This window comes from Sebastes fasciatus, chromosome 6 (genome assembly GCF_043250625.1).
Source record: "Sebastes fasciatus isolate fSebFas1 chromosome 6, fSebFas1.pri, whole genome shotgun sequence".
NCBI lineage: Eukaryota > Metazoa > Chordata > Actinopteri > Perciformes > Sebastidae > Sebastes > Sebastes fasciatus.
Window position 1 is genome coordinate 24,891,624 of NC_133800.1, and position 288,358 is coordinate 25,179,981.

The 288,358-nt window shown below is 40.9% G+C and overlaps 12 protein-coding genes across 23 annotated transcripts in view; 6 read left to right on the forward strand and 6 right to left on the reverse strand.

Moving 5' to 3' along the window:
• kctd9a (potassium channel tetramerization domain containing 9a) overlaps positions 1-1,741 on the forward strand; it is a 7,381-nt gene extending 5,640 nt beyond the window's left edge. Inside the window, exon 12 of the mRNA XM_074638713.1 lies at positions 150-1,741. Within this exon, the coding sequence (XP_074494814.1) occupies positions 150-266 (117 nt within the window). The 3' untranslated portion in view covers positions 267-1,741. The remainder of the gene's footprint in view (positions 1-149) is intronic.
• A 1,103-nt stretch (positions 1,742-2,844) lies between these two features.
• On the forward strand, positions 2,845-4,541 carry LOC141769529 (progonadoliberin-1-like). The gene is made up of 4 exons (XM_074638714.1): positions 2,845-2,972; positions 3,470-3,611; positions 4,175-4,273; positions 4,458-4,541. Exons 1-4 carry the CDS (start codon positions 2,962-2,964, stop codon positions 4,503-4,505), a joined length of 300 nt encoding a protein of 99 aa, XP_074494815.1. The 5' UTR covers positions 2,845-2,961; the 3' UTR covers positions 4,506-4,541.
• A 10,597-nt stretch (positions 4,542-15,138) lies between these two features.
• npy8br (neuropeptide Y receptor Y8b) lies at positions 15,139-21,375 on the reverse strand. Of its 2 annotated transcripts, XM_074638716.1 has the most exons (3): positions 21,164-21,375; positions 20,667-20,798; positions 15,139-17,490 (listed from the first exon to the last, which is right to left on the reverse strand). In XM_074638716.1, the coding sequence occupies exon 3, from the start codon at positions 17,335-17,337 to the stop codon at positions 16,240-16,242; it is 1,098 nt and encodes a 365-aa protein (XP_074494817.1). In that variant the 5' UTR covers positions 17,338-17,490; positions 20,667-20,798; positions 21,164-21,375; the 3' UTR covers positions 15,139-16,239. The 2 variants fall into 2 exon arrangements, with proteins under 2 accessions (XP_074494817.1, XP_074494816.1); XM_074638715.1 differs by lacking the exon at positions 20,667-20,798.
• Positions 21,376-36,893: 15,518 nt separating this feature from the next.
• On the forward strand, positions 36,894-46,095 carry klhl22 (kelch-like family member 22). 3 transcript variants are annotated; one of them, XR_012594314.1, is made up of 8 exons: positions 36,894-37,677; positions 39,825-39,990; positions 40,071-40,382; positions 40,537-40,949; positions 42,363-42,555; positions 42,690-42,923; positions 43,899-44,674; positions 45,172-46,095. XR_012594314.1 is itself a non-coding variant. In XM_074638718.1 (7 exons), exons 1-7 carry the CDS (start codon positions 37,427-37,429, stop codon positions 44,238-44,240), a joined length of 1,911 nt encoding a protein of 636 aa, XP_074494819.1. In that variant the 5' UTR covers positions 36,900-37,426; the 3' UTR covers positions 44,241-46,095. The 3 variants fall into 3 exon arrangements, 2 of the variants coding, with proteins under 2 accessions (XP_074494819.1, XP_074494818.1); XM_074638718.1 differs by having other exon boundaries at positions 36,900-37,677; positions 43,899-46,095; XM_074638717.1 differs by having other exon boundaries at positions 37,280-37,677; positions 40,071-40,394; positions 43,899-46,095.
• Positions 46,096-51,804: 5,709 nt separating this feature from the next.
• On the reverse strand, positions 51,805-60,270 carry tbx16 (T-box transcription factor 16). The gene is made up of 10 exons (XM_074638754.1): positions 60,181-60,270; positions 54,522-54,641; positions 54,248-54,404; positions 54,058-54,160; positions 53,500-53,664; positions 53,158-53,304; positions 53,006-53,076; positions 52,785-52,873; positions 52,487-52,700; positions 51,805-52,391 (listed from the first exon to the last, which is right to left on the reverse strand). The coding sequence occupies exons 2-10, from the start codon at positions 54,535-54,537 to the stop codon at positions 51,938-51,940; spliced, it is 1,416 nt and encodes a 471-aa protein (XP_074494855.1). The 5' UTR covers positions 54,538-54,641; positions 60,181-60,270; the 3' UTR covers positions 51,805-51,937.
• A 638-nt stretch (positions 60,271-60,908) lies between these two features.
• cabin1 (calcineurin binding protein 1) lies at positions 60,909-105,448 on the reverse strand. 4 transcript variants are annotated; one of them, XM_074638748.1, is made up of 39 exons: positions 105,267-105,448; positions 103,873-103,931; positions 103,618-103,710; positions 103,409-103,522; positions 102,525-102,659; positions 102,210-102,390; positions 101,989-102,118; positions 101,731-101,880; positions 101,132-101,439; positions 100,848-101,025; positions 100,231-100,364; positions 99,919-100,136; positions 99,732-99,804; positions 99,237-99,424; positions 98,986-99,123; positions 97,923-98,111; positions 97,579-97,821; positions 97,307-97,460; positions 97,094-97,209; positions 96,254-96,415; positions 94,933-95,139; positions 93,884-94,029; positions 93,462-93,723; positions 93,057-93,227; positions 91,841-91,930; positions 90,663-90,823; positions 90,474-90,571; positions 87,948-88,013; positions 87,047-87,226; positions 86,317-86,711; positions 84,842-84,955; positions 76,308-76,471; positions 76,117-76,213; positions 75,319-76,002; positions 72,448-72,522; positions 67,302-67,560; positions 64,279-64,437; positions 63,955-64,157; positions 60,909-62,512 (listed from the first exon to the last, which is right to left on the reverse strand). In XM_074638748.1, the coding sequence occupies exons 2-39, from the start codon at positions 103,873-103,875 to the stop codon at positions 62,369-62,371; spliced, it is 6,582 nt and encodes a 2,193-aa protein (XP_074494849.1). In that variant the 5' UTR covers positions 103,876-103,931; positions 105,267-105,448; the 3' UTR covers positions 60,909-62,368. The 4 variants fall into 4 exon arrangements, with proteins under 4 accessions (XP_074494849.1, XP_074494847.1, XP_074494850.1 ...); XM_074638746.1 differs by having other exon boundaries at positions 90,360-90,571; XM_074638749.1 differs by lacking the exon at positions 87,948-88,013.
• Positions 105,449-106,871: 1,423 nt separating this feature from the next.
• neflb (neurofilament light chain b) lies at positions 106,872-109,528 on the forward strand. The gene is made up of 4 exons (XM_074638720.1): positions 106,872-108,025; positions 108,231-108,355; positions 108,448-108,872; positions 108,960-109,528. Exons 1-4 carry the CDS (start codon positions 106,940-106,942, stop codon positions 109,163-109,165), a joined length of 1,842 nt encoding a protein of 613 aa, XP_074494821.1. The 5' UTR covers positions 106,872-106,939; the 3' UTR covers positions 109,166-109,528.
• A 9,840-nt stretch (positions 109,529-119,368) lies between these two features.
• Positions 119,369-161,837, forward strand: dock5 (dedicator of cytokinesis 5). Of its 4 annotated transcripts, none has more exons than XM_074638755.1 (51): positions 119,369-119,544; positions 130,073-130,156; positions 131,123-131,163; positions 131,246-131,301; positions 131,576-131,672; positions 131,795-131,943; positions 132,058-132,193; positions 133,194-133,351; positions 134,685-134,766; positions 135,366-135,495; positions 136,781-136,853; positions 138,868-139,010; positions 139,174-139,299; positions 139,440-139,564; positions 140,327-140,425; positions 140,631-140,703; positions 140,814-140,917; positions 141,149-141,329; positions 141,657-141,754; positions 141,847-141,936; positions 142,956-143,056; positions 143,192-143,326; positions 143,417-143,528; positions 143,926-143,996; positions 144,227-144,333; positions 144,507-144,643; positions 147,318-147,413; positions 147,610-147,708; positions 149,138-149,308; positions 149,432-149,532; positions 149,617-149,675; positions 149,931-150,085; positions 150,201-150,286; positions 151,292-151,448; positions 151,591-151,631; positions 151,709-151,799; positions 151,909-152,028; positions 153,011-153,100; positions 153,698-153,802; positions 154,068-154,209; positions 155,150-155,231; positions 155,343-155,427; positions 155,605-155,691; positions 156,311-156,487; positions 157,674-157,757; positions 157,849-157,986; positions 158,217-158,389; positions 158,554-158,698; positions 158,916-159,075; positions 159,294-159,412; positions 159,550-161,837. In XM_074638755.1, the coding sequence occupies exons 1-51, from the start codon at positions 119,502-119,504 to the stop codon at positions 159,649-159,651; spliced, it is 5,616 nt and encodes a 1,871-aa protein (XP_074494856.1). In that variant the 5' UTR covers positions 119,369-119,501; the 3' UTR covers positions 159,652-161,837. The 4 variants fall into 4 exon arrangements, with proteins under 4 accessions (XP_074494856.1, XP_074494857.1, XP_074494858.1 ...); XM_074638756.1 differs by having other exon boundaries at positions 158,557-158,698; XM_074638757.1 differs by having other exon boundaries at positions 158,578-158,698.
• Positions 161,838-164,406: 2,569 nt separating this feature from the next.
• Positions 164,407-166,777, reverse strand: tas2r202 (taste receptor, type 2, member 202). Its single transcript, XM_074639846.1, has 3 exons — positions 166,440-166,777; positions 165,873-166,041; positions 164,407-165,694 (listed from the first exon to the last, which is right to left on the reverse strand). The coding sequence occupies exon 3, from the start codon at positions 165,504-165,506 to the stop codon at positions 164,535-164,537; it is 972 nt and encodes a 323-aa protein (XP_074495947.1). The 5' UTR covers positions 165,507-165,694; positions 165,873-166,041; positions 166,440-166,777; the 3' UTR covers positions 164,407-164,534.
• A 4,544-nt stretch (positions 166,778-171,321) lies between these two features.
• vsig8b (V-set and immunoglobulin domain containing 8b) lies at positions 171,322-177,287 on the reverse strand. Its single transcript, XM_074638721.1, has 8 exons — positions 177,168-177,287; positions 176,782-176,861; positions 173,929-174,098; positions 173,565-173,766; positions 173,191-173,343; positions 172,970-173,092; positions 172,626-172,764; positions 171,322-172,003 (listed from the first exon to the last, which is right to left on the reverse strand). The coding sequence occupies exons 2-8, from the start codon at positions 176,852-176,854 to the stop codon at positions 171,760-171,762; spliced, it is 1,104 nt and encodes a 367-aa protein (XP_074494822.1). The 5' UTR covers positions 176,855-176,861; positions 177,168-177,287; the 3' UTR covers positions 171,322-171,759.
• Positions 177,288-194,544: 17,257 nt separating this feature from the next.
• On the reverse strand, positions 194,545-199,758 carry LOC141769535 (leucine-rich repeat transmembrane neuronal protein 4-like). Of its 2 annotated transcripts, none has more exons than XM_074638722.1 (2): positions 199,411-199,758; positions 194,545-199,045 (listed from the first exon to the last, which is right to left on the reverse strand). In XM_074638722.1, exons 1-2 carry the CDS (start codon positions 199,412-199,414, stop codon positions 197,439-197,441), a joined length of 1,611 nt encoding a protein of 536 aa, XP_074494823.1. In that variant the 5' UTR covers positions 199,415-199,758; the 3' UTR covers positions 194,545-197,438. The 2 variants fall into 2 exon arrangements, with proteins under 2 accessions (XP_074494823.1, XP_074494824.1); XM_074638723.1 differs by having other exon boundaries at positions 194,545-199,117.
• A 10,763-nt stretch (positions 199,759-210,521) lies between these two features.
• LOC141769557 (leucine-rich repeat transmembrane neuronal protein 4) lies at positions 210,522-262,323 on the forward strand. Of its 2 annotated transcripts, none has more exons than XM_074638761.1 (3): positions 210,522-210,693; positions 211,170-212,713; positions 261,954-262,323. In XM_074638761.1, exons 1-3 carry the CDS (start codon positions 210,663-210,665, stop codon positions 262,176-262,178), a joined length of 1,800 nt encoding a protein of 599 aa, XP_074494862.1. In that variant the 5' UTR covers positions 210,522-210,662; the 3' UTR covers positions 262,179-262,323. The 2 variants fall into 2 exon arrangements, with proteins under 2 accessions (XP_074494862.1, XP_074494863.1); XM_074638762.1 differs by having other exon boundaries at positions 211,170-212,763; positions 261,954-262,094.
• The last annotated feature ends 26,035 nt before the right edge of the window (positions 262,324-288,358 follow it).

The window sequence follows — 288,358 nt, forward strand, 5'->3', positions numbered from 1 at the left end:
TAATCGTCACCAAGCGTGTGTATGTTTTCTCAACCTGCTCCTGTAAACATTTATAATACATTACAGTTCTCCAGTTCCATTGCAGGTTTTTCACCCGACTCATTTATTCCTTCCGTCCTACTGTTTTCTCTCTGCTGCCCTTTTTGCAGAACTGCGACCTGTCCGGCTGTGATCTACAAGAAGCCAACCTGAGGGGGTCCAATGTGAAAGGAGCCATTTTTGAAGAGATGCTGACCCCTCTGCACATGTCGCAGAGTGTCAGATAACTCACACCGGTGTCCAGCGTGGGGTCACAGCTGGCTCCTTTATTGCTCTTTCCCTCCGGCCTCTCCCACAATATATTCCCCTACTTTCAATCTCTCAGTACCTGTCTGTAGCACAGGTAGTTATATGCACATCCCTGGCATTCCACCTATATTATGTTAGCTTTAAATATCTTGCACTAGAATTTATTCAGGGTTGTCTATGTATGTTTGTATGGTAGGATGTTTTTAAATGTTCAGCTGCATATATCACCAAAACAAAATAATGTTCCTCGTGTATGTAGACGTGTGTCTGGATGCAATCCAACGACTATACTCATTTAATGTTCTACATAATTTATATCCACTTCATATTACTTGACGTGTTAATGGGAGTCAAAATCAGATTATCTGTGTCCAGTCAAGCTCAGAGCCCTGAGCTTCACTGAATGCTGCTGTAGCAAAAAATAGAAGGTGTCACTTACCAATAACTGTGTCATATATTACACTTTTAAGTATGTAACTTAATTTTTGCTGGATTCAACATATGATAAAGGAAGCAATGCAAGCCAAAGCCATAACGATAGCACAGTCTAAAAGGCTAAAAGTGCTGTTAGTGCACCGTGAAACTATGCGACACAGCTTGGGTATGCAATACATGATTAATAGCTGTGAGGTTTCTCCTTTCCTACTTTTAAATGTTGTGCTCTTAAAAAGCTTCCCCTTGTTTTGCGCTCTGTGAATCTACCTCTTTTTTTTTTTTTAAATCTGGTGTGCGAGTGAACCACAATTGCATGCATTTGACTGTGGCACTGCTTATTGTGTTGTTTATGTACGACATTCATTATTCTTCAGTTTCTTATTCGGAGAAAAATTGGTTTGCTAAGCCATTTTCACATGTTGTCAAAGTGGGTTTGCCTGGAAACATGCTCCATGTATCAATGTATATCACTTAATCATGCTTCAAACTTATTTGCACAAGTATATGTTAACTTGTAACATGTTATACCTTTTCACCAAAATGTTTGGTGCTTGTAATCTTTAATGTAAATCAAATCCAGTGTTTCCAAAAAAAAAAAAAAGCATCATTAGAGTAGGCAGGTGTTTTGTCAAGGATCTCACTTCAGTTACTGGACAGTGTCCGTTTGCATGTGTGAAGAGCTATACTCGTCTTCGACTGGTGAAGATTCTCTTGCTGTAGCTCAAAGCTGCTCTGATGCAATACTATTCACTCAGTTCAAGAGTAGGTACCCGGCCTGTGAGAATGAATCATGAAGGCAATCATATTGTGTATTTCACCTGGAGCGTGAAAATCAATGGAAGAGCTATGGTTATTTATTTTAATACATCTCGCTGAATGCAATATGGGGCAATGGTTGATTTGTGTTTGAGACAGGGAGTGGTGTAGGTCTCCCTTTCTATGATTATTGCACTCGACTGTGGAAATATATTTCCATGAATGACTGTTATAAATAAACTGCTATGAAGAAGAAGAAAAACTTTTTGTCATCTGATTTTTAATTATTTATAGTACCTCAGTTTTGAATGAAAGATTGATTTGTACATTAAAACTATGGCAAGGGTTGTCAAAGTTCACGCAATAATCAATCGAATCAATCGAATCAATAAATCGGCCTGCCATTAATTTTGATTAATCATTTTAGTCTATGAAACGCACGGAAATAGTGAACAATTTCCGAGCGTAAATTCACATATTTAGATTGCTCGGTCTGTCCAACCAACAGTCTAAGACCCAAAGATATTCACTCTGCAGTAGCGCTGTCAAAACTAATGTGATAATAACGCCTTAATGCAAATTTGTTTTAACGCCACTAATTTCTTTAACGCATTAACAAATCCATTGGTACCAATCATGTCATACGAGCTTGTTGAGAAGGAGGCTGAATAACGCTCCAAACTTACGCTAAATTTTAGCGAGGAAAAACTGGCATGGCGATTTTCAAAGGGGTCCCTTGACCTCAGACCTCAAGATATGTGAATGAAAATGGGTTCTATGGGTACCCACGAGTCTCCCCTTTACAGACATGCCCACTTTATGATAATCACATGCAGTTTGGGGCAAGTCATAGTCAAGTCAGCACACTGAGATACTGACAGCTGTTGTTGCCTGTTGGGCTGCAGTTTGCCATGTTATTATTTGAGCATATTTTTTTAATACTAAATGCAGTACCTGTGAGGGTTTCTGTTTTATGTTAATTGATTTCCAATAATAAATATATACATACATTTGCATAAAGCAGCATATTTGCCCACTCATGTTGATAACAGTATTAAATACTTGACAAATCTCCCTTTAAGGTACATTTAGAATAGATAGAAAATGTGTGATTAATTTGTGATTAATCACGATTAACTATGGACAACCATGCGATTAATCGCGACTAAATATTTTAATCAATTGACAGCCCTAATTGTGACATAAAAGTGCCAGACAGGTTAAGAGCTGAAAATTGTCATCCCATGTAACTTGTTCTTTTTGTGGAAGGGCAAAAATCACACAGCATGTGTAATCTTGTAAACAGCTCTGTAGGTCGCCGATAAGTGCTGCTTAAACCCACTTTGTGACCCCCTGTAGTGAAGTGTCGGGTTAAAAGGAAGGGAAGCAGCATAGGCTTATATAAACCTTGGAAAATACAGTGTGCAGCAGGATTCAGAAAAAACGACAGACAAGAACAAATCAGAGGAGCCTGTCTGCCGTATGAACAGAAGGTAAGAGATTCAGAGTGGGCTAATGATTGTAAATCTAGGAAGTGTTAATTATGACCGATAACTATGTCAGTGTTTGGGGTACTAAAGACATTTTTTAAAAAGTATAAGTAACATGCTTATATGTAGGGCTGTCCCGAATACCATTGTTTGGGCTTCGAAGCTTGGGTGAGAAATTTTCTATGGTATTCGAAGCTTCGGGACAATGCTGCTGCCGCACTACTCTACACACACCCACCTCTACACAAAACAAACAGCGATATCAGACTGAGAATAACTAATAATAATTCGTGGTGAATATGGATAACGTTCTGGGATTATTCCTTATTTCATGAGCTATTTTGGGATTTCTACATAATTAATACATACTTAAATATATATAAAAAAACAAAGCATTTGAATACTGATTTGGAGGTCGATTACCATGGCAATGGTCGAAGCTTCGAAGTATTTGGGTCAGGCCTACTTATATGTACCATATGAAGCTTTTTTCTCCCCAGCATGTCTACAAAAGCATTGGCACTGTGGCTGCTACTTGTGGGGGCGGTATTGCCACATGGCCGCTGTCAGCACTGGTCATATGGACTGAACCCAGGAGGGAAGAGGGATCTGGACAGCCTTTCAGACACGCTGGGCAATGTTGTAAGTATTTATCATTCTCACGGCTCCTCGCACTTTTCCTCAGTATTGGTTGTCCCTCTTTCCTATTCTCCTTTTGCACATATTCATTGCGATTAGGGCTGTCAAAGTTAATGCGATAACGCATTAAGCGGGCTCAGTTTTAAAGCTAGAGTTAAGACACTGGTATTATATGAAAGTAAACCTAAGGGATCCATTGGTACCAATCATGTCATACTAGCTTGTCGCGAAGAATGCTAAATAACGCTGCAAACTTACGCTAAATTTATTTATGCTAAATGCAGTACCTGTGAGGGTTTCTGGACAATATTTGTCGTTGTTTTATGTTGTTAATCGATTTCCAATAATAAATATATACATACATTTGTATAAAGCAAGCATATTTTCCCACTCCCATGTTGATAAGAGTATTAAATACTTGACAAATCTCCCTATAAGGTACATTTTGAACAGATAAAAAAATGTGTGATTAATTGCGATTAACTATGGACAATCCTGCGATTAATTGCAATTAAATATTTTAATGGATTGACAGCCCAACTTGTGATGTTTTCTTTCTTCAACAGCTAGTTGAGGGATTTCCACACGTGGACGCACCCTGCAGTGTTTTGGGTTGTGCAGAGGAATCACCTTTTGCCAACATTTACAGAGCGAAAGGATTTTTTGTAAGTTTTGCTAATTTGCAATTCTGTGTTTAATATTTTTTCAGTTGATGCATCTATCATCATCATCTATCACCTCATTTTATTTAATTTTTTTTATTTAATCTTTATTTAATCAGGCAGCCTCGTTGAGGTTAAGATCTCTGTTCTGATAAAGTTTGAGGTTTAATCTCTTGTTCTCTTTTAGGGCAGTGTTACTGACAGAGAAAAAGGACACAGAACATATAAAAAATGATGATTACTTGATTCTACAATAAATATTTGATTTGCATATCATGATCGTTGTGGTTATTGCTTGACACAAATCCGAAATACATGCTACAGACTCTTCTACTTTACTAAAAGTTTTCTACTCTACCTCTAAATATGTCTGAGACCTTCGTCTGGTCAGCTAACATTACTGCCAAGCAGGTGAAATATAGAGTGATATTGTGGTTTTAGCTGACGTGTGTCGCCTCACTGTTTTGAGCGATGCTCGTTCATGTCTATTTAGAGCGAGCACAAGCGCGAGCCACACGCTGACTTTCGTTGGCCACAGGTGTCGCTGTTAACAAGCATTTCTGATTCTTACAAACAGTCCCTTTAAGTAAAATGGTATTATTTAATAATGTGTGTAATTTAGCTTTGGCAATAATGTATCCTGAACATTCGTGCCAATAAAGCTTATTTGAATTTGAGACAGAAAAGAAAAAAGGCACAGATGAACCGGAAGAAAAGGAAATAAACACACAGACAGACAAAGAAACAAGACACAGTCTGTCTGTGACAGATAGAAAAACAAAAACAAAAAAGACACAGCCAGACAGACAGAAAACAAAAATACACAAAAGACACTAACAGACAGACAGAAAAGAAATCGGACACAAAGAGAAAATAAAAGGGACACACACACACACACACATGAATCAAGACTCCATAGTCTAACAATGGCATACCTGTCCGTGCTAAAAAAATGTTTAAATCGAAAATCGAATCGTGACCTTAAAAATCGAAAGTCAAATGGAATCGTGGATTTGTAGAATCATGACACCCCTATAATTGAGTGAAGCTTAAGGAGAGGAAATGTAGGAGATGAAGGATAGGTGGTTGAGGAAGCGAAGTGAGGATGGATGGATGATTAAGGGAGATAAAAGATGAAAAGAGTAGATGGGTAAAGGATAGAGGAAAATTAGATGTGTAAGGGAGGGAGATGAAAGAGTGAGGATAGATAGGTCACAGAAGGAGGATGAAGGAGAGGAAGGGTGAAGGAAGTGAAGGAGGGAGATGAAGGAAAAGAAGGAGTAAACAAAAATCATTCTCTCCTGCTCTCCCGTTGAAGTCAGTCAAAGGGTAGAGTTGCTGTCCTTGCCATCACTGTCTGCCTTTGACTTCTTTCTGAGGATCTAGAATCTCCTCTTCATTTTTGAGGCGAGCTTTTGGGAAAAAGGTGGACACCTTGCTCCGTCAGGTGTCTGACCTCCTGAGATGTGTCCATCCCCCAATGCAAGCCCTCTATGACCCTCCTCCATCTCTTAACATACTGCTTCAGACGTCAGCCTCCTGTTGTTTCCTTCAGCTAACAGAAGGCCTTGTCTGCATGCACCTCCATGTCTGCAGCTGACACATACAGTATGGATGTAGCCTTCATTCTGAATAGCATCATTATCCCGCACTCTCCTAAACACATAAAAGAAAGAAATGTACATCAAGTGTTCAGCTACAAGTACAATCACACAGTGGCAGTAAATACACTGCAGCCTTGTACATCTGCTGTCAAGTGGATTGAAAGGTCTGGACCCAGGCAATCACAGGAAGTCAGAGAAATTCATCCATTCCCTTAAGTATAAAGCAGTGTTCCCATTGTGGAGGAACCAAGGCTTAACATGTCTTTTAGAGTAGCTTTAAAGGTCCCATATTGTAAAAAGTGAGATTTTCAGGTCTTTTACATTATAAAGCAGGTTTAAGTGCTATATAAATACTGTTAAACTATCAAAACGCTCAATATACGGAGAAATACACACAGCCCGTATTCAGAAATTGTGCGTTTGAAACAAGCCGTTAGGATTTCTGTCCATTTGTGATGTCACAAATATACAATATTTAGAGCATTACACGGTTTTAAACCTAAACATTCTAAATGTGTCCCAGTTTATTTCCTGTTGCAGTGTATGTAAATAACATCAGCTGACAGGAAGTAAACATGAACCCAAACTGTTGCCAGGCAATGCAATTCCGTTGCAATGCACTAAAACGGAGCGTTTCAGATAGAGGGTGAATACAGGTATATTCAGGCAGACAGTATGAGGAAAATAAAGTTTTTTTTTTAACATTGCAGCATGTAAACATGTTCTGGTAGAAACACAAAATACAACTATGAACGTGAAAATGAGCACAATATGGGACCTTTAAACAATATTAGCTCCAGTTTGATAAGTACTTAAAGGCCCTGTGCACCCACAAAGGTGTCTTCACCTAATTCTTCTTGATTAGACCTCTGCTCAGGTTGAATAAAATGAAATCGCATGAGGTCACCAGACTTTTATAAGAAATGATAAAGATGCAGTTTTTCCCGCTCTAAGAGGTGAAACAAAGCTAACATGAGAGTGAGGGAGATGTCTATCAATAACTCTTGTGCTTTTAATAGGCCTTTTTCCACAGAACACATTTGACATGCCACAGTAAGAAAAGCATAGGTGGTGAAAATATCCAGATTATTTACATAGTAAAAGTAGCAATACCACAATATAAAAATACTTAATTACAAGTATATAAAAGTCCTGTATTAATTAAAAATGGTTAAATCTATGTTAAACTATAGTACCATTTTTGTACAATTCCCAGTGGCGACGTAGAAAACGTCCAAACTAGTCCCAGTGGCGATGAAGAAGGGAAATGGCAAGTCTCCCAGAGATGTGACTGTGCTTGTCCAGTCACACGGTGCGCGGTCTGTTGCTCTGCGCGGGCTTCCAACTCCATACTACACAGTAGGCTACCTCGACGAAAACTTAGCCGTATAACACAAAGGAGTTAGCTACTACTCATGGATACACTAAATGTTACACTACGCTTTTACAGCTAGTCCCCACATTAACAGGGAGACCACACCCTAGCGGTTTTTAGAAGACTTTTCTGCCTAGTCCCGCCCTATTGTGCTGTGATTGGCTACATGGACGCCGCATTGGCCTCTGGATCGTACGATCGTACGTCAACGAGGGCGCCGTATTGGACTGGGCAAGAGTGGCCTGTAAACAAATACAAGTGAATGGGGGAGCTGCCATATTTCTGTCTAAAAAGCAAAATAGTGTCTACATTTCTCAACCGATTTCAATGAATATTCAAGGGTTTATGTTCCAAGCAGAGTAATGTTAAGTTAATGTGAAGACAATGGAGTAGAAGCGCTGCTGGGTCTCTGTGGTAATCACATACAGGTGCTCTTTGGATCCTTCAGGTGTATTGGGCTCATTCAGTCTTGTGAAGGGCTCATTGCATTGGTGGAAAAAAGTACAAAATGCAAGTCTCCCTCAAAAATATGTGAAAAACTGTTCAATAAGTAAATGTTACTGCTTCCGGTTCATGGATCACCGGTCTCTCCCCTTGGATATGGTGGAATTCAATCAATTAATAGGATGGCCAGGTTTCCCCTTTACAGACGTGCCCACTTTAGAGTAATCACATGCAGTTTGGGATAAATAAAAAAAAAACATGCAGTTTTGTGCATGCAGTAAAAATGTGTTATTTTTGCCTATTCTAAAATGTTGTTTGAATATTTTTGCCCTAAACAATCTTGGAATTGTGTAAATTGGGTATCACTGTAAAGCTGAGACTCTTATGGATCCAATGAGCCCAATTGTATTCATGTGTGATGATATTAGTCCCCATAGTAGCCATTTCATTGTAGTGACACCATTTTTTTAAACTTGACCTCACTGTATAAAATGACCTTTGGTGACCTCTAGGATAATCACAGCCTCATGAAACTTTACAGCCACAAACTAGAGACCTAGGGCAATCAAAGGCTTTTTCTGTGGTATTCTCCACGGTCTCTGTGTCTTAATGTGGTATTTTGGAGGGATTTTTGCTCATTTTTATTAATTCTCCAGTGGTAAAATATTAATTAAATGAATCAATCATTTTTTTTTTTTTTCTGATTTATTACTTGAACAGCTTGACACACAGTGCTGAACTGATCTCAAATTAATCTTCAGGTTCCCAGCTTTCAGATGATGTACACCACTTCTATGTGCAATATACTGCTGACCTGCTATCTCCCCCTAAAAAAACCCTTGTCCCCCCTTAAGAAAGACAAAAACGGGTCTATGAAAAAGAGGAGTGGAGTGGTAAAGGTTAATGAATTTGAGATTTGAGTGGCTCAGTGCTACGCCACCAGGTGGCACTAGAAAACAACATGAAACTGCATCCTTGAAGTTTCTACTGCTTCAACGCTGTAATGTTTTACTGCTGGTCTGATTCCTAGAATAATGTGCCATAAAAACCAAATTTAGTCAATCACTCTGATTGCTGCTAAGGTTTTATCTACACTATTGTCCATAAGGCTGGATCAGATCCGGTCAATACTTATTAAAATTTACAGCACTTTATTGTGTTTGTTCACCATGAGGACATGTGTCTGAAGCCAATTTATTGTATTGTAATAGCGCGTTGCTTGCTTGGCTTGTTTCACGCACACTCCACAATCTCCTTTGGATTATAAAAGTGCTTATTCACGGCTGGATAAGCAACATGAAAATGGTTTGACCAGGCGACATGTGTGTTTGCCAATAGCGTATGGAATTTAAACAAACTGAATAACAAATCGAAGTTCATTCATCATGGAGATTTGACAGTGATACAACAGCCTGTAATATCCTGCTGACGAGCGTATAGGGAGTTTACGCTCTTATCTTCAATGGAAAGTGTGTTTTTCAAAGTAGTTCAATCTGTCTGTCACTCTGCTGTTACTCGGCAAACACGCACGATAGCAAATCACTTTTGTTGAACATACACCTGACACCATATGGGTCAAGTATTGTCCTTTATTGAAAGTGATTTGATAAGGGATTAATATACAAAAGGCAATAGCACAGCAGGTCATAAAATATTTACTTAAGATCAACTGATCTGGATGGTCTTGATGATTGGGACCATTGTGGACAATAAACTCTCAGTGCTCATTTACCCTCCATTTTAAACTCAAACACATCATATCAGCGAATGTTATTTACTGTTTTTTTAAAGTGGAAACATCAAAGCAACCCTAACCTAAGTTATTAAAGAGTATAGATTTAGACAAGATCAGTAGGGCATTTGATGTTTTCAAACAGAGTATACCTGTTGGAGACACACACACACCCAGATGAACTTGTAGGCTACTCCCACAGCAGCAATGTGCACTTCTAGTTAGTCTCACTGAGACCAGAACAGATTGAACTAATAAAGAGAACATTGGGCCATCACCTCAGTGCTGAGGCAGTCCAGCAGTGGAGTCTCAATAAATGTTGTGTGTTTAATGCTTGCAGGCCTCTGGCCCCTAAACTTGTGAGGATGAATCAACAATAGGGCATTTTGACAGCAGACATTTTGACTTGTCAGCAGATAAAGCTAATTACATTACAGGAATAGCTCATTATTTTTGGAAATACGCTTATATGCTTGCTTGCCGAGAGTTAGATGAGTAGATTGATATGACCTTATGTCTAAATATGGAGCTGGAGAGTGGTATCTCTTCCCATTTGATATCACTCTCTTGTCTGCATGATATATATGAAGCTACCACCAGCTAACTTAATTTACCATACAGGCTGGAAACAAGCGGAAACAGCCAAGCTGGCTCTGTCCAAAGGCCCCGACACACCAAGCCGGCGGAGTGTCCGTTGGCCTAGTTTTTGCGGTGTGTTACCGCACCGTCTTCTCTAGTCTGCCCGTGTCTGAGATTTTTCGGTGTGGAGAGTTATTTCCTCTCATGCAGGCACAGAACGTACTGTATGTGCTAACTGGCCGTCGTCTGTAGGCTTTGCAGTGAGTTCGAGTGAAACGTGTCTGCCAAGACTAAGGCGACGTGAGGCAATGCAACAGTCGGCCTTCATCACCGCTAGTTCTTAAAGTCGATTTGGTGTGTCTGGGCCTTAAAGTTAACAAAGTCCACCTACTAGCACCTCTGAAGCACTGGTCAACATGTCTTATATCATTTTTTTAATCCATACAAAAACCGAGGTGTAAAATGCCAATCTGCTATTTTACAGGAAGACTATTTTTTGGCTGGGATCAAAATTTCTTGGAGTCTCCACTGGTTGCCAAATGCTCCCAGCCAAAATCATAATCAAGTATAACCCCCAGTAAAACGTTGAGTTGTCGCTTTCACACCTTCCTTTTTGTATGACTTAAATACATGAGTTAGACCATAATATGCTAGTTAATCAGTGAGCTTTAGAGGGGCTGTTTTTTTAACCTTCAAACAGCTGTCACCCACTGTTTCCAGTGTTTATGCTAAGATAGCCATCTCCTGGCTCCAGTTACATATTTGCTGTAAAGACAAGAAATGAGCACTAATACTGCCTTTGTTCCCTATTACTTCACAGTGACTGCTTACAATTCTACCACCAAGTCAAAAGGAACGGGACTGTAGTGCCATCCCCGGCAATAAATGTTATGTCTCACTTTCTTTGTCGTCCTTCTTTTCAAGCATGACGACCGCCTGACTGAGCCGGTTCCACTGGAACTGCTTCAGCCTGGCGTAGCGCCTCTGTCGGCGTTTAATAAAGTGCCTTTAATAGCTCGGTGCTCTGTGTCAGCTTGAAGGAAACCCATTGAAACCCCTGAGGAAGCTGTAACCAGGCAACTAAAGCAGGCTGTGGTCTACCTCCTTTCTTCTGATCAAAGAAAATGGAAGGTCAGATGCAGAGGCCAGATCCCAAATTGTCAGGGCAAGATTATAGAGATGAAAGAATTTCTTGTTTGTCTATTGTAAAATGTCTATCTATCTATCTACAGTATCTATCTACTGTATCTATCTAAGCCTATTTTTCTTTTTGTGAAGACTACACAAGCATGCAAACACTAAACCAAATCCTGAGGAAAAGCTGGCCGACACCAATTAGCGGGTTTCTATTCCTGGCTGTCAAGTCTGCTTGTGTTATGCAAGACAAAACTGTGTGTGTTTGTGTGTGTGTCTGTGTTATTACAGTAGTACAGAAGACACAGACGAAATTGGGGCCCAGGAATATCTTCCAGTATACAATGGAGATTTCTAGATTTATTTCAAAAGCGGAGACTGTTTTGCTTTGAATTCATCCTTCATTACATGTGTGTAACCCAGGTCTGACTGATAAGCGGGCTGACACAACATCCCCACTGTTATGATATCTAAACTACGGTAATAAACAGGTAAAAGCAGGAAATGCTCCCTGAGATAAAAACCCGCCCTCACAGATCTGAGGCGGAACCATGAGGGCAATTCAATAGAAAGAGAACGAGGGAATATTGACTGAGCTGATCTATGTGTTTGACCCTTCGATGAGCTACCTGTCAGTTTCACTGCGCCCTACAGATGTTAACATGTATAATACCATGATTAGGATTCCAGCGGCAGCAATCCTACTCCTACTGACCTTTTCATCTGCCAGAACAAATAGATTAGTTCCTTCTCACAAGGGGATCAGAGATGCACGAAGCCCATGACTTTGCCTGACATCATTACAAGACTTCCCGCTGAGAAATCCTTTTGTAGCATATCTATACTGTGACACCATATATACTGTAACTTATAGAACGATTCCTTAGGCTCATTATGGACCCTGCAGATTCAGCATTGGCTGGGGAGAAGAAATCACACTAGGGCTGTCGAAGTTAACACGATAATAACGTGTTAATAAGTCGTTTTTAATGCCATTAATTTCTTTAATGCATTAACTCAACTTGCCATTTTTAAGGTTGTAGCAGGCTTTGTTTTAAAGCTAGAGTGAACATACTGGTATCATATGAAACTAAAGAATCCATTGGTACCAACCATGACTAAATATGTATAAATAATGCTCCAAAGTTATGCTAAATTTTATTCTAAAAACATAGCCATGTCATGGCCATTTTCATTCACACATCTTGACGTCAGAGGTCAAGGGACCCCTTTGAAAATGGTTCTTTCCTATAATATATACTAAGGCTGTCAATCAATTAAAATATTGATTGAAAATTAATCACACATTTTTTATCTGTTCAAAATGTATCTTAAAGGGAGATTTGTCAAGTATTTAATACTCTTATCAACGTGGCAGTGGGCAAAATAGTGGGCAGAATTTATGCATATGTATGTATATATTTATTTAACGGCACAAAAAAAATTACAAATATTGTCCAGAAACCCTCACAGGTACTGCATTTAGCATAAACAAATTTGCTCCAATCATAACATGGCAAACTGAGGCCCAACAGCTGTCAGTGTGTCAGTGTGCTGACTTGACTATGACTTGCCCCAAACTGCATGGGATTATCATAAAGTGGGCATGTCTGTAAAGGAGAGACTCGTATCTTCCCTTTAGCTTTAAAACTGAGCCTTCTACGACCTACAAATAGCAAGTTGCGTTAATGCATTTAAGAAATTAGTGGCGTTAAAACAAAATTTTATCACAGCTTTCAGCGTGTTATTATCACATTAACTTTGACAGCCCTCATATATAGATACATTTGCATAAAGCAAGCATATTTGTCCACTCCCATGTTGATAAGGGTATTAAATACTTGACAAATCTCATTTTGAACAGATAAAAAAAGTGTGATTACTCAGATTAAGTATGGACAATCGATTGATTGACAGCGTTAATTCACACATAAGGGAAGGACTTTCTTTCTACAGAGCATCAGAAAGCTATTATTATAACTATCGATATGGGAACAGGGCAATAACAGGGTGAATTATGCCCTTTTCATACAGTAGCAAAGCAGGCAAAAAAAAAAATTGACAGAAGAGAATTTAAACGCCGAAATCAACAGCTTGAGGAAAATCTCTCGCCAGCTATGTGGTTCATGTTGTTCCTGTGATCTGGAGAGAATCTCTCTCTCTAAATGAAAATGCAGAGAGCCAAGATGCTAATCTTTCTGGAACTGCTCCACCGACAAGGAGAGTCTGGCCCTGTGGACTCATTAAGTGTCTGTCTTCAGCCGAGCTTCATGTCATAGCGCAGCATTGTGCCCATAGCCCCTTAGCAGTTACTGGGGTAACAATGTAAAACGCCGTCATTTAAGCTCCACTCATTGTCAAGTGTCGCTGGAGTACGTCAGCACCTCCGGCGTCCTGGGTCCTTTCTTCCAAACAAAATGAACGCTGCCGCTTCGTTCAGGTGGCGTTTTCAAAGGAAAGACAGGTGAGAGGAAGGAGATATAGAAGAAGAGAGGGGATTGGCAATCTGTAAAGGTCAACTCCGGCAAAGGCAGCGGAAGCACACTGTCAATTATGCCGACAAGGACCTTTGAGAGCTCTTTTATGGGCTAAATTGCCCTCGGAAAACAGTTTGTTAGGCTGTGTGTCGAGTCAAAAACAAGTTTGGCTTTCTGTAAGGTGTAAAAACATGCTACACTTGACCTCCCGCCATCATCACGACAGCTAAAAGGCAGCAACAATCTCGCCCTCTCCTCTTCTTCTTCTTTGAGATGGATAAAAGTATAACTGTTAACATGCGTTCCCACGGCATGAATATTTAGTGCAATTCCCATTGATCTCTGTTTTTTTTTTACCCTCCCCATGCTGTTTAAAATCTAAGGCAGCAAACACAACACTGATTTATTCAACACTACAAGCACATCTAAAATGTGTTGTGATCTCAGACATCCCTCTGAATAATGCACACGGAGGCAGCACACTGAATTTGACCTCGGAAAGAAGCAAAGATTTTGAAATATTGACTGTGTAGAAGATATTTTTTTCCCCCTGTACACCAAATACCACGGCAGTATAATCTTTGGGGAATTAGGATCCCACACTCCACAATGTTTCCTAAAGTGGAAATGTCTGATCTCAGTTTACCATTTTTGCCTTTAAAGCAGCAGTAGGCAAGATTGGAGCAAATATGATTAAAAAAAGTTATTTTATAAAACGGTCACTATATCCTGACAGTAGTGCATGAGACAGGTAATCCAAAAAAAATCATGTGTCTTTGTGTCCTCCGGTGTCCTCCGGTGCTCCTAATGGCATCTGCAAGATTTCACAGACCGGAGGAACACAACCAATCAGAGTAGCCATGTTGAGACTAGTTGAGGAAATACCAAGCACCGCCCACCAGCCAGAGCAAACTTTCTCATTTTACAGCTAAACAGTACACTACAAGATGTTTCTGAAAACATTTGAGGCAAGAAATAGGCATTACAGTAATAGAATATTGATTCATATTTGATCAGCGCTGCCTAGTTTAACCGTTTGATCGGAGTTTGCGAGTGATTGACAGCTGCCTCCGTTGAATGAACAGCCAATAGGAACACTCTCTCTCTCTGAAACGACCTGTGATTAGCCAAAGTCTTTTGACTCAAAGATTTTTTTAAAGGCTGCAAACAAAGCCAAGAGGAGGTGCAGAAGTCTAGTTTTCTCTCAGAACAATTGCATTACAATATGCTGAAGGTTATTATGGAATTGCTGCCCAATGATGCCAAAAAAAAACTGCCTATCCCATATTAATGGGAGACTCAAGACCAATCAATTATCTGGTAAAAACTGAGGTGACAGCGAAAAATCTATTCTGTATCTATTTACAATAACGCATACTCCGAAAGCAAGGCAGACAGGAAGTTTGGCAAACAAAAACCAAAAAAGATTTGAAGATCAAACCGTCAAAATTGCGACCCATCAAAACCAAATATTACAACATATCATTAAAGATTATTATCTTTAATAGTAAATGTTAGTAAATGTTTTAATTCAGTTTATTACCACAAAGAGAAGTGACTTACAACAGGATATATCTGCTATGCTGCTACACAGTGCTCTTTATTCCCTATACCACACCATAAACTATAACTGTGTCACATTGTTTACAGGCCATACATGTATTTAGTAAGGTTATATACAGCAGGAGAACCCGGCTCTGACAAAGTCCTTTACTGCCTCTTTTATTTTGTTTTATGGCACTTGATATATGGTTGCTGAATGGCACATTTGTTGTGAAAAAAACATCCCACACGCATAATACACTGGAGCGCAGACCTTGGCGGACAGCATGGATTGTATATAGCTTTTGCCAAGGTTCGTTGTTAAAGAGCATTACATCGTTTGTGGTGATTTTAGGTAATAATAAACGCATTAAGATGATGCTAGTAAATTGTCTCAGTGGACGCCGGATCCACATTTAATGCACTAATGTCCTCTCCTTCAGTTACGTAATAAGCCACTCCGTCAATAGTCATTAACACATCACAGTTTACAATCTCTTGATATTTTCATCGACACTATTAATATAAAACAACTAAATTGAAAAGAACATTTGCAGTTCCCCAACCCCTTTGTCCTTTCAGTTCTCTCAGGTGGTCCCATTGTCCACATTTAAAGCAGGTAAAAGTGTGAAAAGCAAAACATAAGCAGTTTATGTTTGTTGAAATGTGACAATCCCAGTGCTTTAGAAAGAAAACACGACAGATGTATACCACATTAAATGCTGTCTCTTCATTCGTATGTGCCCACAGCACATGGAGAAGGGACTATACAGACTGCAAAAGTGGTCATGTAAAGTGCCCTCAGTTGCCCTACAATTCTTCAACTTGTCCAACCTTTGCACCATCAATTTGTTATCTACTTCCTCTTACATGTGACCTCATACTGAATCGAGGGCATCGCGCCATGCTGGTTAAGTGTCTTCAGTCGGCTCTCTCCGGACTGCTGTTAGTGAGGTTTATAACTTTGTAAATGTCAGCCTCGCTTTTGGACGCAACGAAGCAAGAAAAGCTCCAAAGGATGACACAATGAGGGCTGAGGAAGACTCAGTAGTGTTTGTTTCCTTCACTGAAAAGGCTCAGATCTAAGTATTGTTGCTGATAGATCCATTGCTCAAGATTGACCCCTTGGTGACCTCTGTGCTGACAGTAGAGAGCGGGACGCTCTCGTATCGCTCCGTCACCCCCCAGCAGCGACAGCGCAACAGGGTGGTCTTGAGCTGCTTCTGGAAATTGCTGTTGAGGAAACCGTAGATGATGGGGTTGACGCAGGTGGAGGCCATGGCCGTGAGGTGGCAGAACGAGAAGATGATATCGTGGCCACAGGTCGGGATGGCCTCATGGTTCCAGTCGAACACCGTGTTGAAGACGTTGAGAGGGAGCCAGGTGAGGGCGAATGCCACCACTATGGCGATCAACATGGCGTTGATCCTCGCGGCGCCTTTGTTTTTCTTCTGAGTGGCGTTCCTGCCGCGCTCCACCATGTCCTTCCTCCTCCTGAGGCGCAGGTAGATGTGCAGGTAGCAGAGCATGACGAGGGCGAGAGGGAGGAAGTACTGGAAGACGATCAGGGAGGTGGTGTAAGCTCGCCGCTCTTGGACCGACGGCCACCGCTCCACGCAAAACAGGTGATCACTGATTGGGACGCTCATGTTCTGGAAAGGCAATGCGAGCACGCTGTACGAGAGGAAAGGCACCGAGATTAGGCAAGCCACAATCCAGGTGACAGCCACGGCCAAGTAGGACTGGCCCACCATTGGCTTCCATCCAGTCGGGTGGACAATGAGCTGGTAGCGCTCCATGGCGATGAGGACCAGGGAGAAGATGGAAACGGTGACCGATATGCACTGGACAAAGGGCGTGAGCTTACAGAGGACCTCCCCTAGGACCCAGCGGTCCATCAGCATGTAGATAATAGTGACCGGCAGGCACACAATGCACATGATGATGTCAGAACAGGACAGGTTGGTGATGAAGATGTTGGTGACGTTGCGCATCTCCTTGTGCCGTGTGATAACAAACACCAGGCAAGAGTTCCCGATGAGACCCACAGCCAAAACTGTACTGTAAGCAACGATGAGGAAAGTGGTGCCGCTCACTGAGAGCGAGCAGTCGTCGGTGGAGTCCCACGGTATTTCTTTCCACTGGGCTTGGTTGTGATTGGTATTTTGCTGCAGCTCCATGGTGGCTTTCCTGGGCTCACTTCAGAGGCCTAATTGAACTAATTTGTTGTGTCACACCTGCTGTAATTACTTCATGAATAACATTAGCATTTTCTTACAGCTTTCCATCATCCTTAATCTTTGGCAATCTTAACATCAGTCTTCATTTGCTGCCTGGAAAAAAAAGAAAGAAAGAAAATGAAATGAGTAACCTCAAAGAAACTTCAAGTCATGAAAAGTGTATTTCTAAATTTATTGAGATATCAAGAGGTTGGTTTGTCACTCAAATTGAAAAACTGCTCCCATAAAAACTGCTGCATAAAAAGAAATTTACCCTAACTTGCTGAAAAAGCTCATTTCATCATTAGACTTCTTTTATAGAGGACCTATTATGCTAATTTTCAACTCACTCATTTACATGCTTTAATGTTAAAAAAAGGTTTTACTTTTCTCATAGCGGCTGTGCTGCAGCACCTCTTTTCACCCTCTGTCTGAAACGCTCTGTTTGGGCTTCTATCCCCACTCCTCCCGAAAAGCCCAGTCTGCTCTGGGTGAGCAGTTATGATTGGTCAACCGAAACAAACTCTTCGGACTCTGCTCCAGCTCCGCTCTAACAAGCTTTGTTTGAGGGCATGCCAAACTAGCCGCCAGGCAGGTATTATGCAAATGTGTTACTTGGTGACATCACTACGTTACGGAAAAAAAGGCGGGACTTCAAGCAAGGCGTTTCTGCGGGGGAGAGTTACTCCTTTTGGTGAGGACTTTGGGCTTTGTACCTTTGCAGACCTTTATTTATATAATATATATATATATATATATTTATATATATATATATATATATTATTGGAAATCAATTAACAACACAAAACAATGACAAATATTGTCCAGAAACCCTCACAGGTACTGCATTTAGCATAAAAAATATGCCCTAATCGTTACATGGCAAACTGCAGCCCAACAGGCATCAACACTGTCTGTGTATTAGAGTGCTGACTTGACTATGACTTGCCCCAAACTGCATGTGATTATCATAAAGTGGGCATGTCTGTAAAGGGGAGACTCGTGGGTACCCATAGAACCCATTTTCATTCACATATTTTGAGGTCAGAGGTCAAGAGACCCCTTTGAAAATGGCCATGCCAGTTTTCCTGGCCAAAATTTATCATAACCTTGGAGCGTTATATAACCTCCTTCGAGACAAGCTAGTTGGACATGGTTGGTACCAATGGATTCCTTAGGTTTTCTAGTTTTAAAACTGTGCCCGCTACAACCTCTGAAAGATCGATTGCGTTAATGTGTTAAAGAAATTAGTGTCGTTAAAACGAATTTGCATTAATGCGTTACTATCGCGTTAACGTTGACAGCCCTAATATACAGTATATATATAAATATAAAGGTCTACAAATGTACAAAGCCAGAAGTCCACACCAAAGGGGATTACTCTCCCCTACAGAGTAACAACACACTAAAGGAAAGGGAAAAAGCACGAAGGCATAATAGGTCATCTTTAAATGTGGCAGAAACTGAAGCGGGACAGGTTTTTAAATCACAGTGCTCCTTTGATGTAATTCCACAAGTGTCTTTTTGGTGTGTTTAGTGGTCCAGTTTCACCTATGCATACACTGGCAGTACATTCAGTATAACAAAAATGTATGAAGGGAATAATTAATGTTGATATGCAGATATCATGAGGCTGATTTTCTATCTCCTCCAGGACTGGCTATAAGAAGAAATGATGCACTGATGGCATACCATCAAGAACACAGCACAGATCCCGACATCGTGGCATCCCTATAATGGCATGCTGATTTAAATTTCCATCACAATAACGCGATAATGACTGCTCCTTCAGAGACAATCATTCCCTCTCACTGTTTTCTCCCCTTTTGACAGCGGGAATTTATTCTGTTTCTGTCCATAAAGGAACAGACACCTCTCATCGCCACTGAGCATTCACAATGGCTTCTCGGATTCTAAAGTACATGTGCTCCTTAAAATCTTCTACAAATTAATGTACTGGAAAACAGAAGAGAAATACAATTTCGCTACACCAAGACCATCTGACTAGTGTGTGTGAATGTGCACGTACATGCATATGTCTGTGTGTGTGCATGTGTGTGTGTGTGTGTGTGTGCACGCAGCACATTGAAAAAAACAGTACTGATTAACCAAGATGTTTTGTCCCACGGCTCAATTCCTCAGAAATGAGTTTTGCAACGCAGCTATGCAAACAGAATGAAATCTACAGGATTTAAAGGAGTTATCATTTTTAATTGAGGACTCCTTAATGATGACGAATAATGACAGGTAGCACGTATAGTTGCTTGTGGCTGTCTCTCTGATGAGCAGAAATGTCCCATTATAACGCGCTGCTTCATCTGAGGTGATTAAAGCCAGAGTATTCATAACAAAAAGTACACACTTGAACCTGGAGCCAAGTACGGTAGATAATACCATTTATCATACCCATGCTGCAGCCAGAAGCTGATTATTTATGGCAGAATTTGGACACTTAAAGTGACGCATTGCTTTATGTTGTGTCTGCTGCTAAAGGACAGTCCAAAGGGCATTTAACTAAAGACATTATTAGTATTTGACACAAGATTTACTATAAATTATACACATTATCTGCAGGTTGCACACAAAGAAACAGCCTTGGATACTATCCTTTTTATGATGTCCTTCTTTTATGATCTTTTTATCTATGTAAAGTGTCTTTGAGTTTTTAGAAAAGCGCTATATAAATAAAATGTACTATTATTATTATTATTATTATTATTATTATTATTATTATTATTATTATTATTAATTACTATCTTGTTGCTAAATAATAATTGTGCTGCTAAAGACATGTAAATCCAGAGGACAGATGGTCATTTTGTAATGGGTTATGTATGAATAATTGTGATGTGTTTTGTTTTTTTCTCTGATGGGTCTTACTTGTCTGTCTGTCTATGGTAACAGGATGTCTATTGTATGTGTACTTTTTCTCAAACTGAGCTGGCTATGGATGCAAAATGAATTTCAGTGCAAACTGACGATAAAGTTGTATCGTATCGTATGGTATTAACTGTGAAGCAAGAAAAACAAAACAAAGAAATTAGAGCTCATGGGGATTTGTCTCAAAATGGTTTTATATATTGTAAATAAGATTTTTTTTTAAAAATCACATCGTTCATCCAGTCACCTCACTAAACCACTTTGACATGACACACAGGTCTGGATTTGCTCATGCAAAAATGATTCCACTGGCATCACGCACCAGGCGGATGAAAAACGCATGAAGGGATGACAAAGTGTGAGAGTGGTTTATATATATGTGCACCCTATCTACCTACCTACCTACCTACCCTGTGTGTCTGCAGCTGTCTGTCTGTCTGTCTGTAGCTGTCTGTCTGCTCTCAGCTCCGGACAGGTGCAGGAGACTCCTCTCTGTCCTCCAGTGTGTCCAACCACCGTGTATGTGTGTGCTCACTGCTCTCCTGTCCAGATGGGGAAACCCATCACTCATTACCACCTACTTACACTTTGAGCATCTGCTATATAAGGAGAATACAGTAAGTAAAAAGACAATCCTATCAGAAGAGCTACTATACAGCCTGACAGCACAGGGATATCAAACATACCAGCTCGTGCGTAAAACTCACTATACACACCTTTAAGAACCGATAAAGAAATATATAAAAAAATATTAGTCGCACTATCTCATGATTAAAAAAAAACACCCTATAGGAAAATATAATATTTCTTACTTTCAGGTAACCCTCCAACCAAATAAAAAAAAAAAGGTGCATGAAATGCTGTTTTTATTTCAATTAGATGTCAAAATGAGCCATTGTTTTCTTACCGAGCTGTTGTTTCCTCCTGGACGTCCAGCGCTGCTTTGCATCAGGTGAGACACAACAAGAGTTTTTGGTCGAAGGGGAAGGTAGGAGGAGGAGGAGGAGGAGGAAGAGGAGGAGGTGTCCTGCCAGGATCACTGATAGGAACTGAGATATCTCTTAAAGCGACCTTATGCCTCAGACTCTCAGGCAGAGAGGGATGTGATTGGGAACACGTTGTTACATAATAAATTCTCACTGGCACGCTCCTCACGCACGTACACGCGCGCGCACAGGCACGCGCCCTCACGAGGGCCAATGGGGGGGGGGGAATTGAGTTATTGGAAATTTGCACTTCACCCTCAAATGTGTTAGTGAGCGACACTAGATGATTCATTTAGTGTGTTGAGAAAACGGGCGTCATGCTGAGCCTTCTCATACTGAGGAGAGGTTCATACATCCCCAATGAGAAATTGCTGTAATATCACTGTATTTTTTTTATTGAATTTTTTTATTTAACCTTTATTTAACCAGGTAGTACTCGTTGAGATTAAGCATCTCTTTTGCAAGAGAGACCTGCCCAAGACAGCAGCATTTAAACATACATTAAAGTTTCTGACGCCACAACATAAAACAAATGCAAAATAAATACATAGCATCATATCATACAAAACACATCAACATTAAAGTGAAAATATTCAGAAACACAGACAGCTCCCGATTGACTCTGCTTCTTCTAGGTCTTTCATTAATGTTTTAAATTCATCAAAAGTAATCAGATTTCCCAGTTTCAACTTAGCTTGCAGTGTATTCCAGGAGAAGGGAGCGGAATAGCTAAAGGCCATCTTACCTAGTTCTGTGCGGACCTTAGGTACAGATAATAAGAACAGGTCAGACGAGCAGAGTATTATCTTAGTGCAATGTTTTAAAATTCCCATAGGGCTTAGTATAATTGCTATACTAAGCCTACACACATGCCTGTGTTCTTCTTTCAACGTGGGGAATGTTTTTAAATCAAGACTGTATAGAGTATAATTAGCTGTGGATAAACAGAGAGAATTCAGACACAGATTTTGTTAATTTTTCACACCCTGCGAGCTGCTCTGTGGCTGCAAAGCTTTTATGGATAGTGTTTGTTGAAGAGAACAAACACAGTGTCCATTACAGTGAACATATACCAGCCCAGTCGCACAGCAGTTTGTGAAATAGTGACAATATTTAATGTATTGATTTGTGTACATAGACACATAATTTCAAATCAATTCGTATGTAATCCACGTAATTGTGAGCAGGGAAGTATAAGAGAGCATAGGGAGGAAATCGGGGACTTCGTAGCGAGGAAGTCTGAGTGGATGGGTGGGTCAAAAAAGACTTTCACCCAGGACACCGGTGTTTGTGTCCCGAAACAAGTCAAAGATGATTTACTTAAGTTTCAGCACTTCCTGAGTTATTTTCACCCAAACGGGTTACGGCCTAAACCTAACCAAGTCGATCTTTTCCTAAACCTAACTAAGTAGTTTTGTTGCCGAAGCCTAACCAAGCGAATCTTTTCCTAAACCTAACTAAGTCGTTTTATTTTGAAAAGACTGGAGTGGAAATTGACACGTGCATCACGGGTTGCTGGACATTTGTAGGAAAACGCACAAAGAGAAATTTGTGTATGTACACGAATCAAATAGATACAATTTTGTGACTATTTTAAACTGTGTTGGACCATGAGACTGTGTTGGACATACATCATCTTGTGTTCCTATTTCATTGAAGTTTATTTTGTCACCCAAAACACTACGATTCATATCTAAAAAGAAGCCATAATCAGGCATCATGCTGAGCCTTCTCATACTGAGGCGAGTTTCATACATCCCCAGTGAGAAACTGCTGTTATATCACTGTATTATTTCAGTGCAATGTTTAAAATTCCCATAGGGCTTAGTATAATTGCTATACTAGGCCTACACGCATGCCTGCCCGTGTTCTTCTTTCAACATGGGAGACATTTTTAAATCAAGACTGTGTAGAGCATAATTAGCTGTGGATAAATTCAGAGAGAAATTCAGACACAGATTTTGTTAATTTTTCACACCCTGCGAGCTGCTCTGTGGCTGCAAAGCTTTTATGGATAATGTGTTTGTTGAAGAGAACAAACACAGTGTCCATTGCACTGTAATGATTACAGTGAACATATACCCGCCCAGTCGCACAGCAGTTTGTGAAATAGTGACGAAATTGAATGTACTTCGTGTACATAGACACACATTTTTTCCATGATGGTCAGCACGCAATCAATTGGTATGTAATCCACGTAATTGTGAACCGAGAAGTATAAAGAGAGCGTAGGGAGGAAATCTGGGACTTTGTAGCGAGGTAATCTGAGTGGATAGGTGGGTCAAAAAAGACAGGACTTTCACCCAGGAGACCGGTGTTTGTGTCCCTAAACCACAAGTCAAAGTTGATTTACTTAAGTTACAGCACTTCCTGAGTTATTTTAACCCAAACGGGTTATGGCCTAAACCTAACCAAGACGATCTTTTCCTAAACCTAGTTAAGTAGTTTTGTTGCCTAAGCCTAACCAAGTCGATCTTTTCCTAAACCTAACTAAGTAGTTTTGTTGCCGAAGCCTAACCAAGTTGATCTTTTCCTAAACCTAACTAAGTAGTTTTGTTGCCTAAACCTAACCAAGTCGATCTTTTCCTAAACCTAACTAAGTAGTTTCGTTGCCTAAGCCTAACCAAGTCGATCTTTTCCTAAACCTAACTTAGTAGTTTCGTTGTCTAAGCCTAAGCCAAAGAGAATTTTGTGTATGTACACGAATCAAATAGATACAATTTCGTGGCTATTTCAAACTGTGTTGGATCATGAGACTGTGTTGGACATACATCATCTTGTGTTCCTCTTTTATTTAAGTTTATTTTGTCACCCAAAACATTACGATGCATATCTAAAAAGAAGCCTGAATTAAATAATGAATATTGATGGCTATTGATTGATATGTGCATGCATTCTTGCAAGACCATGAACTGGCTTCTCTTTCTGTTATAAAGATCATTAACCCATTATCAATGTGTAATCTACTAGTGCATACCCCAAACTAACCACACAGGTTCTCTCTGCGTCTGCAGTATGCACCTTTGCATAACTTTTTGGCGTCGACACAAACTAAAACAGCATCACGATTAGAACCTCAGTCCTGATCCCTCCGCAGATAACACCTCAAACTATTTTAAACCCGTTCTTTACACCTCTCTTGCTTGTGCAACAGATTGTTAACGGCTTCTTCACACTGTCCCCACACACTCCTGTTTCAAGTGGAGGCTGCATGAGAGAGAACAGTAATAGCTGTTTGTCTGAGAGGCAGAATGGAGAAATGACTTGCCACCAGCAACAACAGCTCTGTGGGTGTTTACTTGACACAGGGACACGGGGTGTCAAGTCACTCAAGACGACATCTAATCTATGCACATATTTTGCAGATAAAAGCAGCGTTTCAGCATTCCTGCTGAAAAGGAACTGGGTCACTGCAGGACTGGATGTGTTGCCTCGAAACAAGCAACTATTCAATATATTGAGATGTGGAACGGCTGTTGTAACTCTCCCCTTGTGCAATCTCCACTACTGTCACTCACATTTAGATTTTTCTTTCAACTGGCGCTTTTTTAACGGAAGGAGAGAGGAAGACATTTCTTAGAGTCTTGAATGTCCAGACAATTGAGCACCATGATGCCATGAAATTGGTTTTTTTGACAGTGTGTCCACCATTTTTTGTTATGATTGATAAGTGACAAGTCGATGGGCTCGAGGGTGTTCAGCAAGAGTGGCCAGAGAAGCTTATGCAATCTGGAAAGGAAGAACACCTCTCTCATGGAACAAGGGAACACGGTTTCTAAAACATTTGCGACACAGAGTGTGCAAACAGAAAGCAGATGAGCTGTGTTTCGTCTTTGGTGATAAGGTAGAACAAGACCAGATAACGTGTCCCAAACATTTTTGAAACATTATCTCGCTGTCGCAAGAAATATTTGATTGCTCTTTGATCGCTTCTTTTATTCGGTACACTCTATCAACTGTTTAAACTCCCCTCCTGTGTCCATTTACACAATACATATTGGGAGTCGATGTCCATATTTGGATTCAGAGAGAGACTTGTATTACATAAGGCATTTGTGAGCGTTTCTTGTGGGAAACTTGTTAATAGTTTTATGTGTCGCTGCCTGTGTAAATCAATATAGTACCGTACCCTATTAAGAGGGAATTGTTCCCCTGCTGTAGCTCCACATATCCATGTTTAATGGTATTTGGGGAGCAGTTATTCCTCTGTATTTTTAAACCCATACTGTAGCTGGTTTTTGGGATGATTTATTTGTGTTGACAAAAAAAACTCTCACTTTAAGAGACCTTTAATACCGCTGTGCAGTGAGGCTTCAAAATAGATTTCAACACCAGCCAGCCAAAACAAAGAAATAAATGGTGTACGGCTCTCTGTAACTTCACACTTTGTTCAGTCCTGTTTTAGAGGGGGAACAGAAAGAAAGAAAGAAAGAAAGAAAGAAAGAAAGAAAGAAAGAACGAAAGATCCAGTAAAAATACACACAAAGAAACCACAGTATGTTTCGCCTATGACCCCGTTGTGAAATATTTTGTGATGGCAAGAGGAACCTTAGTAATATATTATTAAACCTGGTTGAAAGGAATACTTCATGCTGCTGTGAGAGGGGCCGTTATATTGTGGATCGAGGATTGAAAAGTTAGTCATAGACCCTTGTTTGAGTTCAGATAGTGACAGTTATCGTTATAATGAGTTATGGAAAGAAGTATAAATACAACTTATCTAACATCTAACATTGATTGTAACTTATGGCATCAGTAGAATTTGTTCAATTTTGTGCATGGCAAAGTCTTTATTGTTTATTACAGTAATGGGGTCATATATTTCTATTGTGAAGTGTCTGAACTAGGGCTGTCAATAAATTAAAATATTTAATCACATGATTGTCCATAGTTAATCGCGATTTATTGCAATTTAATCACTAATTTTTTATCTGTTTAAAATGTACCTTAAAGGAAGATTTGTCAAGTATTTAATACTCTTATCTACACAGGAGTGGGCAAATATGCTGTTTTATGCAAATATATGTATATATTTATTATTGGAAATCAATTAACAACACAAAACAATGACAAATATTGTCCAGAAACCTTCAATGGTACTGCATTTAGCATAAACACAGTGTGTCAGTGTGCTGACTTGACTATGACTTCTCCCAAACTGCATGTGATTATCATAAAGTGGGCATGTCTGTAAAGGGGAGACTCGTGGGTACCCATTGAACCCATTTTCATTCACACGTCTTGAGGTCAGAGGTCAAGGGACCCCTTTGAAAATGGCCATGCCAGTTTTTTCTCGCCATAATTTAGCATAAATTTGGAACGTTATTTAGCCTCCTTCGCGACAAGCTAGTATGATATGATTGGTACCAATGGATTCTTTGGGTTTTCTAGTTTCATATGTTGCCAATATCTTCATATTCAATTCAGCCCACTACAACCTAAAAATCGCAAGTTGCGTTAATGCATTAAAGAAATTAGTGGCGTTAAAATTAATTTGCTTTTTTTTTTGCATTAACACATCATCATTATCGCGTTAACTTTGGCAGCCCTATTATGAACAGAAAGGAAAGTTGGATCATAATAAAATAAGACAAAGGCAGAACAAAATCATATCATATCCATGCTGAATTATGCCCGCAAAATAAAGTGATGCTCTTCCTGCCACTTAGTAGCAGTAGGTAAGATAAAAAATGTTTTACTGTAATAGTATTGATGAATACCAGCATAGAAAATGACTCCCTGAGTTCTTACAGTCATGGATAATAGAGATACAGTACACTGTATGTACATAATGGTGATATACAACACGATATATTGATAGTGACAATGTTGTAAATATTAACACAGGGTACCATATTTGTATGTAAATTGCACATGTGTTACTGTAAAATTAGGTCAAGGTCTGTCAGAGATTACTGTATGCTCCTGAGTATAGCCCACTGGTGTAAGTATAAAGAGATGAGAATGAAAAGATTGACAGTCACTAACCTTAACGCCATGGGAATGTTATTGTATGCCAACATTTTATAGAGCTATATATTGGTTTGTAGGCTGTAAATATACCCATATGTAGGTGGTGATAAGGATCCTTATGCATACATGTATGTACAGATTGAAGGAAAAGCTGCACATGTTATACGTACTTACTAGTAAATTATATAGATATACTTGTGGTGTTGCAGCTTTTGAGTCTATTTGTACCTCTTGAGAATGGGAGATGCTGACCAGGATTCTAATCAATATTTTATTGTGATGTATATGTGAATGCATGAATAATTTATGATTTTTTTCGTGATGTGTGTTGTATGCAATATGTATTCTGTTTGATATCATTGATATTGTGTATGAGAAAGAAAGAAAGAAAGAAAGACAGAAAGAAAGAAAGAAAGAAAGAAAGAAAGAAAATTGAACCACGACTCTGACGTTTGATCTGTCCACTGTTCACACCCCTCTTATAAGCTATTTCAACATTGTCATTGTGTGAAAAGCTAACAGCTAACAATGAAAAATCTGAACATGGCCGAGGTCTAATTCATCATCCAAAATCAAACAGTGAAACACAGAAACCGCATCGATCATGACGCTTGATTTCCCCTTCAACCTGCTCTCACTGCAGCCATAAATCCATACGCATTGTGTACAGGGAGCTACACATTGAGTGAAGGACAATCTCCCCTGCAATATTACAGTCCCTTCAAGAACCAAGTTGAAGTGATCCTTGACCAACCCATCCCTGCGACACAGTCCTATAAATCCCCTGAGGCTTTAAATAACCCCGGCCAAGAACAAATGCCACAATACCTCAGGTACCCGTGGAGGACAAACAACCCCCATCAGTCGCACAGATCACATCTGACACAGAAGCTCACCCTGATGCTCCTCTGTTTATATATGACTTTTGGGAGCAGGTGGTGGTAATGCTGGTGAGTATTAAAGAGAAACACAATTCATTTTCAGTAAAACTGAAAGTGGTTGCTCATAGTGACAAACCCACAGAGAATTATCACCCAACTCTGCAGTTCCCCTCAACTCTACAGAGCTTTAGCTGTATCCCTTTTCAGCTCATTTTTGTTGTATTTCCAGCCAAAACCTTAACTGTTTTGATTGAGTCTCACTGCTCTCATCAACATTTTTTTTTCTTCTGTAGTAGACAGCTGTTTTCAGTGGGGAAAAAAGGTATAAAAACCCACTGTACTTGTACTTGTAATGTGTTGGGAAGACTAGTTACTAACCACAAACTATGTATAGAATAAGAAGTGGACGTAGTCACCGTGATGTCACCCATTGGTTTGTGGACTGCCGTTTTGAAGCCTCAAGTTCGGCATTTTGGCCATTGACATCTTGGTTTTTGGCCATCGCCATCTTGGTGTTTTGCAACCAGAAGTGACATGAGAGGGTGGAGATAAGTACAACCAAACGCTGAATAAGACATTTTTAGGCAACCAAAAGAGGTTATAATTAACTTTCATGAACTGAAAACACACTAGGAAAGGGTTAAAAACACAGACAACTCCGTGGTATAGCGACCTGTTACTCACAAGATAGCCACGCCCTAAAGCATACCCTGCTTTATGGTCTATTTGACTCTAAATGGGACCATAATTTACCAAATGAACATCATGCTGTATTGAAGAAGACTTGAAACTAGAGATTGAGATCATAAACTCATGTTTACAATGTTTACTGAGGTAATAAATCAAGTGAGAAGTAGGGTCATTTTCTCATAGACTTCTATGCAATCAGAGTTCTTTTAGCAACCAGAGGAGTCGCCCCCTGCTGGCTATTAGAAATAATGCAAGTTTAAGGCACTTCAGCATTGATTTCACCTTTCAGACCCTGGAGTTGCATGGATTAAAGGTAGAATTGGTAATGCTGAGAAACTATCAAGAGTACGTTAGATTTTCAAAATGATTAAACCGAAAAACCCAGCCCCGGTGTTGCCAACTCTTTTCCAATGAGAGTAGCCAGCAGCACTAGCTCCAAAAGCCCCTAAATCTAGAGAGAAAGTCACCAAGTCGGCAACACTTTATGCTATAAACTAAATTAACCAACTGTTAGCTTCATATTACCATACAGGTAGAGAGTGGTATGAATTTCTTCATCTAAATCTCCAATAAGAAAGCCAATAAGTCTATTTCCCAAACTGTATTATTTCTATTCCTACAAACCTTGACACCACATTTATCCACATTAATATGTTTCCAAGTCACCAAAATGGAAACTTAGTGTTACAGTTTTGGACCATAAAGTCTGCCAAGTATGAAATGAAACAAAGCTAATAAAAACTGATTTCAATTATGGTATGCGCTACTGCAAAAAAATAAACTTAGAACAGTGGAATAAACTGATTTAAAGTAGGGATAAGAGCAATAGGGACATAGAGAGAGGAAAGAGAGAGCTGGAGAGGAGCCTGAGATTGGAGTTTATTAAAACACAATTGCATTAGCAGACCGAAAGGTAGAATCAATCCAGCGAGCATTAGACCTGCTGACCCTCCTCCTTTAATTCATATAAATGTTCAGCGTGTCCTTCCTGCTTTCTAAAGCCACATAAGTATTCCACTCAGCTCCAGTCACATCTCACAGACAATTCCTTTTACCTCCACGCTTCTCCCTCGGTGTTCCTCCGTGTCGACATACTGTATGATTCAGGATATACACTAACGTTGTCACAGCAAGCAAGACGGCAGATGTCACACCCCAAAATAGCCCTCATCCCAACAGCAAGAGGTGAAAACTGAATTCAGAGGGAACGTAACGCGATAGAGGGAAGACAGCAGGTTGCTATTGATCCACAGAAGCCTTGTTCAATATGAGTCCAAATCCACTGACACATGGCAGATATGACCAACCACCCACTCTTATTGGCCACAGTTTAGCTTTATCCCAATTAGAATTTGGTCTACCATAAGCCCCACTCTACTTGGCCTATTGCAAAGTGTTGGAGAGGATGGCAGTTACCAGGGTTACTTTGTACATGGCTGTGTTTCTGAAATCTCACAGAAAATGCATACTGATCATGCTTCGATGAGCATAATGTAAATTAATCATCTCACGTCAGTGTGAAGAGACAGAGGCATAAAGCTTGTTCCATCGCCTCTGATATTCCATTAGCAGTCTAGGCAAGTGGTACACGACGCAGACCAAACCTCTCCCTTTGAGAGCAGCTGTCAAAGCAGTCCGGCCGAGTTATCTGGTGCTATCAAGTCTCTGCTTGCTGTCTTGTGTAATACTTTCCACTGGGAAATGCCAGTTTCCTGCCACGTGTGGTGTGGGCCATGTATTGGGGCAAATAAGCATTTTATGAGCACAGCACGAAATTATTTTTTTCAGTTAGCTCTCTTCATTTCTCTCTCACTCACTGAAGGCCCTTTCAGACACAACGTGACAACGGCACCGTTGCGCTCTGAGCGCCATGATTTCTAATGGCTTGCGCTATGCCACGACGTTTTTTCGCTGCGTCGAGCAAAGCCCAACTTTGGGCGCTGTACGCAGTGATGTGCGCTGAACATGAGCTCAAACTGCACTGTGTCGCGGGGAACGAAATTTGGTGTAGTTCTATTGTCGTCAGGGTGGAAACAGTAGAGATTATACCCGCTGTACAGTGCTAGACACGGGTTATGTGTGAAAATTTGCCATAAATTGGGAGAAATATGGGAGAATTGTGACCCCAGGAGGAAACCGGGAGAGGGCAATGAAAAACGGGAGTCTCCCAGGAAAATCAGGAGGGTTGGCAAGTATGTCCCAAGATTTAATTTTAGACATGGAGGCAATTTGTATCTGACCTCTGGTGACCTTGAGAGGTCAGCATCGCCTTTATGCCCGCGAAAAAGTGAAGAAATTGCCTATAGTCTGCCTATAGACGTCAAATCTGAAATACCTCCACGTCTGAAAATTAACCTCATAGTTTATAGAAACACTGAAGAATGTTTCATGCTTTAGCCACAAAATGCACAATACATGAGGTTATCTGCTCTACTAATACAAGAAAAAGATCCACCTTCTGTCTTCCTCTACAAGAAGCCATTAAGTGGTTGTCCATCCTTTCACAATCTTTAAATGAGCAGTGACGGATGAGCATTTGCAACGACATGCATGAAACTGGTTCAAATTGGTTGATTTTCCTCTGTGTTTTCTTCTTTATAGTAACACAAACTGACAATCCTTGCATCCTGTAGAGCAGAACATATTGTTGGGATGCTTAAATATTTCAGCAACATTGGTTTGTTGTCTCTAAGTCCCCAGTGAGGCAGGATAATCTCTCAGCCTTTTCAAGACCAACGACTGTGACCTCACAGAAAAACACTGCTTTAGCTGACTTGGGAGTTGCCATTATGATCAAACAATAAATGTCAATATTTCCCCATGTAATTTCAATTATCCAGATTCCTTACTGAATACAGACTAAAATTTGCATTTAATTTTTCTAATCCCACTGTGGCGTGCCATCGTAATTTCTCACAAATGATTCATATTCACAACAAAATATACTGAGGCGGATCCGTCCAAATCCCGTGGCAGTGTAAATGACCTCCCGCTGTTGATCATTTCAGGAGAATTACAGTATGTATCACCCAGTGGCTGCTGTACTAAGACGGTTGGCAGGCTTCATCAAACAGCAGCGCTGGAAGTTGTTGTGTTACAGGGTTTTTGGTGCAGGGGGAAATTGATTGCTCGCTTCACAATCACCGAGCAGCCCCAGCAAAAATTGCACCTGCCAGGGCTGCACCTCAGTCACTTTACAACCCTCCATTCACCGCATGAATCACAGAGCGGGGAGTGTGAATATAATACAGTAGACACAGTTCATTTCATGCTGCTCCCATTCTTTTTATATTTTGACACGCACTCCTCACACGCTTCACAGTTTCTGCCTTACTATTGACTCTACAGTAAACACGCAAACTAATTAAAGAAAAGGTTATATATAGACAGGCTGCACATTAAGATTTCAGCTCTTATATGCCAAGTGTGCAAGTAACAATGATGGTTCAGTGCCATACTTTGCCTGTCAAAACCCCTGTGCCAAACTAAAGGTGGCAGGTAGTTGGCATGGAAACCATCTTAGATGGGGTGCGAGCACAATGAATGGCACCACTGGAGCTGTACTGTCCCAAACTAATCAGTTGGATTGTCCTCTGGTCTGCCAGATTCCTTTCTTATCATGTAGCATATGGGAGACGAAACACAGTCTCACGGCAGTTCATGCATGTAATCTATTTGATTTGTGTACATAGACACAAATTTCCCTTTATTTTTTTTTCGTGACACTCAGCACGACTTTCAACAATGTATTTTTCGTGCTTCTTGGTTAGGCTTAGGCAACAAACTACTTAGTTAGGCTTAGGAAAAGATCGACTTGGTTAGGTTTAGGCAACAAAACTACTTAGTTAGGTTTAGGAAAAGATCAACTTGGTTAGGTTTAGGCAACAAATTACTTAGTTAGGTTTAGGAAAAGATCGACTTGGTTAGGCTTAGGCAACAAAACTACTTAGTTAGGTTTAGGCAACAAAACTACTTAGTTGGGTTTAGGAAAAGATCGACTTGGTTAGGCTTAGGCAACAAATTACTTAGTTAGACTTAGGAAAAGATCAACTTTGTTAGGCTTAGGCAACAAAACTACTTAGTTAGGTTAAGGAAAAGATCATGGTTTGGGTTTAAATAACACCACAAGTTGTGTAACATAAGTACAGAAGTTACGTGACAAATAAATCAACTTTAACTTGAGGTTTCACACGGGACACAAACACCGGTGTCCTGGGGGAATGTCCTGTGTTTTTGACCCACCGATCCACCCTGACCTCCTCCCTATACGCGACGTTCACCACTGTTTATACTTCCCAGGTTGACTATTTCACCAACTGCTGTGCGACTGGGCTGGGAACATGCTGCGGAGCGTGGCTGCTACATTTGCTTATTTTTCCAGCAACCTGCTGCACTGCACTATTCCTTGTTACAGCCTATTGTGTCCTCACTAACTCTCCTTATCACAGGATGGCCACTCTTGGCACCGTAAGATGATCTCCTTCAGTAATTATTTCATTGGTGGTTAAACATCTTAGCAGTTGCAGAATTCGTGTTACAGGGATGTTCACAAGCTCAGGGTCTTGGACTATTTCATTTCTTGGTAACAGCTGTAGCCAACATCCCGTATAGATTGACAGTTAATTCTGTAAATGCCGCCCACTTTGTTTTCATTTCTTTGTCATCTCTTCCTCCAGCCTGCGGCGCGCCTGCTGCACAGCCTTCTCCTGATGAGAGGAGACGGCCCCAACGCTAATGTCCTGGAATGCTCTACTCTCAATAATGGCAAAGCCAGGCTCTCCGTGACCTCCAAGAAGGTCTAACAACAGCAAAAACCATGCTTTCAGTCTTTGACACTGACTGACGTCACAACAACAGGAGCACAAACACGTTCCTAAACTTTATCATGTACCTGTGATTATGTCGTCCAAATCAACAAGTTATGTGTGAAAATGATTCTAAATTAAATGTTGAGCACTTAAAAGGTGAGGTGTGTATCTTTGTGTGATATTCACTTCTTAGAAGGTTTGACACCTTGTTAGAAAATAAAAGCACATTAGAAAACTTCCCAATAAAAGTCAGTAATCAAGATTTATCTTTCTGGTAATGCATATGGGCACCATTAGCAAATTGAAATCAAACAAAGACAAATGAAAAGGTAATTTCACTTTCAGCATTAGCTCTATTGTCTGTGTCTGATTACTGATATATTTTTCTGGGTTATGACTAATACCATTGTAACACTGTGGATAATTAAAAAAAAAAAAGCTTGTGAATAAGGCTGCAACTAACAATTATTTTCAAGATCGATTAAAGCTGAAGTAGGCGAGATTGGAGCAAACATGATTTCAAAAAGTTATTTTTATAAAATGGTTGCTATATCGTGACAGTAGTACATGAAACAGGCAACCTGAAAAAAATCATGTGCCTCTGTGTCCTCCGGTGCTCCTAACGGCATCTGCAAGATTTCACATACGGGAGGAAAACAACCAGTCAGAGCTGATCTGAGCTGTCCAGCTGCCTTCTATGAGAGCCGGCTGTCAATCACTCGCGAACTCCGACCAAACGGTCAAACTAGGCCGCGCTGATCAAATATGAATGAATATCATGTTATGTTAATGCCTATTTCTCGCTTCAAATGTTTTCAGAATCATCTTGTAGTGTCTGTTTAGCTGTAAAATGAGAAAGTTTGTGACGCCGCCGCCATTGTGAAATTTGGTGAAGGAACGTCAAGTTCAGGTCACATGACCGGAGCACAGCCAATAAGAACAAAAATAGATTTTCTAAAGCTTGAAAACAGAGCCATGAGGAGGAACAGAAGTCTAGTTTTTTCTCAGATCACTTGAATTACAATATGCTGAAAGGTTATTATGGAATTTTTGCTCAATGATGCCAAAAATATACTACCTCCTACCACTATAATCCACAAAGGATTTTTCTCCATCAACCAATTCATTGTTTGGTCTTTAAAATGTCAGAAAATAGTGAAAAATGCCCATCACGTTTCCTAAAGTCGAAGGTCCAAATGCTTTTTTTATCCAACTAATTCCAAAACGTAAAGATATTCAGTTTACTATGGCATAAAACAAAGAAATGGGAATAGGAACAGTCTGGAATTTTCCCTTCAAAATACAACAGTTGATCGATCATCAAAATAGTTATTTTCCTGCCAGTTGACTAATAGAGAAACTAACTTTGGTGGAGTCACAGCAGGTATACAGTATATCAGTGGCTCTGCAATAGGCTCCACTACTTGCAGGAACTATAGGGCATTTCTTCAGCCGCATGACAGATATGTCAGGGAAAAAAAGTTATGATTTGCTATTTGAAAAGGGCATTTCTGCACCCAAGACAAAAAGCCAGGGGAGCTTTCCCCCCCTGTGCACTCCACTGCAATGTATATTAGACTGGAAAATAAATCAAGTGATGGATTATTCCAACGGTGTTTTGGCGAGTGGAAAAAATCTCTACTCTACGTGTCAGGAAATGATATATGCAAATTGAAACCTCGGCAGAAGATGAATGAGATTGTAAAACCTAATATGGAAGCCTCGATTTTTATAAAAAAGAGCATCATGACTGGCTTCCCTAGAAAATCTATCTTGCAGCTCATGCAGTTATCAAACAGTGGAAAATCAATCTGGAAAGTGTCTGATCGGATGGAGACCAAATATTGGAGGGGTGTAAATAAGAAATTCAACAAACAGTTGGCAAGAATGATAAATAATTGTTTAAGACCTGACATATCAAAGTTCTTCCTATCATTTGATTATTTTTGTGTATGTCACGTAAATGTATTATTTAAAGACAAAGATATGTTGTATATTTCTTGTTTAAATAAACTTTCGATAGAAGTGTTTTCACTGCTATTTTGTGTTTTGAAATAGGTGAACTGTGCCAACAAGTGGAGGAAGAAAGCAATACCACATTGTACTCCATTACAAGTTAAAGTCCTATATTAAAGAAAAAGTACTCTCTATCAAATGCATTGAAGTATCTGAAATAAAAGTTCTAATAACAAAGAAAAGACACTTCAAGATGTTTAATTATTCATGCAACAATATCATTATTGCATTATTGTTGTGTATCTGGTTCAGGTGGTCCTTTGCCAACTACTGATGTGTTGTTAATCAGTCTGTGTAATGACTAGTAACTGGAGCCATTAAAAATGCAAAATTATTTAATTTAATTAAAATAATTTAGCATTTTTCAATGACCAATAACTGGAGCCACTGAGAAATGCAAAATTATTTAAATACAATTAAATAAATAATTTATCCCTGAAAGGCAGTGTAGATGTGTTAAATTATTTAAAAGAATCAGAAATACTTTATTGATGCCTGGGGGGGAAATTGGGGCGTCACAGTTGCTCTTATATAAACATCAAGAATGCAAGAAAATAAAGGAGTATGTAACATGTAAATTATGTACATAATGCTACAGTATATAGCACAATATATGTAGAGAAATATAAGTAAATAATACAAATACAAATAATACATGAGAATATAAGAAATATGTAAAAATATTTGCATTCAGACATGCAATATATAACATATAACCAAAGTGCAAATGAAGAAAATACAAAAGCTGAGAAGTGGGATCTATTAAGTGTATTAAATATAAAGTTGCTACTTTTGGGCTTGTTTCTATAGACCTTGTTGCTTGTTTCTCTCGCAAGATCTGGCAAAACAGTGCTCAAAACTGTACTTACATAGCCTACAGTACAGAGTTAATGTACTTGGAACTACTTTCAACCTCTGGTGCTGGTGTATTTCAATGGCATGCAGTGTGACAGCAGAGACCAGTTAGAAATGGCCTTTGAGACAGGAAACAGCATCCTCTTGTGTTTACAGAAAGAGTCACACTATCTAAACATTTGTTTAACAAAATACTTATATTATCAATATAAATAATCTGAAACCAAACTAGGGATAAAAAGAAAATAATGGCTAGTTCTGCACACTGTAAACACATTTATTATGTAGCCAAACTGAAACACAGTCACATTATCATTTCCCTGCAGTGTGACAGTGTGTCAGACAGTCGTCTCTGATTGGCCCCTTTCTTAGAAAGTGGGCGGGACAACCGCAGAGCAACGGACCAATCAGGTGCGAGCTCACCGCCTGACACCAAAAAGTAAACAGACCTGTTTTGATCTGTCAAAAAATCAGGCTGCTACATGCTAACAGCTAGTCGTTTACACATTGGCGTCAAACTGTTATAATGTAAAACGGTTTGTTTGTTTGTTGGACGCACACGGAGGTATTTCCGTGCAGTTGTTTTTGTTTTTAAGCGTCTATAGCTTGCTGTTTTTATATATAATGCGTTAGCTTCATCAGATATTATGCTAACCAGCTGTTAGCTTACTAGCTGAATGTCCCGTTTAACTTAACATTATCTGACAGCGCAGGCAGTAGGTCGACGGAAGGACGTGTGTAACTATATAATTTCGCTAATAGCTTTTGTATATTAAGCTATAACTTGTTATAGACCCGTAACGTTACTAAGCAGTACGTTACTAAGCAGTAACGTTACTAAGCAACCGTAACCACCCTTCTTTATCTGCTGGCTGCAGCCAGTCGTTTCTCTACATGGCTTGAATTTAATAACAACTATGTGAAGAAATATGGTGCCAGTACTAGACTGATAAAACAAGTGATGAAGCCTGAACATCAGTTCCTTGCCATGGCTGAGGAAGGAAAGCTGAGTGCGATGGGAGGACGAGCTGCTGGTTCATCAGGCCGCCCGGGCCGACAGACCTACAAGAGTTCAACCCATTTCTGCTGCCTGCTGGACGGCCTGCTGACTCTCAGACAGGGTGGCATCCTGTTTGATGTGGTGCTGCTGGTGGAGGGCCGACCTATCCAAGCCCACCGTATACTCCTGGCAGCCTCTTGCGATTATTTTAGGTAAACAACTCACACAGCTCACAGTCTTCCTTGTTTGCTTTAAAGGCAATTCATTAGATGTTCCTCTCTCCTCATAGGCTGAATATGTTCAAGTCTTGTTTTTTTGCACACAATTATTTTTTTAAGAACAATTTTCATTTCAAATTGATGTATCCACATTTACTTGTAAGCATGGGCTTCTACAAAAACATCACTGACATGTAAGTGAAATCAATTAGTTAGTTTTTATAGGTATTGGGTGTTGGATGAGAACACCTTTGTACACTGGCAGTTTAATTTTTAACATTGAATAATGACCTTCTGCTTATGAGCATTTCTTCATTTCAAAATACACTTTGGAAGCACAACTCCATCAGTCTAGTAGATACTCAGTGTGACTCTCAGACAGGGTGGCATCCTGTTTGATGTGGTGCTGCTGGTGGAGGGTCGACCCATCCAAGCCCACCGTATACTCCTGGCAGCCTCTCGTGATATTATTTTAGGTAAAAACTCACAGCTCACAGTCTCCTTTGTTGCTTTTTAAAGTTTCTTTATTCACTTACATATTTCATTAGTTTCAGGATTTGTGTAACACAGTAACAGCAACTTCCTTGTTTGCTTAACGTTTCTTTATTCACTTCCATATTTCATTAGTTTTTGTGTCACAGTATCAACAATAACATGCAACACTCACTCGTGTTTAAACACATGTAGATACCAGTAACTTAAAGATAGATAGAGCAGGCAGTATTCATATGCACACCATTGACCATGACTACTAAATGTCTTCTTCGTGGTTTATTTAATAGGGACCAATACAATGTACATAGACAACTTAAAAACAGCTATCTCATAGTGCTTGGTTGCTCTCTTAAAGGTGGTAAAGTTTGCAGCAGATTTCAAGTGATCAGGTATAGCGAGTTCCAAGACTTCGCTCTTTTCACAGAAAAAGCTGTCTGAGCAAAAGATGTTCTTCAGAATTGAACTTTACAAGTGCCACTCGATGCTGCTCTGGTGGATCTGCTACAGCTCTGTAGTCTCATGATGTATTTGCAGAAAGGCAAAGGAGCATGTCCGTTCAAACTTGTATCCCCAGTCAAGCTGTTTCACAAAAGTTCTTTTGATTTTATCACATTCTGATCAATGCGTCGGGTGTCACAAGACCCAGCCAAGGCTTGGTGTAGAGTCCAGTTGTTTCTCGTCTTGCACACCATCCCCTGCGGCTTATCGTCATTGTCATATGATCAGCAGTAGTGTGCACATTTTAGGTGCACTTTGAAGTTTGTGTTTACTTGTGCTTTCTGTGTGTTTACGTGTCTGCTTCCATCAAAAGTTAATCTGTAGCTTTCATAGACAACATAAGAAAGGTCACAGACGCAATCACTGAGGTCCTCAGTCAGCTATGAGTGACATAATAGAGGAGTGATACAGATAGGTGTATTGAATGTGAAATCAAGTATTGTACTTTGTATTGGTTTTTAGCTTACTGTGCAGGGAGCATCTTCCTCCCCCCCCTGCACACTTGTCGTCCACGAAAGCTACAGGTTAACTCGGGTCATGATGGAAGCGTATTTGGCCTACTGTTAGTAAGTAACCCTGTAATCCCATTATAATGCTAAAAGTAGGTAAAGATAAGGCACTAACATCCCGTCACAGAGATGCTTTTTGTTGAAGGGATAACAACTGTGGCTCAGTATATTCAACAAAGATTTGGTTGAAATCATATGAAGGTTTTGTGATGGGTACAGAAATCACTTTTCAGGTAATTTCTGGCCTTAACGCAGCAGTAGGCAAACAACATGACAGTAATGCATGAGACAGGTAATCTGAAAAAAATCATGTGACTCGGTGTCCTCCGGTGTCCTCCGGTTTCCTCCGATGCTCCTAATTGCATCTGCAGGATTTCACAGACGGAAAACAACCAATCAGAGCGGAGCTGGAGCCTGCCCTCTCTGAGCAGCTGTCAATCACTCGCAAACTCAGATCAAATGGGCAAACTAGGCAGCGCTGATCAAATATGAATCAATATTCTGTTACTGTGATGCCTATTTCTCTAGCTGTAAAATGAGAAAGTTTGTTGTGGCCACATGGTATGCATCTTATCTTCACTGGGCCACCAGGTTACCGTAACATAAGCCATTTAACAATGTCTCACTGTTCTCCACTAGGGGAATGTTTGCTGGAGGCCTTCGCGAGGCGCAGCAAAAGGAGATCCCAATTCATGGAGTATCTTACATGGCCATGAAAAAAATACTTGACTACATCTACACTTCAGAGATTGAGTTAGACCTGGAGTGTGTGCAGGAAGTTCTGATAGCTGCCACACTAGTACAGGTAAGTTCTTTTGCTAGATCACATTGTTCATTGTGGCATATCCTTCAGCTAACCTTGTGTCCTTTTTGTGTTTTTAAAAGCTTGAGGTTGTCATCGGCTTTTGCTGCGACTTCCTTTTCTCCTGGCTGGACGAGAGCAACATTTTAGAGGTGCACAATCTAGCTGATCTCTATGCACTGCAGCAACTCAATGCCAGGGTCCACTCCTACATCCTCACGAACATCCAGACTTTGTCTCGCACCGATGTGTACCGACAGCTCCCCAAGGATGAAGTCTTCAGCGCGCTGAGCAGCGACGAGCTCCAGGTGAACAGCGAGAACGAGGTGTATGAGGCGGCTCTTCATTACCACTACAGTCCCGTGCAGGTGGAAACTGACCAGGTGTACTTGCAGGTCAGTCCCAAGGTGCGTCTGCATTTTGTACTCTTCATCTCCATCAGATACACACTATATATACCTGCTTAGTTTTACCATGCTTTAGTTTTACTCACACTTTGTCGAAGCATTAGCGGCCGAAACTCATTTTTTAATCTTTTTTGACCCAAAGGACAATCTCAAGATGCTCGACGCTGTGCGTTTCTGCCTGATTGAGAAACAAGTGCTGCAGAGGCTGTTCGGCAGACTGAACCAGTGTCCACTGAAGGATTCTGTGTCAGCAGCCCTGCGGTATCACGAGCAGGAGATCTGGCAGCCCGTCCTGCAGAGTCCTCTCACCCAGCCGCGGTCCACCTTCCACTGCATATTGGGCTTTGGGGGGATGTTCACCTCCAGCTCCCTCCCCACGGAGAGCGAGCATTTGTTTCAGGTGTTCCACCCGAGCTGGGGGGAGTGGAGGACTCTCACCGCCGCTCACGCACCCCGAATGTCCAACCAGGGCATCGCTGTGCTCAACAACTTTGTTTATCTAATCGGAGGAGACAAGAACACCAGTGGATTTCGTGCAGAGACCCGCTGCTGGAGGTGAGATGCCATCCCATTTATTCAGTTTTAAAAGAGTGGATTTAAATTGTGTTCAATCTAGGATTGAAACACTAACGCTGCGTCCGAAATCGCATACTAAGCACTACATACCCAATATGTGTACTATCGTTCAACATACTTTTGTGTGAATAAACAGTAGTATGTATGTTTCCGGACGCACTGAGCAGTAATTTACATTGTCACTTCCTGAGCGCCTCCTTGCCGGTTGGAGACGTGTAACCATGGTAACCTTTGCCAACCTCGTGTGACCAAAGGATGTGAGAATCATAAAGTCTGAACTAATTCAAAAAATATTTACGCCTAGCAAAGTGAAATCTTACACTTACACTTAAATCAAAGCGTTATTGACGTTATAGAACAGTCCGTCAACATCTATTATGAACGTTGTTGTCACTACCACCTTGCATTGTGGGATATTTATGCCGCCGTAGTATCCAGCGCTTGTAATATTTCACTGGAAATATTATGCAATTCACATACTATTGGTTTCATACTTAAGTTGCGTACATACTAAAAATCTCACAAACTTTTTTTAGTTTTATCTATTTTTTATTTTATTTTCCTTTTTCATCCACAACATGACTTTGCACTCCATTCAGTGTGAAATACCAAATATAGAAGAGTGCATGTCGTCCATATTTTCACCATGTGTAAAAATTTACTAAATAGTATGTTAGTATGGACGCAACCTTATTTTCTTCATGGATTAATCTGTTGATTATTTTCCTCACTTCATTGTTTTATGTTTATTAGAGCTGAAACGATTAGTCAAATAATCGATTAGTTGATTGATTAATCTGCAACTATTTTGATAAAAGAATAATCCGACCAATATTAGTTTATTTTTTACAAATAACAAACATTTTAAGTTAGTGAGCAGAACGTTTAACATACGAAAAATAAGCCAGTGGTTTCTGGTGTGATGGCGTCACTGTTTCGTAGCTACAGCAAACATATCTGTGGAATTTCTGAACTGCAGTCACATGTTACATATCATCTGACAGTCTGACACATTTGTAGATACAGGTGTATTTGAAATAAGCTAATACTGGCTGATATGTAAGCCCACCTGATGTGTTGATCGGAGTTTAGTCTATAGAATGTCAGGCAATAGTTTCACATGTCAACATGTTCTCAGATTGCTGGCTTTGTCTGACCAGCCGTTCAAAATCCAAAGAAATTGAGTTTACACTGATATAAAACTTTGAGCAGCTGGAACCAGTGATTGTGAGTTTGATAAATGATTTAATCCATTATCAATTAAAAAACAACTAAACTTTGAGTGTTTCTCAGATCCACTCAATTTAAAGTGTTTGATCTGTACTTTGAGCTCAGAATTTCTTCCTGCTGAATTCATGTTTTTCCTTCACTGTTTTGGTCCATTTCTCCCAGATACGACCCTCGCCACAACAGCTGGTGCTCCATTCAGTCCCTGCAGCAGCAGCACGCTGACCACTGTATTTGTGTCATGGGTGACCATATTTATGCCATCGGAGGACGGGACTACAGCAGTGAGCTGGAGTCAGTGGAGCGCTATGACCCGCGCACCAACACGTGGGAGTTTGTATCACCCCTAAAGAGAGAGGTGAGATGAAAACAATGCATGTATTACTGCCTTCATCCACATGATGGAGCTACATACCCACCTGTGTGTTGGTAATGGGGCTTCCCTGTTATCAAACAGGTATATACTGTATAACCCTATAACCTCCCATCCAGGTTTACGCCCACGCTGGAGCAGTGTTGGATGGGAAGATGTACATAACATGCGGGCGCAGAGGAAATGCTTACCTCAGAGAGACCTACTGCTTTGACCCCATGGCCAATCATTGGACAGCGTGTGCTGAGGGGCCGGTGGAGCGCGCCTGGCACGGCATGGCTGCTGTTAATGGACGCGTTTATGTTATCGGGGGAAGCAATGATCAGCGTGGATACCGGCGGGATGTCCTGAAGGTACAATGTCACACACAAGTCATCAGTGGTGCTTATTGCTGCACAATGAAGGAAGTGTTTACACTGGTAAACCGTCATTCAGTTTATAATGGTGCCTGATGGACGACATAGAGATGTTCTTGTATTATGACATATTTCTTTTATTTTTTTCTGTTTTCCTTTTGTTTGTTTTTAGGGCTGTCAGTCGATTAAAATATTTAATCGTGATTAATCACACATTTTTTTATCTGTTCAAAATGTACTTTAAAGGGAGATTTGTCAAGTATTTAATACTCTTATCAACATGGCAGCAGGCAAATCTGCTTGCTTTATGCAAATTGTGTATATATTTATTATTGGAAATCAATTAACAACACAAAACAATACAAATATTGTCCAGAAACCATCACAGGTACTGCATTTAGCATAAAAACATATGCTCAAATCATAACATGGCAAACTCAAGCCCAACAGGAAACAACAGCTGTCAGTGTGTCAGTGTGCTGACTTGACTTGACAGTTTTACATTAAACTTTAGCGTAAGTTTGGAGCGTTATTTAGCGTCCTTCACGACAAGCGAGTATTACATGGCTGGTACCAACGGCATCCTTAGGTTTTCTAGTTTCATATGATACCAGCATCTTCACTGTATTAAAACTGAGCCCACTACAACCTAAAAATCGCAAGTTGCGTTAATGCATTATCGTTTTAACTTTGACAGCCCTGGTTTTTTGTTTGTCTCAAAGCGTCCTGTCTTCTTGATCTCCCCTCACTCCTCTCTGTCTTGCAAATTTAAATGAGAAAATATTCTGTAGTCTATTTAGTCTAAGCTTATTTTACCTCCTGATGTAGCCCCTTTTTGAACTAAAAAGCCAGTAGTTGTCTCATTGAATTAAGTATGAGTCCGAGCAGTGTCTTCTGACAGAGGTTATTACTGTTTGGACCGCACATTTATGAAACAGCATAATTTGTTTCCTGTTTTGTTTTTTTTTCCAGGTGGCATGCCTTGACCCCGAAGCCAACTCTTGGTCTTTACTGACCCCCCTCCCCGCGGGACACGGAGAACCCGGCATCGCCGTGCTGAACAGTCTCATCTACGTCCTGGGAGGACGCTCCCACGACAAAAGCAACAGGATGAAATACATTCACGTGTACAACCCCGACGCAGACGAGTGGGAGAACGAGACGGAGTTTAAGGAGCGCGTCTCCGGCATGGCGGCCTGCGTGGTGCTCATGCCCCCTGCCGTGATTGCCCAGGCCAGGAGCTGGGAGCAGCGCACCAAGGCCTCATGGGAGGACGTGGACATGGACAACTCTGACGACTCTAGCGAGGATTGAAGCAGCAACTGTGATGAACTGAATGTCTGAGCACTGGAGACTGTCATGCACTTATCTCATGCAGCATGTTGAAGTACCTGGTGGATGTTTGTTTTTTGTTGGCAGCATCGTGTCCTTTTTGCACGTGGACCACTTTGAGTGCCTCTGAACCAAAGTGTCATTCGGGGCTTTTGCACACTTTTTTGTTACTTTTCAATTTCTTCCTAGATAATCATACTCCGCCTATGAATCCTGCTACTGTTTGTCACTGATCCCTCATTATTACCGGTCACTGCAGCTGCCTCTGCATCATTTATCAGAGATATCCTTTATATCTTCAAGTGACAGGAAGCAGTGAAGACCACTTGCTATGCAATAACATGGTAATATGGAGAACTCTCAGCAGCAGCCGGCCCTAGGCTAGTTTTTTTAAAGAATTTTTGACATGAAATTAGGTTTAAACTTCAGAGATTTACAGGCAGTGGTTACCTTTTAGCTAGTCTGACTCACCGGATGTAGACTGTGGGTATAAGCCTGCTATAGAGCGGTGAAGTCCCGCCCCTTTTGGTGGACCCCATGGGACCTTATTTGTGAAGAAATATGAACGCTAGTCAACCGTGAGAGACATTTGAATTGAGCCATGAATCTCACATATGAGGTTTTTCAATTTAAAACATAATTTTGCAAGTCAAGAAAGTCGTAGTTTGTTGTGAAACTGTTTAAGTATAAGACTGAAAATACATAATTTAGAAAGACTACACACCCAAAAGTCGCGTAAGGGACGTCTGTCTCACTGAAGCTACGATGCCTGTGTGTTTCCTACTGGGATGTACTCACAAACAGCAACTGGTCTCGTTCATTCTTCCGCTCCCAGGCTGATTTGTCTCTCACCGTTGACTATCGTTCATATTTTTTCCGAAATAAGGTCCCATGGGGTCCACCGGAAGGGGAGGGACTTCACCTCTCTATACATGGCATTCTCCTCCCCTTCCGCTATCTGCACTATATATTTTGCAAAGGGCACCATTGCTGCATCCTGTGCTTAGCGCCGCCCAGGACGATCGTGATTGGTTTAAAGAAATATACCAGAATGATAATGTGTGGAGCCTTTCTTTAGCAGAGAAAAGTCTGGCTGTGGATATGGGTCTGGCTATGCATGACTAGCTTTTCACTAAATTGTTAATTTCTGAGGATTAAAGATTTATTATTGACTTTTTTGTTTTTATAATTTAGTTCTTATCTCCACCTTAGCAGCTACTGCAGTGGAGTTGTCTTCCCCACCAAACTACTGAGTATTAAGTTACATTTTAACATTGTGCCTTGTTTTTGTGGTTACATCCTGAGCTTGTGTGTATTTTTATGTTTCAGTATATTCTGTGAATGGAGATGAGCCTTAGGTATTGTGCCTCCGACATCATTTGTTAAAAAAAACAACCTGATTTGTACCTGAATGATGAGGCGCTGGTGCCAGCTCACAACATGTTGCCATGTCTGTATATGATTTATGAACGTCAAATCTTGTTTTTTGAAAACCAAAACAATTGTTGTCACTTTCGTTTCATTGATCTCTCATACTGTGTAAGTTATCCCAATTACTGTATCCTAAAGAGCACAATGACGAGTAGTTTTAGAATATTTCTGTTGGCCGAGTTGTTTCTGCTTGTTGCCTCAGTTCACTGTTGCGCTGTTTAATAGAAACATTTAAGAAGCTTAATGACACCCGCTCCACTGTGTATCCTTTACTCCTCTGGCATTGAACAAGTCTGTTCCTTCTGAACAAACAAAATGTATTAGAACACACTGTCTCACAAGATTATGCAAACTTAGCATCCTGTTCATGACATAAGTTTTGAGATTTAATAAAGATAGTAATATATTGTTTTTGTCATGTGTGCACGTTACTACTTTTAGTTCAACAAAATCAAAGGATTTTGTATCTCTCCATCCGTCAAGAGGGCTTTGAAACACTTAAGGCTGGGAAATAAAATGGCAATGCTTCATTTTACAGGTGTATAATTCCCTTATTATTTCCTAAACAGTTTCCTGGAGTCTAGTGCTAATTACAATGAATTAGAAACAAAGCTCTGAAAGGCTCAGTTTGTTGTTTATAAGCAGCTGTTCCTTGAAAGAACGGCATTATTTAAATAAAACTTGCAGGAAACATAATTAAACAGCTAACCAAATAATTGGGGTGTGGTCCTCAATTCATAACCTAAATGTTCCGTTAACACTTTATAATAACCATCATTAATTAATGGTAAATTGATAGTTTATTAAACGTTAGTTAATAGTTATTTTACTGTTAAACAATTCAATAATAATTCAATTTATGTTATTTTAACAATTTATTGTTGCACGCATTATAAGATTTTAATAAACTATATTAAGTTAATGATTACCAAATGATTTTTAAACCTTTAAGAAATTGTTTATAAAACATCTATAAATATTACATAGATAGATGGACCACGTATATTTTTAACACTTTGTTACGTAATTTTATTTATTTATTATCAATTTCATTTCACAACAATGACTCGGTAGCTGTTCATTATCCCGCTTATTACACGGCTACTTACTTAAGAAATAAAATAATTTGACACAAAAACGGTCCGTCAGAGTCCGACATCAGAACTGCGCCCATAGCAACGGTCTGTTATACATAGCAACGGTCTGCTATAAAGAAATAACAGAACGTAGAACACCGTGATTGATCAATCAGAATCGAGTATTCAACAAAGCCGTGTAAAAAAAATTTATAATCGGATTCTAATTGTTATTGCCTCCTATCAGCTATGATACAATATATAATTTATAAACTAATTATTTCATATTACACAAACTTATGATAGAATAACAGAAATTTTAGCATTACTTATAATTAGTAAACATGTTTAATTATAATTTAATTGTAAACAGTAAAATAACTATTAAGTAAGTTTAATTAACTAACAATTTACCATTCATTAATGATGGTTATCATAAAGTGATACCAATGTTTCTAAAATCCTTGCGCTGCCACTAGTTGGGGTTTAGAGCTGCTGTAATAGAAAGTCGTCGTTGTTTGAACTGCTGTCAGCGGCGGCTGCTGCCTTGTGCCCTTTATTTCCGCCCAGTCTCTACCAGTTCCTCTCCATTTGGCCCCTCCACTCCATCAGCTTTATGAAGGCTGACTGCTGCTTTCCTCTCCAAGGCTGTTTCATCTACATCTGTTACCCCCCGCCAGCCCTAAGTGAGTGCCCCCCCCTCACCTCCTCCCTCTCTGTTTCACACTATTGTGCCAGCCCCCACCACCTCTACTTGTCTGGTGGGATGTGCTGACACCAGCACTGGACATCCAGCATCAACAATCTGCTGCGTTTATGCGTCTTTTCATTCTAAAGCTGCAGTAGCATCCGGGGGATACTTAAGACATATGTCACGCACTTAACCACGTCAGCGGCCTTTACGGGCATCTGAGTGCAGGTCGATCTGATGCTCTTTGCCGGACCATTATCAGGGCAATTAAAAGGCCCCCAAATTACCCATTGATGCGGAGCTATGCAGATTAAACCCAGCGGAGTTGTTGGATGTGTGTGTCGAGGGGATTTTGCTAAGTGCTCTAAGCGCTTTCATTCTTGTTTCTCCTGCTGTGTGGGAGAACAGGAGGTCAATGGAGAACAAAGAAAGTCACCTGTGGATGCAGATCTGGACTCAAACGGCTCCTTTTCACTGGGTGACGGACGATAATCCTCCTGGACATCTACGGAGCCGGCAGGCTGCTGTACCCTGTGACCCTGAGACACACACACACAGTATAGCTTACACATTTACACATTTTAGGCGTTTACAGAAAGCCCCAACCAACATCAACATGACATGTACAGTGAGTGCAACATGTTCAGGCATCATATTACACAACATACACCATTTCACTGTGACGTAGATGATCAAATAGCATCAGCATAACATTATCTGGTGGTAGCATTTCACCAAAAAGGACAGGTATACTACTGATGATGCTTCCTTTGATGCAGCTGCTGACGTCAAATACAGACGCTTTGCTGCGGCCGCCGGCCTTCAATACTGCCAAATAAGGCGCCGGTATGCGACGCACCAGGCTTTCCATTAACTACAACGTAAACCCATCTGCGACAAACTGTAAACGTACGGGGAAAGTGACGTATGTGGAGGTGGATGGGTCCAACAAACACAGGGCTTTCATCCAGGAGACCACTGTTCATATCCCGTGCATTACATTTCACTTTCACTTTACAATCAGCTGTTCGTTCGTGTCTTGCGTTCACAACGTCAAGTCACATTTTCATGTTACAAATGTATTAACTGAAGTACAGACGTGTTTTTGTTTAATTCACAATATTAAGAATGTGTTTACTGCAACCGAAAAGTGATGCCAACGGTGCTGACAAAGCGTCAGTATGTGACGAGTTGGGATGAGAACATGCTGGTTTGCTATATAGGCCTATACTGTATCCTTGTCTATACACACAAAAATGGTTTATCTAACAAATTCCGCCTGAGTATCAGACTAAGTTGACATTTTTCTTTCAGTCATTCATATTTGAATATAAAGAAATGGAGTTAAAGGTCAGGCTATATGACAAATCCCCCTAAAAGAAGAAGGTTGACAAAGGTTTCACGTTGTTTTTAACATCCTGTAGTCATAATTCTACCTGAGCCTACCTACACACACAATAGACAAGCCCACTATTATTATAATAAATTACAAACACATTGTAAAACAATGTACATTAATACAAAAGTTGTGAATAAAATCACAGTTTTCATATTATGAAAAATGTATTAATTATATCACAATCTATTTTTGATAGTACATCAGTTCACATCATGAAATATTCGCTAAGTCAGTATTGATATCCTTTTTGTATTTAAAAACATTTATCTAGCTGGATAGTAATTAAAGCAGCAGTAGGTAGAATTGGTATAAAACGGTCACTATATCCTGACACTAGTGCATAATCTGTGTCAATCACTCGCAAACTCCGATCAAACGGTCAAACTAGGCAGCGCTGATCAAATATGAATCAATATTCGGTTACCGTAATGCCTATTTCTATTGTTGTGTACTGTTTAGCTGTAAAATGAGAAAGTTTGTGACCCAGCAGCTATGTTGAGATCATCTGAGGAAATACCAAGCACCGCCCACCAGCCAGAGCAAACCTTCTCATTTTACAGCTAAACAGAACACTACAAGATGTTTCTGAAAACATTTTATGCGAGAAATAGGCATTACAGTAACAGAATATTGATTCATATTTGATCAGCGCTGTCTAGTTTGACCATTTGATCGGATTTGGCAAGTGATTGACAGCAGCCTCCGATGAATGAACAGCCAATAGGAACGCTCTCTCTCTCTGAAATGACCTGTGATTGGCCAAAGTCTTCCGTCACAGCTAGATTTTCTAAAGCCTGAAAACAGAGCCATGAGGAGGTGTAGGTGTCTAGTTTTCTCTCAGAACACTTGAATTACAATATGCTGAAAGGTTATTATGGATTTTTTTGCACAATGATGCCAAAAACATTCTGCCTACTGCAGGTTTAAGGAGTAATCTCAATTGACTTTTCTCACCTTATAAGTATTTAAAGGGCGATTTCTAAACTTTTTTCCATGGTATATTTTCAGCTACACCGCTAGGACATTATATTACAATATAGTGACAATATCTTGTTGAATAATTCTACCAAAAGCTTTGCCATCTAAATAGTCCTGTGACATCGCTGAGTTTAAGCAAGTTAAATTGTGCACTGACAATGATTGTAGATTGTTTCGTCTGTAAATACAGATTATATGCATAAATGATGTGAAGACAAATCCCCCTATGTATTATTATTTATGATCCTGTGGTAAAAAGCTCTGTATTGTTTGTCTTTGATGCTTTTAATTTCATAGTTCCTTACAATATGATTTCACCTTTATTGGGTTTAATCAAAAATCCTCTTTGGAGGAGATATGAGCTCATAATATCTCTTGAACGTCATCACGCTGACCTTCTCACCCAGCAGCAGAACAGATTCCTGTACAGATCTCTCTTTTCTCATCCTCATTAAAATGAATATGTGTGCTGCTACATACAGTCTGATCTTGGACATACTGGTTCAAGAAGACTCCTAGATAATAAATCACACTGAGTAAACTCCACACCACGCCAGGATTGTTCCTGAAGGATGACCTCCCCCTCCTCCTCCTCCCCCCCCTGGACTTTACAACAGTCATTAGCAGCTCATATCCACCCGGGTGGAGGCGATGGGCCCAGCCTGTGTTTTTCAGCTGTGAAAAGGAGCCAAACAGCCCCCCCATTTTCATGCTTTTCAAGGCTCATTGAGATGGAGAACGGGTAGTCGTGCGATGCTTTATGATGCCGGTGGGTAAACCTCAGCAGGTGAGCCGGAGTCACAGTAATACAACGTCTTTAATGCATGCTGGGCCTGTCCAAACTACAGAGTGGCCCTCGTTACGTCAACAAAGAGCAAATACAAACAAACGCCACCAAAGGAGGCTCTGCTTATATGAGCTGGCCGGTTACAAAGCATGCAGATGTGCAGCCGCAAACAAAGACACAAACACACACAATACATTCATTCATTCATTGGATGAAAAACTAAATTACAGACAGGAAGTTTGCAACTTCATGGCTCGTACAACCGGATATGAAGGCATGGGTTCGAATCAGAGGGTCGGTAATGATAACTGAGTATCACCGTTTGTTTTTAATGTAAGCATAATGAGTAATAGGAGGTATTATTTACATCATCCGTCTATGTTTAAATAAATTTTTTTTATTATAGTAGGATAAGCCAAAAGTTATATGTAAACTACAGAAACACAAACAGGTAAGGCTGACCCGAAAGCTCGGAGGTTCAACTGTTGCCATGGTAATCAACTTCCGAATCAGTATTTGAATGCTTTGTTTTAAAAAAAAAAATTTATATAAGTATGTAATAATAAAGTAAAAAATCCCCAAATAGCCCATGAAATACAGAATAATCCCACATTATTCATATTCATCATTAATTCTTATTAGTTATTCTCAGACGTATATCACTGTTTGTTGCGTGTAGTGTGTGTGTGTGTGTGTGTGTGTGTGTGTGTGTACAGCAGTGGCACTGAAAGGGGGGAGATGGAGACAGAAGGACATGTCAGCCTGCTGCGCCCAATGTGCCATGCCACGCCACACCACGCCACACCACACCGCAAAGCTTCGAATACCTTCGTATATTTTTCAACGAAGCCCAAAAAAAAGGTATTCGCGACAGCCCTACAAACAGGACATCAAATCATGTTACTTTAAGTAGGTTTTTATTTTCAGATCACATCACAATTTGAAGACATACATAAATTGCACACAAATTTTTTTTTTTACAAAAATAATATTTAAACTTGGGAAATGAGATGAAATACAAAATAAATAGACAATCCAACAATTAAACAATCAAACAGCATGGCGTAGCACACTTTGTGGTTTCAGTCAGCATCACTGGAGGAGTCTCAATCCTGCCAGGCTGAACAGAAGGCAGCGACACTTCTTCTTCATCTTTCACTTTTTCTATTGTTGTCGCAGGGCAGGTCTCTGGCCCTCAGTCTCGTCTGGGCATGCAATCTCATAGCTGTGAGCACTGGGTCAGTGTTCTGGTAAGATGGCAGCAGCAGCAGCAGCAGCAGCATCGGTGAAAGTCACCCTCAGTCAGTTAAGATTCCTTCACCAGCAGGAGTAGGAGAACAGCGGGTATTGGCTCCACTCGGCCACGTTGCCATGGTGATAGCCGTGGTGCACGGCTTGCGTGGCGTAGTCGGTGGTCAGGTGGTGAGGAGGGGGATACTGGGCGGCGCCGGGGCCGCTCCACTGGCCCAAGGGCTGCTCGGCGCCGTACGGGCTGTAGATGTGGTGGCCGATCACCCCCGGCTTGCCGGCCTGAGCCATGGTCATGTTGAGGACCCCGGTGTAGTCCTGGGGGGCGGGGAGGTGCTGCGGGCCGCAAGGGGACGGGCCGCAAGGGGACGGGCCGACCTCGTGTGTGCGGGGCTTTGAAGACTCGTGATCTGGGATGGTTGCGACGTCGGGGACTCTGGACTCGAAGCTGCTGCGTCCTGATCCACTGCTGCTGCTGCCGACGCTGGAGGAGGGAGAGGGAGACTTTCCGTACTCGTGGAACCTGAAGAGCAAAAAGAAGGCGTTCAGAGGTCTGTTCATCACGACATTATGCTTATTTGTTGCATAACTTCACTTTTTAACTTTACTAGTATTCACCTGTACGGCTGGTAGGAAGCCGGAGCTGGTACGAGCTGCTCTGTGTTGTACATGTCTCTGGGGTCAGCCCCAGCGGGGGATTCAGTCCTCACGCTGTGCTCCCTCTCAGCAGCCCACGGGGAGTAGCCCTCCTCTTTGACGCCGTCAGCCTCTTTCCTTTTGGGCAGGTCTCCTTCCTCTCCGTCGTAACCCTCATACGATGACCGGCAGAAATCTGAGAGGAAGCAAATCATCCGATCAGCTTCGGGGATACAGGACAAGAAGGTACTACAGGAGGAAGAGAGTTTTAAAACTGTACCTGGTGGACTGTCCTCCTCTGAGTCTCTGTTCAAAATGTCTGACATCTTAGCTTGCTTCTCCAGGCAGGTTGGGTTCTTGCTTGAACGCCTGCAGAGGAAGGTCAGGGTCATTGCATTAATTTCTATACCGCAAAGGAAATCTGTAGATGCGCCTCCATTCTTCCAATAAAGCAACCAGCCGTTATCATCACTACCTGCATGTGACTAATTTGACAATCACCTTTTTTTATTAGTGCCTTCATCCCGGAAACCTTTTGCGAATGGGTTGTGGTTGATCTTCAGCTTCGTAATCTGCAGGCGGGGAAATCAGTTAAAATCCCAATAATGTGTGACTTCCTGGCAGCTGTTAGGTTTGCGGTGAGAGAGACTGACCTTGGTGTTCTGGTATGCTGTGACCGCCGTGAAGGAAGTCTCAGGGAAGGTGAAGGTCTGGAAGACACTCCAGCGGACGCTGAACAGGTCGTCCGCCTGGACGATGTGGAAGCGCGGGTGGTAGCTGTGCATGGAGTGCAGAATGATCTGCAGATAGGAAGAGGGTGGTTAATTCAGATCACTTTTTTTTTCTGTTTTCAAGCACACAAGTATCCACTTCGCCGCTGGCAGAGCATCCATTCTGTACCAGTCCACCAAGGACTTCAATTATCCTTCAAAAAAAGCAGTGTGGATATCATTTGGTAAGTTAAGCACCCCATTTTCGAGTGCTCTTATACTTACATGGCCATGCTGGTCGAGTGTGTTGTTGGTGAGCTTGAGTTTGAGGAAGGAGACGGACTGCTTCATCCAGTGGCTCCCCGGGGCCGGGGAGTCGGGGTGGAGGTAGGTCCTGCAGGGAGGCTGGGGCTCCGCTTTCCCCGCCACCTCCCATTTCTCTTTATTCCACTGGAGGAAGGAGACAGATCAGTCAGTCACAGAGAAAGGTGATTTTCATCTTCTTCCCTTCACACAGCGTGAGAGGAAGACGACGGTGTGGAGAGTGACTGCTGGCCGGCACCACCCACAGAGATAGGGGGTAGTACAGTGGGCTCCCAGCAGGGGATAGAAAAACAGGAAGAGATAGCACCCTTTGATGTACAATGTCAGGGGGGCGGGGGGGAGGTGATAAACAGGGGATGTCTTGTCTTGTCTGGGGGTTCTGGTAACCAGTGAGGGAAATGTGAAGCCAAAGCCATGACTGTGGGAAGTCAAGGCTACTTTAAAAAGTAAGTTTTTCTTGACTAAAAATGTCTGATACCAATATGAAACTCATTCATAAGTGAAGGAAAAATAACTTACCTTATACCTAAAACCATCCTCAGGCACCATGTCAACCAGTAAGATGTACTTGGCACACGGAATAAGGCCGGACAGGTTAATCTTACAGTGTGGAAACATCCTCCTGGAAAACACAGAAGGGGACATGTGAGGAAAAAATACTTTCCAAACATTTTGCATTACATTTTTTTGATATGTTCTGTCATCTCACCTGCCCGGTTTAGTGATAATCATCTCTGTTCCTATTTCATGGAAGCTCTTCCAGAGCTCAGGGTCCTCCAGGGTCATCCTGATGTTGCCCTGGAGATAGGCATCAGGGCCGGCAGCCATGGAGGAGGGAGGAGGGCCGCTGAAGTTGGGCTTCAAGTCTAAAAGTGAATCGTCATAGCCACACGCTTCAGTAAAAAGGGATAGGATCAAGAAACAGCTAAAGACAACACGGGTTGGGAAATTGGAGTTATTGATTGAAGAGCTCAGCCACTCACCTCTGATGGACTGCATTGTTCTGGTTCAGCAGAAGCAGCACAAGAAAAGCTTCATGCACTGAGGGCCAATAAGCAATCCAAGTATTCGTGATATCCAAGTGTTCCTTCAGCTCTGATCTCCTGCCTCGTGTGTAAAAAAAAAAGAGAAATCCAGCAGCTCAGGGAGTCAGAAGGTCGATCAGTCTTGTTGCAGCAGATATCTCACAGACCATAAGTCCTGCTGGACTGGTGACCGTGACTTTTAAGGGGAGCCCCGGAGTGGGTGGGGTCAAGAGAGCCATTCCCAGGCTTTGAAGTGGCACAATGACGAGTCAGAGGCCCTGCTGTGATTGGAGGGTGCTGGAAATCAAAGAGACTTAACAGAGCCTTGATACCGTCCCCACAGGAAGGGGGATGAAGGAAATGCACCTTTATTAACTGCTAAGAGACTTTAAAACAAATATGGACGCACTTCCCTGCTGCGGATCGGGGTGCTCGCGGCGGCACCAGAATCTGAGTAAATATTCATTCACACGGACATAACCAAACGCCAAAACGGCATTTAGTGTGTTTGTGCAATGTGGTAAATACTCAGTATAGTACATTTAACAAAGCTGATAGAAATACAATGGAGGATAGGTTTAAATGAGAGAGTCCTGTGTGTTTGTGTTCACTGGAGGAGCTGTTGTAGTAGCCATTTGTTGGAAAAATCTAACTTTTTTTAGGTTTATGCAGGCAAAAGAGTCCATTGTCCATGCAAAATGTATGTTTCTGATGATTTATTTATCCAAAAAAGCAAGCACAAAGAAAACATGGATGTCGCTGCCTCTCTTGTTCTGGTAAAAAAACATAAGCGCACCCCAGATGCATGCTGGTCCTATCTGTTTACCTACCTAAATAACCGCGGGTGCCCACAGTTTTACCTAATTCATAAACAAAAGAAATCAAAGTACTAATTACGCAAAAATACGACATATACTTAACAAGAAAAATAAACTAAACAAATAACGAGCAAAAGAAAATTACCAAAATCTAAATAAAGTAAATATCTACAATAAAAAAAATCAAACAATACTACTTATTATTAGTAAAACAACGACTAAATACCAACAACAAATAAATAGCTCCTACAAGAACTATTATTCTGACACTTATTATTGCACATGCCCTTTACAGAGATCTGAAATTAGATAAAAAAACAAACAAAAGAAAATGTTCTGACCTCAAATATACAATCACTTTTACTCTTCTCTACATTCTCAGCTTTCTCCATCAGAGAAATTACGCAGTGGGTATAAACCCATAATGACGTAATGACTCTTTCTGCAGGTAACTTTTACCTGGGGGCGTCCTCTGCATGCAGAGGTAGGTAGGTGGGTGGGCGGGGGTTGTGTATTGGGGTGTCTAGACAGGCCCATGCTCTGATAGATAATCTCATTAGGCTAGTTTCCCTTGAAGGAGCTGGTTTCTGCATGTGGAGAAAGCCTTGTGTGTAGGCAGGCAATTAACAGCCAGTTAGCACCACGAGCCCAAGTCGGCCTTGAATGGGACAGGAGGGGTCTGAGAATAAAGAAGCTGCCACAACAACCCCGGCCGTTCCTCCCACCATCCACATCCAGGCAAAAATCCACGGTTGTCATTCATAGGCCACGCTACCGCAGGCAAAACAAATGCAAAACGCTGCGGAGCGTTAGCATAGAGGCACAAAATTAAACCACAGTCCCCCCTCTTGTTTCCACTGACATGAACATTTGAATTGAAGGGACTTTCACATCTCATTCAACCTCTTTTTCTAGCACAGACGCACCACTTCCACTCACATTTATCATTGTATTCTCATGTCTGCGTGCTGCATACAATGTCTTCTGTGAGCTCCCTGACACCCATTCACAAAGGATTCACAGTTTAAATACTAAAAACCACATGCAATATATGGTCTTTTTAAAAAGCAATGTTTGGTCCCACAGTCTTAAACGCAGCACGGCACTCTGTAGAATCAGCAAAAAGAGAGACGTTCACTGCTAGAAAGTCTTCAGTGTGAACATATTGACGACCCTCTTTAGGGCTCCTGTGCGCAGGTCGATGTAGAATAAAAAGGATAATAACATTCGGCTTGTAATGATGCACTTAAAGATGCAGAGATCATTTAGTCATGTTAAATGTCCTGATGCGGGACCACCTCCCCACCCTCCTCTGTGGCACAACATTGGCCTTGAGGAAGTGCGATGTGTTTTTATCCTCCTCATGTGAAACCAACTGTTGTCGAGGAGTTATTAATCACAGGTTCAGTGTGGCTCTCCTCACTTAGCTCAGCTCCCCCCACCTCCCTTCCCTTCCACTGTTTCACGGGGCAGAGAGGTCACACGGCTCTGCTGAGTGTTTAAGAGGATGACGCCGCGAGAATTACAGCGATTTCGATGATAAATTCTCTGCTGCAAGTCACTACTGCGGGTCTGGCAGCGGAGTGTGTCGGTGTCTGAGCTGAGGTGTACGTTTCAGCAGCGACAGTGTCAATCCCATTACGCACTGAGTCTGGAGGTGACAGGTGTGACTGGTGAAGGCCTCGGTGAATGGCCTGGGGACAAATTCCGGGACCGGGAGGCATTACAGCCTTATGTAACAGCCAGCATGGGGGCGATTTGGACTGGATGACACATCAGGGAAGTCATCTGGAGAAGATTGATAAGCACTGCAAACCAAACACATGGTGGATTTTGTTCAAGGCCGTAAATATACTGTGTGAATGCAGCTACTTAAAGGGGAACTACACCCATTTTCAAAATTCATACACGTTATTCCTATGGTCTAAGGCAGTCCAAAAAACATAAGTAAACATGAACAACTCTCTCCCAAATCAAAAACTAGAGTGCTAAAACTCAAACTTGTGATGTCATAGGGTATAAAGTCTGGAGCTGCTCCATAGACAGTGAATGGGAGGCTGTTTTAATTTTGTCAACGAAAACTATGACAAAATATGTTCGTCAACGAGCTTTGTTTCCATGACTAAGACGAGACGATGATGAGACAGCACCGATGCCATTAAGCACTTACAGAGACGATATCAAACATGCAATATCGTTGACGAAAAAAGACGAGACTAAAATGTAGTTTAAAAACATAAAAACTTTACCAAAATCTCTCTTTATTTTTGTCACCTTCCACCATCTCTTCCCTTCACTCTGTCTCGGCGGCACTCAGTTTGTCTCTGTCCTTCTTGTCTCACACCGCAATCCTTACAGCTGTGCTACCATAATGCATAAAGTTGGCGGTTTGCAGGTCAGGTCGGGTTAGGGTGGTTGAGTAACGCATATTTTTACATGTTGGGCGGTGCAGATTGGCTCTCATAATGGACCTTGTGGGTGTGACTGAACCGTGCATCACTAATGAGCGCAGTCATTCAGGAGGACTCGAAATAACAGCAAAGCTGCATTCTTAATCATTCAACCTGTGGTTTTCATCAGATAATAAGATATATGACAGAAATGTTCAATATAATCTGATGACTCAAAAGGACTAAGATTTAAAAAAAAAAAAAAATAGCTGACAAAATAAAGAGAGAAAACATTTTCTCTAAAATCAATCAATTATTTTTCGGTGACTAAAACTACAGTAAAACTAGACTAAAACCATGAAGGATAAAAATTAAAGAAATGTGACTATCCACAGTATGTTTGTATTTCTTTTTTTTATTCCCAAATGAGCTTTATTCTATTTTAGTGTTGTCAGTTGTGAAACAGAAAATGTTCCCATATCCTCAGATCATTCCCCTGGGTGCTCTCAGTGTCATCTAGAACATCTCTCCCATTCATTGTCCATGGAGCAACTCCACACTTTATATCCTATGACATCACAAGTTTGAGTTTTAGCACTCTAGTTTTTGGATTTGGGAGAGAGTTGTTCATGTTTACTAATATTTCTGGACTGTCTTAGACCATAGGAATAACGTGTATGAATTCTGATAATGGCCGTAGTTCCCCTTTAATATCATTTTAGAGTAACTAATGAGGGATGGCAGCAGGAATCCTTTAGATATCTTCAGCTACAGCTGATTCCTCCCCATATATCTCGTGCCTGATTCCACTGTGGCTTCCCTTCCTGCGTCTACTCCTCCTGGATCACCTTTGGCAGCGATGTTCCACCTCCCAGGTGTCAGTCTTTTGGCCATTTGCTTTAACTGCACCGATCCCCCTTGTGCTCGACAGTTAACAGCTGCCAATATACAGCCAGGGCCCGGGGATCAGACGGCTCTCCGGCAGCCCAATAAAGAGCCCCCGGAGTGGACTGACGAGAAATCTCACACCTTTCGCTCACATTAGCCATGCAGCATGCCCTTTTGATGCTTAATTGGCCACTTTGAGGGGTTTGCAGAGATAGCAGCCCCGTGGCTGGAGACAACACGATGTCGCAGGAGACCGAACAATCTCACATGGCGGGGGAAATACCTGACAACAGGTCGATTCTAATTTCACTTTATCTGCTTTGAGATGCTGTGTTGTGATTGACATGTCTAGTTCATGGCACAGCAGAGAACTTTAATCTAAAGATCTGCATACAAACAACACCCAAGCTGTGTTTTTCTCAACAAGAAAACTAATCAATCAGATTTTATTAGGGTAAAGGCAAATTCGTCAATTTCCTTGCAGAGATTATAAAAAACAAAGTTCTTTACTGTGAAAATAATCTGTTGCATTATCCTCTCTGGCATCCCTGACCTGACTCTGGAGTGACTGTGATCTCATATGCAGCGACTAGGGGCCGGGCGAGCTCACATTTGGTCCACCACATAAGAAAACAAACCTCAAATCGAGCTTGCCTGGCAAAGGGGGCAAATGACAACTTCACAGCACTTCATAAGAAACTCCTGGAAGTTGCTAATGAAGACTAATGACTTCCCTCGTGTCGGAGACTTCACACCACGGTGTACAAGCCCTTTGACCACAAAGTCAATGTGGTCAGCGGGGTGGTCTGGCGGCTGCAGGAGTCAGAGAGCCAACAGCTCCACCGGAAGAGGATGCTTTTTTTCAGATTTCAAAATGATTTAAAAGCAAGATAGATTTCACAAATGCCTTTACTTTATTATTTTCTTGTTGAATGTTTTTTTGGGGGAGTTTTTCCTCACTTGAATCGAGGGTCTAAGGACAGAGGGTGTTGTGTACTGTACAGATTGTGAAGCCCTTTGAGGCAAATTTGTGATTTGGGGTTATATAAATAAAGATGATTTGACTTGACTATCCGGCAATAAAACATTTGTCAGGTGGTTTTATAATTTCATATTAGCCTGAGGGATTTACTAATTGGCAGTTTTAAGAGCAGTTTAATATGGCAGAAAATTGAGTTTATATTTATTTTTTATTCTCTTTAAAATAATTGTTTAAATGTATTTGTTTTTATTATTATTTTTATTTATTTATTTTTATTATCAATTTTATTATTATTATTATTCTATATATAGTTTATACAGTAAGTGTTTAATTATCAGCCAAAGGAAACCACGATAAAGTGTGGAGTGTGAAACGCAAAGTACAAATCAGTAACACAAAGAGCGTGTTACCGATTTAAATAATGTGTTTTCGGTCTCATAGTCAAAACACACACAGAAAATAAACTTGACTGTAAATAAATTAGCGGTCACTGTTAAAATGTTGTGCCCATGTGTGGTGTTTTAGTGAGTGACCGTCACCTTTACTCTTTCCAGAATACTTGAATGTCTTCCAACAGTCCTGGAGGCATGCAGACGTCCCAGCTCGTCCAGGATTCACCTGCTGATTTCTCAGAAATTAATATGAAACGACAGACATAATGAACGTTAAAACCAAACCTCACTAGTTGGGTCTTGTGATTTTAAAAACTAAGTGGCTCAATTTAACATTCTCCTTTGACATCCTAACAGGATATTCTTTATACTCGTTTGTAGTTGCCCCCTTATGTATTTTTATGCTGCCCTCTTGGCTTAGGTCTCTCTTAAAAACCTGGAAAATGAAATAAAATAAATTTAGGAATACATATATACTTGATCTTGATACAAGAGTATTGTCACTCTAAAGCATTACAGCAGTGAACTAAAGGGTAAAATCCTGTCAAATTATGAGTACAAATTTATTTTCCTGGTTCATATTAATTCATATTATTAATTTATTGATGTAACTCAAGCTGTGTGGATAAAGCCGTCATTTCCCCGTTGCTATTAGTTAATTTTTTTTTTGAATGAGTCGGGAGGCAGACAGCAGAACCTAACTTTCTCTTAAAAAGGTTCTTAGTTCAGGGGGAAAGTTCCTGCGGTGGAAATGGGGCTTTACAGTTTTTCTCAGAAAGTTCAGGAGGTCTAAGTTACCTGATGCAAGGACCCATGTTGATAACCCGTTATGCAGATGATCTGGATGGTATTTGAAGAAGCACGCAGAACAAATATGTGTTTCTCAAATATATTTTTGGTTTGACATCTATAATGCATTCAGTCCAGACAGAGAGAACAGTTCCCCTCCTGCAGCCTGAGCTGGGGGGGGAACCGGGCCAAGCTCTTTAGCTGTGGTACATTCCCAGAAGAACAATAGAAAACACTATGTTACACCAAAAAAATAAACAAACAAAAAATAATCCAAAACTTTTTTTTGATATCAAGGGCGATAGTTTACAATTATTCATTTGTGTTCTTTTTAAAAACTATTTGTAGACAGCTTTCAAGAAACATAAATCAGTAAATATCTCTCTTTTTTTTTATAGAAAACAATCTGTAAAAAACATTCTGTTGTCTTCCTCTGAGTTGAGCTATAATTGTGACACATTTACCAAAACGGTTTCAATGGAAAGGCATCTATATTAGAAAGTCTTCCTCGGCATGCAGTTCAATTCCACTGAAATCAGGAGCGATCACGTGAAGCAACCGTTCACAGCGAGTCCCTTCCTGAGTTGACTGGAATCGAAGTGACCTTCACCTTAATGTTTACACTCTCACACATCTCTCACACACGTGTCCAGCTTAATACTCAACCCATTTAAAGCCAAACGCATTGGAAAGGATATTTGGATTGTGATATGTACAAAAGCTAATTCATAATAACTGAAACCTCTTTCCGTATCATTCAGATCAGTGCTGGTGACAGGACATCTTTCCTGGTAAGAACTGTTCCTCTTAGCTACAAATGCACTCGAAAGAAAATAAAATATATATATATATACATATATATGGGACAAAATATTACAAGAATACAAAAATAGCACAAAGTTAAGTGCCAACTGAAAAACATCCCAAACGTTAATAAGTGTAAACATTTCCAATCTGCTACAGGTTGTGAGGCTCCACGGACGAACCTCGAATGCAGCCGATTGTCCTCATTTCACCTTTGTGTTGATTGAAATACATTATGTACCGATGCAGATGAAATTACCATGCCAACGTAAGTGATCTAAGTGGTGGACTGCAGGTATGTGCTGCTGAGCGTCAGTCCAGACTGAGGCACCTCAGATTGGCGAGGATTTAGCTGCTGCTTGGAGATACAGTTAGCACACAACATTAAAAAAAAGATGCATAAACACGGGACTGGTTGGCTTTAAAGGCTGAGAGTCTTTCTCGCCGGATCCAGTGTACGGTGGCGGTGCAGGAGAGCTCGATGTGTGATATGCATAAATGGCACATTACAGACATGCTGTGAGACTAAAGCCATCGTCGTCTGTCTTACACCATCGAGGCTGACGAGCAGAGCGACACGGTGACACGACAGGTGATGAGAATACTGCATTTTCTTCAGTTTGGGAGTGCTTTTTTTTTTTGTAACGCACGTGAGGGAGCGTTAGCATCAACAAAGACAGCTGCAGTGATGTATACCAAAGGCCATGTTCAGTTTCAGCGTACACGCGAGGCCGTCGGCGCCTCAGATGTCCATGTAATCGTCCTCCTCGTCCGACTCGCTCTCCAGGGACGACTCCTGGCTGGATGTCTCCTGCACCTCCAGCGCCGGCTGGCTCAGAGTGTCCTTTTTGACTGTGGCTGCAGACTGAGATGACAGGATGACGTTCTGTAAAGGAGCAGACAGCAGGGGACAAGTTGAGTGTTAGACTAGGCTACAGTTTAAAGCCCCCAGACACACCAACCCGATATTAGAGAACTAGAGGCGACGAAGGCCGCCTGTTGCGTCGCCTCACGTCGCCTTTGTTTTGGCTGACAAGTTGCACTTGAACACACCGAAAAGATGACGGCCTACGGCCAGTTAGCACGTACGTTCTGCGCCTGCGTGAGATGAAATAACTCTCCACTCAAGCAGGCGGCGGTAGTCTGTATTTGTCAATCAAAAATGGAAACCGGAAGACCGAGGACTTATCAGAATGAGAATGATCAGATGAGATGAAAAGGAAAAATTAAAAGAGCCTTCTGTGTTTTTCATCTCAACTTTACTCGTTGACTTGCTTTCCTTACTTCCGTTTTTCTTCTGCTGCATTCAATATGCTGAATCAGCCGAAAAACCTCAGACACAGACAGACTAGAGCCAACGGTGTGGGACACACCGCAGAAAACTAGGGCGACAGATGCTCGCCGAAGGCCCCAAACTGTCTGACGGGCGACCGTCGCCTTGGTGTGTCAGGACTTTAACCTGAACTCTGCAATAGAAATGGGCCGCCAGTGCCTGCACTGGTATTTTTGCTTATTGTGATGTAATTTCATTCATCATTGAGGTCAGTATCTTAATGTTTTTCAGTTAGTTTTTTCATGCGTTATATCCCTAAAAGCTGTACAACCTAAGCTAAATGATTATGTAAGACAATTAATCATAATAATTGATAAAAGTATTGAAATTGTGTCATAAATAAAAAAAAAATAAAAAAATATGACATGCTTTTGGATACAATTTCACAAAATAAACATACAAAACCTTTTGATCCAAAAGATTTCTAAATGTAGAAACATGAACAAAATATTTCTAAAACTCCATAAATTATTTGAACTACGTATATTTTTAGTTTTTGAGATATGCTCATTTTTATGAGCAGAGTGCAAAGGTGTATTGATAGTTTAATCTGCAAAAGAAACATTTCCCCAGTGCCTACATTGATATTTTTTGCTTATTGTGATGTCATTTCTTGGAGTATCTTCAAATCATATTTGTTTTCCCAAACAATTATGAATGTAGAAACATGAACAAAATATTTCTCAACACAACTAACATTATTTCAACTATGTACTTTTTTTTCTGGGACATATGCTAATTTTTACGAGCTGACCGTTCCGAACGTAACGCAACATGATGACAGGAAAGACAGAAGCTTAGCTTTCCGCTGCAAAAAGAATGAGTGCTCTCGCTATTGTGTTTTTATTTTAGATTGATTTAAAACAGGATCATGCAACGTTTTTAAAGAGTTGCATGTACATGATCACTCACGTATGTATGTATGTATGTATGTATGTATGTATGCATGTATGATCACTCACACAGAAACACACATGTAGAGGCAAACTTCCTACCTTAAGTCTCTGTTTGGTTTCCTCTGAGATGCTGCCTTTGGGGGAGAGAAGGGTGGGTGTGGGAGGTGTTACTGTAATTTCTGGTGGGAACTTGGTAACGGTGGAAGGGATGTAAAGCTTTGGCATGTTGGGTGGGACACGGGAGCGGATTCGGCTGGGGTCTGGAAGTTTTGACTGATCATCGCTGGCATACTGCTGCTGGTCTGAGATGGAAAAATAACAACACATTTCTAAATATTAGAACAACTTCAAGGCACATGAAGCCACTGAAAGTCATGTTAGGTACAGTTTATATGTTTATGTTGGAATATCATCAGTTCTGACCTGAACAAGGTTGTGCGGTGCTACATGTGGCGGTTTCCTCCTGGAACCAGCCTGCTGCTGACTCCTGTCCCTGGGAGACGGTGGCGAGTTTCATCTGCTGACAAAGGTGTGACTCCTGCTGTCGGTACGCGAGTCCCTCTGAGGGCTCCTCCCGCTCCTCTGTGGACACAAATGATACACAAACAAAACACATGTTAAAGCTTTACATCAGCACCGTGGGCCCCTTGTAGTATTTGGCAGCTTTACAATATTTGCAATTCTCAGCGCTGCACAATTAATCCAATATTTATCAAAATATGACCCACTGCAATTTTCAAATCGCAGGAGGCACAATATTAGTTAAAGTGGATGTCAAAATACCATTTTAAATTACATATTGTCATGTTGCAGAGATGTCCTGGCCTACACATCATATTCTACAGACTTAAGAAAACATCATTGTTTGGTACAGATCCCTGAAGAAAATCACACCATAATCATTTTAATGTGTTTTTAATGAAAATGAGCATAACGATGTAAAAATGATAATTCCCTCTAATATTGCATATCATATTGCAATTACAGTATCAGTCAAAAATAATCACAATTAGATGTTTTTTTCCCAAATTGAGCAGCCCTAGTAATTCTTCACAAAAACACATAATTAATGATCGGATCCCCTGCCAACAAAGATAATCGCAGCAGGATTTCTGTGGCAGTCATCAAGTCCCCTGTGGCATAAATTCACAACACCTAATGAAGAATTGACAGTTTCAAGGACACATTAAGTAAAGATGACGTAAGTATTCTGATGTAGAAATACCATTAAATCATTCTTTACATTTTGGCATTTATTTGGCAGACAATTATCTGGCAACGTCTCTTTGATGGGGACTTTAAAGTTCCCTTCATTAGACAGCTATACAAAAATGATCTAATGCTGACAAGGGAACCATTAGTGCTTTATGCTAACCTGCGAGTGCAGTTGTATCTGTATGAATTTGCAACACTTTCAAAGGTCATCCAACTTTAAGAACTTGAGGAAATCTTCACAGATCCACACAGATTGCTAATATGCAGCTACTGGTTATAGACACTTTCAGTAAACTGGATTTATGATGAAACATGTGCTTGTCACATGACCTTCAGAGTCCAGATGCTGTAATAGGTGATAAGATGGACTCAGGCAAACCTGAGACAGAGCTCTGTAAAATTCGCTGTGAAGCAGCATTGTGGTTTTTCTAATTAAGGACAAAAACAAGATGAATACTGCGGTGCTGCAGAGCGCTCTGCCTGACAGCTAATTCATTAAAGCTCTTTGCACTTGAGGGGATTTTTTACTCACAAAAAACATATTTGTATTTTGAAATTCATTTGCAGAGCAGCCTTACAGTAACTGATTTTGTCAAGAGTACACATCATAAATGTATAGATAGATGTATATATATGCATGTCTAAATGTATAGAAAATGTTAGCGCCACATAAACAAAAACAAGACATAAGGTTGTCACCAGCTGCAAACAGAAGACATCAACAAATATGTATTGACTTCTGATGCTGTAGAATTTTTGCCTTTTTATCAGTAATGTTTGCCTTTATATGAATTATTGTATGAGAGGAGGGAAATGTTTACTCATTACATGATTTCATATTAACTCTTGACTCATTTATGTGTATATTTTTCTGAAATGCGTACTGTGAGCTTAGATGTTTCTGCTCGATTTAAAGTAGATTTGGGGTAAAGTCCATGTAATACAATACTCTTCAGGGTCAAAAACAACATCTACCTTCAAGTTTGTTGCCTGCAAGATGTCTACGAATATCAAAGAGGTCAAATTAGGCTACGGTTTCAGAGGTTGCAGTAAAAAGCGTGTGACCATAAACAGGAAGAGAGCCAAACGCAGTAGCTTCACTTACTGAGCACTTATCTGAAATGAAAGCTGCCTCAACAACAAGAGGATTGCCTTCAGTGTCTCCGAATGATTTTTACTGCCCTCTAATGGCTCCACTATCATCATACAGAAATCTAATGATTATTAGAACCTTCTACATAATAATTACATGTAATAACTAGAAAGAAAAATACCAAATACTGCATGATGAAGATTCACAGGTTGAGTTTTTTTTATCAGGTGAATTCAGGCTGAACACACTGGGTGCAGGAATAACATCTTTAGATATTAAACATGCGATGAACAGCAAGCCAGATTATTCATTATGAGGATTATTATGCCAAACCCCTCCAGAAGCTCAGAAAAAGAGTCACAATCTGGAGAACACCGATTTTTTAAAACTCCTGATGGGGAACTGACAAAACCCAAAAGGCAAAAATACAAGCAGGCCAGCCAGAGTCAGAGTCTGCTGTTATGTAACAGATCTGTGGAAGTCCACAGGCGCCCCCTGCTGGTCACAGGGACTAAAGCACTTTCAGGATCTTCACAGACTGAACTGCAAAAGAGCATTTTTTTTTATCTCTAAAATCTTCCATGTAGGGTTGTAACCGTATCAAGGTGAGTCAAAGATGCAGACAGGAGCAGTCTGGCTGCACTGTCACGCACCTACAGTAGATGATAATAGTCATAGGACAGTATTTTAAAAGCTCACAGCTGATGTTATTTTTCATTTAGTAGTTAATTACTGCTGGTAACACGTAAACTAACATTCTTAAGTTATATAACATATTGTAGCTGCATGATATTTTGTTTTAATCAGGTTTATAATTCTGTCCTCATTCCATTAAGGCCCTTGTAACTACTACTGCTGCTGCTGCTGCTGCTACTGCTACTACTACTACTACTACTACTACTACTACTACTACTACTACTACTAGCAATAACAATAACAATAACAGTGTAATACCTTGATACCATGAAACTGTGATACTTTCTGAGATGGTTATCGTACCGTGAAAATCTCATACCGTTACAACCCTACTTCCAAGCATCAGAGAACGCATACATTTGTGTTAATATGTGTGTACATGACATTGTGGCAAAAACACTAAACAACTGTATAGTGATGTTGGGAGTGGAGGCCACTGTACCTGTGTGTGGTAGGAAGGCCATGGCTGCAGCAGGGTGGCTAGCTGCTCTCCTGTGCTGCGGCTGATCGTGGAAGCCCGAGGCTTGGGGTCTGGATAACTTGCTCAGGGGCTCGTACACCACTTTGGCTAGACCCTCCGGGGCGGACAGCGGGTGGCAGGCGGTGTGGCTGAGCAGGACGGGCGTCGGCAGGGAGGCGGGGAAGAAGATGTCTCGGTGGTCCTTGGTGTACTTGGGTGTGGTCGGGGCATCGCCGGCAGACTGTTGGGAGAGAGAAGAAGAAGAAGAGCATTGGTCGTGAGGAGGTGTGAGTGACTGACCTTGGGGATCCATCTGTAGCGTTAACCCTTCCTCTGCTCAGGTAGATTTCAGAGAAGCGTACATCCTTCTCCCCTGGAGACAGAATCTCTCTCAGTCGATACCACTGCACTTTTCAAACAACACATCAGCGATATCAGTCTAGGGTCTTTCCCATAAGTAATGAAATCCTTTACGGAGTTGCGATGTCATCCCCCCCGGGGCTTCAGAGGCTTACGTGTGTGCTGGACTCTGTGTTGTTGGGTGCCAGCGAGGAGCTCAGCTCTACATCCCTCTGAGCCACTTTTCCTGTGTGTCCTTTTGAGGACCACTTACAAACACAAGAGCTGCACAAACAACCTGTGACAACAGCCGCCCTGCTCCCACAGCCGCTGTCATGGCAACACCGAGGAGCATGGTTAAAATAAATGAATACACCTTCTCTAGTTTTCAATTTTAAACAGATGAAAAGTTGGGATGAAAACTAGCCTTTATAAGCCTTTAATCCCAGCTCTTCAGTCTTTGAACTGTGGCAACATTTAACAAACTGGAGAAATTATTTTACATCCGGTGTTACTAGGATACACAGAATTGAACTGCATTAATTATGCAGGCACGTAAAAATTATACAACTTTGCGACGGAGAGGGCTTCTAAGTCAGAGGCAAATTTGATTATTAAATGTATTCCAGTTTTGTCAAGATTTCACAAGCCACACACGACAAGCAGCCTTTGACAGATACACTATGTTAGCACAAGATAATTTGGCAATAACAGGCTCTCTGCTGGGAGTCTAAGTCAAATTGTGCTCTGAATAACAGCAGTGTATGACGGAGCTCCCCACGGGATTCACACAGCACAGCGCAGGCAAATCAAACAAACAAGAGTAGCCCTCAGAAAGCTTAGACAGATCCTTCAGCTCAATGCAGAGCGGCACACGGCAGCTTCAGGCATGCAGCAGCTCCACAGCCAGCTTTGATGATTCATATCTCATGAATTAAACATCGCCAACAAAGACACCAACAAGTCAGCTGGACCGTGTGCTTCAGAAAAACACAGTACCTGAGAAAATTGCAGCACATAGCGTGCGGCCGGTCTGTAGGTCTCCCGAGTGTTTTATGTGTGGTGAGAGTGGGTTGCTGGCAGCCGAGCAGAGGTCTCACAATATGAAATGAAAGATGATTCTGTGCAATTAGCGAGATTGGGCTTTAAATCAGATTAGAACAGCTGTAGTCGTCGCGTACAGGTTCGGTCATCTTTCCAACGCATTTGAAAGACCGGCCAACGGAACATTTTAATTAAACTGCCTGCCCAAAAGGGAGGGACTGACACTGGTGCTCCTTTATGAAGCCATATTCTCCTATGACGAGTCAGCATTCTTCCAAGTCTGCTGATATACAGGAGGTGACACTGGAGTGTTTTAATGAAGTACCTCCATCCAGTCTCTCAAAGAGCGGCACCATCTCCCCAAGAAGAGAGTAGAAAGCAAAAAGATTATGAAAATATATCAGACAGTGGCCGTAACAAAGAGCACAGGTCATGTAGCCTTATCATGCTTTGGCCCGCAGTCGGGCCCGACCGCTATTCGATCTTTCGGAGGTTGTAGCAGGCTCAGTTTTAAAGATAAAGTGGAGATACTGAGACTAGAAAACAATTGGTACCAATCATGTCATACTAGCTTATTGTGAAGGAGGCTAAATAACGCTCCAAAGTTACGCTAATTTTGTAGAGGAAAAACTGGCATGGCCATTTTTGCAGGGGTTGTTTGACCTCTGACCTCAAGATAGGTGAAAGAAAATGGGTTCTATGGGTACCCACGAGTCTCCACTTTACAGACATGCCCACTTTATGATAATCACATGCAGTTTTGGGCAAAAAACATATAGTTTTTTCTGCATGCAGTATATATTTGTTGTTTTTGCCCATTCTAGAATAGTGTATATTTCTGGTATGTTCTTTATACTAGGACAGTTTTCCTAAAATTAAATTAAAAAGAAAACCTGCAACATTTCGCCTTGCTTACAGTATCGCAATTATCTAATTGTTACTCCAGTATCATGATACGTATTGTATCACAAGATTCTTGCCAATACACAGCCCTACAACACATACAGTTTTTGCGGCTCAGCACTACGCGAGCAGATCTCGCTTTGCACTTGTGGGGGCTTCAAGGGATGTGTGAATCTGTAAGAAGCAGGCAAGAATGTCTCATGTTCTCGAGCTGAGAACTCCAAGGTGCCTGCTCACATTTCCCACTACAAGTGCAACCAAATGAAAACCACGACATGAGCTGGTGGCACAATAATTACACATAAACATGGAAGTTAAATACAACACAAGCATTTTAAAACATTTGCTGTGGACACAAAGTGCATCAAGATATTAGGGAGATTTATACATGTAAATAAACAACTGGAACCTGATTTCAAAAGTGCCCACACAACTTGTTTCAGTAAAAACAAAATCTGATTTCCAACCACACACATTTGAGAAATGTGGCTTGTAGTTCTGTGCCTCATCTGCACCATTATCTCTGTGTCGTGTGTTTATGCGTGAACATCAGACAAACGAATGCACAGACAAAAATGAACAAAGACAACAAAAAAGATTCATGCAGAAAATAAGATGATGCGATCAGTGAATCAGGAAAACAGAGATTTATTTTGCCCACAGCTACTTCTTGTGAGCCTGAGGTTCGGGGGAACATCACCGTGACAACAGGATGTGGGCAGAGAGACCCTTGTCGACTGTGTGGGCAGGAGGAGGGATGCGAGGAAGAGGGAGTCACCGCCACTGGCGCCACAGGATGGAGGCAGAGCAACTAATGATTCCATGAAGAATATGAGTACTGAAGACAAAGCTGAGCTAATAGTTGGTTTAGCTGAACCCATTAGAACTACAATTAGACATACATATTTAATGTTTATAGATAATGCTGTCATTTTGCCGGGTAAATTATATGCACACTGCTTGTGCAAATAAGCAACATGCATACCGATGCTCAATTGAAACGATGACAAGTTTAGCAACTACAGAGTGAAGCTGAAGGGACAACAGGGAGCATTCACACCTCGCTTTTAGGCTATATTTAGCACTGGCAGGCTGAGGCAGGATAGACTTGAAGTTACTCATCAGTTTAGCACATTTTACTACAGATGCTGCGTGTCAAACCTGCTATTATAAGCCAAATAGCTGACAAGTAAAATTAGCATTCAACCTGCTTAGATTGGCAGCTGGGTGGGGTGTACAACATCGGGACACCTCAGATAGATCTTTTAAGCTTGGCTGGTAAAAACACAAGTTTGATATGATGGAAACCAGACTTTAGTGTGTCAGAGTAGTGCCATGATGGTTGTAACTTATCAGATATTATCTGCTCGGTTAAGCTTTTACCTGCCGTTATAATGACTTCATGACTGGATATTTTCTTTTGCCTTTCGTTTAAAGGCTACGTAAAACAGTGTTCATCAAGTCACAAAACAAAATACTGCTGCTGAATCTTAAACTTGTTTTGAGTAAAGCCTTAAATCATCAAATCTTTACTCTGCAAGACTGCATGTATTCGAAACTGCATACTATACTAGTAGTACATACTGATTTGGCGAAAATGTAGCATTTAGTATGCAGCAGGCAAACAAAAGTAAAATCTACAGTATGCCAAAAATAACTGGATGTCGTACTTGTTTGGAAAAATCTCCATCACGCATTGGACCAGTTTACCTCCCCTACTGTATCCCACAATGCAAAGCGCTGGAATGGTACGGGTCTGTGGTCACAACAACAGCGGCCAAAAACAGCAAGTTTTTTTTTACATTTTTTTTAGCTATTACATTTTTTTTAGCTATTTCATCACTAAATTCACTTCTGAGACTTCTTGAGGAATGAAATTAACTGTATAGATTTTGAATATTGGCAGTTTTACGAAAATTGATGGGGAATCGAACATTTGCGCCAACGTCTTCGAAGTTTAGAAGCTCCACAAACTGCCGTGACAGTAAGCCGGCGACTGCCGGGAAATAAAAGCCTCTTGTCTACGAGACCGGTCTCCAGAGAAAGCTCCAGCCAGCTTATAGCGGTCTGTGAGCGTAATTGCCTGGTTGGCGAGGCTTTTATTTCCCTGTTGACGTATGGTTTGTTTAAATTAGGGCAGTCAATTGATTAAAATATTTAATCACGATTAATTGCATGATTGTCAATAGTTGATCGAGATTAATAGCAAATTAATCGCACATTTTTTATCTGTTCAAAATGTACCTTAAAGGAAGATTTGTCAAGTATTTAATACTCATATCAACATTGGAGTGGACAAATATTCTTGCTTTAAGCAAATATATGTATACATCTATTATTGGAAATCGATTAACAACTCAAAACAATGACAAATATTGTCCAGAAACCCTCACAGGTACTGCATTTAACATAAAAAATATGCTCCAATCATAACATGGCAAACTGATTTCCAACAGGCAACAACAGCTGTCAGTGTGTCAGTGTGCTGACTTGACTATGACTTGCCCCAAACTGCATGTGATTATCATAAAGTTGGCATGTCTGTAAAGGGGAGACTCGTGGGTACCCATAGAACCCATTTTCATTCACATATCTTGAGGTCAGAGGTCAAGGGACCCCTTTAAAAATGACCGTGACAGTTTTTCCTTGCCAAAATGTAGCTTATGTTTGGAGCGTTATTTAACCTCCTTCGTGACAAGCTAGTATGACGAGGTTGGTACCAATGGATTCCCATTGGTTTTCTAGTTTCAGAGGTCAGTATGAGCTACAATGCACAGGGGAGACACATTGTAGAGGTAGCAGAAAGATGGCAGAAGAGCATGCAGAGTTAAAAGTGTTTTACCTGTCTTTGGGCAGAAGTGGCCAACTGTATCTGGCAGAACTTCACAGCTTGGTCCAGAGCTACGTCTTCATCAACCTGTGACAGGAGAACAGGCAGAACGAGGACATTAGGGCAGAGCTACATATGCTCATTGGTGGTTATATTGCACAAATCGTTTCACACATCTTTTTCTATTTAGTAAAACCTCCTCATGCAGCACTGGAGCAGTGAGTGTACTACTGGAAATTCATCATATCTTTCTGAGGTGACCTGTCCTGTGTACACACCGTGGTAAATTAGTCATTATGTCTCTACACTAATGCCAAACCAACAACAAATTCTTCTGATGGTGTATCAGAGCCAGTGGGATGTCTTCTGCCTCTGATCATAACACTAGTAAAGAAAGGTTCACATTAAGGGCAGTGCAGCGAGCAGTTAGCAAGCTTAGCTGCAGCCCAACGTCGTACACTTGGCAGTAATCTTGTTCACACAGCTGTTATGTTCCCTCCAGCAGTCTGTTGTATGCTGCGGTTCAGGGACCCCCAAAGGGAGGGATTTTACAGCAGCCTCATTCTAGTTTTCAAATGACGCCAGTTGTTAAATGGACTGAGTCAAGCTTCAGTGCATCACAGAGGACAGCCCTCCGCTTTCAATTCCTGTCTAGCTCACTGCAAACCCCTCCTTGTCAAACCACATACAGTTGCCAGTGATGACATATCAATATCGTATAATTATTACTATGAGAATGTGACGAATTCCAACAAGACATCTCCAATAACTTAATGTGACAGGACATACTGCATTCGGATGGCAGAAAATGCTGTCTAGAACACACAATTTAGTGGCTCTTTTGAAATTTACCACCTTAAGAGTGAGGATGCCATGATGCAAAAGATGCAAGATACAGATCTGAACTATAACCACATGCAGCTGTGCATTGCAGCAGACCACAAAACCACTGCAGTTTAGTGCAAGTAGGTGCAAAAGCAGAAGATGCTTCTGGAAAACGTTCAGGCGTATTAATTGCACAGCTCATTTGACGACAGGAAACATGTCGTGGCTGGTTCTGGTTACTCTCTCTTACGGGTGTGTCTGAGAAAATGTTCTCCTTGCTGTCTCTTAAAGAGCACAGGAACAAAAAAAATCTTAGCTGTAACCAAAGCACCTAAAAAAACAACACAACAAAAAGAGCTGCTGAAGCTGGCCCATCTCCTCCGATTTCTTCTTTCTCCTCTTCAGCTGTCCCTCGCCTACTACCCTCCCACTCCAGCTACAGCTCTCTGGCGTTACAGATAATGACATGGCAACTTCTGTAGGGCCAACATTGATCGTGAGCTCAATATGGCTATATAAGCTGATGTGGGCTGTTCTGCAGCTCCATCACCAATGCCATAGAAAGCACTCAGGTTGGACTAACTTTCAACAACCGAGGAACATTTTGATCTAGAGAGATATGAAGAAACTCCTCGCTTCTTTAACACTTCCCACACAGGAGAAGGTTAACATAATGTGATGAATTTCACATAATAAGCATAGTTTTACAGATAGCAGCCCTTTCCCTGCTTCTACTATGTACTACGGGGAGCCAGAAGTTACTATACATTACAATACATATAACCTAATAGACCTAAAAATGTAGCAATAATCTTGCAATACACACAGATCTTCGTCTCTGTGATGGCACTACACATCTTACACAACTTTTTGGCACCAGTTCTACAGCCATTACATACAAGTCTTTCACCGTTCAATATAGTCTTTGTATGGGAGCAAAAATTGGCAGACATAGACACAAAAAAATTGATTCAGCACGTTCAAAATGTAACCCGAGGGCCAGTCACTGCAAATAATGAATTGTGAAAATGCAGCGAGGATAGGGCCGCCCAATTAATCGAATATTAATCGTGATCACGATTTTGACTTCCCACAATTAAATGAACATGATATTGATGTTTAAAATGCGTGCTCCGTTTATAGAAAACTCCGCTACATATAAATAAATAAATCTATATCTAAAATCTAAATCAAGCGCTTCCTGAACTAACAGCCAGCCACCAGCCGGTGATCGAGATGTTTGGCTTCACTTTTGGAGAGCGGTCATGCCGCTGCACATGTGGCATGACAGCCTGTGAGAAACTTTCCTGAATGTTGTGGCTGTAGTTCAGCATAGAAGAGAAATATACTGTATATTACTCGTTTTGCTCATAATGCACTGAATTCAGGTGAAGAACATTATTTTAAGTTTTATTTTGATGCAAAGACTTGTACATTAGCAGGATCGTAGCACAACTTGAAAGTGAAAGCACAAAGCAGTGCTCTGTTTATTTAAATGTATTTAAATGTGTCCTTAAAAATCAATGAATAATCGAGATAACAATATTGATTTAAAATAATCCTGATTATCATTTTGGCCATAACCGTGCAGCCTTAAGTGATGAGCTGCATCAATTTCACAAGTTTAATTAAAAATCAAAAAAATCAACAATGACTGATCCACAGCAGCTCCCCCCCACCTACTTGTAACGGCATGTAATAAAAAAAAAAAAATCCCATTTCATTTTAAAAATACCCAGGGTGGCTACTTTTAGAGTCAGCAGCCTGTTTCAGGAGTAACATCAGAAGACAAAGAGGTTGAATTTGGGTTACTGAGAGTAAAAACAAAACCGCACTATAAGAGCTGGATTCGTCACAGTGTTTGAAAACTGAAAGAGGGAAAGTCCCTCTTCTACAGTGGGTGCTGCGTTACTAATTCAACTAGAAAAGGGGTTTCCCAAGTCCAATGTATTTTAGGAGGGCTCTTATAAAGCATGCATGACTTTGCAAGATAACAAAAAATGACAGCGGCGCATATACTTGCAACAATAATCTGTGTGCATCTTGGAGAGGTTTTACCTGTTTCATGAGCATATAAGTCTCTGACATGATCTTCTCGATGCGTGCCAGGTCGTATGTCATGACTTTCTGGCCTTGCTGCCACACTCTGTAGGCATCAAGCAGTAACGTTTTTCCGGACTCCACATCCTCAAGAAGCTTCCTTTTCCTGTTTGGCCTTCGTAGTAACCCCTGATCAGTCCCGCTGGCTGCCACGGTGACCTTGGGTGCCAAGGCTTGGAGCTGCTGCTGCCTGGAACTGATACTTAGCTCCTCTAGAGACAGCTCTGGTGTCCGGCCGCTGTCAGTAACTTTCTGCTGGGGCTCTACAACACTCAGGGAGGTCTCGGCCTCCGTTTGGTTGCCCTGAGAGTCCGTGGTAATAGCGGGCCTCCTCCAGTGGCCAGTGTCCATCTCCATCGGTTCCTCTGGCCCTGCTTTGTGCCCCTCACTCCCCGCAGTCTCTACCTTCCCAGGGTAGATCTCCTGAACTTTACTCCCTTTATCTATGGATGGTGGTGTTGGGGTGAGTTGTGCCTGGGAGGCTTCCCTGGGCCCTGTGTCAGTGGCACAGACTCCCTCTGTGAGCCCAGGCTTCTTAGGCAGCGCATGTTTGCCGTCCTCTGAACTGGGCCTGTTGGATGCGTCCGTTGTGGTCATCTCCCCCATGGAGGGCGCAGGCGCTTTGTGAAGCTGCTCCGACACCTGAGAGAGAACAGAACCTGTCAAAACATGAAGTGGGTGCATGCCAGACGTCCAAAACGCTGAGCGGCTCTCAGCTCTTAGTGTGTGTGTGTGTAGTGATTTGTGCTTCCTTACCCCTGTGAGACTGTTCAGATTGTCCTCCAGGACTTTTACAGTTAGGAAAAATGCTCTCTTGGCCAAAACCTGGCGATCAACATCCCGTAAATACTTCCTTCATGGCAGAGAAAGAAGCAAGAGGAGAGAGGTCATGGAACAAATACATAATAGAGAAGAAAAATCGCAGTATCAAACAAGTGTGTCCTTACTTTCCCTGGTCAGGGGTTCTCTGCAGCATGAAAGAGACTTTCACCAGAGTATCGTGATCCTTGAGCTGAGACAGCACCTCCAGCAAGAGGACAATGGATCGGTTCATATGAGATGCAAAACTTCCTGGGCGATCAATCTCATCTACTGGAATACGCCAGATGCCCTGAAGAAGATGAGGAGAGAAAAAAAGAAGAAGCTGGAGTTAAGTTTGACTGGGCTAAAAACAAAATATTATGTTTTTCCACAAACTGCGAGTGAAACGTGGCACAAACACACTCGTGGGTGTGACCGTGGCTTTTTAGCAGGAATTCGATTTTGAAACAATTACAAATATAATTCCAAATCTGTCAAGGAGGCCAAAAGGTGTCGCGGTGGAGCTGTGTACATGTAACTGGTTTCCCATTTGACTGGACACCAAGCCAACAGGCTAATTTGGGAAATTCTGAAAGTTATGTTTTCATGACCGCTCTCTGCTGCTACTCCAGGAGTATATGACACACGGAAACAATCAACAGGGAGACGTGGAAAAACTGAGAGGAAAGAAAGTAGAGGAGAAAGCAAAAGGAATTAATGAGAGTTAAAAACATGGCATTCAAACAAGAAAGCCCTAATGAGGGGATGGGAAGGCTGCAGGAGAGATCTTGCGTACTGGCTGGCCATGTGGGAGGTGAGGAGGGAGGGATGGGGTGGCTTTCTCTCTGGGCACACATGATAGGCAGGCTCATTAATGCTCAGGTCTGTCCAAGCAACGCAACAGACCAGCAGACTGGCTGCCAGCAAACACAGTCCTCCTTTGCAGAGAGCGTGATGAGGTGTTTTTTTGATGGACGAGTCCACCTTTTCTGTGAGCACATGTCCTCTCAGCAGGTGAAGCGAGGCGAGGTTCTGCACTCTGAAGCTACCGATGCGAGCGCAGATGGTGGACGTACGGTCCCATAGCACATGGCGCAGGGTACAGCTTCTGGCCTCAGAAAATGTGAGTGAGGGAAAACAAAGATGACCATATCAGGATGGAACAAAGCAAATGAGATGGCTCTATCAGCTGCTGAAGGCACTGGGGAGCGTGGCGCTCCTCCTAACAGGCAGCTCCAGATTGTCAGATGACATTTTCAAAGCCACCGGAGAGGAACAAAGCAGGAAAGAGAGGCAAAATGAAGCCATCATAACAAATCACATTCCCAGGGACGGGCTTATAGCCTGCTCACAAGATAGAGCTCACTGACAAACTGTCAAATCTGGCCATCTAAAACATAATATAGTAACTCACCCCAGAGAACCCAAGCTTCTTGTGTTTACATTCAAGACTTCCTTTGAAAAATCCAAAGTCAAGGAAGTATTTTTCACTTTAAGAGGACCAGTGTGTAACATTTAGGGGGATCTACTGGCAGAAATGGAATAGAATATTAATAAGTATGTTTTCAATCACCTGTAAATACGAATTGTTATGTTTTTGCTTCCTTAGAATGAGCCGTTTATATCTACATACGGAGCGGGTCCTCTTCATGGAGCCGGCTGCCATGTTTCTACAGTAGCCCAGAACAGAAAAACCAAACACTGGCTCTAGATAGGGCCATTGGCGTTTTCATGTTTTCGCGTCAGAAAATGGTGAAAAGTGTTTCCCAAAGCCAAAGATGATGTCCTCAAATGTCTTGTTTTGTCCACAACTCAAAGATATTTAATTTACTGTCATACAGGAGTAAAGAAACCAGAACATATTCACATTTAAGAAGACTTTTGACAATCACTCAAACCGATTAATTGACTTTCAAAATAGTTGACGATTAATTTAATAGTTGACAACTAATCGATTAATCGTTGCAGTTCTACATTGTGAGTACTAACAATAGCCATGTTCGTTGTTTACGTTCATAAGAATCATTTAGGGGGAGTGACTTTGGAGGGAGGCTTGAAGGGATGGACTGGCAGTGTTGCCGACTTGGTAACTTTCTCGCTAGATTTAGCGACTTTTGGAGCTAGTGCTGCTAGCTACTTTCATTGGAAAAGATGTGGCAACACTGGGCTGGATTTTTCAGTTGACCTTAACTTTAAGTTCATGAGGGCTACTGAACTTTTGTTTACAGGCACCAGTTAAGATTAATTTACAAATAAACCTCTTCTGCTCAGATGATACAGGAGCCAAATCAGTCTGGTGATTTGATCCCAATTCAGATCTAGAGGTCAACAAAACACTCTGAAGAACAAGTGTATGGCTCCGATGCCTGCGTGAAAATGAGAAGATTTATTATTATATGATGCAATCAGGCAGGGCTTGGGAAGGGTTTAACCTTTCAATGCACAGATTAGCAAATGCCTCCAACAGGAACGGGACAAGTATGATGAGGGGGTGGGCTCCGCACACTTAGAAAAACATCTCTAATGGAGGAGAGTTGTTCTTCATCAGAGACCCATCCAACCACAGCAAATCTGTTTAGGGAAAGCAGAGCCATGGCTTTACACAGATTATGCTGTAGCACAACAGCTAAAGCAGATTTGTAAGACTTTAACTGCAATGATTTTAAGCATCTTTTTTTGTGAGAGAAAATATGACCAATGCTTGATATCTAGAGCGGCTTTGGCAGATGTGGCCAATACATAATGCAAAAATCTGACAGGGATTAAGATGCATAGCAAAACAAGGGATGAGCAAGGGATAAATACATGACAAGAGGAGCCTTTGGTACAAATGGAATCAGATCTTTCTTCAAACCATTTTCAGGTTCAAAAGGGTTTCTCTGTTTAGTTGTAAAGGATGAGGAGAACAATTAGACCGTGGACGCGTCACATCATTAAGTAATCCTTATTAGTCACTTGTTCATGTATTACAAACAGCAGCATAAAGGAGTACTGTTGCAGCATGACAAAGAAAGAGCATGAAGAGCAGTGACTCTACTTCCTTGCGTGAAAGCCTGAGCCAAAACAAAAATGCTGTCTGTCTGCTGAACAACATTTGGGGGAAAATCCTCAACCTGTTGTCTTATCAACTTCATCTACTCGTGTCTCAACATGCCCTCAGTGACAGGAAATGCACAGGCCCAAAATATGACCCATAGTAAAACTTTATTTACTGCAGGGAAGTTGCACAAACTGAGTGTTAATGTGTCTTGTAGCAACCAGCAGTCACTAGTGCAGGTTACTGGTAACAACATTATCACTATTTCATCAGACAACTACAGCTTTAGATTGTAAGATTAAAAAAAAAATCCAAGATGGCTGGTTACCTGCTAGTGCTACCAGGCAGGTGGGTGGTGTAATTTTACATCCTTCTACAATCTTCTCTACATTGTTGCATCGTACATGCAGATATCTGAACAATTAAGACTCTCAGGAGGACTTACTTAAAGGCATTTTCTTTTGCATTTCTGCACCATTCAACCAGAGTATCACTGATTTAAAAAGACCACACTCTTAAGTAGAACACAAACTCTCAGAAAATGACATGAGAACTCTGCTCACACACTCGATTTTGTAAAAAGTCAGAGGGAAAGAGAGAAAGCGACTCACCATCACCAAAGAAAGCTACTCCACGGTGCCTGTGTTAGTATTCTTTTGGACAGTTTCTTGCTGGCGGTAGCAGCACCAGCAGCCCTGGAAGTGCCTCCACCCTGAAAGAGGCTCACACTCAGAGAGCAAGGGGTGGGCTGCATTAGGGTGCTAGGGCAGCGAGAGCTGCAGGAGAGAAGAAGGGGGAAGCACAGCTGCACACGGCAGAACAGGAACAGAAGAAGAGGAGGAGGAGGAGGAGGAGAATGGCAGCTGCCTTGGCAGGAGGAGAAACAGCGCTGGAGTCAGGGCCTATAAGCTCAGTGTGCCACTGACAGACAAGCCGACTCGGTCCTCTCCTGCTTTCAAACCCTGCCATCTCAAAACAAAAACACCCACGCACTCTATCTCAGCTCTCCCCTGACCCCAGCCTGCTGGAGTTCTCTCCCCCACCTCCTCCCTTCCTTTCCCTCGCACTATACACAGCGTACAGCCAATCCTCGTAGGCCTTTGCCAGCCAATCGGAGGCAAGCGGAGAAACTCCCGCCCATTAGTGCACACCCACACAATACACACACAAACAGGAGGAGTGAGAGAGAGAGAGTAATGAGGAAGCAGAACGAGTGCAACGGAGGGGAGATGAGTAGAGCGAATAAGAGCCAGGGGGAGGGGTAGAGCGTGATCAACCTGAAGACGGAGCAACAGGAAAAGAACAAGAGAACATAGACTGGCTGAAAAATGAACTCGGTTCTACCACATCAACGTAGTGGGAGGCATCAAGAGGATGGCACACATATAGTGAAAAAGAACCAAAAACCTGAGTGAAAAAAAAGGACAGGTTTGTACAAGTAAAGCCCCCATTAACCACAGAAACACAGGCTGAAGAACAGTGCTGTCTGAACAGATAAGATTGTGTTGTGTACATACACACACACACACAGTATTTCCTCAGCCAGCGGTACACTGACAACAGCCCTCACCTTCTTCCCTTCCTCTCTTTCAACTCTGGTCGTGTCTCTCCAGCTGGCCACCATAAACATACTAAGCAAACACACCTTGTTTTTCCTGCTTCCTGTTGTGTGAGTGAGGGGAAAAAAACACTGCTGAAAAATGTCAAGCTCAAGTGAACAGAGAGCAGAAGAAGGCAATGGAAAACACACTGCCAGTTTTCACCCTCCAACGTGCAAATCAAAACATCTACTTCTACAAAATGTGTTCATTGGTCCAACACTCCTCCCCTAAGAAAAAAAAAATAACAAGGTTCTCCTGAGTGGAGCTCCACCTACAGCACATTGCACAGCTGAACACACAAATGTTTGAGTCATACATTAAACCGTGGCAAGCAATAACTGTTCCCCAGAAGAATATCCTCACCTAATATAACAAAGACATTGATTCCTGCCTATAAGCAATCAAACATGAATGCTTAGATACATATCAGTTCAAAACATGTTCTCCGAAAAGTTACCAGACCAGGATGGACTTATGTTTTTCTGAAATGTAGCAACAAGGACATCCATTTTCTCTGGAGCTTCGTCGAGAGTGGACGTGTGAGTGGGTGGAAGAATATGTAAGCAAGAGTGTGTGTGTGTGTGTGTCTGGAGGGAGGAAGGAGGAGGCAACACCGTGCCAGAGTGAACACAGAGGGATTCCTCACGACCACAGTAGTCCTGAGCAGCCAGAGGGGCCTGTCGTTACAGCAGCATTACAACCAGTTTCATTACATTCAGCCTTGATATTCTGTTACAAGGGCTGGGAATAACTGTATTACAATATTACATTACAATAATCTGCCCACAATGATGACAATGTTTCAGCACAAGATGATTTTGCAATAGTCTGCAAAGGTCTGTTACATCACAATATCTATAGAAAATTACAAAAAGAGGGAGATATAAAATAGCCAAGTAATTCCTCAAAAAGCCGATATAAGCTGGATTTATTTAATGCATTATGGAGAGCTTTAATGCAAGCAAGTAGAGTAGTGAGAGTCTGAGCCTTCTTAACCTGCACACTGGTTCAAAAACAACAACATGCCATCATTTAAAATGTCAAACAGCCAGTAAGTGGCAGAACAGAGTCCAAATGTCCTAGTATCACAATACAAATGTCAGTGTACCAATAATATATCGCAATAAACTGTACCGTGACATATTATAATTAGGGCTGTCAATGTTAACGCGATAACGTGTTAATGCAAATTTGTTTTAACGCCACTAATTTCTTTAGCGCATTAACACAACTTGCAATTTTTAATTAACCTCTTAAAAATAGTGTGAAGGTACTGCTATCATATGAAACTAGAAAAAGGAGGCCAAATAACACTCCAAACTTATGCTAAATTTTGGTGAGGAAAAACTGTCATGGCCATTTTCAAAGGGGTCTCTTGACCTCTGACCTCAAGATATGTGAATGAAATTGGGTTATATGGGTACCCACGAGTCTCCCCTTTACAGACATGCCCACTTTATGATAATCACATGCAATTTGGGGCAAGTTATAGTCAAGTCAGCACACTGACACACTGACAGCTGTTATTGCCTGTTGGGTTTGAGCTTTCCATGTTATGATTTGAGCATATATTTTTTATGCTAAATGCAGTACCTGTGAGGGTTTCTGGACAATATTTGTCATTGTTTTGTGTTAATTGATTTCCAATAATAAATATATACATACATACATACATTTGTATAAAGTAAGCATATCTGCCCACTCCCATGTTGATAAGAGTATTAAATACTTGACAAAATGTCCCTTTAAGGTACATTTTGAACAGATAAAAAATATGTGCAATTAATTAGCAATTGATCACGATTAACTACGGACAATCATGCGGTTAATCGTGATTAAATATTTTAATTGACTGACAGCCCTAATTATTAGTTATCATTGGTGTAAAAGTAAGCAGGCCCTCCTAGAGAGCACTCACGCTGACAACCACACCAATAAATTATGCAACACAACCTCATCTGGATCATTTCTAAACAGCAATATATAGGTTACTTTATGCCGGCCCCAGTTAATGTAGCCCAGCCAAAGCAAGAAGGAAAAGTAGGGCATCATGACCTACATTAGGGAACTTAGTATTCACCACCAACAGCCTCACCGAGGTGCGTACGCGGCCGAGAGTCAAGTCTCCTCGACATCAAGGTACGATATGTTTGATATATTTAATTTGTGGCAGCTCTCATGCTGGTCATTCCGTCACCGGAGAGATGAGTCAAACACATACGATATATCTATCAAAGAGTGATTAGTCAGGCTCAAACGCAGCTGTCAGCTGAGATTGACTTGCCTAAAGTATACGGCTCAGAAAAGCTGGCTTGAAGGGTTCTGGTTCAAAATCCACTTCGACCTGGCAAAAACTGTATGCTGAACAATGCCCTTCTATCCATCTACAATTGAAAAAAACATTATCCGCTGTCGCTCTCATGAAGCTGACAAAATGAAGGATGAAAATACAGGCTATATAATGTGTTTCAGCAACTTTTTGTTTATGTACTTACTGCCCAGAGAACTCATAGATTCAATGAAACCAAGCATGTCTGATTATTGGTAGAGAGAGAGAGGGCTTCGTTCGAAGGGAACAGTAAAGCTCCAACAGTTGGCATGCCAGGGTGGCAGGTTTGCCTCCAGACGGGGCTCTGTGAGAGCCCAGTGGGAGCCAGGGCGCTGCAGAGCTCTCCTCTAGCTCAGACCTGGCCCACATCACTTTCACAGTCTGCTACCAGAAGCCTTCTGGAGTCGGCATTTGACTCTACAGCCTATGTCCAAAATAATGTGCACCACCAAAATATGCCCCGACAAGTGACTTATATGTGATGCTGACATGATGTGACACTCTATCTGCTCTGTAACAAAAGTGAGAGCATTAAGGCTTTGACAAATCACACAAGGGACAAATCCAAAAAGTAAGCCATTGAAAAGACATAATATCTGCTTCAAGTGAAAAGAGTTAAATAAACTGACATGCAGAACAGATGACAGATTCAGACAGTAATCTCCTCCACTGGAACCCAGCGGAGGCCTTGTAATTCTGAGAGGCAGATAATTCAACAATCTCCCACTGTGCAACTCCATTTATAGCGGCGCATGCATCTAGTGATTCATATTTGGGGCTGTTTTTTGTGCATCCAATTGAATTTTGTGAATAATATGTGTGTGAAAAGGGTAAACCTAACTGTAGTACGCCAATCATTCGCACACAACAAACACGCAGACAGCTCATTAGTCACAAACGTGAGGAAGACACACTTCAGTGCTTCCCTGGTTCTTCCTCTGGGAGTCTCCATTAGCTGTTACTGTGCAGTTATGTAATATGATAAAGCTAAACTTTAGAGTTGGAAGATGTATGAACAGTGCTTCTGTGGGTGTGCGAAACAGGTATTTTGTATGTTTGCAATAGGAAAAAAATTATTCTAGTTATGCAGGCTATTGGCCAATGTGCAATAGCCACAAAACAATGCTTAACACCTCAGATAAGAATATCCCAGCCCTGTGATGGCTACTGCATCACTCTGCCTTTTTACGTTTACCAAGAAACCCAATGTAATCCCACACACACACACAGGTGCTGCAGCCCTAAACAGTATGTCTTTCTGATCTCAGCTATCTGGTTCTACAGATGTTAAATTGAATAAATTCTAATCAACTTATAGCTGTAGAGTTTTTCTTTTTACTTGCCAATACCCTGAAAGGTACTGTGAGCGTTGCTAAAATAATACATTCATTTATTAGATTACAAGTAGAAATTTCCACTAATTCATTCAGGCATGCCTGAATCTTCATCGCCAAGCCAATTCTTTCATGCAATACTTGCCTTGAAAGTCACTTTGAGAAACAACACCAACTTTGTTTATGCCACAAGAATGTAAATGTTTTCTGCCGCATGTAATGTTAATGAGATCTTAACTATTTGGTGTTACTATAATGGATTGCCAATAAATCCAGTGATGACAGGTATCTCTATAATGCATGAAGCAATGTGCGGGAACGTATTGACGTGGAGAGGAGGGACAAAAACAACACATGCAGACATGTTGAACTGACTTACATTGAACAGGTTTGTCTTGTTTCTTTCACAGAAAAGTCCTTGTGCTGGCATGTGCTTCAGCTGTTGCCATGGGACACTGCTTCCTAGCAACACATCTCGGGCCCACTGTAGGTTCTGTGGCGGGAAATAAATAAATGAGGAAAGAAAAACACATGAATTTTAATGTACACTTTTATATTTATATATACACACACACACACACACACACACACAACAGAATCCCTAATGAGAAAACCGAGGGGATACCCCTCCTTCATCAGAATAGATTGACAGATGTGATAAACAAACAGATGCGTGCAGTATTTAATATATTCTAAAACAGAAAAGGAGAAAATTATGCTCATTTGCAATCAGGAAAATGCAGACCTCCTTTCACAGCGTGATGACTCACAAATCAGTGTCTACACCAGTGCCCTGTTAGAAAAGATAGCAAGCTAACGCCACTTCATGTTATCTTTCACAAACCCAGTAGGCTAAAGCATGACATTACAGACTCCCTCTCCCTCCATCTTTGGAGTGAGGATAAAGCTGGTCAGTCGATGTGAATGGAGCAGTTTTCCTGAGAACAAAAGGGGCGCGGAGGCTTTTAACACTGGATGTGTCGGGTTGTGGTTGCAGCTAAGCAACCTGTGTCAACAGCATCACATCAAACTGACTGTGTCATCGAGTCACTGCCAGGGTGCATTTGCTTTTCATCCAGTTCTGCTGGGTGGCAAAAACTGAGGGAAACCTTACCACCCGTGTAAGCCTCCATCAAAAGTTATTCTGCATTTAATTGAGCCTCAAGGGAATTATCTTTAATTGAACTTATTAATTTTAGCTGTTAATAATAAAATAAAGAAGAAAAAAAAAGGTTTCTTCAGTCTTGTAGCAAATTAGGAAGACATTACCACTGGGAGCCATAAAACCCATGATGCTGCACATATAGTACTCTGAGGTCAAATGAGCATATTACCAAGCATAAAATATAAAAGAGCTTGGACCTTTCCATATGCAATTCACCCTTAGTGAGTAGGGGCATGGGCTGTATTAACAGGTTCGACGAATGGAGTGCCGACAGAAGGATGCCACCAGAGGAAAGCTCAACGCAACCTCCCTGTGCCAAACTGGCTGAGAGAGCACTGCGCTACCACCCACGCACACCTCTGCCCACAGAGCCTTATAGCCAACACAGGCTGTTTCAGCAACTCGTGTATTACTGCAGAGCTCAGCCACAGACCCACAAGAAAATCCCAGGAAAAAAAACCAAAACAAATAGCCATCACAGCTCTGATATACTTATCCCTGAAATAATGAATGCGAAAAGGTCCATGTGTCTTTTGAGGAAATTCTTAGCAAGCCCCATCTTCTGTAAATGTCACCAATAATGACGGGGATACTGATTATAGGTTTATCGCTTAGGTTTAATGGATGACTTGGCCTTTGGAATGCAATGAGAATGGACTAGTATCATCAATTACCAGGGGTGGACTGACCTGATGGGTCTTGCTGTTGGAGTAGAAGAAGGCCAGGCGGTAGAGACTCTTGTAGTGCTGAGGGAAGCGGCCGAGGCAGAGGAAGAGCGCGCGGACGCACATTTCCACCAGCATTCGCCTCTGGTCGCCGCGCTCTGTGGGCAGGGCCTTGGGAACCTCGATCACCTCGGCGGGGGGGTCTGGCTTCTTCTTTCCCTCGCTGGCTGGGGTTTGTGGAGCTGCGTGTTGACATACGGCCGGCTTTGGAGGGGTGACTGGGACAGGCAGAGGATGAGGACAAGGGTCCGCAGAGACCTTGGGGGTTGAAGCCTCGGGGAGCATCACCACGACAGCTTCTACTACTTCCTGGATAGCTTTTTCTTCCGTCTGGATGCCAGAAGGTTCTCCACGTGATGCTTAAGTAGGATTTGTATAAAATGTATAAAAATTATCAATAATTCCACCAAGACATTGCCGAATACCAAAGAAAAAGCCTCTGAATGCCCTAGGTTTCTAGTTTGTGGCTGTAAAGTTTCAGGCTGTGATTATCCTAGAGGTCACCACAGGTCATTTTATACAGTGAGGTCAAGTTTTTAAAAAAATGGTATCTATGTGAAATGGCTACTATGGGGACTAACATCATCACACATGAATACAGTTGGGCTCATTGGATCTACAAGAGTCTCAGCTTTACAGTACTGGTTCAGGTAAAAGCAGCCAGGAAAGATGAGTCATTTCAGCCCGAGTGTACCTGTGTCCTCAGATGCGAACTGTCCATCCTTCACAGGGGTCGTGCTTTCCGATGACGATGAACTGGCTTTCCCAGAAGCAGGCTTGTGGTTGCTGTCTTGTGAGCTGGTGGGATCTGTGAAGGCGTCCTGGGTGGAGTTGGAGTCAGAGAGCATCACCACCTCACTGTCCTGACTGCGCTCTGCCAAAACGAAAAACATCATGGGTCATGCCGTCAGTTGCATGGACCCAGATCAAATCAAATGACTTCAGCCTTTGGGGATATGATGGATAAATACACATAAAGAAATGTTTTGTTTCTGTCTGAAAAGTGGGCTTTACGTACTTCTTTTAACAAACTGATTATACTGTAATTTCAGGTGGGACAATCTTTTATTGGTCAGTATATTAAGATTACTACATTGTATGAATTTCAACCAATTATTCAAAATGTGCATGCTGTGTAGGCTTTTCTCAAGCTGTTGGTTGGCGACTTGTTTTTAAATGCCAAACTGTTATAATGTGGAGGGGGGAAATAAATAAATACAATTATGAAACAAGAATAGGTCATGAGCCACAAATCCTAATTAGTGCATCCCTAATGACGCATTGTTATAAAAGGAGAGATGGTTTGTTTTTGTAAGTGGTCCAAAACCAAAATGCCAGCATTCCTCTTAATTGCCATGTTGTGCAGCCTCAGCAAAAAAATAAAGTCCTTGGCAGGGAACTGTATCTAACAGAATCAGAAGGGCAATACGCTTTTGCTATTTCAGTGAATAATGCACACGTGGGACTTTTCAAAAAAGATTCACAGTCATGAGTTAACAGCAAAGTTACAACTGCGTATTCAGTGCAAGAATGCACCTCATATTGGATTAAAAACACAGCCTCTTAAAGAGTTTGGTGGGTTTGAAGAGCAGTACCATTCTGGGAAGCCAGCCACATTGCAGACCTGGGCAGGCAGTAAGCATGGTCAAACTCTGGTGAGGCTGTTGAAGATATGGGGAGCTGGTTTTAAAATGGAATCAAGAAAATCAATATCTCTGAATTTATATTAAAAAAAATAAATCTGCATTTTCCTTCATTTAGCTTTCTGAATACAGATTGAATGCCACTCCCCTTGAAAATGTAGAACCTGATTCAGACACACATATCTATAAGTGCAGTGCAAATATTTCTGAAGATCAATATTTCTCTCCTAAACTGAAAAAACAAGGTTTGTGATATGATCAGTGGATATAACCTAGAGCTGCCTCTTCAGCAAAGCAGTTGAGACACTCAGAGCCCTGGGAAATCCCCTTGGCTGGCTACTGTTATTTTGCCTCATAACTGATGTCCTATTTTACTGTCAATAAAGCAGCACATGGTCCGGAAAGAACACTTCTACGGTGTAGATGATGAACAGGAGATCATAAAAGGAGCATTTTCCCAGATAATGATTAGATAAAGGCATGTCTGAATCAGGCCCTACACTCGGTCACCTTGAGGACTCAAGCCAGAAAAATTGGACGCCTACAAGCAAACATGTGCATGGTGGGGTATTTTCACCTGCCAATAACAGGCCGGCCACATTCTTCTCGACTTGGCATTTTCACACTAATTGGCCATAATTGGGAATTACGTCCAATTAGTGGAAAACACATGATTCACGAGAGATTTTGAAATAGAAATAGAGACTTTCTGTCAAATTCAGCCCACACCAAACTCAAATAAAAAATGTGACCACATGATACACCAGACAATTAAGTGAAGTGTGATAAAAGGACGGACTCTGTCCAGTCGTGAAGACATTCACCCCATTAGAACTACATGCATATAAAAATGGCAAAGCAGGTGGTAAAAGCAAGCAGGCAAAAGAGGTAGCAGGCAGGTAGGTAGGTAGGAAGGAATCTGGAAAGGGTGACAAAACTGGCAACATGGGCAATATGGCTGCGTTATTTACACATTCAAGCTAAACATGACACATGGGGAGGGTGAACAGATGTCACTGCTTTTGTTATATGGAGAGAATGGTCAGGACTGTTTTTTCCCAGCAGCATTTCGGCCTGTTTCACAATACAGAGTTGCAACTATTGAAAATGTTGACTACAATTCTGGAAAATTACATCCAGGCTGCTTTAAAATCAATGTGTAAGTTATGTGGCTGTTTTCTGTTAATTCTAACATCTCGGCGACACAATAAAATACCACTGAAGCTTTCTCAGACATTCATACTTCTAAGTCTCATCTCTGCAATCCAAACAAAGACAAATATTTTTGCAACACTGCAACTACAGGAGTTTACATAAGACGGCCAATGTGCTTGAGTCAAAAGGTCAGTGATAATGTGCTCTGTGTACACACTGTGCTAGATGTACATTACTGAAAGCAATGATATACATCCAACACATTACCGCACTGAACTATTAAGTCGTTTTTTCAAAAACACAAATTTTCTACTTTCACATCCAGCTTAATGCGGAAATAAATACACACCTCTATGTGGGTAGTACAACACTGAAAACGTTCTTGTTCATCGCCATGCAGAGTAACTCAACTGGTTTGAACACAATATCCAATTGGATGAATTTAAACTTTGAATTGTGAACCTTTTGAGAGATGTCTGTGATTGTGTGCTTGTATGTGGCTGGTTTGTTGTGTCATCTCGGATCTCATTTGTTCTGTTCTACTCAGGGGTCTCTTGCTAAAGAGACCTTAATCTCAATAAATTACCTGATCAAATAAAGGTCATACTAATAAGGCAGGTGCTTGCTGATAAATATGTATTCAGTGTAACCAGGACATATTAGCAGTGCTCTGGGTTAGCACCTGGGATCTCTGACTACGCAAACCGCTCTGTTTAACCAACACACAGTGAAGCAACAATCAGGATCATTAAGAATGTGCAGCGATCTCTCCCTAGGCTTAGGGAAGTTACAACAAAGCAACAACTTTAACATATTAGGAGAGGCAAGATGATTGGTAAGGACGAAAATAAGACCAGCAATAAAGCAGTGACTAGAAATGAATGTTATTTCAGCGCACACAAACACACACATACGCACACATACGCACAGACACAGGCCTTAATGCTCTCTGCAAAACTCAATCTTCTAATCTATCCATTTCAACACTGCTGCTTTGTCAGGCATAGCAAATTAGTCAAATAATCAGTAGCCATATTGCCCATTTCACCACATCCCAATCACCCAGTGCGTGGGGATCATTGTAACTGAAACCAAAGCCATTAAGCATGGTGATTAGCAATCTCAGCACTCCCCAGTGGGCCTTCTGTCCCAGTGCAGAAAGGGCAAAGAGCCCAACCCCAGAGACAGTGTCTAGGACTGGGACTGTACCATCAGCCTGCTGCTCCTCATGCCGCTGCTGCTGCCACTGCTGCCGTCGGAGTGTTTTGCGTTTGGCGTAATCATGGTCAAACGGTGGGGCCACGTAAGGAGGGGATGTCAGACCTGGGGTGGCAGCTGATGGATGGGAGGAGCTGAGGACGTTCCCTATGCAAACTGGCGAGCAATTAAAGTCTTCGTCCATCAGGGAGGGGGGTTTCTCCCTGAAAATGAATCGAGAGCAACGTTGAGAAGGAAGGTTCAGCCGTGAAATGCTTTTTGTAATTACTGCTGGGTTATATTTTTGTAGCTTACTTTTCAAGGGATCTAGGCATGCTTGGCATGCTCTTCTCTTCGCCCCTGGCAAATGGCCCGGTAGCAGCCTCAACCAGCATCCTGAACAAGAGCTCGTGTTCCAGATCAGACACATCACCCTCTAATAGTTTTAGGGTGGTGGCACTGAGACGGAAATGCAACTAGAAGAAAGAAAAAAAACGTGTAATGGTCCACACGTATGTGCACAATGTCTTTAAATGTGAATGCTTTCAGTTATCTCACGTAACACAATCAATGTGACACAACTAGAAACTATGGCCCTGTTCAGACCTGGTATTAACATGCGCCCTGAATGATCGGCTCACAAGTGGACAGCTCTAAGTACAGGTGTGAACCCACTCAAGATGCATTGAGGACGATTGAGATCCGATCGCTCAGACCACAATCAAAAGTGGTCTGGGCCGCATATGGTCACATTCTTTTAGCAGTGTGTACGCGACCACATCCTGGACCACATTAAGGACCGCCTACTCAACCGACGTCCTGCTTGGATCCGCGGGATCACAGCTCCTCAGTTGAGTAGACAGGCAGATGCGGGCACTAGTCTGCCTGGCAGCATGGAAACGGCTTCTGTGCACTACTGTAACCTGTCTGTATTTTATTAAAATACATCTTATCTATAGGCTACATATCTACAGACTATCAGACTAGGCACACAAAGTGCATTATTATCACTGTCACTGTTGTGTTGGCGTTTTTGTTCCGGTGCTTTGCACGGAACTGACACCCGCCCACCCGCCCAACCGCCCAACCGCCCAACCGCCCGCCCGCCTGCGCTCTCTCATCCCCGGCCTACTGAAGCTCTGTACCACGCTGCCTTTCGGCGGCACGGAGATCCCCGTGGACCGCCAGTACAATAATATTTTGATGTTAATAAAATGTACCCAAATCAACGAATATGTGGGACATCACTACTGACATTCACGTAATATAACGTCACAACGTCTGCTGTATTAGCCATGTGTTTACTAAGCGTTTATTTACATATAGAGCGGGTAAGTGAGATTCGATCGCAAGTGGTCAGTGGAGACGCATTATAATGCCAGGTGTGAACAGACGTACTTAAAGTTGTCCACTTGTGATCGGATCACTCAGGATGCATGTAAATGCCAGGTTTGAACAGGGCCTATTTGAGCTACCGGGCACAGGCAATTTACCTCCAGGGCCTCCATGGCCAGGTCAGGAGGATTATGGTAATGGATTTTCCGGGGGTACCTAGCAGCTTCTTCATGCAGATAGTGTGCTGCCTATAAATATAAAAGAGGAGAGAGTCACCAACACACAACAGAATCATATGGCAATACAAACTAACAGCTACAATGGAGGGAAGGAGTGCAATAAGGAGTAGAAAACAGCCATGTGTGCCGACATCAGAGATCACTGTGCTCACACCGCCCCACTCATCCTCTGCTGACCTCCATGACACTGTGTTTCATACAGGTTCATCTGCCTCCACTGATCTAATCAGAACAGAGCGATGACTAACTCCATACATTGTTCTCTCTCGGAAAAAAAACATCTTGCGAGGGTGGAAGGGCAGCAATCTTTGTTTCTGTAGGCGGGTTATGAAACAACTCCAGGGAGAGCAAGAAAAATGTCTGCAATCAACCGAAGGATTATTCCAATTACTTTCAACAACGGTTATCATTTCCTTGGTTTTTACCATCATGACAACTATATTACATTTTCCCAACTTGCCTCACTGACTTCTATAAATTGTTGCCCATTAGACTGAAGTACTCAGAAATATTAGTTTTTCATTAGGGAAAAAAATAGATAATGAAAAAATATGGTGTCGTTAAATCAAGACTTCAACCTTCGGGAAATTTTGTACATCAGACACTGTATGCAGGTCACATTGCAGTGTGTATTATGGTGTTGGAAGATGTAATAAGTAAATCTCCTTTTAAGCTTGTACCCTATATTTCTGTATTTGCCGTGTGAGAGAGCAGTATTACTACTACAATCAAGAAAACAATTATCAGGCTGGTGGAAAACAAAAGTTGAAATCACTTTAAGATATCCTTTAACACAGGTTCCAGCTAACATTCTTTCATTTTTTGACAAATTTTATCTGACGCCAGAATAAATAAACACCTCAGCAACAAAGTTCATTATTACACATAAATTATTGTCTGATTATCAGGTAAAACCCTGGCCTGTAAAGCCCTGGTTCCCTTGACAACATTTTTTCCATTGGGTTTTGGATTATTGCAGAAAATAAACTCTATGGCAAACACACCTTTATGATACTTACATGTTATTTTCGCAGTGTAAATGCAATCGGCAGAATTACAGAAGTGCTAAAATGCTAACTCATTTCCAGGTTTTAGGACTCATTCCTGTAGCACTCTTTACCCTAAAGTTGTTCACCTTTTTGTAAAGCTGCAGATATTCCACTGGAGGCTGTTTGCGTTTCTCTGCTATCTTCCCGAGCATGTAGTGAATGAGCCACTCTTCTTCATCACTGTCACCCTCGCAACGGGAAGCACCCTGGAAACACTGGAACGCCGTCTGCAACATGGTGTCTCTCCTTTCTTCCATCTGAAACAACACACACACACACACACACACACACACAGCAGAGCCTTCATGAGTAATTCAGCTCAAGGGCGACAGATCAATTTACTCTACAACAAATTCACGTGTGGAACGAGCAAAAGTGACAGGACGGATGTGACATCTGTTTAGCTCACACATGATAAAACCGCGGACTTAACATGAAGTGACAGGGAATACAGATGAGAAACAAGATGACTCTGTTAACATGAGCCTCACCTGTTTAACCACCTCTGGGGGCAGCTCGTTGCGCCACTGCTTGAGCTGCCGCGAAGCAAATGTATGCAACGCATATGAAATAGTACCGTACTCGATCCACAGAGACAGGTTGGAGCTGTCTATTTCCAGGGCCCTCTTGAAGCAGTTGAGCACTGCCTGGGAGTGTTTCCATATCGGAACGTCACTTTTCAGCTCATTGGAGTTGAGCTTTTCCTGAATACGACTGGCCCGAGCTAAAGCCATACCTGCCCAGGAATCAAACCTGAGGAAAGATACGTGTTACTGGTAAAGTCACTGCACTTGATGTATTATTGTAAAATACAAGATGACAACAACTACACATTTATTTGTTATATTCATAACAAAAATAGATGTTTTGCAATGTGCACAAGCATCGACACCAATGTAGAGAAATGAGCTACCTGTTGGGACACACGCATATGTCATGCATGTAGAACTTGATGGCTTTGGACTGCTCCTTGTTCTTGAAATGGTAATCAGCCAGCAGGTAGTAGATCTCATTAATGATTGGAGGTGCAGGAGCACTACCCTCAGGAAGGCATGGGGCCTTAAAGAGATCAAAATTCAACATTTCTTTAATAAAATCATGGTTCTAAGTGACAAACCACAAAGTAACAAAGTTAAGAGAGTGACATAAAGAGAGAGCAGGACTTAAAATTAGGGCTGTCAAAGTTAACGTGATAATAATGCGTTACGCAAATTTGTTTTAACGCAACTAATTTCTTTAACACATTAATGCAACTTTACATTATTTAGGTTATAGCGTTTCTGCCATGATATGAAACTAGAAAACCTAAGGAATCAATTGGTGCCATGTCAAAATAGCTTGTCGAGAAGGAGGTTAAATAACGCTCCAAACTTACGCTAAATTTTGGCGAGAAAAAATGGCATGGCAATTTTCAAAGGGGTCCCTTGACTTCTGACCTCAAGATATGTGAATGAAAATGGGTTCTATTGGTACTCACGAGTCTCCCCTTTACAGACATGCCCACTTTATGATAAACACATGCAGTTTGGGGCAAGTCATAGTCAAGTCAGCACACTGACAGCTGTTGTTGCCTGTTGGGCTGGAGATTGTCATGTTATGAATTGAGCATATCTTTTATGCTAAATGCAGTACCTGTGAGGGTTTCTGGACAATATTTGTCATTGTTTTGTGTTGTTAATTGATTTCCAATAATAAATATATACATACATTTGCATAAAGCAAGCATATCTGCCCACTCCCATATTGATAAGAGTATTAAATACTTGACAAATCTCCCTTTAAGATACATTTTGAACAGATACAAAATGATCGATTCATTTGCCATTAATCACGATACACTATGGATAATCATGTGATTAATTGCGATTGAATATTTTAATCGATTGACAGCCCCGCTTATAACTATTTAGCATGTCTGAGTCTGTGGTGTTCTTCACATTCAGTGCGGGCCCACTGACTGACCTTTTCTGTCATGCCCTCAATGTAGGCTGCCACTTCATCCATGGTGAGGACGGGGGTGTCACTCGTGGGGGCGATGCCTGCAAACCTCCGCAGCAGATTGGCTAATTCCGCAGACACTGTGCTCGTCTTATAGCTGTCAAACTCGGGCAGTGACTTTGGTTTGAAATACTGGAACATGAAGAGGGCATCACACCACAGCAGCTCAACCTGCAAAACACAGAATAAGGCCACAGGAAACATTAGTGTCATAGACCATTGTATTAGAATGGAACACACAGCACTGGAGCAAATTAGTGGCATTGAGGTCTCCTGAGGACTCTCCTCCTCTTGCACTGTGGTATTACATAATTACAGTCAGGATGCCAGCCATCTAAATGCACTGACACACAACAGTGGGAATGACACCCCCCTGGTGGCTGGACACATGCATTACAAAAATACAACAGACAAGGGGCCGTGTCCACACAACATCACAGAGTCATGAGTCACTCTAGTGGTTAAATTCTCACAATATTATTAGTTATGACATTGTCTCGGAGTTTCATTTGATTTTTTAAAATGTAGATCAAATCTAGCTTTTCTCTCAACTCTCAATCACTCTCAATGTTGTGTTGTTTCTGAAAACATTTTGTGCGAGAAATAGGCATTACAGTAACAGAATCTTGTTTCATGTTTGATCAGCGCTGCCTAGTTTAACCATTAGATTGTAGTTTGTGAGTGATTGACAGCTGCTCAGAGACGGCAGGCTCCAGCTCGGCTACTGTCAGGATATAGTGACCATTTTATAAAAATAACTTTTTTTAAAAATCATATTTGCTCCAATCTGCCAACTCCAGCTTTAATGCCATTTCAGGGCTTCAATTTATTTCAATGACAGCAGACGTGCGCACCTTACAAGCCGCCAAAACAGCATTAATGGATAAAGCAGACTTCCTCTGTGTTGTGCGAGGGTCAGTGAGGGCACATGTTTGCGTCACTGGCAGTCTGCTCTTGTTCAAACTCTCTCTTTATGTCGGTTTGCCAACACATGTGAGAAATCATACCAATTAGTCAAAGCCTTGAGCCGTTTTCACCACCTCTTCACTATTTCACCGCCTCTTTAACACCCTTTGGCTTTTATCTAAATAGGAGCTCAGCCACATTTTGAGTTTTTTGTTTTTACATTTTAGATTACATAATATATTGGTTAGCTTAGCTAAGATTGACTTCTTTAGTATGAACCTAAATTGATTAACTTCCGAGCAGCAGTCACTTCAAGTTCATGAAACTAATCAGAATATACTAAATCAAAGAGACTTTTAGAAGCATCTGAGTGACTGACCTGTGGAGATGAGTGGTCCTCAAGGTAGCGGGCCTTGCTCTTCTTACTGGGGTAGGCATATAAGCAGAAAAAGCACTGTTCCAGGGCCATCTCCAACTCCTCTTTGTAGGGATGAGAGTCGTTGGTGGCCGAGGCTGCGACCTCTTTTTTCAAAACTTGGACCTACACCAAACGTAAGAATAAAGCACTTTCAAACTGTTCAAATAGTGTTCACACAAATACATTTAGGTCACACTAACAGAAAGAAATTAGGGCTGTTAATCGATTCAAATATTTAATTGCAATTAATCGCATGATTGTCCATAGTTTATCATGATTAATCACACATTAATCACACATTTCTTATCTGTTCAAAATGTACCTTAAAGGGAGATTTGTCAAGTATTTAATACTCTAAACATGGGAGTGGGCAAATATGCTGCTTTATGCAAATGTATGTATATATTTATTATTGCAAATCAATTAACAACACAAAACAATGACAAATATTGTCCAGAAACCCTCACAGGTACTGCAGTTAGCATAAAAAATATGTTCAAATCCTAACATGGCAAACTGCAGCCCAACAGGCAACAACAGCTGTCAGTGTGTCAGTGTGCTGACTTGACTATGACTTGCCCCAAATTGCATGTGATTATCATAAAGGGGGCATTTCTGTAAAGGGGAGACTCGTGGGTACCCATAGAACCCATTTACATCACATATCTTGAGGTCAGAGGTCAAGGAACCCATTTGAAAATGGCTATACCAATTTTTCCTAGCCAAAATTTAGCGTAAGTTTGAAGCGTTATTTAGCCTTGGTCAGACAGTATTTGCAGAGAAGTATACAAACAAACTTACATAGAACTTGAGGAGTGCGCCATCTGAGTTGCAGCACAAGGAGCGGCGGCCAAGATACTCGTGAGCTGTGTTCAGAAGCATCAGCGAGGAGGGCAGCATGGGAGTGTCTGAGTCATCTAAAAATGAGACTTGAAAGGGTCATTCGGTGTAACAACTACCAAGGCAGAAACACCAAGGGAGAACTGAAGGCATAAAAACAAGAAGTCAACAAACCTTCATCATCCCCTACAGATATATGCTGTCGAAGCATACAGTTAAAAGCAGCCTCCTCGTGTTTGATAATGCGGTACAGGATGATCCAAGGCAGAACCGAGAAGAAATAAGGCTCCTTGGGATCGTCGGAAATGTTCATGCTCATATCAATCAGCTGAAAATAAAAAAAACAACCACACAATTAATTGTAATTCCATAGAGGCTGATCGGTTTCTTATCATTAGTGTCAATTTGTTTATGAAAATTGGTGTTGTCTTTGGCTCCCTTCTTACCTGAATTAGATTGTTTGCCAGTCGAGCCATACTAGAAAAGTGGGGGACGTTGCTTAGAAGCTCTGAGTCTTTGATGAAGCAGACCTCAGTGCCATCCAGCAACTTTCCAATGGTACTGACCCACTCCTCCTTACTAGGGGGCGAGTTGTTTGGAGCCGAGTTGAGCTGCTGCAGGGCTTCATTCAGAGCCAGCTCGCTGCACTCCAAACACTGCTGGTAGTCCTGCAGCTTCAACAGCGAGTTCTAGGCCAGAGAGAGAGACCAAATTCAGAGAACCATTGTCAACCATCACACATTTCAAAAGATGTACAAGTTCAAATCGATATTGTTGTAGCATATCTAACCTGCAGTAGCATCAGCTGAGCGGGCCGCTCTGGTGCTGAGCTTACAAACTCCAGAGGTTTATTCCTGCCACCGTAATTAAGAGTGGGCTGCAGCAGGCGCACTACAGAATCAAATTCTGCAGACTCAAAGAGACGCTGGATCTCCTCCAAAGACTGACAACGCTCCAGAGACTTCAGCCTCTTGTCAATCTGTCCATGGGGATAGAGGAAACCCAAAAGAAACCCACTGTCAGAACAGCTAGAAGCTCTTCAAGGGACTTGCTAATAGTTGTTTTTAAAAATAATTTACTATTGCTAAAAATAAAATAGAAATTAAGAGAATAACGGTGCCGTTTACTGAATTATTTTGCTACTTAGAATATCACACATTCTTTAATGGTATCTCAAAGTATGGACTGGCAACATTTTCTTCTTAGAACTTGTGAGAACATTAACCCATTTGTGCCCACAACTGAAATTTCTAAGTACAAATGTGAAGAAATTTTCAAAATCGGTCAAACAGTTTGGCTGAAAAGTGAGTTTTTCCTATCATACTACTATTCTTTGGGCTCATGGGACTACTGTTTTTGCAATAGACTCCATTATATTTTAGGAAAAAACAGTAGTCCTGTGTGTCCAAATACTAGATATAGTATGATAAGAAAATGGCTGTATCTCAGAAACTACAAGGAGCACAATCAAGTATTTGGTATCTATGAACTCATAACAAGTTGAATATCAAAGATATGCACACATATGCAGTGTGAAAATATCTTTCAAATAGAAAACATTTAATAAACACAGTTAGTATTTTTCCTAATTTTTCAAAAATCCTGACTAGTAATAAAAGTGTGATTTTTCATGTGATCTAAAAATGTCAAAGTCGTCCTGTTTGTATAGCTTAAAGTATGTCAGTGCCAAATTTCAAGAATTTTGACTAATCAGAACAAATATTATGGCATTTTCCTTATCATACTAAATATAGTGTCTGGGCACAAATGGGTTATGGACATTTCATTTTAATAACTATTAATAATATGTTGGAAAAAGAGGTTATATTGATAAAAAGACAAAGCTCACTGACCTCCTCCACAGAGATTGCTGCATCTACACGTAGGTTAGGCAGGCTGATGGTGTAATGTTTCCCTTCGGGGGTCTTTGGTTTGCTCTGCAACAGGCCAACACAGACATCATAGCTCTCCAAGGCCAGCTCCATGTCTCCCTGACAAAGGACAAGAAAGACAGACTTACAAGTCACATCTGGCTGACCTGAGGGGGAGAGGACTCATATAATCCAAAGTTAGGCAAAAACAATCATCAAAATATTGACTTTACCTGCAGGGCCAAGAATCGTGCCTTGAGCCAGTAGACGCGCACCATGACGTCCAGCCAGTGCTCCTCAAACAGGTCTCTTTGTGATGAACCCAAGGCCAGGAGTAACAAATCACTCTGGAAGTGCTGCCCAGGGAACTCTGAGTCAGCTGCATCACCGCCGGGACCAATGCTGTTTCTTCTTGGAGACACTAGACAAGGAAAAAAATATAACAAGCCAAGTGTAAACATGCTGTTCCCCACAAATGACTTTCCAATATTTAGCAAATCCTGAATGTTATCCTGTTTAGAACTGTAATTGCAGTGTCCCCTTTAAGTCAGTCAGTCCAATTTTTAAAATGCAAAATAAGCAACAATGACATTTATCACATTTGATATGAAACGGAAAAGTAACAGACATTACAGCACCCCTCTGGGTAACATACTGTAATGCATCAATCAACCACCTTTTGTCCAAATCCAATCAGAAATGATGAGGGTTAGCTCACTGGTACTTACCAGTCTTCCCTTTGTTGTGTAACCATTGCTCCAACTGCAACTCCATGCATGCTAAGCTCATTGCCAGCATTTCCTGTACATGTAGCAGATAGAGACATTTATTAGAGGTTATTGTGGTTGCACACGCTAAAAACAATCTTTATTGACACACCAATAAAATTCAAGTAATCAAGGACTTTTCACTTACCCGGATGTGTTGGTTACTGCAGTCCCGAAGCAGAGGGTTAGGAAGACCACTGCTGTGCTTCCTCCAGTTCTGATAGACCTCCAGCACCACAGCAGTCAGCCCGCGAGGCCACTCAATGGTGAACTTCTGACCCACTACTTTCAGATAGCGCATCATCACGTCCAGTATACCGCCATTGGTCATATTATTGAGCAGGAAGTTGTGGACATCCTGTTGTTCTACAGAAGGGAACGCACAGTTTTTTAATACGACAGAAACGGCAACATAGCACAACAGTGTATTGTAAAAACATATCCACGATGCACCACATACCAGATTCCATGTATTCAACCGAGTCAGCAGGCAAACAACTCCCATGTAGAGGCTGCATGTCTTGCTTCCCGTCACACTGCGCATCGAGATTACTCAGACTCTCGTCATCATTATCAGGGTCAAACTTCTTTAGTCTAAGACAAATCAGCAAAATAGTTTATATTAACAGAACTATAACGAGCTATGTATTCATGTATTATATATAGGGCTGTCAAAGTTAACGCAATAATAAACTGTTACCACAAAACGTCACTAATTTCTTTAACCCATTAACGCAACTTGCTAAGGAGGTTAAAAAATGCTCCAAACTGGCGCTAGATTTTGGTGAGGAAAAACTGGCATGGCCATTTTCAGAGGGGTCCCTTGACCTCTGACCTCAAGATATGTGAATGAAAATGGGTTCTATGAGTCTCCCCTTTACAGACATGCCCACTTTATGATAATCAAATGCAGTTTGGGGCAAGGCATAGTCAAGTCAGCCCACTGACACACTGACAGCTGTTGCTGCCTGTTGGGCTTGAGTTTTCCATGTTATGATTTGAGCATATTTTTTATGCTAAATGTGGTACCTAATCGATTGACAGCCCTCATTATATATTAGGTTTAGTGTAAGATACCTGGAAGGAAGGTATTTAAAAAGCAGTTCCTGAAAATCAATCTTCTCTTCCTTCTTGCATTTTGTGTTTCGAACACGTGCCGAGCGTCGCTTGGCCGTCTCCCCACTATCTTCGACCGCGCGTTTCCTTTTAGGAGCTTTCTTCACTTTATCTGTGAGTGAAACGTCCATTGCTGTCACTGTGAACATACAGTAGGATAAAAAAACATTAAATCTTACAGAATATTAGCTATACAGCGGCTTCAAAAGCAAATAATAATTAGCTTCTCTTTATAAACAACTAACCGACAGGGGGAGCAGAAGTTGTGACCTCCACGGTGGTCTGGGCGGGGGTAATCTGAGGTTGGGTGCTGGGTTGGGGCAGCACTATTGGCTCAGGGAGGGCCATCGGCGGCAGGGATGAGCTGGGGCTGCTGCTCAGCACGGCGGTCTGGACCATACTGACAGGGCTGCTGGGTTGGGGGAGGTTCTGGAGGAAGTTTGGGTCACGGTACTCTGACAAGTCAATTCTGCGGCCAAGGCTCGGGCGTGGTGGCTCACATGTGGTTTGATGTCTGTACATTGCAAGAAGGCTTTCTCCCACATGCTTCCATCTGAAATACAACAACAGCAGTTCATTAATATTAGAGGAGATGTCACTGATTCGCTGCAAAAAAATAACTATTGGCTAAACCAGATATTAGGACCCTCGGGAGAAAAGGTTAACAAAGGGTTCACAAAAAATTGAGCCCTGAAAACAATTACTTCAAAGTCATCAAGCATTTAAGTATAACCTGTTTCTGTATTTTCTATCTTTATTATTATTAGTATTAATTGGTCCTCAGATCCTCAGAAAAACAAACAACATATGCTGAAATGTGATAAGCAAATTTAAGCTAACTCACGAAAGGCAGCGGATGGGCTGAATCAGGACGAGGTCAGGCTTTGGTTCAACGTGAGAGAGAGCCTGTCTGCGCTTCCGTAACTCCAGTGCCTCTTCCACGATGGATTTGCATTCCTCCAATTCCACTTCCACGTAGTGAATAGACATATCACTGCAAATGATCCACAGCACAGCGGTTCGTCAGTGACGTGATAGTATAGAGCTCCAGCTAGAGCACATTCTTAACAGATGGAGGAATTAAAAAGTGAGCTGGTTTCACCATTTCGTGAACATCTGCATCGTGTCCCTCTTCAGACAGGGCTGCTCCTCGAAGATTCTCTCCTTTAACACCAGGCCTTTGGTGTAACAATGATCCCTCTCTAGGGCTTTGGCGATGAAGTACAAACAGCCTGGAAAAATGTATGCAGATGATAGTTACTTTTCTTTCTATACTTGAGCTCTTGCACTAGTAATGAGAGCTTATGAGGATGCATTACATACAGGTGTAGTCGCTGAGTGTGTAGAGAATAGTTATGAGGTTGTCCAAGCAGGGCCAGTGGTCCGGGTTACAGTGCAATCCCTCCTCAAAGGCATGTCGAGCCAGAGGAATGCGCACCAGCCGCACAGCCACTTGACCGATTTTGTACCACATGTTCACGTCAGTGGAATCCAACATAACTGCCTAAGAAAAGAACAGAGCAGAACATATAGTTTGAGAACTCACCACAGTGATATTCATGTGCTTTAAAACATTTAGATAAACAACGCGGTGAAATGCCAAGAATGATTAAACTAGCACTGTTTTATTTGATTTACCTCCAAATAAAACTCCATAGCGGTCTTCAGATCATCCCGCAACGCAGTCATAGTAGCCAAGTTTTTAAAAGTAGAATATTTCAACATCAGCCCGGGATGCTTGAGACCCACTTTCTGATCATCCGAGGGCATGGCCTAGAATATTAGAGGATACATCAAAGTTGGCACCAAACACAGTGTAATGCAGATTCATCTTTAGGCCATCAAGCAATATGAATGATAACACATACAGCTCTTGTACGTGGGCAGTGTTTGTCCTACTACGAAGACAAATTTGTAGTGCATATTGTAAATAGTTTATAATCAGTGAAACTGAATTTTAGGACTTTAAATCAGAATTGTTATCTGGATATCATGAAAAAAATTGGTCTGCACCAAAACAAGTGATAGTCCTCCTTGATGACTAAACAGGGTGTGCTGCTGTGATTATGTGAGAGCATTATGGCATTGACAGTAGAGGTAGACCGATTAACCGGTTCGGCCAATTAATCGGCGCTCCATACACCAACAGGCTCCATACACAAAGTCAAGGTAAAGGGGGAGAAAAAAAGTAACAACGTAACGGGACACGCAACAGAAGTGATCCTGGCCAGTCATACACCACAGAACAGCGCATCGCCAATTGTAAATAAACACATTTTCCAAAGATGTAATCCACCAAATCACACTTCAAGATATCTCTTATGAATGATTAAATTCGGAGTGGTAAAAAACTGATTTATTAAAAACGGTGTATGCAAAGGTAGCCGACTAAGCTGCTGCTAAAGATAAGAAGATATCAGCAGCTTTTTCCTGCTCCAAACTATCGTTATTATATCAGCCTTTAAAAATCCACTATCGGTCGACCTCTACTTGACAGGACTATATACTGTGGGATATTTTACCTCTTTGAGCAGTGGAGTTTTGAGAAGCTCATGATAGGCCTTGGCAGACTCCTCAAACTTGTCATGTTTTTGCAGATCTAAAGCTTTGTGATATAAAGCAAATGCCTCAGCTTCCTGCAGACAGAAATAGAAGAAACATAATCAGACAACTTATTTAGATCTACAGAGGAAAACATATGCAGCAGCGGCGGGTAAGCCTAATATTATACCTGAGCCTCTTTTGTCCGACTCTTGTTACTTCTCAAGGGGTCTTGAGACTCATCAGCAGCTGTCGAAGCAGCATTTAGTGCTGCTATGCGAATCTGTAAATAAAACACAGAAAAAGAGGCAAACATTTAGCAAGTATATATATATATATACAGTATAACTCAGGATGTGGAGCTAGTAAGTGCAGAATAGTGGTAAGGTATATTGATACAAAACAGCAACCATCCAAGGATGCACTCAATAATTAAAAGCCTTACCATTTTAATATGTGGCAAGAGGACCTTCCACCTTCAGGGTTTGTAGCTTTTGATTGTATCTATAGAGATGTATGGAAACCAAACAAATAGAGGAAGATCAAAGCAGGCAAGACAACAAGAAAGAAAATGTAACGGTAACGTTAAAAAACATATAGAGAACCCCACATATATGGAGGACAGATAATAATGCACTATATTAATTTTTAACAGTCTCTTCTGCACTATATTCACTTTTTTAATAGTCGTGTATCACAGCTGTTACCCTGCACTATATTCAGTTTTAAGTTTTCTTCATCTCCTTGTATTTTTATATCTGGTATATTTTTTTGTATTTTGTACTTTGCACAACTAACTTTTTTACTGCCTTTTTACTAACATGTTTTGCACTATGGAACTGTGATGCTGGAAACTTGAATTTCCCTCGGGATCAATAAAGTTACCAATTATCTATCTATCTATCTATATGTATGTATTTATTTATGTATGTATGTATGTATGTCCCATCACCAGACTGTCACTCACTCTATTCTTTCATTTACCAATGTCAGGTGAAAGCCCCTGTATTATTCAGTCACTTTGTGTAGTGTTGAGTGTATTTATGTGAAAGCTTATCTGGCTAAATAGACCCCCAACTTGACAGAGAGAAGAGCAAAGTAACCTGCTGTCGTCAACTGTTATCACTTGACACAATTGCTAATCGAGAGCTAGGGTGCTTTCCAAATCGCATACTTTTAGTACATACTGCAGGTGTGTAATGTTGCATGCAGTATGCATAACATTGTGCCTTTAGTAAGTACTGTGTGTTCCAATACCCATACTACCATACTATTTAGTATGCCATAAAAATATTTAGTATGTCCAAATACATGATATGTCAAATGCAGTATGCCAAAAAATACCAGGATGATGTCCTATACTGCACCAGGTCACATCTTGCAGTATGCAAGCCAGCATGCTTTTTCTGGCTCTTCTGACCCACAATCCTCTGTGCAGGGGATACATGAGCAGGAGGGTCAAAGTTCAAGGTGCAATGTTATCAGTAGGTAGTATGCGTACTGTATGAAACAGTACGTACTAGAAGTAAAAAGAAAAAGTATGCGAACCTTAATGCTAACCACAAAATGCCACTCAAAACTTAGCATGGTTAGCTCAGCTCTTAGCTTAGTTTGTCCCGAGCAAAGTATAAAACTCTACTAGTTAACAACACAACTCCAGACAGCAGGTGGTACGTACAGCTTCCTGACAGACTAGCACATGTTTACTGTCTAACTAACAGCTCACATTGTTCCCTCAGCTAGCTAACGTTAGCTGATATTAGCATTATATAAGCTAACGTTAGCTAGCGTTTCACCGGCTGACCGTTAACGTTATTGTACTAAAGCAGGCTGACTTACCGTTCATTCTCCGGTTTAAACGCATTTGTAACGTGTCTATTACTACTATAAAGACAGCGGACTCTTAAAACCCCGCGGTCATGAGTGGAGGTGAAGCACAGAGCAAGTTAGAAACTTCATTTATTGATTCAGCATCCTTTCTTTGTTGTTGTTAACGTTACCGAGCGTCATGTGCGTCACTGCGACCCGCCAATTAGTAAGGTCGTCGCTCATTGGTCAATACGCTGAAGGGTGTATACATGTGACGAATCAGATGTTATGATATTGGTGGAACCACAGTATCAATACACACACAGCATTGAAATGTCATTTACCACAAAGGTAAATGCTTTTAAGTTACTAATGCAATATAAAAACACCAAAGTAATTATTGAAATTATATAGACAAAACTGTTTTACTTATTTGTATTTATTTATTTAATTTAATTTTATTTAATTTTATTTATTTTATATTTTATATTTTATATTTTATATTTTATATTTTATATTTTATTTTATTTATTATTTTGTTTCCACCTGTGCATTTGGCAATTCTGAAAACAATTTTCTCAAACCTGTCAAAATTGTTTTAAAACATTCTCTTAAAGTATAGATTAATCTGTATTTATTTATAGGCATACTTTTAATACACAGCATAGCACTGAAATGGCATTTACCACAAATTAATTAAAGACTGTAAATTATAACCTAAAAATGTGCATTAAAGACTGTAAAATATATAATCTATAACGGCTGCAGCATATATTTGGTGTTACAAAAAATACAGTTTTCACTGTTCAAGTATGTTTTCTGCAGCCCTAAACAAGTCTGTTCAGAAAGATCAACATTTTCCACTGATAAACTAAACTTGTGAACAATATTCTTTCTTTTTTCAATTTTAAATCATGCAACAACACAGGCCTACATCAGGGCACAGCCTTACTATAGTCTGTGAGACATTGGGTTTATTAAATATGCAGTTCATATGGACTAAATAAGGGAATAACTCGGTAGGGTACCTGAAAATAATTTCTTATACTGTATATCAGTGTAACCTGTATGGTAAATAGACAACCACTAGATGGCAAACTTTTATTTTATAATCCAGTAAATGGTTTTCTCTGAGATTAAGGTGGAGCTTTTTTAATTATAGAATCGACCAAACTGTTTGATATCTAGCTGATTAGCTTGTTGTGAAATTTAATTGTGATACTTAGATCATAGTAATATTGTTATTAATATTCTTATCTAACACAGCAGACTGATGATACAAAACCGCAAAGCAGAGTTTCCTCCCTTCCTCCATCAGGCAGTATTTCAAGAGTTTGTACAGTTACATGACAGATACATTATGTCTTAGTCAGGATTTATTGGAACAACTTCTGCAGTTTTCAGGAGTAACAGTGTACTGTTTTGTCCTCATTGACCCTCTCCGTTGCAGTCCCTTGTTGCTGTACCGCTTATCCCCGCCTCCTCCATCCCCCACACTCATCCTCAGTCACCCCACCCCATCTCTCCCTTGGCTGAGACTGGCTAGCTGGCACCATTATCAATTCCTTCTGTCAGCATGCCTGCAAAAAAAATAGCTTACGTCACAGTCATTACTGGCTCTATAAAAGCCAGTGTAATGCAGATTCACTGTGCAGTCAACCCAGCTACATTCCTAGACGTAGAGCAGGCCGTTATCTCAAGTCATGGCTTCCATCGGCTTTGAACCGTACTTCCCTTCTACTTACAAGAGGAAAGTGGCTGTGCGCAGTGCAGGATATGGAGCTGGAGGATATGGAGCCGGAGGAGGAATAGGATCTAGGTCTGCCTACTCCAGCCACTCCGCCCCGATGACTTCCTATGCATCTTCACGCAGAAGTTATCCAACGCACGCCCGAGCGTTTTCCAGCTACTCCTCCATGCTTTCCGCTCCAGTGTCTGCAGCCGCCACTGAGCTTCGCCTCGACCAAGCAGCCCAGGTCAGCTCTGAGTTCAAAGTGTTAAGGACCCAGGAGAAGGCTGAGCTGCAGGACCTGAACGACCGCTTTGTGAGTTTCATTGAGAGGGTCCATGAGCTGGAGCAGCAGAACAAGTCGCTGGAGACTGAGCTCCTGCTTCTCAGGCAGAGGCAGACGGAGCCGTCCAACCTTCGGGCCCTGTACGAGCATGAGATCCGCCAGCTCCATGCTGCTGTGGAAGAGGCCCGCCACGAGAAGCAAGCGGCCCAGGACCACAGGGACCAGATGGAGGATGTGTTTAGCAACATGCAAAAACGCTATGAAGACGAAGTGCTCGGAAGAGAGGAATCAGAGGGCAGGCTCATGGATGCCAGGAAGGGGGCAGATGAAGCCGCGCTGGGCCGGGCTGAGCTCGAGAAAAGGGTCGAGACCCTCCTGGAAGAGCTGGAGTTCCTGAAGCGCCTCTGCGAGAGCGAGATTGCAGAGCTGCAGGCCCAAATACACTACAGCGCAGAAGTGTCGGTGGGTATGGAGATCGCCAAACCTGACCTTTCCGGCGCTCTCCGTGACATCAGAGCCCAGTACGAGAAACTGGCGCATCACAACCTTAAATCAGCCGAAGAGTGGTTCTGCGACAAGGTGAACGTGATGACAGTGGGCACTTCTCGCAAAACGGACAACGCACGCAACGCCAAAGATGAGGTTGCAGAGTACCGCCGGCTCCTCAAAGCCAGGACGCTGGAGATTGATGCCTGCCGTGGGATGAATGAAGCTCTGGAGAACCAACTGCAGGACGTGGAGGAAAAACAGAGTGCTGAGATCTCGGCACTGCAGGTATGTAACAGACAGTAATAAGTGAACAAGGCTGAAAATATTCTTTCTGTGAAAAAAATGAATTTATTTTGGCAGTTGAGATGAGTCCTAATGCCAGTGTGACCAGTCATAGAGCATGCAATGACACCCCAAAGATGAACTGAGACGCAATTTGCATCCAGCCCATAATGTGCCACTAACATGTCACTTTATCTTTTCTATACAGGATACAATAAGTCAACTGGAGGACGAGTTGAGGGCAAACAAGAATGACATGGCTCGCTACTTGAAAGATTATCAGGACCTCTTGAATGTGAAGATGGCCTTGGATATTGAGATCGCAGCCTACAGGTAAGTGTCGTGCTGTAATTTAAATGGATGCCATCAACACCAATAATTCAGCATCTCGTTTACATGATGTGATGTGTGTATTATTCTGTTAGGCAGCTCCTTGAAGGAGAAGAGAACCGTCTAAATGTGGCGGGACCGGGGTCCTTCAACGTTTACTCCCAAGCCATGTACGGCACTCCGTCCTACGGAAGATCCCAGTTCTCCACGCAGTCTCAGCTGAGCTCTGCACCTCAATACCTGCTGAGCTCCGCACCTCCATACCTGCTGAGCTCCCGCTTCTATACTTCATCACTCTCCACAGAGGAGACAATATCCGCGAGCCAAGCACAGCAGGCGGAGGCCAGCCCTCCTCATGAGGAAGACGAAGAGGAGGAAGAGCAGGTGGAAGAGGAAGAGAAGGAGGAAGAAGAGGAGGAGGAGGCAGAGGGAGATCAGGGAGAAGAGGAGGAAGAAGAGGAGGTGGAAGTAGAGAAGGAGGAAAAACAAGAAGAGGGAGTGGAAGAAGCAGATGGAGAAGGTTAGTGTTGTTATTTTGTTTCATTGATGTGTGCATGTGTGTAGTAAATTAATTCTAACTTTCATCCCCCCCCTTTTGGAAATGAAGAGGGTGAGGCAGAGGATGGAGAAAAAGAAGATGAGGAGGAAGGAGGAGAGGAGGTCCCGGCTCAAAAAGAGGAGAAGGACGCCAAGCAGAAAGAGGAAGAGGGCGACGAAGAGGGTGAGAAGCAGCAGGATGAGAAGGAAACTGAAAAACAAGAGGAGGTGGAGGCCGGAGAGAAAAATGGAAAAACAACTGAGAAAAAAGTTTAAATTCAAATGCTTTAAATGATACCTTCTCCGGTGCTTGTACAGAGATATCTGTCTAATTCAAACCAAATGAAACATGTTGGTGAACTAACTTGAGTGACCAACAGCATGTGCGCAAACTGTACCAGCAAAGACATGAAAACGCTATAAAAGCTAATCAATTAACTGATGGGGATAGGATGTGACTGGATTTGTTTGCAACCCTAACACCTTTGTGCTTTACTGTCACCGACACATGCCTGTATACGACCGTCTGTATGTGCAATACCCACTATGAGATGCCTTACTTTGAATCCTCACTTAGTGCTTTAAATCCATGATGTGCTGTGTTGAACTCCAATAAAGCCTTGAAGCCTTGTCAACCCAGAGCTGGCCCCGGGCTTTTCATTACCAACAGGAACGGCTGCAATGAAATGTCAGATCAAATAACATTTAGCACAAATAAACACATTAGCAGAAAATTATATTCAATGTCTGAGCTCTGTGACTCACTCTCACAAGGGAGGATGGATAGTTTTACTCGCTAATTTCACTCAGGATGTTACTTTCTCGATGGAGGTTAATGGAAAAAGCACATAGATGGCAGCCAAAGAGCCCTCGGCTTCTATCCATATTGATAAATCAGTCTACAATTGACTGGAAGGGAGGGCTGCAGCAAACCAGTAAAGTCAGCAAGTCTGGATCGCTTTAGGCTCTTTAAGCAAAATACACCAAACCAAACTGACTGATTAAATGCATGAAAAACACACAAAAATCACAGCATATCAGACAATATTAAGCTTCACTTTTTCAACATGACCTGCCAATAAAACCTCATTAAATTTCTCTTGACTTTGCTAAACCACAGTCCAAGTAAGAGTTACACTGGCGTTTTTTTTTTGTCTTTATCTCCAGTCAGCAGGTCGTCTCTGCCCCCAATGAGCCTATACAGTCTCAGTGTGTGATCAGTGAGCTGACACCGGTGTTTTTCCTGCTGCCTCACCCACATCACTGTCTATAAATCAGGGCGCACTGAAACCTTTATGACTCAGCTAGTCTGCTGCACCAAAGAATCTGGCCAAGTGTCAACTCACACAGGACAGCAAGAGAGAGAGAGAGAGAGAGAGAGAGAGAGAGAGAGAGAGAGAGAGGAGGAGAGTGAGCTATTTCATTATTTCATTAGGGAGAGAGAGGTTGAGGAGGAATTAGAGAGAGTGGAGAGGCAGAAAAACATCTTGCTGCACTAAACCTTGACAGAGGACAGACTGTTTTTTTACCCAGCGAAGAGGTGGAGAGACCGGGGGCTTCCTTTAGGCATCTGCAGAGATGCTCTCACAAATGAACCCCCAAACACACACGCACACAAACACAGGAGGTGTTTTCTGGATGTGTATCTGAAGCACACTTTGAAATATTGCACAACATATGCGCATAACTTCACTTTTTCTACATGTGGTACGTGTTCTGGCCCATCTGTGGCCCCAAACTGTATGCAATCTGCTCTCCTGCTCCATCCTCCTTGTCCTCACTTTACCCCACCCTGAGCTATTATCCTCCTCCTTCTGTTGCTACACTATACAGTAAGGACGGACCCAGCCCAAAGGAGCACTCAATTTAATCACTAGAAATTCCACTTTGCCAAGGATTTGGCTGTGCTTGCTCACACCATTCACCACTCAAAGAGATAGCAATACGGTAAATGTTTTCTTATTGATTTAGAAGTACACTGGTGATGTACTACCACGGGCTGGATTTTAATACACAAACCACCCTGCAGACAGAATGCTGAAGTAGTGACAGAGCTCTTTACAATAGATACAGTAAACCACCAGCAGGATTTATAGATACTCCCTCAGGTGCTCATAATGTATCACTCGTGTCGCATACAGCTATGGCTTGCGAGTGTGTGCGTGCAGCGTGTGTGTCAGGGCAGCAACCACAGTAAACGCAGCATATCAAAGGAAAGCTGTATTATTTTTATCGCGTTTGATCTCTCAGATATTGAGTTTCACCCCCTGTTTCATCTGTCATATTTGGGGCTGTGAACGGACTGGTATATAAATCTTATAACTCCCTCTTCCTCTTGTGGGCACACACTATGTCAGAGGGAAAGAGGCCCATCACTGAGGCCCCGCTGAGACCTCCCAGACGAACGGTGCTTTGATGAAAAACAAAGAGCTGAAGGTACAGCAGGAGATGTCGGCAGCAGCTCCTGTAAAAAAGTATCAGTGTTGTACAGTTACCCCTAAAATAGTTCGCATAAAAGTTTCTAGATCTGACTCCCACAGGAAGCTTCCAAAGTCAATAGCATATTCTAGGTACGGCTGTTAATATATTAAAATATTTAATTGCGATTAATTGCATGATTGTCCATGATTAATTGCGATTAATCGTAAATTAATTGCACCTTTATTTTAATCTGTTCAAAATGTGTCAAATATTTAATAGACTTATCAACATGGGAATGCTTGCTTTATGCAAATGTATGTATATATGTATTATTGGAAATCAATGAACACAAAACAATGACAAACATTGTCCAGAAACCCTCACAGGTACTGCATTTAGCATTAAAAAATATGCTCAAATCACAACATGGTAAACTGAAGCCCAACAGGCAACAACAGCTGTCAGTGTGTCAGTGTGCTGACTTGACTATGACTTTCCCCAAACTGCATGTGATTATCATAAAGTGGGCATGTCTGTAAAGGGGAGACTCGGGTGGGTACCCATAGAACCCATTTTCATTCACATATCTTGAGGTCAGAGGTCAAGGGACCCCTCTGAAAATGGCCATGACAGTTTTTTCCTCAAGCTAGTATGACATGGTTGTTACCAATTGATTCCTTAGGTTCTCTAGTTTCATATGATACCAGTATCTTCACTCTAGCTTTAAAACTGAGCCTGCTACAACCTAAAAATCACAAGTTACGTCAATGCGTCAAAGAAATTAGTGGTGCAAATATACTACAATTGTTCATTGTCAGGTATGGGAAAAAGCTGACATCATCTATTTCTAGAATTTAACAGCACGTTGTCTAAAAACTGGCTTGGTCCCAGAGTCATGAAACATTGTCGACATAAGGAAAAGAATATCAGCTTTCCATTATGCATATTTCATTTCAGGAGGATACAGAATACAATGAGTGACTGTTTTGGACTCAATGTCAGAAATCTGATCTGCAAACCAGAGTGGCAGCAACACAGGTTGTTATTGGCTTTTGTTGTGTACTCACATGATAACATTAAAGGGGAACTACGCTCATTTTCAAAATTCATAAATGTTATTCCTATGGTCTAAGACAGTCCAAAAAATATCAGTAAACATGAACAAGTCTTTCCAAAATTCCAAAACTAGAGTTCTAAAACTCAAATGCGTAATGTCATAGGGTATAAAGTGTGTAACTGCTCCATAGACAATGAATGGGGAGAGATGTTATAGATGACATTGAGAGCACCCAGGGGGATGTTCTGAGTATATGGGTACAATTTCTGTTTCACAACTGAGAACACTACAATAGAATAAAGCTCATTTGAGTATAAAAAAGAAAATAAACATTCTGTGGATCCACAAAATCAGCCTCCCATTCATTGTCTATGGAGCAGCTCCAGACTTTATACCCTATGACATCACAAGTTTGAGACTTACATCTCTCATGGCTTTGAGAGAGAGTTGCTCATGTTCACAAATATTGACTGAACTTTACTAAGCAATGGAAATAATATATTGGAATTCTTAATTTGGGTGGCGTTCCCCTTTAAGTTTACAACCAAATGGATGCTGGGGTGAAATGCTGCACTTTAGTGTCCCCAGAAGGATCCTGCAATAGAAAAACATATATCTGCATTCAATCTTTTAATAAATATTGGGAAAACAGACTCAAAAACCAGAGTAAAAGCTTTCCACGCCTTTGAAAAGATGATACTTTCACCTTGAGAGAAGCACTTGTCATCCTGGATATGCGTTTTAAATTGTTAGGTGTGTGTGTGTGCACTCCTCCCAGACTGCGAAGGCCCCCGGTCCAGACAGAGAGGGTGGTCACGCCGCAGTCTGCCCTTTTTGGTTGCCAGACAGCCACGCTTTGTCTATCCACAAAGAAAAGGAAGTCTTAGATAAGAGTTGTGGCTCCCTCTGCTGATCTCAGAGAATCACCTAATTAAAAAGGCTCCGTCGAACAAGCCTACGCATCGGCCTGGAGGACGGCACACTGAGACTATTTCATTTAAAAAATGTGACTCTTTCTCGCTCTAAAAATAGACGCTCGCTTGTCTTGGTGTACACAGTTTTCAGATGGCCTTGTGTGCCCACTACAGGAGTACAAAGGATGCTTCACTGAGTCAGATGGAGACAAATGTGGGAGCCTCCGGGCACATCCTTTCTCATGCATCACAACCTGGAAATGAGATGTTGGACTTGTGGATATAAATGTGCCATAGCCCGAACATACCTGCAGAAGACTGATTCTGTGATCACACGCATTTTTAACACTATATATTTCCTGCTGTCATGGCTGTATTTCTTCAGGCTGAGCTGCAAGTGAGACCTTTTCTGTGTGAAATAACACTTTATATGGCCTCTCTCACACAAAAATATATCGCATCATGTAGGTGTGGATATTAGTAAAGAAAAATATTGACAGCTTGCAGCATTACAGTGACCCTGCATGGTGACGCACATATAACGTCATGTGGCGAGCACTAAAGAACCAAACCTTTTATATAACATTCTGTAGAAAAGTTTGGATGTACTTGCACCAAAAAGTCAACAGCAAATCTGCCCGAGGATGTTGCGCCCTTGTGCCCAGATAGCGCATTGACCTAACATTGCAGGACCAGGCTATTACCTGATTCTGCTGCCAGACAGCCAGGTGGACGCTGAGGTCCAATTTGCCTCTGGCGTCATGCATCCTGGCAGCGGACCCATAAATCCATTAGGCCTTTTGTCTGCTTTTATCTCAGGAATTGAACACCTCACTGAAGGCTACAACCGGCGTGTTAGAGCTCTACTACCACTCAGCAGTCTCTGGAGGATGGTAGTTCCTCACATTATAGAAATCACAGTTCCCTGAGTTTAATGTCAGCCACTGAAGTCAGCCACTGAATAACGGCGGAGTCAAGTCAGGTCAAGCTTTATTCAAATAGTCCATTTCATACATATGGATGCTGGATGTGCTTCGTCTTTGTGCATCCCATAAAAATAAACACGCACAGGCATATTCACTCATGCATGTACGCTCACAAGCTAATCAAATGCTCGAGAGTCAGTGTAGGAAGGTGGATGGTAAATAGGGAGCATATGTATTATTATCTCAGCTGTCTGTCACAGTGAGAAGCCCTTAGGCGAATTAAACAGACAAAAACAGTAGCGTCATCTCTTTTTTTTATCAACAATAACTACAGCCCACTCTAACTACAACACTTCTTCACTTTCATACAGAAAGTGAGAGCAATCAGTCTTTATGTTTAGCCAGGGCCGGCTTAAGGCATAGGGCCATATAGGCTGTCGCTTATAGGGTGCCACCTTCTGGGGGGCGCTGGTCGCCCTCTAAAGAAATATAAAATTAAATAATAATAGTTTTAAAATTAAAAAGGTCAGTGGGGGCCCTCATTTTCTGCATTGAGGTAACAAATGAACAAATAAATAAAGAAAATAAAGAAATACAATTTCCAGCCCCGTAACTCTCTTTCTCACACCTTTTCATCTGCCCAGTTGCACTTATTTGTTAATAAAAGTGTAAATTGTTGTGAAAAGTTATTAATGAAAATAAAAATCTTAATTTCTGTCTTAATTAGGTTAGAATTTTTAAGTTATAGCTGACTTAGGAGGTTGAATAATGCTCCAAATTTACGCTAAATTTTGGCGAGGAAAAAATGGCAAGGCCATTTTCAAAGGGGTCCCTTGACCTCTGACCTCAAGATAAGTAAATGAAAATGGGTTCTATGGGTACCCACGAGTCTCCCCTTTACAGACATGCCCACTTTATGATAATCACATGCAGTTTGGTGCAAGTCATAGTCAAGTCAGCACACTGACACACTGACAGCTGTTGTTGCCTGTTGGGCTGCAGTTTGCAATGTTATGATTTGAGCATATTTTTTAATGTTAAATGCAGTACCTGTGAGGGTTTCTGGACAATATTTGTCATTGTTTTGTGTTGTTAATTGATTTGCAATAATAAATATATACATAAATCAAGCATTATTTGCCCACTCCCATGTTGATAAGAGTATTAAATACTTGACAAATCTCCCTTTAAGGTGCATTTTGAACAGATAAAAAATGTGTGATTAATTTGCGATTAATCCCGATTAACTATGGACAAATGTCTGATGTGTGTTGTGGTTTACCCTGGGTGGGCTCCAAATCCGAATTTCGCCCAGGGCGCCAAAAGGGCTAGAGCCGGCCCTGCGTTCAGCTGTTCTGTATCCACATGTGCAACTGTTTCTATTTACTTTTTCACATCCGCACATGGTTAGACAATTTTTACCACCATTACTAAAATGCTGCACCTAGTCAGGAAGTTCTAATAGAAGGATGTCTGACTCGTAACACTCAATCTGATCTAACTTAGAAGATGAGGGGAGTGTTGATCTCCTGGGAAGACTCAACCTGTCTATTCCTACTGCTTATGGAGCATTCAACTGCGGACGAACTCTAGAGTTCAACTGTTTGTCAAGTTGTCACACTCACTAATGCGGGACATGCACGCACCGACACCAGCACACCATCTGAATTTAATGTTTTCTCTTTAAAGATTCTGTGGGGGAAGTAATAGTTTCAGCCATGCCACAACAAAATGCAACACATCTTTGATGTTTTACTCAGTCTATTGTATGCAATAGCACAAAGCAGTCAGGGGATGGCAATATTGTATTCCTTTTTGCACATTTGATTGTTTTTTAACTTTTTACAGTTATAGCCCAAAAGGGACTCTTCACATTTGATAAGACGAGTGAGAGATTTTTGCCAAAGGAATAAAGAGAATCGGAGGTGAAAAGGGCAGATTTGAAGCCCTCTTACAATAAATTCTTATGCAGCGCAGCCAGAAATAGGTCACAATAATCATGTGGAACAGCTCAAGCCATAACCTTGGAAATTCTACATGTAGCTGCAAAATACATGTCTAGTACCTGATTTTCAGGATGAGCTCAGTCAGTGTGTTTGAATCCTTTTGTTGTGCAAGGTTTGTTAAACACAGAGCCGGAAGTAAATACACAAAAATTACATATTTATGTTTCTGTGTAACTATGTGTTGGAAAAAGGCAACAATTCAAAAATGTTATTATCTAAAGGCATCATTTTTTAAAAATGTCTGTTTTTGTGATTATAGTCTGGTCAGTAAAACGTCTCTCACAATGCTGTTTTGCAGTTGCCATATGTTCAATAGCTTTGTCCTTTTTATTCAATAATAGCTGTCAATCAGACTGTGCTGTATTGTGTTAGTACTAATTCATCACAAGCTGTGTTTTAAAGCACCCACATCACAATAGATGGGGAAAAATGGACATATCACCCTGCCAAAGGGAACAACAAAAGCACTGGATGACTGAACATTATTGACAGCACCATTTGGCTGACCAGTGGCAGCAGAAAAAACACACATGATGGGCAAACAAAAGGCTAAGTGGACTACCAGATCGCAGCCAGCAGCTGTAAATTACTTCACTGTGCAGGGAATGGAGGGCAGTGGGCGTTATTTGTGAAATACTGGCCGTGGTGAAATGACATTCAAATTAAAGTCAATAGTTTCATTGAAGTTTAACACAATTGTCTTGTCATACTTTCATTTGCTTTTCTGAGCAGTTATAGTCTGCACAGTTACTTCAAATATAGCCCTTATGTGAGTATGATTATGTCCCAGGTCTAGTCCATTTATGCTCAATAGGCAGGGCCAGCTGAAGGCATAGGTCATACAGGCGGCAAGGAGGGTGAAAATAGGAGATGTCACGCGTCATCATTACGTCATATCGTTGGGGTACAACACATGCGTAGTTTTCTATATTGAGGTAACAAATGAACAAATAAAGAAAGAAATATAAAAATACATTTTTCACCCCTTTTTCACTTTTTTTAAAAATTATTTTAAATTGGAAGAACATTGCAAGGCATGTAACTCCCAGAGCAAATGAGTAGTCTTCTATTTTTTCATTCATTTTTCCCTCCCGACCCCCAACAGTAAAAAAAGGAATTAACCAATATCACACTAATGACATCAGTTACAACAAGACTTAAAGCAGCGGTGACACCAAAATTAGTGAAACACTACGCACATGAAATAATAGAGCACATACAATATACACACATACCCACAAAATATATAAAGTAAATTAAAAATGAAAACAATGACAAAAAATAAAGAGGCTCAGTTGTCACAACCAGGAGGTTAGAGATTCAATATGGTTTAGGAGAGGTTTCCAAGTCTCGGTTAATCACGGTGTTCTGCGGTCCAAATCCAAATTTGGCCTAGGGCACCAAAAGGGCTAGAGCCTGTCAATAGGTCTCCTTTAGAGCAGTCAATGTGAGCAGCAGCATGGTGTTTGCAATTCAATCTCATTTTAAATTAAAAACAATAACTTGGTAATAACTTATTTATGACACATCTGTGATTTATAACTCTGGTTTCAATTAATTTTTCTCCTCTGGATTTTCTAATGGTGTGTTTCTAAAAGTGGTGGAGCCGACCCCATCAGGAGTCCTTGAAGCAAAATGAGAGGACAGGTCAGTCTCATTATAATTTCCCTGAATTCAATTTGAGTTCATTTGAGGATTTATGAGGAATATGGCTACAGTTATCGATTGACTGAAGTGTAGGGTAAAAACTGCAGCTTCACGGACGAGGTTCCCCTGGATCAGGGGTCAGCAACCTTTACTATCAAAAGAGCTATTGTAGGCAAAAAACAACAACAAAAAATCTGTCTGGAGCCGCAAAACATTTGAGCATTGTGATGAAGGTAACACAGTTTATAGTCTAAGTATATAGTATATAAGTCTAATACAGTGAGGGCCCAAGTGAAAATGTACTACGGCGTATTAGGGCCACATTGAGGGGAAAAAATCGGAGATTTCCAGAATAAAGTCATAATATTACAAAAAAAGTCGTAACATTACAAGAATAAAGTCGTAATATTACGAGAAAGAAAGTCATAATATTACAAGAATAAAGTCGTAATATTACGAGAAAAAAAGTTGTAATATTATGAGAATAAAGTCATATTATTACAAGAATAAAGTCGTAATATTACGAGAAAAAAATACGTAATATTATGAGAATAAAGTCATAATATTACGAGAAAAAAAGTGGTAATATTATGAGAAAAAGTCAGAAGTTTACGAGAAAAAAAGTGGTAATATTATGAGAATAAAGTCATAATATTACGAGAAAGAAAGTCGTAATATTATGAGAATAAAGTCATAATATTACGAAAAAAAAGTGGTAATATTATGAGAAAAAGTCAGAAGTTTACAAGAAAAAAAGTGGTAATATTATGAGAATAAAGTCATAATATTAGGAGAAAAAAAGTCGTAATATTATGAGAATAAAGTCGTAATATAATGAGAATAAAGTCATAATATTACAAGAATAAAGTCATAATATTATGAGAAAAAAGTCGTAACATTATGAGAATGAAGTCATAATATTACGAGAAAAAGTTGTAACATTACGAGAAAAAAAGTTGTAAAATTATGAGAATAAAGTTTTAACATTACGAGAAAAAAAGTTGTAATATTATGAGAATAAAGTCATAACTTTACGAGAAAAAAAGAAAATAGCACGTAAAATTTGTACTTTATAATTCTATGACTTTATTCTCGTAAAATATTATGACTTTATTCTCAAAATCTCCGATTTATTTATTTTTCTCCTCAATGTGGCCCTAATACTCTTGTCGTACCATAGACCTACAACAATGATAAATAAAAATACAAATATAAACAAAAAAACAGTTATTCATTTCCATTTTTATAAATCCACAGGGAGCCATTGGAGAGGAGCTAAAGAGCCACCAGAGAGGAGCTAAAGAGCCGCATGAGGCTCCAGAGCTGCAGGTTGCTGACCCATGTAAAAATGTCTGTGGTGTGGTGTGGAGTTGTTGTTGTTGTTGTTGTTTTGGGGGGTTTGTGAAGCTCTCACAGTTCACGCCTCTCCTCCTCTCTCTGTCCTGTCCTCCCAGCAGTGAGCGCCTCCTCTCTCTCTCTCTCTCTCTCTCTCTCTCTCTCTCTCTCTCCTCCCCCGTTTACAAGCCATGATGGCGGAACTGTAGAGCTCAGGACGAGCAGGAGTGCACCGCCCGTCCTCGTTTATACCAATTGTATATAGTTATTTATTTATTAAGACAACTTTACGCCTCTCCCCCCGAAATGACCCGCTGGATTCCCACTAAAAAAGAGAAGTATGGAGTCGGTGAGTGTTCAGATGTTGCTGCTACGTTTGTGTTTTTAGCTGGTGGGAAGCTCACCGAGTCAACTCCCAACTAACTTCACTGGAAAGAGGGCTGTGAAGTTGGGAAAGTTATTATTGTTGTTGTCGGTGCATGGAGGGCATGGACACTGTTTGCCCAGCTGGGTTTTTCCACACACTTTTTTTCTTCTTCTCTATATTCACCCTCCTTGTTGTCCTATAGATATATGACTTATTGTATAACTGTCCATAATAGGTGGTGAGGAAAAAAATGGAAAAGAGCCAAGAGTTCAATGAGCATACCAGTCATTCTTGTACTTAACCTCACTGAGCTGACTTGTGGAAGTAGTAGTGAAACTTAAATGAGTCCTCATTTTGCTGGCAGGTCCCTGGCAGCCCCCCCTCAAGGACTCCTGTAGGGCCCCACATGGGAGCCACTGCTGGGACTGTATGCATGTCAGATAAGAGGACAGGATTTGCATAGACATTGGGGTTTGTCAGTGTCGCTTGGCTACACTTAACCCTACGCTATAGGGCTTAACTGTGTCTGTCTATCTTATTCAGGACATTAAGCACTTTTTTTTGTGTTCCTTTCCATTTTTTTTAATGCAATGGCTTGCAAAAATAAGGTGTGGCCCTGTCACATTTGTGGGCTTACTTTGCTGTGCATGCATGTTCATGCTATCAGGTAGTCCTCCGCCACGCCCTCAAGGCAAATCAACTTGTAGGCTCTGAGAAATTCCTCTCAGGTTTTACTGTAATGGGTTAAAGCAGTAAAGCAGTAGTTAGGATGGTTTTTTTTGGCATCATTGCGCAAAAATACCATTATAAGCTTTCCGGCATATTGTAATTCAAGTGTTCTAAGAGAAAAATAGACTTCTGCACTTCCTCATGGCTCTGTTTTTAGGCTTAAGAAATCTAGCCCGTGTCAGGAGGCTTTGGCCAATCACAGGTCATTCCCCGGTCGTTTCTATTGAGCGTTCATTCAACGGAGCCAGCTCAATCACTCACAAAGTCCGATCAAATATCAAATATGAATCAATATTCTGTCACTCTAATGCCTATTTCTTATGTAAAATGTTTTCAGAAACATCTTATAGTGTACTGTTTAGCTGTAAAATGAGAAAGTTTGCTCTGGCTGGTGGGCCGGTGCTTGGTATTTCCTCAACTGATCTCAACGGCGGCGGCTGGGTCACAAACTTTGTAATTTTACAGCGAAACAGTACACTACAAGATGTTTCTGAAAACATTTGAGGCGAGAAATAGGCAATACAGTAACAGAATAATGATTCATATTTGATCAGCGCTGCCTAGTTTGACCGTTTGATTGGAGTTTGTGAGTGATTGACAGCTGCTCAGAGACGGCAAGGCTCCAGATCAGAGGCCTGCACTACGAAGCAGGATTTGAGGTTAGCGAGGTAACTTCAGGGTTAACTCTGGGTTTTCCGTCCTACGAAGTTGGATCACTTCTTACCGGGGTAGATCACCATGGTAACACATGCTGAACAGCTAACCTGCTCCGGAGCAGGTTATGTTCCGGATAAGAGATCAACTCGTATAAAAGCACCGCCTACTGACCAATCAGAGCTCAGTGCGTGGATCCTATGATAATATTACACAAATACGAAGAAGTTACAGTCATTATCCAGGCTAAAAACAACACAGTTTAAACTGTCAAATGCAGGAAGGATGTGGGTATTTACCGCTATGAATTATATTTCTATACTAATTTATTTAACTTCCTCTTGAGTCCGTTTTACACCGCCTGTGAGGGGGGGGGGGCGCAGCTGAAAGAAGGTTCAAATAGTCATAATACTGGCCACGATTAGGTGTAATCCAGTCATCCATTATACATTTCAAAAGCTATTTATATCTAGACGAGTACATCTTAGTGTTCTTTTAAATTAATAACTGTTAATTTACGCATTCACACGTCGGGAGTTTTTTCTTTCGCCAGCTGTCCTTCCTGCATTTGGCAGCTTCAACTGTGTTACTTTTAGCCTGGATTAAGTGTTTAATTTCTTCGTATTCGTCTAATATAGTGTTGTAAAATGTGCCGCTCTGCCTGTCTGTCTGTCTGCATATCTTTGGACTTGTCCATGTCTGTGATTGGTCAGATGTTGCAAACACCTCCCCGTTCATGTGAACGCGCTCACGACCAGATTGAGAAACCCTGGGTTGATTTACCGAGTTGATAACCACCTTCGTAGGACCGCTTAGCGGGATCTCGTTTGTTAGGGTTAGTGAAGCCAGATAACGAGAAGATACCCTGGGGATGTTGAACTCGCTTCGTAGTACAGGCCCCAGCTCTGATTGGTTGTTTTCCTCCGGTCTGTGAAATTTTGCAGATGCCATTAGGAGCACCGGAGGACACAGAGGCACATGATTTTTTTCATATTACCTGTCTCATGCACCACTGTCAGGATATAGTGACCGTTTTATAAAAATAACTTTTTCTCCATCATATTTGCTCCAACTTGCCAACCCCAGCTTTAATTGTCTGAACAGGTTGGCTGATCATTGGTACTGACTCACCGTTAAATCTGTGCTTACAGGCTACAAACACTATTACAGACAGTGTTTCCTGGTGTGCAGCAGATGCGTTACACAAGAGGAAAACCCTGCATGTGTGGACAGTGAATATAGTCTTTCTTGAGTATGTGTGAATCAGAGCCCGGAACTGAAAATACCTCGCTCTGACCTGGATCCTTTCACCGACATTATGTCAGTTCTGTTGCGACTAAAAACAGGTTTAAACCACAAAATGCAGGCCGGTATGGAGTGCTCTGCTGCACAAACACTACCCACTTGGTTATATGACCTTGTTTTAGCAGCTGATGTTGAGGACTTTCTATGTGTTAATCCTTTAAGATCCCAGTATATGGCGTTCAACGTGATTGTGTAGACTGTGCCTTTCTCCCGCCATTCGTCTCTGTAACGGGGCAGGAGTCACTAACACTGTACTTAATCCTTAGAATGCCATCGGACCCTGTCTTACACTTTTAATCCGATTAGTCAACCCATGCTGTGCCCAAATACAAGCAACGACATGTTGAGATGAAAGAGAAGTCACGCGGTTTCTGATAATATCAATTATATCTTGCCAGCTAACAGGGAAATGTGGATAATATGGGGCTTAACGTATCAACACCATCTTTTAATGGTGCATTTGTGACACCATCTTAATAGGATGGCATCCTAATTTTAATATCCTGAAGAGAGGTGCTGCGCTCGTGACTCAAATGAAGCATTGAAATCAGTATGTGAAGAACTTGTTAGTTTAATTTACTGCTGCTTTGACTGCTTTTACGTTATTTGCATCCATAATGACACCCCGCAGCTTTATTAGATTTCAGGGCAAGGTCTCCTTAATGAGCGGGCATGTGGCCATTTTCAATGACAGCAGCGTACATGAACAACATCACACATTTGTGGCCAACTGATGCCCTTGCCCAATAACAGTAATCCAGGAAGTTAAAGGGGAACTACGTTTTATTTTACACATGTTAACAGGTGTTGCGGAACACTGTTGTGGTAGCTACACTACATATGAATACAACCTTTTGGGGCTCTTAAAGGGCTGCGCAAAATCTCATAAGTTGCTTCAAGTGATGTCTCTAGAGTCGGCGTCGGTTGCTGCTGAAGACACCAAGTTTTAAAATGAAAACAAATGTGAGGAGTTGGAGAAAGAAGTGTGGTTTACAGATCTCTGTAGCCCTCTTCTCTTTGAGGCTTGAGCTCTGCTTGAGCATAGCGGCTTGAGGCTACATTATCTGCTACTATAGAATAACACACCCGGATCTCCGACCGAACTGGCGGTGGTTGAGTTGCATTGTGGGCGATGTAGGCACTAGGGGTGTAAATCACAAGTTTCATCATGATACAATGTTATATTGATTCTTTGGACAACAATGCGATGTTTGCTGACATCACAAAGTCTGCCACGATCCAGATCCAGGCCTGCGATGAGATAATATTATATTTCATATATATTTAAAACAATCAGTTACATTTATATCAACTCACAAAAAGCAACAAAATTATGATTTCACAAATGTATTACTGGGCTCTTCCAGACACCAATAGACCTCCTGTTGTTCACTATATAGTGCCACATGTCTCATGTTTCAGTGCAAATGTTTTTTTTAGCAGTTAAGAGTTTAAAAATGAGGGCATATCTTAAAGATGACGACACGTCTTTGCAGGTCAGAAACAGGTTGAGATGACATAGAATAGAAAATGGAAAAAAAGGTGTGAATGGGTTCCCGGGAGAGGGCAATGACAAACGGGAGTCTCCCGGGAAAATTGGGAGGGTTGGCAAGTATGGTGTAAGTTGCGTATTGGGCCACGATTGACTCCCAAAGAAGTTGTGATGTCTTAAACCATGCTCGTACGTACACTTTGTGAACTCAGATCTAAGGTGAGCACTGTTGAATGTGAAAACAGAACTTATAGTGTCAAACCATGCACATTGAAGCTCAAACACCCGAGTATTACAATAAGCAAAACACATTTTTGAGTGGAGCGGGACTTAAATAATTGAATCTGTTATAATAATGACTACATTTGGACCATCGTATAGCAACCCCTGAAGTTTAGATGTTGTGTGTTCTTATATATATTGTATAATAATGTACTTATAATGATTATAATGCCATAGAAGCAGCAGCACTACTATAATTATAATGACCTCAAGTCTTCTTCAGGGAGCTGCCATTCAAGCCACTGAAGACATAAAGACTTAGGCTCGCACTCACTGTGGTCGTGTGAAAACAGTTTTCATGTACTTAGCCACAACTTCCACTTTGTATTATTATGCAATAAATAACAAATAAGTCTCCATAAAATGATGAAGAGCTTACAGTTGTTTGCTCTGTAGGTGTTAGGCTGCGTGGGCGTCTTCTAACAAATCTAAAGCTGTTGAGATTTGCGGCCTCAGTCGATCGCAATCGAATCCTCCCTGTTTGTGCGTCTAGCGATGTCATATATATATATGTGATTGCTGCCGGTGAGAGAAGTGTTGACCTTGTTCTCAGTTTTGATGGACTGACCAGATGGTTGGATGGTCAGTCGTGACTTTTATAACATAATTTCAGAGTAGTTCTGTAATTGGAGAAAGACATTGTTGAGTTTTTCTCCTTCAGATAAGGTAATGTAATTTTCTTAGCAGCGGGGTTTTTAACCAGAATTAAAAGATGATGGTCTAACGCTATCCCTTTTTGCACTATTAGCTTTGAACTTGAGAATTAGCTTTCTGATTTATGGATAACCTATAAGGGCTTATTAGCTGGAGCATGGATTTAAGAGCTACAGATCGTCTCTGGCTGTCTAGACGGAAGACGGGAGGTAAAAGGCTTTCCTGCCGAGGCCTTTATGTTTTGAAATGTCCTGCCTTGAGGAGAACTGGCTCAAAAACAAACTTTAATAGACTTGCTGCTTTTACCTAATGACTTTTATAGATATACTATCTCTCCCTACTTTGGGAGCATTTGAAATATGGACGCTTGAAAGCAAGTTTTATAATAGATGATACGTCACTGAATGGTAGCTTACTGAAGACCTTAACAAAATCACAACTCATTTGTTTATGTAATGCCCCCGTCTCAATGCCTCCTGTCTTTGTTTTAAATAGTTTAGTAGGTTAAAAATGTTTTGCTTACAAGCTCTATTGTACAAGTGAAAATGATGGTTGATATTTTTGCTAAATCAGAGTCGGTTTATCCAGAATGACATCATATGTCTGCAACATTTCTGGCTTTATGATTTCATTTCTGTCATGTATTTGATTTGAAAGTTTTTCCTGCTGAGAATCAGAATGAATTCAGTGGATTTCAACTAGGGCTGGGCGATATGGAGAAAATCAGATATCGCAATATTTTTGACCAAATACCTTGATATCGATATTGTGATGATATTGTATGGTTGACTATTGGTGCTTTCACAAATTAGATTTTTGATAAATAATCATCAGTAATGTGGATATAATGACGTGGATAAGTGGATAAAATAATAGAGCAGCTAGAACAGTCTAGTAAGTTCAGAAAATGACTTTACTGTAATGCAGCCTTTAAAACCAGGAAAAGACAACACTTATTCCATATTTCGATATCCAAAATCTAAGACGATATCTAGTCTCATATCACGGTATCAATATAATATCGATATATTGCCCTGCCTTAACCTGAACTATCTGTACGTTCAAGGTAGGGCTGCAATTAATTATTATTTTCATTGTCGATTAATCTGTCGATTATTTTCTCGATTCATTGATTAGTTGTTTGGTCTATAAAATGGTGAAAAATGTTGATCAGTGTTTCCCAAAGCCCAAGATGACGTCCTCAAATGTCTTGTTTTGTTCACAACTCAAAGATATTCAGTTTACTGTCATAGAGGAATAAAGAAACCAGAAAATATTCACATTTAAGAAGCTGGAATCAGAGAATTTAGAGGGTTTTTTTCTACAAAAAATGACTCGAACTGAAAAATCGATTAGCAAAATAGTTGGTGATTAATTGAAGAGTTGACAATTAATTGATTAATCATTGCAGCTTTAGTTAAAGGATTGGTTGCTAGACTCGTGCATTTTGCATTGTATTGTTTGTGTATCTTACATCATATTGTTTGTGCGTGTGTGTTTTATTGAAGCCATAACTTGTTATAGTTGTTTATGTTTTGCCGTCTCATCCAGTCAGCGATGAGAACAATGGATTCTCATTGAAAACGTGTTAACTTTGATGAGCTGGCAGCAGCTGCTCGAACTGCTCAGCCGTGGCGTTCTTTAATTGTTGGCTAATCCACTTCTATGATAAATCATTTAGAGTGAATCAGGCTGACTTTGATTTAACATTAGTATGCACATTAACTTGAACCCACGCAGACTGAGGCTCTATTGGAATTTACCACAGGTGCTTCAGGCTCGGCATTTCAAGTTGAAGAGGAAGATAGTGTGTATCAGTCAGAGTTGTACGGATGAGCTGCCGCGCTGCCAAGGCCCAGACTGTTGCTTTTAATTTAGACAGTGTGGCATCACAACGCGCTCGACTGGGAGCCTGCCATTAGCGCGTTGCCACGCTGTTGCCAGGCCCGGCCGCTGTGTCGAGTTGGTGAACGGACCATTGTCACTCTCGGCGTGACCACAGGCAGATGTCATTTCTCTAGTGCATGTTTCATTCCATATTGTTCTGACCACACAAATAGTTTCCTGATGAAAACAAATACTGTTTTTCAAGAGACTCCACAGCATGTGCCAGTAACTTCTTTTTAAATAAAACAACACAGTATGTAGGAAAATATTGAATATCGCGATATCATGTGTAGTGATACTGTATCAATCCACAAAGATACTGCATTGATATTTAATTAATAATTTACATGCAAGGATGAACTCAGTCAATACTTTATTTCATTTGCAAAGAGATGCGCCCTCTCAGTGTATGTGCCCTATCAAAGTAGTGCTATGATGTTGGATGTCACAGGGTCTGTGATAAATGCAAATGCAGATCCCACTGTAGAGTTGTTCGATACCAGTATTGGAAATGCGTCCGATACTGCCCAAAATTCTGTATTGGCGAGTACGTCAGTCTATGCACCGATCCGATAGCATAATTTATTATCCCAGAAAAGAAATCAACATGTTTAACTGGAAATCAATTCTTCTTCGCCGCTCCAAAACCGTAGCCTTCACTGTGCTGTCGCCTTGGATGTATCATGGCTGCCACTGGCAACTACTGTTCTAGAGCAGCGAAGAAGAACTGATTGCAGGTAGTTTGTCACGTAACGATAACAAACCGCAACAGTGCGGTGCTAGTGGAGAGTGTAACGGTAGTCAGAGCGAGGAAAATGTCAGTCATTTGGCAATATTTCACAGTGGAAAATCCAACAAGTAAAACAGCGATATGTTCAGTATGTAAGGCTTCCGTTTCGATGAGTGGCAGTACCATAGTAGGGTGTGTGAATATTGCACCCTGCAGTACAAATTAGCATCCAGGCTGTTCACTGATTTATTTATGTTCTATATAACTGACAAATTGAATAATAAAAGAAAGTTCTATTGCATTCATTCTCTGTATGTATTTGTTCATGTTTTACAAAGGGTTTAACTTGAGCCAGGCCATACAACAAAGATAGTAATCACATCACATCCATACATCCAATCCAAATTTATTTATAAAGCACATTTAAAAACTGCAAATGTTGACCAAAGTGCTGTACAATTATACATAAACCCCCCCCATAAAAACAACACAATAAAATACTAAACGCAATTTAAAACCAACAGGACATTAAAATAATAAAAGACCAATAGGAAAGGAAAAAGGATTAAAAAAGGCAACTCTCATGCCGAGGCAAAAGCCAAGGAATAAAAGTGTGTTTTGAGGTTTGATTTGAAAACAGACAGTGTGAGGGACAGCCGAACATGTGGAGGCAGAGCTTTGGAGCTGCAACTGAAAAGGCTGGGTCACCGCTGAGCTTTAACTCTGACCTCGGGACAGTCAGAAGTAACTAGTCAGTGGATCTGAGTGTCCTTGATAAAAGATGTGGTTTTAAAAGATCTGAGAGATGAGTTGGAGCTCGCCCATTTAACGATTTCTAGGTTAATAATAAAATCTTGAAATCAATCCTAAAACGCACAGGGAGCCAGTGAAGAGAAGCCAGAATAGGAGAGATGTGCTCACGTTTACGTGGACCGGTTAAAAGACGAGCTGCCGTGTTCTGAACAAGCTGCAGGCGAGACAAAGAGGCTTGGCAAGACGTGTGGTGATAAAAGCATGCATAACTTTTTCAAAATCATTATTAGTAGTAGTCGTCAGTAGTAAACAGCTGTAGTAATAATAATAATAATAATTATAAATGTTTTTTTATCACACTGGTATCAGATTGGTACTTGTTATCGGCCAATACCGCATGCTCAGGTATCTGAATTGGTATTGGGAAGGAAAAAATGCATCGGAACATCCCTCTCCCACTGTTCTGATTGCACATTTACTCAGATTTTATGCATATGATGTTGTGTTCTTTATGTTATGATAGTTTTCCTAAAATTATATTTTAAAAATCACAATATATCACCTTGCTTACAGTATTGCAATGTATCGCAATATATTGAATCGTAACCCCTGTATCATGATATGTATCGCCAGATTCTTGCCAACACACAGCCCTAGTATGTTACTGTGTTCGCCCTAAACGCCTGACTTTTTTGTTCATATTATTGTGGTTTGTTTGGTTTGAAGAGATACCAAAACTGAGATGTGAGGAAATTCAAATTTTGATTCAAGGGGTGAAAAAAGAAAGTAAGAGGTTTCAGTGTTTACTTTCCGTTTTGATTAGTGAATGAGGGATCTCACAGTAAGGTGTCATTCATGTGAACCTGTGCAGTAGGTGATAACCTAACAACATGGCCGGCATGGATCTAACCTAATATTTTAAGAGCCCGCGGGCCGGTTACACAAACACAGTCTTAACCTAAAAACTGAGTCCCTGTGGAGAGACGTCTGCCTGGGCATATGAGTGTTATGGAAAGCTGGAAAAATCTATCCTTGAGGAGGCTGTCACAGAGGGAGTAGGATAGCCATATTCAGTGTTTTGTCAAGTTTTGGTATTCAGACTGAGGTCTGATAAGCCGAGCCAGTTGAAGCGTGCTGTGAAATCTAGCCTCAAGCAACAAGCATTATCACCATGCAAGTCAGGGCAGAGCTCGGCTCATAGTTCCTCTATCTGACTGCGAGAGTGGCTGCTCGCTGCTGCGGCTCCCTCAAGTCGAGGCAGAGACCTTTGCTACAGTATTGTTTGCCAAGGTTTCTCTTTTGCAACTTCAGTCTGGTTTTTGGGCGCGTGTGTTTACGTATGTGCGTGTGATCCCTCCCACAGGTCCTGGTTTGAGAGTTGAAAAGGAAAGACAGGAGTCGCCTCTAGGAAAACTGTTGGGTTAATAAACTGAGAGACGGGAAGGGCAGGGCTCGCAGAGTGTAACTATTGACCAAAGGCCACAGTGGTAGGATGATATCAGACATATAGGAGGATGTGATGCCATCACCTTTTTAGCTCCACTCCTTTTTTTTTTTTTATTGAAGCTACCTGCTCTAGCACAGTCCATTTCCTGGAACGTTAAACCCAGCCCCAGGCATCTGTTTCAATTAAGAATCGTCAAAACAGGCTTTAAAGGTTTGACTCACACACAGGCCTGCTTCACAAGCATACAGCCTGCTGTTACAAAGAGCAGCAAGATGAGGAATAAATCAAAGATCCTCTACGCTTGCGAGTCCAAGAAGTTCTGCGGCAAGGAGGGCGAATTGGTTTCCTTTTCCCTGGGAGAAATGGCAAACCTCTGATCCAGAACTTTTTTAAAAAGCAGACTTTCTCCTCTGTGCGATGACTGATTTGAAAAAGGTTTTTTTTTTTTCTTCCTAATCCGCTGGACCTTGAGTAGGAACAAAACACGTCAGTCAAACTGTCTTTGCTTTGCGAACAGTATGTGTCGAATGTCGTGTGTGTGTTTCTCATAATGAGACAGTCCTGCTTTGTCCCTCAGCAATCTACAACTATGAGCCCAGCGGTGAGCAGGAGCTGTGTCTGCAGGTGGGCGACACGGTGCACATACTTGAGAAATTGGAAGGTGAGCGAGCCTGAACGCACAACAGGCCTAGACACATCTCTCTTTTCCTCTTTAAAGCAAGCTGACACAGGATCCTCAATGAAATGTTGAACTAACCGGTGCTAGATATGCTATGCATGATAAGTAGGGCCGTCAAAGTTAACGTGATAATAACACGTTAACGCAAATCCTGGCAAAAAAACTGGTATGGCCATTTTCAAAGGGGTCCCTTGACCTCTGACCTCAAGATATGTGAATGAAAATGGGTTCTATGGGTACCCACGAGTCTCCCCTTTACAGACATGCCCAGCTGTTGTTGCCTGTTGGGCTTGAGTTTACCAAGTTATGATTTGAGCATATTTTTTTATGCTAAATGCAGTACCTGTGAAGGTTACAACAACAGCTGTCAGTGTGCTGACCTGACTATGACCTGCCGTTTTCATTCACTTATCTTGAGGACAGAGGTCAAGGGACCCCTTTGAAAATGGCCATGCCAGTTTTTCCTCGCCAAATATCACACAAGTTTGCAATGTTATTTTGCCTCCTTCGCGACAAGCTAGTATGACATGGTTGGTACCAATGGATTCCTTCAGTTTTTCTACTTTCATGATACCAGTATCTTCCAGCATTTAAAACTGAGCCCGCTACAACCTCCGAAAGATGTGTTAAAGAAATTAGTGACGTTAAAACGAATTTGCGTTAACGCGTTATTATGGCGCTGACTTTGACAGCCCTAATACATGCATTTGCATAAAGCAAGCATATTTGCACACTCCCATCTTGATAAGAGTATTAAATACTTGACAAATCTCCCTTGCAGTTACATTTTGAACAACTAAAATATGTGCGATTAATTTGCAATTAAATATTTGAATGGATTGACAGCCCTAATAATAATGTAAATGAGTCTAGGACGAGGTGTAATGTCATCACTCCTGTGTCTGCCCTCACTATAACATCTTTCTCTGTTAATTAATATTTCCTCAGGCTGGTATAGGGGACACACGCTACGGAAGAAATCCCACAAGGTGAGGGCATCATTAGCACTCCATCATCCTATAACCAGCGCTGTGATGTATATGTACTGATTCTACCTCATTGTTTCCTCAGGGCATTTTCCCAGCGTCCTACATCCACTTAAAGGAGGCTACCGTTGAGGGAACAGGGTGAGATCACATATCAGTAAACATATCTATCGGTGTGATGATGATCCACTTAGCCTTCGGTTTTGCCTCGTCATTTGCCAATAACATAGCAGCACGCTTTTAATTACCATAAGTGAAGATTCAGTAATGCTTTTCTTGGCCGGTGCAGGAAAACCATCCAGCTATTTATCATGTCTTAGAAATGCACTTGAGTCTGTCCAAATTATGAGACATGATCTGTGAGTGATGAGCCACTTTTCCCAATATCTTATTATTCTCTCCTTGTGGCCGGTAGCCAGCAGGAAATAATTATTCCGGCGGACTTGCCCCTGGTGCAGGAGCTCGGGGCCACTCTGAGGGAATGGGCGCAGATATGGCACAAGCTCTACGTGGTATGTATAGTCTTATCAGCCTCTCTGTTTCTAGCACACACTGATCCATACCACTTTTTCTCTTTTTGTTTCACGCCGCTGAAGGATGTATTGTTAGAAGTGTGTACATCTCTGTCTGACAGGCGAACAAGATCTCCCTGTTCAGGGGTGTTCAGCAGATGGCATACAGCCTCATCGAATATCGATCCCAAATAGTGTCGGGAACGCTGCCTAAGGATGACCTTGTGGAGCTCAGAAAGAAAGTCACAGCAAAGATTGATTACGGAAACCGGTACGAATCCTGCTGACTTGCAACAAACTGCCTTGTGACATAAGCACCATTGTAAAGTTTTAATTGCTCTAAGATAAACTCAGCTGATTCTGTTTGATCCTCTGTGCTGCTCAGGATTCTGGGGTTGGACCTGGTGGTGCGAGATGAAGCGGGAAACACGCTGGATCCCGACTGGACCAGCACGGTCAGTCTGTTCCGGGCACACGAGACCGCTTCCCGCAGCGTCGATGACAGGATACAAGAAGAGAAGGCATGATTTTGATTTATTCATAGCAGTGGTATGGACTCATGGCACATGACTTGGACTTGAGTCAGACTCAAGTAACACATTTTACACTTGACTTGACGAATTAAAAAAAAGACTCGACTTGGACTTTAACACCAATGACTCGTGACTTCACTTGGACTTGAGCCTTTTGACTTGAAAATTCTTTATACCTTCCACCCCAAGACCAAATATTAAAAAGTATGTTATTTAAAAAGTGTGTGCACGAAGACGATCACCTGCCCGGTAGACAGCGTTAGAGATGTTGGGTTTATTTTCTTTTTGAGAAATCCTTTATTGATTTATTTAAGAAGAGGACTTACTCGTGTGGAAATAACTGAACTGAACACACTGAACAGAGATCCTTTATTTGTTTGGGAAGAGGATTTACTCATGGGGAAAAAAACTGAACTGAATTGAACAAACTGAATTTCTTTCTTTTGTTCTTTATTGCTGAATCCCGGAAAAGTTGTGTTTTTTTGTTAAACACTGGACTCTTTATTTCTGGTGAACATTATTGGGACTTGCATTTGATTATCTTAAATTTAATTACCCAGATCCACTTTGTTTGAACCAATCCGACAGCATCCAATCAAGTTGCAGGAGAAAAAGTTGGCGCCAGTTACTCTGTTGTCAAAATGGCATTACATTTGGTGAAGAGCATACTACGGCCCAACCCCAATGTCCACACTCACAGACTCACAGACTTTGAGGCACTTTCCTGCAAAGTTTGTGAGGGTTTCGGGCTGTCCACTGTCAAATCGTCAAGTCCTTGAGGGCTCTCTCGCGGACATTTTGAGCCCTTTATGAACACTCCGTAAGTCCGCATTTCTGCAGACTTTGAGTGCAAAGATTTCAGACTTGTGACTTGCAAAACAATGACTTGGTCCCACCTCTGATTCATAGTATCAGTCACTTATTATTCCGAAGTAGCTGTCCATTTCAAATAATACCTGTGTCCATGCACTGCCTTGCTTTTCTGCAGACGCGGCTACAAAACCTGGAAATGCAGCGTCAGACCCTGTTCAGTACGGTGCACACCTACAGTCTGCTCATGAACCTGAAGAACTTTGTATGCAACATTGGAGAGGATGCCGAGCTGCTCATGTCTCTGTATGACCCCGACCAGTCTGAATTCATCAGGTTTGCTCCTCACTTTTCCCTTAATTTCACAGTTAAGTGTCAAGTTGAGGATATTTGTCAATGTGGGTTCATTGAGTGACAGAGCAGCGTTTGTTCCAGCATGATACAAAGAAAAACACTCAACACAGTCTCCCACATTAAGATGCATCTTAATATGACACTAAGTGATGTTGATGTAGCTCCCAAGTCAGACATGGAAAAATTACAAAGTGAAGAATTAAGAAATGTAATTAGTTTACTATGGCTATGGAGAATAATTATAATGGCTCGAGGTGAGTTATTATTGACACATAACTCATAATAATGTTTTAAGTTAAAGCTCTAGGCTGGTGTCATGAAGCTGCTGCTTCTTCTGCTCGCTGGTGTAGAAAATGAACGCCTCTATTCTAAGCTGGGCAAAAATGATGTCAGCATAAATAATAGAAGAGATTAAAAGAACATCTAAAACAAAAAAAAATAAAAGTGTCTACCAAGTAAGTTCAGCTTTATGAATGCGCCTTGGGTACGGTTCTGCAGCTGACCCTGACCTATGACCCCTCTGGAGAGGGCAAGGGTAAAGAGACTATGCCTTTTTTCTGTGACAAAAAATATAAACAAAGACAAAGAACCACCCCATGATAAGAAATAAAAAAAATAATTAATTCATTTAAAAATAATAAAAATAAAAACATAAATAAATAATTGGGAAAATTAAACGGAGGAGTAAAGAGATAAGGGAATTAATACAAATATGAATAAAGAAGCAAATTGAAACAGAATATCAATTTATGTCACATTTGATCAATTAATTAATGGCTAAATCTATTTTTTATATCCTTTTTGCAACATTTAATGACATATTTATGTATTTATCAAGTCATTTTATTTATTAATAATAATAATAATAATAATAATAATAAACCAGTAAATAAAATTAAATGAAGCATATTGTTAAGTGAAAATAAAATAGTAATGAGTATTCAAATTCAAAGTTCAAATTAAAGTAGGTGAGCTGGAGAGACATTTTGACTTTTCATAGCAGGAACATTGCAGATGTAACTGATACCATTAATGATAGCGGTTGTTCCTTTTTAGTAATTCCAGTAAGCCAAGCCTGTCTGCCATTACCTGTTTGGCAAGTGCGAATGTCTGCTTTGAGGAAGGTCTATAGGGATCAATAGATTCTCACACTATTGCTATTCAACATACGCAATCACCTTAGAATTGTCTTGACATTTTGGATTTTCTCTCGTAAAACAGATAAAATAATGGAAAAGATTTTGCATTTTCTATTTCTCTTGATGCCTGTAGATAATGTGATATCTAACTGTGATTATTATTTAAATTCATGCAGCGAGAACTTCCTGGTGCGCTGGGACAGTATGGGGATGCCTAAAGAGATTGAAAAACTCAACAACCTGCCAGCTCTATTCACGGTAACTGAATCCCAACCCACTGACTGTATTCCCTCCGCTTCGGATTTCAACAATCCAACCGCTGCCTGGAATCTGTGACAAAGAAGACAATTTGCTCCTGGAATCGCTCTTAATTTGCTGCAAGTTTTCACTGAATGGCTCACATTCACGGCACATCTTTGAAAATTTGAATACGTTTGCCTCCATTATATCGCCGCTGTTCATGTTGACGAAGCAGTCAGCAGTTCCCTGCAAACAAGTCGCTGTGTGCCGCCAGGAAATAGTGGTTCAGAATGTGATAAAACCGTATTTATCAAGGCAAAGAGCTGAGATTTAATCATTATATTTACACCCTCAAAGCACACAAGTCAAGACTCCTTTGACATGGAAAAACCTCCAGAAAAATAAACACATAAAGAATCTGGAGAGCGATATGTTTGAGGGTTTTACTGCATGCTTTCACCCTGTAACATCTGCCATCTGGTCCGCAGCTCCGGCCATATGAATGCACATAATAACAGGCTAGTGATACGTACAGCCCACAGCCGCTCGTATGTATTGCCCCTTATCACTTAATATGCCCTAATAAATCATCTTTATGGTTGTCCTTTGCGTTCCAGGACCTGAGCAGCGGTGACTTGATGAGGCAGCGGCTCTTCCTCGTGTGTCAGATCATCAGAGTGGGCAGCATGGAGCTCAAAGAGGGCAAGAAACACACTGGAGGACTGAGGAGACCATTTGGTGTGGCTGGTAAGCCGCTTTTCAAATGTCCCAATGTGTGTTTAGGCGATACAAAAGTCAACACACAACAACAAAAAAAATGCCTCTCTGATGCTATAGTTGCATGAACAGTTCTGTCGAGGTGTAAAAATGAAGGATCCATGCGCTGAATGAAATGGGAACACCTGCTTCCTGACCTAGAAAATGCCTCGGCCCTGCCTTGGCAAAGGAGCCGGTGGAAATTGGTTTAGCACCCGTCTTTTTGTTTTTGGCCAGATCATTAGTGGATTTGATGAGGAATGGTTTCCCCTGGTGTTCCAGCAAATGGACTGAAACCAGAGTTAGAGAGAACGTTTCACTCAGACGTCACATTTATCTTAGCCAGGGAAAAAAGAAAATCACTTTGGGAAAAAAGAGCTGAGTGGAAAAAACAATTCAGAGGCATTCGCAAGCTGGAGATCAAGAAGCCTCAATCTGTTTTACTGTGCTGACTGTCTGCCGTGCCAGGCAACAGGTGAGTGAGATCCGACACCTGGCTCAGCTTCTGTTTAAGACTTATAGTGAGTAAATTCACTTTTAGAATTATTAAAGAGGACCTGCTATGCTTATTTTCAGGTGCGTACTTGTATTTTGGGTTTCTACTCGAACGTGTTTACATGCTTTAATGTTCAGAAAACGCTTTATTTTTCTCATACCGGATGAGCTGCAGTACTTCATTTCACCCTCAGTCTGAAACGCTCTGTTTGAGCTCCTACCCCCCTCCCGATAAGCCCAGTCTGCTCTGATTGGTCAGCTGGCCCACTCTGTTGTGATTGGTCAACTGAACCAAAGTCTTCGGTCTCTGCTCCAGCTCCGCTCTAACTAGCTTTGTTTGAGGGCATGCCAAACTAGCCGCTAAGCAGGTATTATGCAAATGTGTTACTTGGTGACATCACCACGTTACAGAAGAAAAGGCAGGACTTCAAGCGAGGCGTTTCAGGCAGTTCAGGAGCAGTGTTTCTGTGGGGGAGAGTAACTCCCTTTGGCGTGGACTTTGGGTTTTGTAACATTCAGATCTTTTACATGCACAAAAAGCTATATAACACACTAAAGGAAAGGGAAAAGACATAAAAGTGTAGTCTCTGACATGCTTGGAAAGAGAGGAGTGAACGGAGGGGTTTTCAGTTAGTTGCAATCTGGAACCACACCACTAGTTGCCACCAAATCTTACACACTGTACCTTTAAATAACTTAAAAACTGCATTGCATCTGGTAAATTAGCTTACCCTTGACAGCAGCCTGCCTCCTTACTGTGATGCTCTCTTTGTCATTTCAGTGATGGACGTTACAGATGTTGCCCACGGCAAAGCAGACGACGAGGACAAACAACATTTCATCCCCTTTCAGCAGTGAGTCTTCTTAACGTCGTCACACGCTCAACCTTGTTTTCTCAGGTCACACAATAATAATGGGAGAGAATTGGAATAGGACTCGAGTTATCTTTGCTTACTGTGTTCCATCAAGTCTATTTCAAGAGCGCGAGTCAACTTCTCCTATGTTGCATCTCAAGGACAAATATAAAAAGCACTTTTTTTTTTCCAATCCTGAGTGTTAGCTTTTCTCAAAGACAGGCTTCAAGGCCATGTTTTCATAGGACCTGCACAATGGGGGTGGGGTGAGGATGATAATACGTTCACAGGGTTCCTAGATGGAAGAGGCCCAAAAATATCTTGACTGATTGTTGACATCTAAACCAGAACGTTTCACCTCTATTTGTCTCTTCTCACTGTGTCACAGTTCACTGTCTTCTTGAGGAGGTACAGACCACAAAAATGTGTTTTCGTAGGATAGAATAGTTATCAGGGATGTGGGTTTTTATATTTTTCTAACCTGAATTACAGATCTTTAGGGCTGATATACTACTCCAGACTTAAGCTGTTAAACTAACTAGTAAAAGTGACTAAACATTTCTGGGACACACTATTCTCTGCTCTTCAATAAATGCAAATTCTCCAAGCGTGCTCCTTACATAAGACAAATTGTACCACAGAACAACCTGTTAAGCTTTCCAGCCTTGACAAATTCATTTATATTTCATTAACACTGAGTGACTTATCTGCCACTGGCAATCATGAAGTGGATGATTACAAATTAATAACAAAAAGGTCATGCTAAATGAATTTTCCAATGAACAATGGAAAAAGTATATATTACCAAGATTGAAACAACAGAAGAACGCTGATATTTTATTTCACAGTTTTTCTCAGTTGCTTAAGCACATTTTCCGAAACACTGTTACTGCATCAATCCATGCAGTGCAGTACAGCACTTCATTTGTAATTTTCAAAAGGCCGTCAAGACATTTAACTCGTGAGTCAGAAGTGAATAATGTCACCAGCGGGTTCATCGCTGCCCCTGAAATAACATGTCCCTTTATCATTGCATAACCGAGACTGTCAATTGTCTAAGGAACTGTGTCATTGACATTTTGTTTCTGTACTTAATTTCTCATAGACTTAGAAAGAGCAAGCCAAAGTCCAATATCCATAACAGCCAACTGAATATTATTCATCAAAACTCAAATCAAATTCCAGTTACAATACATTATCTACAGTGTTAACCTCTATTCACAGAAACCTCCTAACAATAACAGTAATGTAAAATACAAAAAAATAAAAGCGCATTTATTAGGGCTGTCAATCGAATAAAATATTTAATCACGATTAGTCGCATGATTGTCCGTGGTTAATCATGATTAATCACAAATTAATCACACATTTTTTATCTGTTCAAATGTACCTTAAAGGGAGATTTGTCAAGTATTTAATGCTCTTATCAACATGGGAGTGGGCAAATATGCTTGCTTTATGCAAATGTATGTATATATTTATTATTGGAAATCATTTAACAACACAAAACAATGACAGATATTGTCCAGAAGCCCTCACAGGTACTGCATTTAGCATAACAAATATGCTCAAATCATAACATGGCAAACTCAAGCTCAACAGGTAGTTGCATGAGTTACATCTGTAAACTAATTATGATAAGGTTCACAAAAAATTAAGGATGGACATATTGTCTGCTGTTCTGTAATTGAATTTAATCAAACCGGATTGAGTATTGCACAGTGTTTTGAGAATCATGTTTTTTATTTTACAATTGTGCCAAAGCAACTGAGAAAAACTGAGACACGACTCTAAAATACACACACGAGTAGTGTTGTACTTGCACTCTGTGTTACTTTGCTCTGTGGTTGTCACTCGAGGTAAGTGGGGGGTGGGGAGGAATGATGGTGGATCTTGTCAGGAGATTCAGAAAGCCTCACGTTGCCTTTGCAGCTCCTTCGTCCATTTGTTTGTCACCTGTCAGAGACGCTGGCATCTGATTTCTCTCACTCTCGTCCCGATGCTTTTCTCCCAGGATAGCTATGGAAACCTACATCCGTCAGAGGCAGCTCATCATGTCTCCGCTCATCCCGTCTCGAGTCATAGGAGAGAACGAGCCGCTCACTGCCGTCTTCAACAAAGTCATTGCAACGCGGGAGGTCAATCATAAAGGCCAGGGTAAAACGAAGTGCTCACAGACAGCGTGATCCCCTGTGATTTCAGGGGGTCGCTCTAAATTGACCTTTCTGTTTTGATGGAAATAAATGATGTGTGAGGGGTCTACGGGGTGTGTTCTTTTTGCTGTCCGCCTCATTGAATTTCTTTACATGTTTGTTGGCAGGGCTGTTTGTGACCCTGAAGCTCCTCCCGGGGGACCTCGGCCAAGTCAGGAAGGACTACCCCCACTTTGTCGACCGCAGCACGGCTATCGTCAGGAAAATGGGCTTTCCAGAAATCATCCTCCCAGGTGGATTAAAGTCTTTGTTGCTGGGCATTGCTCTACATACGCCATGGTCATGTTCATTTTAATTGCTTACAAAGCCATGAGAAAGGGGGGTTTATAAATTCTCAGCACATCCGCCTGATCATCTGTTGTCCCTTTTTCAGGAATCGTGAGGAATGATATTTACGTAACCTTGCTGCAGGGAGAGTTTGACCGTGGCAAAAAGAAGACCCCGAAAAATGTGGAGGTTATACTGAGTGTATACGATGATGAAGGCAATTCCATGGAGGTAAAATAGGCCAGTGAACGCAACATATCGTCTTTACTCAACATTTTACACGTGACTAACTGTGCTACCATCTCCTTATAACAACTACTCTTATACTTCTGCTGTAAATGTACTTTTTAGCCATGCTAGCGGCATTGCTCTGTGGATAGCAATGTCGAGCTGTCGGTCCACAACTTTAGGGCTGCAACTAACGATTATTTTCATTGACGATTAATCTGTTGATTATTTTCTCGATTAATCGATTTATTTGTTCAGTCTATAAAATGTCAGAAAATGGTGAAATGTGTTTCCTAAAGTCCCTGATGACGTCCTCAAAGGTCTTGTTTTGTCTCCACAACTCAAAGATATTTAGTTTACTGTCATAGAGGAGTAAAGGAACCAGAAAATATTCACATTTAAGAAGCTGGAATCAGAGATTTTGACTTTGTTTAAGACTGTCAATCGATTAAAATGTTCATCGAGATTAATCTCAAATTAATCTACTTTTTTTTCCTTAAAAAATTACTCAAACCAATTAATCGATTATCAAAACAGTTGGCGATTAATTTGATAGTTGACAACTAATCGATTAATCGCTGCAGCTTTACACCACTTAACAAATTCAAAATTATATATATATATATATATAAAACATTTGATTTTCGACAGAACAGGACATCCCCTGATATAGGACCTCAACATTTTTTATAAATAAAATAAAATAAATAAAAACATTTTTAATTCCTATCATGTAAACTAATCCCCCTCCTTCAATTTCTATAGAAAGTGATATTTCCTGGGGCCGGGTATGATGGCATCACAGAGTACAAGTCTGTCATCTACTACCAGGTGAAGCAGCCGTGTTGGAATGAAACAGTGAAGGTAAGCTCACGTCAGGGACCCACGTGTGCTTCGAATGTAATATCTCATGTTCTTTAATTAGTTCTTCAATGAACTAATCTTCTCAGGAAGATATTGACACAGGATGTGCTGCTCATACAAAACTCCCACCAGATGGCATTTCTTCCATTACTTATAATCCTGTATTCACATTAATTCCCCCCGACTTTTCTCTCCTTCCTGCAAGGTGACAATCCCCATTGAGGACGTCTACCGCTGTCACCTGAGGGTGATGTTTCGACACCGATCCTCCCAGGAGTGTGAGTGACTGTGTCTTATTTGTATGACAGACTCCCACATGTAATCCTGCCACCATGTTAAACAGCTACACTGACTGGCTGTGCATTTTGTGCTCCTGTGTATCCTTCAGCTAGGGACAAATCGGAGAAGCCATTTGGTATGGCCTTTGTCCGGCTCATGAGAGGAGACGGGACCACGCTAAGAGATGGCAGGCATGAACTTATCGTCTATAAGGTACTGTTATTGCAGGATTGTGGTTCTGTATGAGATTTAATTCACCGCACTTTTCTTTAAAATAAGCAGCGGATTGTTTTGATCTAATCACGCAAAAATCGGTGTCTTGAATAGCTGACGGTGGGTAGATGGATTATGCATGAATCCCCCCTCAATCAATAAATATGAAATTAGATCTCCACCGATCGATACGCTCCGTGATTCATTCCCCCCATTTCGTGAATTTCTCAGGTTGATGTGAAAAAGACAGAGGATGCAAAGGTTTATCTCACCTTGCCGGCGACTTGGATCGAAGTGGCCGAGAAGGAGAAGCAAACAGGGAAGCAGTTCCACCATTCAGGGGTGATTCCCGTGACTAAAGACAGCTTCCAGATCGCCACGCTCACCTGCTCCACGAAACTCACTCAGAACGGTACCGTAGGGCGCCATTTCTATTCCTCCCAATCTCCCATTCTCCATCCCTGTGGTAATTAAAAGATGACCTGTGACAAGTTAAGAAATGAACAGATTCTACAGCAGATAAAGGGAAGCAGTGCCACCATCATTTCCTCTCCCCCCAGATTGCCTCGAAATTAATTAAGCTGATCTGTGTTGCTAATATATTGCTGATGTTTTGATGTTGATTGATGTAGATCTAATGAGGTTTATATTGAAATTTCAGGCTTTTAACACAATTATATTAACTGATGTTGCGACATGTTGCTCATACTGAATGTATTCTGGTGTTGTTTTTTTCCAGTGGATTTACTGGGCCTGTTGAACTGGAGATCTAACCCCGAAGATCTGGACAAGAATTTGCAGAGGTTGATGGAGGTCGAGGGAGGGGAGATTGTCAAAGTGAGTTCTGCTGCATTAAATATTGAAAATGCTGCTGTATTTTTTATATGTTGTATTTAGTCCTTTTTAATGGCACTCTGTTTTATGCTCAGTTTCTCCAGGACACTCTTGATGCCCTGTTCAACATCATGATGGAGACCTCGGAAAAGGACACCTATGACACCCTGGTGTTCGATGCCTTGGTTAGTATTTTTGTCAGGCCATAGTGTCAGTGGGTGATTTATTATACAGTGTAGAAGTGTCAGTGACTGACACAGGTCAGACACATCGTGCATACTAGGTCTTTTCTGGCGTAATTCGTCTCTTGCTGACAAAAGGCAAACCATAGGTAGCATCAAAAACAGGGTGTGATTTCATGAAAACGTTAAAAGGTGTTATTGATAACATTTTTATGTAGACAAATAATTTAAAAACAACAGTAACCCAGATTGTCAAAATGAGAAAATCTCAATCCCTGAGTTATAGTTCCCTCAATGTATAACATGTATAATATATAACAATGTAACGAAGGTGCACATCAGAGGGGATTTAGAAGTGGGTAGCCCAGGCCGACTGAAGAATAAGTAGGTATACGCCGTATACTTGCGTTTACCCTGCGCTACACCACTGATGACAAGTTAAATGTTTCCTAAAACTATAAAGCCATATCCTAAGATTACCATAGATTATGTTACATGGATCTTGAAACATCACCGCACAAAGTAAACTAAATCTATAGCTAATGTATAGCTACATATAGCTATATAGCTACGACGAAAGATTCATCACTTGACATGACTATAAAATATGCAGGTTGTACAACAAACTGGCAACCACTTGTTGTGAAGTGAATACAATAGAACGGGGGAGGGAGAGTGCGACATCTAGTGTCTGAATGTTATCAATGTTATCAATAGCACCTTTAAAGGGTAATTATGCCCATTTTCAAAAGACTTTCTACCCTATGACATCACACGTTTGAGTTTTAGCACTCTAGTTTGGGGATTTCGGAGAGATTTGTTCATGTTTACAATTTTTTTTGGACGGTCTTAGACTATAGGAATAACATGAAAGAATTTTGAAAATGAGTGTAGTTCCCCTTTAAGGATAATAACTTTAAGGGGTCACACGTAAAAATTTTATTTTTGTATTAGTTTTGTTATGTTCTTTCAACTTGGACTTGGTTCTGATTTTGTTTCCCCCCCTCCTCGTCTATAACCAGGTATTTATAATCACACTTATTGGCGACATCAAATTCCAGCATTTCAACCCCGTCCTGGAGACCTACATCAACAAGCACTTCAGTGCCACTTTGGCTTACATGTGAGTCTCCGTTCTACATTTTCCCACCTTTTGATCGCTTCATGCTGTTTATTTTTAGTGTGTTTTTCCTTTTCATCACCACCCACACCCAAATTACCATCAGACCTTGATGCCTGACTCATTCCCTTTTCTCAGGAAGCTAACCAAGGTGCTCAACTACTACGTGGGCCACGCCGAGGAGTCCGCCCTGACCGAGAGGCTCTACGCTGCACTCAAAGCTCTCAAGTACCTGTTCAGGTTTATTGTGCAGTCCCGGGTCCTCTATCTCAGGTATCAGAAGTGCATAAGAAGAATCCACTTTTCACTCTTACATTATAAGGATGACTTCCTTTAATGCAATGGCCTGGCCTTGATTCTCAGATTCTACGGGAACAGCGAGGACGGGGACGCTTTCTTCAACTCCATTCGCACCCTTTTCCTGTCTTTCAACACCCTCATGGACAGACCGCTGGACGAGGGAGTGAAGATAAAGGTAGGAAGAATGGTTGATGTGCCCTGTGGCTGTTTTTTGTTTTATTTATTTTGTATCATAGAAGTGAGAAGCAGGGGAAACATTTAAAAAATAGATAATTTTCTAGCTTGAAAATAAAAGTGAAATGCAGCTGGTCAGACTCTGTGAAGATGTTGCTTTTCAGTCTTAGCATTTTTCAGTGTTGCATGAAAATGACTGCTGTAGCCCAGCTGTGAAAATGTGTTATGGACAAGTTATTGAAAGGTTTTACAAATTACTTGTAAAATAAGCGTGGGCTCCCTGTTGGCAGTCTTAGTAAGGTGAGGAAACGCTCTGGTAAAAAGCTTGTTTTACTAGGGAATTAAAAAACACCCCTGTGCTTCAGCATAATGAGACCTGATTCTCTGCTTTTTTTCAGGGAGCAATATTGAAATACCTCCCCAGCATCATTAATGACATCCAGACTGTGTTTGATCCCGTGGAGCTCAGGTAACTCTCCAGAGGGTTTGCACAGCAGGAAATGATAATTGCCTGACTCAGTGCAAATTATCATATTTACTTCTGAGCAAAGGAGGCGTTATTCTCAATTCCTGCTGCTGCTGTAAAATCAACCTGTCATATGTGCTGCTCATTAGACCTCCGTGACAATAATTACTAGATGTGAAATGTGAATGGCGTTCCGATTGTCACAGCTGCTCCTTTGGCTCCTTTTCTTTCAGCGTTCTCCTGGCGAAGTTCATTGAGAGCATCCCCGAATCCCAGCTCGTGCGTCAGAAGCTGGGCTGCATGTGTAAGATGGTGGAGAGTGACCTTTTCAGGCAGCCAGGTAAGAGTCCTCGAGGCTTCGAAAACCACATAATGACATTTTCACACAAGATGAAGGAGGGAAAAAAAAGCTCTGCATCACACCTACATACAAGTTTGTCAGGTCAGCTCCATTAAAAGGAAATGTGCCGTGTGATACAATGAGCTCAGTGTTCCTCTGCTCCGCCGCCGCAGATTGTCGAGACGTGCTTCTGCCACTTGTCACCGACCAGCTGAGCGGGCAGCTGGACGACCACTCGAGTAAACCGGACCTCGAGGGCTGCGCCCAACTGCTGAGCACAGTGTTGGACAACCTGGACCGCAAGGACGTGGTGAGGATTCAGAATTCACCTTTAGACACACAGAGGTTATAGGTCTAATGATATGTTCACACCAAGAGCGTGGCGCGATTACATACGAAGTCAATGCAAAGAGGCGAATTTGCGCCGGGTGATGTGAATTGCGTGAATGACGCACACACACAATTCGCGTCATTCGCGCACTCGAGCGAGAAATTCACTTACTCACTTATTCATTCATTATTTGTAAAGAGACCGCCCAAAACTCTGTGTATAAATGTATGTGTATAAACCACAGACTGTCTATGGTATAAACAACAACGTCGCTGCTGTATTTATGCCTAAATGACGTTATCTTCAGTGTTGATTGAGCAGCTGCATAGCCTGGCACTGATCGATCCAAACTCCATCCAGAAAACAAGAATTTTAAAAGTTGTTTGCTTTAAAACATGTTTGTGAAGGCATTTTAAAAGAAACACCCTCATTGGAATACTGGTCTGTTAGGATCATCTGTTGTAGAGTGAAACGTGGGTAAAACACAGTAGTAGTAGTGCAGCTCTTATGTATTGCGGACAGACCTGACAAAGCCTGAATTCATAGTTTTTTACAAATCAGCATTATTATGTAGTTATCTCGGCATCCTTTTGATCTGCTTATTGCAATTAAATCACAGCACAATCTGTTTATTTTGGGTTCATACCACAGTGGTGACGTGTGGCTTGCTAGATACAGTCAGTGTAATGGCACTGTATGTGAATCCAGCTCGCTGCTGGGTGATGTTATGAACCCAGATACGACGCTGTTTGGTTTTCTGACATATCTGGGACTTCCATAATATGTACAAAGCAGCAACAGTGGTTATTTTTTCTATGGTTGATAGCGGAAAGAATTGGTATCTATGGAGACAAGCTCCTTCTCCTCTCCGGCGCATCTAGTGTGAATGAACACAAATGATACCGGCGGTCCAACCTGCACGAATTGGAAAACGAAAATTCGCTTCGCTCTTGGTCTGAACACAGCATAAAGGGTCGGTACACACAAATGACAGAAATCGCATCCAGCCAGCGTGATATTGTGGGTATAAATCGGCCGAGATAAGTTTCCTCCACAGGGTGGCTGACCCAGACAGACAGGGTAAAGAGCTCAGACCTCCGTGGGGACCTCAGAGTAAAACTGCCGCTGTTGTGCACGGAAAGGAGCCACTTGAGGAGATTCGGGCCTCTCTTTAGAGGCTTTCTGGGCACGTCCTACTGGAAGGAAGCCCCCGGGCGTACTCAGAGCATGCCGGAGGAATTACATACCCCATCTGGCCTGGTAGCACCTAGTTGTCCCCCTGGACGAGCTGGAGGACGGAGCTAAAGAGCGGAACATCTGGGCCACCCTGTTTAGCCTGCTGCCAGATAAGCAGTTTAAAATGGATGGGTAGTTGGAACACCTAGTCATGCATATAGTTAGATAATGGCTTTTATTTGCATACTGTAGGTTTTGAGATGTTTGTCTCTGAGATTTCTGGTAGTACCACAATACGATGGAGGTGAATGGAATGTTGTTTGTGATGCTCACAGCATTGAAAAATGGCACCAACATCTCTTTCCTCAAAGGATCCCCCAGTTGTTTGACCAGCAAGCCAAAACACAAAGATATTTAGTTAAAGGAGCAATATGTAGGACTGATAGCTCGTGGTTTAAAATGGGTAACAGCAGACCACATTTCAAAACATTGGTGCCATGGCCCGTCTGCTCCTCGATGTGACTGATAGAAGTTAACGCACGTTTTCGCAATTTGAGGGTTACCTTCTAGACACGACCGCGTTAGCCTCTGACCAGCAGCAGTTATAGGAATCACTTCACCAGCTGTGTGTCTCAAACACTCGCTGCCTTGATAACCCAGCTGCACACGGACCACAGAGAGATGTGCCGGGGCTTTTCAGGTCGGGTAGAATCTAAAGTTATGTTATCTCTGGTGATCCAGTTCGTTTGCTTGCTTCCATGGCTGCAGAAGGCTGTGTTTGTGTGCCAATTTGTTTCATATGTGGCAACGTGGTGTCGAAATGGGCAGTGGACGGGATCACACCGACCAAAACAAAAACAGACGTTCCGGACTGGAATGGGAATTTCAAAGGAGAACATACTGGCTGTAGCATTGTTGTCGGAGAAGCCAGCATTTCAATATAGCATGTTTCCTAAATCTCTGATGACATATTGTGGTCATTTTATGATTTATTACAGTAAATATATTACATATTGGTCCTTTAACTATAATATAGGACAAAGGAAAGCAGCAAATCCTTACAGTTTGGAGGCTGGTAGCATGAAATGTTTGGCATTTTTGCTTGCAAAATCAGTGAAACCGTTAATCAATTATAAAAAATGGTTGCAAAATAGTTAAGCTTTAGTTTGTTTCTTCTTTCTACTGAAGAAATAGTCCCAAAGAAAACCTTTGACAGTAACTGTAAGAGTGCTTCTAGGAAGACATGCTGCTGTTGAATTTTTTTAAAGTATATTTTCAATTCTGTGAGCACCAGAAAACAATTTTTTTAGTATCTCAAAACATGGGAAAATAAAGCCCAAACTATCCCCAGATAGGTTGTTATTTTCCTTTTTTTTGTGTATTTGAGTGAACCGACCCTTTGATACTGCCAACACTTTGTAGCATGTCTGTGTCACTGTGTTTCAGCTGATAATTGTAGGCTGTTCTTTCTGTTCAGGGTCCAACCAGAGGGCACGTTCAGCTGATAATGGAGCGGCTCCTTCGCAGGGTTAATCGCACTGTCATCAGCATGGAGAGATCCTCCCCTCTCATTGTAAGACAGAAATATGTCCTTGACGACTACGTCCTCAGCATTCATTTCAATATTAAGTGCACTGACATCAACAATAGCTACAATAGCTCTGCCGATCTTTTAAGAGCCACAACAGTAACACAAATACAACAAGGAACGTGCTGGTTTCTTTTGGACAAATGTTTCACAGTGAAATCATGTGACTCTTCTGCGACAGGGCCACTACCTCGCCTGCATGACGGCCGTCCTGAAGCAAATGGATGACATGCATTACGCCCACTACATCAGCACCTTCAAGACAAGACAGGATATCGTTGTAAGTGTCCCGGTTCCTCCCCTGTCGGCTACATCTTGTCTTGAAACAGCCCATCAATAACAGGCATTAAACCACCCAGGCCACTTACTGCTCCTTAAGGGAATATTGATTATAGACATTTCATGCAGGGGATTGGTCTGACATGATGAGGATGTCAATGGGTCTCCATTATAGCCGTGGGAGCATTGTGTATGCCTGACACATAGACTGTATTTATAGATGGACGACGTGTGTCCACTTCCTCCCACTGTACTAAAGTGAAGCCAAAATATCCCGGATATGGGAGATACCATCTTGACCTTTTGACGTCATTTTGGAGCCAGAGTGCGCAGAAGTGATGGGGGGCACCAAGGTAGCTGTTTGGCTAGAAAGACACAACAACCATAATATCACTATAACTACATTTATGACTAAATGACAGATATTCTATTACACACAGACTGTGAAGTGAAGCTTATGTAAAGGATAATGTACAGCAATCCAGTCATTGTTGTGAAATAAACCCAGACAGGGTGACTCAGGGTGACCCCAACGCAAAGCCTTGAAGGGGTTTATTTCACAACAATCGCTGTACATTATCCTACTTCTTACGCGGCTACTTACTTAAAGAGACAGTGTGTAACATTTCGGGCTATTTATTAGCAGAAATAGAATATAACATTCATAACTATGTTTTTATTGGTGTATAAACACCTAAAACTAGGAATTGTTGTGTTTTCGTTAGCTTACAATGAGCCCTTCATATCTACATAGGGAGCATGTCCTCTTCATGGAGTCTACCATGGTGCTCCGCCATCTCTAGAGAGAGCCTTTCATGTTTTTACGTTGCAGATTGCGACAACACCACTAGATGCCGCCAAACCCTAAGCAATCAATAATTTGACACACACAATCACAGACCCTAGAATGCTGTGATTGACCAACCAGAATCGAGTAATCGACAAAGCCGTGTAATAAGGAAAGTTAAATGTCCTCTCTCGTACATATAAAGCTCCGGCTGTGCGAGCTGTCGATCATGACGTCTCACTCCCTTTTATAGTATCAAATAACTAATTAAAACCAAACATATCAGAAAAACAAACACTTGAACATACATCAGCGTGATAAGAACTACCTAAAATGACAGAAACCATCTTTGGAAAAAAATTATTTGATGTGTACTTTTTAGTTTGGCCCATGTACCATCCACTAACATGGAGGGGGCGGGATTTATGACCTATACTGCAGCCAGCCACCAGGGGGTGATAAAGATGGTTTGGCTTTACTTTAGGCGAGCTGTCATATCGTCCATCTTTATATACAGTCTGTTGCCTGACATGAAGCGGCGCTGCTTTAGATTTGCTTGGTTTGTAAATTATTTATTGTATTTCTTTACTGAAGGTCTATGCACACTGTCGCTTTAAAGACTTTCTTCCTCTGCTGCCCTCAGGACTTCCTCATGGAGACATTCATCATGTTTAAGGACCTCATGGGAGACGTGTTCCCCGCCGACTGGATGATCATGAACCTGGTGCAGATGCAGGTCTTCCTGAGGGCCATCACCCAGTACTCGGACGTCCTCAACATGTACTTTCTGGACCAGGCGCATTTTGAACCCCAGGTGTGTCTTTGTCCTCCCCCGCCTTGTTAGAGGTTACATTTCTTATTTAACACAAAATCAAAAGCTGGTGTTATGAAAAGGTAATTATGGTATTAATATTTGAAAACCCTGCTCCCCTCGCAGCTGTGGAATAACTACTTTCATTTGACCGTGGCGTTCCTCGTCCACAAGACGCTGCAGCTGGAATCCTTCTCTCAAGAGAAACGAAATAAGATACTGAACAAGTGAGATCATTACCAATTCATCAAAAAGATTATTTAAATGGAGAAAACTTAATTTAACAGTCCTTTGATTTAAATTTGCCACAGATATGGAGACATGAGGAAGACTATTGGGTTTAAGATCAGAGATATGTGGTACAATCTCGGTGAGTATTTTACACCATCTGATAATGCTGCTATTATCATAGAGTTTGTGGCACTGTTTATTCAGTGCCTGCCAGTAAAGCAAGGGGAATGACAAGACAATATTTTTTATTGTCCGGTTTCACAGTGTGTTGTTGTTTTTGTTTGACCACATTATTAGATTTGTCCTCTGTTTGTTGAGAAATGAAGATGCAGCTTATTGCCTTCTCCAATCACACTGTGATATTTCTGCGTGATAATGTTTCGTTGTCCCTCAGGCCCTCACAAAATGAAGTTCATCCCAGCCATGGTCGGACCCATTCTGGAGGTCACGCTGGTGCCCGAGCCCGAGCTGAGGAAAGCCACCATCCCCATCTTCTTTGATATGATGCAGTGTGAGCACAACTTCAGCCCCGGACGCACGTTTGAGACGGTAAAAAGCTACCTCAGACGTTCAGGACTTTGCTGTTTTTTGTTTAAAGTCGACTGGCTGAGTAGGACATTTGTGATGAGTATGATGATTTTTAATTCCCCTTTTGTCTTTGCAGTTTGAGAATGAACTGATAACAAAACTGGACCAAGAGGTAGAAGGAGGCCGAGGGGATGAACAGTACAAAATCCTGCTGGAGAAAACGTAAGGCCGAGGAGCAGATCAAACAGGAAATATTTCTTTTAATCTGAAAGTTGTTTAAAGGGATAGTTTGGGTCTTTTGAAGTGGTGTTGTATGAGGTACTTATCCATAGTCAGTGTATTACCTACAGTAGATGGCAAGCCCCCAGTTTGGAGAAGCAGACAGGAGTACCGACACAGGAGTGAAGCAATGTACTGCAAAGGCTCACCTAAAAAAATCAATATCAGTTTAAGTGCACGGTATATTTAGAAAATTTTCACCGCTTTACCTTTGGTGAATCCGAACTAACTTTTTAAAACATAATAGTCACACAATAACACAAACAACCTAACTGCAGCATTAGACTGCGAAGTAAAATTACTGTTTTTGTGAATGGAGTCTGGTGGCTTTGAAGAGAGCATAGATAACGGCTTCAGTTCCCCGTCGGAAAGGGCTGTCTTACGGCAAGGTAAAGCGCCGAAAATATTCTAAATGTAGCGTACACTTAAACTGATATTGATTTCTTTAGGTGCACCTTTCTTTTAGGTGGCTAAAATACGTTTTACTGCCAGCCCCGTCCACAGTAGTACATTGCTTTGCTTCCGTGTGGTAACTTGTTGGTTTCTCCAAACTGGAGGCGTGCCGACCATCATCTACTGTAGGTAACACACCGACTAAGGATAAGTACCTCTTACAACCCAACTTCAAAAAATCCAAACTATCCTTTAAAAAATCCGTCTATTCTGTGTGATAGGGAATTCACATAGGAGTGTTTCTAAAATACAACAAAGGCATTTTTGATTGTGTTTTGGAAAAAGTCCTCAAGGGGCCAGAAGGACAAGACAGTCTGTTAAAATTGTACGCAACCTCTAATCAATAGGAAACCCCTCTGGGACGGAAAGTACTCTCTCAAAGAATTGCAGAAAACAGATTTTAATGTGCTCGTCAGGAGGAAAGGCAGGCTTTGGCATACTGATAAACCCAGAAATAGCCATTTACAGCTAAAAGAGTTTCGTTTGTGTGTGCAGGTTGCTGGAGCACTGCAGACGCCACCGATACCTGTCACAGTCAGGAGAGGAGCTGGCCCTGCTGCTGAGCAGCCTGCTGGAGAATCTCCTGGCGTACCGCACCATCACACATGACGAAAGTCCCGAGCACCGCATGAGCTGCACCGTCAACGTGCTGGTACGCCCTTCGCCTATATTTACAAAAGGGTTAACACTGTCTGTGCTTGTACATAGAGCAATTACCATGTACTGTTCTGCAAATTGCTTCAGAGAAATTTTTTTTTCAAGAGGACGCAATTAAAAAATTTTCTCTTTTGCAGAATTTCTACAAAGAAAAAAAGAGGGAGGACATTTACATCCGGTGAGTCAGAAAGAGACACGTAGCATCTGGTTCATGGACCAAAGGGCTAACTGTGTCTAATGTGCTCTTGTAACCAGGTACTTGTACAAGCTGCGAGATTTGCACCTGGACTGTGAGAACTACACAGAGGCCTCCTACACTCTGCTGCTACACGCTGAATTACTGGAGGTCTCCGAACACATCAAAGTCTTTTTTTTCAGCTTTGAGCTGTTTAACCCTTCCTTATATTACCCTGCTTCTGAATGTATGTTGATTTTATGGTAATGTGCTTCCCCAGTGGTCTGAAAAACCCTGTGCATCTCATCTGATACCTGGAGACAGCAAGCATGCGTGGACCCAACAGGAGCTGAAAGAGCGGCTCTTCCAGGAGATCATATGTTATTTGGACAAGGGCAAGGTGATTATTAACTGCACTTGAGCTGGTGTCAAAAGGTCAGATTGCCTTTTTTAGGAGCTGTCAAAGTTAACGCGATAATAACGTGTTAACGCAAATTTGTTTACGCCATTCATTTCTTTAATGCATCTTCAGGTTGTAGTGGGCTCAGTATTAAAGCTACAGAGAAGATACTGCAACTGAAACTATAAAATCGAAGGAATTCATTGGTTCAACCATGTCATACTAGCTTGTCGCAAAGGAGGTTAAATAACGCTCCAAATTTACACAAAGTTTTAGCAAGGAAAAACTGTCATGGCCATTTCCAAAGGGGTCTCTTGACCTCTGACCTCAAGATATGTGAATGAAAATGGGTTCTATGGGTACCCACGAGTCTCCCCTTTACAGACATGCCCACTTTATGATAATCACATGCAGTTTGGGGCAAGTCATAGTCAAGTCAGCACACTGACACACTGACAGCTGTTGTTGTCTGTTGGGCTTGAGTTTGCCACGTTATGATTTGAGCATTTGTTTTATTCTAAATGCAGTACCTGTGAGGGTTTCTGGACAATATATGTCATTGTTTTGTGTTAATTGATTTCCAATAATATATATATACATACATTTGCATAACGCAAGCAGATTTGCCCACTCCCATGTTGATAAGAGTATTAAATACTTGACAAATCTCCCTTTTAAGGTACATTTTGAACAGATAAAAAATATGCGATTAATCGCGATTAAATATTTTAATCGATTGTCAGCCCTAGTTTTTTGTTTTTGCATAATGCATACATTAGCCGAAGATGTTAGCATTGTGAAAGCGGTGGGGAAGTTACTTAAGCCCTTTGTTGTGTCAACCGTTTTCCCTCGGAAGAGAGGTGGGGGTTTCACTGAGAGGACAGCCGTGGGAGCCAGATGGCAAAGTGTGGCTTGTGCTCCCGTGTTGTTATGTTTTTGTTTTATGTCCCCTTTCATCTGAGCGATGCACATGTCTTCTCAGATGTGGGAGAAGGCCATTGAGCTGGGCAAACAGCTGGCCAAGATGCACGAGAGCCACATGTTTGACTTCATGGAGCTGAGCCAGCTGCTGGTAAGAGGACGAATACTTTTCAATTCAGCCTTACAAACAAAATAATCCTAAAAACTCTGAAAAAGTGCAGCTTTTGTAAGCTGATATGAAAAAAAAGCCATTTTATTGTTAAAGCTGCAGTTGGTAACTTTGAGCAAATATAATAAAAAGTTATTTTTATAAAACGGTCACTATATCCTGACAGTAGTGCACAAGATGGATAATTTGTGAATAAAATCATGTTCCTCTGTGTCCTCCTAGTGCTCAGTGTTTTACAGATTATCTGTCAGGATATACTAACCGTTTTATAAATATATATATATATATATATATATTTTTTTTAATCATATTTGCTCAAAGTTACCGACTGCAGCTTTAATACCTCTTTAATATTAGTCTGAATAGTGGACAAGTATTGTGTACCAGCTTGTACAAAGCTGATGGAGATGGAGAAGAGATAAGTATGTTTTAACCCCTTCACCCAACTCATTTCCTGACACATGCTATTGGATTTCATTTATCATGAATTCTTTTATTTTGTATCCATTAAGGGACTAATTACAACACATCAATGTGTATGTACTGCACCCTTACAATCTTCTTTGTCCTCTGTCACAGAAAAAACAAGCTGGGTTCTATGAGAACATAATGCATGCAATGCGGCCACAGCCAGAGTACTTTGCTGTGGGATATTATGGCCTTGGATTCCCTTCTTTCCTCAGGGTAAGGAAATGATTACCTATTTCAATAAATAAAGCCTTAAAACCACCATGCACCATGCTCATGCAATGATCCGGCTTTTGGAAACATTTCATGTGCGATAATGTCGATAAAGATGATTTCGATGACACAAGAGAATGTCAGAATGAATACAGTCCTGTCACGACTCTGTACAAGCAAACCTTTCATAGATTATGGAAAAAAGCACAAGTCTAGCTTGTTATTGAGCTTCATTTGTTGTGTTGCACTCTGAAATGTTCTGCTACAGAACAAGATGTTCATCTACCGAGGCAAGGAGTACGAGTGGCTCGAGGACTTCAGCTTAAAGCTGCTCTCTCAGTTCCCCAACGCATCGCGGATGAACAGCACGGCGCCCCCTGGAGATGACATCAGCAACTCCACTGGACAGTGTATCCTTATAATAAGCCACATTTTAGCCATGTTGGCTCAAGGGAAGGCAGTGAGATGGATATTTGTGGTTTTATGTGAAACATCTCGACAACTATTGAATGTATTTGTCATGAAATTTTGTACACGCATTCACATCCCCCCTCAGGATGAATTGTAAAAAAATTACCTACCCGTAACTTTTCATCTAGTGCCATCATAAAGTCAATATTTAATGGTGCCCTATATGAGATGCAGGGCATTAATATAGCAGCAAACAGCTATTTGCTAAGTAAAGATACAGAGGAGTCTACCTGAGCAGAGAATGAAGTTACTCTCCTTCTGTGTGTGTTGTAATCCAAGCTTCTCCTTGCTTTGTTGACATATCTGGGCCAGCTGTGTGTGCTTTCTGTGGATGTTTGTGCACTAAAAGCACTGGCATTGCTTTTATACTGCGGTTACGGATGATAACGCCATCCTGACCGACAGTGCCGTCACGGAAGCGTAGCATCCACCCTCTGGTTCTCCCCCAGGTTAACACTGTTAGCTCTGTTAGCAGTGTTGCCTTTGTTTTCCTCCGGTCTGTGAAATCTTGCAGATGCCATTAGGAGCACCGGAGGACACAGAGGCACATGATTTTTGTCAGATTACCTGTCTCATGCACTATTGTCAAGATGTAGTGACCGTTTCTTTAATCATATTTGCTCCAACCTGCCTACTCCAGCTTTAAACCTGCTAAACATCAGCATGTTAACATTGTCATTGTGAGCATGTTTGCATGCTGACAGATCAGTCATTACTGTAAGCACTACTGTGTACTAAGCGCAGCGTCATATTGCTTCTAGCGTGACTGCAGACTTGTTTGACATTTACAGATTTAAAAACATAATCTGCTTCACTGTAACTTTGCTTTGTCTGCTCCTACACACTATTCCTGGTCTTGTCCTTAGCTGAACTTCACAGACATCCAGTGCTTCACTGTCAAGACTGTTCTCACCGTGCCGCCCCAGTTTAAAGACAAGGGGGTTCCAGAGCAGATATTAAAGTGCGTAACCGAACACTTACAGGCTGATTTATCTTCTCGTGAACACCTTTGGATTTATAGTTCTCTGGTCAAGCTGCTAATTCACCGCTGTCCTTCCCTGTTCTCTTGCAGCTATTACAGAACCAATGAACTGGACCAGTTCAAGTATTCCAGGCCCTTCAGGAAAGGTGAAAAGGACCCAGACAATGAATTTGCAGTGAGCATTTTTTAAATTACTAGAAAAGTACTGAGCTCATGTGTCAACACGCACCCATAAATAATAAAAAAAAAATTATAAACAACCCTGCGTCTGCGCATACCTCACTCTGAAGATTAATAAAGACATTAAAATGTCACCCTTTAATATTTTATTGTTATTTATTCTGCCTTGCAGACTATGTGGATCGAGAGAACGACGTACATTACAGCCTATCGCTTCCCAGGGATTCTGAAATGGTTTGAAGTCAAATCTGCCTCAGTGGTAAGAAGCCAACTTGATGCTCCAACTTTGTTGTTGTTTCACTTTAAAGAGGACCTATTATGCTTATTTTCAGGTACATACTTGTATTTTGTGTTTCTACTAGAACATGTTAACGTACAAAAAACGCTTATTTTTCTCATACCGCCTCTTTCCACCCTCAGTCTGAAACACTCTGTTTGAGCTCCTGCCCCCCCCATCCCCTCCCGAAAAGCCCAGTCTGCTCTGATTGGTTAGCTGGCTCACTCTGTTGTGATTGGTCAACCAAACTAAACTCTTCGGACTCTGCTCCAGCTTTGCTCTAACTAGCTTTGTTTGAGGTTGTGCCAAACTAGCCGCTTGGCACGTGTTATGCAAACGTGTTACTTGGTGACATCGCCACGTTATGGAAGAAAAGGCGGGACTTCAAGCAAGGCATTTCAGGCAGTGCAGGAGCAGTGTTTCTGTGGAGGAGAGTAACTCCCTTTGGCGTGGACTTTGGGCTTTGTAGCTTTGCAGATCTTTTATATGCACAGCAAAAATATAACACACCGGAGGAAAGGGAAAAAGCACAAAAGCATAATAAGTCCTCTTTAAAAATTCAAATTCACATTGTCCTTCATGTAATTCTCCCGATGTGCAGGAGGAGATCAGTCCTTTGGCGAACGCCGTGGAAACCATGGAGATGGCCAATGAAAAGCTGAGTAACCTCGTGCAGCAGCAAGCCTGCGATCGCTCGCTGTCCATCAACCCGCTATCCATGATGCTCAGCGGCATCGTTGACCCCGCTGTCATGGGCGGCTTCTCCAACTACGAGAAGGTTTGACTTCTTTGTTTAACAAGACAGTTCTTCAGCAGAGTGCACAAATAGACAGATAAACAGAGACAAGTAAGACAGTCAGACAGTATGTAAGAGTTCAGAGCCCCCCAAAAATGTGCCACTGTCTGACTCCTTCTGTGCTGCACTGTATTTGTTAGATTTGAGCTGTTTGCTGAATCAGGTTCAGGCTGTGTGCACAGTTGGCCCTAAAGTAATTCATTTGGAAAAGAATATACTGCTATCAAACATTGCCAAACTACACTAATATCCAATCAATCATACAACTGTAAAATTGGGGTGTAAGAAAATATCGATACACATGAGTATCGCGATATTATGTTTTGCGATACTGTGTTGATTCTCAGAAAAAACACTATCAATTTTTAATTAACCTCTGAAGAATGCGGACACGGCTCAGTTTTAAAGCTAGAGTGAATATACTGGCATATGAAACTAGAAAAACCTTCTCTGTCTACTCATATCAACTTGGATGTCGCGAAGGAGGCTAAATAACACACAAAGTTACGCTAAATTTTGGCGACAAAGGGGTCCCTTGACCTCTGACCTCAAAATATGTGAATGAAAATGGGTTCTATGGGTACCCACGAGTCTCCCCTTTACAGACATGCCCACTTTATGATAATCCTATGCAGTTGTTTGCATGCAGTACAAATATGTTATTTTCACCTATTCTATTTCTGCATAGAAACAGTGTTGGAATTTCATAAATTGGGTATGAGTGTAAAGATGAGACTCTTGTGCATCCAATGAGTCCAATTGTATTTATGTGTAATAATGTTAGTCCCCATCGTAGCCATTTGACATTATGACTTTTTTTACTCAGATTTTATACATATGGTGTGTCTTTATACTATGACAGTTTTCCTCAAATTAGATTTGAAAAAAATCACAATATATCGCCTTGCTAGCAGTATCGCAATATATTGAATCATCACCCCTGTATCATGATACGTATCGTATCGCCAGATTTTTGCCAATACACAGCCCTACTGTAAAAAGTGTAAAATATTTGTTCTTTAACACGAGTGCTGGCTGGCCTCAAGCCTGTTTTGAGCCACAAAGTTGTATTCATAAGGGAACCGTCGTGGCCTCTTTGTCATGCTGTGGAAATGCTTGTATTTTTAAGAGTTTGTTGAAAAAGCTGCCCAATTTTCATCCTCTGTAGGCATTCTTTACGGACACCTACATCCAAGAGCACCCAGAGGACCACGAGCGCATCGAGGTCCTCAAACAGCTCATCGCCCTGCAGGTAAATCCTTCCGCCATCATTGTCATTGACACTGGACATTCAAAGCGGAGCACGTTTTGTAATACTTAAGTGCGTCCGTCTTCCCCTCCAGATCCCTCTCTTGGCAGATGGGATTCGCATCCACGGGGAGAAGGCGACGGAGCAGCTGATGCCCTTACACAACCGGATGGTTACTTGCTTCCAAGACCTCCGGGAGAAAGTGGAGAAGCATTACGGCGTCATAACCTTGGTGCGTTGCCAGCCGCAAACTCAATTTAATGGAAGAGGGTGCCAACTTAAGCTATTGGCCCTCTTGCCTTCCTATCAAACGCTTCTCATTCAAAGCAGAGTATATATTAGCGCAGGACCATAAATCTTCCTTTAGCCAGTCCACTGCGACCCAAGTTTTTTTGCCTGTCATTGTGCTCCTCCCCTGCCAAGATTCCCTCGGTGATGCTTAATCCCATTTGTGTGTCCCAGCCGAGCTCTCTCACCGAGGGGAAGAAGAGCCGCGTGGGCTCCGTAGTGATGCCCTACATCCTGTCCTCCACCCTGCGTCGCATGTCCACCGTCTCGACCCTCTCCAATGCCTCCTCGGGTCTCTCCAGTGGCTCCGCATCCTCAGATGGACCCTCCAGCATTTCCTCCCAAGAGTCAGTCCCACGCATCCTCTCACTGCTTCCTTTTGTCTACCTATCCCTCGGCATCACTACAGAGACTGCTTTCTTCAAACACTGATTCTTGTGTTTTTTTGCTCAAATAAAAAAAATGTCTTTATGATTGTACATCTCTTTTTCTGCCCCTGATTATTCACCAGCAGTTCCTTGTTGTCCCGTCCCAGCGACCGTAGGACCTCGGTTCTGTCCCGCTCGGAGGAGGACAACAGGATCGCTAGAAAGAACCGGAAGGAGTGGAGCGTCAGCAAATCCCAGGTTCTGCTGGAGAGGCAGGATGCAGATGAGGTGAGGCCTCATGTCCAGGTGCTATTTTTACATATATATAAGTTCTGCTATTTTCATTTCCGTGACAACTCACTTCCCCTCAGGTGATTATATAAGCTGTTTACAAGCGCATCCTAATATTGAGTTTCCAGTTACTCAGTTGTGAATTGGGAGTAGCTCCATTATGCTCGACTGTTTTTAAAAAGCCTGTGTCTTTGTTTTCCGGTGTTTGTTCCAGACTCCTCCGGAGAAGCAGCAGAGACCCAAGAGTTTACAGTTTGGAGACCGACGGCTCCCCCTTTCCCTGTTCCAGGGCGCTTCCTCCCAGCTCAACCTGTCGAACCCCCTCAGCCCGCTACCGGCCTCTCCGAACACGCCTCGCACACCGCGCAGCTCCAGTATGTAGCAAAAAAACACTGCTGCTCTGACAAACACCGCACTGCATGTCATAATTTTCTCTTTAAATTATGCCAAAAAAGGAAGAATACCATGCCGACTTACCTTGTGTAAGCACAGTGTGGTCTATAGGCCTAATCAGGTCACACACACATACAGTAAGCATATTCACAGATTAATGTGGTTTGAAATGTTTTTTCCTTTTTTACTCCCGCGGTAGGTTATTCATCGCTTCTCAGCGACTTCGACGTCAATACCATTGACACCCCAGGGACCCCCCCACCCATGCCTCCGAAGAAACACCCGCACGAGATTGACAACACTGGGTTCCCTTCAGAGGTACGGCTGCTCGGAGAAAATAGCACCCCCTCACTAATGCATATTTAATGGCGTGTAAACGTTAAAATATTCTGTTTTTATTTTATTTTTTATTTGAAGTCCTAACATGAACTCTCTTCTCTCCTTTCCCCACACAGTTCACTCCGCCGCTGCCAATGAAAATCGACAGCAAGCCTCCTCCGCCGCCTCCGAAAACGCGGAAGTCCATGTTCCCCACATATGAGCACACCCCCCACTAAGGCTACACCTACACACTGGCTTTAAACTTTCACTAATTCTCGAATTTCGGCAGTGATGAAACGCCACAGTAGGGTACAGATGCTGAAACATCCACGTGGGATGTATGCATGTAGTGCAGCGGGAAAAAGAATCTTTCTGATGCAACTCACTTATAATTCCAAGCAGTCCTTTGTTCTCAAGTTTTAGTTTTGTTTTTAAGCCGCAAGGAAGAATATATGTGGGGTTATTGTTGTTAGAGGGTACTACTGCGCCACAATGGATATATGAATTTAGGTACATAAGGTCACTAAAGCCTTGGATTCAGTGTGCTTTTTAAGAGGAAATGAAACAGTGATTAGATGCTTTTTTTCTTGAAGAAAAGTCAGTATGTTGTACAGATTTTATCACTCGCAGGGAAAAGGAATGACCAATGCTGCAATGTAATATTTAGCTTTTATATGCTGGAGTGACACTGGATGATTTCTCCCCCCCCCCCCGTTAGCTGTTTACCGGCATTCCATATTTGAACAGGAAACGGCTGCGTTAGATACACGTCGAACTTGATCAAGAGCAGGGAATACAATGTACAGAATGTAACTGTTGGTTTGAACTGTAGTTATTTTGTGTTCAATAATAGTATGATCAAACCCATTACCCCAAACCGCAATGTTTTAGAGACACTGGATGGCATTAATGAATGTGTTGCAGATTATGCATTTGTTTTGATGTTTATGATGAGCTGAATACTGTAAGTGATGCTTCCAAACTGCATCACGTTGATGTTGGTGTTCAGTGGAAGTACTTAAAGGGATAGTTTAATTTTGGGAAATGCGCTCTCTTGCCAAGAGTTAGACAAGAAGATTGATGCCACTCTCACATCTGTGTGGTAAATACGTAGCTGGAGTCAGTAGCTGGTTATCTTAGCTATGTCAGCATAGCACTGGTTCCCTCGACAAAAAGCCAATGGGATTTTTCAACTGGATTTTGGATTATTGTAGAAAATAAGCTCTGTGGTAAACAAACGTTTATGATACTTACACGTTTTGTTCAGCAAGATAATCTTCACAAATGAACATCACTTTTATGATTTTTGAAGTGTGAATGCAATCGCCAGAAGTAACAAGCTAACGTTAGGCTATAGACGAACTAAACTACGGTCACATGACTTCACGTCACCACCACAAAGCTAAAGGCGGACTAGTGTTCGGTGTGATGATGCTTAGTAGAATCATTTAGCCACTTGTTAGCAACTGCCTTTTTTAAGACACGTAAAAGCTTGAGTGGGATTTTATGTCGCAGAACAAAACATTAAAATCTCTTAAGCTTCTGTTAACCACAGACCTTATTTCAGGCATCTAACTAAAAGCCCATTCAAAACACCTGTTGCCTTCGAGACGAGGGGAACCGGAAGTGCTAAAATGCTAACTCATTTCCGTGTTTTAGGACTCAATCCTGCAGCACTCAATTAACATGTTATATCTTATTTGTTTAATGCATACAAAGCGTGTAAAAAGTGTAAAAATTACAATTTGTGGTTTTACGAGGGGTTATGTGCGGTTTCACACAGAGCTTATGCTAAGCTAAGCTAACTGGCAGCTGGCTCGAGCTAAGTATTTAAAGTACAAACACGAGAGTGGTATCGATGTTCTCATCTAATTCTCGGCAACAAAGTAAATAAGAGTGCTTCCCGAAATTTCGAACTGGTCCTTTAAAGAACCCTAAACGCTGTATGGTGCAAGCATAGACGCCTTTGAAGTTCACTTTAGTTTTATATATCAGGTCTTGGCAGATTTTCTTTTTTTTATCAATTCATTATTGACATTTAAATTATTGCTATTCGTTGAATTTTAACTATTTTTCTGCACACCCAGTGTGGACAGAGATGGTTTATTTTTATGCAGCATATATTGAGTCTCTAATTTCTGCTTTACTGTGCGCTGTTTAAATTTTTACAATTAATGTGCCTTCAGAGTGCTAAATCTATGCATGTTTTTGAAAATGATCAAACTGAATCGATAATTAAGCTGTCAGTATTTTATTTTTATATCTTAAATTGTTTTACAAGGGACTTTTTTGTACGGTACGCGTTTCCTAACAAGCATCAAAGAAATTTTATACAAACAGTGCCTCAAGAGATATATAATAATCTTTTTTTATGAACAAGCTGTTGTTGACTGAACAAAAATAAAGACTTATTGAAAGACCAGCAAATTCCCATTATTGATTGTTTTAGAAATTCATCTTCTCTGTCTCTTAACCACAGTCCTGTCGGCACAGTGAATACAGATCACTCTCTGTGCCCTCGCTGGAAACTTGGCGCTCACACAAGTCTCGCACAGACTCGACTGGGTGCTGCTGATGGCGTGAAAAATCACCCATTCAAGCTCGAAACATCCGACAAACTGGCGTGGAACTGGTGATTTATGCATTTTACAAATACAATTACAGTAGGTGTAGGAAAATGAGGCCTCTTTAGCTCATGCTGATGCAGGAGATAAAAAGCATCGTCTGGGGAGGTTGTCTGCAGGGAGGAGTTTATGAGATGTTTATGGGAGTTGAGTGATGGGTGCCGGTCTTGCTAATCTGGATTGCTAATGGCCTGTTCCTTCCTGTCAGATAGTGAAGTATGGGATATCGCTCTCCCTGAGTCTCAGGAGCACCAACTGTTTGAAGTGATGTTCACCCATGCAAGAGGAGCAGTGTTGCAACTGCCAGGTTTTGGCTGGATGTGCAGGAACATCTCCATGGAAACAATCTCCATGCCGTAGACATGTTTACAGCTTCATGCTGTATAGAATCTGAGGACATCCAACGCATCAGTCTCTATCCTTTCATGTACATCGCACACTCTCTCTCCAGCTTCCTCTCAACTGACAATACACCAGTGACACATGTGTGTCTAACTTTGAGTTGTTCCAGAGTGAGGTCATACACACACACACAGTTTCCATTACCTTGAGACAACGCTCAGTGGAAAGCAGTTGGATAGTTTTTTCCATGTAGAAAGATACACAGATGGTTGCAAACTCCTAAATATAATTTTATAGTGGTGGAACATTACGTTCAATCTTAAGGTACAGTACTTGTACTTTTCTCAAGTATTTCAATTTTATGCTATTAACTTTATACTTTTGCTACATTTCAGAGGGAAATATACTTACTATATGTATCAGCTATAGCGATATATATAGTGACTTTTCAGATTTAGATTTTACACTTAAAAACACGATAAAATACAACATATTGTTAAAGATTAAACCAGTGGTGCCAAACCTTTTTGGCTTGTTACCCCTTATGATAAAACAGCATCTAGTTGGGGCTACTTGTCACACTTCGGATGTCTTGAGTTGTTTTTTTGTGGTAACATTTGTATAACAAGAGATGAATGCATACAAACTTGTCTAAATTACAATCCAAAAATACGTCAAATTGCATTGAAGTCTATGAGATCTTCGGTTTTCAATCCCGCCAAAAGGGGGCGTGGCCTTGACTTTTTGCAAAGTATGCCGGTCTGATGTATTTTTCACTGAAAAAAATGAATCAATGATCTCACGACCCCTCAGATTTATCTTGTGACCTTTTGGAGGGGGCCGCCCCCTAGGTTGGGAACCACTGGACTTAACTATCTAACAGTGAAGTTAAAGTTAAGTAGCTCCAACTCAACCAGCTACGACAGTAAAATAATGCTTATACATGAACGCAACAGTATTAACAATCTAATAATGTCATATACTGTTATTATATGTCAGTCACAGAGGAGACACACTTTTGATACTTTAAGTATAATTGGCCTATATTGCTTCTGTACTTTTGTACTGAATTACATTATTGCATCCGTATTGGCCAGTATTTTATCATACTGAGTGTTTTTTGCTCCTGTCATCATGCCAAACCCAACAGAGAGAGTAAGACCTGGGGATGGGATGGAAGCCCAGGCCGTTGTACGACTTAACTCCCTCGCATCAAAGGAAGATATGCCCTTTCTTACTTTGTCCATTTAGCTGCAGGAGGGATCCCCATCCTCTGTATGTGGAGTGGGATTAGCCGCACTATTGTATCCTTGCTTTGAACCTCACTCGTTGATGCCAGGGGGTGTGAACTAATGGAGCATTGCAAAGAGGTCTGCTGCATTTTTTTAAACCCTATTTACACAGGCTAGGTTTGCTGGGCATGAGTGCACTTTTCAGGAACGCCCTGCTTCACACCCACGCACGCAGTTACACACAATCACACCTGGGAGCTGCCGAGTACGGGCGTCCACACTTCTGTTGAGGACCAATGAACAGATACACAGGAGAAGGTGGCGATCATAAGTGCTTTTCCCCCCAAGTTTTTGTTCCCTCCCCAAACCGTTGGACTGGCAACCTTCCAGTTATAAGCAGGCTCCTGTTGTCCCTGCGTGCAGCTTAAACCATCTGCAACCTGAAACTCTTAAAACCTCTGTGATGAAAAAAAAAAATGCAGGCTGTGTGTGCTTTCTTGTTTTATTAATATGCTCTGTACTCCACAGTCACATGTATTTTTTAACATTTTCAGATGGGCACGCAGTTACATCATGTCCAGGCAACCATGCTTGAGGATCTATTTTACGGGCCCGACCGTTATTTGTTCTACTGAAATATTAATATTCATAGATACAGTCTGATGAGCATGTGATTTGGATGGAAAGCTGTTCACCTGCCTGGCTCAAACAGCTCTCCCCCACTCTAACCGGCTAACGCAGCTAAAATACCATATTGATGTAAGAAATTGCAATTAATGGCGATAAAGCAGGACAGTAGTCATTACTGAAATTGCTAGCGCGAAAGATAAAAGAATAAGTAACTTCAAAGTTTTTAATAAGTTCAGACAATGACCAATTGATTTCAGCACAAAGACCTCCAGTGAGAAGTAAATTGGCTTCTCAGGTTTTAACTTTCGCAGGAGCGCTGCTGGGTTTGGCATTTTGTTCGGGCACCTTCAGACAAGACAAACACGGATATTCATCCAGGCAGACGTTAAAGTCGTGCACCAGAGCTTTCCAGAAAGTCTTCTTCCCGTAGATGAGCACCACGGCGGTGACGGTCGTGAAGATGGAGGTGAAGAAGAACGTGAGCCCGATGATGTTCTGGTGGTTCACCGATATCTCGTAGTTGACGTACAGGTCGATCACGAGGAAGAGGATGAAGACGGCCACTAGGGACAGAGCCATCCGGATCACCCTCATCTGGCTGCCCAGCTTTGGCCCGTGGGCTCCGTTGGTGATGGCTTTCATGTGGCGGAGATGGGTAGCCAGGTGGAGGGAGATTGAGATGCAGCATTTCACCATGAGCACCCCCGGCAGCACGTCGGCGAGGAGCAGGTACATGGCCTCGTAGATCTTGCCGGAGGGGTTTTGGGGCATCAAAACCCCACAATCTTTGTTCGGCACGGTGAAGTTGTCAGAGTTAAACACAGCCAGCATCGGCATGCAGGTGCCCACGCCGCACAGAGGAATGAGACAAACGGCCAAGGTCACGTGCTTGAGGATGGCGGCTTGGATGTGCGTGTAGCAGCGGTTGGGCGTGTTCACCAGCTTGGTGCTGTAGTAGAAAGTGAGAAAGCTGGTTTCCCACATGATGGTGAACTTGAGGCTGTAGATGGACAGCAGCATGACGGCGTAGGGCAGCTCGGAGATGCGGCACTTGCTGTCCACCTCGTCCATGGTCATCCAGAAGTAGCAGACGAGCTGGTGGGCCACGTCGGCCACCGACAGAGCCACGATGATGGTTTCGCTGGGACTCCACTTCTTTTTCTGCCTGTAGTTCCACAGACTCATCAAGAAGATGTAGACGTTAAAGAAGACGGTAGTGACGGCCAACAGGCCTGTCAATACCCAGAGGCTCATTTTATCCATGATGATACTCTTCCTCCCAAACACACATCTGCAGAGGAAACCTTTATGAGAATAACTTCTGTGTGGCACTCAGCAGTCTGTGTTGCTCTGAAGTGTTTTGTTTTTGCTTTGTTCAAAGAGATGAAAAAACAATTATGCACACACGCTCCAAACCAGAGGATTCTTCATTTCTGTTTTTTCGGTGGGGCCTGGGGAACAGATTCACACATTTAGCTACATAAAACACATCCAAATAGGCTCAATTAAAATCTTCTATTACGGTTAAGAATACATGTGAAATCTAAAATGTAGGCGGCCATATGCAAGACGAAGTAGCTGAGGTAAGAAGGTTAGAGCAATTAGGGTAAGAAACATCCATTTTTTTACCTCAAACGAAGCTCCCATGGGGGCGGATGAGGCTTTTCATCACTCTGAATCCCACTCAAGGTTTCTACTTACACTCTCTGTCACAATATGTTGTCAGACTCAATAGCTTTGGCTGCAGGTGAGGATCCTTTGTTTTGTTTTGTTTTGTTTATCCCTTGCCTGAAGTTGTCTGCAAGAAGCACACAGCAAGGTGAAATCCTTGGATTTACGTGTGCCTCGACAGGGGATTTATATAGAAGCAGTGGGAATGATTTGCATCAGTTGTGACCACAGGTAGGGGTGGTGACGGTGTATTTGCATTGACACAAGATGGGCAGGATATGAGTCCATTATGAATATATCCGGTGACTTTACTGTATGTCAATCAGTGCGGCGTGACAGCTCAGCCAAACCGGACTCCGCATGCAAATGGTTATTCCTGCAGCTCGGCCGCATATTTTACAAACACCAAACCACACACACACACACACACACACACACACACACACACACACACACACACACACACACACACACACACACACACACAAACACACACCTATTTACCTGATAAGAAAAGCAAATCACCTTTGAATCACCTTCAGAAGCCTTTCTCATGCACCACCTTATCGTCGTACCTTGTGCCGTGGAGGACACTAACTTTGCAGACAGACTTTTAACAAGACGTTGATTTAAATCATATTTTAGTTTATATTTCATTGAGATTATAATAACCATCATTTATAAATGGTAAATTGATGAATTAAATTGATTGATAATAGTTGTTTTACTGTTAACAAACAACAAAATGATAATTAATGTTTACTAATTATTAGTAATGCTATAATATATGTTATTTTAACAGTGTATTGATTAAACTCTTTATCTGTTCTGTCTTCATGGCTCATCATTAACCTCTTTCAGAGCCTGCCGCTCCCTCCCGCTTGCAATCACCTCATTCCCTTCACCTGGGTTTCCCTGGCCATCTCCTCACCTGCAGCTTGTTTCCTAATCAGTTCCTCAGTCTATATAGTTCACCAGTCGCAGAGAGATGCCTGCTGAGGCAACATGACCCTTTTTTAACATTACTCTAATATTTGTGAGGCTATCATTCAACTGTTTAGTTGCTGCAACTGAAAAAGCAGTTTGAAGTCAATGTTGTGGATCAATGTTTGATGATCCTGTTTGTCTTACTTTAACATGAGCTTTTAGAATAAATTGTTTAAACCTGCAGTATCTTATAAAGTAAACAAACATAATATAAACAAAAAAAATCTAAGTTGTATTTGTCGATAATATTGCAATAGTGGTTCGAGTTTGTTTTTTTTGTCTAGTGCTTTAAGAGCTGGTTTAAAGACTAAAGCCTTGCCAAGCATTTTGCAAAATACATCACTTTAACTGTTTCATACTACATACAACTGAGGAACGCAGTAGTGCATATGTACTGCATATGGGTGGCAAAACACTAGACAATCTGGAAAGTGACTGGTGAACTAGGACTGGTATAGATGGGCTGAGGAACTGATTAGGGAACAAGCTGCAGCTGAGGAGATGGCCAAGGAAACCCACGTGAAGGGAATGAGGTGATTGCAAGCAGGAGGGAGTGGCAGACTCTCAAAATGACATGAGAGGTTAATGATAAGGCATGAAAACAGAAGGTTGAAGGAATAAACTAAGACTTGGCAGGGGTTGTGACACCACAGCATGCAGCCAGAAGCTGGAGATTGAACCGCCAACCTTTCACTTAAAGGATAAACTGCTCTACCCACTGAGCTACAGCCTCCCAAAACAAACTATTCCTACCAAGAGTGGGATTCAAACCCGCAAGGACTATATCCATTGGATATTAAGTCTACTGCCTTAACCACTCAGCCATGATGATGAATTATTAAGACATCATTTGTAAACCTTTAATAAGTTATTGGTAAAACATCTATAAACATTACATACATAGATATTTGTGACACTTTGTTCATGGTTAATAATTGGTTTATAAAGCATCTATAAACAATATATAGATAGATAGTTAATATTTTGTCAATGGTCAATAATTGTTTTCTGGTCCATCTGTCTATGTAATGTTTATAGATGTTTTACAAACGATTTCTTAAAGATTTATAAATCATTTTGTGATCATTAACTAATACTTAATATAGTATATCAAATGTTATAATGTGTGCAACAATAAACTGTTAGAAAATACTTTACTAATGTAGTCAGAATGTAATTGTTATCGTCTCTTATCAGCTATGATACAATATAGAATTTATAAACTAATTATTTCATATTTACACAAACTAATGATAGAAAACAAAAATTATAGCATTACTAATAATTACTAACCATTATTGATTATCATTTCCCTGTTTGTTAACAGTAAAATAACTATTAACTAAGTTTAATTAACTATCAATTTACCATTTATAAATGATGGTTATTATAAAGTGTTACCTTTGTTCATTTTACATGCATAACTATCCAGTCATGGCAAAGAGGATATTAATTACATTGACAATCAATATAGCTTATAATCATCCACGTTTTTCTTCATAAATAACACCTTAATCTATTATTTTAATGAATAGCTAATTTGATACCAAACAATCCGAAGCAGCATTTGAAAGACTGATCCTGCCCTTTTGCACAAAAGCATAGAAAAAAGCTTGTGTGAAATAACATTCGGCCTTCAAAAAACCCCAATATAATTACTATGCCAGCGCTGTTAGATGTTCTGCCCTCTAAGAAACTAACAGACAAGAGATTATGTGGTTTCTAAGTGAAGTTGCCAGACAAGTATTTGTAATTACTTATTCTATCTATTTCCCCGGTTCATGGATCATGGATCAAAGGAGAGACTCGTGTACGCACATTAAAACAAGGCTTTTGTACACGGAGAACCGGTCCTGCTCATGGATATGCATTTCCATCCGAATTTGAATTGAGCAAACAGACGGATACAGACGCAAACATGAGCAAACAGAAGCTGACAGAGTTCAATTTGTCTTCACGTGAAGCAAACAAGTGACCAAGTCAGACACTGCAGAGACACATAGTAGTAGATAGTAAACACGTTTTGTCAGTGTGTGTGTGTGTGTGTGTGTGTTTGTGTGTGTGTATTACTCGCTTGTGGGGCCATATATCTATTTAGGCAGTCGCATTGTGGGGACTCGCCTTCCTTTTGGGGACAAAATGCACGTCCCCATAGCGTAAATTATTACATTTTAGGGTCAGGTTTAGGTTAAGGTTAGGGAAAGGGTTAGGATTAGGCAAATAGCCGTTATGGTTATGGTTAGGGTAAGTCTCCAGTTCTCTATGAATTCTAGTCAATGTGATGTCCTCTAAAGTGATGGAAACACAACATATGTGTGTGTCTGTGTGCGCGGTAGTTAACTTTTTAAGAAAAGCTTATGTAAAAGAGAGAGAAACGTGTCTAAAATTGAAAGTCTAATTTTGATTATTTTTATTTCTGATCATTTGAAACAGCAACACTGTTTCTCATCAAATGCCCAGCCTTTACAGATCAATGCAGGGGGGCACGGCTCTTAAGGGGGCCCTTGGCAGAATTTATTACCAAGGGCCCAGCAACACTTGCATTAATTTCACATCCACCTTTTGAAGATGGGATCAGACAAATGCTGGCGAGAGGTGGGGCCGCAGGCACAGTGCTGACTCTGGATTCTGAGAGCAGCAGCTGCAGGTTGCACGTTGACTACTAGCTGCTAGACCAACAACTAGTTTACTGGCTGCAGTTCTTCGTTCTGCAAGTGAAAAACGTTCCAGGAGGCAAATGCACATAAGAGGATGAGGGGCAAAATTGACTTCACAGTCTCTGATTCATGAATTTATATTTATACATTACAGCCCTTGGCTCTGTTCTTGAAAAGTAGCTTAACTAATTCAGGCTAACAAGCTATATAGATATCAGGCTAAACTAATCCTGTTTATTCTCATCCAGCTAATTTAGTTCTTGGGAAGCTGTTTGAGGATTGAGTTGCAAATCCTGGATGAAGTTATGCTGGGCAACAGTGCGCTCTTATTTTGAAAAAGAAAAGGCAACATTAGTGGAGTGCTGAAACCATGAGCAGCATTCATGTGATTGGCTGAGTGCTGATCATGTGATTACACAAGGTGGGTGTGTTGAGAACCGTCCCAGCATGCACTGAGGCAATAGATTCATTCATAATCTCATTTTGTGTGTTCATGCATGGTTACTGGTGTCATTTTGATCTACATTGTGCTCTGCAATGTTTCCACACTTTCATCACTGTTAAAGAGGACCTATTATGCTTTTGTGCTTTTCCCTTTCCTTTAATGTGTCATATAGTTTTTGTGCATGTAAAAAGTCTGCAAAGTTACAAAGCCCGAAGTCCAACCCAAAGGGAGTTAATCTCTCCCACAGACTGAAACGCCTTGCTTGTAGTTCCGCCTTTTCTTCTGTCACGTGATGATGTCACCAAGTAACACATGTGCTTAATACCTGCCTAGCGGCTAGTCTGGCACGCTCGCAAACAAAGCTAGTTAGAGCGGAGCTTGAGCAGAGTCCGAAGAGCTTGTTTGAGTTGACCAATCACAACAGTGTGTAGCTGACCTGGGAGGGGTCTCAAACAGAGCATTTCAGACAGAGGGTAAAAAGAGGTGCTGCAGCGCAGCCACTATGACAAAAATAAAGTGTTTTTTTAAACATTAAAGCATGCAAACATGTTCTAGTAGAAACCCCAAATACTAGTAGGCTATGCACCTGAATATAAGCATAATAGGTCCTCTTTAAACAGTCTACGGGTGATGGTGCATCATTGGTGAGGTTCTCCTGTCCACGGACTAGCAAAAGACACTTTTAAAGGTAAAGTTGGTAAAGATTTTAGAAACATTTTTGTTATATTAGTTGAAATTGTTTTTTCTGACCATGTTAATGCATCATGTTCAGCACAGGCCTTTTTCACAGCAGGCATTTTGACTTGTCATAGCAGGAAAAGCACAGGTTGTTACTGATAACAGTAACAATGGCTCTGCTCTATTTAAGTGTGCCAGTGAGAGTGACAGTGGGCCAGTTAGCACAATACTAGGATCATGAAATAATAGCAGATAAATGGAATTAAGCCATCATTAATTTCATCATTTACACCTGTGCTTTTCAAAGTCAAAATGTCCTCTGTGAAAAAGGCCTATTCTAACAACTAGTTTTGCACCATCTTCATTTTCAATGAACTCCCAAACATAATAACCCGCTCTAATTATTGAACCTCTGACCATATAGATAATTTCTTTTTATGTAATCCAACATCATTTCATATCAAAATGCCTATTGTCATTATGATGCCAAAAATAATACTCATTCTCATACTCATCCTGGAAGTCGGAGATATGTTTCAAATGTTATTCTATTATGTTGTGTCAGCTCACAAATCATCAAGCAAAAAAAAGATGGAACCCTGACACAAACATCTAGATGCTCAGATTTAGATGGTACTAACGTATAGTAAAAATATTTTATTGTACACATATATTAAAAAAGTAATACAATCATGAGGCTTCATGTCCGTCATAGAAAAAAAGGCACCATTAAAAATACAAGTCTTTCGATATATACATTTTACACACAGTTTTAGCTAAATCAGTGTAACAATGAGAACCTATTCAGTAGCAGTAATGTGCTACAGTGCATTATGAAAGTCAACCAGTTGTACATTAATATTTGTACAAGGGCTGAGATAAGATTTTATGAGTCTCCCTGTAGTCGTATAACCACTCCCATTATTCTCCAGTTAAATATATTGTATTGCACCAATTGTCATATACACACTTTACATAGAGTTCTTTACAATTTTATATTTTTATATTCAAAGTAAAAAGTCCTTTCATCAGAAGGCGCAGTTTTCTACAAAAAATAAAAAAGTCATTTGGATTGTAGCTACACAGGGTATCCATATCGATGGTCATAATTGAGAGGAGGACGGCCCTCCCCTGCAGCATTCGGCTTTAATATGCCGTTACTCTCGCCGGTGTAGATGGGACTGGGGGCTGATTCACTGACACTGGGCAGGTTCTTCCTCACGGAGCTGTATTGCACCCCGGGGTGGGTGCGGTACGCCAACACTGAGCGGAAACTAGAGTTCCTGCTGGAGGGTCTGCTCTCTGGAGCCTGGGCATCCTCCCTGAGGAGACAAGTCATACAGGGTTCCAATCAGATGATCCTCACATTTTAGACTATTTCATGCATGTTTGAAATTGTTTCCAGCTCACCCTTAGGCAAAGAAAATACATTTCCCTATATATCAACTGTCATATATTAAATTACATAATTTATCATTATATCATATCTAAAAGTATACGATATATACAATAATATATTTTGTTAATATATTACAATATATTGAAAAATACATAAGGAATATATATATATATATTATATTATATATATTTTAATGTATGCTATTTTAAAATTAATAATACACTTCATAATATGTGACAAAATATGGTAAATATTGGATGTTTGTATATATATATATATATATATATATATATATATTCACATTTACATGAGAACATGTATGTACTATATATATACACATTTATATGGGAACATGTATGTACTACATATACTGTATATTCACATTTATACGGGGACATGTATGTACTATATATCTACATTTACTCAGAAACATGTATGTATTATATATTCACATTTATATGGAAACATGTATGTATTATGTATTCACATTTATATAGGGACATGTATGTACTATATATACACATTTATATGGGGAGACACAGTACCTTATTTCATTGGCGACCTCCTTCTGATAGCGACGCTTGTGGCAGCAGCAGATCAGGAGCCAGATGAGAAACAGGAGGAGGAGCAGCAGCAGGATAGCACCTATCACAGCCCCAACTATGACACCCGTCTTATTGGTAGCTGGAAGAGAGAACAGGGTGCTTTCAGATTAAACAAGTGCAGCTCTCCTTCTTTGTTATTCCAGCTTTAACAAGAGGCTTGCGTGTCATTTTACGACATTCCAGACCAGAGCAAATACTCAAAAGCACGCAGCAGATAACTTCCTTCAGGATGTTATGAGTGTTAAGTAGGCCTACTTAAGAGTAAAATTAGACGATTGACTTACGGTTGTATGCATGCAGTGCGTATTTACACTGTTTTGCGCCCACGGCGTTTTTTGCCTCACACACGTAACTTCCAATGTTGCTGTCTGTGTGGTTCTTTATCAAAAGCTCCCCAGTCTCTAGGTCTTAATGAAGGAAGAGAGCATTCAGTACAAGCATATCATACAAGTACGGCATCAAAAAAGTTTAACAGAATGGCCTTTTTGTCTGTCAAGTTCCTCACTTTGGATTGCAGTTGGTGGTATTGCGCCTCCACTCTCTCTCCTCCATGTGTAGCCGAGAGGAGTGGATCCCTGAGAGGATTTGCAACGAAGGGAGACCGGGCCACCTTTCTCCTCTGCGCCTTCAACCCAACACTTTGGCACCGATGGGGGAACTATAGTGATAGAAAAATAAATAAAAACAATGAGCTCATCGTGGGAGGGTTAGAGGCGTGAAACTGGACAACAATCTGAGGTGTGTCTGCAGAGAACGGGTGTGATCACTGACTGAGACAAAAAGAGAAACATTCCGTGTGAGGGAGTAACATTTAAAAAAGAGGAACGAAAGGGCTGACAAAATGAACAGGTAGAACCAGAAAAATAACTTTCTCCTCACCCAACACCACCAGAGTGACTTTTCTCATGTCGACACCCGGCGCCCTCTTGACTTTGCACTGGTAGGTGGCTGTGTCTGTGTGCCTCAGATCAGAGAGAGAGATGGAAGCGTCCCCCAGCTTGGGGTCTGCTATGAACTTGAGCCTCTTGGAGAAGCTGGGGTCACCGTAGTGGTGCATCAGGCCCGCTGAATACGATAAGATCTGAGAGGCAAAGATTGGGTTTGAGTGATGACATTTCTTCAAAAGCAGGTTTTCCTGCTAACAAAGCCCAAAGGGGAAAAAAAAGATAAGCCCCGCTCATGCATGTTTAATGAATGTAGTAATTTGTCCAACATCCCTCTCTGTCCTCAAACGCACACCTACCAGATGGTCTTTCTGCGTCATGTCCGGCATGACGTTGGACCACTCGATGTCCAGCTCCCCCGTGTCCTGGGGGCCGGGGGAGTAGGTGCATCCCAAGGTCACCGTCTCCCCCTGGCCCTTTTGGATGGTCTGTGGCCCCGAGGACGTCACCTGCATCGCCTCCGTCATGTCTGATGGGTCAGAAAAATTCTAGCCATTTGTCTGATTTATAGGGCTGTCAAAGTTAACGCGGTAAGAAACACGTTAAAGCAAATTTGTTTTAACGGCACTAATTTCTTTAACGCAACTTGCAATTTTTAGGTTGTAGCTCAGTTTTAAAGCTAGAGTGAAGATACTGGAATCATATGAAAGTAGAAAACTGAAGGAATCCATTGGTATCAACCGTGTCATACGAGCTTACCGCTAAATAACGCTCCAAACTTACGCTAAATTTTGGCGAGAAAAACTGGCGTGGCCATTTTCAAAGGGGCCCCTTGACCTCTGACCTCAAGATGAGTGAATGAAAATGGGTTCTATGGGTACCCACGAGTCTCCAATTTACAGGTTTGCCATGTTATGATTTGAGCATATTTTTTATGCTAAATGCAGTACCTGTGAGGGTTTCTGGACAATATTTGTCATTGTTTTGTGTTAATTCATTTCCACTAATAAATATATACATACATCTACATAAAGCAAGCATATTTGCCCACTCCCATGTTGATAAGAGTATTAAATACTTGACAAATCTCCCTTTAAAAAGGTACATTTTGAACAGAAAAAAAAAGTGTAATTAATTTGAGATGAACTATTTTAATCGATAGACAGCCCCACTAATTTATAATATACACTTCTGCCTCCCACCAATTTTTATAATCATCCACCCAGTCCAAAAGACAAACATTAAAAAAGGCAGAAAAACATTATTTCTCTCTAAATTGCATATATATTTTTCCATCTTAATGGCTTTTTTTTAAGCTCTGGGCTCGTAAACAGTCGCAGAGAGGAGTAGGTGATGATCTGAGACTAATTGGCCTCTTAAGTCAAACCGAGGAGGATTCGGAGCCGGAATAGAAGTAAAAGTGGTATTTGTGTGAAAACGTATTAATTTAAAACTCTCGAGGCTCATTAGTTGTCAGAAATATGTGAGCAAATGATGATGAAAGCTGAATAAACGAGCACGCTTGGAAAAATGCACTTGACAAGTGGCGGTGAAAAGCTGTTTCTGGGTTGACACACACCCTGCTGACTCACTGTTTATGGCCGTCATGGATTTTAATTACTGCCGATAGCTTGACGTTTATAGAAAGAACTCAACGCTGATTGTTATTACGTGGCGCCGTGTTCCAACAGAACCGAGCCGTTTATTTATCCTGGTAATGTTGTCGATCAACTTCTCGAGACATCTGGAGCAAACTTCTTTTCTTCCCATCTCGGTGATTAACCTTCACTAAACGTCTTAATGGACCACGTTGATGAATCAAATCAGCCTCTCTTTTTGACACCATTAACATCCACTATAGCTCCCTGAAAGCACGTCAATGTCACTGCAACAAAACAAACTACGTCAGAGGGATTTGTGAAAGCATGTAAATGGCAGACGTTGTGAACGGAGTCTGGAAAAAAGCTCAAATTAGTCAGACAAATGTTTAGACTGAGACAGCCCCCCTGGGCTAAATGCTGTGATCCACGGAAGATGTGTTTTCCATATGGAGAGGCAGCTAAAGCTAACTAAGCCACTGAGCGCCAAAGAGCTGCAAATATTCAAATCCTATGCACCTCCTTTTGGGGCCCGGACGTGCTAAGAGTTTTGCATGTGTTCTATGATGTGTACTTCCACTATGCTGCATTCATTTGAGTTCATTTCACTTCTGTTTTTATGTTGTATGAAAATTAACAGCCTGGATTGAAGCCAAAGAGTAATTTCTCTCTTCTTCATTTTTTTTTTTTGCGCAATAACATCAGGTGTACAGGAACATACAAATAGAGCACCATTGTAAATGATTGTCCCTCCTTATTTTGGTATTTTTCCTCCAAAGCCACCTCCCACCCAACCCTCACCCATTGCTGATGCAAAAAGGATAAAAACAAAATTAAATTAAAAAAAGAAAATAAGATAAAAAATAAACTAAATAATAAAAAAAAGTACAGATTGACAGTAATAATAATAATTATAGGATAATTCTCAAACCACAGATGAAAATAGGCTGATAAAATGTACCATGTACAAATGGACAATTTAACTGTTTACATAAATCAAACTTTATGACATCATACAATTTAGCTGATGGAGAGAAATACATCTCATAATGCCATAAGTCCATTAGTGGTAGTCAAATAGACTACGTCCAAATAAAATTAAAACATATACTACAAAAAAGTGGTCTTAATCATACGGAAGCACTGTCAGTCGGTCAAAATAAGATAAGATGGGCTGTCAGGTATAGAAAAATGATTTTTTTTCCAGTTTAAGGAACAACATCATCTCAGGGACGATGACGAAAGAGGTGTAGAGGAGTAATTACTCTCGGTGTCTTAGTTTGCACACCAGTTTGACCCTTAGCAACAGCAGCACGTATGAATAGAGCTCTGAATGTTGTGCCGGGTACCTGTCAGCCACCCACATTATATGTACACGCTTCATTGATTGTCTGCAATGCAATTCACTCAGTGGTATTACTGTCGGATCATCAGCTGAGAGCATGAGCCAGACTGGCTGGCCAGTGTGTTGTGTGAGTCACAGACCAGACAGAAGAAGAAAAACACTCCAGTTCTGTCAGTGATCATCTATTCTCTGCTTCATAATGATGAGGATATTAAGCCTTTTTGTAAAGACATGTCAAACACATTCATGAGAGTTAAAATTAGACTCACCTCTCTCCAGCCCAATTGTTAGCAGAAACAGCACGGCCACCTTTAGCCTCACGCTGGTGAACACAGGCTCCATTCTAACCCTGAAAACAAGTGCAACATGAGGTGAAGACATAATTATGTATTTCTGCTGCCTTTGAGTACTTTGTGTGTGTTTTTGTCTCTAATTTAATTCCATGGAGGTGGAAAGATCTCTCTAGCACAGTTGTTTATCTTAAATCTACAGTAACATGCACCTTAGTGGAAGAATTACTGCTCTCAATTTAGATGTCTAGAAGGAATGTGAATATCAATGTGAAACAAGCAGAGGTCAGATCAACAGTTGTATTCTTATGTACACACTACCAAGAGAGTCAAATAGAGAGAGAAATAAAATAGCTGTGACATACCTTAAAGTGGAGGGATAATCCAAAGTAAAAGTGTGTCCGTGGAGGTCTGGCAGTGCTTCAGTACTGGTAGAGCTGGCTTATTTTGCTCTCAGGTGAAACTCAGCAGCAGTAAGTATGGACACACCCTCTCTGTCCATAGTGCACCTGTTGGCCACTCCCAGAGATAGGAACATTTATATCTTCCTTCAAGGAGGTTTTATTTTTGGGAGATCATAGGTTTTAAATGTGTTAATTTGTTTAGCATAATAATAATAATAATTTAAAAAAATAATTCATAAATTGTCAGTCACACTGCTAGTTTTCTAATCAGACTTATGTAGAGTTTGACAGAGATTAATGATCTGCCAGGGTTGAGCTGTTCAACAACTATGTTGCTGCGCTGCTTTTTCTGCTCGTAAACAAATCTGTCATTCCATTTTATAGCACGTCGTGACTTCCTGTGTGGCAGTATATGATTTCTGCATGCTGTAATGTAGTTTCGATGTAGTGATTGTTTTCCCGGAATAATGACTAGTTCTTACGGGTAGTTGAACATCATTGTGACTTCTTTAATTTTGATTGGGCCAACAAATTGCTTCTGCATTTCCTCCAACCCTTCCCCAACACACCCTTCCTCACACACCCATGAAAAACACACTGTGACAGACATGCGGCACACAATGAGACGTGTTGTTGATTTGAACCTCAGTGTCAAGATGGTGACAGAGCTGCAAACTGCAGTGCTACTGCTGCACTATTCAGTCAATAAATACTGCCTTTACTGGAGCTTATCACATGAATCTCAAATAGTGTGAACTTATACGAACCAGCCTACCAGTGTCACAACTTCTTATCAGCTATGAATCATTTACCAAAATGGAGAAGTTTGATTTGGAGTTAAAACTGCAGTCGGTAACTTTGAGCAAATATGATAAAAAAAAAAGTAATTTTTATAAAACGGTCACTATATCTTGACAGTAGTGCATGAGACAAGTAATCTGAAAAAAAATCATGTTCCTCTGTGTCCTTCTGTGCTCATAATGGCATTTGCAAGATTTCACAGCACCCTAGGAAAACAACCAATCAGAGCCGAGCTGTCTCTACAGCAGCTGTCAATCACAGCTCGTGAAACTCGCGACCTCCAAACTGTCAAACTAGGCAGCGCTGATCAAATGTGAATCAAGATTCTGTTACTGTAATGACTATTTCTGGCCTCAAATTTTTTCATAAACAAATAGAGTGCTACAGGAATGAGTCCTAAAACTGGAAAGTTAGTTAGCATTTTTATCACTTCCAGTTCCCTCATCTTGAAGTCAATTGTTTCTTTGAATGGGTTTTTAGCACAGGTTTATGAGATTTAACGTTTTGTTCTATGACATGAATTTTGAAGCATTTATATGTCTTAAAAAAGGCAGTTGCTAACAAGTAAATGAGACTACTAAACGTCATCACGCCGTCTCGTTCGCCTTTACAGCCTCGTTGTGTATACTCGCGCTCATGCGACCGTGGTGTAGTTCGTTTATAGCCTGACGTTAGCTTTTTACTTCTGGCGATTGCATTCACACTTCAAATATCATAAAAGTGGTGTTCATTTGTGGAGATTATCTTACAGTACAAAACGTGTAATTATCATAAACGTTTGTTTGGCGCAGAGCTTATTTTCTGTAGTAATCCAAAACCAAGTGGAAAGATCCCATTGGCTTTTTGTTGAGGGAACCAGGGCGATGCTAACTTCCGGGTTGGCTTACAAAAATACGTCATCACTGGAGCACTCTATTTTAGTGTTAACTGTAAAATGAGAAAGCTTGCTCCGGCTGGTGGGCGGTGCTTGGTTTTGGCTCAACTGTTTTCAACATGGTGGCCGGATCACAAACTAAACAGTACACTAAAATATGTTTCTGAAAACATTTGAGGCAAGAATTGGGCATTACAGTAACAGAATCTTGATTCACATTTGATCAGCGCTGCTTATATTTGACAGTTTGATCTGAGTTCGCAAGTTCTGTGAGCATCAATTGACAGCTGCCCAGAGACTGTTCTGCTATGATTGGTTGTTTTTGTTTGGGCGCGGTGAAAAAATGCAAATGCCGTTAGGAGCACAGGAGAACAACACAGAGGAACATGTTTTTTTATCACAGATTATCTGTCTCATGCACTACTGACAGGACATAGTGACCATTTTAAACAATTTACTTTTCATCCTATTTGCATACTTCAGCTTTAAACAGCTGCAGATATCATCTGTTTTAAAGTACAGAATGTCACTGTGGCTGATGACCCAAAAATTAAAAGAAAGCCATTGCCGATGAAGTTGGATGGAGCGGTGAATGATTCAGTATTGATTAGGTGAGAGTGTACAGTAGGTGGTGTGAGCACGGATCATGGCGTTTGCCATTAGGAAATTGTGCTGGATTAATGCGATCCTGCCAATAATGTTCATTAAGGAGATGAACAAATTAGTAACGCTCTGGATGAAACATGATCAGAGAGCAAATTTGAGCAGCACCACCGCCATCACTTCCTCTTTTGTTCCACGCTGTGTGTTTTGCAAGCTGTATGTACCAGAGGCTTCACGCGGTGTGCATGAGTGACACCACATCCGTGAGTCTGTACATGAATGTGTTCATGAGTGATCCTGCAAATGTCAGGGTGAGTGTGAGGTGAGGCTATGCGGCGTAGCTGCTTTACCAGCAGGTGGTTAATTGTCCCACTCGGTCCCCCCTGGTGTAAGAGGAGGTTCTGGCACCGGAGCGCTGCAATGAACAGACTGTGTGACAGGACAAGACGGGACCAAACAGTCATAAGAGCCCCATTAAACCTGCAGTAGGCAGTATATTTTTGGCATCATTGGGCAAAAATTCCATAATAACCTTTCAGCATATTGTAATTCAAGTGTTCTGAGAGAAAACTAGACTTCTGCACCTCCTCATGGCTCCGTTTTCAGGCTTTAAAAACTCTAGCCTGTGATGGGAGCCTTTGGCCAATCACTGGTCATTTCAGAGAGAGAGCGTTCCTATTGGCTGTGCTCTGGCTGGTGGGCGGTGCTTGGTATTTCCTCAACTGATCTCAACATGGCTGCCGGGTCACAAACTCTCATTTCACAGCTAAACAGTACACTACAAGATGATGAAAACATTTGAGGCAAGAAATAGGCATTACAGTAACAGAATATTGATTCATATTTGATCAGCGCTGCCTAGTTTGACCGTTTGATCGGAGTTCGCGAGTGATTGACAGTTGCTCAGAGACGGCAGGCTCCAGCTCGGCTCTGATTGGTTGTTTTCCTCTGGTCTGTGAATTTGCAGATGCCATTAGGAGCACCGGAGGACACAGAGGCACATGCTTTTTTTCAGATTACCTGTCTCATGCACTACTATCAGGATAGAGTGACCATTTTATAAAAATCACTTTTTTTAATCATATTCGCTCCATTTCTACCAACTGCAGCTTTAAGACTGCAGGAGAGAGAGCGCAAACAAGCATGATGAATATGTGACCTCCGTGACCCAGCAGCCTCTTTGTCACTCAATGTTTTCTTAATTATCCCCCTAAACTTGGTTGATGAGAGGTAGCCAAACTCCGGCCTTGCCTTTACACAGCCAAGATTTGCTATAAACCCCATCCATCTTCCCAGATTTGGCAAAGGTAGCCTAATCACACCACGGGGTAGCAAACAAACCACCTTGACAGATGTCCAAATTACAAGTAAACAGCCGAAGCAGAGGAGGCAAACAAATGACCAAAGCAGGGAGGGTACACAGAAAAGCTGGGCTTTGCCAGCAGCCATACTGAAATAGCACGGCAGCGTGAGTCACGGTGTGTCAATGTCAGGCAGCCGGCTGGGCACATATATTCGTCTTTTTAAGGTGGAACGCCACTGGGACAAGGATGGCGCTTCTGGCAGAGGGAGGCAGTCACTCAGCCCCTCAAAGAGCTACGTGAGTGGAATGCAGCCAGCTCATTCTGGGACTCGCACGCCATATTCATGACCCCCCCCCCCCCCTTCGTTCTGAATCTCCACAATTAAATGTCCACTCTCGCAGTGAAATTGATTTTTTGTCTCCTTTACAACAATCAGTCATTATTCACAGATGTCCTGCCTGTCATAAACATACACTCCGCAGCCTGGGCGGCGTTACTTACACCATGCAATAATGAGTACAGAGGTAGCGCCGCGTGGCCAGTTATAGGTGTTGTCTTGTTATACTGTGAAACCGGTATGATTACTCCTTCTCTCTCTGAGCCGAGCACATTTTCAGCTGCTCCTGCCCTGCATGCTTTCCATGTGCCATGCCGCAGAATAAATAATAAAGAGGCAAAGATTCCTCCAAGCCTCTGTGATTATTTATCTCAGTAAGTAACCCACTAAGGAAAGGGCACAGCTACCATCAAAGCATGCTTGAATGATGCCGGACACAGTAGGACAAAATCCCAGCGCTTTTCTACTACGCTTTTATTCTCCAGAATTAATGACATTGAAACTATTGCAGCCTGTGTTATTTTGTTTTTGCATTGAAAGAGGATATAAAAGAAAACGGAGATGAGGGCAAATGAGAACCAGAGAGAGGAAGATTAACTTCAGCCTGAAAATACAGCATACCACATTACCTGGGCTGAAATCTGAGGAGGGTGAGCAGGTTACATCGAATAGGCACCAAGGACGCTAATAGAGAGTGTTTTTGTCGCAGTGAATCACTTCCACTGTGAATCTCTGTCTGCATATGGGCAATTATGATCAGCTGAGAGTCCATTGAACCATGAATGCGTGCCAAAACCTTATCCTGTCCATGCAGACAAAACACTTCCTGTGTTAAATCCACATGAAACAAGGAACAGCCCTGACGGTCCTGCTGCGTTTACGTTCCTCGGGCCTGCTTAAACTCCTAACCTCTGGACATGAAAAGGCAGGGCCGTATGAGAAATTCTGCATATGAAAAAGTAAACGGGAATTTATCGTGTATTTATTACTCCATCCCTCCCTCTCGGTTCGAAAGCTGCCCACCCACATATACCCCCGCACATACACAGCCTCCAGCAGTATGAGCATAGACGGTGGACCCCATAATCCAATAAGTTGTGCTTCTTGTGCTAAACCCAGTGAAGTCTGGCACACAGAGAGAGTCCATGGAGACTACGGGTCCCCTAAGCCTCGCTTGCAGGAGTGGGAGAGAAAACTGTATTCACTGAAAAAGAGCTTCAGATCTCTCTCCTCTCTCTCCGTTTCCACGATAGCTCACATTTCCCATACACATTGGGGAATTATTATAATATAATGATGTAATTTAATGCTGACTTCTCTGTTTTCTTTTTTTTTTTAAATATAAATTAAGAGAAATATTCCTGGAAAAACAGCCTCGTTCACCGACTGTGTTAAGGAAAAAGACTGGTGGTGAAAATGAACACAATGTTATGCTTTATTGTCTGTGTCCTCAGTCAATAAAAAAACATTCATTTGGAAGAAATGATTTCTGCAGAATTGGAACTCAGTTGAACGGATTTGCGTACATGCTTGGCCATGCTTGAAAGCAACATAATAATTCACGGAGTGACGGCAATTATCATGAAAACACTCACAATAGTTTGTGGAATACAATTTGCATCCTTTTGATGCTGTTTGTCCTTGTTGTGTCTGTCGCAGCTACAAATTAGTGAACTTGACTGTGTTGTAGTCGGGCAGTTGCGGTCAATTCCCGGGCAGTAATAAAAACATGACACTCTCACACACAGCAATTACACAAGCACTCACGCTGTTACCCGATTTGGGAGAACGCTCCATCCACTGTTGTCATTTACAAACTGCTGCTAATCCTTGCTCTCACCTTAAATGTAACCCAAACCTTAAAGAAATAGTTAAATGTTTTGTAGCTTATTCATTTTAGTTATACAGTATAAGTTATATGTTATAAGTAAATTGGTCATGTGGGAGAAGCACATGAAGCTGTAAAGACAAGATCAACATATTATCATCCTAATACCAATATCCACTTTCCTTTTAGCTCTGTTTTGGTCTCCACCAATCCATGAGGGAAATATCGGGCTGTTTAGCTGCTAAATGCCGCACTATGTTCACCAGGTAGTCGCTAACTGCTGTTTGGTGCCGAGCAGGTAGCGTAGAGTCGGTTTTTAGAGCTTTCTCACGCAGCTGGAAGCAGGTCAAGTGCGGAGAGATTGAACCAAACAGTAAAATCGAGGGCCATAAAACCAAAACAATGAGCTGAAAGACGCTCCGTAAAGCTGCTGGGAACTGCTGAGTCGAGTGATGATTCTCTGTGGGTTTATCATTATGAGCGACCTTTCACATTACACAGTCGTTTGAGCCATTGTTAATATAAAAATATTGATTCGAACTGCTTTAACTTATTATTAACCCTAGGCTGATCCTGGCTTTGACTTTAAATCAAACTGCAAACCATAAACTCGCTTGTTAAGAGAAGCAAGGACGGGCCAGGAGACATCAAGAAATGACCTCACATAATACCCTGAAGGTCTAAAACTTCTCTCTCTCACACACACAGGCACACAATCTCTCCAGATAAATGGATGGTGTGGGTGGATTGCTCGCTCTGAATTGAGCTACCCATTTAAACTGGAAGGAAAAAAGAGTTTTGACACAAGTCTGGTGTGATAAAGAGAAAGGAGTTGGACAGGAATACTCAATGCTTTTCATTTGTGATTTTGCTGGACTGTGACCTCCAACAAGAGCAGCCCTCGCTTTGCTTCACAGATGCCGAATATCACACAGTTCAGTAAGGATTAGATGGGCAGCTGGATCATCAAATCTTTTCCCTTTTTCTCCATTGTTCAGAAACAATGCTCGCAGGTCTTGAGAATAGGTGACACCAGCAACATAATACTGCTTTAGTTTGCACAAAAGGGTGTTCTCAAGAGTCCTCATACTTTAACAAAACTAATAATCATGTCTTTTTGATAACAGTGTATGAATTCATACATTTACACTTAGTTGTTATTTGAAGGAAATAGGCATATTTTAGGCTACTCTTCATAGATGTTAACTGCTCCATATCTTTCTTGTCATTTACATCAGATTATAGATTCACATCCACATCAGAATAATATTTTCCCCGGCCAGACACATCGGATGAAACAAAAAGAAGCTTTGTGTGTCTTGGATTTGGTCATGAGTCAAAATAAATAGACCAGGCTTTGAAAAGAACACGTGGGCTCATTTGTTATGTTGCAGCTGATACGGTCTTGTAGCGAACTTCAATATCCAGAGCGTGTATGTGTGATAAGGTGCTGTATGCTCGAGCAGTCGCACGGGTCAATCCTCATCAAGATGTTTAATGAGTTGTTTTAATGACCCGCTGGACAAATGAGCTGAGAGGATGAGGTTATAGACTCATAAAGACGACCAGTTGTTTGAATCTGCATAGTGTTATAGTGACGTCTTACTGATAAATCTTTGACTCTTCAAGTTTTATTAATATAGACGTGATGCATTGTTATGATGCATTAAACAAATTATTAGAGAGAGAGACATATTGTGCATTGACTACAACGACAACGAATCCTCATACAACGGTTTGTATGATATCTTGCAAAAAGTTTTGTTGTTTTTTGTGCGTTTGAATGTCCAGCAACACGAGTGACCTGTGCAAGCAGTGTTTAGGCAACAAAACTACTTGGTAAGGTTTAGGTTAAAATACGAACGGAAGTGGCGTTACTTAAATACGGAAGTTAAAATAAGTCAACATTGACTTCTAGTTTCACAGTTCTAGTTTTCACCCTTGGTTAGTGTAGGCCAGTGAGCCTCAAAGTGGGATCCGAGGCACTCTGTCAGGGCTTAAGTTCCGGTAGACAAGAAATAGTCACGTTACGCCAAGGAGTCAAATTTATCGCTCTTTATGCATGGATCACAATTACGTTGGTTAAGAATTGATTATGTGGGTTGTATACAAATTCATAGGTATAGGTAGGAACAGTGTCTGAGAATAGCCTGACAACAATGATGTCTGTCATCTGTCATGCACAATTTCATGATTTGTGCAAATAATTAACATTTGCCACTTGCCTTATTTAAATAATTTTACATTGCAGATGTTATTGCATGAATGTATTGTGGGGAGACATGTTTTTTAATCAAGACTTTATAAACAGAAGATTTCTCAAGCATGCATTATTAAGGTAAAATACTGGCGGCCTTGCCTAGTAAATGCAAGGTTTAAAGGACGAGTCATATATATTTTGTATTTTATTTTATGATAAACATGGGCACTGTTGTTTATTTTGATCAGTTTCCACATACACAGAGCTGCTGCTGAAAATACTCACTAGAGCAGCAAATACGTGGGTGGATATTGTCCCCAACGAATGCGCTATTTAATATGTATTTGATAAAAACTACAGCGACCAGCTGTTTTGGGGAATTAGAAAGCCTCTTTTGTGACCCTTTTGAAAAGATTTCCATCTATGCTCTGGGCTGAGAAGCGCAGACAGGCTGGGGAGGTCGGAAAGTGTTGAGAGACTTACTAACACGTTGGTTGTTGTGGTCTTTTAATGGGAATTGTTGACAATAACATAAATATTGAATATCAGCAATCTCATCCTTTAACTGCTGATAAGAAGCGACTTAATGCTGCAGAAAATATGCAGATCTGTGCAGCTAATATATGAATTTATTACACAAGCATGTTTTATTTATTTGTATCCATGATTTTGCAATTCAAATGCACATTTTAGAAGTCATGTACAGACGATGTTAAAAAGTTACTGTAATAATTTCTACAACTCCATAGTTTAGTGCCACAGACAAGTCAAACACATTTCAAATGACCAAATTAAAAAAAAAAAAAATGCTGTCGCTTAGCAATTTCAGCTTTCTTGTTGTTCTGGGATGTGTGTGTCGAATGAAGCAGATAAATAAATAAAATCTGTTTAAAATGTTAAAATGTCTTTCTAGTCTAACCAAGCAAAGCAATCTGCTATGACAACACTCGTTGCACATGACTACACAAGTTATCATAACATTATAGAGACGACTGCATTAAGGACGGAGCGCATGAATATTACAGTAATGTATTTTCATAGAACAAAATGCATATTGCATAAGATATGAAAATGGAAATCATGCTAATTGTAGTTAAAATAAAATGATTCGATAGAAGCCCAACAGTGATGAATGGGATTATTTCAAGAGCAATCAGTGCTCCGTCCGCTAATTAATGAGTTCACTATTTCTAGCCGCAGTAATCATACACTCATGGTGGTCTGCAGAAGCTAACTTCTGTCTCAGTGAGAGCAAAGTGCCGAAGGTGTTTTATAGTCAGACCCCTATTCATAAATGTCATGAGTTATAGATTAGATCGCGGAGCTACAGAGCAATCATTACTTCAGCTGATTAGTCTGTTATTGAACTCATAGCCTATGTAACTTTTAAAAAGATCAATATTTGAAGCGTGTTTTGCTCTTTCAGAAAAGGCCTAAAAACAACAAGAACTGGCAACTTAAATGAGCTGTGAGGAGGCAGGTCTGTAACAACAATAGAGGTGATGAATGATGATTGGGAGTCTTTGGACTGTCACGCAGGGCTTCAATCATATATCAATACAAGATTGCACTGTTTGTCAACTGAAATGATTTGTCAACAAGTGAGAGTTTTACCGTCCCACTGGCAAAAATGAGCAATGCATTGTTGATGGAGCTCCGGAAGACTGAGCGATGACCAAGAGTTTCGCTTTTCGAGCCAAAAAAAGCTAAATGACAAAGCAGCATTGCAGGGCCGGCTTGATGCCCGCAATGGCATAGGCCATATAGGCAGTCGCCGAGGGCGCCACCTTCTGGGGGGCGCTGGTCGCCCTCTAAAAAATAATATAAATAAATAATAAATAAATAGATACCCTTTTCAGCCCTGTAACTCTAGTTGTAGTGAAACCAACAAAATACTTTTAAGCCAACAATATCAGGGACCAATTGTTTATTCAAATTATAATAAATACAATTATTTATGAAAATAAAAATCTTAGTTTTTGTCTTAAAACTAGGGCTGTCAATTGATTAAAATATTTCATTGCGATTAATCAGATGATTGTCCATAATTAATCGCAATTAATTGCAAATTAATCACACATTTTTTTATCTGTTCAAAATGTACCTTAAAGGGAGATTTGTCAAGTTTTGAATCAAGTTTTCTTATCAATGGAAGTGGGCAAATATGCTTGCTTAATGCAAATGTATTTATATATTCATGATTAGAAATCAATTACCAACACAAAACCCTCACAAGTACTGCTTTTAGCATAAAAAAATATGCTCAAATCATAACATGGGAAACATGAAGCCCAACAGACAACAACAGCTGTCAGTGTGTCAGTGTGCTGACTTGACTATGACTTGCCCCAAACTGCATGTGATTATCATAAAGTGGGCATGTCTGTAAAGGGGAGACTCGTGGGTACCCATAGAACCCATTTTCATTCACATATCTTGAGGTCAGAGGTCAAGGGACCATTTTGAAAATGGCCATGACAGTTTTTCCTCAACAAAGTGTAGCGTCAGTTTGGAGCGTTATTTAACATCCTTAGTGATAAGCTAGTATGTCATGGTTGGTACCAATGGATTGTAACTTTAAAACTGAGCCCACTACAACCTAAAATCGCAAGTTGCGTTAATGCGTTAAAGAAAATGGCGTTAAAATGAATTTGTGTTTCAGCCCTACTCAAAACCTGGGAGGTTGAAGGGGGGTGCTCCAAATCCAAATTTCACCTATAGGGCACCAAAAGGGCTAGAGCAGGCACTGCAGCACTGGAACGACACTACTTTCAAATGTGATATACATTCACTCCTGCTGATGGATCTTTGCTCTAATTAGCAAAACAAGCTCTGCTGAAAATGTGTTTTCTTTTCTTATTTATACCAGTGTCAGCTGTTGTTGGCTGATGCTGACGTTGTCACAGCTCTGTGGTTGCCAGTAGAGGTCGAGATGCCACATATTGCTTAATGCCACTTTACAAACAACTGAAGAGCTGCAAAGAAATCAGAGAGGGCCCTGTAGGGGAAATCACATGCAGCTGCTCTAAGGTTCAACTTGTTAAAGGCAGAGCCAGCATCAATCCACCTCCCATTCACTCCTGTGTTACTTGTTTTTTTTCCTCCTGCCCTCTTTAACAACATTCACTGTGGAGTCTCTGTGGTAATAAAGATGGGTTTGGTACGTTTTTTATCTTTATTAGGGTGTTCCAGAGCACTGTGGCGCTGTACGCCTCTGCTGCTCTAATGCTGCGATCATTCATGCAGTAGCAGAGGAGCCCACAGCATTGAGCCGGAGGGACTTCTGTCAAAAGGAGTCCCTACGCAGAAAAAACTTAATAGGAGCAATATTTTACAGCCGCTTATAATGGCAGTGTTTGTGGTTCTGCTGTTACACGCAGTATGTCGGAATCAAAACATGTACAAGTATGAATATTTTACCACGACGTGAATGTGTTGTGTCAGAAGTTGAATCTGTCTCCAAATGATCAATCATATTGCATTTTATTTCAGCTCCTCGTGATTAAAAATAACAGCGACGGCAATGGAAAGAATATGGACAGGATGCTTCACATATTTCATTTATTATTGTTATTTTTTTTGTTCCGGTTTTGTCAGGTCAGCTTGTCTGTCAGTCACATAGGCAGCTGTCAAATCACAATACCGTCTTTGAAAAGAGAGTTTGAGTCGTGTGTGTATGGTGTGTGTGTGTATGTCTATAACACTCACGTTGTGGGGACATAAATCTGTGTACACAGTCACATTGTGGGGACTCGCCTTCCTTTAGGCGTAAAAATGCAAGTCCCCATAACGTACAGTTTAGGGTGAAGACTAACAAATACGTTTTAAAATGCATAACTTTGCTACGTTTATGCCTAGCGTCCACACTACTCCGCCGTTTTTGAGCCCCTAAAACGGAGACCTTTGAAAACGCTGTTGACCCCGTTTTAGATTTAAAACTCTGGGGTTGCGTTTTAGTCTGGACGGACAGAAACGGAGACTTTTGAAAATGATGACGCAGACACCCACGGTCGCTTCTTGATTGGATCTTATCAGTCATGCCGTGTCCTTCCCTGATTAGTCACACCTCATCACGTTAACCTTTTCCGGAAGAAAACAAACAACATCAGCCTCGACCACCAGTGGTTACTTTCAACACGGATGACGAGTTACAAGCGTCGTTGACCTTGTTGTCTACGCCAACAGCTGTTGTGCAGTTAAATCCTGCATTTTATAATGCTACTACTGCCTAAATGTGCAGGAGGCAAGCTACTATTCGAGTGCTTTGCATCAATTCCCGTGTCCAGCGGTGCTTCCTGTTTATACCGGCATGCGCATGCCCAGTGTACATGAGTGGTTATGTGATATGTGTTTTCAGGCGTGGTAGTATGGATGGAGATTAACTCTGAAACGGCCCTAAAATGCTCGTCTGGACGGAGATCGTTTTTGTTTTAAAACGCTGTTTTAAAATGAAAACGTATTAGTGTGGATGTAGCCTAAGGTCAGGTTTAGGGTAAGGGTTAGGATTAGGCAAGTAGTGGTTATGGTTAGGGTAAGTCTCCAGGAAATGAATGTAAGTCAATGAAATGTCCTCTAAAGTGATGGAAACAAAACTGTCTGTGTGTGTTTGTGTGAGGTTACCAAACAGGGGAAATTTCTTTTCATGGAACTGACTTTCCTGTTTTACCGCTAAAGTGGATCCTCTGCGGACACTTCCACGCTGTCTTTATCATAGTGCGCGATATCATTGTGATGTTTTATTACTAAGGAAACAACAATATGACTAGGTGCGCTGCTTATAAATCTTATACGTTTAATTGTTGTTGGCTTTTGGTTGATTTCCCCCGGTGTGGGAAGCAGAGCACTTGCAGAATCAGGGGAAATAAATCAAAAGAAACAATGAAACATCTCCAAAGAAAGCACTATATTACTGTTACATCACACAGTGTGCATGTACAGCATGTGTCAGATATGAGATCACTTCATCTAAGTTCTAAATCTGTGGCCACGAGAAGACATATAACTGTGATTTCAGGCTCTAAATGTAGCAGACATTTTTGTCAAAGGGAAGTAAAAACGCAGCTATAAAGGTCAAGCTGTTAATTGAGTTTATGCTGCAAATGATTTCCTGATGTTAAGTAAACCAGAGCTGCTCTGGGATCACTTAATATGGATGAGAAAGTAACTCGTAAAATGTGATATATCATGCTAGATGTTTGGAACAACCTTTTCACTTCTGGCTCTTATAATGTCAAACAACATCGCTGAAAGGATTTTACTCTAATAGGAAGCTATAGGTCTATTACTGTGAAAAACTTTGACCAGACAAGACCACATATTCAATCTATTTGTTGACTGATGGAAGGTTTTACCTCCCACTGCTTTAACCAACCCAGAGCAATTTCTCATTAAGCATTAGCATCCTGTGTATGTTCCCGTTTCGAATAAGTAATGAATTGGAAAATGAGAAAACAACATCATTTTCTTGGGAGTTATTTGCTTTTATACTGCACACTGAAAGGTCTCTTTGACCACCAGCAACACTTTTATATGGACAAAAAAGCAGCAAGGAGCCTTTTTTTTTTCCTCCTTTGAGGGTCCACTGGGACACGTAACAATAGCATTAGTATTCAAATGAATTTTACAGGTGACATGCGGTGCACAAAGGTGGAGTGACAAAGAAATCCTGTTTTGGAGCACAGGAGACAGGACAACTTTTCTCCCAAACTCTGCCTACTGCCTTTGAATACTTTCATACTTCACTGACTCTATTTTCAGCTGACGTTAATCATTTTGAATTTGACAGCCTGGAACTCATTACTTTGACCAGCTAGCTTAAAGGTACTACATGTTGGATGCTTCAATTCATATTAGAGTAGATATGATGCTACTATAGTTGGATAGAAAGAAAGAAAGAAAGAAAGAAAGAAAGAAAGAAAGAAAGAAAGAAAGAAAAGAAAAAGTGTCTCTTCTCTCTCTATAGTGAACTCTTTTTTGTATCCAATTTAAGACCTCTCCAGCTCGATCAACCTTGAAGAAATCCCTTCCAGCGGACGGTAAGGCCGGTAAGTACGAACGCAATAGGGAATTCAATAATGAAATATGCTCATGGCAATGAGCTCTAAGCATTTATAGAACATTAGCACAATTGATTTCCTATTTTTCAAAAAAAATCTTTGCTTGAAGGAATTGTTCAACATTTTGTGGATGCTTCTCTTTCTTGACGGGAGTTGGTTGAGAAGATAAATATGAAGCTATACAGCCTTAGCTATATATTGAAAACAGAGGAAACAGCTAGCCTGGCTCTGTCAAAAAAGTAAAACTCCGTCTACCAGCACCTCTAACGCTCACTAGTTACTATCTGGTTTGTTTAATCCGTACAAGAAAAAGTCCTGCAATGTTGTCGTCACTTTGAGGTTGCCAGGCAACCAGCAGAGGTGTCAGGAAGTATCGGCTACAAAGTAGTCCAGTACATAAACCGCAACCAAAGAATGTATATTGCCAAGAAGTGCATGTCAATTATTGTCATATTCTACAGAAACGGCCTGTATTGAACAATAAAATAATTTAAATATAATAAGCATTTTCAGTCCAAAATGGTGGCAGCAGCTGTTGTCAAAAAAAGCACCGGAGTTTCGTCTCTTTGCTTCTATACTTTTTGGCACAACTCTTTTTTTACATTTTGTGTTTTTGTATGGCAGATTTTTAAGTAGACAGATTTTGTTATCTTTGCACAGAGCCTGTTTCCTGTCATTATGCTAAGCTAAGCTAACCAGATGCTGACTGTGGCCATATTTACTGGACAGACATGAGTGATGTCGATCTTCTCATCTAACTCTCTATCTGCAAGAAAGCAAATAAGCCTATTTACCAAAATGTTGAACTATTACTCTGAATTACTTTCCTCATAAATGGAAATGGCCGCCAGATAAAAAGAAAATATGTATTGTGGGTATACAATAAAATATCATCACTGCTGCATTTGTTTATTGTGTGCCTATACCTTTTAAAGCCCCGGAATAACCTTAAACAAAGATGAACAGAACGTTGCATTCGTGTTACCTTGGAAAAGATCCCCAGTAAAAGATGTAAATCAAAATTTCATGCCTGCCAGTGAGAGCTGAGCAAGTTACCCGTCACAGTAAGTGTTTACTGGAAGCAAAGAGAAAACATACTGTATTTCTGGATGTTTCCAGGCAAGAATTGAAGAATTGTTGGCCTCACTCAGCTGCTCGGAGTACCATAGGTATAAGATACCTCGATTAGCTCAAAAAGACTTTTTTCATGTCTTGGAGCGTGTTTTTTCTTCAGATGTTGTCGGTGGGGTGTGCTTCTGTTTGTGCATTGTTGCACTAAGTCAATTCTGTGCACTCAAACAATTCTTCATTCAAACAAATATCCCCAGTAATGATCTGCAAGATGCAGACCACGGCTCTGTAATCAGCATTCCTTTCTCCGCTACACAACACCAAAAGATTTCAAAACAGGGGGAATTGCTTTTCATCAGTCACCATATGACAAATCAAACACTAATTACAATATCTGCCAACATTAGGTCAACAAATCATTTGTTCTGTTCATATTGCATATTTTGTAGGCCCCCGCAGATTTTCCCATTGGTCCTGCAAAGAAATTCATCATCATATATGAAAGTGCTGGAAAGTAAATATATGGATATAAATTCCGTTGGCAGCGTGCCTTCATGCCTGCCTGGAGGCTAAAGAAAGCCTGAGTCATGTTTAGAAAGTGAATTATGGGAGATCATAAATCCTTATCTGAACAACCTTTGACCAGTCAAACTTCATGCGTGCTCCACGCGAGATGTGTGAACATGCTAATGGTGGATAACGAGGAGGAGGAGGAGGAATCGGATGTCTTTACTTCACAACAGGGCTGAGAGAACAACTAACGGCCGTGGGGGAAGGACTGCTGTAAAGACGTTTGCACAAAGAGTCCGTATTTTTTGTCCAAAATTGTCAGACGTTTAAAAATACATACCTCATGTTGTGTCAATCACGTTTCACATCGACCCCGAAACTTTTGTCTGTCTTTTAAGTTTTCAGAACAGGTATCTGCGTTTTTTGCATCCGTCAAAAGGCAAAAGAGGGTTGTTTGACCACTCAGAGCCACCGTCCGTGCAAACATCATCATCCAAAATGGCATGAAAAGCATTCACTTTGTCTCAGAACACAAAGCACTTTACAATAAAGAAATGAAAGAATACAAAGATGCAGGATTTAATGACAGATTGTGGCAGGTGATTGCGGAACAGCTTGGAATCAAGGATGGTCGCAAAACAAAGGATGTACAAAAGATTAGACAGTAATGATTGTGCTTTGGGCAGCTAAACAATAGCTGTTTGCCAATGTCATTCATTCATTAACCCCACTGGGACTAGCGCTATCCATTGCACCCACGTGGTTAATTCAGTTTTTTCTTGTAATGCGAATTTTCTCAGCAAATAGAATAATAAAACACATCAGACTTGGTGTGCTAGGTTTCTGTGAGTAACGTTGTATATCGGATGACGGATTAAAAAACGCATACGAAAAATACGGACTTTATGTGCAAAGACATTAAACAATCAACGCGATGTTATGGGAAAGCGTATAAATAGCATGACATTACACAGACTTTCTGTGTGTCATGAATTTGCATTTTAGGCTTTCTGTGTGTCATTTGTACGCCGCTTTTTGCGCGTCATTTGTATGCTACGCAACAAAACTGTGGTAACGTCCACAGTTAGATTGAGGCAACAAAACCGCTTAGTTAGGTTTTTAAAAAACATCATGGTTGGGTTTAAAATAAGTACGTAAACTAAGAAAAATACATATGAAAACAACATAACATCAGTGCGGAAAACATGTCACATACATCACTAAAAAAACGTGACAAACTTCACTAACGTAACTAACAAAACAAAACACCGTTCTCCTGGTTAAATGTCCTGTCTTTTTTGGAGCCATCCACATTCCCTCCCACCTGCCATAAGCGGTCTTTCTCACTTTTTTTTTTTCTACGTCGCCAGCTCTGAGCATAGCATATTTATGCTGATGCGTTTACATTGCAGTCAGTGCAGACTACATGGCGTACAAATGACAAGCCAAAAACATGCTGAATGCCTTGCGTATTTTCGTATCGTAGTTCATGAAATAATCACGTAATTTAATCTATTTGATTCGTGTACATGGACACCAGTCCCTCTTTTTTTTCATGACGCTCAGCAGGACTTCCAACAATGGATTTTTTGTGCGTTTTCCTACGAATGTCTAGCAACACCTGACGCACGTGTCAATTTCCACTCCAGTCTTTTCAAAATAAAACGACTTAGTTGGGCCTATTAAAAGATCGCAGTTTGGGTTTAAATAACACCGGAAGTGCTGTCACTTAAGTGACACTTACGTGACACTTACGTGACACTTACGTGACAAATAAATCAACTTTGACTTGTGGTTTCACACGCGACAGGAACACCGGTCTCCTGGGCGAAAGAGCAGTCCAGTCCAGTGTTTTTTGACCCACCTATCCAGCCCGACCTCCTTCCTACGTGGCGTTCACCGCTCTCTATACTTTCGGGTTCACAATTACGTGGATTACATACGAATTGATTTCATGCTGACCATCATGAAAAAAATTTGAAATTCCTCTATGTACACGGATCAATACATTCAATTTCTTGACTACTTCACAAACTACTGTGCGACTGGGCTGTTCATTCATATGCATTTTTGTTTTAGTTGAGTCTCACACAAGGAAGAAAAAAACACCTTTTTGATAGCTCTTGCATGCTCGCACCAGCACTGCCTAATCCTGCCTGGTTTAACACATACGTCCCCTGATGCAGGTTCATTTTCTCTCCTCACAGTGAGCAAGCTGGGAAAAAAACGAGTAACGAGGCAGGGAGGAAAGGAAATAAGGGACAGGAAGAAGACAGACCAAAGTGGGTGATATCTTCTTAATAGCAGAACTGCCTTGACCCGTAACACCCACTGTCCCTCAGCAGCCTGCCTCTATTCTCCCATTTCCTTTCACAGCACAAGAGCAATATTTCAGAACTGACAGAGAACACATGGTTATATAAAAGAGAGATTCTTAATCTCTTACTGGTTTCACTGGACTGGAATGTCTTTTTGTCTTGTGTACCAGCAAAGAATAGCATCACCCTCTGGGACTCCACTTGCATTAACAGCAAACCTGTTTACGAGACAATTGCTCATTTCTACATCGGCCCACCTACCCCGAGTTTGAGGTGTGCAGCCCAGATACAATCAATACTGTTGTCAATAGGATAGCCGAGAAGAGAGCCAGAAAACAAGATACGTGATGGAAAATATGTCAGCTCCAGCAAATCCAATGAATTGTATAACATCAAGAGCACAATGCATGGATTTAGTGAAGGGATTTCTCTCTCTCTCTCCGTGTGATGCACCAGTCATCGATATTCTCATCACACACACACATTTTTTTATCAACTGTCACGTGTTTCTTTTAATTATACAGTCATCATCACATAGAACGCCTAGTACCCATTTTGTTATGTCTTTTACACACAAACAAATGCATAATCATAATGATAGGAATAATCGATACAAAAGTCTTTATGAAAATCCTTACTTTTGACACATCGAGGCCTTCATTTGGACCTGACAGGTTATTTTTTTTTACAGCTTGGAAAACATCAGTCCTGAGATTAGACTTTTGTTTAGCACGTACCACAAAGAAGCGAAATTATCATCAATTAGAACTGATCATTTAAGAAGAGAGAGGAGCGTCTTAAAGTAAGGAGAATGAATTCATGCAAAATGATCTTAGGACAAGACGCTCTCTCTACGATTGTTCCCCCCACACTTTTTGTAGTAGTGCTACTAGTAGTTGCTGCACCACTATGCCAAACGCAGAGCAGTTTAACTGGACAAACTTTGGCCCGATTCCAAGACACCCTCTACACCCTCTCCCTACCGTCTCCTACTCCGTTTGCATGTGGAGGGTCCACCATATTAAGTGCCATCCCAAACCAATTAGCAGGGTGTGGAAATGGGTTATGAAACCCTCCAACAGTGAGCCTGCTTCAATGCCGACTTAACCAGCTGCCCTTATTCATAACGTGCAAAGCCATTTTGTGTTTGCCATGGAACACGCTCCAATATAAGTTCCGTGCGACGTTATCAACCTTAAGTAAATAGATTGTTTTTCAAATCAAATATACTCTTGTCTAGTCTAGAAAAAGGTAGACATGTTCATTAGATTGTAAATTGTTGTATATTTATACATATACAGTATATACAACATGTATTTATTATTTATACCCCCATCAGCAGCTATAACCCCATAATTTATTATATCTTCAACTGCGCAATACTGACTCAACAGCACAATAATTTAGTGCAATAATTCAGCTGTGCAATAATCAAGTCTACTCTGGCGTTAACACTGCATTTGTTTATACAGCACATTTAAACTAACGTTTGTATTTATTTATAGGCTACCATTCTTGCATTTTACACATTTAATGATAGATCCTGTTTTTCAGCATTATTATAATATATATATATTCGGACTAAAACATAACTCTATTTCAATCAATAAAGTATTTCTGATTCTTATATTTATTCATAGTTTCCTTGCCGGAGAGAGGGAAGTTCATCCTGAAGTGGCCACTGTATTTATACCCTGCACCTTAAAGAAGGATGCTTCATTGAGCTGTGAGCTACAAACGGAGTTCAGTCTGTCACAGTCTGAGTGGGAGGGTGTAGGGACTGGATTGGAACTGGGCCAGTATCTTATGAGAATAAGGTGCAACACTGTAACTCTTCCAACCAGTAAACCAGGAGACTATCAGATCATCTCCTCACCACATTCGCTCACACACACATCCACTCAAAGATGCACACATACGTCCTAAATGCTTTACAAGCTACGTAATAAAAATCAAAACTAGCAAGTAAAAAGTGGCTTTGTTGGTTCTATGGCCTCATAGTTTGACTAAGAATAAGGTCAGTCTCTCTGCAGGGCCGACTTCTACTGTAGCAGAGGCCCAGGCGTTACGTTAGATCGTACACAGCTAACCTGGCTGACCCCGCCACTGTTCTCCCGTCAGTCAGGGTGGTAATTAGATCCAAATATATCTCTCCGTTCCAGTCTTCTTCTTCTGTGCACATAATGATATTGTACTATGCCCCCAAGTATTTCCTTCAGTGCTGCAGAATCTATCATCTCGCATTAGAGATAAAAGCACTTAATCTTGTGGAAAAAACCCATTTACCTCTGCTTCGCACTTTTTAGTCTCGCAAAGGTGGAGCTGGCAGCTCAGACCTCGCACTCGATGGAGCCTGATATGGTGCACGTGCACGGCCTCGTCTCGTTCACCAACGTGTCCATCGTGTCCGAGTTCGAGTGGTAGCTCAGGTAGTACTCTTGCAGCTGGGAGTTAAGGTCCTGCTCCTGCTTGCGGGCCTTTTTCCTGCGCTTGTGGTTGACTGAGTGCTGCTGCAGCTGCCTCATGGTGTTGGGGTAGCGCCTCCACGAGACATAAATAACCAGGAGGATCAATGCCACTGACAGGAACAGGGCTACGCTGCCTGCAATGATTTTATGGAAAGCCATATGTTCAAACTGTAGCTCTGGGATGAATGATGCAGGGGGCTCAGGGGAGATGGGTGAGCTCACGTTTGTGGACTCTGTTGTCTTTCTGTCTGTCCCACTTGGACGGACAGGTGAAGAGGTTAACCTCTGTACGGGCGACTCGGTACCAGGGTCTGTTGTAAGGTCAAAGTGAGCTGTGATGTTCACAACTTGGGTGGAAGTCAGAGCAACAAGAACGGTGGTTGAGAAAACATTTGACGCGTCCGCACACGTCGAGTGATTCTTCACCACATCCACGACTCGCTCGCCCTGCACGGATTTGGGACTGCTGCATATCATGCTGATGTCTTTGGAGTCTTTGAAGTTTCGGAGCCACCCCATGAGAGGGCAGATACTGGGGCTGCAGTCCCAGGCGTTACCGGCCAGGCTGACGGTGGTCAGCGAGGTCCACGCCGCCACGGCTTCCACAGGCACGCCGCTGAGCTTGTTGGACTCGAGGTTGAGCGTTTGTAAGTTCGGCATGCACTGGAAAACCGCCGGGTCCAAGATTTGGATCTCGTTCCCCGACACGTCCAACTTCTGTAGCTTGTGCCAGGTCCACGGCACGCCTTGACTGATGGAGCGTATGCGGTTCCATTGCAAATAAAGCGCCTGGAGGTTGGTGAGGCGCGGGAAAATGAAGAAATTAATCCTGGAAAACTGATTGTGCTCTAAGTGGAGTTCTTTCAACTTGTACAGCCCTAAGAAGGTCGTGCGGGTGAGGCTCCGCAAGCGATTGTAACCCAAGTCCAAAAACTCCAAGCTGCGGCACTCCAGAAACGTACGGATGAGGATCTGCTTCAGGCCGTTAGATCGAAGGTGGAGATTCTGTAGCTTGCGCAGACCATAAAAATGCCACGGCTGCAGAGACTGCAGCTGATTGTAGGATAGGTCCAGATTCCGCAAGTTGGGTATGGCGCTGAACGTGTTGTTGTGCAGATGAGTGATTTTGTTGGAGCTGAGGATGAGTTCCTTGAGCCTGCGCACGCCATGGAAGGCTAAAGCGTCCATATCTCGGATGGCGTTGTGGTCCAAATAAAGCCAGATAAGCTGATTGAGGTGAGCGAACTGGTACGGCAACAGAACCAGCAGGCTGTTATAGCGCAGAGACAGACCCTGGCATCCCGCCGTGATGTTTTCTGGGATGCCTTGGAAGATGCCAGACTCGCAGTAAACAATCTTGCCTTCGCAGCGACAACTCGCGGGGCACATCCTCTCCCCCTCGCTGAGCAGCAGCAAGGCGGCTGCCTGCAGAAGAAGACATGATAACCTCCTGTCCAACATCACAGAACCTGTTGGGGGTAGAGTGGGGGGGGGCACAGGCAATCAAAGGCATGGCTCGCTTTATAGAGAAATTGTGTTTGCTCAAATAGGAAAAAAAAGGTGAGTCATTCATTCTTCAAACAGGAGATCATGGAGTGAGGAGCAGCTTGAGGTTTGATGTCTGAGACACCCAGACCTGCTTCATGAAGAATTAATAAGAGTCTGGTGGTAGCTACTTTTATGGTGAATATTCACACACAAGTGGAGGAGATAAATAAAGACTCTTTGGATGCAATAAATTCAGTTTAGGAACTATTAAATCTGAAAAATCAACTGATCATAGGTGCAGCCTTGGCTATACTAGGAGAGAGAGAGAAACTGTGTGAAGACTTACCCATCGCTACTGAGGGAAGGAGTAATCCTGGGAAATAAGGAGCACATTAAACTGCTCCTCGGGTGAGAAAATCGCAGCTCATGCAGCCTCAGAGTCGATCCACACACCGAGCATCACTTAATATCTTCAATTAGAGGAGGAAAATCAAATACATGCAAGTTTTTTTCCGCAGCGGTTTCGAGCCCCCCCTCCCCTGATCTCATCTGATCCGGACGCCCTCACACTTCTCGGGTCCTAGTTGGAGTCGTTGGAGCTATAGTTCAGCCTGCTGTGTGCGCAATAACCCATTTGAGCGCCAATAGACTGTTACCTCCACTCCATGCAGTCTCTCTCTCTCTCTCCCTCTCTCTCTCTCTCTCTGTCTCTTTCTCTCCTCTCAGAGGCGTGGGCGTCCTTAAGCACACACATAAGCCTATAATAAATATACTATATATTGTATGCCAACCATGTCTATTCAGCTTTTATTTAATTCATTTTTTTTCTTCCATATGTTTTTGTCGCGTTTTAGGTAAAAAAATAATGAATAAAATATGAATGCTGTAATGTAGGTTAAGCTATATTTACCTTGTTCTGTGGGGGGGGATCCATGAATTTATAAAAAAAATACATCAAAAAATTATGGTTTGAAATGTGGTGTATATTTTTACAGTAGCTCTTTGATTTAATTCTTTAATTCTTATTTTATTTTTTTCAATTTATCCAAAGCTTGCTGAAATGTGGGGTGCCATGAGGATCCACATCATAAAGATGTAATACTGCTGCATGATAAGGACCTAATATTTCAAAATAGAAATAAATAAATAAAAATAAAAACTAAAATAATTTAAATTAATTAAATAAAAATTGTGTATATTGTATATTGGTAGAAATATTTTTTTATTCTTATTTTATTCTAACGTTTTTATCTATTCTTTTGTTATTATACTGTTTACTTGCACCAACAAAACCAAAGCAAATTCCTAGTGTATACCTCTTACACCTGGCAATAAACACGATTCTGATTCTAAGTCTGATTCTGAAAAGGATTGCATGATCCAAATTCCCTTCATTCATACTTTCATTGATTAAAAAAAAAAACATGACAGGAAATAACAGGAAGTTGCAGGATTTTTTTGGCCTCCCATCAGATGCTTGTTAAAAAATTTTTTTTTTAAAATCACAATAATGACAAGTGTGATGTTGACGCTCAGCATCCGTCCACACCCGCAGGCAGCAGAGGGAAGTGTAAGTAGATAAACAGATAACACATCCTGGTGTCTGGGGATGCCAGGCAACAGTGGGATTGTTGCTATTCAAATGAATGGTCCTTACTGTACTAAAGTGGACAGTCAGCAGACAGCACGGGGGAGGAGGAAAACATGCTTCATGTAGGAGGAGGTGGGGAAATCTGCAATTCTGTGGTTATTTCATACAATTTCTTCACACTTTTTTCATGCTGCTTTGCACAGACGTTCATCACATTGGACACAACAGTGTGGAAAACACCATTCTTGACTGCACGGCCTTGGAGAGTCTGAGATGTACTGTGTGGTAACAGCAACCCCTTGTGCACGCAAAAAGAAATGTTTTAAGATACATGAATCTCCAGGACTTCAGCATAGATAAGAGAGAAATCGGCACCCAGATCACTTGTGTGTTGAAAGAAAACGAGCTAATGAATTCATATCTGGCTGGGAGTGTGATAAAATATTCTTGGTCAAACAGGATTTCCTCTGATGCCTGTGGATTGGGTTTAAAAAGAAATGTATTTATGAAATCTGCTCCATGAACGCCACAGCAGGGGGGTGAAGATGGGTGAAAATCTGAGCCATTCTGTTAAGATAATACCTCCCAGACTCATAGTATCCCATTTCTCAACAGAATCGGCTCTTCAAAGGCTGCGCTGCCTCACATGTCACTCAAGAAATATGCACCTGAAGAAGTGTGGGAAAAATAAAACGTGCTGCTCGGTGACAATGATGCTGCAAAGTGAGGCTGCTTTTAGGCAGGAGAACACTGTGAGAGATGATGTGCTGCACTGACTTACGGGCTGGATCTTATCTTGTGCATGAAAATGTAGAAAATGACTACGTGTGCACACCAGCCACATCTTGAAATGTGATAATGTAATCGTCCTCAGATAGGTGACAACTATCTTCTACTTGTCAATTACAGCAGTAGTGGATAACACGTCACATTCACACTTTGATATGTTGCATAACTAACCTGTTTCAAACCCCTTAAATGATGTTGCAACACAGTCTCACGGCAGTTCGTGAAATAGTTACGAAATTAAATCTATTTGATTCGTGTACATGGACACGAATTTGCCTTTTTTTTCTCGTAATGCTCAGCAGGACTTTCAACAACGTATTTTTTGTTTTCCTATGAATGTCCAGCAACATGTGATGCATGTGTCAATTTCCGCCCCAGTCTTTTCAAAATAAAACTACTTAGTTAGGTTTAGAAATAGATCGACTTGGTTAGGCTTACGCAACAAAATGACTTAGTTTGGTTTAGGAAAAGATCACAGTTTGGGTTTAAATTACTTACTTAAGTACAGAGTTTATGTGACAAATAAATCAACTTTGACTTGTGGTTTCACACACAACAAGAACACCGGTCTCCTGGGCAAAAATCCTGTGTTTTTTGACCCACCCATCCAACCAGACCTCCTCCCTAGGTGGCGTTCGCCGCTCTGTGTACTTCCTGGTTCAAAATGATGTACATATGAATTGATTTCGTGCTGACCATCACATAAAAAAAGAGAAATTTGTTTCTATGTACATGAATCAATGCATTCAATATCTTGACTATTTCACAAACTGCTGTGCGACTGGGCTGGATGTTAATGTAGACCTTTATACAGTTACAGTTTTGAATGCATGTGCATATAAATGCTGTACATATGCACTACACACACTGTACTGTATATGCAGATTCTTGTCACTGCTATCAATGTAATATACAGACAGATGGATATATGTACTTATTATAGATAGATATAGATAGATTTATTCATCCGCTCAGTCATCTTTCACCAACCTTTTACCCTTCTCACTGAGATGCATTTTCCAACAGTTATTTGTCAGACCAAAAGGTGTCAGCCCATGTCACCCATCTGCAAACAGCAGATTATCACCCGCTATAAAATGGCCTTTCAGGATATTTGACGTACCTAATCTGGAAGCTAATCTCTTGATAAAAGTCAGTGGCTGGCCTTTGTCTTGAGATGGGTGGATCACGTTACAGTTATCCACAAAAACCTTTTCCCAGTGAATATCTCATGGTGCACGTATCTCAGTAAATCAGTGCAACTTGTGAGCTTGACGGTAAATCTGCCATTCCATGACTGTCGTTGCCACGAGTACAGAGCAGGAAAACAAGAGATTGAGGGTCTGTTGCAGCTTGTGGCTCATTTCTTTCTGGTAATTGACAACTGTTTTGACTGTTTTCTTTTAAATGTCTTTTTCTTTTATGTTTTACCACTACAAGACAAGTTGCACTGAATTGAACTGAGTGCCTAAGAACCCAGACTGATAGTGTGTGGAGGGTGTTCAGAACAGCCCGTCGCTCATGCAAACACTCGACGACTCTCAGTCACTCAAACTCAGGTGCTTCATTAACATTTTATTTGCACATAAACAAGGTGGGAAAAGCCATAAAACATTCTGACTACAATCATCAAATGAAAGAGTGTTACAGAAAAATAAACATCCAGGTGCCAGTTATTTAGTTAAAGGTGCTCTATACCATATTCAGAGCATTAATATAGCAGCAAACAACTACTTGCTATGTAAAGATATAAAGGAGTAATACCTGAAGAATACCTGAAGAGAGAATGAAGTCGCTCTTCCTCTGTGTGTGTTGTTTACCAGACCGTTCGCACGAAAAGGTGTAAAATGCCACGATAATGCGCAAGGTGTTTAGTGTGCAATAAGTACTGTATGCCTTTCTTGATTTCGGCGTGTCATCTGTACACCATGTATCCTGTACTGACTGAAATGTTAACGCATCTGCGTATAAATGCTACAGTAGGAGTTAGTGATGTAGTATAAAAAGTGAGAAAGACCACAGTTGTGCTATGTGGTTTCCGTAGGCTACATGTATTACTTAGTTTACTTACTTATTTTAAGCCCAACCATGACGATTTCCTTTAATCTAACTAAGTGGCTTTTTTGCCTGAACCTAAGTTTGTGGTTTTCTTGCCTAAACCTAAACTGCGGACATTTGCGTGGAATGGCTGACAGTATTTTCTGATTTATGGAGCGATAAGAGATATCCAAAATTGCCTCAGTAAAAACCTTTTGACTCTAACTTGTCAACAAAATGAAACCAGAATTTTTAACTTGGCTTTACCCAATGTCCACATTTCTGTTTTGGAAATGTATGAAAATTAGCACAACTTTGATAAGATAATGCCTCATTTACATATTTAAACATACATTTTCAGAAAACTTGTAATACAAAAAATAATTGTCTTAATGTAAGTCAACTGGGAAAGCTCCATGGTGATATTTATTAATTATTTTTTTAACCCTATTCTCCTGTACTGTCTCGCCTTAATTGGTTCTAAATAAATAATCATGTAAATGTGTTACCTGCTGCAGCATTAACTTGTCTTTTAGTTTTCCCCTATTGGAGAAGAACCATTATAGGTACAACAACTCTGGACACTAGTCTCATGTGTAAAGTGCTATGCCATCATGATGCATTATGTATAAAGAATTATACAAATGAAAAATAAGATAAACAGAGTTGCAAAAGAAGCACCTCTACATTTGTGATGCAGGAAAATGCTACCAAGTGGTTGTTTGACGCAGGATTTAAATGCAGAAGCCCATTATCATCATCTCTATAATGCATCAACGGCTGATCCTCGCAGGCTTCCTTGCAGAAGTGTGTTTTCTTATGCATGAGAGCGATATTTGAAAAGGTACACTGCCTAAGAAAGGTCTGTTGAATGTTGCTGGAGAAAAGACTCTGAAGAGCGCTGGTTTAATATAGCGTTTTAATGGTGTTATCAGCCACCTTTCCTCATTATATTCCTGACTATTGTAGCACTGCTGCTGCTGGTGTTTCAGCAAGTGGATTGGTCTAAAGAGATGAGATGCTTATCGCACATATTAAGAAAATAGTTCTTTGAAATAAAACAGAATATGAATCCAGTTCATGTGAACAACTTCTCAATCATCAGAAAACTGAATCCTCTCTCAGCGCTCTAAGAATCACCCAGCTGAGGCACAACTTTAAGAACTTTTGAGGAAATCACTTCATACCTCAAGTGTTCAAGGTTTTTTATTTGTCATTTGTCAATTCCAGCAAAGCAGTCGTTGGCAATGAAAATCTTTGGTCTCCAGATCCTTCAACAATGCTCAAAATATGTTTATATAACAGATGAAATCACACAAGTAAAAGCAAAATGATAATCTAAGGCATGAAATAGTGCAGTTAAACTATAGGCATTAAATATAAACACAAGTAAATATAAAATAGTAATGTAAATGTGTTACTTTGTTGAAGACAATATTTCAGATGGGAAAACTGATTGTAAACAGGATGTAGGATGTACATGCATGATGAGAAGTAATATATGTACACAGAGGTGTAAACAGGAATGTATGCAATAATGAGAAGTACTAAATACATATATATAAATATATATTGCAAAGTCAATATACAGCCCTTGGTGTATCAAAAGAGAAAAATAAGTAAGTGTAGGCAGTATTTTTCTTTTTTTTCCACACCTCATTTGAGTCACGCAGCAGGGGATAAAGCGCCAGATGCTTTGGGACGAGCCCTCTGTCTCAGAAATATTTACCTGCTGCTTGGATATTTTCTATGTGTAATTTGCTGGGTAATTAAAGTTACAGATTTAGGAGTCAGGGTCAGGGTAAATAGTGCTTCAACATCTCTCTTTGTCCTAATTATTTTTTACTATTTCTACATTTCTACACTCTGTTTCTGTGGGATTCATTATGCTGCAAAAAAGCAGGTCCTTCCCTTGCTCTATTATTCAGGGCTCAGTCAGTCACAGACAGTCATTAAACTTTCATAGAAAGCAATTTGGTTGCTGAGTTATTTGCAAAGTGAGGTGAGTGCATTTGGTGGCACTACACCTTTGTTGTTTATGGCTCGGGTTTCCATGCTTTTCGTGTCAAAAGGGCGCCATTCTGGTCTCTTGAGGGGTTCATTTTTTCCTTGATGACGCCTGTGGAAACATAAAGAAGTACAGTCAATCATCAAGGAGTCAGCGGGTCACCAAATGTAGAACACAAGCAGTCAAATTCCAGCCTGTAAGTCAGATAAAAAGCAAGAAAACCTTTACATTTGCAGAGTTGAAAAATAAGTTAAAGTTGTGATATTCCTTCTAATGTTCAGCGCTGACTATAAATATACCGTGAAACTTAATTATTGATCCGTGCATTTCTGCATTGCTCGCATATACCACCCAAAAAAGCCAGATGAAATGTGAAAGTGGGTCATGTCAGATTGATGCACAGGATATTGGACAGGATGATTGCACAACAACGACGTGCTGTGATTTTTAAGAGTGGGATTACCACAACAGATAACTGTTTCCCCCCATTAGAATCAATGGCTGTTCATTTTTCATATGGATTTGACAATGTACAGACCAAAATGACCAGTGCTTTGACTTGTGAATAAAGAGAAATGAGACACATGCATGATGGACAGATCAGAATTTTACAGTATATTCTTACAAATTATAACCAACTGGGTTTCAATCATAAATGTACCACAGATATGTGCATTTTTATGTTAAAGGTAATTGTTATAGTCCAAATAGTCTAGGTGGTGTATATGGTCCAATTTAATGTTACCAACAATGGGGTAAGTTTTTATTTATTTTATTTAGTCTTAATCATTTCTGTGTGAGATACATTTCTATGTCTTGAAGTCCTCTAGTGTGGGTACGCTTTTTTTGTGTGTGAAGTGGGGACCTATTGGATGAGTTCATAAAATGCACCCTCCCTCCCTGAACTGTATTAAGTGGTGGACATATCTTCACATCCTTATTCATACCCTTAATAAAAACTTTTTCGCTTTTGGCATAGAGATATCCAGATTTGGGTTCAAACTGGAATGTTTTTAACTGGTTTGATGACTGTAAGTAATATAATGTAATATTCATTATGTCAATGTTGAAAAGCATAACTCTGACACAGCTGCAACCGCTTCAGGGGTACCTCAGGGCGCCTCTCTCGGGCCATTGAACTTTCTAATCTACCCTCTTATGATCCCTCAAAATAATACACTTTTTGTTGATGACACAATTCTCATAATTTCACGCCACAATTTAAAATGACATTATTAGTGTATGTCTAAAGCATCGGAGAAGAAAACTTTAGTTTTGGGAAATATGCCCAATAGTTTAAAATGAATAAGTTCACTCTTAATATAAAAAAAAAATCTAAATTAATGTCATTCAAAGGTCAGAGTTGAGATTATGGTGCTTAAATGCAATTATATCACCCGATTCAAGTTACATAGATGTGGGTCAGTACGGGCCTGCTAACCCTACAACGTTGTAAAAGTTGAAGAAACTTGAAAAAACTTGAAAGCAACACGTAAAACTGAATGAAACATTATGTTTTGAACACAAACAAAACAGCTTCTTTAGATTTAGGCAACAAAACAGATTATATAACGATGAACTTACAATTGAGAGGGTTGATTGATGGAAGTTTCACCCACTAAGGCTTACTAAAAAGCAAGTATAGCAATGATATGTCTCAGAATATCTTGACAAAATTCTCGCCAAAAATATATATAACAGTTTTTTTTTTTATTCAGATTCCTGCAAAACTTTGGCATTACTTTGACAGTAATATCTTGACAAGACATATGCCTACTTGTCGTAAATCCTAACATAGATAAGAAATACCAGGTAAAATCCACATTATTGTCCATTTGAAAAAATCTGTTGCTCCAAACATGCCGCTATGTTTAGTTTTAGTCTACTCAATGTATTTTGTATTTGTTAAAGTTCTTTTCTCTTAATCTTGTGTACCACATTAAGTCACATGAGTCTAACAAAGATTGAATGAATGAATAAAACTTAGTTTGGAAGCATCATCAGACCACATCTATGCGAGTACACTAAAGGATATGCTCCAGTCAAACCTGTGCACATAGTGTATTGGGTAATTTGTATGTATGTATGTATTTGCCATTCTCCCAGTCACCTTGATGTGTGTGTGTGTGTGTGTGTGTGTGTGTGTGTGTGTGTGTGTGCGTGGGTGCGTGCGTGTGTGCGTGCGTGTGTGTGCGAGAGATAGTGTTTGTGTGTGTACAGTAGGTTCATGCCCCGTCCTTCAACTCCAGTTAGCTAATTGATCGAACAATGGAAATTAAATCAGGGACTGCCGCCGAGGTGCTAGATGCATCAGTTTTATTTTTGTTACCACCGATTTCTTCGTCACAAACTATCTGCAATTTGAGTTCATTAATGTCCATCACCGGTAATTACGCTCCTCATTAAGTAGCAGGACAGAGGGACCCATTAGAAGTGATGACTTTGACCCTGGCTCAAAGTCCCATTACGAGGTCCTGAGAGCACCCTTTGTTTACGCTTGACGCATTTCAGCGTCAATACAGCAACAACAAGTTGTGATAAAATACCCACTGAGCTTTCTTCACTTATTTTCTTGGCATGGATTAAAACAATGACATTTAAAACCAAATAAATGAGATAAAAATATACACGCTTTGCAACTCATCTGTTGTTTTCCTCTGAATCTACACTGTCAGTCAAAAGTTTTTTTTTAATACTGTTTTAATATTTCTGGTTCAATTTCAAAAGTCAGAAAATAAAAGTTAAAAGGAATATGTAGATTAAAGCCGCAGTGGATAGAAATGGAGCAAATATGATTAAAAAAAGTATTTTTTTATAAAATGGTCACTATATCGTGACAGTAGTGCATGAGACAGGTAATCTGAAAAAAAAAGATGTGTCCTCCGGTGCTCCTAATGGCATCTGCAAGATTTCACAGACCGGAGGAAAACAACCAATCAGAGCCAAGCTGGAGTCTTGCCGTCTCTGAGCAGCTGTCAATCACTCACGAAGTCCGACCAAACAGTCAAACTAGGCAGCGCTGATCAAATATGAATCAATATTCTTTTACTGTAATGCCTATTTCTCACCTCAAATGTTTTCAGAAACATCTTGTAGTGTACTGTTTAGCTGTAAAGTGAGAAAGTTTGTGAACTGGCTGCCATGTTGAGATCAGTTGAGGAAATACCAAGCACCGCCTACCAGCTGGAGCAAACTTTTTTGCCCAATGATACCAAAAACATTCTGCCTTCTGCCACTTTTAAGAAACATTTTATAGGAAATAGCCAATATGTGGATCCTATATACCTGTAGAATAAAATGTAACTCATTTTTCCTGCTTGTTACTGTGTTTTATGGCAACACAAACTCATGCTTTAGTTGACCTTTTCATTGTACGCCCTCCTGCCAATGCAGCACTAATTAAGAATCATATTAACACCTGAGAGTTCACCAGAAGTTCCTCAGATCCAGAGTAAAACCTCTGAAGTTAGCAGGGGGCACTGTTAGTTACAATTCTTGCCGACACTGCAGCTTTGCAGACAGACGATGTAATCATACATAACACAGGCTATAGGCTATACTGTTGTGTCAGGTAAATATGGGATATAAAATAGCAAAGAATGCATTAAACTATATGCAGGTATGACGCCCCCCTCTTGTGGTATTCACGACCTCATAAGCAGAGAGTTTCTGAAAGCTCGGAGTTCACGTGTTTGTTTACGTTGTCAGAAATGGCGGAGGCCATGGAAGCTCATTTTTTGGTGCATTCTAACTCAATATGTTGTAATTTTAGTCGTATATTATTTTTCTTCGTAATTTTATAATAGGTCTGAGGAAAATATTAATTAGTTATAATTCATAGTTATAGTAATAGTTAATTAATTGCTTAATTAAATATGTTAATCGATTGACTACCCCAATAAATATATAAATAAATAAATAAATAAATAAAGCAAGCATATTTGTCCACTCCCATATTGATAAGTATTAAATACTTGACAAATCTCCCTTTAAGGTTAATTTTGAACAGATAAAAAATGTGTGAATAATTGTGATTAACTATGGACAATCATGCCATTAATCACAATTAAATATCTATCTATCTATCTATCTATCTATCTATCTATCTATCTATCTATCTATCTATCTATCTATCTATCTATCTATATGTATGTATGTTGTTGGAATATATGTATATGTATAATATGTAGTATTAAATAGGGCCATTCTGTATAATGAGTTCTAGGCCTATACTGTTGATGCTTCATGTGTGCGTGTTACTAAAAGTTACAAACATTTCTCAGTAATTTCTATTTATTTTTTTCATATTCCAGCCTGCAATGAGCTGCAGCTGCATGAGATGTATAAAATGCTCCAATCCAGGCTGTTTTCAGAGGCGTTTTGACTGTCAGTAAACGTCTAAATGCAGAAGCAAACACACTTCCCCATTCCTCTGCTGCTTTAATTGATATGCAGACTCTGCTCATGAGGACAATGATAAGGTCTCTACTCTGCTGTGGTTCTGCAGAGAGTCTCTCAGTGACCAGGAGAGGGCATCTCGCGTCCTGCAAACGAGCAGCAGTGAGCTCAGTCTAATCCTCCTCCACCAACATCATTCCTGTTGCTATACAACTGATTTATTCTTGATGCCACCACGGTCAGCGGCTCTAATCCACAGCAGACTGCACCTCCTCATCTCAACCTGGATACATCCAACTTGTCGTGCTTTGGACCTCCAGTTTATCACATTTCTTCACTTGCTCGGTGTCTTTTTCTGCCACTTCCATTTGGTGTTTTCTAAAAAATGTCTTTTCTAAAAAGCCTCCCAAAGCACGCGCTCAACAGTTCCATCCTCGTGCGGCTGCGAGCTTGAGCGCGTTCATCCATCCATCGGAGGTTTGCTTTGTAACGTGGCTGTGCGTCTGTGTGTGTGTGTGTGTGTGTGTGAGAGATATGCATCACCAAGCTGATGTTGTGCGGTAACGCAGGAAAAACTCTAGAGAGAGGAGGTTGATGCGCACCTTTTGGAGCTGCACTCATCTCCGACAGGTGTGCGCAAAGAGGATCTAGCTGAAAAAGTGCGTGTGTTTTTTCCGTCCTGCAGGGTGCGTGTCCAACTATTTTGGACAAAACGCCAAAACGTTAGTGCGTCTAACATGTGGACCTGGGACGCATGCAACAGAGAGCCTGAACCATGAGGAGGAGCCGACACCGCGCTAATATGGGTACGTGTGTTCACTGTTACCGCATTTCTGCGCAAAAAGTCTTCAGTCGGTTTTTCCTGATTATCACTTAAAGCTGCATGATGTTGCTGGTGTGTTTTTGCTCTCCTGTGGTTTGTGAGTGATGACTGCAGCCAGGGGAGATCTGGTGGAGGTTTTTTTTCTCTCAGCAACTATTTGACGGATTATGCCTGATGGTGCATGTGGTTATCAATCTCCTTCCCAATGTCTCAAGAGCGAGACTTTGACTGTGGTAATGAATGTCTAGATGTGCCATGAACACAGAGATGCAAATGAAGTAGTGCTGCAAATAACCCCCTCTGTTAAACACATGCCTCAGATCACACAGGGTTATAATAATAATGGTTCCTGGATTTCATGTAATATTTCACTCTGTTTTATTCTCTAGTCTAGTCTGTGAAGATTGGTCCTGATCTCTTTTATGCTCTTAAGTCGATCACTTTTCTGTGTGTCTGCAGGACTTCTCGTGCTTTTCAGATGGCTCGTGTTCACAGTGGTGGTGCCCGCCTGGCTGCTCGCCGCTCCGAGTGCCATCCGCGAGCGTCCCTGCCCCCTGAGCTGTAGATGTGACGGGAAAATAATATACTGCGAGTCCAATGCCTTCCGTGATGTGCCGAGCAACGTGTCCGTGGGCACGCAGGGCCTCTCGCTGCGTTACAACAGCCTGATGAACCTCAGATCCCACCAGTTCGCAGGCCTGAGTCAACTGGTTTGGCTCTACCTCGACCACAATTACATCAATGAGGTGGACGGACAGGCCTTCCATGGTATACGGAGGCTCAAGGAGCTGATTCTCAGCTCCAATAAGATCACGCAGCTGAAAAACAACACGTTTCACGACGTTCCCAATTTACGCAATCTAGACCTTTCCTACAACAAAATGCAGGTTCTCCAGCCCAATCAGTTCGTGGGTCTACGGAAGCTACTCAGTTTACACTTGAGGTCGAACTCCTTAAAAACGGTCCCGATGCGAGTTTTCCTCGACTGTCGCAACCTGGAGTTCCTTGATATTGGCTACAACAGGCTACGGAGCCTCACGCGGAACGCCTTTGCAGGACTCCTTAAGCTCATCGAGCTTCACCTGGAGCACAACCAGTTCTCCAAGATCAACTTCGCTCATTTCCCCCGCCTGACCAACCTGCGGGCGCTCTATCTGCAGTGGAACCGTATCAAACTGCTGACCCAGGGCCTGCCGTGGATGTGGACCTCCTTGCAAAAGCTGGACCTCTCTGGCAACGAGCTCCAAGTGTTGGACCCAAGCACGTTCCAATGCCTCCCTAATCTGCAGACCCTTAACCTGGACTCCAACAAGCTGAGCAATGTGTCCCAGCAGGCGGTGGAGGCTTGGATCTCCCTCACCACCATCAGCCTGGCTGGTAATTTGTGGTACTGCAACCCCAACATATGTCCCCTGGCGGCCTGGCTCAAGGACTTTAAGGGCAACAAGGAGTCCACTATGATTTGTGCCGGCCCCAAGGAGGCACAAGGAGAGAAAGTGACCGATGTGGTGGAGACTTACAACATCTGCACGGCGACACCGGCCCCCGTGCCCTCGACGACATCGCCCCTCACTTCTGCGTTCCAACCTGAGCTGCTGCCGCCTCTCCCCACACAGTCTGTGGCGGATAAGAAGCTGATCTGGAACAGGACAGCTTCCCCTACTCCCTCCGAGGCCTCCCCCACCATCTCCCTGCCAGACACTGAGTATGTGTCCTTCCACAAGATCATAGCCGGCAGCATGGCCCTCCTCTTATCCGTGGCTATAATTCTCCTGGTAATCTACGTCTCGTGGAAGCGCTACCCCAGCAGCATCAAACAGCTTCAGCAGCGCTCGGCGGTTAAAAAGCGGCAGAAAAAGTCACGGGACACCGAGCGCTCCCTCAATTCGCCGCTGCAAGAGTACTATGTGGACTACAAGCCTTCACACTCAGAGACTATGGATGTGCTGGTTAATGGGACAGGACCTTACACATACACCATCTCAGGCTCCAGGGAATGTGAGGTATGACCGTTGCCCTCCAAAAATCCATTTCCACTGCGAAGGCATGAGAGGTAAATTTTCTAACAATCCGCGGAGAAATTTTTTTTTCTCTCCTCCTCCTCTTCCTCTTGTCTGTTTTTGGGATAAGGAAGCAGAGGTCAGCGCACGGTGACTTGTTCTACAGCACGCTGGGTTTGTTCAGTTCCATATGATTACCCAGCTGTTGCTCTGAATCATACAGTTTTATTGCTGAAATATGATTCCCATTAGCTGAAACTGCAGTGGCAGCTCCTCTCCCTGGAGGACTTAACATACAGAAAGATGCACAAAGTGGGTTCATCTTTCATTCCTGACACAAACCAGAGAGCTCATTGATGAATCTACGTATTATCATCCAGCCTATTAGTGGTAGCACAAATGGCTTTGCCGTCCAGAATGAAATGATAAAAAATGATTAGATCAAGTCACCGTGCAGGTGGTCCTCTCCTATCCTGTGGGTTTGCTACAACAGCTGTAGTAGCAAACGCACCAGTCGTGTGAGTTTTGCTATTTGTTTTGTGTTAATATGTTAATATTTGCACTCATACCAGCTGATCATATATCCCATTCTCCTTTTTCTGCCTCTAGCAATCATGTACTTAAGATTTTACTCAGGAGTTTAATTTACAAAGTTCAAACAGCCACCGCAGGCTGGAGAACACCATAAAGGCCTGCAGCCAAATAAAAGATAAATTATGCATTTGGGCTCGATTTCTGTCTGGCTTTACCGCAGTAACAAACTTCATTATGCTGCTTTTGTTTAATCTCATGGAAGATAAAGAAAGTATTCGCCTAAAAAGTGAAACTTTAGTCCCAAAAAGTTTAATTTCTCATCCTAAAGCCAGACTCCTTCACATGGCTGACTCTGAACCGGTGTACGGCACTGAGGGATTGAGCCTTGACAGAAAGACTAATCAATTTGCTAATGCTTAATTAGGCACTTTTTTTTGCCTGTGTAATCTTTTTTTCCCCTAATGCTATGTATCTGTCTTCTTTTGACCAGCATCTTCTTTATTATTATTAGCCAGTGTGATTAACTTTACTTACTTTATACTTTATACTTTATTGTCAGACAGGTCTGAAATTTGTTTTGCATAACAGCAGCTCCGTTTGCAACATCACAGAAAGGACAAAGACAATAAACAAGGATACAAACATTTAAACATTACAATCACAGAAGACAATATTCAGGGCCCTTTAACGCACATTTGATCTGGGATTAGGCTCCATATTTAGTTTAAGGATTGACTGATGCAAAAAAGAGTGCTTCAGTCTAACCTTATTAAATCGTGGAACCCTGTATCTCCGATTCGATGGTAACAGTTGATATTCACTGTTCAAAACATGATTGGGGTTAGAGACGATGTTGTTAGCCAGCCTTACGATGTTATTATGATAGGCTGATTCATAGAGTTTCTCAAGGGGTTGACCAACAATCTTTGAGCAGATTTTCATTTGTTGGAGCAGTTTTGACTTTAAAGTAGTTGACAAATTCTTGTACCATGTAGTATAACAATACTGCAGGACACTCATAATCACAGAAGTAAAAAACAATAGAAGAATTTGTTTACTCGCCCCAAAAGACCTGAGGCGGCGGAGAAAGTAAATTCTTTGTTTTGTCTTTTTACAGACAAATTCAATGTGGTCTTTCCAAGATAACAGATGATCAATCATTACTCCCAAATATTTATATGAAAATACCTGCAGGATTTTTTCGTTATGAATAACAATAGGAACTTTATGAGAATCAGATGGTGAACCAAATACAATTTCTTCCGTTTTCTTTGTGTTAATCTGAAGAGGACATGTTGTGTTGGGTCAGACGTCTTGTCTCTGGAATCTTAGCTGCACTTTTAGTCAGACTACAAGCACAGGAGACGTCTTCCTTCCGTGCTGTATCTTGCTCAGCTCATTTCCTTTATTCAACGTGGACACTATTAAACCTGCAGGAGGCAGAAAGTTTTTGGCACCATTGGGCAAAAAATTCCATAACAACCTCTCAGCATATTATAATTCAAGTGTCCTGAGAGAAAACTAGACTTCTGCACCTCCTCTTGGCTCTGTTTTCAGGCTTTAAAAAAATCTAGCCCGTGACTTAAGACTTTGGCCAATCACAGGTCATTTCAGAGAGAGAGCGTTCCTATTGGCTGTGCTCCGGCTGGTGGGCGGTGCTTGGTATTTCCTCAAGAGATCTCAACATGGTGGCCGGATCACAAACTTTCTCATTTTACAGCTAAACAGTACACTACAAGATGTTTCTGAAAACATTTGAGGCGAGAAATAGTTGTTACAGTAACAGAATATTGATTCATATTTGATCAGCGCTGCCTAGTTTGACCGTTTGACCAGAGTTTGCGAGTAATTGGCAGCTGCTCAGAGACGGCAGGCTCCAGCTCGGCTCTGATTGGTTGTTCTCCTCCGGTCTGTGAAATCTTGCCATTAGGAGCACCGGAGGTCACCGGAGGACACAGAGGCACATGATTTTGTTCTCATGCACTACTGTCAGGATATAGTGATCGTTTTATAAAAACAACTTTTTTAAATCATATATGCTCCAATGTTCCCACTGCTGCTTTAATCATTTCATAACATCATTTAAGTCAGCTGATTGCGCTGTCGCACCTTGAATTCTTGTTGTGTCTTTTTTACTAAGGTCACTGGAGAGGCCAGCACAAATGTGTTTCATTGTTTCCAGCAATGCCGCACACCATGAGGTACACAGGTAGCTCAATCAGCTCTTTGTCAGATTATCTGCGGCAGAGCATTTTTTCTCAAACACAAAAAGAAGCTCGAGGTGAGACGGTCGCCTCATCAATCTTGTAGCTTTCATGTGAGAACGTGGCATGGGAGCATTAAATGGCAGACCTAATGGGGCTTCTGCTAGCTAGAATAACTAATAGCCCATCAGAGGTAAGGAGCCGAGACTTCCCTCAGCTTTGTTATTCCTTGCCCTCTACAGCTCAAGGGAGCGGCCTTAGTTGTTAAAAAATGTAATGGGATTTTTTTTTTTTTCTGTATGTGTTGCATTTTGTGCCAAACACTGCAATGTAAACTAAGAACACATCAGGGAAGTCTCCAAACCACCACTAGCAGATCTTTATGCAAGTTAGAGTGGTGCGTTTACACCATAGACTGTATATAAAGATGGACGACATGACAGCTTCCCAAAAGTGAAGCCAAAACATCTTGATTGCCCCCTGGTGGCTGGCTGCAATATAGGTCAGAAATCTCACCCCCTCCATGTTAGTGGGTGGGACATGGGCCAAACTAAAAAGTCAAAGTATACTTCAAATACATTTTTTCCCCAAAGATGGTTTCTTCCATTTTAAGTAATTTTTTATCACGCTGATGTATGCTCAAGTGTTCATTTTTTTTTGATAAGTTTGGTTATAATTGGTTATTTGATGCTATAAAAAGGTGGTGAGACGTCATGATTGACAGCTCTGATTGACTTCTGCTCTGAGTGAAGTAGTCATGGAGCCGGAAAGGAGATGTAACTTTAACTTTCCACAACCGTCACCAGTCTGTGTAACGGAACATACCTGAACATACATGATCATAAATGTAGTTATAGAGATATTATGATTAGTTGTTGTGTCTTTCTAGCCAAACAGCTACTGTGTTGATAACGTAGCAGCTAGCTGGCTCACGCTAACAAGCTGCGGCCGTGCTCGGCTCTGGATTGGCTCAGCCGGGTGTGTGGGCGGGACCTGGATACCGCACCTCCAGCTCCCCCGATCACTACTGTGCAGACTCTGGGTTGTGGCTAGAAGGGAGCCCGCAAACTGGGGAAACTCTCACGAGATTGTTAAGGTTAGGCATTGACCTCGAATAGTTAAGGTTAGGATAGGTCGTCGGGCAGCGAGTCTCGAGTTTTTGCAAGTTCTTGCAGATCTCAGATCAGATATCGCAATTTGCGGGCGCCCTTCTAGACACGACCCAGACTCTTACTTCAAATGACGTCAAAATCTCAAGATGGCAGCTCCAGTATCCAGGATATTTTGGCTTCACTTTTGTACAGTGGGAGGAAGGGGAGACACGTCGTCCGTCTATATATACAGTCTATGGTTTACACTTTCAAACTGTTTCAAACGGCTGCATTATTTGATCTTTTGCAGTACCATGTTTATTGGCCTTGTAGCTTGCATCAGAATTCCGTGTAGGTCGCAGTGCAAGGAGCCTATGATGTGCAGTGATAGTGTCTAGGGCTATTAGCATCACAATACAGGCAATGCAGCACAATCTCTCCTGATACATGACAAGGAGTTTCAGTTTTATTGAATGGCACACAGCGGAGACCGGAGAGTGTCAAGAAAGATGGAAGTGATAGAGATAAATATCTGAAAAACAGGCTCAAAAGCCACAGTCAGAAACAAATGCCCCAACCCAGTGAGCCCCCTGCACATTATTTTAGCTACCCCAGATAGCAAGCACTTAGGCTATTAGCTGCGTTTTCAATTAGGAGAAAGAGCTTTGTAATTGAAGCCTGTTATCTTCCGCACATGCCCAGACCAACACACTCGGAGTAAATTTGTTTCTATAGATTTCCTCCAGCACAGCTCAGCAGGTTGGCGTCGACACTGCAAACTGAACTGAAGTGTGAATTTAGAATGAACACTTTGAACTGTGCGGTTCCACGGTCTTCCTGTGGCACATTATTAAAAAAAAAGAAAAAGAAGCCCTCTCTCCCTCGAATGCCATCCACTTCTGTGCTCACAGAGCAGCTGCAGTGGTTGACGTCCACCCACGGATCATCCCCTGCAAAGTTAGTTCAGAAAAATATTACAGTGAAGAGCCTCAGCCAAAGGAGATTCTTGTATTTGGGCAGCATTTGCAAGCATTAATAAGGTGAGGAGATCCTGCTCATGGATAATTAAAGTAGGCTGTGAGAGAGAAAAAGGAAGCTGCTGGTGCATCTAACTGGCGAGACTAAAAATAATTACAATTTTCATCTTCACTAATTTTTTTCAAGCTGACAGGGTCAGCAGCATTGTAATGTTAACACTCCGGTGAGCAAACAGTAACAATTTAGGCCAGCACAAGCCGTAATCACACATTAAGTTGTTTCCAACACTCAGAAATGTGGCACCCCGCATCCACCTCCTGGTTATATTCAAAACTAATGGCTCCTATGGATCTAACCAGTGTTTGCCTATTACAAATCCTGCAGCTGTGGCTACATTTTAGTCAACAAACATTTGTTTAATTTTGAGGCTCCAGAATGTGAGCCCTGTCTTTAAAATGTCACGAATAAGAAACAAAGATGATGAGCGATCAAAATATACTGCTTCGGCTTGCCAGGACGGCAGCTTGCACTTCATCTGTGCGTAAATGCACAGAAGGCAGGCTTCCATCATGTGGAGGAAGTTTGACAGTTTTCAATATTTGTCGTTCACTTGCCAAGTAAAGGTTAGCCACATGAGTAGAGAACAGTGTCTAAAAAAAGACTTTGACACATCATTTTGTACGTATGCTCTGGGAAGAAGCACGTATTGGTGTAATTTATGATAATACAACACATCGTATAGTGCGATGAAAGGTAACACACACGCTGTATGACAAATGACACTTCATTTGTGTTTTCAGTTATTCCATAAAAAAGCAATATCTTTCGCCATTAATTCTCATTTTTCTTGGTCGTCTTCTTGTTTGGTGGAATCGAAAATTACTGTAACTGCAAGACTGGATGGCAATGATCCATGGGACCAAAGAAGTCAACTACTAAGCTTTTATCATACCTGATGATTTTGTGAAAAATGGGCTTTGGTCAACTTGACTCAAACCCAACTGCAGCAAAGTGCGGGGAGAAACAGACTTTTAAGGGAATTGGCTGTAATGGCTCTTCCAAAACATCATTTTTCTAGTGTAATATATCACTTGTCATCAGTGGTGATATAAAACAAATCACTGCAATAGATTTTTGTGCACGACCACAGTGGCTCAATATCCATGGTTACATTGGGGACCTGTTGGTTTATATAACTATGGAAATTTAACGTTTTTCCTAATGGAAGTTTCAAATTCATATTTTTTTCTGCAGACAAGCCAAATTAATTGCTGCAATGTTATAACTCATATTTTAGATGTTAAAAAGGAATAACTAGAGGAATAGTTCGCCATTTTTGCTCTTTGTGACAAATAAACAACAAGAAAATGAAAAATAAAACACTTTTTCAATAACAGATTTGTGCAGGCAGAGGACCAGAGGAGGAGTTTCCTTTTAGCGTTAATTTTCCTCTGGTAAACAGCTACACAGTGTAGCCTATATGTCTAGGGCTTTTATTGTGAAAGGTTAGAATGGAAGGAGTGGATCTGGTATGCACTCAGCGTTGCCAGATATACGATAATTATAGTACTTGTGCGATAATTTTGCTCTCTGTACGATGTACGAATAATAATGCCCAAAAGTGCCATAATGTACGATAATTTGACCATTTTGTGACGATTACAATTAGTTGGTTTTAGTCCGCACTGTCTCATTTCAATTAATTTCCAGATGGATCCTACATCTGTGTTTACGCTTCTCTTTTCACGTGACCTTTTTCCAGCCAATCATGCTTGAACGTCACTCGCAAGCACAGCTGCTCAATGCTCATTTGAAGAGAGTTTGAACGAGAGAGAGCTTTGAATGCACCAGTTATTTATTTCATTAGCTTAATTTTACGGCCTTATCTGTTTTCATGCAGAATATGAACAGGCTTCAAGTCAGGCTGTAATTTAATTAAAATGTTTAATAGTAGGCAATTACAAAAATTGTCAGACTGGTGGACTTATGGACACATAACCCCCTTGTCACATGTTACACATTTACACCTATGTGTTCTTGTGATTCATACGATAATTTTTCTCAAGATACGATAATTTTAAGAATGTGGTACAATAGTTTAATATTTCCCATTTGGCAACAGTATGCGCTGCGCTGCTGTGAATAATAAAGTTTGCCATCTTGGTTGGGACTGTGGAGCCTCACGGTTGTTGTACACTATAGTGTACGTTTTTATTATGTCTGTTTTGCACAATGAGATTGGTTGATGCCTTTATTCACGGTGCAAAAGCTAAAAAATTACGGAAAAAATTACATTGCTTTTTCGCCGGGTATTATTTGCGTTCTGTGTGAAAGTTCTCGTGACAAAAACAACAGTTCCAAAAAATATATTCACGTGCAAATTAATCACACAAACCCCAATGTGTAAAGGCCTTTAGATTGATAGCACTCTCAGGTCTGTGTGCTAAATATGAAGCTACTGCCGGTTAGCTTAGCTTAGCATAAAGACTGGAAACTGAGGGAAACAGCTAGCCTGGCTCTGTCCGAAGGGAAAAGTTACGACCTTAACTTTGTGTCTCGGGGGAACACAAGGAGTAACATAGAAAGTTTACCCAACCTTTGCCGAAGAAATGGGACCCACATGGCAAGAAAAGGCTGCTGAAGCACTTAAAGTATAAAACTGAGTGACATTTATTTATATGAAGATGATTAGCATAGAAAACAAATATTACAAAAACAGAAGCAAATAAGACGTCAGGGACTCCGAGGCTAAAATAACAACAAATAAAAGAACCCACACTAACTGGCAAATAAAAACTCCATTATTGTACTGAATCAAACAAAAAGAGAATATTAAATAGACACAAAATAGGAGAAAAGGAGAAGCAAAAATAAACAGCAGAGAACCCTTACAAGGCTTCTTTAATATAGTCACCAAGACTAACAAAGACAAAGGATCAAGGACTAACAGAGCTGTGTCAAGATGCTATCAAAGAAAACACAGTTTCCCCAGTTAAACTCAACAGACAGGTCAGGGGCAAGAGGACAGGAACACTGGTTCTGAGTAGATACAGTATATATTATACAGCTCCACTGATTGATCCACAGCTCTCTTCCATCAACTCAGTGGACGAAACGCTAACAAAATCTAATAGCACCTCTAAGACCCTGTTTACACGTATACAGATATTTTAAAAAACGTATATTTTCCTCTACGTTTTGGCCTCTTGTTCATATGCAAACAGAGTTTTGGGTCACAAAAATGGATATGTTTGCCTTCTAAGGTGCAGCTTTATTAAAAACTCTGGTTACTTTGTATCAGTGTGGATGTGACCGCGTTATGAAAATAACTTTTTTAATCATATTTGCTCCATTTCTACCTACTGCAGCTTTAAGTATGAAATGTATCTAAAACACAGAATTTAAACAGCGTCCCTTTTCGTTCTGGTCCAGGCTGTGATTTCACGCCGAGTTAAAACGTAGCAGTGGGATTCATTAGCACACACAAAATCAGACCTGTCTTTGTTTGTGTTAAGCACTTCTCAGGTTGCTCTGTGTGTGGGGTGAGATCTCCCCCAAATAAACATACTCTGCGATATTTATGATTCTGACTTTTGGCAGATGTTCCTCGTGGAGATGTGATGTCTGCGCCAGTGAGGAGGTGGAATACATTTAACAAGCCTAGCAGCCACAGAGATCTGTGCCTGTAATCTAACATGGTTTGTTTAAATGAATACGGCAATTCTGTTGTTTCATAATAATTAATCTTACCTACTCTTCTTTCATCCAATTGATGTTTTCACGACTTTATTATTCTCATTATGATGTGCTAATAGAACATGCCCCAGCCTGCTAATAGCTTAATCTGGCACAAGCGGAAAATATGATGTTGTTCCTCCACGCTTCAACACAGACGATATTGAATTTCACTCTGGGTTAGATGTACTTATTTACAGAACGTATACTGCTATATGTGTCTCTGACTGATCATTGCAGACTCTGGCAGAGGCCTAAAGCCAGACAAGTGATGGTCGTAGGTAGATCACTGCGAAAACATTTAGCTGCTGAGGAAAAAAGAAATGAAAGTCATCGCTTTCCTGACCTCCAAACCTCCGTTTTAAATTGAGGTCAGCACTGATTGACAACATCATTAACTCTGATATGCACTTGATATTACACAATAACCTGGTCCTTCACTTGAGCCATGATCAAATTAGCTTGTCTGTTATAAACAAATCAGGTGAGTCCAAACATACTGTACAATATATTGTCACAAAGAACTCTGGAAATTATAATATGGAATTAAAGGACTCATTTTTATCCAAACTAGATTGGGTGAAAGGAAAAAAAGACCACTGAGATAAATCAAACTAATTCACCCTTTCCCATCACACAATCTCCAGTGGTCCTCGGCTCCTGCAGCCACACATAAACCATGATGAATATTTAATGGGATATTAAACTTCTCTTCTCTTTTGTGTTCAAGGCCATTTTGTTCCGGCAATAGTTAATCAGCTGAAACCAATTTAGTGTTAATTAGAAGCATGTTTTGATGGATGGAAACCCTCTCTGATAGTGAATATCTCACATTCCACTCAGTGAAAACAACAGATGTCAAAAATCAATTGGCTGTTATTGAAAACCAGGGTTGAGCAAAAAAATGAAGACTACAGCTATGCTAAGCCCTGTGAGGCTATACCAGTGGCTTACCTCCAGGTCTGAAAAGTGAAGCCAATGCAGAAGTGCCTTAAACTTGCATTCTTTCTCATGGCCAGCAGGGGGCGACTCCTCTGGTTGCAAAAAGAAGTCTGATTGTATAGAAGTCTATAAGAAAATGATCCTACTTCTGACTTGATTTATTACCTCAGTAAACATTGTAAACATGAGTTTATGGTCTCAATCGCTAGTTCCAAGTCTTCAATTCAGCATGATGTTCATTTCGTAAATTATGGTCCCGTTTAGAGTCAAATAGACCATAAAGCGGGGTATGCTTTAGGGCGTGTCTACCTTGTGATTGACAGGTCGCTACCACGGCATTGTCCGGTCTGGGAGTTGTCCGTGTTTTCATCTTACAACTTTAACCCTTTCACAGTCTGTTTTCAGTTCATGAAAGTTAATTATAACCTTTTTGGTTGCCTAAAAACGTCTGATTCAACATTTGCAAATATTAATGCGGCAGTAGGCAGAATATTTTTGCCATCATTGGGTAAAAATTCCTTAATCACCTTTCAGCATATTGTAATTCAACTGTTCTGAGAGATAACTAGACTTCTGCACCTCCTCATGGCTCTGTTTTCAGACTTTAAAAAAATCTAGCCCGTGACGAGAAACTTTGGCCAATCACAGGTCATTTCAGAGAGAGAGCGTTCCTATTGGCTATTTGACCGTTTGATTGGAGTTTGCGAGTGATTGACAGCTGCTAAGAGACGGCAGGCTCCAGCTTGGCTCTGATTGGTTGTTTTCCTCCGGTCTGTGAAATCTTGCAGATGCCATTAGGAGCACCGGAGGACACCGAGGCACATGATTTTGTTTTCAGATTACCTGTTTCATGCACTACTGTCAGGATTTACTGACCGTTTTAGTAAAATAACTTTTTTTAATCATATTTGCTCCATTTCTACCCACCGCTGCTTTAAGTCATACACCAAAGATGGAAGGAAAGGTCAGGGGATTGCCAACGTTATTAGGATTAATCCACTGGGCACCCTGAATGTGCACAATTTCATGGCAATCCATCCAATAGCTGTTGAGATTATAGTAGTTAGGGGACCTCTGTCGTCATTATAAAGCGTCTTGAGATAACTTCTGTTGTGATTTGACGCTATACAAAAATAAATTGATTTGATTTGATTTGATGGTTACAATAATAACAACTTGGTCGAGGTTAGGAAATGATGGAGGTCAAAAGTGAAAAGAAACCAACATTGGCTGCCCATAGGAAACATGATATTGAACAGCGACCTGTTAATATAGACCCAGCTCTCCTCTTTAACTTCCTCCCTGAGTCTGTGGCGCTCTAACATCGTGACAGTTTCCATCTTTGCTCCCAACAGACAACAGTCATAATTCCATATTTATCTTTTTGGGGGCATTTGTTGAAACAAATGATGCTGTTGTTTTTCTTGGGAGGACAGTCTAAAGTCTTAAATTGTCAATTTCCAGTCTTATCTGAGCAATTAATACAAATGCCTCAAAGGAACTACTTTATCAAGCAATTTTAATGTCCTGCTATTTGGGGATGTACCTTTTTTTCTGGACTGAGTTCATTGTGTGAAGATATCTCATCCACTGCGACATTTCCAGTTGCCTGTAACTTTGGGGGCGAACATCTAGTTTTGGTGTCAGACGCACAATTTCACACGGGCATTCAACACTCCATCATAAAAGAGAAATGCATTATAGAAGAGGCACAGAAACCAATTTCTCTGCTGACAGCTGCCTCAACAGACCACAATGCAACGCAGACGCGTGATGTGCTGTGGTTTGAGTGAGGGGTGTTACTCCTTTGACTCACACTATCGCTGTTTGCTATATACTCAACGCTCACCCTCACTGCTCTGGCAGTTGTCGAAAGGCATTTAGGGAAATGCGGGAAATCACTAACTGAAGTCGAAGCAGGTGTGACGAGTTGAGGGAAGTTGGGAACCCAAAAAAATCATTTATGGCACGTCAATGCTAAAACACTTCTGGCATGCACTGAGCACCACGGATTGATAATACGTAACAGTGTAAGTGAATCCAAGGGAGGATTTTTCCATTAAGTCTTCAGTCTGAGTTAGAGCAGAGGAACAAAAGAACTATTTCAATTCTCCGGGAGTCCGGACCAATGTTTCCCTTGAAAAAAGTATTTGCAGAAATCTGTAAATTTCTATTAACTTCTGAATCCCATATTGAGTGTCCTATTATGCCATATCTATCAATCAGTAATCACATGCCCTGGATTCCCTCAGTTTAAGCTTCTGCTCTCTCAATCAGTGATACTTTTGCTTTAATGGGATTTGACAGCTTATCTGGCACTTTGTGAAAAGTCAGGCACCGCGGACAAAATTAATAATATAACATGAAAGCGTCAGACATAACATTTTATGCTGTTTTATGGTCACAGCAGCCGTGTTAATTTTTCAACTCAGCTTGAAGCAGTTACTGCCTATTTAGCCCTTCATTTTATTATGATTCATTTAATTAAGGTTATTAAGTTAACTTGAATGAGATGCTGTAGTTCTGCCTACTGTGTCACTTTCATTCACTGCAAAAGAACTTGAAAGTGGCACTTGAAAGAGAATGAAGCGTTGACTTGGCACATTACGACGCGTCCCAGTAAGTTGGTGGACTACAATTTGTATCTCCACACTCCTCCGCGTAAAGACAGGACAGTTTCTTTTATCTTTTTTTTCCGCTGGGAAAGATTTTTGAAGTCTACCTCAAGAATAGTATTGTGATTTCCCCAGAAACTAAAAACCCCTTCATCATGTAGCTACAACGTCGCTGTCTGTCTGATGGGACAAAATGGGTGAGTCAGTGAGCACAAACTGAGAATGACGCGGAATCTCCGCCAACTTCTCATCCGCCTTATTGTGAAATGCCTGTCAGGCGGCTCCATGTGTAGGGGGGAGATTTCCCTTAAAATAAGCATGGCACATTTCTGTTTGGCAGTGTTCCTACTTTTTTTTGGTCTATATAACGTAGGCACTGCTGACACAAAGACAGATATTTACTATTGAAAGACACCGTTAAACAGCTTTTGCAGCTTTTGCAGTTTTAGCTCAGTCCGTCAGCATGCTAACATGAGCTAATTAACACTAATCACAAAGTACAGCTGAGGCTGATGGGAATGTCATTTTGGAAGTATTTGGTCTTAAAACAAAGTATTGGACTAATTAAAATTTTGACCTTATAAATAAAAAGTTAAGTGATCACCAAAGTCATAAGGATTCATCATCTGGAGGACATGAATGTCTGTACCAAATATTTAGATGTTGATATGTTTCACTGGATGAGTGAAAACGTTGGCCCACTGGTGGCGTTAAATGAAAAGTGGAGAATCATGGAAGTCAGAAGAATTCCTCCTCTGTGCGCCATCTGTACCAAATTGAATATTTGCTGCCGTATAATTTGTTGTGACATGCATTGTGCACAGGTGGAGGAAGAGGAGGGATTCATCTCTCCGTTTTGCCTCCTCGTGCCAATGTATCCTTTTCAAATCAAACAAATGGGTCAGCCCTTTGTTCCGGCAGAACATTTTCGCTCACCCCATCTGAGAGGCATGTAATACGCTCTGATCGGCCGAGTGTTTCAGCAATCAAAATCTAAAATGCTTTGCAGGCAAATATTAACCTAAATATTTCACTTCATGCTGGGCAGAATGATAGTAAACGTGGTCATTGACAGAAAAGAAAAACAACTCTATCTATACAATACAGCACTGTATGTGGGGCAGATCATCCTGTCAGGATTATATGTGCTCTGACTGAGCAGAGTTTAAACAGACCTCAGATGATTTCTTTCCCTTCAATTCTCCAATCCCCCAGGTACCATACTCCATGTTTTAGTGCCATGTCTTTTCACCAACATCCTCTTCTAGCCATGTTTCCTCACTCAGTGAAAAATAAACAGGCCTACAAACTGGGTAACCTTGCAGTACAAACAGAATGGGATGCGTTGCTTGACAGTACTTGAGAGTACACTGGGACTTGTTTTGGTCAGGGAAAAGAAATTTGATGGACATTTTGGGAAATCATAACAAGGTACTCAAATAAACACACAAGAGAGCAGCAGAATTAACCAATTTTCTTGGAAATGAGCTCATTTCTCTTCTGCCATTATCAGATTAACTTGAGAGTGACATATTGAGATAAAATTCTATTTTGGTTTTTAACGTCGGTAGATGGGCCAGATAATATTGAGAATACTGAGAACCAGTGTAAAAGGAACTTGGTTATGAGGTGAAATTATCATGTATGCATGTCATCCATTATTTCCTTCCCATCACAATGATGCAATGGATAGAACCATATTAGTTTTTGTCAAATGAGCCGCACTTCAACCAGAGATGCTTAAAGATGTTATCACTAACATATGAAAATGTCACCTTTCCTAAAGTGAAGCTGGAAGGTTGATGCCACACCACCAGGTAGTAACCTGGTAGTGGGTTAGTGCGGTTTGTTTGGGCTGGTGTGAAAGCTGTCAATCAAACTGTTGTGCAGACGAAACAATTAGACTGAGACCGCTTGAAAAGGTGGGTCTCACTTCCAAATGGACTCTGGCGTGGATTTTATGATCGCGGATATGTGACTCGAGCATGAATTCAAAAGCTAAACTACTTTGTGACATTGTGAACTTACTTTGTGTACTTTGGCAGTTCATCAAGTCCATTAAAAAGTGCATAATGAAGCGACCTCGGAAATATACAGTAGCTCTTTTTCTTTTTTCTCCAGTCTCCACCTGTTTGTCATCTAAAATGGAAGTTTTTAGATGACAGTCTCTGTCTGTCTGTCTGTCTGTATGTATGTCATCCTGTCCTGTCCGTTTTCTTGAGAACGGATCGACCTCACACTTTTCGGGTGTATTGGACCCAACGAAGTTCAGTGTTGAGTGTGAGCTCTTCAGATCAATGGGACATATTTAGTCTTGCACAGTACACACTGTGTAGTGTGTTGAGAGGGGACCACTATTACGACATGTCATACATGTATTGCGGTATTAACTGTTACACCGCAGAGCGGCATGCTGGGTATAGTTCACTCTCCGTCACTCGCTACAACATTAACCGTAACACCGACAAACGGCATGCTGGGTACAGCTCACTGTCCGTTGCTTGCAACAATTAACTGTTACACTGCAGAACGGCATGCTGGGTACAGCTCGCTGTCCGACGCTCGCTACAATATTAACTATTACACTGCTGAATGGCATGCTGGATACAGCTCGCTCTCCGTCGATGTTCGTGTGAGCTTTTGCACCCAAATGAGGCGTATACTCTAGCATTGCTAGGGATGCAACTTTGTCATGGCGGGTGTATTGCTCAGGACCCGAGGGATCGCAGTGTCGAGTGTGAAGTTGTTTGGATGAGCGGTTCTCGAGAAAGCTACAAGCATCAACACTGGAGGCCAAGCGATCGTCCCGTTCCGAACAGGCATTGCGCTAGTTATTCATAATAAGCGGTCGATTTGGAGTCTAGCAATACAAATAATGTTCATAATCAGTTCTTTATGAGCACTTTGTGAGACCAGAGAACATAAATATACACATTAGAAGCTTTAAAGTGCTGCATGACCTGCTGGCAGTCACTCCAACACTGTCCAGTCAATGAGTCACTCGTCAGTCTGTATAACTTCATGTTTAAAGCTCTTGGTTCATTTGTAAAGTCAGTGAGCTCCCTGAACCAACGCAAACTGCGCCTGTGCATTTGCCCCAACAAAGTGTTTTTTAATCGCCCCAATATGCATAATGTTCATTGTCAGGACCTCCCAAAACTTTCATAAATCACAGTAAATGTTTAATGTTATAATGGTATCTCTATAGACTACATTCAAATATTTTGCTGGGCCCTGGTGGGGTCACCATTCACTGTTCTCTGGAAGCCACTCTGAACACCAGTCGGTTGACCCAGAACGAACCCTTGAATGTGATTATGGCAACATAATCTTTTGCGTCCTCATCCAGTAACTGTTGCTACTGGGCTTGGCTCACATCCAGCTTTGTAAATATCCTCCCATTAGAGAAACGTCGTGGTTTGGGTTGAAATGGGGTTAGGGAACCTTCATGTTAAAATAATAACTACTTGGTTAAGGTTAGGGAATGATTGTAGTCATAGTTTTAAAAAACAAAGTAATAAGTCACACATGATGCAGAGCTCTCTCCCCCATATACTGTATGTATATGATCTAATTCTGATGAAACAAATAGATAGAAAACACAGGAGACGTGCAGGGATACTGCATGTTCTGCAGAGCATTGCTAGCACAGATAAATCAGTGGGTGAGATTATCCCTGAAGCTCAGAGGAGAGGCATTTCATCAATTTGAGATCAGGACTTTGTATTGATCCTGCAGCCCGTGCATGTTTGACATTACTGAAACCTCTCCCTGTTTTTTGGTGACTCTCGGATCTCAGACAATCCCCATTTCCATAGAGCACGGAGGTGTGAGCTCGCTGCAGTGGCAGAGCTGAGAGGTCGTGTGTTCCTGTTGCTCAAGATGAGGCTTTTTTCTCCTTTTTTTCCCACCCACCTGTCAAACTGTTTCTTTTGTGTAAGAGTTTAACTGTATTGCACAGACACTGTCCTCATACTCAAAAGATTTTCAGCCTTTTATTTTGTTCTTCTTTAGGCCCAACCCTGATTTTATAGTATACTGTCAAAGCAAACTAAATCTACCATTTCTAAACGCAAATGTGATCCTCTACATTAAAGCAGCTTAATTTAGAGTGTAATGCCTTCTTGCTAAAGATATTTTAGATGGTGGAAGCTATTTTCCCCTGCAGAGCATTTTATTGCCACAATGCATTTTTAGTGGTGATGTTTATCCAACATCTGTTACAGTGATACAGCAGCACACTTAAGATATCTCGTTTCACTCTAACTTAAAGGAAGTGTGTAACATTTCAGGGGATCTATTAGCAGAAATGGAATATAATATTCAGACCTATGTTTTCATTATTGTATAATCACCTGAAACTAAGAATTGTTGTGTTTTCTTTAGCTTAGAATGAGCCCTTATATCTACATAGGGAGCAGGTCCTTTTTCACGGAGTCCGCCATGTTTCTACAGTAGCCCAGAACGGACAAACCAAACACTGTCTCTAATGAGAGCCTTTCACCTTTTTACTAGGGATGTCAATCAATTAAAATATTTAATTATGATTAACCACATGATTGTCCATAGTTAATCATGATTAATCACAACTGTATCACACATTTTTTATCTGTTCAAAATGTACCTTAAAGGGAGATTTGTCAAGTATCTATTACTCTTATCAACATGGGAGTGTGCAAATATGATTGCTTATGCAAATTTATGTATATACTTATAATTTGAAATCAATTAACACAAAACAGTGACAAATATTGTCCAGAAACCCTCACAGGTACTGCATTTAGCATAAAACATTATGCTCAAATCATAACATGGCAAACTCAAGCCCAACAGGCAACAACAGCTGTCAGTGTGTCAGTGTGTTGAGTTGACTATAACTTGCCCCAAACTGCATGTGATTATCATAAAGTGGGCATGTATGTAAAGGGGAGACTCGTGGGTACCCATAGAACCCATTTTCAGTCACCTATCTAGAGGTCAGAGGTCAAGGGACCCCTTCGAAAATGGCCATTCCGTTTTTTCCTCGCCAAAATGTAACGTAGCTTTGGAGCGTTATTTAGTGTCCTTGGTTGGTACTGATGGATTCCTTAGGTTTTGTAGTTTCATATGATGCCAGTATCTTCACTTTAGCTTTAAAACTGAGCATGGTACAACCTAAAAAGCACAAGTTGCGGCATTGCTTTAAAGAAGTGATTGCCGTTAAAACAAATTTGCGTTAACGCGTTGTTATTGCGTTATTATCGCGTTAACTGTGACATCCCTAGTTTTTACGTTACCTGAAGCCCACCCTAGTTCTCCGACATGCTTGTGAAATTGCGTGCAAAACCGTGGTACCGCCAGGCGCCGTCTGACTTCCGTCGTTCCCTTGGAAAGGGAGGAGTGAGCGGAGGGGTACTCAGTTGGTTGCAATCTGCAACCACACCACCAAATCTTACACACTGTACCTTTAACATTTCAATTCCATGACCCACTTGAAATAATGGAGAGAGGGGCTTCATGCATTCAGATGTCTCAGAAAACAAAGCTGCTGGTATGAATCGTTCTGAGCAGCAGCATTTAGTTCAATCTGCATCACGTCAACGCACAAGTGAAAGAGATGCACATTCACACATACTGCTGGAGTCATGCATGGCTAGACACCTCTCTTGCAGCTTACTCACACACACTCACACACACACACACACACACACACACACGCACACACACACACACACACACACACACACACACACACAATGACAAAGTGACATTCATTACCAGAGAGTTGTGTGAAGTGAACATGGTGGCAGTTACGTCCGACAGCAAAGTGAGGAAAACAAGTTTCATTGTGGAAATGATGAATAAATCATCATCTGTTTGTCAGCAATTTACGAGTCGGGTGGTTGGCGATGGCTTTTTCCAATTCAGTGACAATTACTGCAACAGATACTGGAAACTCACGACAAGGGCCCTAAAGCAGCCCCTAAAGCTTATGTGTGTGTGTGTGTGTGTGTGTTGGCTGACACCCCATCATGTTCCCGTTAATGTACTTAAAAGATGCTGAATGGAGACATTTTTCAGTCTCATGAATTTTTCTCTTGGTTAACTGTGTATTTATATTACTACTGGTCACACTCACAGAAAGGCTTCTCCCAGTCAATTATGAAAGCTCCAGTAAGATTACAATAAGTGCAGCAAGGGCCACTTCACGGTGGAATTAATTTTGTGGCAATAATTCAGATTTTGCATAATGTAGGGGACTTAATTACATCCTGAATTTTTGAGTAACTTTAAAGGACGAGAAAAACTCTAATAGTGGTATGACTGCAAAATTGGAGAAAAGAAAATTCTAAAGTTGAACTTCCTGACATCTGGAAATTACCTCCATTAATCACAGTTTATGTGGAAGCCAACAACCATGGGCTCTATTTACAGGAATCAATGATGCAGGGTATCAGGTTCCTGTAAAACCTCAGCCGACCCCCTCAACATGGCGGCGCAGCGGCAGGGCGCCGGGTTTCGCTCAGATCATTGAACTTCTCACCCTGTTATGCAAAGTGAGCGCCGCCGCTCTGCGAGGGAATCTCATTTGGCTCCTTGTGCCAGTAATGACGGCGTTTTAGGCGCTCATAGTTGAGGGCTGGAACAAAGAGGCTTTGCTAGGCAACTCAGCTGTTTCTTTGAGTCAGTGTCCTTCTATGTTATGTTAACATACATTTCTCTTCTTAGCAACGGCACTTGCCATGACTACGAGAGGAACCGTGCAAAAATGATTTGTGGATTTTATAAGTTTTTTTTATTAAGCCACACTCACTTTGGTATTGATGCTATCTGAGTCAGTGTTATCTATATAGACATAAGTGGCTCAGCATCAAATAGGGATTTTCAAGTTGGTTAAAAAACATGTCATTGTGCTGAGACTGTATTTTGTAATTTTATACTCTGACCTTAAAGCTGCATTAAGCAATTTTTGACCAATAGGATAATGTACAGCTAGCGGGTCATTGTTATGAAATAAACCGGCTCGCTGTACATTATCCCTTACTTATGCTGTAGTTCTCTTTTTCAAGAATATATTTTTTATAACAAATAATTTAGTTTGGGATATATTTCATTGGATTACTATTACTGTTTTATGGGGATCCTTTCAGGCATATGAATCAACTCCTGTAATGAATTGTACAATGACGTTGCCATGATGCGACCAGTTTGGTGTCAATATAAACCTTGCTCTTCGTCATGTTGGCCATTTGCCAGATTTGCCTTTTTCACTCTAAAAATACTTTTTGGGAGCTATAGTCCACTGTGTGGACACTCACTCATTTATTATTCCCTGTAATAGACACTTAGTAGTTCACTCTGTAGTGAGCAGTAAATTAAGATTTTTGGACACTTATGAATCATTTTGCATCCTCACTGATTGATGCAGTGTTACAAACTGTCATTTTTCTATAAAATTAAACACATTGCATTGTGGAATTGTTAGCAGAAATGAATACACGTTATGGACGCTAATTTTTTAGGGCATATATCACAAATAAATTTTACTCTGAGAATTCAAACACTCCAATAGAATGGCGGACAGTAACTCTAGTGCACTGCATATTAGTCAAGGCCTATAGAAAGGAGGCTGGGTCATGCGTCATCCACGCGTCATATCTTTGGGGGTATAACACATGTACAGTAAAATCTGGCCTGCACTCGCCAAAATTGAGCCAATCGCAGCGCACGACCACAGCTTCAGATACACTGCACATGTGTTATACCCCATAACCCAAGACCCATGTCTGCCCGTGACCCAGCCTCCTTTCCATAGGCCTTGATATTAGTTAGGAAGGGACACAACCCTTATTTTGCTGTTTTGACCGGGTTGTTATTTCTGCTTGTTGGCAAACGGCTGCCTACTCACTCATCTACAAAAGCAGAACACAGCTGCATGAGTATCCCATTAGAGTCCTCCTTTTCTCCACTTGTTGAAATCAATCAAATGAAATTCTAAATACAGCTACAACAAATGTTATCATACCCAGGCTATATGTATTTATAGATTTATAGATGAATGCTTTGTGGAGAATTAACGTTTGATTGTTCATCAATACAATGGGGGCATCAGAAACTCATTTCCTGTATAGTGCTATATACAGTACATAAATACAGCTTGGATGTTAACAGGGTTTATATGGGTATTACCGCATCTACATCTGTGTTTGACTCGGTGTCTGATCAGTCGAGATAAGAACGTTGCAGTAAAGCAAACAAAGGAGCACATCCACATAGCTGGTACTTAGTTTTCTCTGTTCTCTCTGACCGTTAACACATGCAACTGTTTAACAGCGGTACAATTACAAGAGCTGTACCTCATGCAAATATAGCTGTCACACTGAATAGTGTGTAACAAATATAACAACAAATAGCGCTTCTTGTTTTCAATGATGAGCTTTTTTTGAACACATGTGCCTACACACACACACATGAGAATGCCTCAGTGATTTTATACACTACATACTGTACGCTACACACACCCACACAATAATCTGAAACCAAGCCAGGTGCATTGATGACTCCATATCGCTTCGACTGTAGGTGTGAATGAGAGCATGACTGTCTGTCTATGTGTGTGTGTGTGTGTGTGTGTGTGTCTGCAGTAGACTGGAGGCCTGTCCACAGTGTTTTCCTGCCTTCCGCCCAACACTGGGATTGGCTCCAGCTATTGGATATGGAGGAGACTTACAATGCAGAACAATGAAAACAGATGTTTACTGTCATTGTGGACAGGTAGTACTGCCCAAGCCAAGTGCATTTGCATGTTGAGGAGGTATTAAGTTTTTTCTATCTGGCTGCTGATAATAATTGTTTTTAACACTTATGAATGTAATGTGGACAAACTGCATCTGAATACAACCTTGACCGATGCGTAATGAAATCCAGGTAAAAGTGGATGGAATAAATTACTTTGCAGTGAAATGGAAGCCAAATATCTGCCCCGTCTAACAAGGCTAAGATGAAAGCAGCCCTCTACTAACACTAACATCATCTCCTGTTGTCTCCACACTTTCGTCACACAGCTCGGCCATGAAAGTGAAGAAACACATGCAGAGGGTGGTATTCTTTTGAAAAAAGAAAAAGAAAAAAAAAAAAGCTGGGCAGCCATCGAACACTGTTGGTGGTGTTCGCTTGTTGAGAGCAAGTGAGAGCTCATGTCCTTGTCGACATAGTGCTTTGTAGGCTACTGATTGGTCTGTGCAGAAAGGGGGGCCTGATCTAAGGAACCACAATCCTCCATGTTAATGTTCTCCTGCTGACAGGAAACAAAGAAAATGAGCATCATTTTTGATTGTATTGAAAGAGACACATGGCTGTCTACACTTACTTACTCTCAGTGATAATTAATTGGGTATTTACACATATTTGTAAATGTGACCTTACTCAGGCTAAGCGCATCTTTTACATAATATAGGTTATTTTGACTTGAAATCATGACTTTTATGTTTGACACAAGTTTTAGCGGGGTCTAAAGTGAAATAGCTTGACTGCAAATAGGCTAAAAGTACTAGAAAACTAGACTATAGCCCAGGCGGCAACCTCCGCTTCTGAAAAGTGAAGCCAATACGGAAGTGCCTTAAACTTGCATTCTTTCTAATAGCCAGCAGGGGGCGACTCCTCTGGTTGCAAAAAGAAGTCTGATTGAATAGAAGTCTATGAGAAAATGAAATCACTTGATTTATTACCTCAGTAAACATTGTAAACATGAGTTTATGGTCTCAATCGCTAGTTTCAAGTCTTCTTCAATAAAGTATGATGTTCACTTAGTAAATTATGGTCCCATTTAGAGTAAAATAGACCATAAAGCAGGGTATGCTTTAGGGCATGGCTACCGTGTGATTGACAGGTCGCTACCTCGGCGTTGTCCGGTCTGGGAGTTGTCCGTGTTTTTGTCTTAGAACTTTAACCCTTTAACAGTGTGTCTCAGTTTCAGTTCATCAAAGTTAATTGTAACATTTTTGGTCGCCTAAAAATGTCTTATTCAGCGTTCTGTTGTACTTAGCTCCAACTTCTTGTTTCACTTCTGGTTGCAAAAAAAACAATATATATCCAGATATCCAGTAGCAAAACAAAAAGAAATCAAATTCGCTTCTATACCACTTTTATGTTTCTATGATAAAGTGTCCCAACTTGTATCCAAGTGTCTGCACTGCTGTGGGAAACAGTTGACCCCAAAATGTTTCATCCTTTACCCAAGCTTGGTATGACAAACGCAAGCTACAAAAACAATTAGCTGCATCTCTGCACGGCTCTGTTGACGTGATCCTATTGTGACTGAACAAGTGGCTTTATGTGGACATGAGACGAGCCTTAGACTTGGATCTTATAAACTGTGACTTGAGAAAAGATGAGTCAGTTCACATCTTTTGTACTTTTCACCTTTGCTGATTACAGTGTAGCTCGGTGAGTGCCAAGACCACAGGGCTAATTAGTCTTTCTGAAGAGATTGATATCAAGGATGTAGAGACATGCCGAAGGAGTAAAGCCTGTGATGACTCATGAGCCAGGATTGAGCATTAATAAGTCTGTAGGATTGTTTTTGGAGCGCAACGATGTCAGACAATCTGGCAGAATTGTTTGTTATTTCGAAGAGTCCTTGATGAGGGAGTTGGCTTACTTTATTAAGCTTCATCCTACCAACTGGGGTCCCCGAGGTCTACTTTTTGTCATATCTCACAGGTGCTTTATTCTATCATTCTAATTTTTTCAAGACTTTATCAATCAATTTGTTCCCAATGACTTCATATCATTGCTTTCTGTTTTATTTAGTGCTTTTTAAAAAGTCCCCAATATATTGGGGTCCAAGGGGACCCCAGTCGGTAGTCCTTATATGTTAAATAGGTTGGTAGGATGAGGGACAGCACACAGTGAGAATAATAGCATGTTTAGAAATGATATAACCCATTCCTTCCTGTTATTTGTCTCTTTACTTATACAGTATATACCGATGTTCAGAATTTGATCTGAACACTAAGGGATGCTGGCATTTTCTGATTCACGCTGACTGGCTTGTGTGGTTGATATTTTAAAAAGGACACTGACTGGGGAGCTATACCGTTTGTTACAGTACTGCCAAAAAAAAACACACAACACACAAAATTTCTTATTTGCAGCAACTCAACCTTTTAGCTGAAGCCAAATTCTGGTGTGTGTGGAAGTGACGGTTAACTGGGGAAATGATTGGACCTTGTCAGAGATCTGATCTCTTGAGTACTTGATGGATACCTGATTACTTGTTGGCTTAAATGGAGGATGCATTTCATCATCGGTGAAGCAGCCTAAAGCGATGTAAATTATATGTTCTCTCATGAATTAATCGCTCCACTGATCCAAACCCTGGGAAAATATCCCCTCTCTCCATTGCAGTCCAGCATTTAAAATAGCACTGACTGAAACAAGAAAATCGCAACACTATAATTTGGAGTAAAGAATGCCAACATTATATTTTCCCTTAAACATAGATCAACAGTGGCTACTGTACATTTTTACCCATTTCCCTGTTATGACAGTTTGATTTCACCAGACACCTGGGAGCCCTTTTTATCTAAGTCTAAATGTGAGCAAAGGCTAAGTTAGGCCAAGCTACTGGGTTTGTTGTCATTGTATTGGGAATCCTCTGGAGGCAAATGTGTCTCCTTCAGCTGTCATTGTTTCATTGCTATATTTAGGTACTCCAGCACCGGCTCTGAACGGAGCCCATTACAGGGTTACATCCCACCTCTATGTGAATGTCTTCAGTACTTTAACATTCAGCTTTGTCTGTTCTCCACTTTCTGCCGTTCTGATGAAGTGTGTCAGGGGATCCACGTCACTAATGTTTAATCTTGTTTCCTTCAAATGGTAAAATGTTTAAAGATTCACTGATTAATATTTTTAGATTGACACTGGATCAAAGGACTATGTGCAATGTAAAAGGTGTCGCTTGTAGTGACAAACTCACAGATAATTATAACCCAACCCTGCAGTTTTCCCATAGACTGTATATAAGAAGTGGATGTAGTCACCACGACGGTTTTGAAGCTTCGAGTTTGGCATTTTGGCCATCGTCATCTTGGATTTTTGGACTTTGCCATCTTGTTTTTTTTGCAACCAGAATTGACACAAGAGGGTGGAGCTAAGTACAACCTGAATAAGACATTTTTAGGAATGAAAAATGTTACAATTAACTTTCATTAATGTTAAAACACACTGTGAAATGGTTAAAGTTCAGACCGGATAATGCGGTGGTAGCGACCTGTCAATCACAAGGTAGCCACGCCCTAAAGCATACCCTGCTTTATGGTCTATTTGACTCTAAATGGGACCATAATTTACTAAATGAACATCATGCTGTATTGAAGAAGACTTGAAACTAGCGATTGAGACCATAAACTCATGTTTTTAATGTTTACAGAAGTAATAAATCAAGTGAGAAGTAGGGTCATTTTCTCATAGACTTCTATACAATCTGACTTTGTTTTGCAACCAGAGGAGTCGCCCCCTGCTGGCTATAAGAAAGAACGCAAGTTTAAGCCACTTCTGCATTGGCTTCACTTCTCAGACCCGAAGGCCGCCTGAGTTCTCCTCAGCTCTATGGAGCGTTTTAGCAACTTTCAGCAAATTGTTTTGGTTTTATGGCCCTCAACTTTCTCATCAAACTCGTTTCCAATCAGAGTTAGCTGCTTTCAGTGAAAAAAAACAGGGTGAGCGACTAGCTTAATGGAGACTTGTCACTAAGTTATGGCAATGCTGTCAATTTTCCACCATACTGTACACTAATGCTTTGGAAAACCTAGCCTATTTATGATGCTTAGCTTTGCTCAGCCTTGGATGTCGGATAGGAATATAACTTGACATTATACATTGGATGGCGTTTTGAATTATCATGTGTGGCATTAAGACACAAATATGCCAACAGTTGTACAGTATAACATCTGGCTGATGTCTCAGACTACCTCCTGCAGCAATTGGATTTCAATCTGTTCATAATACGTCAGGAGTGTTTTTACGTCTAAATCCCTTTCCAGATATAATTTGTTTGCTCAAGATGCATGACAACCTCAATGGAGTAAACACTGAACTGGGTAGATGGCAGAACAAGTGTACTGTACTGGTCAATATGTTACTTTCAGAGGCAACACTGTGTAGAGAAGATAACAGAATAATTAAGGGTGGGTATGCACAGTTTGCCTCAGTGATAGCACTGCAGGAAAGGTCGGTGGTCATCAAAATCAATAGATTTCTTTCTGTTTGCTGTGTGTATATTAATACAATTTCATCTCAATCCAGCCATTATTTTTTGGACCAGAACAGCATCGGAAGTGTTCTGGTCTCTGTTTGTAGTCTGAGTAGTATTGACACATTCGAGCAGGCTTTGGTTGAATGCAGATAAGAGGCGGAACGTGTTGGCCACCGACTATCGTCTGATGATAATTTGCTTTTTATTGGTTTAAAATTAGCTTGTAAACTGGCTACTTGTAAAACAATTCGGTCGTACATCTCGCAACTCGAACTCCAGCCCTTTTGCAGGAAAAGGCGTATGAATGCCACGATAATGCACAGGGCATATAGCATGCAATAAGAACGCCTTTCTTGCTTTTGGCATGTACATGGACTTTTAACCAGGAGACCGGTGTTCGAGACCAATGTTTTGTTTTGCAAGTTAAGTTAGTGACGTTTGTCACGTTTTTTTAGTGACATTTGTGACGTCTTTTGCGTACTTGTTACATTGTCACCGTACAGATTTTTCTTAGTTTACATACTTATTCCAAGCCCAACCATGAAATTTTTCCTAAACCTAACTAAGTGGATTTGTTCCCTAAACGGATGTGAATGGTTTTGTTGCGTGGTGTACAAATGACACACAAAGAGCCTAAACTGTGTCCTCATGACATGCAGACTGTTGTTGTAATGTTTCCTTCCCTTGAGACCGGGTTGCCAACTCCAGTCTCATATCTCAAGTTGCTAATCGGACTGTAAACAATGAGCAACGCACGGAAAAGGAAGTCTTGGCCCAGATATTTGCTGGCTACCCCAGAAATATATTCCCTTGCCCCCAGAGGCTTATCGGATAGACGATGAGTTCCGAGATTGGTCAGAGGTTAACAAACAAAAACAAATACATGAACACAGGTGGTTCATTCTCTGCAGAAACAACAAAAGTAGTAAATCAGCAGATTAATCTTTAATTCATTGTATCTTTAGCTGATTCGCAATCACTTTCATTTCCAGGTGCATGATGTTTGTGATAAATACGCAAATGATCCCCAGTCTGCAGCCACGCAATTAGTCTGCATCCTCATTTTCCGTTATAAGATTTCCTAAAATCACTTGTTTCAACAAAACATCTAATGAAAAAGAATCAAAGCTGTTTCCATCTCCCCTGTCATTGCTCCTTCATTTTTCATAGCTATTTATACTCTCCAATTTCCTCTTTTTATCCCCTTTACTGGGGTTCTGAGGCGTGCAACAAACATCTCAGAGGCCCTTGTGGCGTGGGTACATACTAACCATCTCATTGCCCCATAAAATGAGATCCGTGCCCTTATTTGCACCAAGGTCCTGTAGCTCCATCTCTACCACAATGGGAGAAAACGGCCACAAGGCTGGCAGATCTCGTCCATGGGCAAGAGGTTCAATTACTTCAGTTGTCATGGAGCAATAAATGACAAATTAAGTGGCTGGCACCGAACACTGCTTGAAGGAGGCTGTATCAGAATACTAATGTCAGCTGTGTCTGACAGTGGGTAAAGAGAGAGACAGCAACAACAAAAAAGGGAAAAACAAGACAACTTTTTTTTCCAGCAGGATATATTCTCTACTCCTTGACCTCGATTCAGAATAATTAGGACTGTTGGTTCCTTAGTTGCTTAATGCAGTGATGTTTTAATTGCTGTTTAAAAGAACACCTTCTTGATGTGTATTTATAGATACCATAGAGAGCTGGACGTATTGTTCAGTTGTGTTCATTTAGATGAAGGCCTCTGTCTGGTTCTATTCTTTCCAGCAGTCCGTGATCTTTGCTGCGACAGACTGGAACAGGCATTGTAATCCTGTAATTAGTGGAGTATGCACACAGAATTTAGACACTGGCTAATGAAAGTGCTCTGTTGTGCCAGTTTTCATCACATTAAAAAGCTAAAAGTCTATAGCCACACTAGCTGCTTTGATGCTCGTTACACACCAGAAAACAAAATCATTTGATGAGGAATGGAGACATTTTGCTGCTCTCAGATCCTTATTGGGACAAGATATGTAAAGTTTGGCCTGATGGTGGCGCCACATGAAACAAAGATCGCCTACTATGCATATTTTCAGGAGAATACTGGTATTTTGGGGTTGTACTAGAACATGTTTACATGCTTTAATGTTCAAAAAATGCTTTATTTTTCTCATACCACCTGTGCTGCAGCACCTCTTTTCACTGAAACGCTCTGTTTGAGCTCCTGATTGGTCAGCTGGCCCAATGTTGTGTTTCTACTGCACCAAACTCTTCGGACTCCACTCCAGCTCCGCTCTAACTAGCTTTGTTTTAGGGCGTGCCAAACTAGCCGTTATGCAGGTATTATGCAAGTGTGTTACTTGGTGCCATAATCACGTTACGGAAAACTTCAAGCCTGGTGTTTCAGGCAGTTCAGGAGCAGTGATTCTGTGGGGGAGAGTAACTCCCTTTGGCGTGGACTTTGGGCTTTATAACTTCGCAGACTTTTTACGTGCACAAAAAACTATATGACAAACTAAAGGAAAAGGAAAAAGCACAAAATCATAATAGGTCCCCAGGGCTTTATACACTTAGGACATCTCAGACTCTTGTCAGGCTCACCTCCAAATTGTCAGACTTAACGTCACCGTGAAACAGATGTTAGAACATCTTTATCTTGTGTAATGTGATGTATATCTGAGTGAAACAAACTAAATGGGAAGAGATAGCTTGAAAGCAAATGATTTGGAGCTATAGTGAGATACAGAGCTTTAGTCCTCCACCCATCTCCCTCTGCCGCCTTATTAGATCAGGAAGAGGAGGACTAGAGAGAAATGAATAAATTAGGCCTCAGGCACTGTATTTTGGAAATATATATGTATATATATATATATAAAAAAAAAAAAGTTTTGCCCACTGAGATCAAAACACACACCTCCTAATATGATATCCCTCTGCTAGCTATGACCCACGAGCTAACGGTCAAGTGTTGTTATGATGGGCGGGGTTAGGTAGTTGTCCTGTCCTATTTAATTGGATAAATGTATGTATATGCCCCCGAGATCAAAATAGTCAAGCAAAATTTTGTACCAACCTATTTTCCATGACACTCTCAGAGCAGACCAATCCTGGCACACCCCCTATGATCTTTGGTGCCCCCTAAGGGGGGCCCGGAAACCAGGTTGGGAACCACTGTTATGCAGGAAAAGGGAGAGAAAAGTGAAGAATTTATGACATATGTAGAGAAACAAGAGAGGCTACATGATAAACAGGGACAGAGGATTAGAGCTTGGGTGATGTAGGATATTTTTCATTTCGTTGTTCATTTCAGAGGTGCATTAAAGGGGAACACCACCTAAATTAACAATTCTAATATGTTATTTCCATGGTCTAGCAAAGTTCAATCAATATTTGGGAACATGAGCCAGAAACCAGAGAAATAAGTCTCAAACTTGTGATGTCATAGGGTATAAAGTCTGGAGCTGCTCCATAGACAATGAATGGGAGACTGATTTTGTGGACCCACAGAATGTTTGTTTGTATCCCCAAATGAGCTTTATTCTTTTGTAGTGATCTCAGTTGTGAAACAGAAAATGTTCCCATATACTGAGAACATTCCCCTGGGTGCTCTCAGTGTCATCTATAACATCTCTCCCCATTCATTGTCTATGGAGCAGCTCCACACTTTATACCCTATGACATCCCAAGTTTGAGTTTTAGCACTCTAGTTTTTGGATTTGGGAGAGAGTTGTTCATGTTTGCTAATATTTTTGGACTGTCTTAGACAACAACATAGGACCAACTTGTATGAATTTTGAAAATGGGCACAGTTCCCCTTTAATATATTGTTTTGGACACTACTGTCAGGCCACCAGCATGGCTAAAAATAAGGATTTCAAAGCATAGTAGATTAATAGTCAACCCTTAATCTGCTTGTTGTTAATTCCCATTTAGAGCATCGCTATATAATCAAACTGAACCTGTAGATCTTGTAATCAATTACATTTGTCTCCAATCCTGTAGGGCTTAAAGAACAGATGCAGGCTTGCCCGAAAAACAGAAAGTGGTCTTATATCACTGCAGGATATGGAAAACCCCACTGACATCTTCTACACCTCCCTATCCTTCATCATATCACTGAATTTAAATGCATGTTGTTCAGAAAACATTGAGGTTGCTGACCTCCACTCCCCTGTTCCCTTCATTCTCTCATCTTGCTTTTTCTTAGGTGATTTATTACTGTGCATTCTGCTAGGTGCATTTCATCCTGTTCAGCAGACAGACAGCGTAACTGAGTCATGCTGCAGCAATTTTGTAAGGGTAACAAAACGTTTGCACTGTGACTGTGAACTTACATCCCCAAGGTGACCTCCGGGGGGATCCTGTCAGGCTACCCAAGGTGACAGCTGAGCACCTAGAGTGCGCCGTGCACACGGGGAATGCTCTGCAGTAAAAATGTAGGAGGGCGTCACGCAGATGAGATTCATTCATCTTAATACAGTTGACCATCAAACTGATGTGTCTGCAGGGGTGCTAGTTAGACAGAGGAGGAAATGCAGGGAGACAAGAGAGGAGAGGAGAGAAGCAGTCAGGGCTATGGGAGAGGCTTCTCAGCTGTAAACACAATGTTCCCTCTCCACCATCAGTCCTCTGAATAGAACAGTATCTGTCACCTGTTGGCAACGTCCTGGCAGAAAAGCTCATTTTGTAAAACTTCTGCAAAGCACATTTTAATGACTCCCAAATGCTCAGCAGCACAATTATTCTTTTAAGTAAAAATCTGTCACACTTTCATATAAATGAACGGGTTTTGCTACTCCACATCATTCGCTGACATGCCGCAGCTCAACAGCGATTAAAAGTCACTTCACAAAGGCTTATATTCCTGTTTTAAACACCCACTGTCTGTAAGGGCTTTCCCATAAGACATATTTTGCCAAACAGGGGATAATGAATTTCATGTTGCCAGCAGTTTGTCTGTAATAGTTAGCAAAAGCAGAAAACAAACAAGAAAATAGCCACCAACAGAAGCTCAAATATCATCAACTTTAACAGAAAGTACAAGGAAAAACATGTCTGTTGGATTGTCAAGTAATTTCATGCAATAACACCACAGCAGTGACAACTTATGCTGAATGCTAATATAGTTAGTCGACCTGCAGACTCTTACTGCACCTCCTCATCCAACCAGCTGCTTCCTTCCCTGTAAGACTGATCTCACAAATCACTACGTCTCTTGACTGATTTTTGAGTTTGCAGTTTGTCGCTAACCTTGGTGACCATAGCCACTTCATGGTAAACGCCTTACAGGTACTTGCCAATAGTGGCAAGAGGAAAACTTTGGCATGGAGAGCAGCAGCATAAAGGTTGCATTAACACTTGTTGTAGAATTGTAATTTCTTTGTTTCGTGACTCAAGTTGGTGCTTCATATTTATTAACGTGAGATATGCTACTTTTGATAGTCATGTACCAAAGCAAGGAGAAATAATAACACATAGTGCTGTTGTCAGTAATGTGGTATATTGCTTATATTTCAGCAGTTTTAACCACAGACTGTATATAAAGATGAACAACATGACAGCTCCACAAAAGTGAAGTTAAAACATCTTGATCGCCCCCTGGTGGCTGGCTGCAGTATAGGTGATAAATGCCACCCCCTCCATGTTAGCGGATGGGACATAGGTCAAACTAAAAAGTCAAAGTACACGTCAAATACATTTTTCCCAAAGATGGTTTCTGTCATTTTTGGTAGTTCTTATCAAGCTGATTTATGTTCAAGTGTTTTGTTTAATTAGTTCTTTTATGTTTTTAAAAGGTGATCCTACACCTGAACCTACACAAATCCTACACAATGTACCTTTAAGTAAAATGTTGAATGCAGGACTTGTAACAGAGTATTTTTACACTGTGGTATTACTGCTTTTATTGAAGTAAAAGATCTGAGTACTACTTCCACCCCTGCAGTTACCCACTGCTATAGGGGTGCAACTACGCACATGGACAGCGTGGTTAAAGTGTCCTTCTCTATACCAGGCCTGTGAGGAAGTGCCATGAGCACTGCCAATGAAACCAAATTAAAACAAAAAAACATAAATCTTTGAGATAAATGTTTTAGACCACTTAAAGTGGGGCAACACAGTTTCATCAACTTCAGCCTCTTTGTTTGATCGGGGGAAGGATGACAAGATAAAATATGGTTCTGTGCGGCGGCTATTGTCCCACAGCGCTGGCCACACGCCATGTCAATCGAGTTGTATTATATTATCCTTCTGCAATATTCATATCTCATCACCACGGATGAATCTTTGCCAGGCCTTGGCCCTTCATAATAACAACCCGATCCTCCCAGTGCAGATCGTTCCTCTGTGGAAATATCACGGTAGGCCAACAGCTGGCTGCAGTTCATCTCTTGTCGCCTCACATTTTCAGCCACATCAATATTGTGTGTTATAAGTCTGTCCAAGTTCAGAGGCTGTTTGAGACTGTAGCACTTCAACAGATGGCCATCCTCTTGGCCTCTTTTGAAGGAAACAGACAAACAGAATAAACCAAATTTGCAGCTCATTGTCTTGAATATTTTGTGCAATTAGGTGTTTCCTAGTAGAAATGTTGGTTCCTCAACAAATCATGAGGAGAGAGAGATCTAATCTAGAGCAGAACAAATGATTTGTGTGTGTGTGTCTGTTTCTATGAGCTTTCTGGTCAATATCTTTTAAGATTTAATATCAGAGCAGAAACTAAAGTGGATATTCACATAATGACGGAGCACATAAAATATCATGTGGCATAAACAGACAGCACACACACGCAATCTTCCACAGCATTAAGAGTTAGACATACAGCCCATTCTTTAGAGTTATCACCATGGAAACTGGACAGGAGTGAAAAGCCTGTACTATGGTGGATGGAGCAATGGCACGACAGCATCCTGGGTCTTACACTGTGACATTTATATGAAATGGTTTAGTTAGCAGCGTGCATATCTGTCCTCTGAAACGCTAAAATGTATAGATTATTTTTCCTATACTGTTGCATCTTTTGCTTTACTTTAACCACTGTAGCACCACTGATTTAATGCAGTTCTGAGTTGTTAGAAGGGGGTCAGTCAGTGGTGTTTCAAAAACAGTGATAACAGTAATTTCCTCAGCAACACTATTCAGTTATGCATCAGTAGCCAAACAGGTTGTCATGTTGCATGGCTGGATTAAAGGTATTACCTAAATTACCTTCATGATTCAGAAAGTCAGCTTACCCTCCAGAGATGTTTTTTAGGACATATAAAATTATTTGATTTGTTTCTGAAATTCCAAACTGGGGTCAGGGGACCCCCAGGGCTCCTCGAAGTGGCTCCAGGGGGTCCCCAGCAAAAAAACTGGTGGAAACAGGCTATTTTGTGAACACATGCCAACAACAACATCAGCAACGTGTCTCACGTATGGTATCACATCATTTACTGTGGATTTCTCGTGTGTTTTCATGACAAATCGTAGTTTGGAGACCTCATCGGGGATTCCTCCCGATGAAAGATCTTGTAGTGGGTGACCTCCTGTCTCCAGTCAGTCATGTAGTGTGAAAACCACAACGATTTCAAGTCTCCCGATTACAAGACACCAAGTTGTGTAGTGTGAACACTACTGCGATCTGACGACTTTGAAAGTTGTGTAGTGTGAACTTAACTTTAGGCAGACGACCTGACACTGAAACAGGAAACAAACTTACTAAATATACAAGGAACTAATTAATTAGTGAAACTCAGGTGTGGTGGAAAACATGCAGAAATGCAGAAAAAATGACAAAGGCAGGAAGTAAAACAGCATGACACATGGGGAGAGTAACTTTCAAAATAAAACAGGGAACAGACTACACAACAAGCCAAGACCATGACAGGATCCTTCAATCACAGAAACAAAATGTCACGAGTTATTTGAATTTCAAAATCTTCGACTGCAAAACTTTTTGCGCAGTGCTCTAAATATAGTACTGGAGGGGAAATGTAACCGAGGAACAGTTTGCACATGACTAATTACCTGCCTTATGCAAGCGTCTGTCAGAGCTTTCCTTAATTAGCAGATAGCTTGTTAGCTTGAATTCTTCATGTTGTTGTGTCTCGCCGACAATGGCAACAGAGACGTCTTGGAAAGAAGAGTGGAAGGAGACATAATGTAGTGAAAAAGCCAACGGGAGGATTATAGCGGCCTCTTTTGAGTCAGACTGTGTCCCCCCAAAGCTGAGTTTAGGTTTATCCCAAGCCAACATTTAATCCTAAACCCCAACCCCTTTCCTCTCCCTGTTTTTAATTTAACTGTAATCCCCAAATTAACCCCTACTCCAAGCTTTCACTTATCCATTTCACATATTATGTATGAACTCTGCAGACTAACAAATACAATCACTTAATTGGACTCTCCAAATAAACTGTGGGCAGATTACCATATCTCTGATGTCCCGGAGAGAACCGGCACATCAGCATATCCACACAGATTTATGATGTTTCAAATGAGAGAAGGACAGACTCCAACTTGAGGCTGTATCTGTAACATCTTCCTATATCAAACAAAACATTGCCCGACTTTTCTGAAGCAGTCATCCGCACAATCAATGAGCATTCAATCTGAACCAAGGTGATTGTATTATTGCCATATCCATTAAACACATGTCAGTCAGTCTAGTCTTTCGTATCCTTTCGTATCCTTTCGTATCCTTTCGTATCCTTTCGTATCCTTTCTGAATTTACAGTGCTAAATTATCTGTGATTTGCAACATTAGCTCGGTATCTCATCTGGACAAAGCAAGGCTGATAAACTCTAGAGATCCATTAGAGAATGAAATAGCTCGGCCTGGTGCACCGGATTCCTTTTAAGACTTTCTTTTAGTGTAACCGACTATGTCTGTTTTGACAAACCTCTTTTCTTTTTGTGAGAAAGTGGGGGAAAAAAGTTCAAGGAATATGAAATATGTTGTCTATTATTAGTGGTCTGATTTCCTTTTTGTGTAACTTTGTTGTATTTCTATTATGAGGGACTGGGTGCTTGTTGCTGCTTTCCTTCCAGTGCCTGCTGGACCAGGCACCATCCATCTGTGAATCCTGAAAAGCAATAACGGGGTTAAGACCATAACTTAAAAACTATTTATATTAATCCTACAATAAATTACTTTTTGGCCACTTGGTTATAAACACAATATAAACATTATCCCCTTTTAAAGCTAGGGTAGGTAATGTTGTTCATGTATTTTTTTTTGGCTGTCGCAGCACTATAATAAGCCTATCCAATCATTTCATTCAGCCCGAATGAAATGATTGGACGGGATGGCACACGCTCTGCTTGTGCACTCATTGGGCGTCACCAGAGTCTTCACAAGCTGCTAGCTTGACAGCTGTGAGTACTAACAATAGCCATGTTCTATGTTTACGTTCATTATGATCATTTTGGGGGAGCGGCTTTGGAGGGAGGCCTGAAGGGACGGCTGTCAGTGTTGCCGATTTGGCAACTTTCTCGCTAGATTTAGCAACTTCTGGAGCTAGTGCTGTGAGCTACTTTTCATATTGTAGCGGACTCTCAATTCATCCAGTCGCATCTGTTTATCTGGGGCCCAGGCTAAGCAGGGTATTCCAGACGTCCCTTTCCCCAGCAAACTCTAAGGACACAATTCACCATAATCTGGTTCAACACAAGCAGTTCAATTATGTGTCTTTTCTGTATTGTTTCCCCTTCACATGTCAGAGTATAACTATGACGCAGTGTGTTCAGAGTAACGTCTTCTCAACAGTTGGTTTTTAGTAATAGCTGTGCTGAAATATAAGACACACATCTTTGTGTATTTAAAGATAGAAGTTGTTTGTCTCTACTTTCCTGTAACTTCTATAATATTAGTACTTATGTTCATAAAAAAACACATGAAGAACATGAAAGAACACATGTAAATGTATCTTTCAGTTTCAGTTTCTTTTTTTCGTAAATTTATGACTTTATAATCTCGCACATTTGAGAGTTTTTTTCCCCCTAAATTTACAACTTTAATCTTGGAAATCTTGGAGTTTTTTTCTCAGAATATTACCCCTCCCCTGGCTCCGTAATTATTTTTTTTACCTACAATGGCTCTACTATGCCATCGTAGCGACATTATCATTCATTTGCAGTCATGTTTCTGGCCACCTGATAAATATAAGTCCAATATTCACTCAGTTTTGGTCTCCACCAACTCGCCGTTTGGTGATGGGAATGTAGTGTACAGTTGTTGTTTTTTTGCTGAAGCTGCATGCTACAGCTTAAAATGATGCTATGAGAGCAGTGAGCGTGAACCAAAGATGAAAAATTGCGGGCTAGAAAACCAAAACAATGAACTTAAAAATGGCAAAATCTCCGCAAAGCTGAAGAGAAATGCAGAGTTGGGTAATAATTATCTTTGGGTTCACCACTAAGAGTGAACCCTTTCACATACAAGTAGTTATGTAAATATACAAATGTTGATTATAGCAGCTTTAAGTACACTTTAACTGTTTACTTTGGAGGAGAACTGGTCAAAGATATTTCTTGGACAATTCAAGGCTACAAAAACATATTATTATATTTTCCCAGTAAAGCAGAGTTGGTCTACCGAGGCAACCAGAGCCCAAATGAAATAATACCAGCATTGTACATAAAAAAATCACTAGCTGTTTAAACTTCATGTTCCGTGTTGTACAATGTGGGCATGTCAGTAGAGCATCTGGCATCTATCAAATTGGATTACTTAAGGTCTCTGTTTTGAATGAAAAGCCTATGTTGTGGATTTATGTTTCTTGTCGTGAATATTATTGGAATCACATCAAGGACGGTATTAGTCTTCCATACAATGCATGTTACAGAATGAAAGCAGCGTTTAGCTCCAACTCATGTGTGATGTTTGTTCCATGAATTAACTATGAAGCTTGAAATAGATATGGAAGAATAATACACTATGATACCATCACAGTTCCAAGTAAATAACTGTGACCTTAGAAGCGACATGTTTTTCATTTTGTTGAGGATAAGGCATTTAATGGCTGTTTTGACCAGCAGCACCAGGACATACTGTACTTACATGTGTGTGTGTGTGTGTGTGTGTGTGTGTGTGTGTGTGTACACATGTGTGCGCGCATGCGTGTCCGTGCATGTGTGTGTGTGCGCACTCAGGAATGTGTGTGGGAGTGTAAAGCGAGAGAAAAACAGTCAGCGAGGGAGAATGAAGCAAACACTGTAGCACACATCACTTCTTGTTGTAGGGATTCATCAATGCGTCTATATTTCTTGGTATCCATATTCAGGTTACTGATATCTACATACATCAGGAAAGACTCTGTATAGCGACTCATAAATTGTCCATCCAGTAAATAAGAGTAAATCTCAGCGTGCGTTGCCAACATTGATGAGCAGAAAATGGGATGAGCAGCATTAGGAGAAGATAAATCCCCACATCTGAAGGATTATGGTTATTTTGACAAATGCGAAGCGCTTTTCAAATAGAAATGTAATTACATGGTGAATATTAAAGTCAGCAAAAGATGATCTTTCTGGAATTCTAACACATGCAGTATTATAATGTACAACTTTCAGCTTCTGTTCAGACGGGTGTCCGTTTTTTTTCCACTGATTGCTGAAATGGAAAGGGAAGATGCTAATGGTTTGGAAAATTACTGTAAGATTTATTCAATATTCTGTTTTATTTTACAAGCGCAGATTAATCCTGGCTTTTTTATGCATATTTGTAACATTCATAATAATGATGATATACAACACACAACAGTAGTAGAATGTAACTAAGTGCATTTACTCAAGTACTGTACTTTGAGCAGTAGTAAGTAGAATTGGAGTAAATTAAAAAAATAAGTTATTTTTATAAAACGATCACTATATCCTGACAGTAGTGCATGAGACAGGTAATCTGAAAAAAAACATGTGCCTCTGTGTCCTCCGATGCTCCTAATGGCATCTGCAAGATTTCACAGACCGGAGGAAAACAACCAATCAAAGCTGATGCAGGAGCCTTGCCGTCTCTGAGCAGCTGTCAATCACTCGCGAAATCTGATTAAACGGTCAAACTAAACAGCGCTGATCAAATATGAATCAATATTGTGTTACTGTAATGTCTATTTCTTGCCTCAAATGTTTTCAGAAACATCTTGTAGTGTACTGTTTAGTTGTAAAATGAGAAAGTTTGTGACCCGGCATCCATGTTGAGATCAGTTGAGGAAATACCAAGCACCGCCCACCAGCCGGAGCAAACTTTTAATTTTTTTAATTTTTAATTTTACAGCAAAACGGTACACTACAAGATGTTTCTGAAAACATTTTAGTTGAGAAATAGGCATTACTACCACCTAGCGCTGCCTAGTTTGACCATTTGATCGGAGTTCAGAAGTGATTGAGAGCTGCCTCCTATGACTCAACATCAATAGGAACGCTCTCTCTCTGAAATGACCTGTGATTGGCCAAAGTCCCTTGTCACCGGCTAGATTTTTTAAAGCCTGTAAACAGCCATGAGGAAGTGCAGTTTAGTTTTCTCTCAGAGCACTTGAATTACAATATGCTATATATGTAAATAAATGTTATTATGGAATTTTTTGCCCAATGATGCCAAAAATATTCTGCCAACTACGGCTTTAAGTACAATTTTGCAGTACTTTACTCGATATGATATAAAATATAAATCTACTGATAAATTATTATATGTTTTTATAGGTTAAGGTACCCAGCAATATATGAAATAATGAAAATTAGCCCCACCTTTACCAGCTACATTAAAGTGATGAACTCATTAATGCATCACTAATTATAATCCAGTAATATTATATATTTGTACTTGATGCTGATACTTTTGTACTTTTAATTGAGTAAGATTTTGAATGCAGGACTTTTACTTGCAACAGAGTATTTTTACACTGTAATATTGCTACTTTAAGAAAAGGATCTGAGTACTTCTTCCACCACTGATATACAATATCTGATTGTTGCCATATTTCGCCTACAGTACGCCCCACTTAATTAAGTTTATTTGTTATTAGCTCCATGTCTGTGTCACTCACCCTGAAATCATTTTTTAATCTATCCATGCTAAGCAACAATCAGGGAAGAGGGTCTTGTGGCAGCATTAGCATGCCATTCAGCATCCATGTGTGTGTAGCCTAATAGACAGCGATGATAATAGAGGCTTGTCTGTGCTCTCTCGCCTTGGCGTTGACCACTGAGTGAATTATCCAGCTGACAGAGAGCAGCAGCGCAGCTCGGGCGGAGGATGTTGTTAATATGCCAATGAGAGCTCATGCCTCCCGTGCTAGTCTGAGGCATGCTGGCATGGTGCAGCTGCCGATCACCTAATTGGGAATCGTTTAGCTGCAGCTTGACCTACATTCAGAGCGGTGCAAAGTGGGACCACCTATGTGAATGTTTTTATTAGCAATACAAAGCTAATCGCTTGGAAATTAGAATTAATCGATGCACGCTGTGTCACAAGAGTTTATAAGCTATCATTGTCCTCTTCTACATGTGCAGTAAAGTGCTCTAGAGTGGGTCCGTGGAGTGCTTTATTGAAGAACTGTACCTTTTGTTATAAAACTGAATTTGCCAGAGAGGTAGTTGAGCCAGTTTTTGTTGAGAGTAAGATGGGAGGATTGACAAAACTCTCATGTCTGAACAGTAAATATGAAGCGAGCCCCCAGGAAGATTGTTGGGCTTTAAAGCAAATTTGTGTAGTCGCCAAAAGACTTTTTTTCCTATAGACTTACATTACTTAAAGAGTTTTGCTGTCAAAGAAAATAACGCGTGAAAGCAAATTCATATGAGACTAGAAAAACCTAAAGAACCCATTGGTACCAACCGTGTCATACTGGCTCGTCAAGAAGGAGGTTAAATAACGCTCCAAACGTGCGCTAAATTTTGGCGAGGAAAAACAGGCATGGCCTTTTTCAAAGTGGTCCCTTGACCTCTGACCTCAATATATGTGAATGAAAGTGGTTTCTATGGGTACCCACGAGTCTCCCCTTTACAGACATGCACACTTTATGATAATCACATGCAGTTTGGGGCAAGTCATAGTCAAGTCAGCACACTGACACACTGACAGCTGTTGTTACCTGTTGGGCTTGAATTTGCCATGTTATGATTTGAGCATATGATTTTTCATGCTAAATGCAGTACCTGTGAGGGTTTCTGGTCAATATTTTTCATTGTTTTGTGTCGTTAATTGATTTCCAATAATAAATATATACATACATTTGCATAAAGCAGCATATTTGCCCACTCCCATGTTGATAATGTTGATGGTATTAAATACTTGCCAAATCTCCCTTTCATGTACATTTTAAAAAAGATAAAAAATGTGCGATCAATTTGCAATTAATTGCAATTAACAATCATGCAATTAATCGTGATTAAATATTTTAATCGATTGACAGGCCTAGTAAAGAGAGATATGTGACTCAGCGGATTTTTTTTTTAGTTAAATCAACCTCCCAGATTGAATGCTTGAATAGCTCTTATTTAAATCATTAGGTCCTAAAAGTTGTAAAATGCACTAACAGACGAATCCAGAGTTATTCATCTTCCTCCGTTCATGTGAATGATATGATATTGCTAAATGATATTCACCACAGACGAGTGGTGTCTTCTCATCTAACTCTGCAAGAAAGCAAATTGGGATATTTTCCAAAATGTCAACTTTTCCTCGATATATTTTTTTTCATTACTCTCTGTGTAGTCAGATCGACTGTTTTTTTTAATATGTTAACATTACAAAATGACTTGGTGTGTGCTACACAGAAAGATTTACACCACACTCTGCAGTCTCGGGCAGAAATGGCCACTAGAACTGGTAGTGAATAATTTGTCATATTGCCTGGGGTGAAGATTTCAGTGCTTATGTTTTGCTGAGGCTCAAAATTGTATGAAAACCACACTCTCACGTCTCCTGTGATTTCTGTCTCTGCACCAGGCCTACTGTCATTTATTTTTCCCAAGTCACCCAAATCCCCCCCCATGTTTTATGTTTTTTTGTCATTTATATTTTATCATTTTTGTTTTGTCAAATTACATTCTTCATAATTTTTTTTTCTAACTCTCTGTGTTATCAACTCCCAAAGAGCTAAACTGAAATAAAGTCAGAAATTAAAAAAGAGCACTTATGTTTAAACTAATAACTGTTACCACTTGAAGCCTAAAACAATTCCCAGACCAATGGAGAAGATAATTTCTTAACACTTTAGACTCTAGAGGTTTGCAAGGATAAACAATGAGTCATTCTAGCTGAGAGGAAAATGCAAAAAAAAGAAGAAGTGTATCATGAAATTGAAATGCAATGTTTCAACCTCAGATATAAATGTGTTAGGTTGGAGTCAGGTAAAATGGGCCACCAGACAAGGTACGAGCGTCATAGCCCTTTAAAATTGTACAGCCAATCACAATAACTGATCTTACATTGTTGCTACAACATTAGTTGACATGTGACAATAGTTCTGATTGGTCTGATGCTGCTAATATGGGCAGGGCATAGTGTTACATGAAGCCTGTCAGAGAAATTGTATGATAAGTGAGCATCGTTTTTAAGCATTGCAGAATGCTTATAGGATGGGTTAAATGCAGAGGTCAATTTCATGTATGTATCTGTATGTATATGATGATTCTAATAAGATTTGCGTTAACGACAAATGTTTGACACAAGCATGCACCTACACCCACACCGCTACACACAGTCCAAAAAAGACACACACACACCCCCATACACACAAAACAGACACAAAGACACCGATGTGCAGAAACACACACCCATACAACGTGATCAGTTATTTTTTAAATGCATTACTCGATGAAATATTTGTTCAACTATGGCACATCAAACACAATAGTTAGTGTAAATTTACTGCTGAATTTAGTAAATTGTGTTGCCCTCTTTTTATATTGGCCCATTTTACCTGAACATTGTGTCGTAGGCGTACTTCAAGAGGGAAACTGTTGATATTCTAACTCTCATAATTCCAAAACAATTATACTTTTTCACATTTTTGTTTTAATAAATAAACATTTAAGAGACCATGCCAATTTTAAAAAATATCATTAGATATCATGCATAGCTTATTTGATGGTCTTATAAATCATTTACCAAAAAGTGGCCCATTTTACCTGACTCCACCTTAGATAAAGGACTATGGAAGAAATTCTGCAAACTTATTTGGCGACCCTAATAAAATCTCCTGTGGGTCCCCACCCAGTCTTTGGGAATGGCTGGTCTAGACATTTTACTTAAACCACAAATGTGAACCTTGTGGTGCTTGAGGAAAAGTCACAAGATACCAAACCTAGTAGAATTCACCAATGAATAGCTGTAACAAACTTCCTTGCAATCCATCCAATAGTTGTTGAGATATTTCTGTTTGGAAGTGATGAACTGACCAACATCGCTATCCATAGAGCCAGGCTACGTGGCTACAAATGATGAGGACCGAAACAGCACAAATACAGCTGACTAATGTGCCTGTTGCTATATTTTGGGTAGTAAGTTGGTCTAGAAAAAAACAGCTGTCTGGTAACCAAAAGGTCACATTTTTAATTTCAACCACATCCTTGTGTCTTTCAATCAGCCGACCAATTATTACGACCTCTCCAGTGTTTTTGTGAAAGATTTCAAACAGCTTTTCTAACTCGGTCTCTCTGGATAAGAGCGTCCACTAATTACTAAAATACAAAATGTCAAAACGAAGTCAATTAACTTAATGCCAGCTCTCTTCATAAGTGTGATGAAGTCTCGATGCAGTTGAGAGTCATTAAATTGGAATTAATGTTGTTTTATATGTTGGCAGTTTATCTCACAAGTAGACAAAACATTGCATTCACACTGAGCAGATGCAGCATTTTTCCACCAGTTGAAATATGTGTATTTCTGAGACAGTAGGCTCAGTTTCATGTCTTAGTGTAGAAGAAAAGAATAAAAGCCTTTTTGGCCAACTGAGCTGAGTGAGCATTCAGGTTTAATCAGGAATATTGAGGAAACGTTGGCTGCTATGGTTGGAGCTCTTAGAGAGGTGACTCATTGGCTAGCGTAGCTTTGGACGGCCGCCAGCAGAGCTGCTTAGGGCTGAACGCTGCATACAGGCGGATTTTGTCTGAAGCACGATCGCCATCTTTCCCAACTTTAATGGCTCAGGAAGTCCTTTCCAATCTGGTTGTTTGCAACACAAGCGGATAAATATAAAATTAATTCAAATCTCTTGATTACAATAGCTATCCAAGAATATCCTTGTTTCCTCTTGACAAGTGTAAGTCGTTATTCAGTGAGTCACTGGCTACTGGCCAAGGTAATAAAGCAGGCATCTGGCACCAGCCCCATCTTGTCCTCACTTTATGTTAACTGTTTAAACTACAGCTCAACCTGTTTACTCTCAAGTGAATTTAAAGAGAACAGAATACACTGAGTGTCCCGTATAAAGGCTGCTACCTGCGGAAACTACACCTCTATTTCAGGTGCTGTATTGTATGTGTAGCCTATAATGTGTAGCTACTGTATATTCCTTGATTGTAACATGAAGAATGTATTTCTACTGTTTACTTCAATTGCAATGTAAGCGTAAAATAATTGCCACCGTGATAACTTTTAATCCTAAAACCACTGAGCAGTGTTTTGGCCTTCAAATTTACCAATCTTACCAATCTTTTTTTTAACTTTGGGCTGTTTTCGTCCTGAGCCAGGTGTGTTTGAGTCTTGTTAACCCTCTGAGACCCGAAGGATTGCAGGCGATGCCGACCAACTTTACTGTCTTTCAGAGACTCTAGCAAGTTCAATTTAGAGCTAAAGTTAAGATGCATCATATCATTTGAAACTAGTAAACCTAAAGAATCAATTGGTACCAACGATGTCATGTTGGCTTGTCGGGACGGAGGGTAAATAATGCTCCAAAGTTGGCATGGTCATTTGTCTCTGACCTGAAGATATGTGAATGAAAATGTTTTCTATGGATACCCACGAGTCTCCCCTTTACAGACATGCCCACTTTATGATAATCACATGCAGTTTTTTGCATGCAGTATAAATGTGTTATTTTCGCCTATTCTAAAATTATGTGTTTGAATATTTATGCATACACTGGTGTGCATAAACAATCTTGGAATTACATAAATCGGGTATCACTGTAAAGCTGAGAATCTTGTGGATCTAATGAGCCCAAATGCATACATGTGTGATGATGTTAGTCCCCATAGCAGCCATTTCTTTCTTTTCTTTCCACAATATTTTATTGAATTTTCAAGATCAAATATAAGAAAGCACATGACAGAAAGGATAGATACGAGCAGGTCGCAAACCCTGAGGGTTGGAAAAATAAACCAAAAAAAAGGGGAAAAACAGCATTGTATGAAGATCTGTACATTACATGAAAAGACATTATGCAGAAGTCTCAGGGCTTGGATACATTATACAGATCAGGGAATACACAGCTAAGGCAAGGCAGTAAAATGCCCAGAAGAGAACATTAGACATTCATGGGGACACTGGAAGGGCGCTAGTCCACAGTGCAATGCCCCCTGCGTATTAAATCTGCTGTATAGTTTGGGAGGTGGTTTAGAAAAGGTGTCCACACAACTCATCGTAAACCCTCTCATCCCCCTTCAAGATTGAGCTCAAGCGCTCCATTTGCAATATGTTAAAGATTTCTCCAAAACACTGGTTCACAGTAGGAGGTCTGGGCTTAATCCTCATAGCAGCCATTTCATTGTAGTGAGATTATTTTTGAAAATTTGACCTCATCTGTATAAAACGACTTGTGGTGACCTCTTGGATAATCACAGCCTCATGAACTTTACAGCCAGTTTGTGGCTAGAGCTAGCAGCCTAGAGCATTCAGAGGATGTATGGCGTTCCTATAGGTAGATTAACAATAAGGGGGTTTCTGAGCAGTTTCCAGAACAGAAGTGCTCGCCATTCAATTCTTGCAGAAATCTCCAAATGTCAAAAGTTTTTGATACCAAATAACAGCATGGCTTTTTCTATGGTGTTCCTCCTCAAAGTCTTGGTGTCTTAATGTGCTATTTTGGAGGGATTAATGGTCATTTTTATCAATTCTTGAGCGGTAAAAAATGGAATAGAATACAGGAGAGCGCGAGAAATACAGCAGTGCAGAGGACATTCAAGAAATGTCATTAGAACGATTCATACTGTAAGTGTGAAATCCCAGTTTCCGCCACTTGCTATTTCACATCCCACTACTTCCCTCACTGTTTCACTGAAATCAATTCTCACTGACGAGTGTTGAAGAGTCAGAAGTTCAGTGATGTTTCTGTCTCTCTTTAACTCTCTAGTGTCAGTAGCTCAGCCACTGTAATGGATTCATATGTGAAGTGTGGCTTTAGAGGGCTGATCTGGGGCAAGTCATATGGGCTCAAATGCTTCTGCTTCAGTTCTACTTTACATTTGAGAGAGAAAAGTTGCAGATATACCACCCTCGGCTGTCAATGAGATGGCCTTACTAAAAAATTAAAGGCCTCATGAAATAGAAATTGTAGTTTATTTCATGGTAAGCGGCTCCATGTTAATAATTAAAAAAACGTGACTGCAGCTTAGTGTGCACGTAGTAAGAGTGCACTTTATGTAAGCTACAGTAGGTGACAGTTCAGGCTGGAAAAGGCAGCAACTGACTAAAGTGTTTGAGGAGGAGGCGATATATAAAAAAGAAAAGGGTCGTGATACACTGTGGTTGTTTTTTAACTGCCTTGCTGGGGGGGATAGTATGTGTGTATCTCTACATGTCAGTGTGCTTTTTGATTGGTAGCATACAAATCTCAGTTCTGCAAACCCCCAAAAATTTGCATGCATGCTGTTTGGAAAATGAGTTTTCAGAGCCTTCACTTCTTGATGTTGCAATGTTAACGGCACAAAGTCCATGCCGAGGCATTACCACACGTGTTGCATAACACACTAGGCTATACCTCCTGGGCGAGCAGAAAAAAACTGCTAGTTTAACATATCCTCACCCCAGCAACAACCTCCCCTTACTGCCAGTGACACCAGTGCCCCCACCACCTTAATAGACAGTTTTTAATTATTTAATTAGCTATTATTATAATCATTATTATTATTATAAATTCTAATATTTATTATTATTATTATTATTATTATTATTATTATTATTATTATTATTATTATTATTTATTATCATTATTATCACCACCTAGTTATTACTATTATAACTGTTATTATTATAAATACTAATACTTAGTATTATTTATTATCATTATTATTACCACCTAGATATTACTATTATAAGTATTATTATTATTATTCTAAATAATAATATGTATTATTATTTATCATTATTATTACCACCTAGTTATTGTTATTATTATAAATAATACTTATTATTATTCATTATCATTACTATTACCACCTAGTTATTACTATTATTACTATAATAATAACAATAATAATAATAACAACAATACTACTATTACTACTACTAATAATAATAATAATAAAAATAATAATAATAATTTATTTATTAATAATACAAATTTGAAAAAGAAAAAAAAGCAATGGCACGATTTGTAACCTCTGCCGTGTCATCATCAATGTTGCGGATAATGTGTTATCATATACGAAGTATTTTTCACTTCTTTGAGTCTAAAAAATTCCAAACAGCAAATTGCAAACGGAGATGAAAACCTTGACGTTGATGCATTTGCCGCAGACTGAAGATAATGATAAAAAAAGACATGAGGAGCTACTTGTGTCAGGTTCTTTGAGAATCAATCTGCACAGTGATGTTAAGCAGGATATACGTATACTGTATGTTTGACAGACAGCACTGCAGAAATAACCTGACACCACAAACAGGCAGTTGCTCTCAAAGCTTAGCGTTGCAGTTTTTAACTTTTCTCTTTTGACTATTATGAACGACACAAATCCGACACAAAAACCCAAAATGCTATTTAAGTCCTAAACATATGACTCCTCATAACTGTTTAAAAGGTCAAACGCTTTCTATTTTAATTATATTTATGCTGTCTGGACTGTCCGTACTGTTTATAGTGAGAAGACATATATAATAATAGCACTATATCTTTCTAAAAGGTGAATTTATTTATGTATTGATAGATCTGTAGAGGGAAGGCAAAAAAAAAGCCTTTTATTGTCTCAGTAACTGCGGCTCAGTTTATTTTACGGCACCTTTGGATTCAGCCGGGATAAACTGGCAACGTGGAAGTTAAACAGCGGAGGCAAGAGATGCTGAAGAGACAAAGGTTGGAAGTGCTCTGCCAACTACTGCTGTACACACAGAGAGAGAGAGAGAGAGAGAGAGTGTCGACCAAATGTATATTGACTGCACTTACATGTTTGACTCTTTCTATTTCAATAATTGGAGAAAACAAGTCTTTTCCCATGACAATTTGTACAGAGAACTCTCAGATTCAGACCCCCCACCCCTCCTAGTGAGCTCATTTTGCATTCAGAGCATTGTTGTTCATGAATTTTTTATTAAGGCCTCTGAAGTAGTGTGCAAAGTTCAGCTGTTGAATTAGACAATAGAGTGTTTTCAACTAATCTTCCTATTAAAGCGAAGAGCAAACCGAGGCAGATCGTTTCCGGAAAGGAAAACATGACCATTTGAAAGCTGTGATTTTAAATTCAAGCGTCTGAATGGTGACGGCGCTGTGAAGCTTGACCGAACCAGATGGAGAGAAAACCTGAATCTAAAAGCCATTTTGGCATCAAATCAGCTTCAACTAAACCCTTCTGTGATTCAGTCAATTAACCCAATCCAACATATTTCACAGAAGATGTTCTGCCCACAACTCATATTATGGTGGTTTTTCGGTCGCGTCTAGAAGGTAACCTGCAAATTGCGAAAACTTGCAAAAACTTGCAAAAACTCTTGGGAGACTCGCTGCCCAACCGGGTCTCACTCCTAACTCGTCAAATAGCGCCCCTCAGCATCTGATACCGACGCACCGAAGCACCTTTTAGCGTCAGTATGTGACGAACCGGGCTTTCAACTAACTCCAATGTAAACCTACCCACTGCGTTATTCGACGATCGAAGCAAGTGACATAGTATTAATAGCGTGAAAGTCCGCTACGGGCGGGTGGGAGGCGTGGTGGATGGGTCAAACAAACACAGACTTTCACCGGGAGGCCGGTGTTTGTGTCCCGTGTAAGTCAACAGTGACTTATTTTGTCACGTCAGTCGTTAGTCACGTGACTCGTTGGTATCTTTAGTCCTGTGAGTCACGTCAGTCGTTAGTCACGTGATTCGTTGGTATCTTTAGTCCTGTGAGTCACATCAGTCGTTAGTCACATGACTCGTTGGTATCTTTAGTCCTGTGAGTCACGTGAGTCGTTACCCACTTGACTCGTGGTATCGTTAGTCCTGTGACTTGTTGGTGTCGCTGAGTCGAGTCAGTGAAGTTAACGTCAATCACGACCGTTTCCAAACCCTAACTAAGTGGTTGTGTTGCCTAAACCTAACTTCCTGTGAAAACTGAAGTTTATTTTGAAAGGACACTATGCATCTGTAACAAGCGTATATTGGCACGGCGTCCCTGACACGTCCAAAAGTAACGCAAGGGTTCCCCGTGCGTTGGTCTCCGATGCCGAGGGGCTCTGACCATTTGACGAGTCGGGAGTGAGAATGTGTTGCGCTGCCTGACAACCTATCCTAACCTTAACCATTAGAGGTCAATGACTAACCTTGACCATTCAAGATCAGTGCCTAACCTTGACCACCTCGCGTGAGTTTTGCAATTTCCATGTAACCTTCTAGGCACAACCTGATTTTCCAAGCATGCACTTTGAATCCTGCAGCCTGTGGTGGGTTTCACAGAATTGGTACAAATGGTTTAATAAACAACATTAGTTGCAACAGTATGTTCCTTTCTTATGCTGCACATTAGGGAAGTTGAATGTGCAAGTGTTAGAAAATGGGAATAATTCATTGCCTAGAATAAATGCATTGCTGTTAAAGAAAATGCAGAATATACTGCCGTTCAAAAGTTTGGAATCGCCTGCCACTATAGCTTGATTAGATTGCTCAGGGGACTACTCTGTATTTCTGAATGGTCTTTCATGCTTTTAGGCTGTACAAAGTCCTCTTTACAAATAGATGTTATTTCGTATGAGGGGTTTGTTTTGTACATAGCGAACAAAACGCTGTACAATGGTTCAACCAGACTGACAACTGAAAGGGCAGGAAGAGACAAGGATACCTCTGAGCAATAGTTCAATAAGAATAGAAGAACAGTCATTGGTAAAAGAAAGTGGAAGCTGTCTGATTCATACAGTCTTTTATCTCTGTTAAAATAGCCATTATTGAAGGAAAGAAGAAAAGCACCAATTGTGATTCCAAACCTTTGAGCGGTAGTGCTCCATGTGGAGGTGAACTTGACCATTCAGGTGCTGCATGCTGCATTATCTGACATATTTCTGTACACTGTATTATGTTGCTTTGTGCATTTTCAGAGTGCATTCATATTTTGCGTGAAAGCATTAACAGACATTAGAGTATTAATATCAATATTGCACAGGCCATGATGCAGCTTTATGCCATTTAATTGACATAATTCAGACCACACCAACACGTAAAACTAAGAGGGGTCTTTGAATCAGCAAAAGTGCTTGTAATGTAATAAGCACTCTCTTCTAAATGGAGCCTTGACTCCATTTAAAAGAGGGCAGAAAATATGTGTGCACTCTTGCTTAAGGCTTTCATCTTGCATATAAATCACTCCAGCTGAAAGTGGGTGTTTGAGCGCTACAGATTTTCAGGTCTTGGGGGCGCGCACAGTATCAGCGGCCAAGGCTGCATTAATGACGCCGCTGCATGAAGTAAATTAAGCCAATTCCAAATATTCTGGGAGAAGGATAAAAATGTTGAAATGGAGGCTTTTTTTTTTTTTTTTTTAGAAAGCTTACATGTGGTTTCTCTCCTTTTCTGCTTTCTGTTCCTGTCTAGGTACCGCGGCAGCTGAGTGCTCTGACGTTGTACAGGTGTGAGCAGTCGGTTCTGGATTACTGCCATGCCCACCTGTCGCTGCAACTTAACGTGGGCATGGAGCCACCAACTCAGGCGCTGGGAGGTCCGCGGCCAGCCAACTACCACCCGGGCCTAATGGCTCCCCTCCCCTCCGAGCCCATGCTGCCTTGCCCCCAGACCCACTCCCTCCACCTCCACCAGTGAGCTGTGCACACTGTGTCCAAACTACTGTATGTGTGCTGCACAGAATCAGTGCTCCGCTCAGATGAAACGCAAGGCTGTGTGGGAGGGAACTGGGACTGGTAGAGAAGCAAAGGAGACAATTAATCTATCGCTGAGCATCCCGGACCCAGGGTAATGAAAATGGAAATATTTCTCAGTGGAAATAAAGGGGGTGCAGCGGTATTGATTAGTGAGCTTCTGACCTACCTGACCCCTCACTGTCCTCAATTAGCAAAGGAGGCTGAACAGCAGCATGACTTTCCACGTTCTGCTCTGCCTCCTGAGGAGTATTAAGGCTAATAATTTAATGATTTGTTAATCTTATTAAACATATTTCCTCGACTGGGCACCTCTCTGCTGCGTCAGGTGGAGTAATCAAATGCAAAAACGCTATTAACAGAGCAGAGGAAACAGCGTGATAAGCAATTGAGTAGCAGAACAAATGAAAGATCAGCCAAGCTAAAAGGCTCTCTGCTGCTTTTTTCCGATCACGCTGTCAGTCAGAGCAGAGGTCTCTCCCTAAATCACGTCCCCGCGGCATTTTTCATCTCCAGAAACGAGCCGCCCAAACGAAATCACCCAAGACGAGAAGTCAGAAAATAACGGGCGGTAATTGTCATATAAAATGTACAGCCTACAACATCTCGCCGGGCAGTGAGCATAACTTACATGGTGACTTTTGATTTCCGTAATGATTTGGGATGTTGATCACGTCATGATTAATTTAACCGAGCCGAGAAATAAACAGATGAAAAACAAACACCAGATCTCGGCGCGCTGGGATGTTCGGATATTTACTTTTCACCATCCATTTAAATCACTCTTGTAGTCGATGGTTTTTGTTTTTGAAACGTGTTCTTCGACCAGTTACCTGATTGTGCACTCATATATCTACATGTGTGTGCTTTTTACAAGATGTTACATTATAATATATGGTAAATAAACTGTGGTAAATGACCAGCAACAGTGTCATTCATCGAGATCAGTGGTATCAACCCGACCGACTGTTTGCTGTATTTAAACAGCTACGTAGGTGGTGAAGACTGAAGAGCACAGCGCTTAAGGCAAGACTGATTAATAATCACTTGTGTCTGGTTTTTGCCTTCAAGACCCTGATGGTAACTTCCACTTGCTTTTCTCTCCTCCTGTGACTGTGTGTGACCGTTATCTGACGTAAAACAGTATACTCCACTCTCTCTCTCGCTCTCTCAGTCCCTCATGGACTTTCATGTTGCTTCCAGGAAAGGAAAACTCGTGTACGAAACAATACCCAATTAAGGTCCTGGGTATTAATAGACAGCAGCTCCACACACGAGTAGTATGCCATGAAAATGGTGAAGGCTAAATGTAATATAATTGGAAAGTTTTTCAGCTGGGAATTGACCGTTGGTTAAACCAGTGCTCTGGACAGCACTTGTTCAGTCATAGTTAAGCGACCGTAAAAAGGTGCAGCGGGCCTGTCAAGCTTTGGATTTCTCCACATGATGAAATGTTGTACTTGGAGCTGTAAGAGGCATTTAAAGAGTTAAGAGTTGTGTCTTTTATCTAGTCTATCCAAAACGATAAACACAAGAGCAAAAAAAGAAATGGTGTTCGTCTGCTCTAATGTCAGCTGCAACCCATAGCGTGCCCGGCTAACAAGCTTACTGCCTACAGTGTTATTTCTGAGGCCAAGGAGCGTTTCACTGGGGTTACAGGTTACGTTTAAGCACGGGTGAAAGTAGATTGAAGTTCTTGCCGGTACTACTAGACTACCTTCATCGCTTAATATTGTTCTCCTCCCACCCCCAGCTTCATGCATCCCTGAACACACGTTTCAATGACTGTATGGTGTAGCAACACATTAGAAACACTTGACATCATGTGTAGGAAATTATTTATTTAAAGGGTGAAAGTGCTGCAGAATAATTTGTAAATGTTGCCAACACTCTTCAAGTTTTGAGTTTGACTTAAGGGGGCATTCACAGGAATTTTACCAGTCGCAAACTCGTAATTCCAATTATTCCGACAGATGTGTTTTCTTGTTGGAAATGCGATCGTGAGTGACGGGTTGTATGCAGGTTTCAGCAGGCAACTGCTGTCACCTTTTCCCGGTACTGCGCTGAATCTTTTAGTGGTACGGAGTGCCGTACCGTACCGGCCTACTTGAAGCAAATTTTCGTAGTGGCCAAACGGTGGAATTAAAACTTCCGTTTCCGTCACGTGATGCCGTTGGGCCCGAAAATACTTTTTTCCCATAGACTTACATTGGGAAAGAGACGTCTGTAGATCAGTGGATAATCCAACAAACACAGGACTTTCAACCAGAAGACTGGTAATTGTGTACCAAAGTGTTGTTGAGTTATTTTGAAGTTAAAATGACATGTTTTTCAATGACGTTTGTTATTTGTTTTCCGTACTTCTGTTCCATTGTTTCAGTACGTATTTTAGTTAGTTTCAGCCCGTTCTCATTCCCAGGGCGTCAAGTACCGACGTTTTTTAACGTCAAAGTGTCAGTATGTGACGAGTTGGGATGAGAACATGTTATTAGTTTACATACTTATTTTAAGCCCAGTCATGATGTTTGTCCTAAACCTAAGTGAGGGATTTTGATTCCTAAACCTAACTGCAGACGTTACCGTAGTTTTTTGCGTGGCGTAAAAAGACACACGAAAAGAGGCAAACAAATGACACGCGAAAAAGTTAAAATGCATTCTCATGACACGCAGAATGTCATTGTAATGTCATGCTATTTATACGCCTTCCCATGAAATCGGGTTGAATACATATACCTAATAATATACCTAAGACTAAAGGACTAACTACTTTAGCTCTACACTGCACTACAAGAACAATAAAAAAGTCAGCCGGAGACGTCGTTTTCAGCCAATTCATGGAGCCAACGTTTAATTTTGAAGCTTAATTAGCTGGCTAGCTACAGGTGACACAATCTGCCAGCAACAGTTGTCATTTAAGCTGGGAAAATCAATAGTCACCGGCTAGAAATGAGAAGCTTCTTTTGTGAACAACTACCTGAAATCTCGGAGCTATTGATTAAAAAATGACTAAGAATTTTGAGTGGTAAATTGGGGTGCAGGAACAGAGAGCTTGACAGGCGTAGCAACAGTAACTAGGGGCTTAGCAAGCGGTCAATTCCATGTCGCTGAGTGGCTTTTTAACAACATTGATTTGATAATCAAACAAAATGTTTTTTGAAAATGTGACATAAATGAAATTGTCCTCAGAAAATGATATATTTATTATGCTTTTTACATTTGTTTTTTTAATAGAAATGTTATTTTCCTTGTTTTTTTGGCAGTCGGGAGGGGACATAATATGTCCAGGGATGTACTATAATCTGTCATATTCCTAGATCATTATCAGACCTGTGTCAATCTCCAGTCATGCATAAGCTGTAATCTCAATATTTTAAAGCTGATTGTATAAAGTCAGTCATCCGACATCATCATCACAAATGAATGACGCATTGATTGTGTACAACTGCAAATGTTGTATGTCAGATATTCAATGATTCCTCAATAACAGACATTTTGTAAATCCTCCGCCTGGTGTTCCTCTGTAAAAAAAGAAGAAAAAAATCGGCAGTGCAGAAGATAAATCTGATTATGACAACACGTTCTGACACATGACAGATTCACGCTGCTGGAGGATTTACTGCTCTGTAGCCGCACACATGGAGCAGTTTAACGACACTGATAGATTGCATATACTGCACTCACTTCAAGTGTTCAGAGGAGCGTTGGGTGAGAGAATCGGGACAGGGAGGAGCGGCAGATGCAACAGAACCGCATTCAGATGTGTGTGTTCACATGCATTTACACTAACGGGCTGATGGCTCATGGTGCTTCAATCGATAACCACTTCTGGAATAGTTCTGTCTCCACTAAAATAGGAAAATAATTATCACCCACAGCACGTCTTGTATAAACTGTGTGACTCATAGAAACACAAGAGAAGTACAAGTTATTTTTATTCTCGAGTTTGCCTAAACCAGGAGGGTTGCTCGATGAAGATTTTATGGGTTGCTTAAGATGATTTTGCGATGTGAAAAAAAAGTTCTAATCTCGAAATGCTGTCATCTGAAGCTGAGATGAGATGACTCAACATGTAAAAAAGAATCAACTGAAATAGCCCAAAAAACTAAAATACATAACTGCAATTGTGTGCATGCACAATACAGTCTCATGGCAGTTCCTGAAATAGTCACGATATTTAATTTATTTGATTTGTGTACATGGACAGGAATTTAATTTTTTTTTTTTTCGTGACGCTCAGCACGACTTTCAACGTATTTTTTGTGCCTTTTCCTACAAATGTCAAGCAACACGTGACACACGTAAGATCGACTTGGTTAGGCTTAGGCAACAAACTACTTAGGTTTAGGAAAAGATCGACTTGGTTAGGTGTAGACGACAAAACAACTTAGTTAGGCTTAGGAAAATATCAACTTGGTTAGGCTTAGGCAACAAACTACTTAGTTAGGCTTAGGAAAATATCAACTTGGTTAGGTTTAGGCAACAAATTACTTAGTTAGGTTTAGGAAAAGATCGACTTGGTAAGGTGTAGACGACAAAACAACTTAGTTAGGCTTAGGAAAAGATCAACTTGGTTACGCTTAGGCAACAAACTACTTAGTTAGGCTTAGGAAAAGATCAACTTGGTTAGGTTTAGGCAACAAAACTACTTAGTTAGGCTTCGGAAAAGATCAACTTGGTTAGGTTTAGGCAACAAAACTACTTAGTTAGGCTTAGGAAAAGATCAACTTGGTAAGGCTTAGGCAACGAACTACTTAGTTAGGTTTAGGAAAAGATCAACTTGGTTAGGTTTAGGCAACAAAACTACTTATTTAGGTTTAGGAAAAAATTTACTTGGTGGCTGGTCACTGGGGAAAATCATGTTTTTTTAAAGGGCCATGTCCAAACCTTCACAGTGAGGGAACAAGCCCTGCTCTCCTCATGGAGCCTGACTGACTGTTATTCATATCCAATTCTATCACAGGCTTAATTTCCAGAAATGAAAAGTGTCAAAGTAACGCCAAGCGATGTTTTATGGTTTGTTATTCACTTGACATTTTATCTATTTGGACAACATATTGGTCTTTCTGACAATCTGTTGGCACTTTTTTGGAAAGCTATTTTCTCCCTCTCCGGAGCTGTCAAAGTAAGCCAGACAATGTAACACTTTATATTATGTGGGCTTAAAATCCTCTCATCCCTCATTCTGTTCCATTGATTTCATCCAGTGATCTTATTTCTGTGGGATTCGGGACGTCATCGAGAGAGCTCTCTACATTTACAAGACTCATAAAAGCACAATAAAGTAAAGGGTAGAAGAAGTGTAAAAAGTGACGATAGCGCCTTCGTTTTATGTACTTTCTGCACTTCTACCAAATGACTATGGGATTCAAATACAGTATAACTCTGCACTCTTGTTTACTTAAATTATCTAAAATCCAATAAAATTGGGCCAGATGTTTTTGCTCTTGGCATAGTCTAACCTATATTCCTCTCATGAATGCAGAGCGGTTGGCACAACACAAAACAAGTGGGAATATTTACTTTTCAAAACTCTTAACAGATGTACAGTTCATATCAAACTCGCAGGGTGAAAGCTATACACGCTTTCATGTTCAGCTGCACTTCAGGCAGCGGCCCATTTATCTGGAAACATGCAGCTTTGTCTCACCCACGAGTTTATGGTGCATTTGAAGTATTTTCGATTTCGGGTCAAGCTCAAGGTTCTGTCTGTCTTCGTCTGTGTCATTTTGGAGTTGTGTTGCAGCTGCTGGCGGGCAGGGCAGCTGTGAAAGCTCTTGATTTCCCCGAGGAGTTACACGGCTGCTATGCCCACACTTTGAGATTACCTTTACCATCTCACAAGCTCACTATGACACTGGCGCTGCTAGTTTATTTTTAAGCTGCCTCTCGAATCACAAGGCAATCGACTAACGGAGTCAAGAGGTGTGTCAGATTTTTAACGCTCCCACTGACTCATAACTCTGTTTCTCTTGTTTTAAAGTTGCTTTAATCTGGGATGTAAAAAGTTCTATGACTCCCACATTCATTATCAACTATCCAATCCTCCATTATACATATTAAAACTATCTTAGAGTAGGCCAGTATTCTGCAATGTGATGGGAAGAGACGCCTATCCCTGTATAACCAGTAGTCTACTCAGAAGTGTCATTGTTAGTCATTTCTATTGAGTCTGCACGGCTCTCAACATGGCGACAGCTAAGTCGGCAGCTCGTAGCTAACGTAACACGGTAGATTAATTATGCAGTATTTGTCAAAGTTTTCTTAGTATTCTGTAAACATAACATTAGCTAGTGTATCTTTGTCCGGATGATTGTGTAGTTGGCAATAGGCTTGTAGATGTTAATGTCATATACCCACACGTTTGTAAATTGGACATCAGCCTCCAAAGATTTACATAATTTTGAACAGCTGACAGGTGTTCACTAACACCAAAACACATCAGTTACCATAATTTGTGGCAAGCTGTCAAGGTCCTCCTAATTCATGAGGATTGATATCATTAACTAACTTAAATTTTGTAATATATTGCCCTTTGCCTCAGTCAGCTTCTCTTTATATAGCCACTTGTCTTTCACATCTACTTTAGACATTTCCGATGATAAACGATTGACAAATGACAGATAAATAGGCCGGTGATATACCGTACGCTACCCCTCCAAAAATGGTGGCGCACCCCAGAATGCACCCCGATTCCCATTCCCGGACGTAGTCACCATGACGTCACCCATTGGTTTGTGGACTGAAGACTCAATTCAGCATTCTGTGTATTTTTTCTGGCCATCGCCATGTTGTTTTTTTGCAACCAGAAGTGACATGAAAACACGGACAACTCCCAGACCGGACAACGCCGAGGCAGCGACCTGTCAATCACAAGGTAGCCACGCCCTAAAGCATCCCCTGCTTTATGGTCTATTTGACTCTAAATGGGACCATAATTTACTAAATGAACATCATGCTGTATTGAAGAAGACTTGAAACTACAGATTGAGACCATAAACTCATGTTTACAATGTTTACTGAGGTAATAAATCAAGTGAGAAGTAGGCTCATTTTTCATAGACTTCTATACAATCAGACTTCATTTTGCAACCAGAGGAGTCGCCCCCTGCTGGCTATTAGAAAGAATGCAAGTTGAAGGCCTGGGCTTCCCTGGCCATCTCCTCACCTGCAGCTTGCTCCCTAATCAGTTCCTCAGTCTATATATACCAGCCCTAGTTCACCAGTCATTTGCCAGATTGTCCAGTGTTTTGCTGCCTAGCTTTCCAGCATTTCTTTGTCTTGGCCAACTAGTGTTTGATCTTGCTTGACTCCCAGACCTTGCCTGTTTGCCTGCACCTCATCGGATTTATTTTTTTGGTACTGACCTTTGCCTGCATACCAAGTAAGTCCATGTTATGCTTTTGGGTTCCATTCTGTCATTGGAAGCTTTACATAGACATCACTCCTTTATATCTTTACATAAAATAGCTGTTTGCTGTTATATTAATGCTCTGAATATCGTATGGAGCCCCTTTAATAAAACTCTGATGCATAGACAGAATTGTTGTCCTTTGTGGCACCTTTATAAACCATAGCACAAGTGAAAGCTGTCTTTTTGATGTAATAATTGATGTAACTATTGAGAAGGAGGGTTGAAATAAAGTCAGATTGCCCTATACCTCCAACCAAAATAAAAATGAAAATACCCTCCCCCCTTTTCTAACCTCCCCTCACCTCCTAATAATTTTTGTACCCATTGTCATCTGGTTATGCAGAAACAAAATCCTAATAAAAAATACATCTTCATCACTTGGAATAGTAATAAGCAATTCACAAGGGGATGTCAGCGTTATTGGATGACGGTTTAATATCTAAATCCAATAAGCAACACAGGCCTTTCCTTCATCCCACAGATTTCCTGCACACAATGGGGCTTCGACAAAACACAATTGGGAAAAGACGACATGTTGACGCACTAAAAACAGGGTTAATGCAGGATGATGCTTGAGTGAAAGCACATTTGGTAGCAGCAGTGAAAGGAAATGCACGGCTTCCTTTGAAAAAAAACAAAAAATAAACAATGAAGTGAAAATGACGGGCTGTATCCGCAGCTGTTTCAGCCACTGTCTGTCTCAGCTCTCTCTGGTAGCTGAGACCTGAAAGCCTGGATAATGCGTAGTCAATTGCTGCTATTTAAATAGTTTCAGAATCCATCTCCCTCAATGCCAGACAGTCAGTGTTGAAAATACAAATCAATTATGATAAATAGAGCCATAGTTAAGCTGGTATTGCGCTGTGTGGTTTGTATTAAAGGCTGAATGCCACTCATTTTATCAGACACATGCTCGCTTCAGGATTATAGTTGCTGTACGTGCTATATAATGTGCTCCATCAAGCACCATCCTATACATGTTAATCTAGTTTCACGTTCATCTGCAGTTTAGATAACAGGCAATTGAGTCGGCTTGCTTCAAGGCTGTTTTAGGTGCGACAGGTTGTGTTCCCACATCGTTTATTTCCCAAAAAGCTGTAAGAAAAGAGAGGACACCTGTAGCATACTGCTAATGCCGAGCACACGCTGCACAAGAATCAAGCCGATTTTGGGCCCGATTATCCCCTCCTGAAAAGAGTCAGCAAAACCCTGATTATTTGATGGTTCAAAAGATTATCTTTCCAGGTATTCCTGTGGTGCGAGGGATGTTGAGAGTGTTTTTTACATCCCCCGATCGGCACGGAAGTCCATCCTGCTGTAAATATTAAATATGTTCAATATTTACGATCGGATATCCTGCTGTGCGTGGGGAACCCCGAGGACAGCTGATGACGCTGTCACGTAGGAAAGAACGATAGCCAATTGGGAACCAAGCTGACTGAAGCGGAAGGACAACCACTGCCGTCAATGCAAAACACGAAGCATTGAGTACGTCCTCAGAAATGGAGGACCAACTTGTTGAAACAAATGTTTTTTAACACGTCTCCATGACTTCATCCATCCATCCTTCGAGAATTTTCAGTACTAAGTAGTGCAAAAACTAACATCGCCAAATTCTTCCTGCCGTCGTCCATGTTTGTCTACACTAAAGTCACATTTGATCGCAAGAGATTTTGTGAGATTTACGGTTTTGAGAGTCGGGACTCTTGTTGTTCATGAATGGAATCTGTTAGTGTGTGATGTGCTGTTTTGGCCAAATCGTTGCTCACCACATACTGTGGGAATAAAACTGTTAAATTTAACATAACATGTCGTTATGTGTGGGGTCTCTTACATTTTCAACATCTGTTAAAATTTGAATAATCTTTTTAGTGTGAGCCAGCCGTAACTCGTCGCTTCAGTGAAAGGAATAACCAGAACTCGCTCCCATAAATCATGGAAATATACCTGTTATTGTTTCTATTAAATGTTTAATTAGTGCGGTATATGACTTGAGGGATTTATATAACTACATTGTCTCTGGCTAGTCTCCCTTGCATAATAATGATATTGGTCACCAGGAGCTGCTGAGTGCACATATTGGTATTTGTACTGAGGAAAAAAGGTTGCTAGGCAATCCATTGAGATCTAAGAAAAGGTCTGCATGAGATGTGGCGAAGACAGAGAGCTGGCAGTTGCTGGGTAAATTGCAAGAAGACAATCAAAGTCATATCACACTGAGCTAGGGAGCGGGATGGAGAGGAGCAAGCTGCCGAAGGAAGCCGTTTGCCTCCTGTCCTCATCGGCGGCAGCAAGTGGCTGAGATCAACAGGCGCCGTGAACAATTAAGTACACTCCGCGAATTAGTCAGTGATTGATTATTTTATTTTGACGGAAGAAAAAAACATTCATCACACTCTATTCAGGATATCACATGCTTATACCCGTGACTGACATAGTTAGAAAAGCTCGGGATGAGGCTTTGAGCAAACTGCTTTGATTTTGAGTGGGACAAGTGAAGGTGGTGGCATAATTGGGTTCACAGTCTGTGGAGACTGAGTGACTCCCAACAACCCCCCAACCCCTCCCTCTCCTGAGCATCTGAAAAAAAGCCACCCGTAATAAATAATGGGCTGTTGATGAAACAGCACAAATGTCTTACACCCGACCAAGTTCACCCACTGACATGGCGCGACGGGGCAGATTGAATTTAGCTGTCTTTCAACTTAATACGCAGGTGTGGCGGCGTGCCCTGCGGAGTGCGGGGGGGATTTATGGCCGGGAAGACTGTAGCTGTCATGTCCCTGCAGCAGCAGCAGCACCACCACTGCTCAGCATCTCTGCCAAGGCGCAGTTTACTCTGCCAGCACTGCCCTTGCATCCCAATGAGCTGCATGCAGGAAGCGGCTAATGTTGCAGCCTCTCATCGTGCATCCTGGGATATGAGCTCAATTAACTCAACATAAGCACTGTCAATGGGGATCAACACCGACGCGGGCCTCGTATTCAGCTGTGTCCATAATTACAGTTGATGCAACAAACTAAGATCCACAGAAAGCCACCAATGTGACTGATAGCTCTGATGTTGAATTTCTTTGTTTCACACCTCTCATTTTTTGCCTGTAATCCATCTTTTAGTGTCTGTAAGCACCGGCGGGGGCATTAGGGGTGATCTCGGAGGCCAGGGATAAAACCAGAGGACGCTCCATCAATTTTAGCTTGCTACGCTGATTTACATCTCCCTGGCAGAAGGCAATTCATGACTTGCGGAAATCCAGCATTTTTCCCCCTATTTTTCCACATGGCTGGGAATCTATCACGGCAAATCTAATCAAGAACTTCAAGAAAGGCTACTGGAAGGATCGCTCCGGATCATGTTTAATCAGTGAGCCTGGATATTTAATCAGGAATGAATTAGAATACCGAAAGCTGGTTAAGTAAAAGGAAGATCTGCTGCTATTAGAGCTGGTATTGATGAGTGACGGTCGGGGGAGCTTCGGCACGAAGGGCTCTTTGGAACTGGCAGGGTTTCACTACTGAGTAATCTTTTTAGGTTAAACAGAAACACCTGGCAGGAGGGAAATCCATTAGAGAGATGTGAGCTGGGTGCACACCACTCTTGCCTCAGTAATCAGTAGTCTATGTGATGCTCTTGTCCCTTTTGAAACCACATCTATTTTTTAAGTTCTTTGTGTATTCATAACAGCTCGATGACACATTTCATAACTCGTTCAGATATCCATTTTAGTGTCACGTGTTAACGTTATCTAACTGGCTGCGTAACAGAGTTCAGAATAAAAGCATTTGAAAATAAAACAATTAGAAATGAATTCAGCAACCAGTCGCAAAGCAGTTTGTGAAATAGTCACAAAAAAAACACGAATTTCATATTTTTTTCGTGATGGTCAGCACAAAATCAATTCGCATGTAATCCACGTAATTGTGAACCAGGAAGTATAGAGAGCAGCGAACGCCATGTAGGGAGGAGGTCAGGGTGGATGGGTGGGTCAAAAAACATAGGATTTTCGCCCAGGAGACCGGTGTTTGTGTCCCGTGTGAAACCACAAGTTAAAGTTGATATATTTGTCACGTAACTTCCGTACTTAAGTTACAGCACTTCTGGTGTTATTTGAACCCAAACCACGATCTTTTCCTAAACCTAACTAACAAGTTTTGCTGCTTAAGTCTAACTTAGCCAATCTTTCCTAAGCCTAACTAAGTAGTTTGTTGCCTAAGCCTAACCATGTCGATCTAGTCCTAAACCTAAGTAAGTAGTTTTGTTGCCTAAGCCTAACCAAGTTTATCTTTTCCTCAACCTTACTAAGTAGTTTATTTTGAAAAGACTGGAGCATAAATTGACACGTGTTTCACGTGTTGCTGGATATTCTTTGGAAAACGCACAAAAAATACATTGCTGAAAGTCGTGCTGAGCGCCACAAAAAAAAGGGAAATTCATGTCTATATACACGAATCAAATAGATTAAATTTAGTGACTAGTTCACGAACTGCCGTGAGACTGTGTTTTTACATCACTACTCTTGTAATAATAACTAGAATTTATGTAATACAAAAATTAACACAACTGCTACAACTACTGCTCTATTATAGATGTGCCATTAGCCTGCAATGAATTTGTTAAGCACTGTATCTCTAGCTAGAATCCCAAAATATTTTTTTTCATTTGAGCATATGCGTCTGTTTTTCCCCTATTCTCCTGTTTTTATTAATTTACTCACTAAATTAAGCTACAGCTAATCTCCTGTTTCTCTATTATGTTGACAAGAGTCACACAATTCATTATGAATCATTTAAATGTATAAAAAGGCCTGTAAATCAGCACATGCAGCTGGAAATTGTTCTTTTAATTGCTGTTAAGTCTAGCCATAACAGCTATTCTCATATTTCTTCAGCACCGTCCCAGGAATACAAATGTGGTGATGGAGTTAGAAATTAGCCTTCCTTACAGACTGTGTTTAATGCTGTTGTGTTCATCCGTCTTTATACTGGAGCATGTTGTTTGACTGTACAGCCGAGGGGCACCGTGTGCACTGCAATGAACTGATTTATTAAATTGTTTGCCTCACAGAAACCACAAATATCCCCCATATTACAGGGGAGCAGGAGACTGTTGACTGGTGCATCGGTGCCGCAAAATGATAAATTACATCAAGAGCAGCCGAGTAAGACCCCTCGCATTAGACTGACTGACACAGGAACACAGACTTTCATTCTTGCTCACACATGTACATACAGGACTTTAATGTAATATCATAGCACACACAGCTAGGGGACATGTTTTGGAATTCATGAGTGCTTTTACTTTTTAAGTACATTTTTACGGTGGCCCTGAGAGCTCAACGCACTGCAAATTAAGAAAACACATGCACATAGACACAACACAAGCATGTGAAGAAATGTCTTCACCAATTTGACGACACACGTGGCATTTAGAAAAAGCGCTGCAAGAAGCTCACAACACGGACACTGTTTCCAGGGACGCTAAAAAGTGATGCACACGGCTGCTTGTTGTTGTTGTTGTCGGCTATCCATCATTGGTGTTGGAAAATGACCTAAAATTTTGTATGATTCAGATATCATTGCAGATATCTGCTGTTAAAGGTCCTCTATATCAGTGGTTCTCAACCTGGGGTCCTGGCCCCCCTTAGGGGGGTGCCAAAGATCACAGGGGGTGCGCCAGGATTTGTCTGCTCAAAATTAGATTTGCACTTAAATAACTAAAATCATAATAACACACTGACTGGATAATTTATACAAAAGTCTGTATATAAAAAAAATTAAAAATATATATATTTTTGCTACTTAAGAGGCCACATAGTGTTGAAACCCGGGAGGCTATTTCTTGGAAGGCTACACTAATAATATTGGTGTTATACTATTTGTAGAATTAGATTCTAGTGGTGGCTGCGTCGGATTGTTTCTGACACCTGTGATCCAAACATTAATAACTGTTTTAATGTCCAAAAATCAAGATTTATAGGAAGTAGATGTAATAATTTTCAAAATTCTCAACATGTTTTTATGTAATAAATTGTATAAATATCCATACTTGTTGGTGTTAAACTGACAAGTTATATTCATTAAAGAAAGCTGATTTAATAGTAATGACTAAGTCATTTAATACACTGAAACACCTTATTCAAATCGAGGGTGTAGTTCGAGGATTTGTACATTTTGGGTGATGACGTCAGAAAATATGTGGGGGGGCAAAGGGTTTTCTAAATGTCGCATGTGTCGTCAAATAGGTGAAGATGTTTCTTGCTCGTGTTGTGTCTATTTGCATGTGTTTTGATGTTTTGTCATGTGTTGAGCTCTCAGAGCCACCGTATATTTAGCTAATAATAGCCCACTTACTCACTTTGACTCATAAGTGACATTTTCAATGCATAGAGTATGTTTATATAACTGTATTGCTACTGTGACTTAAATAGGCTACAGGGTGTGAATACTTCCTCCACCTCCGAATAACAGATAAATGACAAAAAAAGATTTTTTCCATATGTTTTTTTAATTGTGTGATATTGATTTAATTAATACTTGATCATCTCTATTTAACTGAGCCGTCTCCCTGACTGAATTTTAAAAAAAAGAATGAAAAACAAGCTGTGATTTCCCAAAAGAGCTTTATATAAATGTGGGCGTAAAATAATGTGTTTGAGCCATATGTTGTTGTTCTATTGTTCAAGAAAGAGACACATCTGTTCTACACACAGGCGTCTGTGCTGCTGTATGTGAAATGCAGGAATAAAGATATTGTCAGTGTGTCCCACTACATACTAATTGTATGCACTCGTTGGTAATTGTCTTATCTAGAATATTGTTTTTTCCGTTAGTATACAAATCCTGTAGATCGACATAGTGTTACTAATGCCAGGTACACACAAGAATCAAGCCGATTTTGTGCCCGATTCCCCCCTCCCGACCATCGTTAGCAAAACCCTGATTATTTGATGGTTCTTAAGATTATCTTTTCAGATATTCCTGCGGTGTGAGGTATGTTACAGTAAGACTGTTTTTTACATCCTCAGATTGGCTCGGAAGCCCATCCTGGCCGCACAGATTTCAGATCGTGAATATTAAACATGTACAAGATTTGTGTGTTGTGTGTGGGGAACCCGAGGACAGCCGATGACACAGTCTAGTGGGAAATAACGATGGCCAACTGGGAACCAAGCTGACTGAAGCGGAAGGACAACCACCGCCATCATGGCGGCTGCGGCTACTGCAAAACGCAAAGCATAAAGTAGTAGTAATATGGAGCTCAGAAATGGAAGACCAACTTGTTGATTTGTGGCAACAACACAAGTGTTTATTTAATGTGTCTCCATGACTTCATCCATCCATCCTTCACGAATTTTCAGTACAAAGTAGTGCAAAAACTATAACCACTAATTCTTTCTGCCTGTCGTCCGCCATGTTTGTTTAGATTAAAGTCACGTTTGATTGCGAGAGATTTTAGTTTTTTTTTAGTCAGGACTGTTGTTGTTCATGAATGGAATCTGTTAATGTTTGGTGTCCTGTTTTGGCCAAATCATTGTTAAGTGTGGGGTCTCTCACATTTTCAATATCTGTTAAGATTTGAAAAATCTTTTAGTGTGGGCCAGCCGTAACAGGAGACAATACAATATGTGTGCAGATGCACGTCAATCAAACTGCAACTTCAGAAAGCCACCACAAATTAGACTAACTTGTTTTTTACAAGGATTTGATATTTGCATTATGTTTTGATTTCTGAGGCATTCACAAAGCTCTTTCACCATCATACACAATTTGTTTTTAATATTTTTTCCAGCCTGTGAGAAGCTTCTCTAGTGTCTTTGTGCATTGCATTGTGGGAGAATAATATCTATCAACAGCACACACAAATAAAAAAAAAAAAAAAAAAGTTTTTCTGTAAGCATCTCGATTTGTTTGAGTAAACTTAATTCCCAGTGTGAACACTAGTATGTGGTGTGGATTTGGGACACAGCTTGTGACTGGGTTTTGGTTTTGTCATCCGCACACCTGGGACCATCATGCACTAACGAGGGATTAAGTGAGATGAAGCTTTCATCTTTAAATGGAGCTTTGCTCTTGTTTTCTCGTGTTATTGAAAGATTAAAATGTGACATTTTTGTCTACGCTTTACTGCACATAATAATTAATTGATAAAGGCCTAATGTTTCAAGTAATAATTTTTTATGTGTTCTGTTGTCAGTAAAACATTTTGGTTCATGAACTTGAGGACCTGGGTAGTTAGCATGAGCAGCAGCAGTCACCTCGGCTGAACAGACGGATTAAAGAGCGCCATCTACTGAAAACCAAACTCCAGAGATCTGTGGATGTGTGGTGCATAAACACCACGGGAATCGGCATCAAAGATGTTGCTAAATCTCAAGGATTACCACTGTGTGTCCAAACCAAACCCAATAACTGTGAAATGCTTTGATGTTTGCTCAGGTGTCTGCTGAAACAATGTGCTCCCCTCATACTGGTTGGTTTTCTCTGCCAGTGTGTAGCTTAAAAGTTGGCCGTTCAATTGAACTTTTGCACTACACTTCAGACATTTAAAAAAAATATCAAATCAAATGTTTTATCTAAAGGTCCAGTGTGTAGGATTTGGATGGAATATAATATTCATTACTGTGTTTTCTGTCATGATATGCTCTGAGGTTATGTTTTTTTGTTTATTGTCATGACATTCAAAGTTTCCTGTTTTAATTTGAAAGACTAACTTCTTCTGTCGATTCAGTTCCTGCCCTTTTGTGTTTCCCACCTTCGTGGTTAGTTTCACCTGTACCTCATTAGCCCTGCATTCACCAGACCTCTGCTCACATGTTCCCACTTCCCCATTAGTCAGTCACTACATATACTGGTCCACTTCCTTTGTTCTGTTGTTAGATAATCATCGTTGCTCTATAGAGTTTTGTTAACTGTTTCACCTACCTGCGTGTTACCTGCCTGCCATCTGGACTCTCACTGCCTTTAAGTACTTTTTTGTAATAAACCATTGAACTGCACCGGTCTGCCTGTCCTCATCTGTGTTTGGGACCTTCCTCTGCTGTGTGATCCAAACATTTCCAATAACTCCAGAGCATTGTAAAGTCCAAAAGACAAAATTGACTGAAAAAAGACAGATGTAATCATTTCCAAAATTCACAAAAAAAATGTTATCTAACAAAATATTCTGTTTTAAATCATATTTTTTGGCGTTTAGCCTTTCAAAAACAAAATTTAACACTACCTATTTGCTCTCCCACCTGCCGCACACAAAGGGCGGCACGCACCTGTATTAACAAGGTGGTCTAGCAGCATCATAAATTACATTTGTCCAACCAAAATAACAAAAAAATATTTTGGCTCCAACACTATTCTAGTAAATTAAGTTCTTACAATATGTATCTGCATTTGCTTGGCGAATCCGTCAATATGTCATCACTTTATTTATGTTGAGGAAACTGACGAGTAATATTCATTAAAGAAACTAGATTTAACAAAAAAAGGCTAATTAATTTAGTACTCTGAATCATCTGATTGAAATTGAGGATTTTGTTCAAGGATTGTACATTTCTGCAAACCAGAGATGCTGAATGTCTACATTTTTGCATTCGGTCAGAGCAAGTGACATAGTATATCGAGCGTCCCTTTCGCAATTTTACGTTACCTGAAAGCCACCGTAGCTCTCCGACACGCTTGGAAAGTGAGGGGTAAGCGCAGGGTTTTTCAGTTGGTTGCAATCTGCAACCTCACCAGTAGATGCCACTAAATCTGACACACTGGTTCTTTAAATGTGAAGAGGACCCGCGCACTATGTAAATATGAAGGACTCCTTCTAAGGTAACGAAAACTCAATGATTCTTAGTTTCAGGTGATTATACACTAATGAAAACAGTTATGAACATTATATTCAATTTCTGATAATAGATCCCCTTGAATCCTGCACACTGGCCCTTTAAAGTACCTCATGCAGGAGGATATTAAATGAAAAAGGATGTTCATGTTCGCTCAAAAAAGACAGCTATCTAGACACATCCAGCAGAACATCAGTGTCTTGCAAAGACGGCACCATGCACAAAAAAAAACCCAAAACATAATAACATTTCACAGCTGTGCATGCCCACACTGGTAAGAGGCATGAATGAAGAAAAATGCATTCTTCTCTGTCAGAGGAAGACAATCCAAATTGTCAGTCCTCCTCTTTGAGTGCTGGCACATGATATTATCTTGTGTCTATTAAAACTGTTCCTACACAAGATGCACAGAACCTCTCACACCTGTCAGCTCTGGAGATCTCCCACACAATCTCTGCATTTGTCTGTCTGCCCTTAACCGCTCATCAGCTAGGCTCTGTGGACATCTACTGCACCTCACACACACACACACACACAGATTCACCGCCTCCACAGCCACCCAGACCTATGCACATCCATCATAATTATGCACAGCAGGAATTCAAATAGCTCTTCGTACTTCAGAGCAGGAGGAACATTGCACCAATTTTCCTCCACATTATACAGCACTAAAAAAACAAGAAATGTTCAAATCTATTTGGGTTGTTTTTGTTTACTGACTATGACATTGGAAATGCTTCAGTTAATTCGGGCAGAAATCTGAAATCAAAAAAATCTATTTGTGCTTCCTGGGGTTTGCTTTATCCGCCTTCACATGAAAATGTTGCGGCGCAGAAAATTTGGAATACCCGGGGGCTGTATTGAGTTACTATGCAAAGCCATCTCTTCCGTCATAACCTGTGTGGGATATGTCATCTTTTCCGTGACATTTTTCACTCATCTAAAGAACGGCGTCAAGCTGCGCCTCCCTGCCAGCGTCGTATCCACTTTCTCAATTGCATCTGAGGCTGAGTTGACCTATGGGCTGCAGCCTATACATAAATCTCCACTGGTGCCATGCAGGCTTGTGCGGCCTCTCACAGGGTGTATGTTATAGAGGGCAAAGACAAAGGAGAGACAGATAAAGGAAAAAGACTTGGTCAATTTATGGCTGGACTGTGTTTGGTCAGTCTGTGTATTTGTGGCTAAATTATTACACAAATAGTCAGTGGTCATGTCTATAATGTTAAATCCAGTGTCCACCATGTGGCGAGGACACTAGGGGCAAGAATGTATATTGCAGAGAAATGAAAGTCAATTGTTCGTTCCATTGCAACATAAGCGCCCAGCAGCAAAGCTACACTTCCACCATTTTCAACTGAAAACAACTACCGGGCGCCGGTAAAATGTCCGACTAGGAAGTGCTGTACAAAAGTAAAACAAAATGATTTCTTTTCTATTGTCATATTCTACTGAAAGGACCTGTGTTGAACGATCAAATATTATAAATATAATAAGCATTTTCAGTCCAAAATGGCGGCAGCGGCTGTTGTTAAAAAAAACACAGGAGTTTTGTTTCTTTTGGTGCCTTCAAATGAGGTCGTGTTTACCGTGTTCACAAGAAGAGTCCATATGAACACCCCCCTCTGGTGGTATTCACGACCTCACAAATGAAATGTATCTGAAAGCTCAGAGTTGTCAGAAATGGTGGAGGTCATGGAACTTAATTTTTCGACGCATAATAAGTTCATATATTGCAATTTTAGTTATATATTGTTTTTCTGTCTGAGGAAAATGTTGATATTCCCAAAGGCCTCATCTTTTTCCTCTGTCATTATGCCTTTGCATTTCCTGCATTTTAACCCGCTTGCTAAATTGTTAGCCTGTGTGACTTGTAGACGCCGACAGTATCGTTAATATTGCCATTGCTTAGCAGCGGTGTTCTCACGACTTCACCACTTGAACACCAAGCATATCGTGTACACGACTTCCCATGTTGTAAACACGAGCTCACAAGTTTCATTTGAACGCACCATATGCTTTTATACTCTTCGCTAGAGGACGAGCTGATCCTCTCAACTGGCCGTTCAAGCGGTGACGTACCCTCTCGTGAAATGCACCTGATTGGTCCCTGGTTTTCTGCTTGCCTTTTCAAACAGGAAACGGCCTGCTCTTAAACTTTCTGTTATTCCTTCTAAACAATCCACCAAAATCTATTTCTGAAAACATTTTAATTTTCCATGTCACTGCTGAATCTCGTTTCATTTGAGAACTAGATCGCCTAGGATGACAGTTTGGTCCAAGTTTTGTGAGCCAGATGCGTCGCACTGGACGTGCTCATTTGCATAAAGGACTGTTCCTGCCTTTTCATTTTGAAAGAGCAACTGCCAATGAGAAAACTCCAACACTCGGCCAACCAATCGTGTAACTACATCACACAGTCACTCAGTGACAGACTTTTGCATTTGTAGGGCTGGCCCTCGTCGGTCTAGCCAAAAAGAGATGGAGACCAGAGGAAGAAATGGTGGATCAGCATTGCTGTGCAGAAAAACAGTCTCTGCGCTGAAGCCAGCAAGTCTGTTTTTCTGGAACAATTTCATTTCTTTTATAGAATCCATTTACTTAATTATATCCCCTTGGAGTAATATCATTTGGAATGAAAATGAACAAATGATTTGATTTACGGGCTTCACAGACCACCATCTCCAGTTGTTTAAGGACCCTTTGGGTTCGTGGGCGGTTGTGCTCGTGTCCTCTTTATGTGTGTCGTACATGGCCTTGAATATACGGCACTGTTTAGTGCAGGGGATAACAGGATCAGTCCAGTGTAGACTAAATGCAGCTCTGTAAAAATTAAATCAGCTTGAATTGTGCTGTTTATGTGCAGAGTTTGGCTACTGTGACTTATGACTGCAAGTCTCAGGGGGACATACTTGGTCATGGGGCATCACACAAATCACCCAGTGATGGAAAAAAAATGGGATTATTCTTTTCTTGAAGATGGGATTATTCTCAATCTAATTTACTGCTAATCCGTTTTAATGTCTTTCAGCGAGACCCCAAGTGTCGCACGAGATGCAAGATTCAATAATCAAGAACGTGATGGTTTCCATGCAGTCTGGCTGGGTCATTCGCTTCTACTGTACGTCACAGTGAGTCTATATATAGTAAAGGAAAAATGCGCATTCTATATCACCTTCGGGGACGGGGAAGGAAAGATGAGAATCGTAAACGCGTATCACAAATCATAAAGTTTTAACTCCTTGAAAGTGGAAGGTTGGATGAAACTCGTGGGAGATTAAGTGAGATTAAAAATGCTTAATACCTGGCAGCTCATCATTGGGCAGCTTTCCATGAAGCGGTGACACGAAAGGTGACTTTGACACAAAGAGTGGAGCTGCGGTTGACACTCTGTCATGTGGGTGCAGGGCTTTTTTTTTTTTTACAATTTCACTGCAACAACGTCTATTAAACTGCTGTTTTTGGATGTAAACATGGATCCTAAAGTCTTTGTTGATATATCATTTGATTTATAAATCTGCTGTGTCCACAACCAGTGATGTAATCTTCCTGACTATAACGGATACTGTTAACTTAAATACGGAAGTTACGTGACACGAACACCGGTCTCCTGGGCAGAAGTCCTGTGTTTGTTGACCCATCCATTCACCCTGACCTCCTCCCTAGGCGACGTTCGCCGCTCTCTATACTTCCCGGTTCACAATTACTGGGCTGCACGGTGGTGCAGTGGTTAGCTACCACCCCACAGCAAGAGGGTCGCAGGTTCAAACCTGGCTTGGGGCCCTTCTGTGTTTGCATGTTCTCCCTGTGATAGCGTGGGTTTTCTCTGGGTTCTCCAGCTTCCTCCCACAATCCAATGACATGCAGGTTAGGTTAATTGTTGACTCTAAATTGCTTGTAAGTTGAATGGTTGTCTGTCTCTTTGTGTCAGCCCTGTTATAGTCTGGCAACCTGTCCAGGATGTACCCCGCCGTCACCCAGTGTCAGCTTGGATCGGCTCCAGCCCCCCTGCGACCTTGAATAGGATAAGCGGTCACAGATAATGGATTGATGGATGATCACGAAAAAAATTTTAAATCCATGTCTATGTACACGAATCAATACATTAAATTGTGACGTGTGCGTTTCAAAAACTGCTGCGACTGGGCTGATTTTTAACACCAGGGGAGTTTTCACATTTAAAAAATTGTATTAAAGCAGCAATCTTTCTATGTGAACCAAGTCATCTTTTATTCTGGGTTCTTTTATAAATATCTATTGGAAGCTATAATACCAGCTATACATTAAAAGTGTCACAGATCCCAGTGGGCTGCACAGTACCTCCACACACTGTAGATGTTGGCTCCATATATCTTAAAGTTTCATTGACTTGGGCGCAGCCAGTCCATGTTCAATTTCCCCCCACAGTAATGTTCCCCTGAATTAAATGGGTTTGTGAAATTGAGAATATAGGAAACCATTTTGGAGAGATAAAATTATTTTGGTACAGTGCAGAGCAAAGCGCATATCCTCTTCTAAAGTGATTTCAGGGCCACAGAAATCAATAGCTCTCTAGTTGCATTTCTGCCAAGTTGATGGAGGTGGTTGAGTACAGGTGCAAAGATAGATCAAGTTGGGAATCAATCAAATCTGAAACATTCCATTTGAAAGGCGGGAAATGTAGGGCACTGAAGTGAGCAGGAGTCAATTTTGGAGCTCTAAAGGTTCAGTCATGTTGGAAAAGCATACAGCACCATGTCTAGGAGGATAGGGAGGTTAGTTTTACAGTGTCACTGGTTAAATAACTTATCATGTAATCAGGTTCCCTTGTTGTTTTGTAAAAGTCAGCGAAATTATCTGGTTTTCTAATCTTTGGATTACTCTCCTGTAGTAAATATCAAATTAAAGCATTTTTAAGACTATAATACATTTAATCTACCTTAATCCACTTAACTGCTGGGGTAGGTATTACAGTGCTTGAGTATGTAATTTAACATCTCCTGCACTTAAACTGTCTCAAGAGGAATTGGAGTTTTTTATTATTATTATTATTTCAGCCTCAAGTGTAAGACAGATTCCCTCTCTCTCCAGTTGTTTTTTGTTACCTTTGTTTGGATGTATTCCAGCCAATAATAATGCCTTACACTGTGCTGATACCTTTATCACTGGACGTGACCTTCTGGTGGGTTGAGAAAAAGACCAACACTTACCTGTGAAATGTCACAATACTATCCTGGCTGTCTTTGTAATTGTATTTTTGGGGAAAAAAACAAACTAATAAAAAAAAAAAAGAACAGTGTGGCAAGCAGAGAGGTGGTGACTTGCCGGGATTCAACTCAGTGTGTCCATGTGTAAACATTGACTTACTCATAAGATAAAAAACATACACTAATGATGTACAAAAAAGGCAACCTATACATAAAGGCACTTTGAATATAATGTCAGTAAGGCAGTTTCTGCTGTTGTACTTGCTGACAATGTACAAAGATCACATCAATAACAAAACCGCTCAGTATTCAAAAATGAATAAATGAAAAAAATATATAACAGTAGATCAATACAAGGTCTTAGCAAAATCGTCCCCTTTCAGAAATTTCATGAATGAGTCCCAAATCTTATAAAAAAGAAAAAGTGTTGTATTTCCCTTTTACTATATATGTAAGTTTCTTCGCCAGACAACGCAACAATCCAACTTTGTTTACTTGGTCTATTCATGGATTTCCATGACCAATTTTACGGTTAGCTTCAAGTAAACAGAATATAAATAATAATCATCTTATTCATATTATTCAGCTTACAGTTTACTGGGAAACATCCGAAAATACTAAATTTAGAGCATAGTGGAAGCTCCTCTTTTGTGACAATAGATAAAGTCATTACTATCTCCTTCCAATACTCCTGTATGGTTGAGCATTCCCAAAGGCAATGCAACAAGCTACCCTCAGGTATACCACATTTCATACATAAATCAGGTGTATTAGGGTTAATGCAATGGGGTAAAACTGGAGTAATGTCAGTGATGTCTCAATTTTGTTAAGAGTACATTCAGAGCTGACGGCATTATGCAAGTTCTATATTTGTGTCTCCTTCATGTAATCCTGGGAGAAAACATACATTTTGTGTATGGAGCTCACTGCATGTCTCTTTGTTTTACAGAACACTGTAAACCTTTAAACACCAGCAACAAAAGGCTTTCAGTTCTCTGTTGACAAACCACTGCAGTTTCATGACTGGATTCACAGATGTTCTTTTGAGATAAATCATAGGATGCCATTTTAAAAATATTTTTTTAAAGAGGACGTATTGTGCTTTTTCCCTTACCTTTAGTGTGTTATATAATCTTTTGTGCAATGTAAAAGGTCTGCAAAGTTACACAGCCCAAAGTCCACATCAAAGGGAGTTATTCTCCCCCATAGAAACACTGCTCCTGAACTGCTTGAAACGCCATGCTTGAAGTCCCGCCTTTTCTTCTGTAACGTGATGATGTCAACAAGTAACACATTTGCATGACGGCTAGTTTGGCACGCCCTCAAACAAAACTAGCTAAAGCGGAGCTGGAGTGGAGTCAGAAGAGTTTGGTTCGGTTGACCAATCACAACAATGGGCCAGCTGACCAATCAGAGCAGACTGGGCTTTTCAGGAGGGCGGGGCAGGAGCTCAAACAGAGCGTCAGACAGAGGGTGAAAAGAGGTGCAGCAGCACAGCCATTATAAGAAAAATAAAGTGTTTGGTTTTTTTAAATTAAAGCATGTAAACATAATACAAATAATAATAATAATAATACAAAATACAAGTATGCTGAAAATAATTATAACAGGCCCTTTGAATAGACCTGTAAGTGTAAACCCTATGCCAAGCGTGACATAATATACCCATAATAATAGGGACTGAAATTATGAACTATTATATAATTGCTGGTGTGGATATCTCATAATGACACAGGGCCATTAGCCATACCATGGCAAATGGACATCTGACAGTCATGTAAATAGTTTTCTACCCAGAGTCACTTCAATCACATCTCCAATAATATTACGTTATCAAGCAATTCAAGTTACCATATCCACTGCTGGTTGTCATTGGTGAGACATGGAGACACCAAATAAAAGGAGTTAAACACTGAGGAGAAGAGGCAAGATTTTTAAAACGAGTTAGGGAAAAACATTGTGTGTGAACACAAAGACAACTAAACATTGTTGTTTTCACACAGGATGCAAAAACACAGGGTTTTGTGTCCCACCCATCACCCATGACCTCCACTGCTTATGGAGTGTCATGCTGTCTATACCACAGCACCTGACTTCCATTTCTGCTCATGTCATAATTACTGCGGTCGCAAGAGGTCGCTGTCATCTTCTTTTATACTTTCTTTTGGTGATCTACCATGTGAATAGATGATAAAACCTTCTAGTGGGTGTAGTAGGCCCCTACTGACCCTTATCTATGGTGCTTATAGCAGCCGATAATGCCGATCTAATAGCCTGATAAGTCTATTTGGCTGACATATCACACAATGACTAATTAGATATACACATTTACTGTAAATGTGAAATGCAGGGATTGCAGTGGGAGAAAATGTCAACGCTAATAAAAAATCTCACAAACCCAGTTAAGTTAAATAGTAAAAACAGGAAGTGAATATTCCACCTAGAAGTCTTATATGACTCAAGCTGTGTGGGAGGTTTTCTTAAGCTTTCGAAAATGCTGGAAGCAACCTGACAGTGTTTTGTGACTGTGCCCCCAGGTCTGTGCCAGATGTCAGGCTCCACCACTTAGCTCCCGAAGGTCAGACGAATTGAGCAGGTATGTACATGACAAGTACGAATAGCTGTTTGTGTGAGTAGCCATAATTGCGCCGATAGGAACCATTACCTGTCCTTCCCAGGTGAGATTATCAAGTCAATGGTCTTGAACTAATGACCAGAACATTGAGCCCAGACCTCTGCGAGCTGCTCAGTGCCTGAGTGGCAGAGAGGAAATCTGTTTGAGATGAAGCACCAATGAAGCACCAATCAGCCTCTTCTGCAGCAACTGCTAGGAGACGTATGGACAAATGAATGACATTTATAACAGCAGAAAGTGAAGAGTCGGTCCCTAGTCAGAAGAATAATCATTCACAGCTCTGCTTTGAATCATTTGATTAAATATTGATGGTGAAAGAATGCCTCTAATACTCCTCATAGGCGCTGGTTGATATTCACTGAAATGTTTCTGCTCCCTAAAAGTTAGAGCAGAAAGGATATTTGAGCAATCCAATTGATAGGAAGAAAAGCATTTTATATATATTTATTTATATATTTTATAGTAACAGTGGATACAAAATGTCACTCATAGTGAGAATTATCACTGAGCATATTCTAAAATAATGTAAAAAGACAGAGTGCCGAAACCCATAACCGTATTTCTATTATGATGTGAGCCAAATAAACAAGTAAAATCTTAGTATTTTGTCCTCCTTGACTTGGAAATCTGGCATGTGCTTCCTTTTCACGTTCTTGGAATGAGTTGAATGAGTAAGCATTTTAGCACGTCAGGTTCCCTCGTCTCGAAGTCAGTGGGTTTTGTAGTTAGATGCCTGAAATATAAGGTCTGTGATTATCACAAGCTTAAGAGATTTTCAAGTTTTGTTCTACGATATAAAATACGTCAGTAAATACCCTACTTGTGAATTTTGAAGCCTTTATGTGTCTTAAAAAAGGCGGTTGCTAACAAGTGGCTAAATGAGTCTACAAAACATCATCACAACGACTCATCCGCCTTTGCAGCCTCGTTGTTTATATTCGCGTTCATGCAACTGTGGTGTATTTTGTTTTACTTCTGCTGATGCATTCACACTTTGATAATCATAAAAGTGGTGTTCATTTGTGGAGATTATCTTGCTGAACAAAACGTGTAAATATCATAAAC

What these genes read in the sequence shown, in the direction of transcription:
- dock5 (XM_074638755.1), top strand. Translation starts at nt 119,502, where the DNA reads ATGACCCGCTGGATTCCCACTAAAAAAGAGAAGTATGGAGTCG. An exon ending in AGATATGTGGTACAATCTCG is followed by an intron (nt 149,676 to 149,930) that starts GTGAGTATTTTA and finishes GTTGTCCCTCAG; the next exon opens with GCCCTCACAAAATGAAGTTC. An exon ending in ACACTGGGTTCCCTTCAGAG is followed by an intron (nt 159,413 to 159,549) that starts GTACGGCTGCTC and finishes TTCCCCACACAG; the next exon opens with TTCACTCCGCCGCTGCCAAT.
- LOC141769557 (XM_074638761.1), top strand. Translation starts at nt 210,663, where the DNA reads ATGAGGAGGAGCCGACACCGCGCTAATATGG. An exon ending in CCGACACCGCGCTAATATGG is followed by an intron (nt 210,694 to 211,169) that starts GTACGTGTGTTC and finishes GTGTGTCTGCAG; the next exon opens with GACTTCTCGTGCTTTTCAGA. An exon ending in CAGGCTCCAGGGAATGTGAG is followed by an intron (nt 212,714 to 261,953) that starts GTATGACCGTTG and finishes GTTCCTGTCTAG; the next exon opens with GTACCGCGGCAGCTGAGTGC.
- tas2r202 (XM_074639846.1), bottom strand. Translation starts at nt 165,506, where the DNA reads ATGGATAAAATGAGCCTCTGGGTATTGACAGGCCTGTTGGCCGTCACT.
- tbx16 (XM_074638754.1), bottom strand. An exon ending in AGGATGGTTTTAGGTATAAG is followed by an intron (nt 53,665 to 54,057) that starts GTAAGTTATTTT and finishes TCCTTCCTCCAG; the next exon opens with TGGAATAAAGAGAAATGGGA. An exon ending in CACTCGACCAGCATGGCCAT is followed by an intron (nt 53,305 to 53,499) that starts GTAAGTATAAGA and finishes TCCTATCTGCAG; the next exon opens with ATCATTCTGCACTCCATGCA.
- LOC141769529 (XM_074638714.1), top strand. An exon ending in CAGACACGCTGGGCAATGTT is followed by an intron (nt 3,612 to 4,174) that starts GTAAGTATTTAT and finishes TTTCTTCAACAG; the next exon opens with CTAGTTGAGGGATTTCCACA. An exon ending in ACAGAGCGAAAGGATTTTTT is followed by an intron (nt 4,274 to 4,457) that starts GTAAGTTTTGCT and finishes GTTCTCTTTTAG; the next exon opens with GGCAGTGTTACTGACAGAGA.
- klhl22 (XM_074638717.1), top strand. Translation starts at nt 37,427, where the DNA reads ATGAAGCCTGAACATCAGTTCCTTGCCATGGCTGAGGAAGGAAAGCTG. An exon ending in TAGCTGCCACACTAGTACAG is followed by an intron (nt 39,991 to 40,070) that starts GTAAGTTCTTTT and finishes TGTTTTTAAAAG; the next exon opens with CTTGAGGTTGTCATCGGCTT. An exon ending in ACTTGCAGGTCAGTCCCAAG is followed by an intron (nt 40,395 to 40,536) that starts GTGCGTCTGCAT and finishes TTTGACCCAAAG; the next exon opens with GACAATCTCAAGATGCTCGA.
- npy8br (XM_074638715.1), bottom strand. Translation starts at nt 17,337, where the DNA reads ATGGAGCTGCAGCAAAATACCAATCACAACCAAGCCCAGTGGAAAGAA.
- vsig8b (XM_074638721.1), bottom strand. Translation starts at nt 176,854, where the DNA reads ATGGAGCCTGTGTTCACCAGCGTGAGGCTAAAGGTGGCCGTGCTGTTT. An exon ending in TGACGCAGAAAGACCATCTG is followed by an intron (nt 173,767 to 173,928) that starts GTAGGTGTGCGT and finishes TTTGCCTCTCAG; the next exon opens with ATCTTATCGTATTCAGCGGG. An exon ending in AGTCACTCTGGTGGTGTTGG is followed by an intron (nt 173,344 to 173,564) that starts GTGAGGAGAAAG and finishes CTATCACTATAG; the next exon opens with TTCCCCCATCGGTGCCAAAG.
- cabin1 (XM_074638746.1), bottom strand. An exon ending in GCGCACTCCTCAAGTTCTAT is followed by an intron (nt 96,416 to 97,093) that starts GTAAGTTTGTTT and finishes CGTTTGGTGTAG; the next exon opens with GTCCAAGTTTTGAAAAAAGA. An exon ending in ATGCCTAGATCCCTTGAAAA is followed by an intron (nt 90,572 to 90,662) that starts GTAAGCTACAAA and finishes ATTCATTTTCAG; the next exon opens with GGAGAAACCCCCCTCCCTGA.
- neflb (XM_074638720.1), top strand. Translation starts at nt 106,940, where the DNA reads ATGGCTTCCATCGGCTTTGAACCGTACTTCCCTTCTACTTACAAGAGG. An exon ending in CTGAGATCTCGGCACTGCAG is followed by an intron (nt 108,026 to 108,230) that starts GTATGTAACAGA and finishes TTTTCTATACAG; the next exon opens with GATACAATAAGTCAACTGGA. An exon ending in ATTGAGATCGCAGCCTACAG is followed by an intron (nt 108,356 to 108,447) that starts GTAAGTGTCGTG and finishes TTATTCTGTTAG; the next exon opens with GCAGCTCCTTGAAGGAGAAG.